The 240,504-nt window shown below is 43.9% G+C and overlaps 4 protein-coding genes and 1 pseudogene across 8 annotated transcripts; 2 read left to right on the plus strand and 3 right to left on the minus strand.

The window, feature by feature from the left end:
* Positions 1-24,787: 24,787 nt before the first annotated feature.
* On the minus strand, positions 24,788-58,926 carry LOC147895365 (protein Dr1 homolog). Of its 3 annotated transcripts, none has more exons than XM_087383797.1 (9): positions 58,844-58,926; positions 58,673-58,743; positions 58,373-58,579; positions 57,281-57,441; positions 34,870-34,947; positions 25,980-26,069; positions 25,622-25,716; positions 25,338-25,406; positions 24,788-25,250 (listed from the first exon to the last, which is right to left on the minus strand). In XM_087383797.1, the coding sequence occupies exons 5-9, from the start codon at positions 34,913-34,915 to the stop codon at positions 25,101-25,103; spliced, it is 450 nt and encodes a 149-aa protein (XP_087239923.1). In that variant the 5' UTR covers positions 34,916-34,947; positions 57,281-57,441; positions 58,373-58,579; positions 58,673-58,743; positions 58,844-58,926; the 3' UTR covers positions 24,788-25,100. The 3 variants fall into 3 exon arrangements, with proteins under 3 accessions (XP_087239923.1, XP_087239925.1, XP_087239924.1); XM_087383799.1 differs by having other exon boundaries at positions 58,373-58,600; XM_087383798.1 differs by lacking the exons at positions 57,281-57,441; positions 58,844-58,926 and having other exon boundaries at positions 58,673-58,834.
* On the plus strand, positions 48,985-55,892 carry LOC147895366 (uncharacterized). The gene is made up of 2 exons (XM_087383459.1): positions 48,985-49,390; positions 55,381-55,892. Exons 1-2 carry the CDS (start codon positions 48,985-48,987, stop codon positions 55,890-55,892), a joined length of 918 nt encoding a protein of 305 aa, XP_087239585.1.
* Positions 58,927-112,327: 53,401 nt separating the features above from the next.
* Positions 112,328-239,886, plus strand: EMB2421 (FAD/NAD(P)-binding oxidoreductase family protein). Of its 3 annotated transcripts, XM_087383686.1 has the most exons (12): positions 112,328-112,346; positions 112,570-112,771; positions 129,328-129,410; positions 129,653-129,788; positions 145,832-146,322; positions 156,080-156,127; positions 185,777-185,951; positions 205,580-205,692; positions 205,806-205,897; positions 215,988-216,212; positions 238,588-238,753; positions 239,290-239,886. In XM_087383686.1, exons 2-12 carry the CDS (start codon positions 112,612-112,614, stop codon positions 239,761-239,763), a joined length of 2,163 nt encoding a protein of 720 aa, XP_087239812.1. In that variant the 5' UTR covers positions 112,328-112,346; positions 112,570-112,611; the 3' UTR covers positions 239,764-239,886. The 3 variants fall into 3 exon arrangements, with proteins under 3 accessions (XP_087239812.1, XP_087239811.1, XP_087239813.1); XM_087383685.1 differs by lacking the exon at positions 112,328-112,346 and having other exon boundaries at positions 112,362-112,771; XM_087383687.1 differs by lacking the exon at positions 112,328-112,346 and having other exon boundaries at positions 112,362-112,771; positions 239,399-239,555.
* LOC147895368 (uncharacterized) lies at positions 158,515-182,742 on the minus strand (annotated as a pseudogene).
* LOC147895369 (uncharacterized) lies at positions 209,021-210,380 on the minus strand. Its single transcript, XM_087383369.1, has 3 exons — positions 210,106-210,380; positions 209,423-209,653; positions 209,021-209,267 (listed from the first exon to the last, which is right to left on the minus strand). Exons 1-3 carry the CDS (start codon positions 210,378-210,380, stop codon positions 209,024-209,026), a joined length of 750 nt encoding a protein of 249 aa, XP_087239495.1. The 3' UTR covers positions 209,021-209,023.
* Positions 239,887-240,504: the final 618 nt, after the last annotated feature.

Here is a 240,504-nt window from a genome sequence, read left to right on the forward strand (position 1 = left end):
AGTCATATGTTTTGTATTATTGGGGTTAGGTTGAATCCAATTTCATAGAGGATAAATATTTGGACACCTTCGCAAGATATTGGTCATAGTGTGAAAGCAAAATAAGTAATTCTTTTAAGCTGAGATCGTGAGATATTGATAAATCGGTCAATCCACACATCCCAACCCGTTCCAATGGACTAATCAAACAAGTAGAAGTTCGAGGTACATAAATCATCGCTTGATAAATTGAAAGGAATCAAAAGCGGGCAAACTTAAGAGCATGGCAACACCAACTAGGTACAATCTTCCTCCCCTAGATGAATGGCTCACACTTCCTCATCTAAAGTATTTGAGATCCTTAATTAAAGCACATAAACCAAAAAATGACATAACCAAAATTATCTCTTCTCTCCACAAAAGTAAGGGATGCTTTTACATAGCCTCTTGAGGCTAGATTTATCCAAAAATGATTTATGTCCTTTCATAACAAAAAGTAGTGCCCATGATGTATAATATCAATGTAAATACAAAAATTGACCTTTGGCCACATGATACACACCAACACCTCAATCGATACCCTCACACACTATCTCCAATCCTTGTCATAAGTTCCATCACAAGTACTCAAGGAGCAATCGCATTAATAATAATCAATGAAACAATCGCCAAATCAATTAATCCCAATATGATGCCAATCTGGTTATGCTCAATATATATTAATTGAACATAACACCAATAGCACTAGCGATATCAGTAATAATGTGGAATGACCCAATATACCAACCATCTAGCATGGCAAAACATAGGTTCAATTAGGCATCCCCAACTAAACCACACAAATTATCCACTAGGATCCCGATGGGTAATTTGCCACAATTGATAAGACTATAATATCCTAAGCAAGCGATGTAAGAAATATAATTTTCATAACATCCTTGGGTTGCAATTAACGTAAGTTAAGTGTTTGATAATAGGAATTGATGAGGTTTGGAAAATCTAGAAGGACCATTCACAGGGATTTTATTCACATTTTCATATTTGCATTAATGTACATATGGTTGCATTTAGAGCCAACATACCCTGAAAAAAAATGTGCACAAGTTTACAAATTACATACAATATCTACATTTACAAAATCCACATGTTAGTGTAACTTGTGATGTGTACAACATATAGTGCATGATACAGAATGCATGCAAAAAATAAAGACAGACCATCTCTGCCTTCGAGAGAGTCTAGGTACTTGACCTTAGGAGTAGTCCCATCTAGTTGCTTCCTTGTGGGAACATGGACTAAGAAAGCCAAGCCCTAGGTGCAGCCTAAGAGAAGAGATAAAAATTACCTCTCAAATCCAAGGTAGTGAAAATGACCCAATAAGCTCCTTCTATAGGCACGATGGTAAGATCATCGCAACCATCATTAATGGTAACGGCTCCATAGCCGATTGTAAAGGTATCATTATTAGTAGTACTAGATCAAGCAATATGATATTGCCAGCCGTATAGTCTCCCGCCATCTTTACTACTAAAACTGTTGCCTTTATTGGTGGTAGTACTTTATCTATTGACAATAAACACCTATTCACTAGTAGGTAGTAAAATACTTGTTACCAGTGCTATTAGCAAACATACAAGTTGTAATATGCCACTTTTTCATTTTTTTAATTGGGAAGGTTTTTGTTGACATTGCGTGCATCATTTTGTGAAAAAGATGTTCATGAATGTAAATCACGCAAAAAGTGCATGTGATTATGTGAATATGTAATCAATGACTGTTTAGACATCTACTAGGCATCATCTCTTGAATGATTGTTAAATTTGAGTAAATACTTGACAAAACATTTGGGTTATGATTTGTCAATGATCCACCATACAGTTATTTCTTCTTCATCAATGGACCCTCTTCATATATATAGGATGTGTACATAGAGGTCCCTTTAATAGTTTCAATAGGTTGATATGAAATGCATTGTAATGATCGGATGGCTCAAGCTTATAAGCTGGATATTTAATTTTCTAGAGAACTATATTATGGTCCACAAAATTGTGGAGCCATTTTGATAACAAGTAATTGTTCGACACTTTTTAGCCTTCGTTTCTCAATCCTCAAAAGGATGTAATTGTTAGCTTTTGATGAATTAGTAAAACTCTAAGGGGTAGAAGTCTTTGCTAAGGTTGTGAAAGGGATGGAGGCATTGTGCCATGTGGCATAATCTGAAAGGAGCTTTTACATGGTTCCATAAGAAGGTGGCGGTCATCTTCTTTGAGGCGTATGCAAGCATGGAAGGGTCGTGAGCCCTTCAGCTCTCATGGGAGTTGACCTTCACGAGTCTCTAAGGGAGGCCAAGGTGTCACACCTCTTCATGCTACTAGATGGAAAACATTGGTGTGAGTCTCTGGCTCTTCACAACTGCATGCAGATCTCCATGCTTTTGTATAGCGACCTTGGAGCCATCGTCTCGGGTGTGTGGAAGAGCTTGTAGTGCTAGAAGCTCTTAATTTCTCTTGTGATAGGAGAACTGGTTGTACACAGATGCAACAAGCCCCGTAGGGATGAGCATCTATTAGAGTGACTCGAGTGATTTTGTCCTGGGGTGCCAACTCCCTTTAGTAAGAAAACCTATCAAAATCTTGAGTATGAGATGAATTTAACAATATGCCAAGAGTAGAAATTATTCAAATTAATATGGTTGTATTCTACACTAAAAGAGCTTCAAATATGTATTTACACCTTGAAATTTGGGTAACACATGAAAAAGTTACATTAATTTGAAAGGAGATGGGTTTTCATATTTTAGTGTATTTTTTGTTTTACCCCCCCCATCCAAAAGACCCCCCCTTGGGCCTCACATATTATGAAAAATATGTACAAATCTTAAAATCTTGCATATTTTTCAAGGTACATACCTTATATTTTGTGGGAGGGGGGCCATGAAATTTTCATATTTTTCCCTTACATATTTGAAAATTTTTAAGGAAGTCCATGCATATTATATATGGACCTTGTCCCCCGATACCCTAGATTTTGGACGAGGGTAGTAACATATTACATATTGAGTTAGCACCCCACGGATTTTGTATAAGGAAGATTGGAATAAAGAATTGCCACCTTTTGTGTTTTATCTTCTCATATTATTACATGCATGCATTATTTCTATCATATGGTATCAGAGCAGGACGACTTGTAGGGAGAGTGGTGAATATTCTGTGGGTAGTCGAGAGTAGGCCTAATGCATTTGAGAAGTTGACATCTACATGTGAAGAAAAGTGTTCTCAGAAGGTCACCACGTTTTGAGATTATCAAAGTTCCTAGACATCTCAAGAGACCCCAAAGTAATCAAAGGAGAAAGGTTCCTGCAATCGATGTACTTGCTGATTTGTGTGGACAATTACTATCACAGTATTGGATGCGTGTTCAACGCCCACCAAGATTGGTCTTCTTGATACTTCGGTGGTAAAGTTTGATGGTAGAAATTTTCCCTGACTTGTATTGTAAGTTTAATCAAGTTGTATTGCAAGCTGACTTACTGTTTGTTAACTGGCTAAACAAGTTCAGAAGAAAATCATAGAAATGATACACAATTTCAAAGCAGAGGCTGCCCTCTTCAATGCTGACCTTCAAGAACATACTCAAAGCTGTTTTGGAATTGATAATTCCACACCCTTTGAAGTCCCTGTTGGGATCACTAAGTTTCTTAAACAGGTACCCTCCACAACAGTAAAGAAAGAACCAGACTCTCTTGTGAGGCCCAGGCAGATGGCACTGATAGCTCTGGGGACTCAGAGAGTTTCAATTACTTTGACTACTTAATGATGATAATATAGATGACACAGATGACTCCTATGTCCCTCTCTTTTGATTCTGCTGCTACTATTTTTACTCCAAGAATATTTCTTAGAAATGTTTTGATGATGAAACTCTCCCCTTGGGGGCTGGTTGTTCTTTACCAAAGAACATGTATATATTTATGCTGCTAATGATGATATTCTAATATAACTGCCCAAAAAAAAAACCCAAACATGTACAAATCCATCTAATTAAAGGATACCCTTGCTTCTTCCCTTTTGACACTCAAAGTGATATACACATGGTGACATAACACTCACATATGTTACTATTATTCATGAAAGTGTCCCAAATACTAGGTTTAATGATTGCATGCTCATGCAAGCTACAGAAAGACTGAATATAATTCTAGTCTTGCACTATTATATAAATAAACACATGACATGAAAAAATGTGAATGTACGTGCGAATTCCTTCATTGGAATCCTAATAGCAATGGAATTTTAAGTGTACGACCATACACATAACCTAATGTGTATCACCTTGGTCTCCATGTAGGCTTCTGAATCAATTGCATCCATGTTGTAGTACAAAAATTGCCCTCCCACACATAAAACATCTTCCTACTCTTAAATAACCACTCTTTATTTCTTGCAACCTATTTTCAAATTCACTTTCAATTTCCCTCCACAACGGTGTCCACAAATTTCTAATTTCATTTGCAGCATGTGTCTCCTCTCCATTTTCCTTCAAAGAGAAACAACGAATGCCCTTTCCTCAACCTTGTAATTTTGATATTGAAAAGCAATTTTTAGACTTGCAATGTTAGACCTCAAGCCTCTTACATGGTCATATGGAGTCAACTTATGCAATGGTATCCTTGTACAATTATATGAGCCAATTAGTTTACACTTGCTAGCCTCACTTTTCCATCAATGTGTCCATTTTTGCAAAATCTATATCTATCTTATTGAAGTGACTACTCCCCATCTTGCCCTTACATTCCCAAACGCCCCTATCTCTTCATTAAGAACTTCAATTTTATCCCCAAGGTTACCATGTATAGAACCCTCACTAGGAGGATATCCTCTTCTTCCCCTTTGCACATTTGTAAGAGTGACAATTGGAGGCTTCTCCTTTTGCCCAAGCTTCAAGACCCTCTTCTTGCCCATGATTGAGACATCAAAACCTAAAATAAAAAATAGACGTTTGTTGATTTAGAATTCAAAAAACCCCCCTTTGAAAGTGTAAACATAGAGTTTCAAAATGATGTGTTGTAGGCTTCAAAGCGCGACAAAATAATTGCAAGCTAGAAAGACCAACCAATAAAAGGCACAACAAAGGTAGCAATAGGTACAAGCTTCATGAGAGTCCATTTCACTTCATAAATTAAAGAAATTGAAATCATGATTACATCTATCAAACCACCTTAGGATTCTAAATCACCTTCAAGTAACCCAAAGATTGCCCATAGACCATTTGTTGGTTTGAGCTATCAAATTGCCCAAGTGGTAGACTAAGTTCACCTACAAGGCATGACAAAATCCAAGTTTCATGAGAGTCCAAGATACGACGCTAGCTACCTTGTACTTGCTAGGGACTATAATTGCTATCAAAAGATGCATGTTCTATTAGTAACCATGATGGAAGAAAATTTTTTACACGGCACATGAGCCCATTACTCCATGTCAATTTTTTCAAACCAAAAGGTTTCACACCATCCATGGCTAGACCAAAGCAAATATTTCATGGTTCTTAAGTAAAGTTTCTAGAGTGTTTTTAGGAAAGTTCTAGATTGCTATGAGTCATTTCACACACCTTTGCATGCAATAGTTTTAAATCCTTGGCCTATATAAAAGGTTTCACATATAAATAATTTATGTACTTCAAGGCTTATTTTGTGTGTCCTTTTCTTGTCATAATATTGCAACCTTATCAAGCATCATAAGCACTTCTCTATCAAGATTGTTAGCCTGAATGAATTCTTAAATCAAGTTTGTGAGTACCTAATTCTTAATAAAGCCTTTATGCCTATTCACGTTGCTACTCACTCTCAAGATTTGCAAGAGTTTTCTAATAAGTCTCCACAAAGTCTCCATCAAGACTCGTCTCACATCGGCATAAGAAGCCGACGGTCTTTAGCAAATTTGGGAAGACTCATTTATGCCTCTAATTCTATCTTTAGATAAGCATTTTCAAAATAGTTTGCTCAAGACAAGAAAAGTCCTATCAAAAGTAGCAAATTATGCCTATTTTAGGCCTCTAATGCAAAGTTCAGGTAAGTGGCTAAAAATGCTTTGTCCAAGGCTAGAAAAATGCCCAAAGTCACTGCTATTCTCCCTCCCTCAAATCTTGAAGTTGTGCTTGCAAATCCTAAAAAAATTATGCCCATATTTAGGTCTCTAATGACAGCTTCAAGTAGGAGATTTGAAATGCTTTGTCCAAGACTAAAAAAGTTGCAAAAATTAGTGCATTGAATCCCAACAAATTATGCTCATTTTAGATGTTTAGTGTTAGCTTCACATAAGCATTAAAAGTGCTTTCTCCAAGATAAAAAATGGCCCAAAGTCATTGCTAATCTCCCCGCATCAAATCTTGGAAATGTGCTTGGAAACCCCATGAAATTATGCTCATTAAAGGCCTCTAATACAAGTGTTGGGTAACTATTTTAGAACACTTGTCTAAGGCTAGAAAGTAACCAAAATCAATCCTCAAATTCCAATAGGTTATGCCCATTTTGTGGCCTCAAATGCCATCTTCAAGAAGTAAGCATTTTAAAGAGCTTTATCCATGATTAGAAAAGTGCCCAAAATTAATGCATCGAATCCCATTTTTGGCATAATTTACTAGGACCAAAATCTATGCATCAAATCCTCATAGATTCTACCAGTTTTTGGCCTCTAATGCCAGCTTCCAGTAAGCATTTTAAAATTCTTTGTCCAAGACTTAAAAAGTGCCCAAAAGAAATGCATGAAATCTTAGCAAATTATGCCCATTTTGTCCTCTATGGCTATCTCTAGGTAAGCATTTTAAAACACCTTTTCCAAGCCTAAAAAAGAATGCATAAAATCCCAACAGAGTATGCCCATTTTTGGACTATAATTCCAGCTTCAGGTAAGCATTTTTAAATGCTTTTTCGAAGACTAGAAATTTCCTAAATCAATGCATCAAATCCCAAAATACTATTCAGCATGTGAATCCATGTGCCACATCATCAAAGGCCTTTTCTTCACAAAAACTTCGACAAGGCGTAACTTCCAATCCAGGAAGAATTTGGACCGCTCCAAAAGGGAAAAGTGATCGTCTTTTCAAGCTCTACGTGCATGTTAGATCAAAATCATTGTTAGCAATTAGACACTGCCAATATTCAAGCCCTAATTTTTTAATTTTTTGGCTCTCTTTTCATGACACACAAGTATTTGTCTAGTGTTTGATTGGGGAAAAGAAAGGGTAAACAAATCGCCAAGGAGGCCGTGATATGGTGGCCTCCCAAAGATGTCCTTTATCCATTTTTTGCTATGCAACTAGGACACATAAGTAGCATTTAATTGAGATATCCTTCTACATCCAACAATGACATTTACACTGAATTTAAGCATTTAGCCCAGCCCTCAACTTCCCAAATAGCTTTCCAAGTATATTGCCCTTAAATATGGCTCCTACTATCCATACTGGTGGGTAATGGATTTTCCTCTCTTAAGGCAACTTTTGGAGGGCAAGAAAAGTGAGTGGAGATGACTGCGTGGAGGCCACGATATCTCGAGCTTCATGAATTTCCCTTTGCTCATCTCCCTCCCTCTCACTCTCTCTCTCTCTCTCTCTCTCTCTCTCTCTTTGTCTATTGAATGGAACCTCTAGCTTGCACAACCCTCTCCTAGAGTACCTCGTCTATATCTCTCTTACTTGTACAACCCTCACTGCATCATTGCCTCATATCTTTCTCTTGCCTCATCACATTCTATTGCCCATCATATAGATGTATCTCCATCACCTCTCTCAAATGGCATAAAAGCTATAATTATCATCTATTGCCTCATATCTTTCTCTTGCCTCATCACATTCTATTTCCCATCATATGGATATATCTCCATCACCTCTCTCAAATGGCATAAAAAGCTATAATTTTCAAAATATATGGTTACAAAAGCTTTTCATCATTCATAGTCACAATGTATTCAATTTTTGAAGATGGGCCTAGCCAATAGGGTAGGCATTCAGTCTTACCAAACAAGGATTCAAAGAGAAAATCCATATAATCATGAGGGGAAAATGGAAAATATATATCCACTCAATACAAGACAAAATATACTATATCCATCACCCCCCACCCATAGGTTTTACATTCATACTGGTCATATAGTTAACAATTGGGGCCATTCATGCTCCAAGAGTCTTTGATCCAATACAAAAAGTAGCACAAAAGGGTCTAATACAAAAGCACTTGCTTGTGGATATCTTCAACACTTACTTTCCCTATAAAGTCAAATAGAGACAAAATGTGACATCTTCACCACTTACTTCCCCTGTAAAGTCAAATAGAGACAATCTAGGTGCCATGTAGTGCCGAACGCAAAGATTACCTTCTATGCCATTTTTAGGCAATATGAAACCAAAATTGGAAGAGGTTTCTCTTTCCATCTACATTGCACATGCAAGGTTTCCAAGGCCCTTAAAAAATCCACTTTTATAAGAGTGGATCGATGCATAAATTGATGTACAATTGCACTTAATCCAAGCACATAAATGAATATGTATATGTGTGTTTACAACGGATGTATACAATCTTCTTTGCAGCATGCCTCATGAATTCAATGTATATGCATTGTGGAACCTCTACTAGTAGGATAGAATACGTAGGGCCCTTAGCAATTATATCTAGAGTCTATACAAGAAACACATGTACTTCAATTGGAATAATGATATCTTGTTTTAAAACCTCCCCATTTTCTATCATCATATTCTCTATCCTATCTTTGAATTCCTTAATCTTGATCTCCATCTCATAATCTTTCCATCATGATGAGATGGGCATGAATGGCTTATTGTGTTTCATTGTTGCACTTGAGTACCTTGGAATACATCCTCAAGGATAAACCTTATTGTGGTTTATTCATCTTTCTCTTCTATACTTAGGAGAGGTATCTTGACAAATCATCCACACACTTGGTTAATTCCTTGGCATGATGTCTACCTTTGAAGCATGGTGCTAGCATTCCTTGGTTAAAACCTCTGGAAGCTACACATCATTGCTTTCTTCTGCACTTGTCACAGAATTGGTCATGTGTTGTACCATAATCAATTTCCCATACCTCTTGTGTGTATCTACCAAGTACCCACCACATCACATGATACCAATATGTGAGCAATTCTTTGTATTGCCCATTTGGCATCATGCACATTAAATGGAAATTTACGGATGACAGAATACTAGGGTTACCCTTACTTTAGGAGTTCTGATCTATGGCATTCTAAGAATACATTTATTCCAGTTATACTTAGTTTCAAATTCCAAGTATACTTAGTTTCAATTGATTGGTCTAAGATGTTTTCCCTTATCTATTTCCTAGGACCTCTAGGGATCCCAAAGGTTAGAACTCTGTTGTTGAGATTTAATAAATTCTTGTAGTCAATCATGGGCACTTTTTTGGTCTTTTGGCCTCGGCACCTAAAGCTTGTATTAAAGTCTTAAAATGAGCATAATTTTATAGGATTTGATGCAATTTTCAAAGATTTGATGGGGGAAGTGACTTTGGACACTTTTTGACAAAACATGTATGCCTTAGTATCTATGGAGCACTCTAAGGTGGATGGATGCTAGAACAAATCCTCGATTGGTGGCCCTCAAACTGTGTCCTTTTGATCACATTGAGGGCAAACATCTGGAGGGTTGGTAACACCCAGCTTGACAAAATTTTAGCAAGGTTAACTCACAAATAAATGGCTATGATTTAACACACCGATCCTTGCACTTAAAAAAAGACGAACTATGCAAAAAAGCCCTAATTGGTGGAGCTCCAGGCTTGAAGAAATTTGGAATGCAAAAGTACCGAGGAAGGTTAGCTTCCTACTCTTGGCAGTCCTGCAATGGTTACCGGTTAGGGCCAGACTATCCAAACACATCAAAGTATCCCCATTTGCCCCCTATGGGACCATGGATTGAAGACTTATAGCATCTAATGTGGACTTGCAAGATGGCACGTAGCATGCTGCTAAAGTTAGAAGTGGCAGTTTGTCGTGCGGGTCTCATGTCCAGGTTCCATGTAGGAACAAGATGGAGAAGTGCACTGACTAGACAACCCTTGTAGCATCCATCAAATCTAATGACTAGTTGGCCATTCATGAGCGTGGCGGTCATGTTGGTGGTTTGGGAAACCTGGAACAACATTGCATTTAATTGGTTGATCAATGTAGGATATAGAGATTGTATGGTCATTGTCTAGGTCAAGTCCAACTTGAGAGACCTAGGATGGCTAGTGCGAGGCAGTGACCCCTTGACTAACCAGATGTGTGATTACACAATTGCTAATCTAGATCATCTTGGTTCGATGATGACTTTCTTCGACCGGTTGTATTCATCTCGCCCCGAGTGATGTTCTTTTAGGTAGTATGATGGTTGGAGCCAAGTGATGGCTTGCTTCGGCTGGCTGGATTCACCTCGCTTTGGTCTGGTATAATTTATTTAAGCAAGTTTCTTAAAGGGCATCCCGAATTCTACACCCCACGAGAGCAGAACTTGGAGCAGAGGAATGCCATCTTCGCAGAGGAGATCCCCTCTAGAAGAGCGTCGGACAGCCCCGTTTCCCTCTGGAGTTCCAAGGGGTGTGCGCGCAGCTCCATTGCCATCCTTTGTAGTGGGCGATTCTGCGTCGGGTTCTCTGGCAACATCTTGACCTTCAGTAACAAACACAACTGATAAAACCATTCGATTCAGACTTGTAGAACACGTGCTTTGCTCTCTCAGTTGTCCAACGAAAGGGAGAAGCTTGCACACGAGGCAGCCGCCGAGGCTATCAAAGAGTGGATTTTGGAGACCCATTTGCCAGCCAAGGTGAGGCGGTTCAAGGGAAATAGACCTGCAAGAGGCCTTTGATGACAGAGGCAGAGGCCTTGGACGACAGAGGGCAGAGTCTTTGGACAGCGCCTGGGATGAGCTGTGGTATGAGATCAGCAAGGGAGGTGACAGGCTTCAACAGCAAGGAGACGCAGCACGAGGGCAACATCTCCGTCTCTACAAATGGCGAGGAGCAGCTCGTAGCAAGTGCTGGCTGCAACAGCGAGCAAGACGATCGAGGGGAAGAATGGGAACCCATGTAATCTACGATCAGGGCATGCAAGATTGGATCTAAGGGGGAGATTAACCCAAAATCTGTGACGAAAAGCAGCAGAAGCTCAGGAGGGGGATCTGTTACTACGACATGGCGAAGCTACAACACTCGCTGTAGCTACAGAACTCGATCTCTACGTGTGTTCTCTACAAGACGCCCGCGAGAAGAAATGACAAAATTTTTCACCTGTGATGAGTCTCAGATGCTTTGTTGACCGTGAGACGATTTGTGGATTTAGGAGCAGGCCGTGAGACGATTCGTTGAATCAGGAGCAGGACAATTCGTTGATTCAGCAACGATTCAGGAGCAGGAGCACAAACTTTGAGAGATTGGATTTGTTTCCCAACAGCAGGCCGTGATGATTTCCACCATGGAGGGAGAAGGCCTTTTGATTTTTTAAGGGTTTTGTGTGTTCTTTTAAGATTGCTTTTTTAAATTGCTTTTGATTATTAACATTGATTTTTTTCGTTGGTTTTTTTTACATCATATGAAAGCCGATTCATGCGTCTTCATAAAATTTTCTTATCTAAAGGAGAACATTGAGTTCTTTAAACGCCACCATTATACTTTAAAGAATCAATGATTGCCAAAAAATTGCCTTTCACTAACATAAAAAGATAAAGAGACAAAAAAAATTCATATAGAATAAGATGGTGAACTGACCTCATGTAAACTGCATGATGATGCAATTGAGTTTTGATAAGAGTTTGAGTGATTTGGAAGCTTTTTTGCTTACTCTCTAGCCATGCCTCTCCCACTTTGGACACTCCATTTCAGGCACCGCCAAATTTTACAATGATACTATAAAAAGAGGAAGATCTAGTTCATTAGTTTTGCATACGTCAAAGTTATGGATGAAAAGTGAATGGGTTAATATTAGTAGGCCTCATTGTTCATGGAGACAATGTGAGATAATGTATTATTCTCCATCAAGTGCCACTTGTATGTATCACCTATTCAACTTATAATTTCTTATGCTCCAAGGCAGTTTTCACATTACACAAGTCATCTTCCCTACTTTTGTTTACTTTCTAGGCCTTGATTATAACCTTGACAAGGTCTCCCCCTACTGGGGGGGTCGTAGCTAGTTTTTCTTGTTCTAACCAATCTATGTCGACATACTCATCTCATAACCAATTGCCCATGCTTTTGCTTCAACCTACCAATTTTCCATGCTTTTCATCTCACAATAGATCTTTGGAAATTGGGAGGGCCTAGCTAAAGACATTTAGAGAAAATGAACATCTTTTTACATGATGGCCTAAGATTCCTACAATGGTAACCAACTCAAGGTAGTTTTAATATCCCTTTCTTTCTCTTATGTTTTGACATACGAGTCTGATAACTTATACAACCATATCATATAATACACCAATAGGGATATCCCTCAAATTATGTGATTCCATATTCAACACAATCTTGGCCATGTGGGCCATGTGGATCATATCCTTGAATCTAATTTTCCCTAGGCATTTTGGACTACTTGAATGGTTGTTGTCAACTTCATAACTAGCATTCTCATATCTTTCAGGGAGAGAAAAACCAAATTCATCCATCACTCAAGCCACTTAAGGGATATTATTTTCTTGACCATGATTTTGCTAGCTCCAGAATCCCACATGGAGAATGGCATTAGTGCCATTCTCCATAGAAAAGCCAAACCCACATGAAGAATGGCACCAAAGGCATTCTCCGCAATCCCACATGGAGAATGGCAGTGTTGCCATTCTCCCTGACCACAAGGTCTTATGAAATTTTTTGGTTGTAGTTTTTTCATAATTAATTACTTTTATAATCATAATGAGAGGGGATGGCAGATGCAGGGACAAGGTCATGATGATGGTGGAAATAATTCATGCTTTAGAAAAAGTTTTTCCAAATTATCAAAAATTTTATGCACGCATTCATGGATTCTGGAGATTGACACCAATGCCATTCTCTAAAAACCCACTAGGGGGTTGGCATCAGTGCCATTTCTCTATGTGGGTTGGGGGAGAATGGCACCGGTGCCATTCTCCACAATCCCACATGGAGAATGGCACCAATGCCAATCTCCATATGAAAGCCAGACTCACATGGAGAATGGCACCTGGTGCCATTCTCCACAATCCCATATGGAGAATGGCACCAATGCCAATCTCCATATGAAAGCCAAACTCACATGGAGAATGGCACTGGTGCCATTCTCCACAATCCCACATGGATAATGCCACTGGTGCCATTCTCCCCCACCACAAGGACTTCTTTGTTGGTCTTATGAAATTTTTTGGTTGTAGTTTGTTCATAATTAATTACCTGTAATTGTAATGAGAGGGGATGGCTATCATATGCAGGGACAAGATCATGTTGATGGTGGAAATAATTCATGCTTTAGAAAGAGTTTTTCCAAATTATCAAAAGTTTTATGCACGCATTCATGGATTCTAGAGATTGGCACTAGTGCCATTCTCCAAAAACCAACTAGGGGATTGGCATCAGTGCCATTTCTCTATGTGGGATTGGGGAGAATGGCACCAGTGCTATTCTCCACCCACATGGAAAATGGAACCAGTCACCATTCTCCATAGGAAAGCTAGACTCACATGGAGAATTACACCAGTGTCATTCTCCACAATCCCACATGGAGAATGGCAATGGTACCATTCTCCCCCACCACAAGGACATCTTTGTTGGTCTTATGAAATGCTTTGGTTGTAGTTTGTTCATAATTAATTACTTATAATCGTAAATGAGGGGGGATGGCTATCAGTTGCGGGGACAAGTTCATGATGATGGTGGAAATTATTCATGCTTTAGAAAAAGCATTATCAAATTACCAAAAAAATTATCCACACATTCATGGATTCTGGAGATTGGCACCAGTGCCATTCTCCAAAAACCGCATTTGATAGCCATCCGCTCTCGTTACGATTACAAGAACTTAATTATGAGCAAACTACAACCAAAGAATTTCATAAGACCAACAAAGCTATCCTTGTAGCGGGGGAGAATGGCACTGGTGCCATTCTCCATGTGGGATTGTGGACACTGGCACTTGTGCCATTCTCCATGTGAGTCCGGCTTTCCTAGGGAGAATGGCACCAGTGCCATTCTCCATCTGGGATTGTGAATAATTTCATAAGACCAACAAAGATGTCCTTGCATTTGAGGGAGAATGGCACTGGTGCCATTCTACATGTGAGTCTGGCTTTCCTATGGGCAAAGGCGCTAGTGCTGATCTCCATGTGGGTCTATGGAGAATGGCACTAGAGCCATTCTCCCCAAACCCACATAGAGAAATGGCATTCATGGATTCTATAGAATTGGCACCAATGGCATTCTTCCCCACTACAAGGAGAACTTTGTTGGTATTATGAATTTCTTTGGTTTTAGTTTGCTCAGAATTAATTCTCCGTAATCATAATGGCAGGGGATGGCTATTAGAATCGGGGACAAGGTCATGATGATGGTGGGGAGTGAAGTGGTTAGAATTGGTGCAATGTGTGCAATAGATCCGGAGGCCTACTGTAGTGGTGTGAAGATTGGGGCAGAAAATGTATCAGTGATAGTGGAGAAGTCTATCAATAGTGACATGCTCTTGCCATTTCCCACTATGGATGCAGTGCTTATTGGTGAGGCACTTTGGAGCATTGTCAAGTGGCCTAAAACCTCTATAAGACATGGTGGTGATTCTTTAGATGATCCAATAACTCAAGAAGCCACACCAAGTGAGCATGAGCAACCTTATGTTGAGCCAATGCCAGTTTCTTCATTGGAAACTGACAATTTCATCCGTGAATCTTGGAAAGAGAAAAAGGTTGTCTTGTGGGATGACAAAGCAAAACAGAGACCATGGGGGAAGGTGTGATCTTGTATGTTTTCCCGGGTGACTCTATAAACTTTGATTTATTGGGTAACAATTGCATTGGTGTGGGTATTGAAAAGAAAGAACAAATTATAGGAAGTGACTTAGGGTATTCTATGCAAGATGTCGGATTTCTCGGCCTAATTAAGTGGCCTATCAAGCAGATTACCTTACTTGTTGGAAGCCCATTGCAACAATATGTGCCCATGAGCTAGGTTGGTGGCACAAATGAGGTGGTCAATGATCGAATATTGAAAAAGGATGCTCCAACTTCAAAGAAAAGAAGATACACTTTCATTAGCAAGGTGCCTAAGCAAAGGGAGCCTCCAATGCCAATGTACAAAATGTCACTAGAGTCGGTGCGGCAAGTTTCATCCATCGATTGTTGTGGCAATAGGTGCTACCCCAACATGTTTAGCAAGACCTCTTAATGTCTGTAAGGAAGAATTTTTGGGGCAACTCCTTGGAGTCTTGTACAAACTTTATATACGATGTGTTGTCAATGGCTTGGCATCGTGACTGTGCTGGGAGGATATGCTACAACTTCAGGGTAAACAATTGGGATGTGTGTTGTAGAGCATGGTACAAGATGCATGGAATCCCAAGGGCATCATTTTATCGATATCGAGAGCAATTTGAGAGTGGTGTGCAACGATATGTACATGGGAATTCTGGGATTGTGAGGAGGAGCAAGGTGCACACAGGTATGGGGAGGGCTCTTATTCAACACTTTGTGGATAATAGCTCAGAGCATATGCCTCACGAGAGTAGAACCATGCAGGATGGTTCTAGAGAGAACAGCAAGTGATACCTGAAGTGTATAAGAAGATAGACATCATGCGTGAGGTCAACACTTTACTTAATCAACATGGCTATCAGAGCCTATCCATATTTGGCAGGATTTGGAAATTAGACTTCAAAAATGTAGCCCTTGCTAAGACAAGTGAATTCTCTAAATGTAGCTTGTGCAGTCAGATCAAGGCACAATTAGCAGCCACAAAAAGTCAAGATGAGCGCAATTCATTGATGGAGGATAGAAAGATGCATATGATACATCAACAAAGTTGCAAGAACTTGTACTATGCATGGCGTAGGTACTCTGAGATGGATCCAAAAAAGTATGTATGCATAATTCATGATAAGATGGACCAAAAAAAGATGGCAATTCCAAGACTTCGGGTGAGGTCCAAGGACACTGATTTTGCATGGCAATTATAGGTTTCACTCATTGGAATGATTACCCATGGGCATGGACAAGGTCATTATGGACACTTCACCGTCAATGGTTTGTGGCCATCTAATCCCAACGTGACAATTGGATCGATGTCAATTTGTTTGCGCAACCTAGAGAGGACAGATATGCATGACCTCGGAGACCTTGCTCTATTGATGGGATTCCAAGAAACCGTGCTTTTGAATGCTCTATGCTCAAGAAACTCTTTGGACTCCCATTACAGTTTTGAAGGTGCACATATTTCCACAAGGGGACCTGGCTTGTCTGAAATTGTAGATGCCACGATCACAAATTCAAATCTAGAGACTATACCGGAGAGTGACTCTAAGTCTTCCATGGATGCCATGATAACTTCCGTTGCGAGTGCTACAGACACATGTAGGAATCTGTTGCCATCAGCTACTCGCAAAAACCCACCCTCTTCTGATGGATGCGTTGTTGTTGAGCCAACATACCAAAAGTTGCCAAAGAACTTGCTACTCCAGCTAGATAATTGTGGGTTTGAGAACAAAAACAGATACTTGTTTGCATACCTTTCTCTTCTTGTAGCAAGGGGCATTTTCAAGATAGTTCAATTGGGCTTCTTGATGGTAGGGCACACACATGAGGACATTGATGCAATGTTCAATAGGTTCTCTGAGAGTTTGCGAGTGGGACAAATGTTCACTTTCCCTCATCTCATGGACACATTCAAAAAATGTACATCAACTTCTCTAGCACCATTTCTTCTTACACGGGTTCCTAACTTCAAGGATTATGTGGATGGCTACCTATGTGATGGGCAAGAAATGTTGGTTGGTCATGCAAGGCCATTACAATTTTGATTTTTCATGCTCTCCAAGCTCTATCCTCTATCATCTCCATTGCTCTAGCCTCTTAGCCTCTCCTCTATCCTCTATCCTCTCCAACCTCTACTTGCCTCCTCTATCCTCTTCAACCTCTAGCCTTGCCAATACCTTGCTCTATCCTCTACTTGCCTTCCCTGTCCAACACTTCCAATATGTTATTCATCCCATTATCCATACCATGGCCTCGAGACATGCCAATGGAAGCACAAGGCGAGATGTGTGGCAAGATACCATTTTTATTAAGAGATATGGCACATCTAGCACAAGGAGATCAATATTCAAGTTTGTGGTAAGACATTGACAGGTTCTTCCTCTTGAGTTTGAGTGCATTTCTTATGGGAGGGGCTAGGGTAAAGGTCCTTGCCATGCTATTTTAGAGGGGATCTTCTTGTCATATGGAGGCACCTCTACTAAATTTGCTAAGATTCAATACCTCCTCCATCCTGTGGTCACAGATAAGTTGGATATCAGGGATGTGGAGGGTTTGGGTATGTCTCATTGACAATAAGAGGGGGGCCTACATCACATCACAAGTGCATGGGAGTGTCTATGTTAATCCTCTACATGGCACCATTCCATTCTCATCTACGTCATCCACTATGCCATCGGCTCCTCCATGGCCTCCTGCCAAGAGGGCACATGGTCCAATAGCTATCACTCTAAGTATTATCCCTATACAGGATGCTTGGGCACCACGCTTGAAGCAAGAGGCTGAAATTGTAAGGGAGGAGTTCTTCTATGCTTGTAATATTCCCTTGAATGTTGCAAGGACTCTTGCCTACAAGAATTTTTGTCATGCACTTGTAGCTGCTGGTAGAGCAAGAGAATCATCCCTTACACCTACTTGTTCTGAGACACTCCACACCATGCGTTTGAAGAAGCAAGTGGAATTAATTCAGAATGACATGGAGGGACTCAAGCAAGCATGGAGTCGGTATGGATGCACCATAGTCTTTGACAGATGGAATAACACAAAGAAGAGACATATTATTTATATTTTGGTCACCTGTTGTATGGGCAGCATTGTGTAGGCAGCATCTTCTTGTTGTCAATGGCTCCAACTGGAGGATAATGGGAAGTCTCCTTAAGGAGAAGTATCCCACGAAATTATGGAATCCTTGTGCTTCACACTCTCTTACCTTGATGATGGATGATATTGGAAATCTACCTTGGGTGTCCATTATGCTCAAAAAAGCAATGCAGTTAGTGACTTATATCACTCGTAAGCCACATGCACTGGCCCTATTTAGAAGGGATTGCAAGTGGGAGCTTGTGAGAGGCTCAAAGACATGCTTCAACTACATTTTTAGTACGTTTGAAATTTGAATCATGAATCATCATTCAACTTTCAATTCATCAAATTATTGATTCTTACAATTCTCTCTTGGAAATTTCTTCTTCCCCAAGGACTCACAAAGGGTTTAATTACCATAGGTTGGTTAAGACCAAAGAGAGCCTTTGTTGAATGATGACCAATTTAGATTGGCTGGACTGGAATGACTCAAGATTGCCTGCTGGACAAAATGTAGAGGGGATTGTCTTCGACAATCAGTTTTGGTAGGAAGCCCTTTGCATTCATATGTCCATAGAGCCCTTGTACTTCATGCTTCAACTCTTTGAATACAAGGGTTGTACTATGGGCTTGCTATATGAGTTTATACTAAAGCTTCGAATAGCCAAAGAATTGCACTATCCTCAAGCAAAGGAGGTAAAAATAAAAGTCTTGTTAACTTGCCCTTATTACTTAATACTAAGTCATGAATCCTCTAAGCTCTTAGCTCTAAGTTCTAACTTGATTTCTTTTGGTAAACACTAAATTTTTAGAAAAGATGACATATTAGGGATTTGGAGGAAGAGATGGGATTGGTTTCATAGGCCAAACCACATTGTCACACATATGCTCTAGAAGGAGCCTACTAAATGAAATGATCACGTACTTGTGAGCAAATGGACCCAGTACTTGGAGAAAATATGCGAGCTATCGGTCCAAAAGAGGTGAGCCTTGAGATGATTTAATCAAATAGATTCAAGATTAATATAACTACTAGCATGGCTTGCAAGATAGTAAGTTACCGCAACCTGCAATATTCTAATTGCTTTATATTTATTATTATCTAATTATTTATATAGTCTTTTTTATATTGCAAATCACAATAGAATTAAAGAAGATATATTGGAGTTCCACAATGACATGGGTCATTTCTCCCGTGCAATTCCCAAGCAAAGAGACAATAGGTTGTTGGCTCTTACTTGGTGGGAAAATTTTGGAATTTCAAATCCCTCATTGCAGACCTTATCTCTTTGCATCTTCTCACAAGATTGGACATCAGGTCCAGCAGAGAGGATATGGAGTATATGTGCAGACACACACACCAGGAAGAGAAACAAACAAGTTCTTAATTGCTTAGTCAACAAATATAGATTGTAAGTTATATTTCGAAAAATACTCTTAAGTAGCAAGAATTGCTTCTTTGTCCTTTATAAATTATGTCAGTTTGAGTGTGGAGTAGCTTAACAGGTTGGTGTATGTAAATGCCAGCCTATGTCTACTTGAGACGTACAGGTCTGTAGATGGTACTTGAGCATGGAGCAGATCAACAGCTTGGCATATGTAAATGCCAACCTACTCCTGCTTGAGACGTACAAGTCTACAGATGGTAGTTGTAGCCTTGATTGGAAGCGCAAGCAAGTTAATCCCAGACAAGATAAAGCTGAAACCTGTCATTATGTCTATCATCCAACGAAGTTGAGAGAACAACGATGCCTACAAGTTCCTGTGAGACGGGATACACTTTGATTCCGATGTCAGACACATTCGATGGCTCGAGCTCGACCACCACGATTGTGCTACTACAAAGGATACAAAGACACTTGCCATGGCCTTGGGATCAGTGCCGACGAGCACGAGCCTCACGAGTGGGATCACATATATATGTTCCTGCATCATTATCCCAAGGACGTGGAGGCAAAGATGAGGGAGAGCATGAGGAGGCATTAGCATACACCACAGACTCAGAGGACTCAGATGTGAGCCACAGGTTGGTTCGAGAGTGATACTTCCTCTTCCTCTTCAGAGGATGCAGATTCATCTGCTCATCATAGTGATGAGGTAGCAGACCTCAGAGAGGAGCCAAGGCCCTAGGCTAGCCGCTCCCCTAGCTTTACAGACTAAGAGTGTAGACTATAGGTAGCTAGCTTGTAGCCTACTGCTTGTAGGCCTTCGAGGCTTGGACCTTGGTTTCATGGATTATGTATACAAGTGTCAGTATATCATTATGACATCAAACATTTTATATGTATTACATTTTTTTGTCTTGTGTATTGATGATTGACCCTTGAGTCTTGAGCAATTAAATATGATCCATGGACCATCTTTTGCAATGTTAGTTTAAACTTCAAATGGGCATTAAAAATTCAAATTTAAAGTTTAAACATTGAACTTACTTTGAAGTTGAATGAATCATGATGAAATTTGAATCTTGATTTTAAATTATAAAGTTTACTGTTTAAACTATGGGCCATGGCATATGTATGCACTGTGCAGCATAATGTACTTCCAACTAGTAAGATCAATGTCGGGACTCGGATGTCCATTACAGCCTATTATCAATAGGTCAAGACTCGAGACTTGACTCGTTGCCTATAGGCTATAGCCTATCACCTATAGGCTACTAGGATCACTCTCTTGAATTTTCAGAGGGCTCAGTGTGTGTGTGCATATCTGAGAGATATGTGTGTTTATGTAATATACATACATACATACATAATACATATATATAATTTAATATAAAATACACATTTATTGTGTTTCTAGACGAGACGCCTGTAAAGTTCTAGAAATGTTTCTTGTGGCACTGTAGATATATCAACAATACCCAAGGACAACAAACAAAAACTAAACCCGTGTCTTTTATCTTAGATCCCCTTCCATCTTGAGATTTATAGAAGAACAATGAAAGTTGGAACAAGATAAAATTAAAAAAGAATGAGGCAAAAGAGTCATGATGCCTTCTCATGTCCAACAGCATTACCTTCTAAACCAAAATTTCCATAAATGCATAGGATTAACGAACTGCAATCTAACTAGAAATAGCCCATTCACAATGTCCTAATCCATTTATGTATGTCAGCCAAAATTGACATAGAAGGGTTTACCTCTTCTAGCCCAAGTTTCATTAATCTTCTTTGATCTATATGGCATGTACATGATACCCTACGATTTCAATGTGCATGTTAATCTTTGTTGATTTACAACAAAAGCATCCAAGTCCGCCTTTTAATTCTTATGCGTCCTTATTGGCCCTTAGAGCATGTAAAAGACGCTAGCTTGTTTTTCTTGTTTTGAGAATCGTTTTTGTATGTAGACACAAACACCCACTAGACATCTCATGGAGAACTCCTTTCCCCCACCTAATGTATTCAATGCCACCTTAAGTGTGGACCCCCTTTGCCGAAAATCTCTCTCTCTCTCTCTCTCTCTCTCTCTCTCTCTCTCTCTCTCTCTCATATATGTTTTTGTCAAATACAAAAAAATGTATAAACAAATGCTGTTTCAAAATGCATTCAATGATGCATTGCCCTCGAAGCAGTAAACCAAGGGAGGAAACGATTTGGGTGGGAGAAGGCACGCATAAAGACAGGCAAAAGATCAAAATGATCACCAAGGCTAAAACCTCCATTGCATAACATCAAAAAGAACTACTTTCCTTCTTCATAAAAAGAAAAGCTAACTAGAAGATACTAAGAAAGCCTTTTCCTTGTAAAGAACGGTTTTCCACAAGAGACCTAGCAAGGCGTGTTGGGGGAATCCTTTGTTGGCCCTGCTAAGGAGAAGTTTTTTGTTAATCAAGTTCGTTGTTTAGAAGTTAGTTGATTTGGTCAAGTTGACCTTGTTAATTGGGTATTTAGCGTTATGATTGGTGGTAGTTTAGGCCATTGTAATGAGTTTTAGATTTAGGCTTTTGTCTTTTTTTTAAGGTCCTAAATGACTTTGTCACTTTGTGTGGATTAAGTTTTTGGCCTTACATGAGAGGTAGTGAATTATTTTGTCATTCAACTTCTATGACAACACAAGCCGACACAAGAACTAGTGTTATGGTTGATTGCTCCTCTTTGCATTGAAATAGCTATAAAATGACTAAAATAGCTCTAGAGCTTGAGTTCTCTCTTGGAACCAAACCAGTGTAACCATCACGATGGCCTTAAATAGCCATGAAAAAGATATAGTAACTCTATTGTAAGGTGAGACCATGAGGTGTAGGTTGTCTACACTGTAAGTGGGCATGGTGGTCACACAAAAGAACGTGTGGTGGTCCCCCTATTCTGTGAGCCACCACACTCATACTATATGCATGCCTACCAATAAAGGCATGGAGTGGAGTGGGTTAAGCTCTACATGGTTTTCAGAATCATTGTATGCTCGTGAAAGGAATCATGGACTCGGGGGGTTCACCTCCAAAAAAATTATTGTACCACGTGCATTCAAAAGGAGGGGTATTGTACTCCCACTTCTAGAAAAAATTTAACAGGATTACAATAACAAGAGGGGTTTTTTTATTCAATTTTAGAAAAAAATCCGTTAGTTCATAAGTAAAGAGGGGTGGTTTTATTGAGGAAAAGAATTTAGCTAAGGGGTTTTTTAAATACCCTTTGAATGCGTGTGATACCTAGGATTTGTTAGTAGTGCACCTCCCAAGATCATGGAGTGTTGTGTGTCAAGCTCTTCATGGTGTTCAGAATGGTTATGCTAGCAAGTTTTGATAGATTACGTACCATCATCTCCACATGGTTTTCAAAATGATTATATGCCCGTGTGGAAGAATTTGTGGCATGCCATGTGTCAAGCTTTGCATGGTTCAAAGGGATTATGCTGGTAAGTTCTGATAGATTGCATCTCATCATTACGCCAGTGTGGCAATCATTATATTAGAAAAGAACCCAGTGAGCGTGCAAGCTTGCCTAAATTTAAAATCTCATCCACCAACGGTGTGGCACAACGTGGTCTCAAAAAATGCCCCAAAAATAGCTGCATGATTAAACATTCATCACCCTTTTGTATGTATTAAGATTTTTGTCTCCTACATTTAAGTATAAGAATGGGCTCAGGCCTCAAGGTAGGTCAAAAATTTTCTGTGTAGCATAGGCATCAAAATTTCTCTTTGTTGCTTAGATGTTTTCTATGTAGCATAGGCATCACATCATATTCTACTGAGAGGTATAGACTAAGCTTGGGAGGTAGTTCGCACAATAGCTCTTGTGAAGAAGGGTGTTTGTTACAATGGCTTTGGATGGAGTTTGCGGTTTAGGTTTAGAAATTTGTAAAAAGCTTTAGCGACAGGTGTAGGGTTGAGAGAAAACATTAGAGTAAAGAGCTAGTCTTCTTTCCTAATTAAGGCCTCCTCGTGCAAATGAACATGATTAACATAGCATAAGGTAATTGAAGCTTTGAATCAATATGCCCAATTAGCATAAGGCAGTGCAGACGGCTCATCAACTATGTTCTAAGAGCTTCCAGGAGCTTCACAATCCTAATCGTGACATCTCCGTGACGTTCACTCTCAGGAGTGTTTTCCAAATAGGTGACAATGTTGCTATGCAACTCTCATGGATAGTTCTTTGCTATCGACAGAGAAATAGATTTCATTTGACCTAAGGTTCTTGAACATGAAGCTATGGTTCGTCCTAGGCTTTCGCTTCATAAGAGTGACGAGGGACAGCGTCAACCACCACTGGTAGAACAAGAGAAGATCAACATCAGACGTCACAGAGAGGGAGAGTGTCAATAATGTAGAATTGAAGAGTAGACTGACACTCGTGATCGACAAAATACGATTGAAGAGCAAACTGAAGCTCATAGTCGAAAAAATAATATACGTTGAATGTTAATCAAAAGCATAAACAAATGGGCCTAACATTTGAGATGATGGGCCAAACAAGTAAGAGGGGATCCCCACACAAGCCAGTAGGGATGGACTAGCCCTACTAGCAGTGGAGATTCACATCCCCTTGAAAGAAAAATGCTCAATCAGCATTTTGGCTTAGCATTGGCCTAGAGGAGGGGATTTTTGAAATTAATACCAAACAGTCGAATGCTAGACTGGTTGAACCGGTGAAAAGGTGTAATCATCTTCTACAATTAACAGCCCACAAAGCTCCTCAAAAGTGATCACGAATTCTCAAGTTGCTTGCAAATGGTGCAACGTGGAGTGTTTCCCTTATCACTTTACATTGATGCACCTTGCAAATTGCCGACTCGACACTTCCCAACGCTTAGAAGCGCAACGCGAGGAGCTGTTCTACGTATACTACCACGAGCCTTGCCGCACCTTTGAATTCGTTGGTAGTATAGAATTATTTGTAAAGCGTATTATTGGACTGTCGTCCCACCCTTCACATCCGTTGCACTCAGCTCAGGGGTCGAAATGTCAAGCTTGGAGACACGTACCTTGATTGCATTGTACTTATTAAAAGCATGTGAAATCTTACCAAAATGGCCACATCCCCACTCATATTTGATGGCCTATCCCCTCTTTCATCTCTTTTCTCTCCTCTTTTCACTCATCTACCTTTCTCCATATTCATTCACCTTTACTTGCATTTTTCTCTTTCATTTTCATACATCTTTAGTTTCACTTTTATAAGTTATTGCAAAATTTTATTGTAATATTTATCCAAGCTACTTTACATTTTCTCCTTAATGATTCTACCACCGTGTTGAAAGCAAGGTTGTAGTAGCATAAATACATCTCAAAAAACACCACAATCAACAAATCTACAAACCATGATGGACTACTTTTTCTTCGAGTTAGAATTCAAAGAACCAACATATGCATAATGGAGAGACCATTCCATTGCATACATTTACGCATAATGCACACTAAGACCTACACCTATAATAACATTCCAAAAGGAAGGGCCTTAGTGGGATTTCCACCTTGTTTAATCCATATTCTGAAAGTCTTTTTCAAATTGCTAGTTTGCAAGATGCATCTCTAGATACATGTATACCGCCTACTTCTTAGATGAACAAAATAAGACAAACTATGTACATTCCTGTGAAGTGAATTGTGCATGTTGAGCATCTAATCAGCTTCTTCTTTAAGGGGCAGTATGCCTCCACTTTTCATGCGTTCGCGAGCCTCAGCAAACATCCTTTTCTGCTCTGCAACTGCTTCCGCCTCGGTCATTTCTACTCCATCTTTTCCCCATCTCCCACCTCCTTTGGGAGAATCCTGTAAGGACATACGAACATTTCAGCTCAAGAAAGACAATTGCTTAAGGAAATTTTTTAATTAAAGCCCCATGCAAGCAATACTTACTAGAGTCTCCCTTTTGTGCTCCTCATAAGCAGCCTGGACGTCCTCTATATAATCTCCAAAACCCAGAATCTGATCACAGTCTATTGCACCTTAAAAAACAAGCTTCTGAAATAGTAAAAAGGAATCAAACAAGCAATCAAATTTGACAGTTTGAAAAAATTGGAGATTACGGATTTAAATGTGATATGACCTATTTTCTGAGCCAGAAACCTTGCATTGGATACCTGGATCCTTGGAAACCTTAGATACCTCCCCTTGATATTCATATTGGACAGGATCCTTACCTCCAATGCACTGAGAACATGCTCTGGTGCTATTGTTCGCTTCTCCTCCTTGCTACAGATTTCGTTTGATTCGGATGAAATAAGATTTATAAACTCTGGCAAAAGTAATTCAGTAACAACAGATAAATTCCCCAGTGTTTTAGCTGCTACCTGGACTTGTGACATGTTGATAACATGTTGCTATACAACTTTCCTCTTTTCTGAGGCAAATTTGTGGTTAAGATATCTCCCTCAGAAAATTCACCACTGATACAAGCTTCGAGTTTGAAAATGGCATTGATAGGTGGGACTCCATTCTTTTCCACACCCCAAAAAACAGAGTAAAAAGTAAAAAGTAAAAAGAGACCACCTTACATACCAACACAGCATTCGACAAGAAGGTCCTGTGCATCTCTTGCCACTCTTACATCTCGAGGAAGCATTTCCTTGATTATCTTTGTCATAGTTGCTGTGAATGCCGAGTAAAAAAGTCACTTTCAACTTGACAGAATTAGTTCAAACCCCTGCACTGAATCAGCATTGACACTACACCTGATTGTGTACTAGACGAGGAAAATCCACATACCCACATTCCCAAAAGTTACGGAAAACCATTTAAAACCTAATAACCTAGATTGTATAACCAAAAAGTCATGAGCCTTCAAACTTTAGCCAAACTGGTTCCTGAATTTTGGGAGAACATCTTTCGTGGATTTGAGATTCAGGGAGTTCCAGGAGATAGGTGGAGGCACTACGGAAACTCAATTTGGGTAAAGAAGCTGTAATAACACTACTGCAGAGATTGCAGGTGCATTGTGCAGACAAGAGAAACTATATACCTTTGTAAGACCAGAATAAGTCCAATCATACAAATTTAGAATTTTTTGTTGTTCTAAAGATTAAATGAGAATACGATTAGCTGTTGTGCAGACAAGAGAAACTGTTGGAAAGGTCACCTCCCCATCTGTAAGCCCCCATATGAGGAGAGCATGGGGGAGGTGAACCTGGGTCTTGAGAGACTCACACATGGTCAAGGTTATGTCTACCATGTGGGCAGGAATCAAAGAGAAAAGAAAAGAGATGTACCTGAGGTGAAGGACAGCATGGAATGCTTGGAATCTTCCAGGTGCATGGCTGTTGATACTGACACAAGGATGGATTCCATGGAGTGCCCTAGGGTTTCATGTTCAAAAGGGGACAGTACAGGATTGCACAGGTTTTTGGTATGTGCCTCGATGAGGTGCATGGTTTGCTTTCAGAGTAAGCACATGTAAGAAAACGGGAAGCAAGCAAGAGTGAGCAAGATGGAGAGTGAGCTGAACATAGGTCACTCCCAAAGTGTACTGAAATGAAGTGTAGTACAAAACAAGAGATGAGGGTTTTATCTTAGTGACAGAACCCTATCTAATTACTAACCGTAGTTAGACATTAGACTGTGGTTAGGGGGAAAAACCTCTAAGAGGGAAAAGTGCCCCTAACCTGCCTATTACATCACATTGGCCACTACCTAGAATATAATAATAATTCTAACACCCCCCTACAGTGCGAATGTGGTGTACAAGGTAGTGAACAATCACCAAAAGGAGATGAGTTTAGGGCACTCCGAAATGCCTGAAACTCCTCACGTGGAGTGCTTTGGTGAAGATGTCTGCAACATTGTCATGTGTTGACACATAGATCATACTAATCTCCCCTGCATGCAACTTCTCTCTGACATAATGATAATGAACCTCAATGTGCTTCGTGCGAGCATGAAACACAAGATTCTCTGCCACTGCTATAGCACTCTGACTATCAGTAAGCATTGAAGAAGGACCCTCCAATAAGAGACGAAGATCAGCGAACAAACGTTGCAGCCAAACACGCTCAACTGTCGCTGTGAAAGCTGCCCTGTACTCAGCTTCACATGAGGAAGTAACCACTGTAGATTGCTTCTTGCTCAGCCAAGAAATGCAAGCTTTACCCAAAAAGAAACAATTACCACTAGTGGACTGCCTGGTATCATAGTCTCCAGCCCAATCTGAATCACTGTAAGCATGCATCTGCAAGTCACCCCCCCCGGGAAACATCAAGCCAAAAGACTTTGTGCCTTGCAGATAATGGAAGATGCTTTTACAGCCTGCCAATGTGTTAGTCTTTGGGCTATGCATATATCTGCTCACCTAAGATACTGCATGCCTTGTATCTGTCAATGAACCCATCTGGTTTCCTTTTTACCTTGAAGACCCACTTGGTACCAATGGCATGCTTACCTGATGGCAAATCTCTATGGACTGCAACTCATTGTGCATGGCATGCATCCAATGCACATTATCCTTTGCTTTGTCAAAAGAGTCAGGCTCCTCTTCATCAAGAAGAGTCCCTGCATAACCTATCTCAACTGAAAGAGCCCCCTCTGCGTGCCTTACTTCACTACTTATCCTGCCAGGCAATAGGGCCTCAAGCCTACTCTCCCTGAGAGTCTGTAGCAACCAATTCGGGACTATTTTGGCTGCGTGTATCTCTTGAATCTCTTGCCTGACAACTTCATCCACACCCTATGGAGGGACAAAATCAGCCGGTGGCTGAGTCGGCGCATGTAGATCAAGAGGAGGTTGCTGTAAATTCTGATATTCAGCATGAACCTCAGTAGGGGAACCAAATGCTATAGGAAGCATCCCCTCAAAAAAGAAGCTGGAATCTGAAATTCAGCATGTGTATGTGCCGAATTTTCAAAGAATATAACATCTCTACTAATAAAAATCTTGCGTGAAGCAAGATTGTAGAGACGATAGCCTTTGCTTTGTGAACTATACCCCAAAAAAATGCATTTAAGTGCCTTATCTGACAACTTGTGTCTAAACTCCACAGGCATGTGGGTATATGCAACACAACCAAAAACTCTGAAATGGTCCACTGAAGGCTTTCTCCCATGCCATGCCTCATAGGGAGTGATTGTCTTCAAAGCCTTTGTGGGAGCCCGATTCAAAACATAGTTGGCACACATGAGGCCTTCAAGCCAAAACCTATGAGGCAACTTTTTACTAGTAAGCATGCATCTATCCATCAGAGTGTGATTCTTCCTCTCAGCTTTGCCATTCTGTTGAGGTGTTAGCCTCACTGTAAGCTGATGTGTGATGCCTTTCTCCTTCCAAAATGCCTCAAACTCATGAGACATATACTCCCCCCCTCGATCTGTGCAGAGTGTCTGCACCTTGAGTCCTGTCTCATTCTCAACCATAGCCACAAAGTGTTTGAAATGCACAAACACTTCTGATTTTTCCTTGAGACTATAGACCCAAGTGTAGTTGGTGAAGTCATCTATGAATGTAACATAATAAAGATAACCCCCAAAAGCAAATGTCCTCATGGGACTACAGACATCACTGTGAATCAGCTGTAATTTGCGTGTAGCTTTCACTGCACCATCCTTCTTGAAAGGAAATATATGCATCTTGCCAAGGATGCAACCCTCACATGCATGAGGAGGTGACTCTAAAGGAGGCAATGCATCAACCATGTCATGCTTCTAAAGTGTCATTAAGCTGCCATAGCTCATGTGCCGATACCTGGCATGCCATAACTCCGCATTCTGCATTGCAACAGTGGGAGTGCTTACTGAAAATGCATGGTCGGATCTTTTCTCATATAAATCAAGCTGAAAAAGACCCCGGTACAAAGTGCCAAACAACATCAAAGCATAGTCGTTCTCTTTGTCTCTGACTGCATACTTAGCATCATTAAATACAACCTGAAATCCTCCTTTATTAAGAGAGGACACTGAAAATTCTTCTTTAAGCTTGGCATATATAGAACATCTGAAATTCTGAAATATGTGCCATCAGTGGATGTGAGAATAATGTCTCCCACTCCACACACTGAATAAGAAGAATTATTTGCACAGGTCACCTTTTTGGTAGGTGGAGGATGCAGAGATGCAAAAAGACTCTTCTTGGAAGCGATGTGCTTTGAAGCACCACTATCAAAATACTAAGTATTCAATGTCTCATTGACACTGAGAGAGCATGCATCCTTTAAAGGATCATAGCTGCAAGTCAAAAAACCATAAGGGTCATCATTATTAGTGGCTGTAGCATCTGAACTGCCCACTGAAAAATCTGAAGTGCAAGACAGAAAGGCATAGTGCTCTTCCACAAAGTTGGCTATAACATCTCCCCCATCATGAGAATGAGGACCTGATGCATCTGACACACAGAGAGAGAAATCACTGATAGAGCTTGTGCATCTCTAGAATCCCATCTTTTCCGCTCTGTTGTGGGAGCTCTTGGAGCCACAACTCCAACTACTTGTGCTGCATTTTGACCTCTACCCCTGCCTCCAGCTGTAGGAGTGACAGGTGTGGCCACTGTATCTGGTCTTGCTTCATCTCCATTGACATAATCCCAAAGATGTCTACCAACCAAGATATTGCGAACCATAAAACTCCACAAGGAGTAGTTAGTGCCATCCAACTTACCCTCCTGTGTGAGGACTCCGAACACCTCATTGGGGTTGTTCTGAGCCATTTTTGCCAGATAAACTCAGAAAATACAGCAAACTGAACAAATAAAATCCCTTCCTGGGATGCAAAATGCACAAGTAAAATCTGCGAATAAAATCTGCTCAAACTGTACAAATATTGTCACAGCCTATCAAAGGCTCAAAATGCACCACAATGCTCTGCTGAATGCCCAAAAATCTGCAAATAGAATCTGCAAAAAGTGGCGAAAGTCTGCAAATTGACTCGTACTGAGTCCAGAAATGCTTGCAAACTTCCAAGATGCTCTTTTACTTGCAAAATTGCAACCCAAATGCAAAAGCCCCAATTTCTTGTGGGAAAATGCATACAAAAGAGGGCAAATGATCTGAAAGCCCCAAATGTTGCACAATTTGCACTCTTCCTACAAAAGCCTCAAATTTCACTGCAAAATTGCAGTGTAATTGCAAAAGTCCCAAATTTATTCAACAAGATCTAAGCCAAACAATGGCTATCTGCAAAAAATGTCTGCCAAAAAACCAACTGCAAGAGTGCCTGCAGGGATGAAACCTGCACAGAAGGCCCTGCAACGGAAGTGTACAGACACCTTCAGCCTGCTTTGAGCTGACAGTACGGAGCTGTCAATGTGTGGAATCTGTACAGTGTACAGATGACTATACGACGGAATCCGTATGGTGTACAGATGCATGTACGGCGGAACTGGTAGTGTATGACAGAATCGTACGACAGTACGACGCTGACATGTACGAGATTTGTACGTTGTACGATGGGCGACGTCACGTGCGGGGAGCTAACAATACGGAATGGCCACAGAACCTACAGTACGGTAGGGATGACTGTACTATAGTACGATATACAACAGGCTGTACGACACCGTACGCTTGTACAAACGGACTTCAACGCCTGTGTATAGACGGGAGCAGGTAGCTGTACGGATCTGATGTGGAATGTGCAGCTCGGGCTGCGTGCAGACTATGAGCACGAGGCTGTACGGAACACGCTGTATGGACGAGAGCTGCATGCAAGGGAGCTGGGAGCTAGGAGCAGATCCAAGAGCTGGGGGCACGTCCAAGAGCTTAAGCTGCTCTGATACCAAATGTGAGAAGATGGGAGCAAGCAAGAGTGAGCAAGATGGAGAGTGAGCTGAACGTAGGTCACTCCCAAAGTGTACTGAAATGAAGTGTAGTACAAAACAAGAGATGAGGGTTTTGTCTATGTGACAAAACCCTATCTAATCACTAACAGTAGTTAGAGATTAGACTGTGGTTAGGGGGAAAAACCTCTAAGAGGGAAAAGTGCCCCTAACCCGCTTATTACATTACTGCCTAGAATATAATAATAATTCTAACACCACATACCAAAAACCTGTGCCTCGATGAGGTGCATGGTTTCCACTATAAAGGCCCTAGAAATAAGAGCCCCCAATGAGCATTTACAAAGCAAACCAACGGCCAGAGCCAGCATGATAGGTCAGCTATTTTGACTAGGACTTGGGCCCATAAAAGGAGAGGCCCTAGGCCTTATAATTCATCCAGCAACTCAGCAAAAACAAGAGCAGACAGAAGCAGCCAGAAGCCACTCCCTTGGGCCTCATACTGGAGGTGAAGGAGAGTTGAAGGTGTGCTGCAGACTGAGCTCCCTATGGGCAGAACCTTGGCTGTCTCTCAGGGAAGCAAAGTGTTGTGATCTAGACGGAGAGTCTACATACGCTCAAGGTGGAGCACGCAGGCTCAAGTCTAGAGAGATAGTAGAAGTATCTATCTCTTGTATTGTGTCCATAGCTTTGGATGGAAATATATATTCTTTTGTAGGTTCTATATTTGGCTGGATCATTGTCTATTGATGAGTCTGCACATCTATGTGATGCACATAAGTTTAAGAAGTTTGTGATTCCACGCCCACACACACACTGTGTAAGCTTCTGGGCTATTCTATCAGTCTTCTGCGGTGCGTACCCTCTGTTGGTCCATTTCTAGCATGGTATCAGAGCCCAAGTAGGAGGCTCACAAGTGTGGGAGCCTGAAGGCAAGGACCTTGCGAAAGAACGACCCTGATTCAAAAGCTCTTGGGAATTGACTTCCACGACTGGAGGACCATGCCCTTGCGAGGAGGAGGGTGAGTTCAGTCAGGTCTGTACGGAGTTCTGGTCTATAGAAGGTCGAGTTTATTTGACTTTGTTGTGTGGTTTAGCAGCAGAGATGTCGATTTCAGAAGCCTCTTCAGCCCCTTCTCTCCCTTCCTCCTCCCCCATATTTCTTTCTTTCACCATCCCTAACTTTGGAGAGTCTAGGAAACTGGATGGGACAAATTACCCTATCTGAAAGGTAAAGATCCGGAGTCATTTAGTGGCTCGAAAGCTGTGGAAACTGACAACGGGAGTGGAGGCGAAGCCGGAGGATATCGTGGACAACAAGGGGGAGATACAGATACCAGTAGATGGAGAGGAGCTTGAAGCTTAGGAAGATAGAGATGCCCATGCCCTGGCATTGATCATAGGGACTACGGCGGACTCTATGCTTCCTCACATCTAGATGACCGACACGTCAGTAGAGGCATGGGCCATTCTGAAGGATCTGTACGAGACAGATAACACATCACGGATCTTGAAGAGCATCAGCTCTACAACTTGGATATGGATGAAGAAGATTATATACATGACCACTTGATGAAGGTCAAGGTGGTAAGGGATCAACTAGCATCGGTCGGTCAGAAGGTGGACTCCTGCCATTTGGCCTTGATGATATTGAGGAGGCTACCATGGAGTTTCAAAAGCTTCGTTACGACTGTGACAACAGGATAGAGGACCAAACCTTTGAGGAGTTGGGTCCATTACTGCTCCAGGAAGAAGATAGGGAGAAGCTCTACAACAACAACAACGATGACAAGGCGTTGCTGGCAAAGGGAAGGGCAAGCCTAACGGTGGCAAGTCCAAGAAGGATGGCTCTGATGACGAGGACACGCAGAAGAAGAAGTGCTTCTATTATGACACGCCAGGCCATTTTGCAAAGGATTGCAGAAAGAAGAAGGCGGATCAAAAAAACAACAAGGAGTCCGACTCAGATTCAGAGGGTGTCACAAAAAGAAGCCACAGTGATGATGTCTGACATTGAGATGTGGGCCGGCAGGGAGTCAGAACTCTTTGTGAAGGTGAAGAACAACATGGAGTGCTTCGAATCTTCCAAGTGCGTGGCTGTTGATACTGACACGAGGATGGATTCCATGGAGTGCCCTTTGGGAATGTTGAGATGGTTGCTGTAATTCTGAAGGGGATAGTAAAGGATTGCATAGGTTTTTGGCATGTAACTCGATGAGGTGCATGATTATTCTATCAGTGTGAGCTCCTAGGCTATTCTATCGGCCTTTCGCTGTGCGTACCCTTGATTGGTCAATTTCTAAGAGAAACAAGATTCCTGTTGGCAAGAGACTAAAGTATCACTATAAAACCAGTGACTATGTGATGGAGACCACCTAATGGAAGGAAGATGGAGACGCATCAAGAATATGCCTTGCAACTGAAACATAGATAGGCCTTTCATACTATTCCTAACCTAGTTCGATAATATGCTCTCATACCAACACCTGACCTCACATATTGGGTACAGTGAAGGAAAAGTAGTAGAAAATCGATTGACATCTGATATAAGCATCTTTAATAATACAGAAGACAATCTGAATAGCCACATCTCGTGTGACACCACCTAGTGTCACCTAATACAAGCTAGTGCCATGGCATTTGATCCAATGGTCGTAGCACAAAAGGAGTTTATACTAAACAACACAAGATTAAACTACATAATCCTCCAGCAAATCCCTTTGATGAACAACCCCTACGTGGACTCATAGAAAATGATCTTATGAGCCTCATCAAAGTATAGACTCATAGGAAATGATCTTATGAGCCTCATCAAAGTATATCAATCGAAGTCCGTTTCACCAAATTATTTGCTTACTGACAACTAGTATGTAACCTTACTTTTAAATTAAATCTACAGATATATAGATGACTCTAGAAACTTGCCCAAACTCATCCTCTGAAAATACAAACCATGGTGCAATTTCAATCTCATGACATGGAGCAGTTTCAATCTCATGATAGTCACACATTTGAAAACCATTATCTCCATAGCAAGGACTAGCTACTATGACTTCCCACCGACGTCATCAGCGCTCAACGGTGGGTGTAGTAGATTTAAGATTCTTAAGCACAATTTGATATCATAAGACCCTCTCTATGTAAATAATAAGGAAAGAAACAAATGTATATACATATAGCTTCATAAGACTGGAATATACACAATCTTAAAAATAAAAACTGGTTTTGCACATATATGTCATAATAAACACTCTTTGATACTAAGTTTAGTAATTTTAGCATTCATGATCCTAAAAACACTCCAAGCAGCCCTCATATAAACTATGACCAAACTTTCAAATGTCCAATATTTGGGAATATTTGTGACCAAACTTTCAAGCAGTCGAACAAGTCTTCCTCTATAAACTGTGACCAAACTTTCAAATGTCCAATATTTGGGAATGTTATGGAAACAATTGCAAGAGGAATCAAAGGTAATTTTTAACGAACAAGCCCATGTGCATGACATCAAGAGCTCTCAAATAAAACCTATGTGAGTGGTTCATCTTGCTCACACGCAAAAAAACAAACAATCACAACCATTGATATATTTGATAAAGCATCTACAATCGATTGCAACATTCTAGAAGTATTAAGTGTTTGAAAACAATATGTAATAGCAAGCTTACTCTTTTCATTGATGCCAACAATCATACATACCTTTGGGAAGTGACACGTCTTCTTTTGCCCGGCCAACAATCTCCATGGATGTTTGCTCCAGTTTGCTATGACAACGGTCTAAAAGAGAACCAAAATAGGTTACTTTCTTAAAAACAATAAAACCTAATAGAAATGCTAGCCAAAACATCAACGTAATAAACCTTAACATTTCCCAAAATTATAAATTCAAAGCAAATTTTCATAATGCAGCCGAAGTTCATGCATTACCACATTATATATAAAGCCATTTAGGATGCACACAAGACAAATCTTAATCTAATTTACATACAAGTCATGTTTCGAGTATTACTCTCTGGTCCTTATTTTGATATCAAAGGGTACAATAGCTTTCCTGATGGAGGAATCTACATCAACAAAGTTCATGTATTTTGTTGCACTTGTAGAGTTGAGCTTCCTAAGAGACTTCTAGTGAGTTGTGGCATCAGTCTGGCTCTTTGTGGTTGTTTGATCCAATTCGTGGGCAGCCAGAAAATGGTTATTGCTTGTTCAATCTTGGCTTTTAGTGGTAGACTAGTACATTCTTTTGGGCAATTGCTTGGCTCTTTGGGAGCGGTATGGACTGTACTTGTTCTCGTTGCAGTTGACAATTCTGGGCAACTAATTGCATATCGATTTCAGGCAATTTCAGGCTCTATGTGAATTCGTCCCCATTTAAATTAACGGGGATCGGAATAATCTTAATGGGGTTTTGATTGAAGCTCTAAGGTTTGAAGGGGGGTTGCCCATGCAATCACAAATGGCAGGAATTCATACATAGAACAAAGAGGTGGCCCAATCACGTATGGCAATTTCCTCAGGCTATGGCGAAATTCTCTATGACACAATTATGTTTACACGCCCAATACATCTAGCTATTTCTCTTTGTCCGAGCAGCTCTTTCTCATGAGAGTCGATAGTGTGAAGCTTTGCTATGTCACCAAGGATTCTCAGCCGTCTAGATATAGGGAGTCGGGTCTAGACTACTAGCTGGGTTTTCAAAGTCCAAAGTCTTTTGTAATTGGCAAAAATTCCCCATAGTGGTGTGCCGAAGTATAATGTCTAGGTTCTTTCGTAACGAGTGTCTTTTGGTCTCTTGTTGCAACGAAATCTCTCATGGCATATTAAATTCAAGAGGGAAGGAGTGATTTGTGATCAACAATGCAGTTCTATATGATTTTTGTGTGGAGCGTATTATTTCATGTATCATGTTATGTGAGTGGCTTTAAATCTTGAAAGAAATTGTCGATTTCATGAACTGCATGCTTAAAAGCTAACAGATCTTAGATGCATAGAGCTCTAGGAACGTCAAAGGACCTTCTACATCATGTCCAATTCCATTACCCTATTCCTCTTCATCATCATCAAATTCAACCAACTGCGACCTTGCAAAATAGACATCAGTGCTCAATGGACAAATGATAGATCACAGTGTGAAGCTTTGCCTTAATCACAGTGTGGAGTTCTGTCTTGACTCTTATTCTATCTCTCATTTCATTTTAAGATCGGTACTTGAGTTGTGACATGAGTCACAAGTCAAAAGTCACAATTGCCTTTTAGCCTAGAGTTACTCTTGACATTATTTATGGACAATTCTTGAGAACTACGAGATTCCAACCACACAGTTTTGTCAAGACCTAACACTTCATATGATCTGCTAGGAAACATGCATACCCTAGATATCTGTAAGTATCAAAGGAGAGTTGCTTGTAGCTACCATCTAGGCATTGAAAAAAGGTATCACAATCACACACATCCGTTCAAACACCAACTCGGTCTATGTGCACGCCTCAAAAGAGAAAAACACTTCAGATCAAGAAGATGCAAACACACAAATGTACATACCTAGATGAGTCCAGGAACATGCCCAAACTCATCCTCTAAAAACACAACATAGTGCAATTTCAATCTCATGATAGTCAGAAAACCATAAACTGCATCACGCATAGCAAGGACTAGCCACTATGACATCCCCACTGACGTCATCAAAGCCCAACAGTGGGTGTAGACCATAGTATAAACATATGCTCTCACACATACAAATCCACACACCCACACATATTTGAGCATCCATTTATGCAAAGTCTTCGTATTGAGTTTTTGTCGGCACTCCGAAGGTGAAGGTCAGACTCAGCCATGACAAAGGCTAGCACTAAAGGAGAAGGCTAATCAAAAAGTAGCCCAAACTCATCCTCTAAAAACACAACATAGTGCAATTTCAATCTCATGATAGCCTGAAAACCATAAACTCCATCATGCATAGCAGGGACTAGCCACTATGACATCCCCACTGATGTCATCAGCGCCCAACAATGGGTGTATACCATAGTATAAACATATGCTCTCACACATACAAATCCACATACCCACACATACTTGAGCATCCGTTTATACAAAGTCTTCATACTGAGTTTCTGTCGGCACTCCGGAGGTGAAGGGCAGACTCAGCCATGACGAAGGCTAGCACTAAAGGAGAAGGCTAATCAAAAAAGAATACTTATACATAATAAACTAAGTCAATGCTTGCCTATGATCACCGTCAAGGAACATTACAACATACTCGTCTCGAGCCTGTGTTGTCTATAAATGTCTCAGGGATCATCTTAAAGAAGGGATGGACTAGGGCAGCCATAACATGGATAGGCAAGCGCATCCATTTCTACCTCCTATCAAAAATCATGAGTATCTCATCCACCCTATACATATGCCTAATAGAAAGAGCAAAAACAATTTCAGAATTTTAGAATTATAATTTATACATATATAACCATGGTTTATAGCTTAAGTCTATCACGATCTGTGACAGATTCCTTTCCTTATACCTTAGACCTATGGATGGTGGGATGAATGGATACTTGTGAAAGGGTATGCCCTTTCGACGGAACACTTCCCATGAGGCACAACCCCTCATAAGAAACATATTCATATGAAGAGGACTACTACTTGTACTATTATAATGTACCCTATCAAGGATCACACCCTTTACAAGGGGTACATACCTCTTCATGCACATAGCTTTTGGGAGCACACACCTTTTCCTGTGTGGCTCTTCACTCTATATAAGAGAGGCCCAGTTGTATGGATCACATACTTCAAACAATACAAGTACTCCTTGTTTTCTGCTGCTACTAGTCTCCTTTTCTGCTCCTTAGCACACTTATAATAGAACAATACTAGGATTCCTTATGGTGGTATCAAGGCAAATTTTGCTCCTGCCTGTAGGGAATGTTAGCACTTAGCCTTGGTATGAGCCTTGTAGGTCAGGTCAACTCAATGAGTTGACTTCTCTGGTCAACCATATGGTTGACTTGAGGGCCATATAGGCCACCCTTTGTATTTTCCTCTTATATATTTGAGCAGTACTACATTTTGCTCCAGCTTGTTGTTTGCTTCCCACACTCCACCCCCGTTCCATTGCTTCCTGCACCCAACAGTGGTATCAGAGCAGGTTCTCTTGCTCCTACCTGACTTCCCTCGTGCTCTCCCATTGCTCCTACCTGCCATTTTGCTCCAGCTCAGTCCGATGCCTCATTTTATCACCAGAAACCTGTTTTTTGAGCAGAAAAACAGTCCAGCACCTATTTTTTGACTTTTTGAGGTCCGATTTCAATGTTTTTTTTAATTTTTGAGCTGCCCATGTGTCCATAAGGCTGTACGAACTTGTACAGACAGGTGCGCGATGCTGCTAGGAATCCGTAAGACTTGTCAGAAGTTGATTTCAAGCATTTTTGAATAATTTTTGGAGGTTCTTTGCTCAGATTTGAACTCTTTTCAGTCATTCGGGCCTTCCTCTAGTTGTGCAGCCTCTCAAGTTTCACCTTTGTCTACTCCCTCTCCCTCCCGCACTCCTACCTCCGCTCCTGCTCCGCTCTTAAGTATTTCCTCCGCTCCTGCTCCGCCTCTCCTCCGCCCCTGCTCATCCACCTCCCGCTGCTCCTCCCATTGCCTGGCTGCCCCGCCCTGCCTGGCTGCTGCTCCTCCCGCTGCTTGGCTGCCCCGCCCTGCCTGGCTGCTCCGCCCTTGCCTCTCAGCGCCGCCCCCTCCTCTCGCAGCTCCGCCCCCTCCTCTCCTGCTCCGCCCGCTAGCCTCCCCTCCCGCTCCTGCAGCCCCGCCCTTACTACTTCGCCCCTGCCTTCCACCCTTCTCTGCCCGCGCAGCTCCCCCTCCGGCACTGCTCTCTTGCCCCCCGCTCCTGCTCCCCGTCGGCGCCTCAGCCTGCAGCTCCCGCTGCTTCCCCGCACCCCTCCACCCACGCTGCTCCTCCTCCCTCCTGCACTGCTCCCTCTCCCTCCCACACTGCTTCCTCTCCCTCCCGCGCTCCTACCTCCTCCCGTGCTGTGCTGCCGCTGCTGCAGCTTCCTCCTCAGCCAGCAGCCTGCAGCTCCGCTTGCTGCTCCCCCCCCCCCCCCCCCCCCCGTGGCCGCCTGCAACCCCACCCGCCTCCTTCTCTCCCTTGCTTCTACTCCACCCCAGCCCGTCCGCCTGCAGCTCCCTCCCTCCCCGTCTATCCTCACCAGCAGCTCCTCCTCTGCTTACCCTTAGCCCCCTTCGGGGTTCCTCCCATCATGGTAGGGGTGCATGCTCCCACTCCCTCTCCTGCTCACACTCCCGCTCCTACAGTAAGACTAGGACCTACACCGAACACGGGTCTATCTATCGAACAAACGAAATGGGGAAAGGTGGCAAGGATACGGATAAAGCCGCCAAGAAAGATGACAACAAAGCCAAGAAACAAACACAACCAAAACTCGAAGATGTGAACACACGCTACAACCGCAGTGGACTCGGAGTGGACAGCAAGGCAAATGCGAGACCCACCCTGCCTTAGCTTCAGTCACACCTTGAGCTTCAGTTTCAGCTTCAGCTTCAGTCTCAGCCTCGATCTCAGCTACATCCTCATCTTCAGCCTCAGTGCCATCCTCAGGTTCAGCTTCAGCATTAGCTCTAGTTCCAGTTTCAGCTACACTTTCAGCTCCACTTACGCCTACAGTTACAGCTACTCGCTCTGACACACCCCTACCCATGACATTGATTGCTCCACTCTCCCCGGATAGAGGGATTGCCACTGCCACCATCTCTCCCTTCTTCTCCTGCTACAGTTCTCTCTCCGATTATGACACCTACTTTGGAGGGGTCATACACTGTCCCACACTACTCGACCTTTCTCTCCCCTCTACCTCTCAGTCAGCCCACACTCCCACACCCTATCAGGATCGCCTCCTCCAGGCCACTATCGTCTCCATATCGCACCCATCTCACCCAGTCATCACCCAGCCTCCAGTCTCATCCTCACACTTTCAGGCCACAACCCTTTCAGTTTCCGTAAGAGCACAGACGAGCTGACCCATCAGAGACTTCGGAGTACTTGCTAATGGAGGTCCAGAGCATTCGAGAGCACGAGAGGGAGATGTCACGCTTCGCACAGGAGCAGACACGCTTCACCCAGGAGCAGGCACGTCTCATACAGGAGCTATTTAATGAAGCTGTTTGCTTGGGGTTCCCACGCACTTGGACCATCAACACTATCTCACCCATCCACAAGGCAGGGGATCCCATGAACCTGGAGAACTATAGGACCATTATAATTGGACATGTCATGTCCAAGATTTATAATTGGACATGTCATGTCCAAGATTTATGCATCAGTACTTGATTCCGAGGTCAGCAGATTTGCGGAGTGTCGAGAACTCAGAGCAGCAGGACAAGCCGGTTTCAAGCGGGATCATGGGACCATGGACCATATTCTCACACTCAGATGTATCATCGAGGAGATGAGGGCACGGAAGCAGAGGGTTTACTCTTGCTTTGTGGATTTCCACAAGGCATTTGACACCATTCCGAGAGCCCGCCTCATACGACACCTACAGGATTTGGGTTACGACCAAGAGATCATTTGGGCTGTCATGGCACTTAATGAGCGAGTTTCAGTCAGAGTCCGGACAGGATCTAGATGGACAGACGAGATCATGATCACTATAGGGGTCAAACAAGGGTGCCCATTATCACCTACCTTGTTTGGACTCTACATCGACGAGCTCGAGACAGTGATGCAGCCACAGGGTGGGGTAGGTTGCTCCCTCGCGGGCATTCTGATCTGGATATTACTTTACGCAGATGACGTGGCTCTCTTGTCCTCCTCAGCAGACGGGCTCCAGAGACACCTTGACACACTACAGTCCTTTTGTGAGTCTCGTGATTTGAAGGTCAACTTGGGTAAAACCAAGGTTATGATCTTCAATACATCTCGAGCCGTCATGCGAGATGAGCATTTCACATATGATGGGTCCCCTGTTGAGACAGTTTCATCATCTTACCTTGGGGTTGTCTTTTCTGGACCCGTCTTCACCATGAGGGTGTGCACGCCTAAGCAGAGGATATGCTTCATTGGCTAGGCTAGAGAGACAGTGCTTCCGCTCTCACTTTCAGGATCCACGGACCAAAGGGTTGCTCTTTGACTCCTTGGTCCGCCCAGCAGGGATGTATGGCAGTCCATGCTGGGGGCCACACTTGTCGGATACAAAGTGGGCCAAGGTGGAGCGGCTACGAGTTCTCATGTTATCATGGATGATCCGTGGTAAGCCATCCGTCCCTCACCAGATCACTCAAGCGGAGTTTGGGTGGGTCACCCCCATTACAACTAGATGTTGTGTTTCAAGTCATCACGTATCTGTACCGAGTCAAGAGTATGGGAATTACACATCCGGACGTAGCAGTATACCATGGCTAGCATTGTCCTCTTCTATGGCACTTGCAGTAGGGGGGGACTAGAGGTGCTGGTATGCACGCACAGAGAGATGGGTTGCAGGGCTCAGGCTCCACATAGACAGACTGCCTCCTTTCCAGTACAACATGGATGCTCCTTTTTCTCCCCTCCTATCACACGAGTTCAACCGGGTTGTCCGTGAGGATCTACTACAACTACACACATTCTAGACCTAGTTGGGCCCGAGTGATCTTCCGGTGAAGCTGGGCTTCTATAGAGATCACTTCTTACATATCACACGAGGTCAACCAGGTTGTCTGTGAGGATCTACTACAACTACACACATTCTAGACCTAGTTGGGCCCGAGTGATCTTCCAGTGAAGCTGGGCTTCTACAGAGATCACTTCTTACATATCACAACGGAGGGTTGTATTGATCCACCAAGAAACACGAAGATTCACCTACCCCCCTCGCTGAGGATCTCTCGTGGGTAGTTCCGAGTCTCTTCACACAGACTTCGTATTGAGAGCGGCAGAGCAGAGCGGTTACCCAGGGAGAGGCGTATATGCACACTATGTAAGGTTGAGACAGATGAGCATTTCATCTTCAGATGTCCTGTCTACTATGAGATCCGAGGGCGTTTCTACTGCCTCTTCAGAGATAGTTATGGAGTTTTGGCCCGTTTCCTCTCCTACCCAGACCAGCGATGTTTGGTTGCTTTCATTCATGAGGTGCTCAGACACTGCGATAGGATACTCCGAGCACGAAGAAAGGCGCAGACCTCCTCCTCGACTGATACTTCTCAAAGCTGTATCATGGAGTTCTTTCAGCCAGATCACATAGATCCCCACGAGGCAAGGCCTCGATATGACCGTGACCCGGAGCCTGTGACCCGACAGCTCAGACAGAGGGTTGACTCACAGATCATACTTGGGGACATCCCCTCCTTGTTTAGGGTCGGAGCCCGACCGACGGGGATCACACTGGCCCTAGTCACATGCAGAGCTATGACCAAGAGACATACCAAGACTGCACCCTTGGGGGGGCGACAACGCTCTATTGCTGACCTCTCCTCTTCCACAGCCCCATCCATCCTGATGTCCTCTTGCTGTTGATGATGATGATGATGGTTATGATGATGTCGACGATGATGCTAAGATTGATATATATATAGTCGAGATATGACTATGTTGTACTTAGAATTTAGTACTGTCATTTTGCATTTTCTGCATTCTGCATTGGTATGGATGCTCGTTTAGTAGCTCCACTACCATAGCTCATTGTATCAGGTTTCTCACAGTCTCATAGACCCATCTGTCTTCCCAAGACTTTAATAAACTTTCTTTCTTTCTTTCTTTCTAGGTACTCTAACCTGCTCTAGCACCATTTGGCTAGGATTCTTTCCCTCAACTCAGATATGCCTTGTACAGTTGGATTTGAAGCTTTTCACCCTCTTTTATGTCACGTTTGCACACATTGCAGTGACATTGAGGTGATTTGCTCTAGAGATTGGGGCTTTTTGGTCACATTTGCAGATTTTGCAGTGACATTTGCTCCTTTTGGTCACATTTTGGGGCTTTTGCAGTATTTGCCCTATTTTAACGTCATTTCCACTCCAACACTGGGGATTTTGTATCTATAGCTACAGATTGTGGGATCTTTTTAGATTTGCAGGTTATTTTGTCACATTTGCTTTATTTCAGCAAAATTTGGGGCTTTTGGTCATTTGCCCAAATTTGACAGTTTTGCCCTTCCAAAAATTGGGGGTTTTGTCAATTTTGTTGAAATTTGCAGTGACATTGGCTTGGTACAGCCAATTTTGGGCATTTGGTAAACATTGACATGCAGGAACATTGACATTGTCTTGGAATTGCAGCAGATTGAATCACATTTGCAACTTGCAGCACAATTTGGGGCTTTTTCCAATTTGCCCTCTTTTTGGCAAATTTGCTCTCTCAGATTTTGGGGCTTTTGCCAAATTTGCTGTCCATTGCAATGACATTTGCTTTATTCACCTCAATTTGGGTATATTATGCATTTGTCCCTTGATTTGGGCTTGTTGTATTGTCAGATTTGAAGCACGCAGCCTCCATCTGGGACATTTGCAGCTCAATTGATCATTGGATACATTTGCAGACATTTGCCCCTTGTTTTGGGCTGATATTTTTGCAAAACAGCTATCTTTGGCAGGGGGATCCTTTGACCGGACAGATATTGTTTTGCAAGTCATATTTTTGGGGACATCACGTGCATTTAGCTAATCGTTTGAGCAATCAATTTTTGGCTTGTCACTGCCAAACATTTGCTGTCATTTTCAGCCAGCCAGCTCACTTTGCAGTGAAAGCCTTGAGGCTACTCTTGAGCGCACACTTTTCCTTCAGGGATTTATTTTTGCCATGGGAAGCAACAATTGGATGGGTATGTTCTCAGCTGAGGACAAGCTCGATGGACCCAATTATCCCATGTGGTCATACATGGTGAAACATTTGCTGGTTGCCAAAAAATTTTGGGGTATTGTCTCAAGATCTGTCTCAAGATCGGATCTTCGACCTTCCTCTGTGGCATCCACTTCTGCTACTGCTACAGCCACTTCTGGATCTACTGCCACCGTTGGTGCAGCTGTTACAGCCACCTCTGGATCTACTATTACTCCAATGTCATGTGCAAGGATTGATATCTGACGTGTACTAGGTACACAGGACTAGCTCAGGTAGCCTGGGGAGGCTTAGAGCTAGGCAGGCTTGATTCTCGGGTTGAGTGGCAAGGGTACGGACTATTTATAGGTCTTCGCTATTTTTGGCGCTCGGGTCCCGAGTCTATAAAAGGGGCCCAGGGGGTTCAGTTCTCAGAGTGCAGTTGGGAGCAAGTTTCGTTCCCAGGTGCCAGGTCTGTTCTTGGATTGAGTCGCGGACTCGCGCCTGCATCTTAGCGTAGCCCAAGGCCCAGTGGTGGCAGATCCAGGGCTTCACAGCGCCACCTGGTGGTATGGGACACCAGGCTGGTTTGGATCTGATTGGGAGTTCGTGCCAGTAGCTCAGCTCGTGGCTCGGAGGGGACATCTCCTGATTCGGGATCATATCCCGTAGATGTCATGGTTGGGTGGTGAGCAGCCTGCTCAGTTCTCACGTGGTGTGTGTTTGTTTTACAGATCAGAGGTTTTAGGAGTGCGATGATGTGTCAGTTGGTATCAGAGCCAGGTTAACCAGTTGGTTGAAGACATGCTTCGGGCATATGTATCTAAGAGACAGTCTTCATGGGAAGATTATCTACCTATGATAGAATTTGCTTACAACAGTGCAAAGCATTCTAGTACTGGTTACAGTCCTTTTATGCTTATGTACGGGTTTCAACCTAAGTCACCAGTTATGGTTGGATTAAAAGGAATTCAAAATGATGCTGCTAAGAACTTCTTGCTAGATATGCAAGAAATGTTGCGATTTGCCAAGGAGTCTATTAGAAGTGCCCAAGATCGGGACAGATTTTATGCTAATAGACATCGTTCACCTAGAGAGTTCTCTGAAGGAACGATGGTATATTTGCGAATTCCTAAGGAATCCAAGAGCCTAAGTACTGGTTTGGTTCCGAAATTATCCCCCAGATACTGTGGCCCATTCAAGGTCATTAAAAGAACTGGACCAGTTGCATATCGACTAGAATTGCCTCCTGATGTTAAAGTCCATCCAGTCTTTCATGCCAGTAGACTGAAAGAAGTTTTGGGTGCGGAAGATCAACTTGTTTCTCCTCACGAGATAATAGAAGTTACAGATTTGACTTTTATTCCTCACGAACCTGAGTGTATTCTTGAATTTCGTGAAAGATAGATTTGAAATAGAACTATCACGGAATACAAGATCAAGTGGAAGGATCGTGTTGAGGAGGATGCAACATGGGAGACATTACAAAACCTCCAGAGAACATTTTCGGGTTTTTTAGCGAACTCAGGAGTGAGTTCTTAGAGGAGGGGGAGTATGTCATGTGCACGGATTGGTATCTGACGTGTACTAGGTACACAGGACTAGCTCAGGTAGCCTGGGGAGGCTTAGAGCTAGGCAGGCTTGATTCTCGGGTTGAGTGACAAGGGTACGGACTATTTATAGGTCTTCGCTATTTTTGGCGCTCGGGTCCCGAGTCTATAAAAGGGGCCCAGGGGGTTCAGTTCTCAGTGTGCAGTTGGGAGCAAGTTTCGTTCCCAAGTGCCAGGTCTGTTCCTGGATTGAGTCGCGGACGCGCGCCTGCATCTTAGCGTAGCCCAAGGCCCAGTGGCAGATCCAGGGCTTCACAGCGCCACCTGGTGGTATGGGACACCAGGCTGGTTTGGATCTGATTGGGAGTTCGTGCCAGTAGCTCAGCTCGTGGCTCGAAGGGGACATCTGCTGATTCGGGATCATATCCCGTAGATGTCATGGTTGGGTGGTGAGCAGCCTGCTCAGTTCTCACGTGGTGTGTGTTTGTTTTGCAGATCAGAGGTTTCAGGAGTGCGAGGATGTGTCATCCAGCCACACCTCCTACACCGGAACAAGCCAGATGGGATGGTAAAGATGCCCAAGCACATTCTATCATTGCTTTTTCGTTCAAGAGACATATCATTCCTCACATTTGGTCTTGCAAAACATCAAAGGCTGCATTGGACATCTTGGCTCACCAATGAGGCACGTGTTGCTTTCTTACGCAGGCAATTGGAGAATGTCAAAATGGAAGAGGGGGACAACATGGATGCATACATCACAAAAATCAAGGATTTTCAAGAGCAGCTCATTAATGTGGATGAAATTATTTCAGATGCTCAGGTAGTGTCCACGGCACTCAATGGACTTCCTGAGTCTTACCAGGGGTTTGCTATCGCACAAATCGTGTTGCTTCTCAAATCGCAAATCAGGCTTTTGTCGCTAATCACAAAAACAAGGGAAAGAACGGGCAAAATTACAGCAAACCCAAGCCTTCTAGAGGCTCACCTACTGCTGGACACTCATCTAATTCTGCCCCGTCTGATGCAAAGAAGAAAAACAGCAAACGTTGTAATTACTAGCGGAAGCCAGGACATGACATTTCTAAATGTCGCAAGCGCATCGCTTCTGAAAAGAAAAAGCAGCAAAAAGGACTTGTTGTCACTACTATTGCTGTCCCCCCAGATCATGGTCATGAGGCAACAAACATTGCTTACCATGAGTGGGCTTTCACGATGACATGCCAACCATGAGTGGGCTTTCACAATGACATGCCAGTACCATCCAGAGAAGCATGCTACAGCCTTGTCTGTCTTAGATTCTAAGTCAGATTGGTGCTTCGACAATGGTGCTTCTAAGCACATCACTTCTTGCTGATCACTCTTTCAGACATTGGGGGCTGCTCCACATGGTGGCACAGTGACATGTGCCAACAATGCATCATATCCCATGAAAGGGATTGGCCAGGTCGGGGTCACTATAGTTTCAAGTGATACGATCACGCTCATGGACGTTTTGTTTGTCCGAAGTATAAAAAAGAACCTCATCTCCATTGCAGCCATATCCTTGAATGGCTTTCGGGTTCTCTTCGATGGTTATCGATGTGCCGTGTATGACAACCGGTACAATGACATCATAGTACTTACTGGGTCACTTTCTTTTGGGCTATATCATCTTGATGTTTATGACAAACACCTTGCTATAGAGGCAAATTTGGTGGCTGAATCTGTAATTTCAGATTCCCACTTATGGCATGCGAGGTTGGGTCACCTCAACTACATAAGCTTGGTTAAAATGCATTCACAAAACATGGTGGTTGCTCTCCCACCCATGCATGCACCGGTTAAACATGTTTGTGAGTGATGCTTGTTGGGCAAAATGCACCGTTTCTCATTTCCAAAGGATGGGACAGTTGGTGCATCCACGAAGCTTCACCTTGTGCATAGTAATGTGTGCGGGCCGATGCAGACAGCATCTCTTGGGGGCTACCTTTACTTTTCTACCTTTGTGGATGACTACACCAGATTTGCTTGGATATATGGCATGAAGGCCAAATCTGATGTGTTCCCATGGTTCAGACATTGGCTTGCCATGGCTGAAAATGAATTAGGGAACAAGCTCCTTACTCTACGCACTAAGAGGGGGGGAGAGTACATGTCCCATGAATTCTCTGATTTTTTGGCAACTCGGGGTATTATTCATCAATGTACAGTGCCTTATATTCCGCAGCAGAACGGGCTGGCAGAGAGCAAAAATCGGTCAGAGATGGAAATGGGCACGTGCATGCTCAAAGGAAAGTCTTTGCCAAATAAGTTTTGGTTGGATGCTGTCATGTGCTCCAACTATATGCTCAATCAGGCACCCACAAAGGCATTGAAGAATATCACACCTTACGAGGCATGGCACGGTCGCAAACCTGAAATTTCTCATATGCGGGTTTTCGGGTCATTGGCTTATGCTCATGTGCCATCTTAGCTGAGGCACAAGCTTGAAGACAAAGCTGTAAAATGCATATTCATTGGTTATAGCGCAGAGAGCAAGGGATACAGGTTGTATCAGCCCAGCATGGGCAAGGTCATTGTCAGTAGGGATGTCGTATTCGCTGAAAATGTGCCTTTACCTTGGCTGAAATGGAAAAAACAGCCTACTCTTGATCCCTCAGATGTCTTTGATACATTGTTGCCTCTCTTTCAGTTGCCCCCCACAGATCCATAGCAGCCAGTGCAGAGTGTTGTGCCTTGCACTTCTACCAGTGCACATCTTCCTCCAATAGTTCCTGCTCAGCCTGATATGCCTTTAGTTGATGATCATGCTATTGAGCAAGCAGTTGCACAGGAGAGTGCTGTCATTAACCAGAAAAAATCAGTCCCGAGATGGCTTTTGGACACTCAAGGACAGCAAACAAGGTGAGCCTTTGCCAGCCCACACTAGAGGTGTGCATAAACAGAGGCATGGCAACCATTTGGCTGTAGCTTTGGTTGCTACTGCTTGCAATGAGGAGCCTTTATGTCACAAGGATGCCTTTGACAGCAAGGAATGGATGGATGCCATGAAGGCTGAGCTTGAATCCATTCATGCCAACAACACTTGGGAGTTGTGTTACTTGTCAGCAGGCAAGCGTGCCATTGGCACAAAGTGGGTCTACAAGAGGTGAAAAGGAAAGCTGATGGCAGTGTTGACCGCCTCAAAGCCCGCTTGGTTGCAAAGGGATATGCACAGCAGCACGGCATTGACTTTGAGGAGACCTTTGCTCCCACCTCACACACTACTACTATCAGGTGTGTTATTGCTATGGCATCTCATCAGCATTGGGAGGTTCATCGACTGGACATCAAGACTGACTGCCTTCATGGTGATCTTCAAGAAGAGGTCTATGTCACTCAGCCAGCCGGTTTTTAACAATTAGGTTCTAAAAATATGGTTTGCTGGCTCAGAAAAGCCCTCTATGGCTTGAAGCAGGCACCCCCGGCATGGTATGCGAAGATACATGCATTTTTGGTGGCTTTAAGAATAGCCCAATCAAGGCCACTCTTTATGTCCGAAAGAGTGCATCAGACTTTTTAATTCTGATTTTATATGTGGATGGCATGCTTATCACTGGGCTAGATATGGAAAAAATTGCAGATTTCAAGGCTTATTTACAGCATTCTTTTGCCATGACAGATATGGGTCAATTGCACTATTATTTGGGCATACAATTTGCATATGTTAAGGGGGGTATAATGATAAGTCAGTCCAAGTATATTGGACAGCTCCTTGATCGCTTCCAGTTCGAGGATTGGAAGCCAGTTTCTACTCCATTGGAGCTTGGCTTTCGTTTCTCCTCCGAGGATGAAAGTCCGTCATTTGATGCATCCCTTTATCAGCAGGCTGTTGGTTGCCTCATATACCTTTGTCATACCCGGCCTGATCTTCAGTATGCCATTTCCCAGCTCAGTAGGTACATGCACAAGCCTAGTACGCAGCATTGGCAAGCAGTGAAGTGGGTCTTTCGATACTTGAAGGCCACGCAGCATTTGGGTTTACTCTATGGCTCAGAGGCCCCACTTGTTTTGCATGCATTCACGGACAACGACTGGGCAAGATGTTACGACACTAGGGTGTCACACAGCAGCAACTGTTTTATGCTTGGAGCTTCATGCATCTCTTGGTTCAGCAAGAAGCAGCCTACAGTTGCCACATCCAGTTGTGAGGCTGAGTACAGAGTAGCTTTCATAGCTACAGTAGAGTGTGTTTGGCTTCGCAAGTTACTTGCAGATCTTGGTATCATTCAGCCCCGACTCTACTACAATCTACACCGACAACTTTGGCGTTTGCTAGAAACCCAGTGTTTCATGCACGCACAAAGCATATTGAAGTCCACTATCACTATGTTCGACAGCGACTGTTTGGTGGAGACATCCAGTTGTCCTATGTTCCCACCAAGGACAACATGGCAGATCTTTTCATGAGAGCTTTACCGCATCCCAAGCTTGAGGCATTTCAGCATGCTTTACACTTGGCTCCTTTTGTTACGTGAGGGATCACTCTGTACATATCATATGTTGCTATATCCCTCTGGGACGAATATGTGCAACCATGATGTAGTTTCTAGGTATTCCAAAGATATTTCCAGGATACTTCAGCCATACCATGGAGGGGGGTTTGTTAGCACTTAGCCCTGGTATGAGCCTTGTAGGTCAGATCAACTCTATGAGTTAACTTCTTTGGTCAACCATATGGTTGACTTGTAGGCCATATAGGCCACCCTTTGTATTTTCCTCTTATCTAGCTTGTTGTTTGCTTCTTGTTTGCTTCCCACACTCCACTCCGGTTCCATTGCTTCTTGCACCCAACAGAAAATGCCCCTCACCTTCTAGTACCTATATTATACATCAACATACACTATTGCATGGAAAAGATGGAGACGAAGAATAATCAATTTTTCACCAAGAATCCCACCGAAGTCATTAGTGGCCTCTCTCTCCACCTCACATCACCAAATGATGTGAATGGATACGACTAGAATTGAGCTCTTTCATGTGCATGGGCTATCCAAAACCAAGGGACGCATGCTTTTCGCCTACGGACGTACCTTGTTGATGAAGAGCCATGATCTTACGTCCACGACTGGACTAACTAGGGTATAGGCTTATCAAAGCCTAGGCCTAACTAACCTGGGATCGAGGAATAGATCTAAGGTCTAAGTCGAGGTTAGGAACAACCTAGGGTTGAGACCAAAGCTAGCAAAGGTGAGGTCTAGATCTTATGGATAGAGCTAGCCCGCTAAAGGCAAGGCATGGCTGAGCTATACTTGGCAAAGGGTGGCCACAAAGTAAAGTAAAGTTACTTTACGCATGCATGATAAAGTATAGGCTCACAACAGTATAGGCCAAGGGCTCATTATCGAGGTCCTAGGAGTGCGCTCCTCCGGGCATAGACCCACTAGCCTGAGAGCAACAGCTAGAGGAATGGCATGTGGTATCGGACGCATGTCTAGACTTCAAGGCTGGCTTGCCCTCTGCAATGGTCTAGACCCCTAGCTCGAGGGTGGCTCGACGTACAGAACCTACGGCTGGGAGGTGACCTGCTAGCTCCAACCCTTATGGGTTATATCCGGGTGCATCTCGTGGTCCAATAGGACTGTGGCTTGAAGTTGTACCTCACCAAGGTCTGGCGCTTACTAGACCTGTATAGGTGGTGTTTCATTTGGTATCAAAGCTAGCTTTGAGCTATGTAGAGTCCTGATATTATGAGGGAAAGCATAAATTCCCTTGGGAGTGCTTATCCTGGTAAAGGATGCACTGGGCCCGAAAGGGGGAACCAATGCGTATGGGATTAGTATCCCTCAAATATACGAGGTCAACAGCCACGACCCCACCTCAATAAACCATGCTCCAACACCAAATTGAAGGGTGAAGGCAATCGGCCATGTTAATGGCCTATCATACCGCTTTAGCGATGGTGACAAGAACAATGCATGGCTGGCTAGCCTGTTGTTCATGAAATCCACGCGATATCATATAGTTGAGTACAGGAAGACTAGTGACCTCCACCTATTGACATGGCTATGTCACTCGAATGACAACTGTATAGAAAGGAAGCTTCTTAAACTCAGCATGGCCAATGCTTTTGACTAAGCATAGGACGAGAGCAGTGAGTACTATTCAATTATAAATTCTTGTATCCTCTACCAGCATTCAGCATGGAGGATACATAGAATTCCTATTACACAAAGGATTAAGTAACCCGTCTACTATGACTATACTTTCCTATTGTTGAGGCAGGTTGAGAAGCGGAACCCTTAATTGAGGATCCCTTGAAGTAGCAAAGACGTAACTCTAGCAAGAGTGAAACCTTATGGACAAAATCCCTCAAGTCTGATGGACATAACAGTAGTCAAGTTGCATACTTGATTAGGTTCCACCATACCTTTCCCTCATGGCCATGGTATTGTGATACAAGTCTAGGATCCCTTATGTTTGTCTTCAAGGGAGGGAGAGAAGAGAAAACTTGTAATGATTTTCTAGAATCTAGCAATAGAGATTCAAGGATCTTGAAAATGATTCATGTAGACCTTGATTTGAAATTGGATACAATAAAGGTCTACACTTGATGATCCAAATAGGTCATCATGGCTTTTAGTAAAGTGATCAGCTTTACCAATGCTAGCCACATTTTGAACCTTACACCAAATATAAAATCAAGGGCCCATTGATAAAGATTATGAATTCCCTGCCACATAGGAATTCTGATGCATCCGCAATAGTATTTGTAGTGTCCCATACCCCAAAGGCATCAACTGATTGTGTGCTTCCTGCACCTGCACAACCCAATGCCCAACCCACTAGACACGGCTAAACAATTGCAAAAAAGCCCCAGACGGCCAAACTCTGGTGCAATCAATCCACCAAGCGCTTCCAAACAAGTCGCCTTTATGTGTACCTCCTAGCCACTACCCAACAGCAAAAATCAACCCTTCTTGGCAAGGAATCAATCTCAAGCGCAATAACCAACCAGCAACCAGTCCAGGAACGGCAAAAGCTAGCCTTCCTATGCCCAAAATCCACAGAAATCAGGTCACCTGGGCTGGAAAACCCTAGATCCTGCAAAGAATAGTTGATCTTGCCCTGGCACAGCCCAAAGACAGCTCAAAAAGAGACGCCCAAGCCTAGAAAGCTCCACAGTCAGCAACCACAACCCAAAAAGCAACCAAAACCAAGTCGAAATCCCTGTAAAAGCTCCTACTCAGCTCCAAAAGAGCCCACAACACCTGCAGCAGCCTTTGTGCAGCCTGGAAGCAGCAAAAACGAACTGATCTAGAGGCTCTTGGCACAAAAACGAATTTCTCTTTTTAGCTTCTGGTAGCCCTGGCAACCCACCAACAGCCCACAGACTGCCCTGGTAGTCAAAAATCGGCAAGGCGATGTGAACGAATAGCCCTGGAGCAGTTTCCCGGCCTGTGACTTGCCTCTCCCTTTTCATCTGTGGTCCAGAAAACAGCCCTCCAAGCAAATGTCGACTTTTTTGCTTGCTTTTTGGCCTCCTGCATGCCAAACACGTGTCTTGTGCTGATTTTAGAGTCCAGTGCCCAAAATAGCAATTTTTAATTGCACCACTCTTTTGGCCCCCTGCTGCACACTTTGGTCCAAGAAATTAATTGCCTAGTAACTGGGCCCACATTCACAATTTCCAAGGGCCCACTAGGAATTTTAATTTCCCAAATCCCGCACATGTGGCCACACTTTGGCGCCATAGAGTCTCAAGGCAGTCACGCGTAAATTACAGGAGTATCAAAAGTCCCATAAATTCACGTCCTCGTGACAGGGGGCCTAAAAAGGGACACCTAGCCCTTCACTCAAGGTCTACCCCTAGGTCATCAATGGTTAGCTTAACCCACTAATAAATTTTTGGGCACCCAATGTTTCATTGGGCCTTTGGAGCAACAAAACTAATCGTGATTTCCAGTGCCGCCTTTCTAAGCCTGTGCCTCCATCTCGCGTGCTGATTTGCGCCATCTCTGCCCACTTCAGCCGATTTGCTGCACTCAGGCCATCTGGACCTCACCAGCAGCCCTTGCTGCCCTCCAATCATGGCCCAGAAAACTCGGATCTGTGCCTGCCCTACGCCTCAGGCAGTGCCAAGAATCTGCACCAACTTCAGCGCCTAACATCTCTCCTGCAGTTTGCTTTCTGCCAGTGCCCAGATCTGCCCAATCCTTGCGCACCTGTTCCAGATTTCGGCCCTACAAAGTCTGCCCTTGTGGCCTCTTCTTGCTGCAATCAACCGTTGGTCTTTGCCTGCCCAAGACAGCAAACCCTCAATTCAAAATTGGAGCCTGAAGGATGTTATCAATTGCCTCGTCATCAGGACCCCCTCAAATTCGCAATTAAAGCTGTAACCTCTTCAGTCAGGATCTCACACTGCTCTCTCAGCCATATATTGCCCGGAAGTATTTGGTGCCAAGTGGCCTCTTCCTTTCTTTTTTAGGATGATATCTCAAAGCATATTTGTTGTTTGTCCCTCCACAAAATTACAGCAAATGAGAACCCCCTCATTAAGGGCATAAATTCCCCTGGTAATGCCTCAAGAACACCTTGGCATCTCCAATCACTCAATATCATGTTTCGATTGCACAACCAGCCCATTTTGGGGCCTTTGCATAATGGGTTTTTTGTGTCACATGCCCATCTAAAGACCTCGACCACATTCTTTACCTTCCGCAAGAGGCACCTCAAATCCATTACTTCCTCCGCAAGGTATAGGTTGCCTTTCACGAGACATGTAGATACCCAAAACCCTATATTCCCCACGAGTTTGCTGTCCACTTTGGCGAGATTTTTACGCATCTACTTCGGAATCTACAAGTTATTCTCTCCCATCTTCAGCCCCCAGATATCTGTTAGAGGTCAACATCTCCTGATGTCACCTAGAAAGGGCGCCTTGCTTGTGGGTGTGCCCGCCTAGTGAGTGAGGATACGGTAGAGAGTGAGGGCCTGTGTTGTGGGTGTGCCTGCCCCCCATGAGAGTAGGTTAGAGTGGCTGTCCAGGGCCTCTTGCACGTTACCACGGAGGCCATGGAGGTTCCTCACGTGAGGGCTGGAGAGCAGAGGGTGGGCCGACATGTAGGTCAGCCACCTTGGCTAGAGACAGCCCCTATTTTGAGGGGGGGGGGGGGGGGTGCCCTCTTTATAGGGCCATATGTAGCCCTAGCAGTCACACTTGCTCGTCGGCCCTACAGCAGGGTGGTCGGCCCCCTCCAGATCAGCCGACTAGGCGGGGGGGTTGCCTATATATAAGCCCCCCCATTCTCATTGTTTTTATGAGTTCATTGCGGGTCTGGCAGAGGAGCGGAGCCAGCCCAGTTGAGCACTTGAGGAGCAGGGTAGTGGAGCAGTTCATCCACTCCCCTGTGCTCCCAATCTCTTGGTTGTTGAGCTGTTTGTCAGAGCTCTCGAGCAGCCATTGGTTCCGAGGTTTTCCCCCAGTTGTAGGGTTTTTTCTCCAGAGATCACCTGCAGTTCTCCTATGCCTTTCTCTCTCCTTTCTCTCCTTCTCAGTGTGGGGTGTGTGTGAGATCTCCAAAGATCACCTTTACCTTGACCGTCTACTTGAATGGCACAAAAAACATCTACAACAAGTTTTTGAAGTTCTCTGAGGCAATTCTCTCGAAATCAACATCAAGAAAAGTGAGTTCTTCAAAACGCAACTTCAATATTTGGGACATGTATGTCATTTCTACTCAAGAAGGTAGAGGTAATCCATAATTGGCCTACTCCAATGAATGCTCATGATGTACGCTCTTTTCTTGGCTTGGCAAACTTCTACCATACAAAGGTCTACAGATTCTCCGAGATTGCAGCTCCTATGTCCGAATTATTAAGCAGCACAGCTTCAGTGGCTTTCCGAAACAGAGTATAGTTTCCAACAGCTCAAGTATGCACTCACTACAACACCTATTATGGCTATTGCTGACCCCAACCTTCCATTTGAGGTCATGACTGACGCTTCCAACATAGCTACAAGAGCAGTCTTGATACAAGCAGGCAGAATTATGGCTTTCGACAACAGCCATAAACATTCTGATATCCAAACCAAATATCCAATTTATGATAAGGAGTTTTTTGCTATTATTTATGCCTATTGCTCGTGGAAAAATCCTCTCATGGGAGCCACAAAGACAAATCATCACTCTTTGAAGTATATCTTCACTCAGCCAGTTATGAATGCTCGTCAAGCACGTTGGGTTGTGTTTCTAGCCAACTTTCACACGATCATTGAGAAACTACGCAATGTAGTTGCAGATGCTCTTAGCAGATTGCCTCTAGCTTCTACAATGGTGATCTCTACACTCTCTGTGGATATTCCGAATTCTTTCAAAGACAAATATCCAAGATAAAGACTTTGGCACAGCAGTACAGGTTCTTTCCAAGGATCAGCCTTCTACCTCGAAACAAAAGATTTTCTCATCCTACTCTTATGTTCATGACCATTTGTATTATCAAGATTGCATTTGTGTAACACACGACAAGGATGTTCAACGTCTTTTAATTAAAAAGCATCATGTGGTTCCTTATGCCGCACATCCTAGCTTAAACAAAACTTACAAGTTACTTAGTCACTTCCAGCACGACTTCCTCAGCCGCTTCCTATACCAACTGAAAGATGGGAAAGCATTTCCTTGGACTTTATTACAACATTGCCACGCTCTTCCAAGGGAAACACTTAGATTATGGTAGCCGCTGATCGATTATCCAAAATGACAGAGAAGTGACCAAGCTCCAGACATCACACGATTATTCATACAATATATCTTCCAACACCATGGATTCACTGACAATGGACTTAGGCATACCATGGTGCTTAAAGATCTGTGCCATGAAAAGCTTAGCCATATGATCTGCCTTTATGGTTTTGCGAACCGGAATGAAATGAGCTTGCTTGCTGAATCTATCAATGATAGTCCAAATCCTATCATTCCCTGACTTTGATCTTGGCGAATCAAAAATAAAGTCCATTGTAATACTTTCCCACGATGCCTGAGGCACGGAAAGAGGCATAAGTAGGCTAGGTGCCTTTCGTCTATCATACTTCACTTTCTGACACGTAAGGCATTCAATAACAAACTGATGTATTTCTGCATCTCTGGCCAAAAGAAATACCTCTATAGTGCTAGAGTTGTTGCTGTAATTCCTCTATGTCCAGCATAGGGAGGTGCATGGCATTCCTCCAAAATCTTTTTCCTCATCTCTTGGGTGATGCATAGGCAGTCATCTTTCATTAGATACCCATCTTTCAGGGAATAGTGACTGGTGGACTGCCCCTCTTTGCATTTGCTGTAAAATATCACCAAAATCTGCATCATTAGCATATTGCTCTCTCATGTCTTCCAGGTCCTGATGATAAGCAATTGTCACATTGTTGACCTGGGGTCTTCGAGACAAGGCATCTCCACTCTATTCCGAATTCCTGGGGTATGGACAATCTGAAAATGATACATTGACAGCATATTTGCCCATTTCATATGCTTCTCGAAAAGTTTTATCTGAGTCAAAAAGTATCTCAGACTTTGGTGATCTGTTTTAACAATAAAATCTGCACCCAAAAGATAGTGGTTCCATGTATGGATGGCATGGATTAGAGCCAATCAACAAAAGTCCAAGCAGGAGTCAGGAGATAAGTTCGGTGGAAATGTAACACCAATGAGTAACTATTGCTACTATTTTCGTGAGGAGAGACACAGTATGAAATCTTCTCCTCATCTTCATCTGAAGGACAACAGCATACCGGTCGCAAGAATTGATGTGGGCAAGAATTGATGCGAGCGGTCAACAGGAAGTACAATTTCCAGTCATTGGTGTGACTTGGTCCAGATCATAGAGATTAAGAACATGCAGGTGTTCACCCACCAAGATGTTGCAAATATGTTCCACAGCCATTCTTTCCTTCTGCATAAATAGCAGGAGCAAAGTCACAATGCTGTAGCATCTAAGCAACTAGAAGTTAAAACATAACCATATCATACCCACGGATAAAGACTGAATTATGTCAGCCTTTGACACACCACCAGAGCAAACTGATTTAAACGTCAAGATTCAACCTTGTGGTATGCATGACGTTAGGATTCTCACAATCACCCCATTACACACTCCAGACATCATTATAGGTACACCATGGCCCGATTAGCATAAGGCATACACAAATTGAAGGCATCATGTCATTACAATTCATGATGAAGACGGGGAACCCTTAAGGTTTTTCCACGGTTGACAACAGCGTTCTCCGTTCCCATACCATACATAGCCACAGGATGACACAGTTCAGCAAGACACCAGCCCAACGCAGTGGAGACAGACTTCGGCCCAATCAAAATGCAGGAGAAAGTGACGCCACATGGATCCAGTGCAGTGGACATTCCTTGGCTTCTACTTTATCTTTGGGCTTGTTAGCAGAGTCCACCCGAAGGGCCACGGCACAGTTTTTAGAAAACAGAGTGGAAACTGGGCCAACAAAATATTGGCCAAGAAGATTGAGATCTAAAACACAGCTTGAGAGGTCGACTAGACCTAGAAAAAGACAGCCTGGAAGGGAAACACGGAAGCCAGAAAATCAACCAAACTCACGGCCTCTGATCTCACTCTGCTCTAATACGCCGCAAGTTCAATTTATCTTACTCCCTCGTTCATTCCAAAAATCACATGCCTCACAGTGGCAACGTGATCATTGGAAAGCCTAGGAAGGGGCAAACGGGGTTGAAGATCAACATTGTACGAGACAAGAATCACATGGAAAGAACAAGGAAGTGTGGAACAGGGGACGCTAAGAAGAAAAAAGGCTCAATGGACAGGATGAAACGAAACGTCGGTAAAGCGAGAATACCTGGCCTTTGGAAAGAACTGTGAATGCTGGTGTCCTGCGAGGCTACGGCTGCGTCGTAGCAGAAGCTGGATCATCTTGCTTTCCCCTCTCTCTCCATATTTACAGACAGCTCTCCCGACTTCGGATAACTCCTACTCCATTAATTTGTTCATCTGTACTTTCCTCGAATGGCCATCACTCACGATGTATGCAATCGCAGCCCCTACGCTGCTTATATCACAAGAATTCCTATCATCGATGGAATGAAGAGCAACGGTACGAAAATACTTGCCGTATGGGAGGAAAGGCGAAAATCCGAACCTGGAGCGCATCTGAGGGGAATTTGGCGATCAAAATCTCCTTGCTCCTGTGTGTGCTTCGATAGATCGATCCTGGATTTCAAACAAAGCAGCAAAAATGTTGAAAACTTCCTCCTGCTCGTGAATTTCATACAGAGCACGCGTCTTGCACATCTGCAAACTCAACGGCGACCTGTCGGGAAGAGCGGCGAGGGAGAAGCGGAGGGAGAGGATGGAATCTGCTTGTGGTCGTCAGAGATGGAATCTCCTTGTCGTCGCCGGTTTCACTGGTTTCCGACCCGGCCATACGAGGTAGAATAGAAGCTGAGGGCCAGGATGGAATCCGCTTGTCGCCGTTTTACCGGCCACCCACCCCTCCACGGTGAGGGAGTCGGGAGGTTCAACAGATGATCATCATCATCATGGATGATGATCATCATCATGATGATGCACGGTGTGTTTTCATTTGTGACGCTGCTGACACATGTGTGTCCTCACGCTCGCCTCGAGAGCGAGCGCCACGTGGTGAGCTATTATTGTTCGATGAGGTGGATGACAAGTTCAACAGATGATGATGCATGGCACGTTTTCATCGCTGAGGTTGGCAACATGGGTGTCTAGTTGGCAGCGGTCTTGATCGGCACATGGAAGGAGTCACGAGTATAGCCAATATTTTGTAAATCGGTGTCTAGTAGTTGGTCGTAGTCTACTAGCCATTACGAGCATTTCTTGATCATACGATTTAGAGTGACACTCCCGCACAATCGGCACTCTTGACGAACAAGGGGAGGACCACAGGGAGCGCATTCAGCCAGCTTAGCCAATAGTTGGAATCTTCTCGGATTTCGATCTGGATGCTCGGCACATGGTCCTTTGTGGGTAACGGTGGGAGTTTCACGTGAGCTTCTGTTGATTACGTTAATCGGAAGCAGATGAACCGACTAGTGATCTTGATGGGCTAGGGGAAGAATGATGAGAGGGACAGAGAGGATGCTACGAGGAGAGAGCCGGAATTTTACATTTGAGAGGGCGAGGGGCAAGGGGAGGAATACAAATTCAGGAGCGGGAGACTAACACAAACCAATATTTGAATTTTTCTTTTTATTTTTTTAGTAGGTAATTTAGTTTAGAATAAAAGTTGAGCAGGGTCACATAAAGTTTTGTTGAAAATTCTACTAATTATGTGCCCCTACTGAACTTTTAAGTAGGGCACATGATAATAATGCATGATACTGAAATTTTTACCTATGGGGATTGGTAGAACCTATTCATTTAATAGTGGCCACATGTGAATCAATTCCTATCCCTAGTACTATCTAAAGAAGAAACTTAAAGATTCTTAAACGTAAATTTGTGCAAAATTGTGCTAGAATTTGATTCTATTATGGCAGGTAGCCTAAGGGGAAGTTTGTGTTTTGAGCTCTCCTTGATTGTCACAATCGTGAACGTTGATTTTACGTGAAACTAAAGGTGTTTTTAGCTTTTTTATGACAGGCAGCCTAGGGGGAAGTTTTGGATTCTTGAGCTCTCCTTGAGCCAAGTGTCCCACTTATAAGTCCTTGATTTACATTTGATTTAAAGGCCTACAATAGTCCTTCTAAAATTGACCCAAAATCATAAGCTTTTGAGAGGAAAAACTAGAGAGGCTTTTCTATGCTTTAAGGAGGAGGGAGATCATTTCTCAAAGTCAAAAAGCTTTGTCTTAATGTCATATGAACATCATTCAGGAAACTTTGTGGTAGTGACATGGATAACAATTGTGTGCCAATATGGAAGCCTGCAATCCCACATTTAAAGGTCCTTGTTCTAACTTCTCCTTTATGTAGATGGATGCAGGTGAGTTGGCACGCTTCTCAACCAGATTTGTAGATGGATTGAATATTACACTGAAGCACAAACTAGCATCGCCAGGATGAATGAACACTTTTCTATTCCCTATAGTACTTGCTGTTATTTTAAACATAGCTTTTTTATATCGCCCATAACTTTGAAAAGTGATCCATTTTCATATTGAATTGCTACACACATGGGTGTATTTTGGAAGAACATAGATATACCTAGTTAGGGATGAATTGCATATGAGAGATTTGGAGTAGAGGATATATCATTTTCTACTATATGAAGTTGGTTTGTACCACCAAAACTTCAAACAGAGAAATGACAGCAATGTTATGCATATCTTCAAATACTTTGAGAGTTTATTTTGATGGAAATAATAAAACTTGGAATACAATCAACCTATGATATTTGGGTCGTTCAAGGTGGTGGCGCTAAAAGAATTTGGTGCTTGGTTGTGTTTGGTGCTCCTCTACTCCACTTCACTAGCGTCTTCATCTGTGATGCTTCATTTGCACCTTCCTCCAAGGGTTTTCTTGCTTTGCCCTTTGATCTTGGTAGAGGTTGGTGATCCAGGACTTTCTCTCCTCAATCCCGCTTTGACAAAGCCTTCACCTTCATTGTTTCTCTATCAGGGAAGGTTGTAGCAAACCTCGCATCATGATTACTCACGTTGTTGGTGTTGCCTGTCAAATGAAACAAAAGGAGCGATTTTGGGTGTTTGTTATTTCGTCTTGCATGATTTCGTGAAGGTTATGGGTCAACAGCGAAAGGTGGCTCTGCACCACTCCTCTACCTATATAATCTATGGAGGACTCCAGTTGTGCATTGCCTCTCATATCTCTTAGTGTTTGCTTTTGCACTTGTCCTCTTACCTCACTATGGCCTCTCCCGTCGAGTTCTCTAGTGACTCCATGGAAACTGGTAGCTGAACCTTTGAGGGTGGTATTGTGTATACTCTTTTCTATGCATAATAAGCTACCTTCCTTCCTTCATTTCTTTGCTTATATTTGTAACTATTTATATGTGTCTCCAAAACATGTGATTGTTGCAACGACCAAAACTCCAAAAGTTTATCGATACTCTACATGTATCCCCCGTTGATGAGAAAGCCCCAGATGCATTCACCAATGGGTCATGCACCATCCCTGCTTCATGCAATGCGGGTGGAGCTATACTAAATGGTAAGCATATGTCTAGATGTCTTGTTATGTGCATTGATATTTGGGCTATCGAACTAAACACTATGTACTATTTACCTTGTCAGGTGAACGAATTCACCATAAAAACAGCAATGATGTTGGTAACTCCATTTGCTATATGGACAATATTTTGGTAGATGATGCATCCCCTACGTTGTCTGAAAAATGTGATGGAGATTGGTATCATTGATTGCTGTAGTAACTAATGCATTAACGTGCAGACTGTCCAGCACCTCTTTCGACCAAAAATTATCCACATGCTTTGTGCTGTGATAAAGAAATCATTAAGGACGAGCTTTTGCCCCAAAATAGAAGTGCCGCCGATTTATGTTTGTAGGGCCCTTGCCCATGACTGCCCACAAAAAGAAGTATCTTTTGGTAGCCACTCAATATGTCACTAAGTGGGCTGAAGCTATCACCCTCCCCGCTACAAATGGTAAGGCAATTTCAAATTTCATATTTGAACATATCTGCACAAGGTTTGGGACACCCATGGAAATAGTATCTGACCATGGGAGTCCATTCTTAAATGAAGTAGTAGAATTGCTCATGGATCGCATGAGTATTGATCATCGCACTTCTAGCATCTATTATCCAGCATCCATGGGTCAAACAGAGCAGACCAATGGCCTCCTTTGTAAAACCATGGGAAAAATGGCCACAAGGAATAAAAGCCAGTGGGATCAGAAGGTCACTGAAGCTGTGTGGGCAATGCAATCATCCACGGGTGAGCCTTTTTTAGGGTATTATTACTTTCCTGCCAAAGACTACTATCACATGCTACTTTCCATGGGTCTCTGAATAGATGAGATCCATCTTTGGTAACATATTCAATGTTGCTACTACTATTACATTTATGGTTATCAAAGTTGATTCCTAGGGTCCCACCAACGATTAGTTGATAATTGCTAATGGACCATGTAATGAGACAGGGCAAGTGCATTGAAGCCATATGTTCTCAAAAATAAAAAATAGCTCTGCTCAAGCCCTAATTGAAAACGCATTCGCAATTGACTTTTGTGAATGAGCACAAGAGTGTGCAAGACCAACTAATCCATGAATTTCAGGATAGTGATGCACACCTTGAGCAACATGTCGTATATGTGTGCACGTGATTGCCTTTGTGTTTATGACGTCACCTTCGTGGGTGATGTAACTGATGGTGAGTTGAGGGAGGAGCTAAGCAAGCTTTTCTCACCCAAATTTCAGACCTTGAATATAGAAAAAAGGTATAAATACTCCCACATTGTTTTGCTTACATTGCATTGTCTTTAAATTAATCCTTTTGACTTTGAACTATCATAAGTATTTGGGATTCTGCATTTTAGTGGGTTGAATGGGCAGCTATTATAGTTCTAATACTCAGTTTGCTCTGGAACAGAGATCCAAGTAGGCCTTTCTGCTATACATATGATGCATTGCAGGGTATAGTCAAAGTACCTTGTCTGGAGGGAAGGATTCTCATGCAAGATGGATTTGATGTCTCCGTACAAATTAGTGGACCTCATGTGGATGCAATTCTGTCCCTACAAACTTCTTTTCTTCTGCTTCATGATGACAAATTACTACATGTTCACTCCATGCCCTTAGAACTGAAGCCAACCAAATATTTTACAATTAATAGCTCAAGCCATGTCAGTACTTATGATGCAGAGTGACTTTTATATGTCTTTTTCATCACTTCTTGTTGTCACATGCCTTCATAATAAAGAGGCTAGCCTACCCTCATTTTGGTAGTGTTGTGAGGTCGGTTAGCTAGTCATATAAACATATTTTATTTTTTGCAAGTTAAGTCTTATATATTGCTATGGCCTTCCTGTGTCATGCTAGTTTTGTACAATGCATTTTTTATTTAAATATGTGCTCTTCTTTAGTGTAATGATTTATGATGTACCATCAGATTGAACGTTTTGGTAAAAAAAAAATTCTTATTTACACCCTAATCTTTTTCTCTCGCTGTGGTTTTGTGGAGACATCCATGAATGTACACATAATAGATTTTATGTGTCGTAAAATATAGCTTTTGGCACTTCTGTGCATGTAAGAGCATCCTCTATTAATCCAGTTTTATAATTTTTTTAATGCTGTCCCATGTTGAAGCGCACATAATCATTCAATTATTTTCAGTTTATGCTTTGGGAATCTATGAACGCGTTCATTGCACAACAATTCATTCATAGTATTCAATGCTACTATTTTTAAATTGCTCATAGAAGTTGTTTCATGTACCTCTCTAAGTATTGTGTTGTTGAATTTGTGTTTTCTTTACACACACATTGCTTTGCACATAATGGTACTTTTCTTTTATGAATGCGATACGATATGCCTTGAATATTTGAAGTGTTGACATTCTATTCATTGAAGATATCAAAAGATGAGTGTGCTAGAGAGATATCTTTAGAATTATCTCGAAAATAAGTTTACATACAATATTCTTTGTCATTGTTTTCAGACCGCAATGAAGAAGATCAGAAATCATTTTTTCACGCTACTATTTTTAAGAGATCCATGAGTCTTTATATTGCACAGTTTACATGGGTTTTAAAGTCTTACCTCTTGTACTGACACAAAAACAACCGCCTTTGGTTTGTTTACAGTTCTACAAGTTTTGATTTATTATCTTACATTCTACAATAATATTTTGGGCCTGCATTAATTTAAGTTGTCGTACATTAACATGACCAATGCGTTTATGCCAGATATTACAGCACTACCAAAATGAGGGTAGGCTAGCCTCTTTATTATGAAGGCACGTGACAACAAGAAGTGATGGAAAAGACATATAAAAGTCACTCTGCATCATAATCAATGACACGGCTTGAGCTATTGATTGTAAAATATCCGGTTGGCTTCAATTACAAGGGCATGGAGCAAACACGTAGTAATTTGTCATCATGAAGCACAAGAAAAGAAGGTTGTAGGGATAGAATTGCATCCACATGAGGTCCACTAATTTGTAGGGAGACATCAGATCCATCTTGCATGAGAATCCTTCCCTCCAGACAAGGTACTTTGACTATACCCTGCGGTTCATCACATGTATAGTAGAACGGCCTACTTGGATCTCTATTCTAGAGTAGAGTGAGCATTGGAACTGTAGTAGCTACCCATTCAACCCACTGAAATGGAAAATCCCAAATACTTATGACAGTTCAAAAAACAAAGAATAAATTTAAAGACAATGCAACATAAACAAAACATTGTGGGAATATTTATACCTTTCTCCCATATCCCAGGTCTGAAATTTGGGTGAGAAAAGCTTGCTTTGCTCCACACTAAATGCACCATCAGTAACATCACCCACGAAGGTGAAGTTGTATATACAAAGGCAATCATGTGCACATGTATACAACATGTTCCTGAAGGTGTGCATCACTATCCCAGCGTTCTCGTGGAATTCATGGATCAGTTGGTCTTGCAAACTCTTGCGCTCATTCACAAAAGTTAACTGCGAATGAGTTCTCAATTTGGGCTTGAGTGGAGCTATTTTTAATTTTTAAAAACATATGGCTTCAATGCACTTGCCCTATCTCATTACATGGTCCATTAGCAATTATCAACTAATCGTTGGTGAAACCCTAGGAATCAACTTTGATAACCACAAATGTAATAGTAGTAGCAACATTGAATATGTTACCAAAGATGGATCTCATCTATTCAGAGACCCATGGAAAGTAGCATGTAATAGTATTCTTTGGCACGAGAGTAATAGCACCCTCAAAAGGCTCACCCGCGGAGGACTGTGAAGGTGGAATTCACATGCAACGAATAGTTTGCATGTGAACGCCTGGGAATCAACTTTGATAACCACAAATGCAATAGTAGTAGCAACATTGAATATGTTACCAAAGCTAGACTCATCTATATGGAGACCCATGGAAAGTAGCATGCAATAGTAGTCTCGAGCAGGAAAGTAATGGAACCCTGGGAAGCAACTTTGATAACCACAAATGAAATCATACTAGCAACATTGAATATGTTACACAAGCTGGACCACATCTGTTCCAAATACATCCTTGAAGAAATCCTTTCAGGCAGTAGCAGCTAAATATGCCTATGAAGAAGGTGTGACTCATTTTCTCTTCTTCTTGCGAATTTCTTTGCCTTTGGATTGCTTTATCTTCATCTATGCTCCAATATTCCACAGCGTACCTTAATGCATCCTCTAATTTGCAAGCTTTTTTTTAAAGAACGGATGACCGAGTGCATACTGTTGTTATAATTTATGTATCTAATCAGATTTTAGTGTTTGAATACAACTGGGCAGTATTCAATGCTTGTTTTCCAAATTTAACAATTGACGCAGTACTTTTATTGGGACAAAATCCATATTCTATTTTTCTTATGTGATTGGTTTGTTAGGCTATTGTGCAATGAGATTATATGAAATTGTATTCAAAATGTGGTTGTGATGATCTTGTGGAGATCTTGTGCGATGTGGGTTGGTATTTGAAATGGTCTTTTGCATGGATGAATGCAACATATATTTGTTCTAGAATTGTATTTTATATTTTGTGCAACAAATTTTGTTGCTGACTGCATTCCATTTGTGTATGTTCAGTAAGCAAGCATTCATCTCTAAAGAATCAATGTGAAGATGATGCCGCCTCATCTTCACCTTCAAAGGATAGGCACAACAATGCACCTCCTCTAGAGAATGCTCACTTTAATGTTCATGCCATAGTTCCGTTGAGCGATAATTTTGTAGGGGGGGCAACTCACTTCCAGTACTTCCGATCAATGTCTTGTATGAGTTTGTTCATCACCGGTTTGCCTTCAAGGGAAAGCTGTTGGTTAAGTATGGGACCTACAAGGCTTAGGAACCCCACTTATCCTCTATGTATCCATGCTGGTCTTATAGACCAAACATGCTCAGGAACAATAACCCTCCTTGTGCCCCACTCTTTTGTGGAACAATATAGGGAGTATATAGAGGTTGAGTCCTTTTATCGTATCGAGGGTGCCACTGTAGTTAAAAGAGTTAGCGGAGAGGGTGGAACCACAAACTATTTGTTGCATGTGAATGCCACAATTGCAACCATCCTTGGTGAGCCTTTTGAGGGTACCATTAATTTCTTGCGAGAGACTACTATTGCATGCTACTTTCCATGGGTGCATAAGGTATGTGAAGCTTGTCAATTTGGAAAACACGCACGGAAACCATTTCCTAAACATGTTCAAGAGAGTAAGAGGCCATTGGAATTAATCCACTCTGATGTGTGGACTGCTAAAGCTGCATCTATTGGAGGCTATCATTACTTTGTCACTTTTATTGATGACTACAGCAGAAAAGTTTGGGTGTATTTTATGAAAAAGAAAAGTTAAGTGTTTGGGCATTTCAAAGCTTTTAAAGCTATGGTTGAAAAAGAAACAAGCCTGCAAATAAAATGCCTAAGGTCAAATGGAGGGGGAGAGTACCTCTTAAATGAGTTTGCAAGTTTCCTACAGGAGCATGGCATAAAGCAGCAATATTCATGCAGTCATACCCTACAGCAAAATGGACTTGCAGAAAGGAAAAACAGGCATATTAGAGAGGTATCTTGTGCCATGCTCAACAAAAAAGACCTACCAGATTATTATTGGGCTGAAGCAGTTGCTACAACAGTCTACATAATGAATAGGACTCCCACTACAGCAATACATGGCATGATGTGAGAGGAGAGGTATACTAGTAGGAAACAAGATATTTCTCATTTGAAAGTTTTTGGTTGCATTGTCTATGTTCATGTGACAGATGAGTTGAGATCCAAGTTGGATCCAAAAGCTGAGAAGTGCATCTTTATTGGTTATTCTTTGCAGCAGAAAGGGTATAGATGCTATAACCCTTCTACTTGTAAGTTTATAGTGAGCAGAGATGTTTTTTTTAATGAGATGAGTAGCTGGTATAAACCAATAAATGTGATTGATGATGTAGATGCACAAAATGGTAATGCTGCATAGAATTCACAGCAGCAATCACAAAATATTAGTGGACCTATAGTGTCCTCTAGTAGTGGTTCACATACTTTGCCTTGGACAGGCAAATTGAGATTAGGAGGATCTCCTCAAAGCAATGTAGATAGTGGTATGCAAGTATCACGAAAAGGAAAATAGAAAGTAGATCAGGCCATGGTTGATGTGAATGCAAGTCACTCTTATGTGGATGGTGAATCCAGTGGCCCAGAAATGAGCCTTGATGATGAGCTGGGTATTCCTTCTGTTGTTACACTTGGAGTAAGGAAGACAAGGGATGTTTTGAGAGCACTTGGTAGTGAGCCTATTTTGCACAGGTCTACCAGAGCTAGGTATCCTATGGATACATGAACCAAAACCCACTTCTTTTGAGCAAGCCATGGGAAAAGAAAAATGGGAGAAAACCATGGATGAAGAAATGGATGCCTTGGAAGCAAATGCTACATGGGAATTGGTGCCTTTGCCTAAATACAAGAATGCAATTGGCTGCAAGTGGGTTTATAAGGTGAAGCACAATGCAGATGGTTCTGTGAATAGATACAAGGCAAGATTAGTTGTCAAGGGGTATGCACAGACATATGGCATTGATTATGAAGAAACATTCAGTCCGGTTGCAAGGATGGCAACCGTAAGAGCAGTCATTGCTATGGCTACATCAAAGGGATGTAAAGAATGCCTTCTTGCATATGGTGATTCGCAAGAAGAGGTCTATATGGAGCAGCCACCAGGTTATGTTCATGCTGTTCATCCTGAGTTTGTTTGTAGGTTGAAGAAAGCCTTGTATGGCTTGAAGCAAGCACCCAGAGCATGGTCTGACAAGATAGGATAGTATCTTTCACTATTGGCTTTCAGATTTCCAAGGCAGATTTCTCACTTTATGTGCGAAAAATAGAGAAAGGCATTATGCTGCTTGTCATTTAAGTTGATGATTTGATCATCACAGGTGATAATGATGAAGATATCCTTCATGTGAAAATGCTATTGAAGTAGAAGTTTGAGATGAAGGATTTGGGAGAGCTGTGTTACTTCTTGGGCATTGAGGTGATTAGATCCATAGGTGGGATATGGCTGGTGCAGAGGCAGTATGGATTCGACATGATGTCCAAATATGGGATGATAGGCTATTTCAGTTCCTTTGGAGCAGAATGTGAAGTTTAGCGCAGATGCAGGTGAGCTTCTAGAAGACCCTACTATGTACAGATGCATAGTAGGAAGTTTGATTTATATGACTATTACCACGCCAGATTTGAGCTATGATGTTAGGTTGGTAAGTGAGTTTATGCAGGCTCCAAGGAAACCACATTTGGATGTGGCTAGACGCATACTGAGGTATGTGAAGTCCACATTGCACTATGGACTATTTTATGAGACTAGGGTTTAGATACAGTTGCATGGATACACTGATGCTGATTGGGGTGGTAGTATTTTTGATAGATGATCTACCACTGGATATGTGCTCTTTTGGAGTGCTACAGTCACTTGGAGCAAGAAACAGCCCTTGTCGAGCATAGAGGCTGAGTACAGGGGTGCAGCAATGGCTGCATGTGAGGTAGCTTGGTTGCATAAGCTACTTTATGATATGCATCAGTCTACAGATGGGCCAGTTGTCATTTATTGTGACAACATAAGCAGCATACACTTGGAAAATAACCCAGTCTATCATGCTAGAACAAAGCACATTGAGGTGCATTATCACTATGTGTGGGAGAAGGTTCTAGTAGGTTTTATTGATCTAGTTTATGTCAGCACAGAGGATCAAGTAGCTGACATATTCACGAAGGCATTGGGTGCAGAGAAGCTGTGCAAGTTCAAAGACTGTGTAGGAATTGGGATTGAGCTCGAGGGGGATTGTTGAGATATCGAACTCCAGTCGTGATATGCCAAGGTGATCGTTGTGCATTTATGTCACCAACCTGTTAGCTAGAGATGCGGTTGGTACACCGCCCATGAATAATAACTGGATGACAGCTATCTTTATGTACTCTAGTTAGTGGCTCAGTTAGTATGTCACCTTAGTTAGCTGAGTTTGGTTTGAGATCCACATATAGGGTTCACCTATTCTTTTGTACTGAGAGTTCTTTTGGCTTTTAGAAGAGGAAAACTATTTTCAACCTCCACCTTTGTGTATATTCCCCCATTGTGTATGTGAGAAAGCTGCAAGTGAAACTCCTTCCTTCTCTCCCACTCTCTTCACACCTCTTGTCACATGCAAAGGTAGACTCCTTAATGGGACCCTCCAGTCATGAACGGCATCTAGAAAGCAATGGAAGGAGCTGCCACTGTGCCACCAGATTCACCATGCACCTCATTCACCACCTTCCTTCACCTTTCATCGATTTGTCTTCTTGGCCCTCCATGGCAAAGGTCAGGGATTTCAAAATCCCTAACATTCCTAGCTCCAAGCTCAAAGCTCTTGAATGCTCTAGGCTCCAGCTTCACACACAACTACGCCAACTCTAACAGAACCTGTAGGCCTCCATCTCCAAGCTCGAGCTTCATATCCCCAGCTTCGGCAAACTTCTCGCATGGCTTCTTCATCATTGCTCCCTACCGATGTGTATGTCAAAATCGTTCTATCCACTTTTTCATATTCAAATGGTGTGCTTTTTAATGGTAGGGTTCTTCAACACATTGCACGATTGGATATTAGTCGAGACTCTTTCCCTATCATGTGCACAAAATGTGCATATTTTTGCAAGATATTATTCTCTTTAATATGGACATTTTCCTTTGCAATAGACTTGCATTGATCGATTCCAAGCCCATATGCTTGTCCAAACTCAAACGTGGATATCATGTAAGCAAACTTCAATGTCCATCAGAAGGTTTCTTCAATGCAAGTCAGTTAGATTGGGAATTAGTTGAGGATCCTTGCTCCCCCTACAATGTTATGCATGTTGCATACATAGAATTACATTGTGTCGATGACTTCATTGAGGGGGAAATCAAGAACCCTGATTTTCCCACCATTGTTATCGCTGTTTACCCAAATGCTGGTTCCAAGGGTGTTGGTCACCTACAGTCATGTCATTGCTCATTGTAGCATAGCTGTTCACAAGTGTAGCATAGGTCCTCGGGTCGTGTGCTGGTGAGAGGTTTAGGCTAAAGCGTGGAAAGCAGATCTCATGCACACACGAATGAGAAAGAGGGCTTGATTATAATGAGTGATGGAGGCTCTCGCCTCCACGAGAGTTCAAGGGTTTAGAAGGAGATTTCAGGGGTTGAAGCGGGACGGGGTTGAGAGAACTAACTAGGAGTTCCAGGGTTCAGAAGGGGTTGTAGGGTTTAGGAGGAGTCCAAGGTTGAGGAGTGGAGAGTTAGTCTCCTTCGTGGATTCGAGGGGTAAGGGTTGAGGAGGAGGGCCAAGGAAGGAGGAGGAAGAGGGAGGAGAGTGGAGGAGGAGGGAGGGAGAGGGAGGAGAAGTAGGAGGAGGAGGAGGGAGGAGGAGGAGGAGGGAGGACGAGAAGGGATGAGGAGGAGGAAGGAGAAGGGAGGAGGAATGAGGAGGGAGGAGGAAGGAGGAGGAGGAGGGAGTACAAGGGTAGAGAATGCAAGTGTAAGGGCATGCTAGAACACGATAATGTAAGAGAGCATGGATGCAACGGAGATCAATTGCATGAACATAATAGTGAGCTTGAACACTGAACCCCAAAGAGTGGGAGCTTCATTCCATTGAGAGACATTTATACATGTTGGTCTCTACACAATCCATAGGTACCTCCGTGGTGGGACCTCTTTTGTAGGAGACCTTTTGGACCGGAGTCCCTCCACTTTTGGGGGGGACGTTTTGGGTCTCTACATAGTGGGGGGATCTTTTGGGTCCCTACACAAAGTGGAGGGACTTTTTGGGTCTCTACACAAAGTGGAGGGACCTTCGAAAGTGTATGCTTTTAGTCTTTCTCTCTCTAGATTTAGTCTTTATCTCTCTAGATCCTGATTTTGCAAGTATGATTGGATCTTTTCTAGAGAGGATTTTGGCTATCCTCATCCTTTATGATTTATCATACCATCTTTCAAGCTCAAGATATTACAAGCGAAGCTTTGCGGCTACTCTACACATACAATGCTCTCATAGTTGTTATCCTAGAGTGCACTTCTGGCCCTTGTTGCCACAGGGTTAACAACCGTCTTTTGCATCAAGACTAAGCACAGGGAGCCTAAAACACTTCTCTAATTGATGCTTGAGTCATGGTTGTTAAAAAAAACTCATGGTTGTTGAAAAAAACTCAGCCTTTTGTCATATGAAAGAATTCAATCTAATGGACGAGCACCATCATGTTTGGTTCATAGATATTTGTGCCCATATGGTCCCACTGATTCAAGGCAGGAGGTTTCAAAACCTCTTGATTTGTTTGAAGTTCCCAAATCTAGACCGGGTTTAAGACCAAGACCACGTGCAATTCGAGCACAAAAAGGAAGGGGTTGCCTATGCCACTTTGTCACCAAGCAATTATACCACTAGGGATGTATTTCTTACATAATGATGCACCACATGGGAAGCTTGAAGAATATGGTGCTCATAGCTCAAATGCAGCATTCACTCCATGGTTGTCTATAGAGAAAAAAACTTGAATTTTCAGCATGTTGTGCAAAGGGTTCACACCATTGCAAGTCCTTGATAATCATATTGCATCAATGCATTTAAGGCAACAAACAAATCCGAACTATGCCTTCGAGAGGGATGACTTTATATCAATTAGAGATATGTTGAATACTGCCAAGTGCTTGCATCTAACACCTACCAACTACATTGTAATGATGCCCAAAGCATCTGCATGTGGGTCATGGGAAACAAGGAAAATGTCTTTGCATACAAAGAACAAGCTATGGATGGGTTAGGCGAGTTCATTTTAGAAATCCAACCACCATGGAAATTACATAAGATGGGCTTGTTTCATAATAAGAGCCTAGTTTCAATGGATTCAACATTTTGCACCAACATTTATAAGGTACGACACCATATTATCCTCCCTTAGATGAGAATGAAGTTGGTAACATCTCAAGTGATGTTTTACTCAAGCATAGGGAGAAGGAAAGGATCAGCGGAGGCCATAATCTCAGCAAGCCGGTCTGCACCAAAGAGAAGAGCGATACATTGTTGAAAGAAGATCTTACAGCTCAACATGACATGAACTGATATATATCGAGGAGTTTGAAGGGGCTGATTGGGTTGGATGGGTAGGTTTCAAGGAAACATTGCACCTCCTTCATAGACACCTTTACACTTAGCTCAAAACACTCTCCAAATTGTCATAAGACATAGAGACCTATAACATTTAGCAGAGACATGATATAAAATATTCAATCACATATTAAGGTGCGCTTTGAAATGGGCTTCGTCTAATATAAGTCTCGTAAGAAACAAAGAAGCAGTTAGAAAGATATGGGTAGTTTATTGGATGGGGGTAAAAATTGTTTGAAAAAAAATAGTCACACATAGAGAGTCATAGATTTTTGGTTTGACATCTAATACAATAATTAAAAACAAACGATGATGCTCTTTGAAGAGACTTTGCGCTAATGTAAGTTTCATCCAAATCGGACCATTGAGTGAAAAATTATGAGCAAAATACTGACAAGGGGTCAAACTATCATGAGAAACACCTACTCCTTCTACTAGTGACGACTTGGGAGAATACTACCTCCATGCTTAGACTTCATCAATGATCCAAGTCCCATAGAGGTTGCCTAGGAGGGAAGGAAGAGCCCCCTTTGTGGCTTGGGAAATAGATAAACCATGTATGCACAATGAGTAGCAAAATAGACAACACTTCTGAGCACTTTGGAAGAGAAAGCAATGGAAAAAGGTGAGCCTAATGGTGGAAGAGATGATGAACAAGGGAGAGGAGGGCTCCTTTTATAGAGATTTTGTCACCCTCCTTCACCCATTTACAATTGCTGCCTGTAGATTCTTTTTCCCATCAATCACATTAGCCCGTATGTCACCATCCATGTCCTTTTTGGCTACTCTTGCCATGTGTCCCATCAAAAGATGCTCAAGACTCTTAAAATATTGAGAAAGTCAAGAGTCTCCCCACATGGAGCCCATAGGGACCCGCTCTTTTCCATATGTCCAATCATGCCATAGCCTTTTGATTAAGCTCCTTCAAATGAGGACTTCTTGTCTTGTAATGCCCTTGCATTTGCTTTATAATAAGCTAAGAATCTCCTCTTAATTCCAATTCTTTAACTTGACTTTGAAGACAACCCTCCAAACCAAGAATTAAAGCATTATACTCAATTGCATTGTTAGTTGTGATACCTGGAAGCTCTTGTCCTCTTGCCCACACCTCTTGACCTTCAGAATTCATCAAGACTATCCCCCTGAATCCTTGTTGGCGTGAAGGACTAAAAGCTCCATGAAAATACAAAACAAAAGCTGTTGGCAATGTCTCCCTTTCATCATTAATGTCCTCCTTATATTTCTTTTCTTCTCTTAGATCCTGCCATCCCGTGAGCGCAACAAATCTGCCATAGTGGACCTAGTGGTATTTTTAGTGACAAAAGAGAAAGAGAACTCCTGAAGCTCTAACAACCATTTTGCAAATCTCCCCCCAGGATTAGGCTTGCAAACTAGATATGCTAATACAGACTGAGAGGTAAGGAAGAAAAATGGCCAAGGTAATAAATAGGAGCGAAACTTTTTTACTGAAAACACCAAATAGAGGGCTTGCTGCTTCATTTCTTCATACCTTGTTTCCACCTCTGTAAGATGTCAGCTGGCATAATAGATGGGTTGCATTCTACCTGCCTCTCCTTTTTGTAGCAATACAGCACCAACTGAATGGAAAGATACACTTGGATTTACATAAAAGTCTTGAGACCAATCAGGGGGCTTCAATATTGGGCCCTTACTCATAGCCTCCTTAAGTTGCTGAAAAGAGTCTTGTTGCTCCACACCCCATTGGAAAGAAACTCCTTTTCTTGTCAACAAGTTCATGAGATGCACTATCTCTGTGAGATCATCATAAAAGCGTTGATAATACTTGCTCTTTCCTAGAATTCTGTGAACACCAGTGACACTCTCAGGACTTGGCAATGCCATGATTGCTTGAACCTGTCAGGATCCATTTGCAGGCCTTCTTCAGACACAATATGCCCCAACAAGACTACTTTTATTTGAGCCAAATGACACTTGCTAGGATTTAGACATCCTTTTGCTTCATCAATCATAGCTAAGGCCATCTTTAACTTCTCCATGTGATCTATGCACTGAGAATAAATGCAAAAATCATCCAAAAATGCCCTTATAAACTTTCCCGAGTAAGGCTTAAGCACTTGACTCATGAACCTTTGAAATGTAGCTGGTGCATTGGTCAACCCAAAAGGCATCAGTCTCTAAGCAAAAACTCCCCAAGGTGTGATAAATGATGTTTTCCTTTGATCTTCATCCTGAATATGAATTTGAAAGTACCCAGAATACCCATCACATACAAAATACATCTCATGCCTTGCTACTTGGTCTAGTATTTCATCTTGGAATGGCAAAGGAAAATGATCCCTCTTAGTGAATGCATTCAAAGGATGAAAGTCCACATAAACCCGCCACTTATTTCCTTTCTTTGGTGTGACTACATGAGATATCCATTCTCAATCATCAACAAGAAAGATGAATCCCGCCTCATGTAGTTGTGTTACCTCTTTATTTAGTGCCTTAGCTTGAGGATGGGAGAGTAGGTGGGAAAGAGAGGGATGGAGTTAAAGTCATGTTTAATGAGTAGGCAGTATGGAAGGAGAGAGATAGTGGAAAAGGTAGCATAGATGTAGATGAAAAAGGAGGTGGAACATTCACGATAGGTAAGGACATGATTGGGTAAAAATTAGTATCCATGGGTGGGATGGATGTAGATGCAAGATTTGATAGGAACCCTGAGTTATGAATAACAAATGAGATAGCATCTTGACCAACAGATGTCGAGTTTGATAAAAGAGGACTCACCACTCCCATAAAAGTGGTTGTTGATGAAGACATTGTTGTTGTAAGAGGAGAAGGGGGTTGTCTTGACCTTGATGAGCTCCCCTTTGATCAACACTCAATGAAGAATATAGATAGAGTTAACCTTTACCTTCTTACTTGACCTCCTACAAACCATGAGTCAATTATGCAAGATCTTCCAAAGAACACACCTCCCCTTTCCAACCCAAGTCTCTAAAATTCTACTCTTCTACTAATCCAAGCCTCTATGTAAGTCAGGGACCCCACTAATTCTCCTATGTAGCTTTAATGTATGCAATGGCACATGGCCCTCATGCAAAGTGTCTCACCAAAGAGTCATCAAAGCACATATCTTGATTTGAGCATATATGGTGAGGGTCTACTCACAAAAGTCCTTTATACTTCCACCAACCTAGCCTTTAGTATTATTAAAGACATTTGCTATTTAAAGCTACTTTCACAATGGCAATGAACACATCTAGGCAAACTTTCGACCACATGTGGCTATGTGACATGTCTATGTATGCCAATCTTTACAATGGTGAATTATATAATGGATCACGAAGGGTGTGCCTTCTAAGTTCTTATAATTGTGTCCACAAAATGATAGAGTGATGCTAAGCCTCATGAGTAACAAGATGCACTTATCCGTGATGATGCCATTAATTAGTATTTTATTTACTTCTTAGTCTCCATTTTAATTATTGAATTGGTCGTAATTAATAAAATTTAGGGCTACTCTCTTCATCTTATATAGAAGGGTAACTATGATGAGCCACAATTTCACATTAGCAAGGGACTGATGTTTTCTTGATCAACATGATAGGCATTCTTAACATTGAAGTGCACGCTTATCATGACAATATTGATGCTAATATTGATGCTAGCATAGATGACAATGAGAACAAATAATGAGAAATAATTCTCACAATAAGAAGAAGTTATAATGCCAAGCAATGAAGCTTGACAAGGGAGTCAACAAATTGAAATTTTCTCTTTTGTCTTCAAAATCAATGGAATAATTCGACAGACAATGCTCCAAAAGGGAAGATCACTTATACATCTTTTAAGCTTGACTAGATGCTTCAATTCTCGTGCTACAAATGTAGATCTTGAACAAACTCTAAGTTGTGATAGTTTGGATGTAATTTAGGCAAGAGTTACCAAAAACATCTTACTTTCTGAAATGTGTAGGTATTAGTCACTTGCAGCTCCTAGTTTCTTGATATGTCCTATTGTCTCGATGTAGTTCACTAGAACAGATAGCACATGAGTTGTATAGACTCTGGAATTTATTTTCTTTAGGCATTATAGAAAATATGCATACATAACTCAAAGGGGTATACCTAAGGTAAATCCAAGTTTCTATTGAACGCACATGATGTAGGGGGTTTTTACATCATGGATGTTGTGACGGGCACTTTTCTTACAACCATCGTGCATGTCCTTGCTCTAAGTGTCAAGATCAACTCAATCAAAGTTGAGCTTGGGATCTTACTATAGTCATTGTAATTTTTTCACTTGTCTATTTCAACAACAATAAACATTATAGTAAGAGGAGACTTTAACACTGACATACTACAACAAACAAAAGAATAAAAAACATGACAACAAATTATAATACATGCTTTTTAACTTGGCTAGCACTAGAGAAACTCTAAAATCTTACAAAGCCATGTGCCACATTCTAAGCCTTTCGATAACTGGCCTACTTACAATAGCCCATATACTTAAAGCAGCTAGCCCATATACTTAGGATCTGGCCAAGCATTCTAGTTACGTAAAGTCCGAGAGAGAATAAGATGAATTTCATTCATGTGGTCTAGCAAGAGAGAGAGAAGTAGAAGAAGAGAGAGAGAGAGAGAGAGAGAGAGAGAAGAAGGAGAAGAGAGAGGGGGGGAAGAAAAAGGTGATTGCCCTCCTCCGAGCTGAAGGAAAAGGGAGGGGGGGGGGGAGGTGATTGCTCCGAGCTGTTTGCAAAGACTTGCTCAGAGAGAGAGAGAGAGAGAGAGAGAGAGAGAGAGAGAGAGAGAGTATGGTGCCTACATGAAGAAACAAATGGGTAGATTCCCCTATTTCTTTATAGGTCCATGTGCATAGAGAATATGGTGAACACATGAAGAAACAAATTTTAGAAACATGGCACTGTAATATGTATAGTTTGTGTTGCCTCCTTAAGTTTCACATGACCTCTAACTCTAAAGTCTTTTGTAATGCATTGTGTGCATTCTTCTTCTAGAATCAAATTATGAGCATGAAAGATAGCACATGAGTTCTACAGACTCCAAAATTTATTTTCTTGAGCCATTACAAAAATTATGCATACATAACTCAAAGGGGTATACCTAAGGTAAATCCAAGTTTCTATTGAATGCATGTGATGTAGGGGGTTTTTACATCATGGATGTTGTGATGGGCACTTTTCTTACAACCATCGTGCATGTCCTTGCTTTGAATGTCAAGATCAACTCAATCAAAGTTGAGCCTTAGGATCTTACTAGAACCATTGTAATTTTTTTACTTATCTATTTCAACAACAATAAACATTATAGTAATAGACTTTAACACTGACATACTACAACAAACAAAAGAATCAAAAAAATGATAAAAAGTTACGGTACAAGCTTTTTTACATGGCCAGTGCTAGAGAAACTCTAAAATCTTATGAATGTTGAGATATCGAGCTCCACTTGCAATATGCCAGGGTGACCGTTGTGCATTTATGTCACCGACTTGTTAGCTGCAGACGCGGTTGGTACACTGCCCACGAATAATAGCTGGATGACAGCTATCCTTATCTACTCTAGTTTGTGGCCCAGTTAGTATGCCACCTTAGTTAGTTGAGTTTGGTTTGAGACCCACATATAGGGTTCTTCTATTTCTTTGTACTAGAGTTCTTTTGGCTTTCACAACTAAGAAGAGGAAAACTGTTTTCAGCCTCCACCTTTGTGTGTATTCCCCCATTGTGCATGTGAGAAAGCCGCAAGTGAGACTCCTTCCCTCTCTCCCACTATCTTCACATGGTATCAGAGCCTTGTTCATGGTAAGGAGCTCAAGAAAGCAAACCAAGTTCGCGGTGTCCTGGTAAGAGGACCAGTGTTACTTTCCTATTTTGAGTTTGGGAGCAAATCTTTGCAGGTAGCATAGCCAGAAGTGCAAAAGTGCACTGTCTCAGATTGAGACGCCCTTCGCGGTGTGGCGAGAGTACAGTATATGCTGCGGGTATGGGCGAAGCCCTTAGTGACTTTATTTTTCTAATTCGAGGCCATTTCGGGGCCCGTTTGAAGGTGGAAGTTCTTCGCAAGCACTTAGGAAAAGGCCCTGTTTTTGCTGTGCGACCACTGCTCTACTGGTCGATGAAAAGTTGCCGCAGAAATTGCATCGTATGCCTGTGTGCAGAGATATTGGGAGTTGCAGAATCATGCTTGTTGCCTGTTGATGCAAAATCGTCACTAGGAAAGTGACTGTGTGGTCAAATACCACTTTCATCAGTTTTGCAGATCTGCCTATGTGAGGCAAAAGCTGTCTTTTCACAGTGACAGAATATTTTGTAGTCTTCTGTAATGGCGTTTGATCCTCTTTCACAGATTGTCACAGAAAAGCTTGACAAGAACAACTTCCAGGCATGGAAGTTTAGAATGACGAATTTCCTTATGGGAAAAGGCTATTGGGAGTTCATTACAGGAAATGAAGAAGAACCAGTTCTTCCTAATATTCCCAATCAACAGGAAATGCAGGCATTTAAAGGATGGCATGAGAGAGCCAGAAAAGTTATGTACTAGCTATCTATTAGTATTTCAGATTCTATGATTGTGCATATTCAGGATGCAAGTATGCCAAAGGAGGCATGGAATACTTTGGCAAAAATGTACAGCACAAATACGCAAGCTAGGAAAATGCAACTCAAACAGGAGTTGCACAATGTGCAGAGAGAAAATTTGAGCATAAATGACTACCACATGAAGGTGAAGAAAATTGCAGATACACTTGCTTCCATTGGGTCACCAGTGGAAGATGATGATCTAGTTTCTGTGACCTTGAATGGTCTAGGAAAGGATTATGCACAGTTCCGGACATCCATTGCCGTTCGTGAAAAATTTCCTGATTTTGAAGAGTTGTTTGCTCTTCTAATTTCTGAAGAGCAGAGAAATGGGGGTGCATCTTCTTCAGGAGGAACTTCAAAAGAAACAGTCTTCTACTCAAATGCTGGAAGAGGTAGAGGCAGAGGTAGAGGAGGCCGATTTGCAGGCCATGGTAGAAATCAAAATATGCAGCAAACTCAAGAAAACCAGTCCTATGCAGGAGGACGTGGTAACTCTAGAGGCAGGGCGAGCCAAAGAGGCCGTGGTGGATGGCAGAGAGGCCAAAATGCAAACAGCAATGTTGAATGCTACTACTATGGTAAAATGGGTCATATGGCTAAGGACTGCTACAAAAAGCAGAATGACATTATGAATGGAAAATTGCAGCAAGGCAATTATGCATCTTCCAGTAGATAGGGTGATGACAGAAATGAGCATCTATTTATGGTGCAGCATATGACCAATTCTGTGACAAGTGTAGAAGGACGAAATGATGTGGTATGTTGACTCAGGTGCATCAAACCACATGACAGGTCATGCAGAATGGATGCAGGATGCAAGGAAAATGGAAAAACCAGGATTTGTGGAGACTGGTGATGATACTACACATCCTATTGTGCAGATTGGTAAAATTCCTTTGTCTATGCAGGATGGGAAAAAGAAATACCTGTCTGATGTATTTCATGTCCCAAACATCACCAAGAACTTGGTTTCTGTTGGTGAAATGGTTGAGCAGGGCTTGCAGGTCATATTTAATCCTCATGGATGCTTTGTTGAGGATATGAAAAATAACGGTCGCTTGATAGCAAAAGGAAAGAAGAAGGGCAGAATGTTTACGTTGGATGCGGACATGCTTGAATTGAGTGCAGCAATGTTTGCAAATGGGACCGGTGTAGTTGCAGATATTGATATCTGGCATAAACGCATTGGTCATGTTAATATACAGCGACTTAAATCAATGCAAGCCCAAAATATTGTTGCAGGATTGCCTAAATTCAAGGTTGCAGAAATGCATAAGGTTTGCTAAGCCTGTCAATTTGGAAAACAGGAAAGGAAACCATTTCCTAGGCATGTTCAAGAGAGTAAAAAGCCAATTGAATTAATCCACTCTGATGTGTGGACTACTAAAGCTGCATCTATTGGAGGGTATCACTATTTTGTCACTTTTATTGATGACTTTAGCAGAAAAGTTTGGGTGTATTTTATGAAAAAGAAAAGTGAAGTGTTTGGGCACTTCAAAGCTTTTAAAGCTATGGTTGAAAAATAAACAGGCCTGCAAATAAAATGCCTAAGGTCAGATGGAGGGGGAGAGTACCTCTCAAATGAGTTTGCAAGGTTCTTGCGGGAGCATGGCATGAAGCAGCAACATTCATGTAGTCATACCCCATAGCAAAATGGAATTGCAAAAAGGAAAAACTGGCATATTGGAGAGGTATCTAGGGCCATGCTAAATGAGAAAGATCTACCAGATTATTATTGGGCTGAAGTAGTTGCTACAGTAGTTTACATAATGAACAGGACTCCCACTGCAGCAATACATGGCATGACGCCAGAGGAAATGTATACTGGTAGGAAACCAAACATTTCTCATTTGAAAATTTTTGGTTGCATTGCCTATGTTCATGTGCCAGATGAGTTGAGGTCCAAGTTGGATCCAAAAGCTGAGAAGTGCGTCTTTACTGGTTATTCTCTGCAGCAGAAAGGGTATAGATGCTATAACCCTTCTACTCGTAAGTTTACAGTGAGCAGAGATGTTTTTGATGAGATGAGCAGCTGGTATAAACCAGTAAATGTGATGATTGATGTAGATGCACAAAATGGTAATGCTGCACAGAATTCAATGCAACAGTCACAAAATATCAGTGGACCTGCAGTGTCCTCTAGTAGTGGTTCACATACTTCGCCATGGATAGGCAGATTGAGATTAGGAGAATCTCCTCAAAGCAATGTAGATAGTGGTACACAGGTATCACGAAAAGGAAAAGAGAAGGTAGATCAGCCCATGTTTGATGTGAATGCAGGTCACTCTTATGTGGATGGTGAATCCATTGGCTCAGAACAGAGCATTGATGATGAGTTGGGTATTCCTTCTGTTGTTACACCTAGAGTAAGGAAGACCAGGGATGTTTTGAGAGCACCTGGAAGTGAGCCTGTTTTGTGCAGGTCTACCAGAGCTAGGTATCCTGTGGATAGGCTGAAATATGATGGATTTACAGCCATTCACTATGCCTATATGGTCAAAATGATACAGGAACCAAAACCCTTTTCTTTTGAGCAAGCCATGGGAAATGAAAAATGGGAGAAAGCCATGGATGAAGAAATGGATGCCTTGGAAGCCAATGCTACATGGGAATTGGTGCCTTTGCCTAAAAACAAGAATGCAATTGGCTGTAAGTGGGTTTATAAGATCAAGCACAATGCAGATGGTTCTGTGAACAGATACAAGGCAAGATTAGTTGTCAAGGGGTATGCACAGACATACGGCATTGATTACGAAGAAACATTCAGTCCGGTTGCAAGGATGGCAACTGTAAGAGCAGTCATTGCTATGGCTGCATCAAAGGGATGGTCTTTACACCAGATGGATGTAAAGAATGCCTTCTTGCATGGTGATTTGCAAGAAGAGGTCTTTATGGAGCAACCAGCAAGTTATGTTCATGCTATTCATCCTGAGTTTGTTTGCAGGTTGAAGAAATCCTTGTATGGCTTGAAGCAAGCACCTAGAGCATGGTCTGACAAGATAGGACAATATCTTGTCACTATTGGCTTTCAAATTTCCAAGGCAGATTTCTCACTCTATGTGAGAAAAATAGAGAAAGGGATTATGCTGCTTGTCATTTATGTTGATGATTTGATCATCACAAGTGATAGTGATGAAGATATCCTTCATATGAAAATGCTCTTGAAGCAGAAGTTTGAGATGAAGGATTTGGGAGAGCTGCGTTATTTCTTGGGCATTGAGGTGATTAGATCGCCAAGTGGGATACAGCTCTTGCAGAGGCAGTATGGATTGGACATGCTATCCAAATATGGGATGACAGGCTGTAAGCCTATTTCAGTTCCTTTGGAGCAGAATGTGAAGCTGAGCACAGATGTAGGTGAGCTTCTGGAAGACCCTACTATGTACAGACGCATAGTAGGAAGTTTGATTTATATGACTATTACCAGGCCAGATTTAAGCTATGCTGTTGGATTGGTAAGTCAGTTTATGCAAGATCCAAGGAAACCGCATTTGGATGTGGCTAGACGCATACTCAGGTATGTGAAGTCCACATTGTAGTATGGACTATTTTATGAGGCTGGGGTTCAGATACAGTTGCATGGATACACTGATGTTGATTGGGCTGGTAGTATTTCGGATAGACGATCTACCAGTGGATATGTGTTCTCTTTTGGGAGTGCTGCAGTCACTTGGAGCAGCAAGAAACAGCCTACAGTTGCCTTGTCGAGTATAGAGGCTGAGTACAGGGGTGCAGCAATGGCTGCATGCGAGGTAGCTTGGTTGCATAAGCTACTCTATGATATGCATTAGTCTACAGATGGGCCAATTGTCATTTATTGTGACAACATGAGCAGTATACACTTGGCAAATAACCCAGTCTATCATGCTAGAACAACGCACATTGAGGTGCATTATCACTATGTGCGGGAGAAGGTTTTACTAGGTCTTATTGATCTAGTTTATGTCAGCACAGAGGATCAGGTAGCTGACATATTCACGAAATCATTGGGCACAGAGAAGCTGCGCAAGTTCAGAGACCTACTTGGTGTGCCAGGAATTGGGATTGAGCTCGAGGGGGAGTGTTGAGATATCGAGCTCCACTCGCAATATGCCAGGGTGACCGTTGTGCATTTATGTCACCGACTTGTTAGCTGCAGATGCGGTTGGTACACCACCCATGAATAATAGTTGGATGACAGCTATCCTTATCTACTCTAGTTTGTGGCTCAGTTAGTATGCCACCTTAGTTGGTTGAGTTTGGTTTGAGACCCACATATAGGGTTCTTCAATTTCTTTGTACTAGAGTTCTTTTGGCTTTCACAACTAAGAAGAGGAAAACTATTTTCAGCCTCCACCTTTGTGTGTATTCCCCCATTGTGCATGTGAGAGAGCTGCAAGTGAGACTCCTTCCCTCTCTCCCACTATCTTCACAATGAAGCCATGTGCCACATTCTAAGCCGTTCAATAACTAGCCTACTTACAATAGCCATATACTTAAAGGAGCGAGCTCATATACTTAGGAGCTAGCCAAGCATTCTAGTTACATAAAGTTCAAGAGAGAACAAGATGAATTTCTCTCTCTCTCTCTCTCTCTCTCTCTCTCTCTCTCTCTCTCTCTCTCTCTCGGCAGGCCACATCAATGAAGGAGAAGAGAGAGAGGAAGGAGGAAAAGAATGCAGCAATGAAGATTAGCCACAAACTAAATCAAAAGGAACTACTCGTCGAAGTGTGAGAAGTATTAAGTCAACAATTAGAGAGGGAGTGACCGATTGGGAAAAACAAATAGCAAACAAGGGCACCCTCAAACAAAGACAATGTTGAATGATCGATGGAGCAAATGCGGATCAACACATCCTAGGAGACATGAGATGAATGTGACAGTCCAATGACAATTTCAATCTGCCCAAACTCATGGAACGTGCTCCCCACTATACAAGATTCTTTGAGAGCTAGTGATGCACCAATAACCTATAGTCATGACCCTCACAACAATACTCGAGGTGACTACATAGCAATCTGAAGTACCCATGCTTGATGTCAAAGTTTAAAGCCACATGGTGAAGGAAGTGATAGGTAATGGAGGCTTAGGCATGAACATATTCTCAAACAAAGTTTGAAAGAGGTTGAAACTTAAAAGGATGAAGCCCTCACCATTCAAGATTTTGATGGTAGACCACAGGTTGATCATGTCCATGGGCAAGCTAAAATAGGTATTCATAAAAGTCAATGGAGCCTAATTCACCACTATGCAGGGTTCTGAGGCTTTTTGTCACCTACATATATATCGGGGTTATCGTTTGTAGTATATGTGTAGCTTAGGACCTCGAATCATATTCCGGTGAGAGACATAGGTTTAAGTGTGGTAAGCAAACATAGTGCATGCATGTGTAAAAGGAACGTGTATCATCATCGTTGAGGTAATGAAGGCTTTCACCTTCATTGGGGGGTTGTAGGTTTTAGGAGGAGTTTAAGGGTTAGAAGGAGGTTCCAAGGTTTAGAAGGAGGGTCCATGTTTAGAAGGAGGTTCCAAGGTTTAGAGAGAGGTTCTAGAGTTTAAAAGAAGGTTCCAGGGCTAGAAGGAGGATCCAAGGTTCAGGGTAGAGTACATGGTGGAGAGCTCGTCTCCCTCATATATCATGGAGGTTAAGGGTTGAGGAACTAAGGGTTTAGGGGGAGCATAGGAGTGGGAGATGAAGAAGGTGTAAGAGCATGGGGGAAATAAGAGAGAGGATGGAGGAGGAGGAGGAGGAGGAGGAGGAGGGAGAAGGGAGGAGGGAGGAGGAGGAGAAGGGAGGAGGAGGGAGGAGGAGGAGAAGAAGGAAGGAGGAGGAGGAAGGAGGAGGAGGAGGGAGGAGGAGAGGGAGAGGATGGATTGCAAGGTTGGAGGAGAGGGGAGGAGGAGTTGCAAGGTTAGGACATGCTTTTGGACGTGGAGTGCAAGGAAGCATGGACACTTGAGATGATTTCTTGGAATACCAAAGTAGAACTCAACACAATGCCCCAAAGAGTGTGGGCTTCATTCCATTATGGGGTATTTATACAAGTTGGAGTACTTCTCTCTCTGCATGTAGGAATTGTAAGACATTCTCTCTCTGCATGTAAAACTTGCATATAGAAGTCGCATGTAGAAGTTGCAAGTTGCATGTAGAAGTTGCAAGTTGCATGTAGGAGTTGCACGTAGGAGTTGCATGTAGAACTCGCATGTAGGAGTTGCATGTAGAAGTTGCATGTAGAACTTGCATGTAGGAGTTGCATGTAGGAGTTGCATGTAGAACTCGCATGTAGGAGTTGCATGTAGAACTCGCATGTAGGAGTTGTATGTAGAACTCGCATGTAGGAGTTGCATGTAGAACTTGCATGTAGGACTTGCATGTAGAACTTGCATGTAGAACATTCAAGAGGGATTATTCCTAGGCTTATGCAAGTACAAGCGGAGCTTTGCTAGCTACTCTACACACACATTCTATTCCATGTTGGCACAGAGACAACATACTCACAGATCCATTTTATTACTTGTCCTTGGGTTATGGCTTATTGCGAGCAGGTAGTTGGATTGCCATGCCTTTAGTCTAGTGGTTGTGGAACTTGTGTCATGCTAGTCGATCGTGCTGTAAAGCCTTGGCACCATACAATTTTTGCTCAATTTCCAGGTAGCCTGTGTCCACCATTTGTTCTAATAGAGAAGTGGAGGCAAATGGGTATCGAGGTAGCATGGGACCTCTAGAATGAATTCCAATGTTTTGTAGAAGATAGCACTTAGGCGAAGGAAGCGATTAATGTTGTCGTGCATTATTTGCTCATGCTGTTGAAGTGCTTGGTTCATTGTGCCTTGGATATTCCATTCTACACTAGAGTATGGTTCGATCATTTGCCAATTAATGGTGTGATCTTCATCCAAAGTGTGTATGTTGGCTTCCCATTTTTTACATTGTGGAACTGCATAGAACTTGGGATGGGTTCTGAGACATGGAGGTGCACGTAGGTACTCTTTCAAGAAGATTACATCAAAGAGCTTGCGACGGTGCCAATCAGGTTGTGCAAGGTCCATCCACCTCGAGTTTTCAAATCATGATATTTTCTCTAAAATTCCTTGATGGGGTTATTGGGAAGTGGTATCTCATCAAAATCATACCCATCATTGGAACGTGGCATGGGAGTATGAATTGGATTATCCAGATCATGATATTCAAAATCAAATACTGTGTCATTTTCTGCTGATGGAAGAATAAGTAGTGTTGGAAGTGATGACGGGGAAGGGAGAGAATCTAGGGACATGGGGGAGAAATATGGAAGAGTGTTAGTTATGGAAGGGGGAGGAGAGGGGAAGGGGGGAAGAACTAGCCAAATGGTTTGCGCAGCTTGGTAATCCTCAAGGGTAGGATTAGCAAGGGAAGGGAAGAAGCTAGGTGTGATGGACTCGTAAGTTTGTGACTGTTGGGTTAGTTGAAAATGGTGAGACGCATGAGCAAAGAGACGATGGAGAAAATAGATGTTAGGATGGAGCTCGGGAAGGTTAAGAGGGTGGTAGCAGCAAGGGTAAGTGAGATTATGAGGTTGGTAGAGAGAGTGGTTAGATATGGGAAGTTGGTGGTGCGATAGGATCATCAGCTACATGGGTGGGATGTTGGTTATGTCATGCCTTGCAAATAATAGTGATGGCCTTTGTAGCAATGGCAACAAACCAGCAATAACCCTGAGGGGAGGACTACCCATGAGGCATACATATGCAATGAAAGCATCCATCCTGAATGCTATAAACCCTGCATGCACCATTCTTATCGAATTGAACTTTGAGGTCCCGATCCGTGATTGCAGAAATGGACAACAAGTTCCTCTTGATATCTGGCACATAAAGAACATTGGACAACTGTTTTACAACTCCATCTGACTTGAGAGCAATCATACCTTTTCCTTTTACTTGACATTTTGCATCATTGCCGACTGCTCTTAGGATGCCATTCCCTACTGGCTGTAGAGAGGTATACCAATCCTTCCAACTAGTCATGTAGCGTGATGCACCACTGTCAATGATCCACAGTTCATCCGTAGGTACATGAACTGCCTCCATGCAAATCTCCTCAATTGCGATGAACAGCTCTATTGGTACTGCCTGCGCGCTGTTGCTGGACTCTTTCTTTACTCCGTTCTTCTCATCTGCAATCTTCTTTTGGCACTCATTCTGCTTGTGCCTTGCCTTGTTGCAATAGAAGCACTTGATCTTCTTCTTTCTCTTTTTATCATCAAAAGAAGATGGGTTACCAGAGTCCTTACCCTTACCTTTCTTTGATCTGGTCCAGAAGGCAAAATTTTCTCTAGTCCTCGTCTTTTGACGCATCTCCTCCTCTAGAAGCATCGCACTAAAATCCTCAAAGTTGAGGGGCAGATTTCTATTCTGTGTATTCAGCGCCATAACAAGACCGTCATACTTTGGTGGGAGAATCCATATGCACCTTCGTGCTAGATTCTCGCTGATGATGGTGATGCCAATCAAAGTCATCTGATCACATAGATTCTTCACCCAGGTGATGAACTTCTCTGCCACTTCAGACTCATATAACTTCTTGTTCGCGAGTTGAGTCTCCAGATTCTGAATCCGCATCTGATTCATGGTCTCATACTAATTTTTCAAGACCATCCATGCCTCCTCCGCTACGGTGACATGTTGAATTAACGCCATGATGGAATCACTAACACTACAGACAATAGAACACAGTGTAGCTACATTTCTTCTTGTCCATGCAAGAATCTCATCTGTAGTTGGTACTATCCGTTGTCCTGCATTGGCTGGATCCGGTCTCGCATACAGCCTCACGTACACCCTAGTAGCAGTGTCCCAAAGCTCTTATGCACTTAGGATGGTCTTTGTCTTGAACTTCCAGAGTGGATAGTTAGAGTTGTCCAACTTTCCACTTTCGACGAACGATGGGATTCTCAGTCTTGCGGGCTGGGCCATCTCTCACAATCTGCTCGCAAATAGAAACACACTACCAAATCTTCTTGCTAGAGTCTAGGCTCTGATACCATGTAAGAAAATAATACGTCTATGCTCAACAGATAAGAGGATCTCGTACGCAAGAGAGAAAACAAGATAGTATGGAGAATCAAAAAATTTGATTACTATAGAACTGATACAATAGATGGTGCTGCCTCCCAACTGTGCGCTCCTATGAAAGAAGCTTCAATGGCATGCTGGAAATAGTAGAAGACGGAGGCTAGATGCTAAGGAATCAGGGTTGCTGTAGCCAGTGATGAAATGGGCTTCACGAGCTTGCTCTTATATAGCCACCAGTCATAGTCGGTTAGGCTCAATTGGGCGACCAACCTAGTCCACCCAAAATGGTCGACTAGGGGATGGTCCTGAAATAGGCCACCAACCATACGATCGAACCGGTGCACAAAATAGGCCACCAACCATACGATAGAGCCGGCCCAGAGCCATTCGAGATCATCTGAGACTCTAAATGGGCCCCGCAACCCGAGAGTGGGCTGCCACAGAAAATGCTCTGTCTACCCTAAGTGCGGTCAGTCAAGGGATGCCTTCTTGCACTTGCATGTAGCCTAGTTGGCGGTGTGCCAACTCTATCTAAAGCCATCCAGCCATCAGGCCACACATGGCCCCCATCTAGTGTCCAAACCAGGGCCTACCGGATAACCAAGCTACTCAAATGCCTTCTCCTCATATGGGGGGCTTACAAGTAGAGTTAGCTAGTTCCCACGTAGTTACATGAGGGTGGAGCATTGATATCTAACATTAGCTGCTACCACCACAGATGTGGCTAGGAATCTTAGATGCCACCACCTCTAATCATTCATTACCATATGCAAGTCAATACTACTGCTTTGAATTAGTCAAAATTCTGGCCAACCAATGTGGTGGCTCTCACCTTGATAGTAGTTGGGTTACAACCACTGCAGTGGCTCTCACCTTGAAATTGTAGTTGGGGGCTACAAACTGCTATTTCATTCCCTTAACTACTATTCTATTCCCTCATACCTACAGATTGTGTAGAGACCAACATGTATAAATATCTTTCGATGGAATGAAGCTTGAAGCTCCCACTCTTTGGGGTTTGGTGTTCAAGATCACTATTGTGTTCATGCGATTGATCTCCATTGCATCCATGCTCTCTTACACTATCATGTTCTAGCATGCCCTTACCCTTGCACTGTCTACCCTTGTACTCCCTCCTCCTCCTCCTTCCTCCTCCCTCCTCCCTCCTCCCTCCTCCTTCCTCTGCCTTCCTCCTCCTCCACCCTCCTCCTCCACCCTCCTCCTTCTCCTCCCTCTTCCTCCTCCTCCTCCTCCCTCTCCCTCCCTCCTCCTCCACTCCCCTCCCTCTTCCTCCTCCTTCCTTGGCCCTCATCCTCAACCCTTACCCCTCAAATCTGCGAAGGAGACTAGCTCTCCACTCCTCAACCTATGACTCCTCCTAAACCCTGCAACCCCCTCTGAACCCTGGAACTCCTAATTAGTTCTCTCAACCTTGCCCCCCTTCGAACGTTGAAATCCCCTTCTAAACCCTTGAACTCCTGTGGAGGCCTTGATCAATCGTTATAATCAAGCCAGGGGCTCTTTCTCATTCACACGCACATGAGATTTGCTTTCCATGCTTTAGCCTACACCTCTCATTGGAACACAGCCCGAGGACCTATGCTACAATTGTGAACACCTATGCTACAATGAGCAATGACACGACTGTAGGTGACCAACACCCTCGGAACCTACATTTGGGTAAAATAGGGACAACAACAGTGGGAAAATTAGGGTTCTTGATTTCCCCCTCAATGAAGTCATCTACATGATGTAATTCTATGTATGCAACGCACGTAACATTATAGGGGGAGCAAGGATCCTCAACCAATTCCCAATCTAACTAACTTGCATTGAAGAAACCTTCTGATGGACATTGAAGTTTGCATACATGATATCCACGTTTGAGTTTGGACAAGCATATGGGCTTGGAATCAATCAATGCAAGTCTATTACAAAAAAAAATGTCCATATTAAAGAGAATAATATCTTGCAAAAATATGCACATTTTGTGCACATGATAGGGAAAGAGTCTTGACTAACATCCAATCGTGCAATGTGTTGAAGAACCCTAAAAATCACACCATTTGAATATGAAAAAGTGGACAGAAGGATTTTGACATACACATTGGCAGGGAGCGATGATGAAGAAGCCATGCACTGAAGATGTTGAACTCCACCTGAATCCTCCATAAGCCTAGTGATTCTCACAAGCAAGCTCACAATATATTCTTCATACTCTTAATATATTACCTTGAGGTGCAAAAAAGGAACCCAAAGCCTAACAAGAGATTTAAAACCTTTATTGACTCTCAAGAATCGTTCACAAATGGTAAGCTATAAAAACTATGAAATGAAATAAAGCATAACCCCAATTTGTGTATGTACAACCCAAAATCCAATTCACGTATTTTTGTAGATTCTGTCTCATATGCCATACATGGCAAAGAAAAGACGATGTCTATAAATTATATTAGGAGGGTAGAAGGGTGTGTGAGTGGAGAAAAAGTTTTTTTTCAAGAAGCAACTTCGTTATGTATACAGCAAGACTGGGTATTGATGGCCACAATACTTAAGTCACATGCCTATCCTATTATCTAGTAGGGTTTGATGATAGTGCAACACATGATTTCTTGAACTACTCATTAGTTAAGAAATTAAAATTACCCAAAAGTCCAAGTGCCCATAAATATGTGGTCTCTTTGGCAAAAAGCAGTGATAAAAAAGTTTGGGACACCATGATACATAGTGTAGAGGTGGATATTCAAGGTTATTAACTCCATTGTGTGAAAAAGAGGGTAGAGTCTTCTAGATTCAAGGAGAACATGATGTGCCCAATGCTCCTCTTATTTGTTCGATGGAATTGGAATGACTACTATTGGTGATTTTATGTCTTTTGCATTGGAAAGAAGTAATATTGTTTTTGATAATGTTAAAAAGTATAAATCTTCTTTCAATGATTTAATGTTTAAATTTAAATATGTTTTTTCGTCTGATTTACCTAATGTTTACCCCCTGAGAGAGAAGTAGATCATAAAATAGATTTAATTCTTGGATCTACCCCTCTTTGTAAACCTCCATATAGGTTTAGTCAAATGAGGAATGTGAGGTCAAAAGACAATTAACGGAATACCTTAGGAAGGGCCAAATTCAACCAAGTAGCTCACCTTGGTCTGCACCAATTTTATTGATAAAGAAAAAGGATGGCACTATGTGTTTACGCATAGATTACCAAGCACTAAATAAAATCACCATTAAAAATAAGTATCCTATGCCTCACATTGATGAGCTCTTTGATCAATTGCAAGGGGCAACATATTTTAGTAAAATTGATTCAAGGTCAGGATATCACCAAGTACGAATTAAGGAAGAGGATGTCCCTAAGACATCATTTTGTACTAGGTATGGACATTATTAATTTACAGTAATGCCATTTGGATTAACAAATGCTCTAGCAACTTTCATGACACTTATGAATAGTGTCTTAAGGCCATATTTAGGGAAATCTGCTGTAACATTTTTAGATGATATCCTTATTTATAGTAAAACTAGGAAAAACGATTTGGAACATTTGCAAAAAGTGTTCTAGTTGCTTCGAGATAATTCACTCTTTGCTAAAGAATCCAAATGTGAATTCTTTGCAATAGAACTGAAATACTTGGGACATATAATATCCCACTATGCTTCAAAGAAGTGGAGGTGCTATTTATATGGTGCAAGATTTGAGATCATCTTTAATTAGGAGAGCATTAAGTGGATTTGTAATCAGCTAGAGCTTAAAGGCAGAAAAGCTAGATGGGCTAAATTAATGCATATTGGAAAGGGAAGTTCAAACTCTCTTAGCTGAATGCCAATTGTTAATGAATTGAGTTTTGCTCAATTTCAAAATGATTTCCTAGAGTTCTTAAAGGGGAAATGTGAGTTTGATCCTCATTTCGCTAAAATATGGAAAGCAATTAGAAATAGGGATCCAACTAGTCAAAGGGCTTTCATTGAGGAGTCACATGGAAATGGTGACACACCACAAGTTGGTGATAAAGGACTCAAGTGGAAAAAATATACTATTGAAGATGACCACTTGCTCTATAAGGGTAGAGTATGTGTCTTGGATAATAATGACATTAGGTGCCAAATTATTTTTGAATGCCATGATAGTCCGAGTGCTGGACACCCGGGAATTTAGACGACATGTGTGCTTCTAAAAAGACAATTCTTTTGGCCTAGAATAGGTAAGGACGTCCAAGATTATATATTGAAGTGCCAAAAATGCCAGGTCTATAAGGCTGAACACCTTAAGGTAGATGCCTTAAGGTAGGAGGTCTCCTACACCCATTGGAGATTCCATCTGGCAAATGGGAAAGCATCTCTATGGATTTTATTATGGGATTACCTAGGACACAGAGGGGGAACAACTCTATGTGGGTAATTGTGGATCGGTTGACCAAGATGGCTTATTTTATTCTTGTTAATGAAGATGTTAAACTCCAAAATTAGCTAGGTATTTGTGGAGCATATCTATAAACTATATGGGCTACTAGTTAGTATGGTTAGTGACCGCCAGGATAGCAAATTTAACAGCCATTTTTGGAGGGGTGTGTTTAAGAGGTTAGACACTTCATTGAATATGAGCACCATGGATTATCCATAGAGTGATGGTCAAATTGAAAGAGTCAATTAGGTCATTGAGGATATGCTTTGAGCATATGTAAGTAAACGGTAAATGAATTGGAAATAGTATCTACCCATATTAGAATTTGCATATAATAGTGCCAAACATTTAGCTACAGGTTTTAGTCCATTCATGATGATGTATAGATTTCAACCAAGAGCCCCAATGGCAGTGGGACTCAAAAAAGAGAAGGTTCAAGCGGCCAAAGACTTTATTGAAGATATGAATCAAATGCTTAAATTAGCTAAAGATAGCATAAGAAGAGCTCAAGATAGAGCACAAAGTTATGCAAACCCCCACCGTCGAAGGTTGGAGTTTGAAGTAAATGAGAAAGTCTACATCACGGTATTTGAATCTTTAGAATCTTCAAGGCGAAACTATTTTCAAGGCCATTTTGGGACCATGATGCGATGTGCTACTGGGTGAAATTTTGAATTTTGCTTGGACCCACACTCTCGCTCAAAATTTTCCCGACGTGATGATGCCACACTGGCATAATAATAAGATGCAATCTATTTATTCTAGATACCTCAAAGCTCGATACATGGTAGCTCTGCACTACATTATGCATCTCTGCACTACTTCATGTAGCGCAGTGACCACTTATCATTGTGCAGCCTTTTGCTGCAGCTTTTCCAACTATCACTAGGCACCGCACCCATGCAGATCATTAAAATTTAAGGTTGGGTTGGAGAGACCACCATGCTGGTTCTTGGCATAATAATGATGCTCAATCTATCATTATGGACACCACTGTAGCATAGTCCACTTGTCATCATGTAGACTTTTGTCGCAACTTTTCCCATGCAAATCATAGGTTCGCTTGGAGAGACCATCGCGCTTGTTTTTGGCATAATAATAATGAGATGTAATCTATCATTCTAAGCATTGCCTCAATGTATGACGACCTATCATCTCCCATAATTCAAGGTTGTCTTGGAGTGACCACCACACTAGTTCTTGGAGTTATAGCTCTATTACCTATTTTTATGTATTACAGGAGGAGGTCTATGATGACCAGCACATTGGCAAATAAAAGGAGATCTATGATAGCCATTGTGATGCTTCTTGGAGTAATATATTTGTGTACCAAGGAAAATGTATTTCCTTATGCAACCAAGCAAAATGCAATTGACCATATGGCCCTTGAGGAATCCCCTCTCAGTTATGTGATTGCCTTGAACTTGCGTGGTTGCATAGACATTAGTTGTTGTCCAGCTCGTTGGCATGGTTGAGTAGAAATTAACAGCAATATATTGTTATTTTATTAAACTATCCTGGTGGTTGGAACATCATGCAATCGTGGTTGCTTCAACTCAATCACCAGTTATGTGATTGTCCTGAACCAACGTGGTTGAATAGACATTAGTTATTAACCAACCCGATGGTTGAAATTATTGTGTTTCTTAGTACTTAAATTCATTAAATTTAATTTCTTGCTATTTGGGTCATATACCACTATTAAATTGTGAAATTCAGAAATGAAAAGTAATATATTGTTATTTTCTAATGGTGAAATTCAGAAATGAAAAGCAAAATACTTGTTATTGTCTAATATGTGAAGTTGAGACTGTCAAGCTAAACCATCCCGGTGGTTAAAACTATGACAGTGTCCTAAACCATCGCAATGGTTGTAATTGCGACTGTCCTAACACGTCCTAAACTAGCCCAGTGGTCGATTGTCCTAAACGTGTCCTCAAAATATGTGCTTGAGAATTTCACGACCAGCTAGTAGGATAAGAAGTTTAGGATGTGCCTTGCCAATTTTCCTCATGACACTATTGTATCTGTCATAGATTTTGCAAAAAATTATTCATTTCAAGAACAAGATGAGATACAAATTTCTCATTGGTACAACAAGCAGATAACAATTCTTGTGCATATCACGTACAATAATTTGCCTGATTCTTCCATGCCTATTGCCAATCTGCTTGCTAACACAAAGGAGTCTAGGTTAATGTAACACATGTACCATTTCTACATTTCGGATGATAGGAAACATGACACCCTATTTGTGCAGCATGCTTTTCTACTGCATTGGGAATGGCTGAAAAAGGAAAATCCCCATGCAAAAAATATACAACATTATTGGATGTGGTTAGATGGTGCTGCCTCTCAATTTAAATCAGCACATGGAATCTACTTCATCTCAAGGTTCAAATCCTTGACAGGCCTAGACATAATGTGGAATTTCTTTGGGTCAGCCATGGCAAGGGTGGACACGATGGATGCGGTGTTGTTATTAATCAAGCTCTATTTAAACACCAATTAGCATGCCCTCACGAAAAACTCAATGATGCCCATGATGCTATAACATGGCTTACAGCCAACGTCTCCACATGCACACATTCAACATATAGTAAACAAAGCCTTAAGAATAGTATAGTACACAGAGTGTTCCATGAAGTGAAAGTGGATGAAGTGCAAAGAAGAAGTCGACATAATTGTGAGAAAATTAAAGGAGTTCGTGGTGTGCACAGCATATGGGGCTTTTCAAACAACCAATTGATTAAAACTAGAAAACTTTCTTGTTTTGGCAGTGTGTACATCATAGGGGATCATGACGATTGTGAGAACATTGCAACTATGAAGACATGGGAGCGAGTTCAAGTTTCCCCTCTACATTTAGATGGAGTGACAAACTATGGAGAAGCAAACAACTTGCGACAGTTTGGGGATAGTTTCGATGACCTCACTGACTATCTGGAAGAGGGGGATAACTTTGCAATTGTCGCAGATTCTAGGGAGAATGAGAAAATTATACCTTTTGTTGTAGTGCACAAAACCTAAGTACAAGTTTGAGGAAATATTTAAGGATAATTATGAAACAAACCATGAGAAGCGGGATATAGTAGTCGGAGATTTTTGGTACAAAAAAACATCCAAGAGAGGCTGCAATTATGAACTGCTACATAAGAGTCCACAACCATGTGTGTACTCTCATCTAGTAAGAGCTATTAAGTTCCAAACGCAACCTATGCCACAATAAACGTAGGGCAAGAGTGTCTTCAAATTGGATTTAGACATGCATGAGCACATCTTGGGGTGTCTTGGAGTGGTGGATGAGGATGACTGAGATAGTACTAAGAAAATGTATGTAGTCTCATTCCAAGGAAACAATATGTCCACTTGTCCTATGAAATAATTTAAAACATCATATGCATATTTCAAGAATGGCACCATTGCCATTCATCACAAGGATTGAGAAGAATGGCACCCATTCTGCATTCTACATGTATGAATGGCATGGATACCAGTCTTGAAATATCCACATGATGTTGAGGAGAATGGCACCGGTGCCATTCTCCATCATGTGCATATTTAAAGAATGGCACCCATGCCATTCATATCACAAGGATTGAGGAGAATGGCACTGGGCACCTTGGCTCCAATCCTCCAACCAAGCAGACTGCACAGAAGAGCACCATCAACCCTCTGTGCCTTGATATTATCAGATATGAGGAGCCTCTAGTACGAGCTAAGCAAGAGCCTCAGCCTGCTGTCTCACAGCCTCATGAAAAGGAAAAGAGACCAAGGACAAAGTAGACCCCTATCCGTGACAAGCCACCTCGAAGGACCCACCAGAGACAGAGTTTAGAAGGAGTTCCAAGGTTAGAAGGAGGATCCAAGGTTCAGGGTAGAGTACATGGTGGAGAACTCGTCTCCCTCGTAGATCATGGAGTTTAAGGGTTGAGGAACAAAGGGTTTATGGGGAGCATAGGAGTGGGAGAGGAAGAAGGTGTAAGAGCATGGCGGAAAGTAGAGAGAGGAGGGACGAGGAGGAGGGGGGAGGAGGAGAGAGGAGGAGGAGGAGGAGGGAGGAGGAGGAGGAAGGAGGAGGAGGGAGGAGGAGAGGGAGAGGATGGGTTGCAAGGTTTGAGGAGAGGGGAGGAGGAGTTGCAAGGTTAGGACATACTTATGGACGTGGAGTGCAAGGAAGCATGGACACTTGAGACAAATGCTTGGAATACCAATGTAGACTCAACACAATCCCCCAAAGAGTGTGGGCTTCATTCCATTATGGGGTATTTATACAAGTTGGAGAGCTTCTCTCTCTGCATGTAGGAATTGTGACACATTCTCTTTCTACATGTAGAAGTTGTATATAGAAGTTGTAACACATTCTCTTTCTACATGTAGAAGTTGTATGTAGAAGTTGTAACACATTCTCTTTCTACATGTAGAACTCGCATATAGAAGTTGTAACACATTCTCTTTCTACATGTAGAACTCGCATATAGAAGTTGTAACACATTCTCTTTCTACATGTAGAAGTTGTAACACATTCTCTTTCTACATGTAGAAGTTGTAACACATTCTCTTTCTACATGTAGAACTCGCATATAGAAGTTGTAACACATTCTCTTTCTACATGTAGAAGTTGTTCTCTTTCTACATGTAGAAGTTGTAACACATTCTCTTTCTACATGTAGAACTCGCATATAGAAGTTGTAACACATTCTCTTTCTACATAAGTCCATGTTGGCACAGAGTCAACCTACTCCTGGATCCATTTTATTACCCATCGTTGAGTTATGGCTGATTGCAAGCACGTACCTAGGTTGCCATGCTTTTAGTCCAGTGGCTGTTATGCCATGGAACTGCATAGAACTTGGGATGAGTTCTGAGACATGGAGGTGCCCGTAAGTACTCCTTTAAGAAGATTACATCAAAGAGCTTGGGACGACACCAATTAGGTTGTGGATCCAACTTGGAAATCCAACCTTCACTAATTTGACGCTGACAAAGGTTGGTAGGAAAGTTGTCCAGGGTCCATCCACCTCGAGTTTTCATATCAGGATATTTGCTCCAAAATTCCTTGATGGGGTTACTAGGAAGTGGTATCTCATCAAAATCATACCCATCATTAGAACTTGGCATGGGCGTACGAATTGGATTATCCAGATTTTGATATTAAAAATCAAATACTGTGTTATTTTTTGCTGATGGAAGCACCAGAAGAGTTGGAGGTGATGACGGGGCAGGGAGAGAATCAAGGGACATTGGGGAGAAATATGGTAGAGTGATAGTGGCAGAAGGGGGAGCCCAGGGGAGGGGGGGAAGAACTGGGCAAATGGTTTGAGCAGCTTGGTAATCCTCAAGGGTAGGATTAGCAAGGGAGGGGGGAAAGCTAGGTGTGAGGGGCTTGTAAGTTTGTGACTGTTGGGTTAGTTGAAAATGGTGAGAGGCATGAGCAAAGAGACGATGGAGGGAATAGATGTTAGGATGGAGCTCGGGGAAGGTTAAGAGGGTGATAGCAGCAAGGGTAAGTGAGGTTATGATGTTGGTAGATAGAGTGGCTAGATATGGGAAGTTGGATGTGAAATAGGCCTTATCTTTTGCTAGTGCGATGGGATGATTAGATGCATGGGTGGGATGTCAGTTATGTCGTGCCTTGCAAATAATAGGGATGTCCTTTGTAGCAATGGCAACAAACTTGCAATAACCCTAAGGGGAGGACTACCCATGAGGTAAACATATGCAATGAAAGCATCCGTCCTGAGTTTTATAAACCCGGCATGTGTAGACAAGCAGAAGATATTTTTCTCATCTTCAGACAAGTCTTGGCAAATTATGCATAGGGTTTTAGTCCCAATGGAACATTCCCAGTTGACTTTTGGATGAGCAAATATGATCCTATTTTGGAGTTGCTTCCATTGGATAAGCACGCATGCGTTGAGGTGATCTTCCACTTGTAGAGCAGCCACAAGCTCTTGGTACACCACTGTTGTGCATTGTAGTGGGGCGTCATTGGTATTGTCTTCCAATGCCTCATTGTTGTGCACTAGCAATTGGAGTTCAAGCTTGGAGATGATTATTTTTTGGGAGTGCATCTCATTCATTTTTTCTTTGTATTGATGGTAGATGGTTGTGTATGCCTCCTTAAGCTTTCTCATTTGCAAGATGACCTTTGCCTGTTGAGGAATGTCTTCAGTGGTATTGGACCATTGGTCCAAGACTTGTGCTTGTGAAGTGCTAGCCTCTTGAATAGTAGCAAGTTGGTCTTTTAAGATTCTGCATTCCCTTGTAAGCTCGTCAATGCTGAAGGCACGTACTGCCAAAGATTGTTTCATGTCTTCAAGCTTGTCTTTGCAATCTTGGAGCTCTTCTTCTTTGTGAATTAGAGTGAGTCCGAGCTTGTGCCACTACCTCCGTCTGTTGCACATGTACAGATGTCAAGGAGTTATAGTAGGTCTATAGGATTGCCATTGCTTCTACTGCCACAGTCAGCTGTGTTTGACTTTGGTGGAGATTGGTCACATCCCTTACTACCTTCTCTTGAGCTTGGAGAGCTTGGTTCATGTGCACTTCTTCTACCTCCTTCGCATCTATTTGTGGCCAAAGTGCCTTGACCTCTAGTATGGCGATTGCCTGGAACTGGTCTTCGATTTCTAATGCAATCTTCCTTTCCAATTCTCATGCATATTCTTCCTTGGCCAAGCTAGTAAATAGTTCTGACATTTGGATCATTTGGCTAGCTTGATGTTGGAGAATGACAAACGGTGATGAGGTCTGGCAATTTGCTGATACAAGTGGTGCCCATGTAGCCATCTTGATGATTCTGTAATACTTAGGGGAGGTTGTTCCAATGGCATTTCAGTCCCTTGTGTACAATAGTCATATTGTTGATCTGGCACTAGCTCCCCTTGTGGCTCATCGACTGGCATGGCGTCAATGGGTGGTTTGAGTGCTGATGCAGTCTCAGGCTCTGGTGCCAATCTTTCCTCAGGTTCAGGTGCTGATCTTGTCTCGAGCTCTGGTTGTTGCTGTTGGTGGAGACTTATTGGTTGTAGTTGTGGACCGAGCTGTAGCATCTCATGGGGCAATTCCACAATCCTGACCTCTAGAATAGGTATTTCTACTAAGGCATCTACACTTATCAATGTGATGGTAGGAGAAGTTGGTGACGGTTCCCATACTAGTGAGAAGGGTATGTCCAACTCCTCAATTGGTTTTGGTGACTGGGGTGGAGTCATTTCTCTTTCTTGAAGTTCTTTTTTGATGATTATAGCCAATAAGTGTCGAATTTTACATTTTTGGCTTGAAGAACCATCAAGGTTCTTGGTAAAGAAGATGATGTAGGAGTTGCATGTAGAACTCGCATGTAGGAGTTACATGTAGAACTCACATGTAGAACTCACATGTAGAACTTGTATATAGAACATGCAAGTTGGATTTCTAAGAAGGATTATTTCTAGCCTTATGCAAGTACAAGTGGATCTTTGCCACTACTCCACACACATTCTATTCTACCTAAGTCCATGTTGGCACAGAGACAACGTACTCCCTGATCCATTTCATTACCCATCCTCGAGTTATGGCTTATTGAGAGCACGTACCTGGATTGCCATGCCTTTAGTCCAGTGGCTGTGGAACTTGTGTCATGCCAATCGATCCTGTTGTAAAGCCTTGGCACCATACAATTTTTGCTTAGTTTCCAGGTAGCCTGTACCCACCATTTGCTTGAACAGAGATATGTGGCGTGCTTCTAAGAAGATCACTCTTTGATAGAATCGGCTTATAATCTGAGCATCGACCCATTCATTGGGATTGAAACTGAGTGGAGGCAAATGGGAATTGAGGTAACATGGGACCTCCAGAATGAATTCCAATGTTTTACAGAATATAGCACTTAGGCGAAGGAAGCGATCAATGTTGCCGTGCATCATTTGCTCATGCTGCTCAAGTGCTCGGACCATTGTGCCTTGGATATTCCATTCTACACCAGAGTATGGTTCGATCATTGGCCAATTAATGGTTTGTTCTTCATCCAAAGTGTGTATGTTGGCTTCCCATTTTTCATGCCGTGGAATTGCATAGAAGTTGGGATGGGTTCTGAGACATGGAGGTGCACGTAGGCACTCCTTAAGGAAGATTACATCAAAGAGCTTGGGGTGGCACCAATCAGGTTGTGGATCTAACTTGCTAATCCAACCTTCACTAATTTGATGCTAACGAAGGTTGGTAGGAAAGTTGTCCAAGGTCCATCTACCTCGAGTTTTCATATCAGGATATTTGCTCCAAAATTCCTTGATGGGGTTACTGGGAAGTGGTATCTCATCAAAATCATACCCATCATTGAAACTTGGCATGGGAATATGAATTGGATTATCTGGATCCTGATAGTCAAAATCAAATACTGTGTCATTTTCTGCTGATGGAAGCACAAATAGTGTCAGAGGTGATGACGGGGCAGGGAGAGAATCTGGGGACATGGGGGAGAAATATGGAAGAGTGCTAGTTGCGGAAGGGGGAGCAGAGGGGAGGGGGGGAAGAACTAGGCAAATGGTTTGAGCAGCTTGGTAATCCTCAAGGGTAGGATTAGCAAGGGAGGGGAAGAAGCTAGGTGTGAGGGGCTCATAAGTTTGTGACTATTGGGTTAGTTGAAAATGGTGAGAGGCATGAGCAAACAGACGATGGAGGGAATAGATGTTAGAGGATATAGCTCGGGGAAGGTTAAGAGGGTGGTAGCAGCAAGGGTAATTGAGGTTATGATGTTGGCAAAAAGAGAGGTTAGATATGGAAAGCTGGATGTGAGATAGGCCCTGTCATCTTCTAACACTTCTTTTTGATGGTGCCATGGGAGCATTAGATGCATGGGTGGGATGTTGGTTATGTCATGCCTTGCAAATAATAGTGATGGCCTTTGTAGCAATGGCAACAAACTTGCAATAACCCTGAGAGGAGGACTACCCATGAGGCATACATATGCAATGAAAGCATCCATCCTAAGTGATATAAACTCGGCATGTGTAGACAAGCAGAAGATATTTTTCTCATCTTTGGACAAGTCTTGGCAAATTATGCACAAGGTTTTAGTCCCGATGGAACGTTCCCATTTGATTGTTGGATGAGCAGATATGATCTTGATTTGGAGTTGCTTCCTTTGGATAAGCGCACGTGTGTTGAGGTGATCTTCCACTTGTAGAGCAGCCACAAGCTCTTGGTACACCATCGTTGTGCATTGTAGTGGGGCTTCATTCGTGTTGTCTTCGAATGCCTCATTGTTGTGCACTTGCAATTGGAGTTCAAGCTTGGAGATGATTATCTTTTGGGAGTGCATCTCATTCATTTTTTCTTTGTATTGATGGTAGATGGTCGTATATGCCTCCTTAAGCTTTCTCATTTGCAAGGTGACCTTTTCCTGTTGAGGAATGTCTTCAGTGGTGGTATTGGACCATTGGTCCAAGACTTGTGCTTGTGAAGTGCTAGCCTCTTGAGTGGTAGCAAGTTGGTCTTTTAAGATTCTGCATTCCCTTGTAAGCTCGTCAATGTTGAAGGCACATACTGCCAAAGATTGTTTCATGTCTTCAAGCTTGTCTTTGCAATCCTAAAGCTCTTCTTCTTTGTGAATTAGAGTGAGTCGAGCTTGTGCCACTACCTTCATCTATTGAGCATGTGCAAATGTCAAGGAGTTATAGTAGGTTTGTAGGATTGCCATTGCTTGTATTGCTACTGTCAACTGTGTTTGACTTTGGTTGAGGTTGGAGGTCACATTCCTCACTGCCTTCTTGAGCTTGGAGAGCTTGGTTCATGCACACTTCTTCTACCTCCTTCTCATCTATCTGCATCTGAAGTGCCTTGGCCTCTATGGATAAGTCCAACAACTAAAGGAACCGGGGCCAGATACATCGTCTTGGCCACAGATTACTTCACCAAGTGGGTAGAAGAGAGAGCCACCGTGAAGGCAGATGCGAGATCCACAGCCAAATTCCTATATGAACAAGTTATCAGACAGTTCAGATGTCCCTTAGAGCTAGTCAACGACCGAGGAACTCATTTCCTCAACAAAACAATAGCAATCCTGACTAATGAATTCATGATTATACATAGGAAGTTAATGCCATACTATCCTAGGGTGAATGGCTTGACTGAGAGCTCCAATAAAACTTGTTGTAAGATCATAACTTGTGCAGTAGAGGCTAGTCATACTAACTCATTGCAGCGTTATGGGCCTACAAACATCCTACAAGGTGGCCATGCATGGTACCCCCTTCAGCCTAGCCTTCGGGGTGGAGGTGGTGATGCTGATGGAGAATGTAGTGCCTAGCCTCTCTCTTACCGTCAAAGAAAGGCTTACAGAGAATGCATTGGGAGAACGGTTAGTTGACCTAGAAAGGTTAGAAGACATAAGGTTGCATGCAACCTACTGCCTCAGGGTGGAGAAGGCTCGACGCAAAAAGTGGTTTGACTGCAACCTCAAGAACAAGGACCTTATAGAGGGAGATTTGGCACTCCTCTCTAGTCTCCACAATACCAAGAGATTACTCCACAAGGGCATGCCAAATAGCCACACTTGATGGAATAAAAATGGATGTCTACCTTAACAGAAGCAAATTAAAAAGATACTACAAACCCCTCACACTACCCACCCTTCAAGCCATCCATAAAGAAAAATAACTTAAGGCCGAGGTCACTAGGATGAAATGCCAGGCCATTGAAGAAGCTAGAGCACGTAACGCCAAGCTCAGACAATGTAAGCAAATGACACTAAAGGCAATGCTTGAACGACCAGGATTAGCAGATGAACTAACAATAGAACCAGCTAGGTTGCATGTCCAACTACAGGGATCGAGCGACAACTTCATCTCCCGCAAGGTATGGGAAAAAATACAGGTACCCCTAAACCTCACCATTGCTTCAGTAAGGGCTATCAATGGCCAACTCATAAGCACCTTGGGTTTTGTGAACTTAAGTCTAACAGCCGTTCGCCAAGCAGTAGAAATATGCTTTTATGTTCTCCCCATAGAAGCAAGTGACGAACATATCATATTAGTAAGGACTTGGTGTTACGCTGTGAACTGTCAAATCAATTGGCGAGCCCAGACAACTTCCCTCATGAATGGTGGTAGAACTGCGGTAATCGTGCTGTATGAACCAACTCCTCCTCCTCCAGCTATGCCCTCGCTAGCCCAAGACAAGGAAGTTCTACAAGAGGGCGGACCTGAAACTCCATCCACCTCCAACCCTCCAAACACCAAACCCCCAAAAAGAGTCCAACCCCAAAGGGAGCAGAGGGTCAACCGCAGCTACAACCCGGTGCAATTGTCCATTACACCACCATCGCCATCCCCCACTCAGGAAAGTCATGAACATCAAAAGTACAAGAGGCTATTCTTTATGCTCAATGCTACTCCAACTAGAACCAACCACCAGAAAGAATCCAAGCAGGACAGAAGTCCCTAATCGCTCCAGAGATTTCCTTGTTGAAGGCCTTGTAGGTGCGCAAGTCCACTTGCATGGTTTGTTCCTCGTGTTGCAAATAGATGTTATCGGTACACTAGTCATGTACGAGCCCAGAGATTCACAAGAGGGGTCTACCTAGGATAGCCTCATATCCCAACTGTTAGGTGAAGTCCATGACTACGAACCTGACGGGGTACATGAATCCAAATACTTTAATGTTAATGCTAGTAAGGACCCCCAAGGGTTTTATAGTTTCGTCATCAACCAACGTCACTACCAAATGGGTTTGCTCGAGTGCAGGTTTTTCCCACTTTACCCAGCATTCCTTGGTACAAACACTCACTCCCACTCCCCCATCCAAGATGGCATCAACATTTTGGTGTTTTGGAGATAGCAATGTTTGTGTCATCACCCTCGAATTATTAACCTAGCTTATTGATGGGAATGTTGGTCAAGTTGTGCCCCTCCTCTGGTGACAATTGGTGGGCCTTAGGGCTGGCAGGGCCTAGGGGCAAGGATTGTTTGTTCATCCAGTTGGATAGGTCTCACCAAAGGATGGGATTCCCTCTCAACAGGGAGGCAATCATCATTTTTACCTCGGTTGAGAGGAAGGTAGCCAACCCAACACTATCGCAGGGTTCCTGTGATGACTCTCCTACCACTGATAGCAAGTCCTTGAAATTGTAAAGGTCTCCTTCTTCCTGTAGGTTTTGCAATACTGGGTCCTCCTGGAACATTTTCTGCATCAGATCTAGAGCCTCTAACTTATTGAAGCTGAAATGTTCCTCTTCTTCCACCTTTTTCGGCACTTTGAACACTTTCGCCCCTTGGTGGCCAGCCAGGTGGGTTGGATGGATAGTATCCAACCCTCTACTTGCCTTGAGTCTATGCTCAAACTTTTCTTGGTAGTCCCGTACCAAGTTCTGAGCCTCTATTACATATCACTTCTGTAGGATTGGATCAAGATAGGTTTCCTTATAGGAGGGTGGGGGTGGTAGGCCTTGGGCATGCACTGACTTGTTTACACGAGCTCGGAGGTACCTCTAGGTCACCCTAGGTGGATGCATGTTCAAAGGCAAAAGAGGTGATGAGGGTGGATGTCTCCTCATCGAAACCATCTTGGATGAGCACCTGGTCAGACCCATCACCTACCCTTGTGGCTCAAGGCCTTGCGGTAGGGTCCCTTTGTCTTTCCTTACATGTTTCCTCATTGCCTTACCTATTGCTTTGACGTATCCTTGTGATGACCTTTAAGGCTACTGTGGTCACCTGACCTTGTTTGATCCTAAGTAAGTTAAGGCTAGTGCTCTTAGGCAGGGTGACTGGGGTTGTCTCTCTTCTCAAGGTACAAACCTTGAACAAATGCTCGATTTTGCACCCTGCACACAAGGGTGTAGGTCTGGTCGTGGGAGGAGCGCCGGGGGTAATATCCCTATAGGGGCAGTCCTTCAAGAAATGCGGCCCTTGACACTTGAATCATGACACTGGAGGGTTTGAAGTGCCTCTGTAGGGGCATTCACTTGCCCTGTGGGGGCCCTGGCAGGTATAGCATTGGATCAAGGGCCTTTGGGCGACATAGTTTAGGTCTCTAGCCCTTAAGTTCATGGGAGTGGTCTGGAACATGGGGACTTATTGATCCTCTTGCAGGAGGTAGTGACTTAGGGTGCCACTTCCTTTCTTGTAGGGGTAGTAGTTGATGGCTCTATGATCTAGATCAATCATTGGGCACTTCCTCTACTAATACTTGATTGACTGGAGCTACACGATGTAGTGGGGGTTGAGGGCCAAGTATGGGTGGTGGTAACCGAACCTATTGGGCCTTGTATTGGCTTGAATTAGCCAAAGGGCCACCTTGTGCATTCAGAGGATTAGGCAGAGCCATCAAGGCTAATGGGGGTCTCGTTTGATACATGGGTTGGGGCAAGGACTTCGAAAATCGGCACTAGGAGGTATCATGATTTCCCCATTTATGACAGTGTGTGCAGTGTTGGGGAACTGAAAGGAAAGCATGGAGTGAACACAAACTGAGAATTCTTGCTTATGGAATGAAGATAGGTGAGGTCCTTAAGTAGGCACCTCTTACATGATCACTAACATCACTGATGGCCTCTGAGCTCCACAATCATCTCCTCAATCTGCTCCTAGATTCTCTCAATCATCCTATGTGGCTTCTACCACCACCTAACAGTGCTTATGGGCACCTAACTGTGCCTCTAGCACACACACATAGAAACCAAGGTGTGCCTGGGGCATACACCTTGAGATATCCCATCATACCCCCCCTCAAGGGAATGCCTCAAGCTATGTCAAGGATACATCTAGTCTCATAGTTTCTCATGCCATCTCATGGTGGTCAAGGATAAATCTATGGCTAGGTTCTCATGCTAGCAAGGGGTTCCCAAGGGTGTGAAGTAAACAAAAGGGATACAAAAGACCTTCCAATGGTTATCTCCCCTACATGTACATGCGCACAATGTCTGTAGGAGGTACCATGGAGCAAAACACATACACATGGCCTACATCATATGGTGACCAGAGGTGTTTACAAAACACAATATTTTATTTCATTCATTTTGGAGGACTATCCATGCTGAGTACCTTGACTCAACATAAAAAAGGGAGATCTGGAGCATATATGGAGATGATTCAAAAAGCATAATCTTCATAGGATGCCTCATCTTGTGGAGGCACATCAACTGAAAGTAGATTGGCAGTTTTTGACTTTGTAGTTGCTTCCTTTTTGGCTCTACAAAACTTTTCATGGTGATTGTTTTTGCCACAGTGTTTGCATGGATTGATCTTTAAACAGTCTTTTGAGAGGTGATTAGTCTTCCCACAATGTTTGCAAGGTGAAAACTTGCCCTTCTGAATTTTTATGGCATAGGCTGTGTCATTGCCTCTCCGGAGTTCCATGTGCTTTTCTTCTTCTTGAAGAGCAGAAATAAGACCTTCAAGATTAGGATTAGGAAGATTTTTCAAAGTGGTAACAACATGCTCATAATCTTCAGGCATACTCTTGAGCAACACTGCCATTGCATCATCTGTAGTGATTGGAGAGTTGATAGAAGCAAGTTGAGTCATGAGACTCCTTGTGTAATTGACATGGGTAGCCAAAGGAGTGCCACTAATCATCTTCAATTCAAAGAAAGCAATCTTAAGTGATAATTTTGAGGTCAAGCTTCTGCCAAGCTTCTGAAGGAGACTCCAAATCTGAGATGTGATGAATATAGTCATCTCCTAAGGCAAGAGCAATGATGCCATAGGCTTTCTCTTCTCTAGCAGGATCTCTTGCCAGGCGTGTCGGAGCTGAGGATTCTCCAGCATTGGAGGCTATTGAAGAAGAAGTTGAAGCCGATTTGACAAGCCCCTAGAGGTTTTCCCTCATCAATGCAAACTTAACCTTCATCTGCCATGTGTGAAAGCCCTTACCATTGAACTTATCCATATTCAAGATGGTAGCCATGAGAGGGTCTAACCCAAAATGGGCAGTGTCTACTCTCTTACAAGGCTAGAAAGAGTTAAAGAGCTTCAAAATACAAGCATTTAAAGTAGCAAAGGCTTGCAACCAAAATCCATACTACAAATCAACGATGCTTTCACTTGCATGCTTCATAGAGGTGGCTAAACGAAAGTATTCCAACCTTGAACCCATTCTCAACCCGACGACTGTTTCTCAACGTAAAATCCTTCTAAATCTAGGAACCCCTAGTTAGATTTCTCAACCCTACAAACCTTCCTAAACACTTGAACACCCATGAAGGTGAGAACCTCTATCCACCCTTGTGATCAATCCTTCTTTTTCACGTAAGCGCACACTATAACTACTTTCAATGCTTTAGCCTACACCTCTCATCAAAATATAACCAAAGGACCTATGCTACATTTGTGAGCACCTATGCTCCAATGAGCAAAGACATGATTATAAGTTACCAACAGCCTTAGACATGGAAATGAGAAAAAGTGACAACACTCTTAGTGACCAAAAGTGCTGGCCTCTCTCAAAAAAAACCAACTTCTTGAGAATGGGAAGGTAGATTGGATAACACAATCCTCTATCGCACCGAATACAACATATTGTATGCAAAGAGGGGAGGAAAAGAAACAATCTATATGAAAATGCACGTATGAATGCAAGAATAAGCAGATGCATGTGTCTAAGTAATAGGCATAGGCACATAGCCACTTCTAATTCATGGAGCACATATCATGATGTAATGAACGAAGTGACCAATCCTATCATCCACAAGATATATCATAGCACATATCAAAATTTAGAGTTACATATCATCATGTACTTCCAATTGCTAGAGTACATATCATAGTGTGGAAGATGAAGTGACAAAGCTTGTCACCCAAAGGATGTATGAAAGAAAGGAGGTCAAGAATAAAGAGCATGTAAAATGGATAAGGGATGAGTAGTGTATATTGAAAATAGATAATATTTAAAGGAATTGAACATTCTTTTGGAGTAAAAATCTAGCCTTTTCCTTTGTTAGAAAATTGAAAGGTTGTGTTTCAAAAAATATTGCACTTGGGAGGTTGAGCTATCAACACTGTGAGATCCAATAGCACATTCATCATTTACAAAACACAAACAAGAGGCAACCATATATGTTTATATATGTTCTCTCTCTATGTATAGTTTTCCTCTCTAGATCATTTCTCACACTTCAGATATGTGAAGCCTTTGGAGCTCCCGGGGATCTAGAAATGGCTAATGCATTTGGTCTCATCTTGGATGGCAAATCAAACCAATGGTATAGGGCTCTCACCTCGGAAGAAAAAGTCAATTGGGAGACGGTAAGAAAAGCCTTCATTATGGGGTTCGCCCCCAGTTTACATAAATGGAGCCCAATTAACCAATTGTATGAGATAAAGCAGAATGACAAGGAATCCCTTCAGGATTACATAGCGAGAATCAAGTACCTCAATTCCCATTGTGAACTATATGAGCGGGTGAATGACGAATGATTGTCGCCTCGCTTTCTCATTAGATTGGTAGACCCGAAGCTGCAGGACCACCTGATGGTTATGAATCCTACCTCCTTTGATCTATGCAGCAAGGTGGCTATCTGTATAAGTGACAACATGATGGACAAGGCTAATTCGAATAAAACCCCAATTCCATCAGAAATAGCACCACCAGTCTGGTCTTCCAGTGTGGAAACAATCAAGAAGGAGACCAATGAGCCCAAGGGCTTGGATATGAGTAAGTTGGCCTCCAATTTGCTGAATCAGCTAGGCCAATAGTGGAGGTCAGGAACCTCCAAGGAGGCGCCAAGAAACCCCCACTTGTTTCCATGGAGAGACAATGTCTAGTGTGGGGTGTGCAACGACAACCATCCCTCCAATGAATGTCCTCACCTGAGGACAAGGCCGACACTCTACTGCATGATGGGATATCTCAAGGTGTATGCCCCAAGCACACCTTGGTTGCTATGTGTGTGTGCTAGAGGCACAGTTAGGTGCCCATAAGCACTGTTAGGTGGTGGTAGAAGCCACATAGGATGATTGAGAGAATCTAGGAGCAGATTGAGGAGATGATTGTGGAGCTCAGAGGTCATCAGTGATGTTAGTGATCATGTAAGAGGTGCCTACTTAAGGATCTCACCTTTCTTCATTCCATAAGCAAGAATTCTCAGTTTGTCTTCACTCCATGCTTTCCTTTCAGTTCCCCAACATGGTATCAGAGCCCTTTGATCCTCCTTGAGCCCATTTGTGCCACATCATCTTCTTCTTCTCCATCTTCTTCTTCTTCATCTTCACCATTTCTTCCCTTTTCTCCCAAATCTTGCTAAAGCTTGTTCTCCCTCGGTTCTCCACCATTCTCCAAGCCCTTCCTACTGGGAATACCCCTCCTTTGGGCGAACTTCCACCTGCAAGCAATTAAAGAAAAGACGTCTTTGCTGGTTGCCATTCCCTAAATAATGAATTTTTTCATCATTTTTCTGTTGCAGAATACTCCCTGCCTGCTACACCATTGCTCAAGCCCTCTTAGGAGTAGATGGGCGACTTCAAGACAAGCATTTTGAGTCACTTTGCAGCCCATTTGGTTCAGTAACAAAGGAGAAAATGTCAAAACACAGGTTCAGCCTACAACAACTCCCCCAAGCAAAACAACATGCCATTTCGCCCAACCTCTATGCTGGATCTTCTCTGGTATATGAGCTTTCTTTTGCTTCAGAAATCCTTGTTTTCTTTGCTTTGAAGAGTGAGATACAAGCCCTCCAAGTTCAAGCCTCTGTTTTGGACAGTTTTGACAAGGTTATGAGTTTGATGCTACACTAAATGCTACTTTAGCATTTTCGAGGTCTTAAAGTATTGAAAAGCATCAGTACAACTGTGGCTACAACTTTCTTTTAAATTGCTATACCTGGATTTGCGAAGAGTGGAGAGCTAGTCTCCTTCATGGTCTCATGGGTAAAGGGTTGAGAAGGAGGAACAAGGTCGAGGGGGGAAAAGGAGGAGGAGGAGGAGGAGGAGGAGGAGGAGGGAGGAGGGAGGACCAAGAGGAAGGAGGAGGAGGAATGGAGGAGAGAGGAAGAGGAGAAGGGAGGAGGGAGTGCAAGGGTAAGGATTACAAAGGTAAGAGCATGATAGAATATGATAGTATAAGGAATCATGGATGCTAGGAGATCAAGCACATGAACAGGAAATTGAATTTAACACTAAGCCCCAAACAGTGAGAGCTTCTTTGCATTAAAAGATATTTATACATGTTCCTGAGTTGAGTATAAACCCTGGTTGTTGTAGGTTCACTTAACCATTGACCAAGGTAAGGTTTAAACTTAACCTTTAGTTAGACTAACTTAACCAAGGGTTCTTTAAACCAACCTTGGTCAATTCTGATTTGTCACGTGTCCCTTGAAGAGAACCTTATGAAACCTTGTGAAGGAATTCTCTGTGATGGCGCAGGGCACCATGTGTCTAAGAGAGAAACTCCATACACTTTGTGTTGGGAGAGAGAAACTCCATAGACTTTGTATCGAACAGAGGAACATCCACACGTTGTGTCGGAGAGAGAAACATCCACACTTTGTGTCGGAGAGAGAAACTCCATACAACTTTGTGTCTAAGAGTGAAGTTGGAGTTTTCTTTCTCTAACACAAAGTGCATGTAGTTTTCTTTCTCTAACACAAATTTTGGATGTGTCTTTCTCTCTCTAGATCATGATTTTGCAAGTGTGTATAGATCTCTTCTAGAGAGTACTTTGGCTATCCCCATCCTATTAGATCTACTAAACCTACTTTCAAGCTCAAGACGTTACAAGTGGAACTTTCTCCACACACATAATGATATCACATTGGCTACTCTAGACTGTGCTTTAATCCCAAAAGTAAGGTACGAGGTTGAAATGTTTAACCCGACCACGCTTAAGGACCTCACTAAGCTGGCTGAAATAGCCGAGAGGAAATTGAATCCTTCAATAAGGAGGGTGGGTCATCATCTAAGACCAACAATATACCCACTTTTAGGAAACCAAACCGGTTTAAGAATAATAAAGGGAAGGGTAAAGCTCTTGTAAGGAATGTGTAGGGGTTAGATAAACGTAGAAAAGAAAAGGGGGTGAAATAAATGAGAAGAAGAGAAAGGAACAAGGAACTTGAGGGAGTCGACCACATTGATGGGAAAACCGGACGAGAAGGTATGCACTACGTGGGGAGCCACAAGTACTCGTAAATGGAGAGAGAGAGAGAGAGGGGAATAAAAAGCTTCAACAATTTTTTAAAAAACAAGAAACAAGTGAAATGTTAGACTATTTTCCGATGCATTATTGAGCCTTAGGGCAATTACAAACCAAGCGAAAAAGGCATTGATACACCAAGCGGACAAAATGAATGATAGGCTCTGCATTTATTCCAACAAGGGGATAATGCCTACCTGGTCTAGGCTGAGGGGTTGTTGGTTAGTCATGTGCGGGCGGGTTCAAAGCCTGGAGTCAGATGATGGACGTTCTATGGGTGGGGTAGTGGCTGGCCAATCGTGCCTTGCCACGTGGACACCACGTAGGGTGACACAGTGGGCGGGAGCCGGTGTGTCGGGTTCCCACCACTTTACCAGAGGGGTTCCCACCACCTGGTAATAGAGTGGGAAAAGCCTATACTCTGGGTTTAAGATTGTGCTGAGATCCTTAGATTCTCAACAATAGTATTACCTTTGCAATATATGTATGACAACTTTGGATTTTACAAGTGAAAATCAGAGGCACTGACACTCTTGCGAGACTGATACTCTGAGTGAACATACCAATGCGAATATGAAGTGCATTCGTCGAGCCTGTGTGACATTAAAAGTTTTGCAGGATAAACACAACACGTTTTTACCTCATCTGACGAAGAGAATTATGAGACTCGTGGGTGCCCTTGGCTCTGGCGCCCGAGACGTAGGAGTCCGAAGGCATTCCTTTCAATCCCGACATACAGATAAGGCAATTTCTGTGCCAGTGCTTATTGTGGGGGCAGGACCCGTGGGACTTGTTCTCTCAATCTTGCTAGCTAAATATGGTGAGTGCAAGCAATCTCTGGATCTTTCTGTGGTACTATAGTTAAGTTATCAAATAACACATATAAGACGAATGAAGAGGACTAACACAAATAGGAGTTCTATCCTTATTCTTATGAGTAGCAACAGAAGCCATAACCTAATGAACAAGCATTGCATTGACATGTGTCATTTTGAAGTGATCATGATATGGGCATAAGTCATCATGTCATGATCTGGGGCTTATTCTCAGGTAGGGAAATTGCGAAAGTGGAGAGATTGCTGTACTGCTGTCTTATAAGTGCAAACGAAAGAGAAGTCATTATGTCATCAGGGTTGTTGCTAAGAAGACATCCTCCAATGCGTTACCAAAAGAGACAGTACATGATTGAAAGGAGAGATCTTTAAAATGCCAAAAAGGTCTTAAGTACAAGATGTGCTCTTCATGCACGAGCCTATGTGCTGAACTGCCTTGGAGGGGATACGTAAACATAAATCATATCAATCTCATTTCATCAGGTTTGCTACTAGGAAGACAGCCTCTGGGGAACAAAGTACATAAGTGAAAGGAGAGGAGTATTTTCAACTGTTACACTGTGGTGAGCTTCTTAGGCTCAAACCTCATTCAAACATCTTGGAGGCAGTTGTTGTCTATGTCGCAGCCAATTCATAGCATCACAATAAGGTTAGCTAAGGAAGGCTGAGTACAACGAAAGAAGAAAGAAAGCAAGATTTTTCAATCATCTTCAAAACGCCAACATGGTTTAATACACAAGCTGTGCTGTTCATGAGAGGCTATGTGATTCTTCAATGTACTAGACCCCCATGTACCAAAGAACAAAATGTAATTGATATCAACACTTGGGTGCCCTTGTTGCATGCGTCAACTGGTAGATGCAGTGGATAATCTTGCTTTGACAGGGTTACTCTAGAATAATCAAATAGGCATTCTAGGATAGGATCCAACCACTTTTATGATTGGCCCCTTAGCTAAAGGCCTTAAATGATAGGGGTAGATCAGTACATATCAGTACATAGATGTATTGGATGATATCTAGAATTGGCACAGGGGTAGATCATGGCATAAGGAGCTCAGTTGTCATGTGCATGGACCGTATTTGACTGTGCTCTAGTCACACAAGACTAGCTCAGGAAGCCTGGGGAGGCTTGGGGCTAGACAGACAATTCTAGGGTTGAGTTGCAAGGGCACGGTTGAGTTAGTGTTTCCCGCTATTTCAGGCATATTGGGCTTGAGCCTGTATAAGGAGCCCAAGGGTGCAGTTGTCAGTGGCGTAAGTGGGAGCGAGTCATGTTCCTCTTTGCTGGTCTAATCCTGGATCCTGCACGGACGCACACCTGCTATTTAGCGTAGCCCCAGACCGAGCAGCAGTTTTGAGGCTGTAGGGTGCCACCTGGTGGTATCGGATGCAAGGCTGGGTGGGGGATTGGTTGGACGTTGTGCCAGTGGCTTAGCTTGTGGCTTGGAGGGGACGTCCCAAATTCAGGAGTCCTTCACTCATAGACGTGATGGTTGGTGAGCAAGCCTGTACCATTCTAGTTGTTTCCATGCTTGTTTTCTTTGTGCTTGTTTTGTAGGTCCAAGTTTTCAAGAGCTATGGGATTGTGTCAGTTGGTATCAAAGGCAACTCCTAAAAGGCAAATTCCTGTAGATGGAGTAGTTGGCCAAGGCCGCCTTCATGTATGCACAAACTTGTAATGTACAGGTTTCCTACAAGCGCAAGTGAAATCGTCTGTCAGTGTCAGGGGGAAGTTCGTTTTTGAGAAGGAGTGCAAGACTACTTGATTGTGAGGCAGAGAGTTGAAATCAGCCAGGAATTGTGGAAAGCAAGAAAGAAGACAAATTTTGTGTTTTAGGGAGCTATTGCAATTGCAATTAGCAGCGGCAAGGCAAGTTTAGGTGTTTGCAATTGGAACAAGTGGTGCGTTAGACAAAGGGCTTGGTTAGGTCGCCCAATTGACACATGAATCTGTCCAGTTGCTGCGCATAGCTTGGTATAGCTTCAAGCTAAGCAGGAAGGGTGGGGGGCACCTAGGAGAAACGTAGGAAAGGGGGAGCAGGCTGAAATCACAGCTGTTCCCTGTTTTTTGGCCATACATGACTAAGGGTCTCTGAAGAAGCAAAAGCTTTTGCAAGCTATTGAGGGAAAATGTCCATAGCTTATGTACCCAGCAAATCCCACCACAACAGAGCCTCTTACAACAATTGCAACCCAGAGAAGGTGGTTTGTGTTAGAATATGAAGTCAAAGTGTGAGTTATTTGGAGTGTACTAGGTCTCTAGGTGGTGTTTCTAGTGTATTTTAGTAGACACCATTCTACTTTATATCCTAGAGTGCCACATGTCACTATGGGACTTATCCCATATACATTGTGTGTTTTCTAGAGTCTAGTGTCACACTATATGTGTTGTACTTGTCTAGTCTTGTCATATCAGTCAACATCAAGCTTTCTATCATGTGAGTACTTTGGTTATCATTGCTTTGCACTTGTATCTTCATTTTTGTCTTTCCATTTCCTTTGCATTTCGTGCCATGTGCCTTCATGTGGTATCAGAGCCTAGCTCCTAGCCTTCATGCGGTATCAGAGCCTAGCTCCTAGCCCTGTTTCCAAGAGGTTGAGGTGAGGGAGGCCAATGAAGCTACTCTCCCTCCTCCTCCTTGGAAGGCTGCCCACTCCTCTTCTTCCTTGAGCCTCAACGTGGAGCTGTCCATCCTCTTCATCGTTGCCCTCTTTCTCAGCCCGCAATATTCAGATCTGTTCGTGGATCGCTAGAAGACGTCGTGGAGGTTATTACCCAATTTTGGTCTACTTGAAGAGCCTCAGACTTTCTGTGCACTATTCCAGCTTGAGGTGCTTGGGTTTGCATCGCCCAGCTTCAACCTCAAGTTCGTGCCCTCAAGTTATCAACAACCTCTGCTCCAGCCTGCCATTTTCCTTATGTTGCTCCTACATTGCTTCACTCGTGAGCTGCTGCCGACTATGGGCTGATCAAGCTGTGGTTTACTGTTCGTGAGGTGTGTGGCTACTGTACGAATGCCCCTGCTGGCCCGTGGCTGCTGTGCAAGCTGCCTACTCCTCTCTTTGATGGCGGATCTGCAAATTCTTGCTGAGCTATGGACTGCAGGTGGTTTTGGGCAGAGATCTAGGCTTTGAGCTCACGGGATGATAGTTTCGAGCCTTCTATCACTATCTTGATCTCCACCTTCATGAGTTTGCTGCTCCTCTATTTGTAAGTCTGTTGTACCTGTCATGGAGTCTTTCAAATCAACTACCATTTTGTTCGAGAAGTTTTCTGGTAAGAACGTCCCTACATGGCAAACAAAGATGCGTCTTTTACTTATGAAAGATGGAGTGTGGCATGTTGTTAGTGGCAAGGATAAAAAGCCACCATCAGATGAAAAGAAAATTGCACACTGGGAGAATCTGAATGACAAAGCTCTTTCTCTCATTGGTTTGGGGTTGGGTGATGAAGTTATTCATCATTTTGATTTTGATTCCACTGCTCACGAATTATGGGCTAAGTTTGAAGGATTGTTCGGCAACAAATTCATCAATTCAAAGGTCTTCCTAAGACAGGAGTTCTTCACAGGAATTCTTCAAGCTGCAAATGAAGCATGAAGACTCTCTTCTTGCTCACTTGAATCATATGGAATCCCTTGTCACTCAGCTTGCTAGTCTGAAGGCCCCTATAGGGGAAGATAATCAAGTTGTTGTGCTTCTCTCGAGCATTGAGGAAATTTCCAAGTACCGGGAGATCATACTAGCATTGCGAGTGACACAAATGGGTTATCATGAGATGGTTGCTATGCTCGTTGATCATGAAAGACGGTATGCAGACACTTTGGACTCCAGTGCACTGTACTCCAAGGGCAAAGGCAAAAATCAAGCCTTTCAAATGCAATCACTGTGGAAAGCTTGGTCACACCGAGGATCGCTGCTTCAAGAAGCTTGCCAAGCAACAAAACAAGGATCATGCCAACTTGGTTGGGGCTGCAACAAGTGAAGACGAAGAAGAAGATGATGCTTTGACACCGACTCATGGTCTCACTACATCAAAGATCTCTCTCTCCATTCAGAGGTCTATGTACCTGATGATCGGGACTTTTGTCTGTGATTTATTCTATGTGTGCTTGGATACTCTACCCTGGGTAGTTTTTCAGAAATGCTTGTAATAATGAGTCTTGTGTGCGTGAGTCAATAAAGGTTCACAGCCTTGGATTGTCCTCTTAAAGTGTTGTAATCTTTTTTGCTTTTTCATGTCTGACTCCCCACCATTCTGTTATGGAGTTAGGAGGGGATGTATTGTGGGAGCCTTTCTATTGGCTTTGATGGGTCTCTTTATCAGGCCTGGCCGAGTTCCAGGATGTTGGTGTATTCCCTAGACCTATGAGCGGGTCATGTAGCCATGCTATGATATGAGCCTCTGAGCTACATGGGGTAGACAGATTAGCAGTCCATCATTGTCATGTGTTCTTGGTTCCATTTCAGTAGTCCCTCACCTTTCCTTCATGGGGGGATGTTAGAATATGAAGTCAAAGTGTGAGTTATTTGGAGTGTACTAGGTCTCTAGGTGGTGTTTCTAGTGTATTTTAGTAGACACCATTCTATTTTATATCCTAGAGTGCCACATGTCACTATGGGACTTATCCCATATACATTGTGTGTTTTCTAGAGTCTAGTGTCACACTATATGTGTTGTACTTGTCTAGTCTTGTCATATCAATCAACATCAAGCTTTCTATCATGTGAGTACTTTGGTTATCATTGCTTTGCACTTGTATCTTCATTTTAGTCTTTCCATTTCCTTTCCTTTCCGTGCCAAAAATGATGATGGTCGTGTGGAGAACTATGCCTAGGTGGAAATTGAGTGATTCTCAATCCTCCTTCCTGATTTCACCTCTAGAACAGCCGTTTTTGCTGTTGTAGAAGTCCTCCATTTGTTCTAGAAGTCCTACATCTGCTACTTTGCTGTTGCGATTTGCCACTTTTCGTCTTTTGTTAGCCTGCACATCCAGTTTCAGATTTCGTCTATTATCTTTAAGCTCCTGACTTGCATCAGACTTAATCTCCCTGCATCACAGATAGATTTTGAGCTTTGCAATAGAATTTTACTACTCTAGAACATCCGTTCTCAGTTTAGATTGACTGATCATCAATCAATCATGTGTGTGATGGGATTGATATGAGCGGGAGAAAGGTTAGATGAGCAGAGTTGAATCAAGATTTTGATTTTGAATACAGTATCTTAAATAGTATAGTAGGTGCTCTAAGTCGAATTAAGATGGTAAATGCTCTGTCATTTACTAAGATATCATGTGATCTATTCCAATGCTTGAGAGGGATGTGCACAATTGATAGTCGATTCAGTTTATATTGGTAGAAGGTCCAGGATGGGAGCTCCATGATCCAAGACCTAGGGATGTGCCACCTAGGATACAGGCGGTAGGAGGTCAATGGGTGATTTGGAATGGTTTGCTATTCTGAAATGATAAGCTTTATGTACTGGATGTGTTGGATCTTAGATCCAAGATTCTCTAGGAGTGTCATGATGCATCGGCGGGTGGAGGACACCTAGGTGTACAGAGGACTATATCTCTCGTGAGGCATACTTTCTATTGGCCTAAGATGAGAGAATCTATATAACTATGTAGTAGGTTTGCTGGGTTTGTCAAGCAAAAAGGCTAAACGCCTAAGGAGCATGGGGTTATTACAGTAGTTGCAAATCTCTGGTTTAAATGGGGAATTATTCCCATGGATTTTATTACAGGTTTGCCAAGAATGTGCAAGGGTCATGATGTCATATGGGTTATAGTAGTTCGAGTGACAAAGATGGCTAGATTTTTACCTACAAGATTAACCTTTATAGCAAGTCAATCGGCTCAGTAGTTTGTTGACCAATTATTTAGGCTGTATGGTTTGCCTGTTGACATAGTGAGTGATAGGGACTCTATGCTTACGAGTGACTTCCGAACACTTGTCTTTGACAAGTTAGATACCATGAGTTCCTTGGAGCATCCACAATCTGATGGCCAGACAGAAAGAGTCAACCAAGTATTGGAAGATATGCTTCATGCATATGTTTCCAAGAAACAATCTTCATGGGAAGAATATTTATCATGATAGAATTTTCTTATAATAGTGGGAAGCATTCAAGTACCGGCTTTAGACCTTTTATTCTTATGTACGGGTTCCAATCTAAGTCACAAGTATTGGTAGGATTCAAGGGAATCAAGAATGATTTTTTGCAAGAACATTTTACAAGACATGCAATAGATGTTGCAGTTCGCCAAGGAGTCTATTAGAAGTGCCCAAGATCGGGACAGATTTTATTCTAATAGACATTGTTCATCGAGAGAGTTCTCTAAAGGAATGATGGTATATTTATGAGTTCCCCAAGAATCCAAGAGTTTAAGTATTTGTAAGGATTAAAGGAAGAATTGGACAGGTTGTATATGAACTAGAATTGCCTCCTAATGTGAGAGTGTGTAATAGGAAGAAAGCCTGACTCACTCTCTCTCCTGCTCACTACTACTTGAATTGATAGACTAATGCTTTCAAAACACCCGTGGAACTTGGAGTGAGTGTGAGTGTGTGAGGGAATAAAGTAATAGGCCTCCAAAGAGGGAAATAAACACTGAATAAATGTATGCCCAATAGGGCTGAATACAACTGAGAATAGATTTTGTATGGAGGAAATAAATCCTCACTACAAAGGAAGAATGGAAATACTATGTAGAGGGACCAAACCCTGACTACTGAACTGAATGCTGAACGAAGGAGGGGACTACTCTGATGCAGAACCCTAACTATGGCTGTTCAAACTGAACCGTGTCGAAGATGACGCGAAGAGGATGGCGGGAAGGAAGCTAGTCTGCTGCTTCTCACCTGCCTGATTCCTGGATCATCTTTTGTTGGCTAAGGTGTGAAGCCTCAAAACAATATTGAAGATGGGATGAGAAATGAGGCCAAGGGGCTTCCTTGGCCCTAGAAATGACCGACCATGCAGGTAGTTCTACTGACTTGATCCCTACCCTTGTTTGACTGGATCTGTTGCTGCTAGAACCTTCAACTGCCACGTGGCTTGCTAACATGGTGCCTGCAGGGTGACGTGGCAGATGTTGCTGACGTTGACGCAAATCCTGCCCTGCACTGATTTCATGGTTGCTTGCATGGCAGCCTGCTGATGTGGCTGCTTGTGTGGTAGCTCTTGGACGTCAACATCTCCTGATGTCACTCTAGAGAGAGGGGGCCTTGCTAGTGAGTGTGCCCGCCCAGTCTGAGGCTAGGTTAGGTTGAGAGCTATGGATAAAGCACATAGTAATAGTGAATGCAGAGAAGTGGATCTTGACCTACATTGTGGTCTCATGCTGACTGAGATATTGAGCATAGTTGAATGCCATGAGCCAAGAGGTAATAAATGAAATCATTGGCAAAAATCTCCACATCAATCATAAGGCAGCGTTGAGGAGGCTTTGAGGCAGGCCCTAGCAGCAGTAGCGAAACTACATACTTAGGCTTGGAGAGCGGCTAGTGCCAATTGTGGAAGCAAATAGGATTGGTTGTAGAGATCACATATGGTTATTGCATAGCATTGGTGTGGAAAAGGTAGATTGGAAGAAGACTCTCAAAAGAACATGATGGCCCAAACAGCATTGAAGAGATCAACATCATGATTGGCATAGGTGTGCCCGCCCTCTGTGAGGGTAGAGTAGTTTAGGCTAGATTTGCGTGTGTGGTAGAGGCTCGTGTCCCAGTGGGGCCACTATGGTGGTGTGCCTTGGGCTAGTCAGCCTTGGATGACAGTGTGGCCTCTAATGTGAGGAGGAGACGAGCCCCTATGAGCATTTTATAGGCTGAGGTGGCAGGTCGTCCACTTAGGTGTTGGAAAGGTCACCTCCCCATCTGTAAGCCCCCATATGAGGAGAGCGTGGGGGGGGGAGACCTAGGGTGTTTGCCCAAAGAAGAGAGAGAGTGGGGGCTGCCACATGGGCAGCACTTCACAAGAGGAGGAGTCATGGTGGCTGCAACAAATGGAGCTCATGGACAGAAATTTAGATATGGTTATTCAGCCTGGATCTGGTCGGGCAGAGGCAGATTTGGAGCAGCAGACATGGCGAGAGATACTAGAACTGAAGGCGTCTATAAGGAGGGTGTCCGTGGGCAGGTGAAAGACCTATAGCAGGGCGTGGCAATAGCACAGCAGATGGCAAGGAAAGGGAGGGGCTGCAGTGGGCAGCACCCTGACCTTTATAGGGCCAAGGAGCTGGCTGGTCGGCCAGCCTGGTCAGCCAAAAGGCCCAGCACACAGCCCCAAAATAGGGGGGCGTGGAGGGAGCCAGCCAGTTGGCTGGCACACACATCAAAAGGGGGGCTGGACCCCTATTTATAGGCAGTTTAAGGGCCTGCCCTAGTCGGCTATGAGCCGGACTGGGTCGGCCATAAGGAGGCAGGCCAGTCGGTATTTATGAGGGCCCTAGAGGCCTATAAAAAGAGCCCTTTGGAGGGGCATAAATCATCCAGCAGCCAGCTAGTTTTGGGAGCAGCAGGAGCAGCAGGAGCAGCAGGACATTGACCCTCAGGCCTACATCCAGGAGGCAGAGGAGACCCATAGGTGCTGCAGACTGAGCTTATCTAGGGCTGGAACCTAGGCTGTCTTCTAGGGCAGCAAGCTGCTGAGGTCTTTGGACGGAGAGTCTACATACGCTCGAGGTGGAGCACGCGGGCTCAGTGTTCTAGTGATATCTGGCAGATAGTAGAAGTACCTTTTGGTAAGATCAAAGGACCACGCTCTGGTGGGACTTTGGATCTATCTCTTTTGTACTGTGTCCATAGCCTTGGACGGATTTTATTTATTTTTTGGTGGTTTCTATTTCTGGCTGGATCATTGTCTATTTACTAGTCTGCACATCTATTTGATGCACATCAAGTAAATGAAGTTTGTGATTCCACTCCCCACACACATTGTGTGAGCTCCTTGGCTATTGTATCAGTCTTCCGCTGTGCGTACCCTCTGTTGGTCGATTTCTAACATGGTATTGGAGCCCGAGTAGGAGGCTTACAGATGTGGGAGCCTAAAGGAAGGGACCTTGCTAAAGGACGACCCCGATTCAAAAGCTCTTGGGAATTGACTTCAACGACTGGAGGACAGTGCCCTTGCGAGGAGGGTGACTCAGGTTCAATCAGGTGCATACAGAGTTCAAATCTACGGAAGGTTGAGTTTGTTCGGCTGTGCTGTGTGGTTTAGCCGCAGAGATGTCGATCTCAGAAGCCTCTTCAGTCTCTTCTCTCCCTTCCTTCTCTCCCAGATTTCATTCTTTCACTATCCCTAACTTTGGAGAGTTTGGGAAATTGGATGGCACAAATTACCCTATCTGGAAGGTGAAGATCCGGAGTCATTTAGTGGCTCGAAAGCTGTGGAAACTGACAACAGGAGTGGAGGCGAAGCAGAAGGATATGGTGGACAACAAGGGGAAGATACTCATACTAGTAGATGGAGAGGAGCTTGAAGCTTGGGAAGATAGAGATGCCCACACCCTGGCATTAATCATAGGGACTATGGCGGACTCTGTGCTTCCTCACATCCAGATGGCCGACACGTCAGTAGCGGCGTGGGCCATTTTGAAGGATCTATACGAGACAGATAACACATCTGGGATCTTACTTCTTCAACATCCACTCTACAACTTGGATATAGATGAGGGAGATTCGGTACATGACCACTTCACGAAGGTCAAGGTGGTGAGGGATCAACTCGGTTGGTCCGAAGATGGACTCGTGCCAGTTGGCCTTGATGGTGCTAAGGAGGCTACCTCGGAGTTTCAAAAGCTTTGCAAGACGATTGTGACAGCAAGACAAATGACCAAACCTCTGACTTTTGAGGAGTCGGATCCATTACTACTACAGGAAGAAGCTAGGGAGAAGCTCTACAATGACGACTAAGATGACAAGGCATTGCTAGCAAAGGATTACGCTGGCAAAGGAAAGGCAAAGCCTAACAGTAGCAAGTCCAAGAAGGGTGACTTTGATGACGATGACACTTCCAAGAGCAAGAAGAAGAAGAAGAAGTGCCTCTATTCTGACACGCCAAGCCATTTTGCGAAGAATTGCAGAAAGAAGAAGGTGGATCGGAAAAACAAGGAGTCCGACTCAGATTCAAAGGGTGATACAAAAGCCAAAGCTAATGTGGTAATTGAAGAACTATTCTTGGTGACATCTCCATGTGTACTGAGGTAAGATATACCGACCTAGAAGCCACAATGAAGATGTCTGATATTGAGATGTGGGTCGACGAGGAGTCAAAAACCTTTGTGAAGGTGAAGGACAGCATGGAGTGCTTGGATTCGTGGTGTGTGGCTGTTGATACTGACACAAGGGTTGATTCCTTGGAGTGCCCTAGGGTTTCATGTTTAGATGGTTGCTGTCATTCAGAAGGGGGAAGTACAGAATTACACTGGTTATTGGTATGTGCCTCGATGAGGTGCATGGTTTGCTTTCAAAGCAAGCACACAGGCAGTACGATGATATGGTATGTACTTGATGTTTTTAATTTGAGACTTTATAGCATGCTGTGGAGAGAATATGCTCTTCATATGTCTCAGGTAATGCGAGATTGGAAGGAATGGGCCTTCTTCGAAGGTAGAAGGGGAAGTGTGGGTGCTTCTTCAAATCTCATACACAGATTGTTGGAAGGTGATGGACAAGGTGTACTGAAGTGTGAAGAGTACCTGCTTGAGAGCTCAATGAGAGTTTGTGGTTAGGTTATTTGGAGGTATTCATTTGTTGCGGTCCTTGCTAAAGGAAGGTCGGGTTGAAACAAACCCTCAGAGCATGGCGCCTGGAAGACTCTAGCTTGTTCACTCATTATGAGGGGGACAATTGGAAGATTGTGGCGTCTAGATTGCTCGAGTTCAAAGGCGGGAATGTGACTGAAGGTGGTTGTGCTAGGAGGTGCTACCAGAGATGGACCTATGTACAAGGATGGTGTGGGGAAGCGGAACCAGACCTGGTGGAGTAGGAATTGCTGGATGAAAAGCCAGAAAAAGATTTCGACATCGAAATGTTCCAGAGGAGTACAACCAGGGAGTTACTGGAGCATTGTCATCGACGTGTTGGCATTGGGCCAAGATGTGTCTGTGAGAGGGGGTGTTGGAAAGGTCACCTCCCCATCTGTAAGCCCCCATATGAGGAGAGCATGGGGGAGGGAGACGTAGGGCATTTGCCCAAAGAAGAGAGAGAGAGAGGGGGCTGCCACATGGGCAGCACCTCACAAGAGGAGTCATGGTATCTGCAACAAATGGAGCTTATGGATGGAAAGTTGGCTATGGTTATTCAGCCTGGATCTGGTCGGGCAGAGGCAAATTTGGAGCAGCAGACATGGCGAGGGATACTAGAAGTGAAGCGTCTATAAGGAGGGTGTCTGTGGGCAGGTGAAAGACCTACAGCAGGGCGTGGCAACAGCACAGCAGATGGCAAGGAAAGGGAGGGACTGCAGTGGGCAGCACCCTGCCCTTTATAGGGTTAAGAAGCTGGCTGGTAGGCCATCCTGGTCAGCCATAAGGCCCAGCACACAGCCCCAAAATAGGGGGGCGTGGAGGGGGCCAGCCAGTCGGCTAGCACACACATCAAAAGGGGGGCTGGGCCCCCATTTATGGGCAGTTTAAGGGCCTGCCCTAGTCGGCTATGAGCCAGACTGAGTTGGCCATAAGGAGGCAGGCCAGTCGGTATTTATGAGGGCCCTAGAGGCCTATATAAAGAGCCCTTTGGAGGGGCATAAATCATCCAGCAGCCAGCTAGTTTTGGGAACAGCAGGAGCAGCAGGACACTGACCCTCAGGCCTACATCCAGGAGGCAGAGGAGACCCATAGGTGCTGCAGACTGAGCTTATCTAGGGCTGGAACCTAGGCTGTCTTCTAGGGCAGCAAGCTGCTGAGGTCTTTGGATGGAGAGTCTACATACGCTCGAGGTGGAGCACGCGGGCTCAGTGTTCTAGAGATATTTGACAGATAGTAGAAGTACCTTTTGGCAAGATCAAAGGACCACTCTTTGGCGGGACTTTGAATCTATCTCTTGTGTATTGTGTCCATAGCCTTGGACGGATTTTTTTTTTTTGGTGGTTTCTATATCTGGCTGGATCATTGTCTATTTACTATTCTGCACATCTATTTGATGCACATTAAGTAAAGAAGTTTGTGATTCCACTCCCCACACACACTGTGTGAGCTCGTGGGCTATTCTATCAGTCTTCCGCTGTGCGTACCCTCTGTTGGTCGATTTCTAACACAGCCTGTAGGTTGGGTCATATGCAGAGGGGGTGTCAGCCCTCCATAGAGCTGTGTGGCAACCTCTATATGGGGTAGGAGGCTGGTTGGTTGAAGTCGGCCCTAGAGGCAGGGGACCAGCCCCTTTTAGGGCTGTTTGCCAGCCCTTATACAGGGCTGAGGTGGTCGGCCCCCTAGTAGGAGCAGTCGGCCTGGGTCGGGGCCCGGGTTGGTCCACCACTTATAGGCTGCTGGTCGGCCCTGAACTACCACCCGACTAGGAGGGGAAGAGGCTATATATGTGCCCATCTCCACTAGCAGAGGTCTTCCCCATCGCTTTGGGGTTTCGCCTAAGATCACTCGCAGTTCTCTTATCTCTCTCTCTCTTCTTTCCTGTTTGGTGTGTGCGAGGTTGGCTCTCTCTCTCTCTCTCTCTCTCTCTTCATTTCTGTTCAGTTCCGCTGCACTTCTCACATGGTATCAGAGCCACGGTTGGCTAGAGACCCGAGGTATTGAGGGAGTGTTGAGCCAGCACACAGAGAGGAGGTTATAGGGCTATTGTTCAGAGGTGTTCATGAGGAGGATTGTGTGAGGTGAGGACTGTCTGGGAGTCAAGGAAGGTACACAGACTTTGAAGGGTGTTTTCAGATTCGTAGGGGTTTTTTTGGAAGGGTGGGACAACGAGCTGTGAATGTCTTGTAGGCTCAGGGCCTCTTCATCACCACATCCGGCCCTCTTATCCCCTTCTTTCCGTCCATCCCCTTATCTCCTTCTATCCCATCCACCCTCTCTTCTCCATTTCATTCCCTCTTCACTCTAACATGGCGACCCGGTCTGAGATGGCAGAGAGCAAGGCAAAAGTTTAGTTTTGCCCACCTTCACGATTGACTGTCAATTGGATGGACTCAATTACGGAGTTTGGTGGGTCATGATGGAGTTTGTGTTACAGTTGTATGATCTAGCGGACTTCATTCCGGTGGGAGTTGCTAGGCATAATCCCCTTGCGTCCAATCTTGGCATCCTGGAGTAGGAGGCCGAGACCCTGTCTCAGCTCTGGGACCATATCAATGCAAGGGTAAGGTCGTGACTCGTTTATCTTTCTTAACTGTACTCCTCAAGTGATTAATCACGTGAAGCACATGATGGTGGTCAAGAGTATCTGGGAGCACGTGGCGTCCCTGTACAATCGAATCTCTCCCATGAAGAGGGTTTCCCTGGAAATCCAGACGAGATTGTTGGATCCCAAGAAGTCTTCATCGATGCAGGAGCACATTAACAAGTTACAAGAACTTAAGTAGATCCTCCAGGCAGGGAAGTAGATATCTTCTGAGGACATGGCCATAACTCTACTATCCCAGCTCTCCTCTCAGTATGGTGCCTTCTATTCGTGCTTGATAATAACTAGTGGAAGGATGAATGCGTTGACTTGGGAGGCATTGGTCTCGATGGTGCTTGATCAGGAGGAGCGCTTTGTAGATCGTACCTATGAGAGTCAGCCTGAGGCTTTTGCAGGTGAGCAGAAAGGAAGGAAGCAGTTGACAGCTGAGGAACAAGAAGCACTCAAGGTGTCACATACATGCAACCGATGTGGCCAGAAAGGTCATTATTGGCGGCCGTGTCCTGAAAGGAACAGTGACGGACTCAGTAACCAAGAGGATGGTGTTACCGCTGCTATGAAGTTTACTCCAGCTGTCTAGTAGCAAGTGGCAGGATGTGCTGCTAGCAGGCTTTGTGGGTCTAGACGGAGGATTGCTTTCTTATTTGTTGCAGCCGTACCTGCTAGACAGGTGTAGTAGCGATGGAATCTTTGATTGAGGCAGGCTACTAGACAAGACCTCAAGCTACGAGGAGTTGTTCTCGTTGACTCAGGTGGCAGTATGTTACCAATATGTATTTTGTTTGGACGTTATGACCTAGGAGATCCAAAGGGGGTATCCTAGTGTTCTGCTGTGCAACTATTGTCTAATGAGCTGCTGGAGATCTGGATGGGTCAAGTCATTGCCAAAGAGGGAATCCAGACACAGTTGATTGATCCATGTGAGCTGTTATATGTCCATTGTCTTTGGAGCACTAAGGTTCATTGATCTAGCGATAGTGTACAAGTTTGGACGTGAGAGGGGCATAGTTCCCAGGAGTTTCGAAAATGGGGAAATGGAAATGGGCGAGAAACGGTGTTTCGGAGTTTCGGCCACCAAAAGAAACGGTGGAAACAGAGTTTCGGTTTTTAAGGTTAATAAAATATATTTTATATAGTGCGGCTTTTCTTCGGCTGGCCGGCAGGCCGCACCCACACGATAGTGAGATTGATCTGAAGAAGCTAGAGAAGGAAAAGCAGAGGGCTCCGCTCCCATACTTCCCGGCAACCCCTCCTTTCTTTCTAGTTGGAAATTTGGGTATAATAGTAGGCTAGCCAGCTATGCCGGTTTCTGGCTCTTGGCCCTTTGCTATATAAAATATATTTTATTAACCTTAAAAACCGAAACTCTGTTTCCACCGTTTCTTTTGGTGGCCGAAACTCCGAAACACCGTTTCTCGCCCATATATATATATAAAATAATGATTAATACATATATCATACAACAAGGTCAGAGAGGACAACAAGGAGGGATAGGGCAGTTTTTTTTCTTTTTCTTTTTTTCTTGGGGTATCACCTCTTGGGCCTAGCTAAGGGTCGAACTCACACCCCCTAGCACGCGCGCGCGCGCACACACACACACACACACACACCTGTCTCAACCATTGAGTAAGAACCCCATTGGCGAGTAGGGCAGTTTTTGCTCTCCCTCTCTAGCCTCTCCTCTTGCTCTCCTCTCATCCTACAACCCCTCTCTCAGCCCGTTGCCCCTCCTCCTTGCTCTCCTCTCCAGCCTCTCCTCCTGCTCTCCTCTCCTCTCCTCCTTGCCCTCTCATCTCTTCCTTGCTCTCCTCTCCAACCTCTCCTTCTTGCTCTCCTCTCCTCTCCTCTCCTCTCCTCCTTGCTCTCGTCAGCCCTTGCCCTCTTCTCCTTGCTCTCCTCAACCCTTGGTCTCTCCAGGCCGTTTCTTGTTTTGAAAACGGCAAATCGTTTCGGGTGCTCAGAAATGCCATTTTTGGGCACTATGGAGAGGGGGCTTCAGAGGGGTCTATATAGCTCTGATGTATAGGTGCCCATGCAAGGAAGCAGACCTTGCAACAAGGGTAGTATCAGCTAGATGATTGTTTCAGTACCTTAACGAAGCCATTGAACCCCAGGTCATATAGAAAGGTGCTGTATGAAAGATGTTGAAAATCCTAGCAACACCTTTCCAGATCGTCCTCGCCTGTCTACACTCCCTACAATCTTCTTTAGGATGTAAATCCCTACAATCTATTTGGAGAAAAGGTTGTGATTGGGTCTATGCGAGTCTATAACTCTGGAAGGTGTCCCCATTTAGGGGTGGCCAAGCATAAATAGGGTGTTTGTGACGAGAAGATGAGTTTTGCTTGTCAGATATTACTCCTGATCCTGAGAGAGAGACAACAACAAATACACAAGCATCACAATCTACTTCAAATCCTCCAAGAAGGGTGAGAAGAGTATATGTGATTGTAGTGTATATTGTCGTGGGGGACGAGAGGTACCACATTCTACTTTCACAAGACATAAACAAATTCAACAACGGTATACAAGGATTCTCTCAAATTTAGGATTTTCTACATTGGCTGAGGATCCTAATCAATCTTGTGAAGGAAATGTTGAAGGAGAGTCTGGTATGATTGGAGATGATGATTTCTTTGAGGAGGATTATTTTGGAAATGAGGAAAAATTTAGAGATGAGGCGGATCTACTGCAAGACATTGACGATGAGAATCTAGGGAACGTTCCAGATGTTCCGGGAATGTGCCTTTGTCTGGAACAACGGTCCCATGTTCCAAGAAGGGGGAACGCTGTTCCTTGGTAACTATGCTGGCGGTACATTTTCTAAAAGCTTTCTTGCTTATAACTAGTTATTTTGGGAGAGTAAATAACCTTAATCTTCACAATAATGAAGAGAATCTGGAATAATTTAATTTAAACCTTCTCCGTAATGCTAGGCCCTCTGTCGTGACAGACTGTTACAGTTCACCTCCAGAGTTTTTGACAAGAACTCAACAGAAAGAGTGTTGTATAAATGGATGCTCATGTGTGTGGGTTTGTGGACATGTGTGCATGTGTTTATAGTGGTCCGCCCCCTGTTGGAATATCATAGAACATAGTCCTTGCTATGTGTGATGGAGCTTATGGTATGATGAGGTTCAAACAACACTGCTTATTTTCTTATCATCTGTTGTTTGTCTGAACAGGAATCGAATCATTGGTGATTGAGAAAAGGTTAAATTATATGCAGCATCCACAGGCGCATTTTATCAACAATCGTACAATGGAGGTGCTTGCAATTGTTGTCCTTCATATTTGCAAGTTCATGTAAGCAGAGATGTTTTATATTTTAGTTTAGCACATCATGGCATTACCAAAATTGTAAAGTGTTTATTGCAAATATGTATTTACCAATATATTTAAAAAGGCCTTGGAACAAAATAGTTTTCTGTGTTCACCTGTAGTTCAGATCAAGCAGGCGGCTTTTGCTGTCAGTTTGGATAAAATTTGTGCAATTTGTGTTTGACACAGATATTCAGGAGGCTGGGTGGATTATCTGAAGACATAGAGAGCTTACAGCCTCCTCTAGACCAGTGGAGGAAATTTGTGTATTGTACCTCTCTCACAGGCCCACTTCTTGGGGAGGTAGACCATCTGCGTCCTCAGGGTAAGTTTCCTAAATACTTCATCCATGAATCATGAAATTGTTTCCCTTGGCTTGTTTGGCTGGAGCATATACAGATTTTTTTTGTTGGTAGTCGTATTAAACCTATTTTGGACTTTGTATATGCTGCTTTAAGCTTGACATCTAATAAAAACTTCCATGTGAAAAAAGAAGTTGGTCTTTCTGTGACATGAGAAAGCTGTCAAGTGCTTTATCTGAGGTGTTCTTTTAAGCATTTAGACTAATTGTGATGGCAGATTTGAATTTGCCAATATGAAATTGTCTTTGCAATAGTTAACTTCTCTAATTGTTGGAAAGGTCACCTCCCCATCTGTAAGCCCCCATATGAGGAGAGCGTGGGGGAGGGAGACCTAGGGTAGAACATGCCCAGAGAAAAGCTTGTGGGCAGCAAGCAAAGGGAACACACCTGTAGTGAAGGTGGCTGCAACAGATGGCACCAACAACAGGAGCAGATGGCGAGGCATTCAGCATCAGGATCTGGCCTGGAAGAGGCGGATCTGGAACAGTAGACATGGCGGGGTGTGCCAGGTAAAAGATGCCTATATGCTGAGCACATTAGCAGGGCCTGTGGGCAGGTATATGACCCGCAGCAGGGGCTTGAAGGTGTCGCAGCAAATGGCGGGATCCGTTGGCAGGCTGATGGCATGCAACAGGCCTTAGAGGTGGCGCAATATGATGGGACAGGGATTGTTAGAATTATTGATATATTCTAGGCAGTGACCAATGTAATGACAATAAGTGGGTTAAGGGCTTTTTTCCCTCATTTAGAGGTTTTTCCCCCTAACCATAGTTAGTTCACCCCTAGCATGAATTTGAAAATTCAGTAAATAGAATGGCCACCCTCCCCTTCAATCGAAGTGTCGGCTTTTCTAACACCGCGGTTCGAAGAGCGAGTCATTCTAGAGGGCGAGCTGAAATGCTTAACTCATTGTGCAAGGTAGACTTTTCGTGCTAGTGCATTGAAATTCGCCCGGGAATTCCCGTGATTCTTCATCCATGTTAGGTTCGTAAGGTCTGAGGAGTTAATTTTCGGATGTCCTTACAAATCGACCATGCGCTTATCTAATTACGCAGGGTGGACCGGCCCTTCACGGAGGTCAGAGTGGTGGGAAGAGCTTTGCACTCGCTCGAACAAGGTTGATATACCACGGCAAAGTACACGCCCCGATATGAAGCTTTGGTAATTTCTGAAGGGGAGTGCATGGATGAGGTATTTTTGGGGTAACTGACACCGTTTCCGTTCGAAGCAAATACCATACCGTGCAAACAGCGGGTAAATCGGTGGAATCTAAGTCCCAAGTGTAAGCACGGGAAGAAGTCAAAAAGGAGGCAACCCCTTTGAGTACTAGTCGTACGACAGGTGCGAAGCGTTGGGTTCGATCGCTTCCCCGCGCGCGAGATCCGCAAACAAGGAATCTTATCAGGAATCTAACCAACTTTTTAGGTGGGGCGGCCGAGGAATGTACACATGTACGCAGATTTCTTCTGGTCACGTTTCGCCATTATGAAAAACGCTCTGTCACTCGGGAAGAGTGTCTTGAGCAAGTCAAGAAGTTGTTTTCGTGTACCAGCATCACGGTAGCCACTGAGAAGCACAGGGAGGGGGGCTCCCATTTCCACATCAGTGTAAAGAATACCAACGCTAGCAAGAGTACGGCGACGAGGAAAATTCGCGTTTTCAAAGAAAGTTCGAGGGAGAAGTGTATACACATGGGGAGGATGTTTGGTGTGGAGCGAACAGGTGGAAATAAGGCAAGGCGGATTGAAGGGCACTCAGGCAAGAGCATCATCAACAAGGTCGGAGCGAGCCCAGGGTTGCACTTAGACAAAACCTTATCCCCCCTTTGTATTTTGGTACACTCTTCTATTTGCATATTTGATGTTCAGCTTACACTCTCTTGTTTCTTGCTCTCTCTTTTCCATCATTTGGTATCGGAGCAGCTAGAGCTACTGGACCTGCTCTCACCCACAAGCTTCAGCCCAAGCGTGAGAAGCTCCCTACCTGCGCATCTTTTCCTACAGCCATAGTTGGCTGTTCCGTACAGCTTTCGTACCAGCGCCGTCTGTACCAGAGCCAACATCCGTACCAACATCTGCCGTACAACAACCATCTGTTGTACAACTACGTCACATGTTCGTACACGCTGCTTAGCGCCGTACTGCCATACAGGTCTCGTATGCTCCAACATCTGCACGTGCGACTGTACCGTACAGAATGGTACTGTGCATATCTGCCGTTCCTGCGTCAGTTGTCCGTATGTGTGCATGTTCTTGCATCGAACGGTACAACAGATGCCAACTGTCCGTACCTATTGCGTCGATTGTCCGTACCTACTGCTCGTTCGTGCTGTGAGCCGTTTGGCTGTATGCACAGCATGCTGGCTGCTTGGTAGTACACAGCTTCAAAGCTGTTCTGTTATGCTCTAGCCGAGATAGCATGACCTCGGATAGATCGGTGGGCATTTTCTCTTAGATGACCAACTTTTGTAATAATTAATGTGCGTAATTAAATGGTCAAGAGAAGTAACTGCCAAGGTCCTAGGTGAGGGCGTAATGGCATTGACTAGATAGTTCTAATAGGGCTAGGGCCTAGGTGCATCTAATGTGTAAATTGCCAAGGGGCAATTGTTTTAAAAGGGAACTCCAAGAGAGGGGTGAAAAAAGGATGCATCTAAGTAAGGGCCTAAAATGTGACATGTGGCCAAGAACTATCTAGGGAGATTGGGGTCTCAAGGATAAGGATGAGAAAAGAATAACGAAAATACATACGTAATGAGACGAATCCTATCTTGAGAGTTTGGCTGGGTGGATAAACGAATTGCCAACGCCCGTGACTACTTGAGTTTAGGAACGAACCTGGGAATGGTGTTACACTTGGTATCAGAGCACAGGAATTTAGAGAGGGTTCGAGGGACAGACGGAATCTATGCTGACCTGCGACGTGTTCGACGAATAGTATAGGGGTGATTACGAAATATGACGGTAGGATGGTGGTTGCCACTGTCGTGATTGCGACGTAGAGATTGGCGCTACTCGTGGACTACGGAGGGAAGCCATTTGTGGACGGGGAGACCTTCGACGAGGATGGTCCGTGACTGACGCCAGTAAGTGAGAGTCGACGGGCAGCAAGAAATTGATCGACGAAAAACAGGCAGTAAGAAATTGATCGACGAAAAAACGGGCAGCAAGAAATTGATCAACGAAAAGAACTGACGGGCTCATCCTCATCTAGACCAAGGCTGTGCGGGAAAGGAAGTCGTTGAGACTGGAGCGATGGGGAATAATCAGGCGCAGCTTCAGTTTACATTTGACGAAAAGCGTCGGAATTGACGATCTAATGGTGTTACATTTGGTTAATCGGAACTGACGAAAAGCCCAGGGAGCATCTTTTCCGTTCGCTTCAGTTTATCGTTTTTCGCAGAGTGAAAATTAAAAAAAAAAAAAACCAGAAAAAGGAGGCAGTATATATTTTCCTTTAAAAAAAAAAAAAAAAAAAAAAAATTTCCTTTCAACAAAATGGAACCAGAAGGGCAGAGTTCAAAGGTGAATCCTAGTGAGTCTAGAGCTCAATCTACGCAACAGATGTCATATCACGCAGCACCTACATTGATTGGTAGGATCTCAATATTAGAGGATGCTTTACAACAGATTATGAACCAGCAGCTTCAGGTGAATGCTGGTCAAAATGAGATTAGGTAGATGGTGCAAGCCTTGTCGGCTAGACCGTCTAGGATTGACAAGGGCAAAGCTCCAGCAGAGCCAGAGCCCAGTGTACATTCCTTAGAGCGCGCAAGGGTCAAAGTGCCTAATATCGCTAATTATAGACCGGAGAAGTACGCTGGTCGGATGACCGAGCGCAGCTCTGATGTGATCGAGGTTTGGTTGCACAAGTGGGAAGAAGCCTTCGCCATTTGTGAGATTAGATCCGATCTAAAGAAGATCCGCGAGGCCACACACCTGTTTATTGAGGCAGCGGATAGATGGTGGATAAAGCAACAGAAGGATCAAGTTGCTCCAACCACCTGGGAAGGGTTCAAAACTGAATTCAAGAAACACTTTCTCCCACCTGATGAAGAATCCCGAGCTTGGGATGCTTATAGAAATCTTCGTCAGAGGAGCTTGTCAGTGGCAGAGTACACTGACAAATTTAGGGAATGTGTTATGAAAATAACAGACCCTCTCCCTATGTCGGTTCAGTTAAAAGACTACATCTATGGACTGAACGACAAGATAAAAATGGAAGTTCGGGCTAAATATGTGACTACATTAGATGAATCTATAGCAGTAGCCCTGAACTATGAGGATGCCAGAGGTAGGTCTGGTGGATTTGTGCAGGTAGGGACTCAGTATGAGCACTCGAGGAAAGGGGGATTTCAGAGGAAATGGGTTTCAAAGACAAGTGTCTCGCAGCCAAGTGGCCAAACCAAGCAGGTGAAGCCGGTTGAGGGACCAACAAAAACAAGTACCACCGTTGGGGTGAAAAGGAAAATAACTCCAATGGCAGCTCGGGCTTGGTCAAAGTCCTCATTGACCCCTGAACAAAAAGAGAAAGCTAGGAAAGAAGGATTGTGCTTCGGCTGCCTTCAGCGACATCAGTGGAAGGATTGTCCACTGAACAAAGATCGTCGCACGGCTAATATGATAATATCTGAATGCGACGTAGAAATGCAAGAGAGTCCCAGTGCGGAACATATGCAGATGCAACTGGCGGGACCTTCTCAGAGGTTAGTACCTTGTTTGTTATGTGTATCTGTTGCTAAGTTAGTGACGAGTGCACCTGATAACATCCTATCTAAGCCCGCAACAACGGGGTATACAGCCTTCAATGATACGGAGTTAATTAAAATGAAAGGGCAAGTAGCCAGTCATGATGTCATTGTGTTGTTTGACTCAGCGTCAACTCACAATGTGATTAACTCCAAGCTCGTGAAGAGGCTGAAATTAAAGACAAGTTCATCTGACTATGCGTACACAGTCAGGATGGCAGACGGAAGTTCAACTGAAGTATGGGACCAGAGGGTTACCCAGTTGGAGCTTCGGATTCAGGACTATACTGAGAAGCTTGATTTTGAAATGACCAAGCTTGCTCATGCAGATATAGCCCTGGGAATGGCGTGGCATTCTAGGAAGAATCCAGCCATTGATTGGAAAAAGCACGTATATCAATTCAAGATGAATGATGTGCTTTATGTCTTGCGAGGTGAAAAAGATATACCTCAAGGACCGTTGGTTTCCGTGATGGAAATCAGAAAGGCTCAAGTAGAGTTTTTGTACCTTTGCACCGCATCGGTAGAGCCGGTGGATGAGTCTTCGGCTAGCACTGATGTTACGCAAAGTGGTGAGATGGCCAAGCTGGCTAATCTTATAACAGAGGAGTTCTCTGAATGCTTTAGGGATGAACTACCTTATGGGTTACCTCCAGAGCGGAATGTTCAGCATAAGATTGAACTGATCCCGGGGGCAGAACCTGTAAATAGACCTCCCTATAGGATGAGTTTTGCTGAAGAAGCAGAGGTGCGTAGGCAACTGGAAGAATACCTCAAGTTGGGGCAGATTCAACCAAGTTTCTCACCTTTTGCTTCACCAGTGATATTAAAGAGGAAAAAGGATGATACGTTTCGCCTCTGTATAGATTACAGAGCATTGAATAATATCACTGTTAAGCACAGGTATCCGATGGCTCGGATTGATGATTTGCTAGATGCATTACATGGAGCCGTGATTTTCAGCAAGATAGACCTTAAGTGCGGCTATCATCAGATCCGGATTAGAGCCGAGGATGTGCATAAAACCGCTTTTAGAAGCAGGTTTGGTCATTATGAGTTTTTGGTAATGCCCTTCGGACTTACCAATGCTCCAGCGACCTTCGTCATGCTTATGAACGATTTACTACGTCCGTATATCGGAAAGTTCGTAGTACATTTTATTGACGATATCTTGATATTCAGTAAGAGTGTTACTGAGCATTGTGAACACTTAAGGATAGTGTTCAGTACTTTGAGGAAAGCCAGTCCTTACATGAATAAAAAGAAAACTATACTGTGTATGGTTAGGCTTGAGTACTTAGGGTTCATAATTACTCCACAGGGGGTAGAAATGGATCCGAAGAAAGTGGCTGCGATACTAACTTGGCCAATCCCTCAGAGTCTGACCGCGTTGTCTGACCGCGTTGCGATCATTCTTGGGATTTGTCCAGTTTTATAGAAGGCATATCAAAGGATATTCCGAAATAGTATCGCCATTGACTGATCTGACCTCAGATAAAGTACCTTTTATTTGGGGACAGAATCAACAAGAAAGTTTTAACACCATAAAACAAGCTGTGGTCTCAGGACCGGTGTTAAAAATAGTTTATCCCCAGAAACCGTTGTTCCTAGAAACCGATGCAAGTGGCATTGCGGTAGGAGCAGTCCTCCTTCAAGAGGGAAGGCCAGTAGCCTTTGAAAGCAAGAAGCTTTCTCCCTCTCAAAGGAATTGGCCAACTCATGAATTGGAGTTGTATGCTGTTATCTATGCTTTGAAAACATGGAGGCATTATCTATATGGTTCAGAGTTTTATGTGGATGTGGATCATGATACTCTGAAACATTTCTGTAAACAGCCTGACTTGAGGGGCCGCCAAGCTAGGTGGGCAGAGCTCATGCAGGAGTTTAATCTAACGATTCGGTACCGAAGAGGAAAAGACAATAAGGTAGCTGATGCGTTGTCTCGCATTATGCACAACCTGAGTTTCACGGTATTAGAGAGTGCTCTAATGACCGAGATCAGAGAAACTCAGAAGGTGGACGAGTTTGTCCAGAGCTTATGGCCTAAGGCTCATGTGTTAAAACCCGGGAAAAATGAAAAGGATGACCTGGCATCCAGAAAAGGCCAAACTTATGCAAGATATACCATAAGGGATGGTATGCTAGTTAGAAATGGCAAGGTTGTAGTACCTGGTCAGAATGATCTCAGGCAGAGAGTCATTCGACAGTGCCATGATAACCCGTGTGCGGGACACCCAGGAGTCGAGAAGACATATGATCTCGTGAAGCGAGATTTCTTTTGGCCAAAGATGAAAAAGCATATTCATGAATATGTGACACGGTGTTTCTCGTGTCAGGTAAGTAAGGCCGAGCGGGTGAAGCCACCTGGACTTTTACAGCCCTTGGAAATACCACTAAGCAAGTGGGAGAGCATTTCCATGGATTTTATTGTAGGGTTACCTGCAACACAAGGAGGGTATAATTCTATCCTTGTGGTGGTTGATCGTCTAACCAAGATGGCTCACTTCATTCCGACTAGAGAGTCTATTAGTGCCCCGCAAGTAGCGGATTTGTTCATTAGACATATATTTCGTTTGCATGGATTGCCTAGATCCATAGTGTCAGACCGAGATGTCAGATTTACCGGCCATTTTTGGACAGCGGTATTCGAGACACTGAGGACTGAGTTAGGAATAAGTAGTGGGGATCATCCTGAGACGGATGGTCAGACGGAGAGAGTCAACCAGACTTTAGAGGATATGCTGAGAGCATATGTGTCATTGAGGCAACATACATGGGACAAGTGGTTGCCATTGTTGGAGTTTGCCTACAATGATAGGAAACATTCATCTACTGGGTTCATTCCGTTTGAACTGAACTATGGTTATAGGCCAGCCAATCCGACTATAGTTGGAGTACCTCAGAAAGTGCCTAGTGCCGCGAACTTTGTAGTTCAGATGCGGGAGATGCTAGAACTTGCGAGAGCTAATATCCGCCAGGCTATGGATAGAGCCAAGGTGTATGCGGATGAAAATCGGTCTATAAGAGTATTTGAAGAAGGAGAAAAAGTTTTTCTCAGAATTCCTTCACACTCGAAGTCGTTAACTTCAGGAGAGTGTGCTAAGTTATCACCTCGATACTGTGGGCCGTGGTTAATTCTGAAAAGAATAGGCAGTGTAGCCTATAAATTAGAATTGCCACAGGGGTGTAAGGTGCACCCGGTTTTTCATGTTTCGCGCTTAAAGAAATTTTTGCATACAGGTGACTCACTAATCGAAGGTGTGGTTTTGTTTCAGGAGATAGAGGATATTGCAAGGCGCAAACCAACAAGAATCCTGGACCGAGGAACAATGCAAATACGAAATCGGAAGATACCCACGGTGTTGGTTGCATGGCATGGTCAGCCTCTATCGGAAGCTACCTGGGAATCCGTGTACCAGTTGCGGAGAGCATTCCCAGATTTCATCATCGAGGATGCTGATGCTTGAAGAGGGAAGGAATGTTATGCTCTAGCCGAGATAGCATGACCTCGGATAGATCGGTGGGCATTTTCTCTTAGATGACCAACTTTTGTAATAATTAATGTGCGTAATTAAATGGTCAAGAGAAGTAACTGCCAAGGTCCTAGGTGAGGGCGTAATGGCATTGACTAGATAGTTCTAATAGGGCTAGGGCCTAGGTGCATCTAATGTGTAAATTGCCAAGGGGTAATTGTTTTAAAAGGGAACTCCAAGAGAGGGGTGAAAAAAGGATGCATCTAAGTAAGGGCCTAAAATGTGACATGTGGCCAAGAACTATCTAGGGAGATTGGGGTCTCAAGGATAAGGATGAGAAAAGAATAACGAAAATACATACGTAATGAGACGAATCCTATCTTGAGAGTTTGGCTGGGTGGATAAACGAATTGCCAACGCCCGTGACTACTTGAGTTTAGGAACGAACCTGGGAATGGTGTTACATGTTCAACGTACTACCATCCGTACGTGCCCGTATTGCGCATGAAGGATGACCATACATCTGTACACAGTTGCGCAGGCAACTCTCGTTCCAACAGCAGCCAGTTAGTCCGTACATCCATACTGTGCTACTGTTCGTACATCCACCAGCAGACACAAGGTGTAGGTACTTCTATTTTTGCAGCAGGTAATATTTAGTAGGCACATTGCATTTTTTGGGACAAAAATCTGGGGCTTCTGTACATTCTTGGACAAGTATTGCAGGTAGATTGTAGATTTGCCAAGAGTTTGGGGATTTTGGACTTGCATTGCAATTTTTGCAACAGTTGGGGCTTTCAGTCAATTTGCCCTCTTTTGGTTGCAATTTCTGGCAAGAAATTGGGGCTTTTGCAATTCCATTGCAATTTTGCAGTGGAAGAGCAATTTGGGAGCTTTGCAGGCCTTTTGGACTCAGCTTGAGTCACATTTGAGCATTTGGGAATTTTTTCCAGATATTTTACTCTGGTACATTTGGAGCCATTGTTTGGCAAAGCAAATTTTTGGACAGATTTGAGCACATTCTGTGAATTGGGCATTTTGCAAAATTTGGGGCTTTTCGTGGATTTGCATCAATTTCTTTTTTTTGCAAAAAAGAGACTTCTATTAAGTATTAAAGAAAACCGTTAGAGCAAGCTCCATATGGGAATACAGGAGACACCATGCAATGCATGAAAAGCTCAAGAGCCAAAAAGAAAGGATTGGGGCTGAAAGTGCCATCTCAGTCCGGTAGCAAACTCCGAGAAAAAGGGATAACCCCTCCAAACTCGAAGAAATACAGTCCTCCTAGAAGAGGCTGCCTGTGAAGGGCCCTGCATGCTAGTCCATATGGCTATCAAAGTGTGAACCGCGTCACTCCAAATGCCCGTGAACACCTGTGATGGGTGTATCTGGGTGTCATCCAAGGCCTTTGTGCATCTGGCTCTCCAAATGTGCCAAGAGGAAATGCTAGCCAAAATCTCCCAAGAGGTGTCCACTAAAACATGTGAAGCTCTGAAAGGAATATGTGGTACATCCTGAAGAGAGCAGGGCTCTATCACTTGTCGGCGGATCAGAAGAAGGCTCACCCTCATAAAACACCTGGGGCCCAATAAGGGATAACCATGCGACTGAGCCCCAAGTCATGAAGAAAGGCCCAAGTCATGAAGAAAGGGGAAGTATGAAAAATGCTGAGTATCCAAGCAACTCCTGTCCAAACAATTCTCGCTTGATTGCAGTCCCAAAGGCAATGTCGCGCTCTTTGGGGCTTTAATTTCAATTTAATTTCACCCCAAAATTTGGGGCTTTTTGCTTTACACTGTAATTTCTTGCATTTTTGGGACTTTAAGACAATTTTTCCTCTTTTGGATGCAATTTCCCTGAAGAAATTGGGGCTTTTGGCATTCTGATGCAATTTGGCAGTGTACAAACATTTTGGGACTGTTGCAGGCAATTTTGGACTCATTTTGAGTGACATCGGAGAGCATTTGCAAGATAATTGAAGTAAATTTTGAGCCTTTGATAGGCTGTGACAGTATTTGTCACTGTGGGCAGATTTTTCTTTGTAGATTTTACTTGTGCATTTTACATCCCAAGAAGGGATTTTACTTGGTCAGTTTGCTGTATTTTTTGAGATTATTTGGTGAACATGGCTCAGAACAACCCTAATGAGGTGTTCGGAGTTCTCACATAGGAGGATAAGTTGGATGGCACTAACTACTCCTTGTGGAGTTTCATGGTTCACAATATCTTGGTTGGCAAACATCTTTGGGATTATCACCTGTCACTCCTACAGCTGGAGGCAGGGGTAGAGGTGCAAATGCAGCACAAGTAGTTGGAGCAGCCACTCCAGGAGCTCCCACAGCAGAGCAGAAAAGATGGGACTCTAGAGATGCACAAGCTCTTTCAGTAATTTCTCTTTTTGTCAAGAGGTTCATTATACCTCATATTTGGTCATGCAAGACATCTATGGCAGCTTGGGAGATACTAGAGAGTATCTCTATGTTTGCTGCAAGAAATGATGCCAGAGTTTCCTTTCTGAAGCGAGAGCTTTCCCATACGCATATGGATGAGGGAGATTCCATGAATTCTCACCTCACAAAGCTTCAGGACTTGAGGGAACAATTGTTGAATATTAATGAAGTCATTCCGGATTGAGAGATGATACCACCACTTTGAACTCTCTTCCTGAGTCCTATCTCGGTTTCCACCTCGCTGAATTTGTCATTGAGGGGGGGCAGCAATCTTCTCTCTTTTCACGAGTTGGTAGGACTTCTGTTGCAGGAGGAGCAAACATGCAAAAATATGGCAACCCGGGCTGGCGAGCATGCCATGCTTTCCAACTTCTAGCCCAAGGGTAAAGGGCAGCAAAAGCCACATGCCAATCAGCCCGCAAATCAGCATAAAGCTGATTCAGGACAGCCATCTTATAAGGCAAAGGGTGATACAATTAAGTAGAAAAAGAAGGGCATCTGTCATTATTGCAAGAAGCCAGGTCATTATATTGAAAAATGCAAGAAGTGCATAGCCAAAGAGAAGAAAAGGGATTCCCGTGTGGCTGTGTCAGATGCATCAACTCCACATTCTCATGATGGGGGAGATGTTGCAGCTAACTTTGTGGAAGAGCACTATGCCTTTCTGTCTTGCACTTGAGATTTTTCAGTGGGTAGTTCAGATGCTACAGCCACTAATGATGATGACCCATATGCTTTCTTGACTTGCAGTTATGATCCTTCAAAGGATGCATGCTCTCTTAGTGTCAATGAGACACTTCATACTTGGTATTTTGACAGTGGTGCTTCAAAGCACATCACTTCCAAGAAGAGTCTGTTTGTATCTTTGCATCCTCCACCCACCAAAAAGAAGGTGACTTGTGTGAATAATTCTTCTTATTTAGTGTGTGGAGTGGGAGACATTATTTTCACATCCACTGATGGCACAGATTTCAGAATTCCAGATGTTCTCTATGTGCCATGGATAAAGAAGAATTTGCTTTCAGTGTCCTCACTCAATAGAGGAGGATTTTAGGTTGTTTTTGATGATGACAAGTTTGCAGTCAGAGACAAAGAGAAGAGTGACTATGCTTTGATGTTGTCTGGCACTTTGCATCGGGGTCTTTTTCAGCTTGATCTATATGAAAAAAGATCCGATCTTGCATTACCAGTTAGCACTCCCACTGCTGCGATGCAGAATGTGGAGTTATGGCATGCTAGGTATGGGCACATGAGCTATGGCAGCTTAATGACACTTCAGAGGCATGCTATGGTTGATGAATTGCCTCCTTTGGAGTCGCCTCTTTCTCATGCATGTGAAGGTTGCATCCTTGGCAAGATGCATAGACTTCCCTTCAAGAAGGATGGTGCAGTGAAAGCTACATGGAAATTACAGCTTATTCACAGTGATGTCTGCGTTTCCATGAGGACACCTGCTTTTGGGGGGTATCTCTATTTTGTTACATTCATAGATGACTTCACCAACTACACTTGGGTCTATGGTCTCAAGGCAACATCAGAAGTGTTTATGCATTTCAAACACTTTGTGGCTATGGTTGAGAATGAGACTGGACTCAAGGTGCAGACACTTCGCACAGATCAAGGGGGAGAGTATATGTCTCATGAATTTGAGGCATTTTTGAAGGAGAAAGGCATCACGCATCAGCTTACAGTGAGGCTTACACCTCAACAAAATGGCAAAGCTGAGCGAAAGAATTACACTACCATGGAGATGGATAGATGCATGCTCACAAGTAAGAAGTTGCCTCACAGGTTTTGGCTTGAAGGTCTCATGTGTGCCAACTATATTTTGAATCGGGCTCCTACAAAGGCTTTGAAGACAATCACTCCCTATGAGGCATGGCATGGGAGAAAGCCATCAGTGGACCATTTCAGAGTTTTTGGTTGTGTTGCATATGCCCATGTGCCTGTGAAGTTTAGACACAAGTTGTCAGATAAGGCACTCAAATGCATTTTTGTGGATATAGTTCACAAAGCAAAGGCTATCGTCTCTACAATCCTGCTACACGCAAGATTTTTGTTAGTAGAGATGTTATATTCTCTGAAAATTCAGCACATACACATGCTGAATTTCAGATTCCAGCTTCTTCAGATGATGTGTTTGAGGGGATGCTTCCTATAGCATTTGGTTCCCCCGCTGAAACTCAGAATTCACAGCAATCTCCTCTAGATCCACATGCCCCGATTCAGCCACCGGTTGATTTGGTACCACCTCAGGGTGTGAATGAAGTTGTCAGGCAAGAGATTCAAGAGATACATGCAGCCAAAATAGTCCCGAATTGGTTGCTTCAGACTCTCAGGGAGAGTAGGCTTGAGGCTCCATTGCCTGGCAGGACTCGTAGTGCAGTAAGGCACTCAGGGGGGGCTCTTTCAGTTGAGACAGCTTAGGACCATTCAGCTTTTTATGTTTTAAATAAGAGTGAGAGTGAGAGTGAGAGAGAGAGAGAGAGAGAGAGAGAGAGAGAGAGAGAGAGAGAGCGATTTTTCAGTTTTTTGGAAGATTTTGTTTTTTGACTTGCTTGTTTATTTTTGCTTAGTCACCTACTTTCTTTCTTCTTTATTTCTTGTTTTCTTTCTCTTTTGTTTATTTGACAAATTTTAGTAAGCATTGGGTTTGCCCAAGAGACTCCGCGGGTCTTTAGAAACCCATTATAGTTGCTTATGCTTGGGCACTGATGACGACATAAGTGTTGCTTTGCTTGCTAAGTATGTCTTCCTTTTGTTTTTCATAAAAGTTTTTATTTCGTCTTTTTTCTTCTCTTTCATATTCTCTTTTATTTTCTATTTTATTTTCTGTGTAGATTTTTGATCATTAGAACAACAAAAAATTTAAATTTTTATGATTGGACTCATTCTAGTCTTACAAAGGTATATTTTTCTATCACCTTAGTGGACATGCAAATTCTTTGAATTTTTGTCTAAGTGGTGATCAGCTGTTTAACTACATCGTTTTATCTTATGCGGGTGCAGAAGCCCCAACAGCTAAACTTATTCTCATTTATTCTTATTATTATTTTAATCCTTTTCTTTTTGTTTAATAATTTAATTTTACTTTTATTTTTAATTCTCTCTCTCTCTCTCTCTCTCAATTTTAATTTTCTTAATAAAAATTTTATTTCCTTAAAAAGTGTGCTTTTGCGTTTTGTTTTAGTTGCTCTCCTTGGTTTATTTCATTGTATGACCGCTTTGTTTTATTTATTTATTTATTTTTATTTTTTAAATTATTGGTAATTTTCCTTTTCTCTTTCTCTTTCTTTGGTGCTTCTAGGTTGATTAAGCTCTCACAGTGGCCTTGGGGCCCTAGCTAACGCTAACTGTAATCGCCTGTTTGGGGGTATATTGGCTTAGCGATACATGCTATGATGAATTTGGAAACCAATAGGGCGATCTCCTGGGATGTCATCTGGCTCCTGTGACATTCCCTTGTAGTAGTAAGGGAGGAGTTACCTTGGGACAAGTAACGACTGTGCAAGCAAGCCCCTTCCTAAATACTAGTCTCGCTTCTGCTAGAATTAGGGGATATAGCAAGGGAGAAACTGCCTTGGGATGGGCAGGGAGAGTGCAAGCAAGTTCCCCAATGTTGGATCGTTTGACCTCACCGAACAACATTGGAAATACTAGTGATGGTCTTGTCTCTTTGGTAGGTGATTTAGTTGGGTCTAGCTCGGTAAATCAAAACGAAAAATTTAGAAGAAACATATATAGAGAAAGGTTTAACTTTTTAGCTAGGTCAAACATGAATAATCTTCATGATTTTGGGGAAGGTAACATTAATTGGTCTAACTTTAAGGCTTTTTTAGTTAGCACTCATTATACTAATAATAACATAAGAATTCTTAATAAACTAAGACGTCTTAGAAACAAGCATCTCTGGTTTCGAATCTTTTCATTGCTTTCCAGGCTGCTCGTCCTCGTGAATTGTTTTGGATGAGAACTTTACACACTTTCTTCCCAAGAGGTTTTAATTTGGAAGGAAAATCAACTCTTCGTAAAAATAAAAGAACCCTTTGATGTGGAGAACTCATATCAAGCCCTTTAACATTCCTCATTACCAACATAGTCATACACCTAACATCGTATGGAAACCTAAAGTTATGTTACGAGGTTGTCCTAGCTCTCTTGCAATCTCACATGTTGTTTGTGAGTTGCCTCCCTCACTTTCTCTTCCTCCACTTCCCCCTCCTCTGGTTCCTTTAACTTCCTCAGTTCCAAGAGTTTTTGTTTCTCGAGACTATAAAAGAAGACTACTCTACCTAGATAGATTAATGTCTCTGGGTCTTTTTTCAATAAAAGTTTTTGAAAAATATAATGTCAAGGTTCTTTTTAAACTTCAATACACCTTGGAAAACTTCTCTTTTGAGGAATTGAATCTAAATAAGCTCCATTATATACAACTTAAAACTTCGTTGGATCGCTTTTTAAAAGTAAAAGCTTCCTTTCAAAGCAAAGAAGTCTATCTAAATAAGGAACTCTTGATTTGTATTTTTACTTCTCCCTCACTTGACAAGATAGGCTTAAACTCAATTTTGAAGTCTCCTGAAGTAATGGATTCTCTCCCTCATTTTGTGAGGAGAATTTGGAAGCATCCAGTAGTAGCTTGGAAGTATGTAAAAACTTTAGGACAAAAGGCTTTCAATGGAGAGATAGGTAAAAGGCTTTCAAGAGCATTCAAAATCTTCCATCCTTAGAGAACCTTGTTGTTGTAAAAGTAAGAGATTCCAAAGCTTTATTGATGCTGATTTAGGACATGTAGTCACAGCTGATACCTCAATTTTTTTCTTGTAATGGCAATACTCGTATTTGATGGTTTCATACTTCCATCCTTGATATTGTTGGAAAACATGTTTTGAATGGGTAAGTTGACAAGAACCTTGAAAAGTAGAGTCTAGAGAACAATGAAGAAGGGTAGGGTTTATTGCTCTCGAATGCCATTAGGAATTCTTCTAATGTGATTGTGGTGTGGAGCTTCTTTTGGTTTGCATGGGTACTTAAATAAAGACACCATGAGGTTTCTTTATCTAAAGATTTACCATAGTGGAGCTGACCTTATAAATGCTACCGAGCTTTTGGATCTGTCAGCAAAATTGTTCATATGCTTTTATAGAGATTCTGTGTGTGCCTCCTGTTTTGTAAATCTTTGAATATGTATAATTGTAGTTGCTTTGCTCTTTGGAATTGACTTACATGTTCACCTTAGTCTCCTTTTCTTCATATGATTTCCTAGTAATATTCACCTCAAGTATGCATGGTATTTTTTTAAAATGTATAACTTGGTAAGTTATATTGTTCCATGACAGATCTTTCCAGAAGTAACAGCCCTACCTGGGTGGCTCACTTCTCCCAGCATCGACTTCTGCCTCTGCTTCTTCAACGAGCTGAAAGTTTTGGTTTGCATGTTCCTCAGGCTATAGGTTGTGGTTCTACATCGAGTGAAGATGAATGCATTGGGAAAATTAAATTTGGTCATGAATGCATCTTTATTGAGGAGAAACTGGAAGGAGTTAAGGCTGGACTTTCAGTCGCTGGAAGCGGTGCTCAAGGTTCTTTGACAGTCAAGTGTAACTTTCTCATAGGAGCAGATGGGGCAGCAAGTACCGTGAGAAGGTCAATGGCTGTAAGAATGGAAGGAGAAAGTGTATTACAAAATTTAATCAGCATCCACTTTTTTAGCAATGAGCTGGCTCGGTACCTTGAAAGTAGACCTGGAATGCTGTATTTTGTTTTCAGTCCTAAAGCCATTGGAGTACTTGTTGCACACGATCTCCGCTTGGGCGAGTTTGTTGTTCAGGTACCTCAATGCAATCACTTGGGCAAGCTAAAAACTAATTGTGTTTTTTTTTTTCTTGGATATAGAGTCTCGTGACCTTCTCTGGCACTAATTCAAAGGTAGACTGAATTTTCTTTTGACTAGATCCTAGGCCCAAGACTTGGAAGTAGTTTATCAGCAGTTGTAATACTGCCAATGCCATATTGTTGAACACGTTTAGCTGCTGCGACATAAAGCATTTGTCTTATCTTTATTTCTTTCATAATCCGTTTCTCTCTCTATTTTGATTCAAGGCACCAATTTTATGTTTTCTGTTGTTTAAGTCATGGATATGCAGGATGAAGAAGAGTTTATTTGGAAGTAAAGTTGGACATTCATGAAGAACAGTAGGTGATAGGTTAAGAACTTCTTAAAGGCTTTCTAGGCAATCAAAGGCAAGCAAAGTTAAGACGAAGGTAGCAGTGGCTGTTTGCAAATACATTAATGATTATTGCGTGTCACACTGGCCCATCAGTATTCAAATGTAAAAGATTTCAGCAAACCCTAAGAACTGGCATGTTAAAACCGAACTGAAACATGTTTTTCGGTGCAAGATAAGCCCAAGGTTACATTGAAGGGTAGACACCTTTAGGAGTTCAATGGGATTCGATTTGGGAAGAATCTGAAATTCAGATATATCTTGCCTTCTAGAGACCTTACTGGTTTGATGCCTTCACTGGAAGCTTCTTGCAAATTGGCCTCTTGAAAGATAACATTATGTCCAATACTGAGGATTCAAAGTCATACAAAGAGTATTGAATCAAAGGCCTTCTGAGAGAGAGAGAGAGAGAGAGAGAGAGTTGTATTAACGTACAAACTGCAGAACAACTCATACAAGCCATCATGGGCTGAAGCAAAGGGCTCGCTAAGGCCCTAGCTGAGTGCTATGCTGAGCTAATGATCTCAAAAACTCAAATCTCGAAAAAGAGAAATACACTCCTTGAGGCTCTTAAGAGGTCCCAGTAGAAAGAAAGAAAGAAAGAAAGATATATTAATGTCCACGGGAGACCTCGTGGGCCTATGGGACAAAGTGCACAGAAAAGCGAACTCATACAAGCCTCAGTGGGCTGAAGCAAAGGGTACGCTAGGAGCCTTGCTGAGTACTAATCTATGCTAATAGAGAGGTGTCATGGCGAACTCTGCCTATACTATCTCATGTGGAATTGAGGGCTTACATCGGATCATCATCCTGGATCCCATCGTCACTTGTAGCCGCTCAAAGCTCCTCCAATCTGTCCTCGGAAGATCGCACATCCAGAAAGGTGCTGCATACATGATAGTCGGCCGCACTAGTGTGTTCAAAAGCCAGCCCTTCGTTGGTGGATCCTAGAAGTGTGCCTGAAAACACTGCCGCTCTAGTCTAGCCAAAGCACTACGCCCTCGTGTGAGTCGTGCCTAGGCTGCATGTTTCATCGTGAAGATGGGTTCTGTGAAGACTATTCCCAAATATGTGTATGACTGCACTATCTCCACTGGTTCACCACGATAGGTGAAAGTGAGTCGGTTAGTCATTGCTTGTGAGGTGTTAAAGATCATAACCTTAGTTTTCCCAAGGTTGACCGTCATATCTCTTTCTCTACAAAACACCTCTAAAGCCTTCAGATCTCTCTACAGCCCCTCCGCTGAAGAGGATATAAGGACTATATCATCAGCATATAACAATATCTATATGAGGAGATGCCCTAGTAATGAGCCCTCGCCACCTAGGCGATATATGAAAGATGTGATCTCGTGAATGTAGAGTCCAAAGAGAGTCGGTGAGAGAGGGCAGCCCTGCTTCACCCCAATGGTGTTCTCGATTCAATACGATAGGCCGCCTGGGGCACGGACCTTGCCTCTGACCGACTCATATAAGCTCATCACACCCCAAATCAGCATCTCTAGGATCTGCATTTCCTGTAGTCTCCTGATCATGGGGGATCGTGGAACAGTGTTGAAGGCCTTTCGAAAGTCTACAAAGCAACCGGAAGCTCTCTGGCTAAGTGACACACATACACTGGAGCAAGGGCATGGTCAAAGTGGATCTGGGTACGGGTAGCGGTAGGAACTCTCCCTATGCCTGGTGTAGTAGCAAAAACATCGAAGGCCAAATATGAGTGGTCAGCTCCACGTGGGGGGGGGGAATGGTGAGATCATGTATCCGTGAGACAAAAGCCAATGGGCCCAGTAGGTAGTCCATTGTGCTAGTCTCGCCTCCATGTGGGAAGCATGTGAATCTCTCAGATGATGGCCATCTCTGAAGGCCATTGTAGATGATGAGGTTGTGGACAGCTCCCAACTCAAGCAGGTATCGCCCGTATGCTGTCACATGCGAAGTATCTGTAGAAAGTCTCTGAATCCCAAGTTCTACTGCATCTAACTCTAGCATCATGTGGGGATCTCTCTCATATGTGAAGTCAAGTAAGCCCACTTGCCTGTCCCTCGTCCTTGCATTGAAATCCCCCAGAAGGAGGGTGTCTCCCTGTCTGGAGAACTCCATGATATCCTCATGTATCGTCTCATAAGGGCTGTGCCCCTCTGTAGTGACATCATGGGCATATGATGACATATGTGGAGGGAAATAACATACTGCAATGAAGATCAGTCGGGCATCTAGTGGCTGTACTCGTATCCACATGTGACGTGCATGTTCCTCTCTCTGTACCATAGATATGAGTGGTCTCAAGTGTGTTTTGAAAAGGACAGCTACATCTCCAAAGCCTCGTACTCCACTTTCTCTCCTCATTTCTCTCCTATGCGCAGACTCCCAGGTGTACCCTGTCATTGTGGGCAGCCCTCTCTCTGGGCTCTCATGTGTCTCAGTGTAGAAGATGATGTCTTTGCCTGTGTATGTCTCCGAGAAGCCACCTGGGTCGGACCAAAGTGTGCCATTACAGTTCCATACAGCCATACTCAGCTTGTTTTGTGCACTCTTCTCCTGGCTCTGGCACCGTCATAGTTCACCCTCTTTCTCCTCCCCTTCTCCCTTGTCACCTCTATCAACTCTTTCTCGAATAATCACCTTGCCATCCCTGTAGGCAGCCCATTTCCTTGCATCTCTTGCTGCCATAACCCGTATCATCCCTTCTCTCCGATGCTCCTGCTGCAACAGCGTGAGATTGTCATCCAAAAAAACTCTGGTCCTTTTCAGGGTTGCCCTCATGCTCATGAGAGTGGACCTGTCCATAGCTGTTCGTAGTTTCATTACAAGTGGTCTTGTTGTGAGCTGCAAAGATATCTCGTATTAGTGTCTATCAAGTCATCTCTCGTTGTGGCAGCGGGCATGGTCTCCGTGATCTCTGTATTCGGTGAGCCATATCAAGATTGACACCTCAGCTCTAACGGTCCCCTTAGAGAAGAGCTAAGATAGGTTGGACCTCCATCATGTGTGCTGTGGTCAGCCTCTGTATCGTGCATGGTCTCTGCTTCATTGGCTCCTTAGCTTTGCGTTGTCTCTTCCCACGGCCCTCATGTTGGCTAGCTCCTCCTCTTCCACCCCACTATGTCTTGGAGCTGACTCAAATGCGTGGAATTGCGTGACATGTCCCTGTGCTCGGTCTATCTCAGTCTCTTGCGATGGTAATCTCTTGCTGCTACCTGATCTGCCTCAATAGGGTCTCTCTGTGTTGTCACGTAGAGGCCAACACAGACCTGGTCGTGGAATTGGATCAGCCGAGAGAGTGATCCAAAGCTGAGCCTCTCCTGAAAGAGAGAGTGGCATATTCCCCGAATCTCATAATAAACTGGGGAGAGCACAAGAAAGGCTTGTCTATCTCCACCTCCTCCAGCGCGTACAGTCTGCAAATTTGTTGCTCTCTAGGTGTGCCTGCAACTCTCCCTACCTCGATCCTCAACTGATGGGATGAGACCCGCATCTGTAACAATCACAATCCTCAATACATGTGAAACTCCTCTGTCCTCTAGGTACTGGGGTATGTTGATCACTTCATCCTCTGATACTCTCAAGAAGTGGTCGCAGTTAGAACTGGATCTTGGTGGGGAATTCGTGGTGCCCCAAAGTCCCTTAACGTATAGAGTTGGAGATCCAATCATATGATACTGTTAATCTCATCTTGTGGGATTAGGGGGTTCAGTGCATCCAAGTTGATTGAAAGGGGGGGAGTGGGTCCATCTGAATACCTTGAATAGCGAACCATCTAGATACCCGTGCATACCATGTCATGCTAGCCCCTCTATCAGCTAGTCTTCTGGATGACTCTAGTGCCAACCTCGGTAATATCCAACTAGGCTAAGTCCAAACCCTATGTATAAATATCACCATTTGGAAGATGAATAAATCCGAAGTGGTGTCATGGTGGCGAATTCCACCTATACTATCTGATGAGGACTGGAAGGCTTACTCTGAATGATCTAGGATCCCATAATCATCTATAGTCTCTCAAATCTCCTCCAGTCAGTCTCGCTGGGAGATCACTCCCCTAGAAGGGTGCTACATACATGGCTGTATGCCTCACTAGTGTATCAAATAGCCATCCCTTCATCAAAGGGTCTTCTTGAAAGCATTGTAGTTCTTATCGAGCTAGAGCTCCCTGACTTGTGTAAGTTGTGCCCTGGCTGCATGAATCATTGTGAAAACCGGTTGTGAAGACGGCTTCTAGATAAGTGTAGGACTGCACGATCTCCACTGAATCCCCTTAGTAAGGGAATTTGTGTCAATGAAGTACTGCCCGTGAAGTGTTGAAAATTATGACCTTTCTCTCCCTCTAAAGCATCTAGGTGTTTCTGTAGGCTTGCTCTTCAGGAGGATATGAGGACTATATCGTTTGTGTATAGCAGTATCTTTATCATTAAATGAGCCAGCAGTGATGCCTCACCTCCCAAGTGGTCAATGAAGGCCATGATCTCATCGATGTAGAGACCAAAGAGGGTTGTGAGAGGGGGCATCCCTGCTTCACTCCAATCTATAACAAAGGGGCTAGTTACTATCTAGTTAGCTAGCTAGTAGTCTTTTTAGTAGGTTGCTGTGTTGTTGCCACATGGCACTTTGGGATCTATCCCATAAGCAATCGTATAATTTGCAGCTAGTCCTGGAACTATAAATAGGCTGATTTATTTCATGTGTACATATGATTGATCACTTATTTACCAAAAATTAATGTGACTCTCTCAAGCTGAGTACTTGCTCAAGCTGGAATCTAAGGAGAATACTCTTCCTGTCCTTGCGCAGCTCATCACAATTCCTGGTGGCAGGTCTAGCCCCTGACTTCCATTCTTTCCAACTAATGAAGGTACCTCTTGCTACTTTCCCTTGCAATGCTACCCTAGGCCATATTCCTTTGCTATTGCACAATCCTCTAGTGGTCAGCCACGGGTTAGAATTGTCTAGATAAACAGAACTAGGGCTAGTCCTGTTGCATTGGTATCAGAGCATAAATCTTGTAATACCGTGGGAATTTGTTGTCCATTTCACTTGAGAATCAGAGCAAGTAATTCTGAGCGTATGACACACCTTTGTACCAAATTTGGTCACCAAAAGTAGTCCCAATCGTTGTCTGCCATGCACTGTTAGAGAGTCAAAGTTTCAAATTTTCAGATTTGCAAATTTTTTACATCAATGTGATCACAGTGTTCTCTTGAATCAAAGCCCTAAGAGACTTCAGCAAAATTCTTGCTTTGGATCTGTGTTTTGGCCCTAAAAGCTGACTCAGGCATGATTCAGAAATCCCTGCAATCTAGTGGAGTAAAGCCCTATCAAATTGCTGTAAAATTTTGGGTCTGGAGCTGCATGCTGGTGCTGAGTGCAGATGCAAGTAGATAGCTTGAACTGCTACGATATCCTGGAGCAATGCCCCAAATTCCGTTCTAGTTGGTGATACTGGATTGCAATCTCATCATTAAGGTGTGTACCACGTTTTTTTGCAATCAAACCTGTAACAGTCGCCCTGTTAGTGGATCAGTTGCCCCTCTTACCTGGCACAACTGATAATTTCACGTCTTCCTTAAGCTAAGCCCAGATTTCCTAGTCTATCCTCTGCCTATGCTCCATTGAACCTCTATTATGCTCTACATTTGGGAATTAGTGGAATTCTGGAGCGGAATACAGGCTTGTTAATGCCAGAAGCAATTGTTCATTTCACTATATTTTAGCTAACTCTTCAACAATAGTGGGAATTCTCCATTCAATCCTTGCGTTGGGTCTATCGGATACCTTGTAGGTATTATAGCAGCAGAGACTCTTTTATCTAATCCAAAAACACAAGATTTCCCCAAATTTTAAATCATTTACTGCCTGCAAAACAGTCCGGAGGATAGATACTAATGGACTCAGATCCTAGAGTGTATGGTGAAGACATTGAAGACTCAGTAAAGACAGCTGGCACTGCAATCCAGGGTTCTGGACCTATAAAGTGAGAGCAGGCTGAGGCTTCATTTCATAGGGAGGAGCTTGAAGGCGATGAGTCAGTTTCTACAGAGACTAATAATCAAGGTCAGAATCTGGTTTGTTCAGAGCAATTAATACAAAATCGCATGGGACCAATGCTCCAAGTATTCACGGACTTGACTAATGTGTTATTAGCATAGTGACTAGGCATTATTAGCATAGCGAGTAGGTGTTATCAGCACAGCGGGACAACATATCAGGCTGAATAATCAGAGGATGGACCAGAGATTACAGAACCACTCTTCAACGATGAACAGGGGGTTTGATCAACTGAAGAGAAGCCAAATCCAAGAGAGAAAAAGAGGCTATAGCAGACCCTGATTCTGATGATGATCCCGTTGAAGCTGACCCAGTGGGTTTTATGTCCCTTGCTAGGAGAGCCTATCATTCCAATGGTTTGGCAGCTCACAAGGCTAGGATTTTCCAAATGGGGAAGATATGGGGGACAAGAAAGAGAAGTTAGTTAACATCTCTCTCAAGCTCTTATGGAGGAAGGAAAAAAAAAAGAATCTATGGTAGCTTTGTGGGGAGAAATCATCCCTGGATCATAGGAGCAAATGCAAGGCTAATAAAGTTAGCATGATTATAGAGGTTGATGTGGACTCGGCTTCTGATGAAGCTGTAACAAAAATCGAATTTCATGACTGTGTAAACGACAGTAAGTATGAGGATAATGAAGTTGCTAAGGGTTAGTTCATATCCCTTTGACCCTGGTCATTCAGCAAGTGAGCACTCAGAAAAAACATTACTTCCCAAGCGAAATGTCCATGTGCTGGTCAGCAATGAAATATTGATGTTCTTATGACTACTCTCTTGATGAGAGATTTTCAGATGCACATTCTTGTGAAGAGGATGTTGAGAGTTATTCTGATGCATGGGCTGAATTTTTCAGCATAATGTCAAGGTGCTATTATCGGCTGTAAAGGAGCTCAAACTCTTTGTTTGAAGGGATTCATATAAAACAGGCCTATCCACATATTATGTGACAGTGGAAGCACAAATAATTTCATCAGCTCAAAGTCTATCCAAGCTGTGAGGTTGCATCCCACTATCATGGATTGGGGTATTAAAGTGGAAGTGGCTAGTGGATAGCATTCCCTTCCCAGCAATGTTGCTCAGCCACTAGTATCCAATCATCTGTAGATTACATCTTTGTGGGTGATCTATTTGTTCTTGAGATGGGCCCTATTGATGTGGCTTTGGGATGTGAGTGGATGAAATCATTGGGGGAGTTCTCCTGGACCTGAACAAGATGTTAACGAAGTTCATTCATGATGGTAAGCCTATCACATTAGCTGGCGTTACATCACTTAAGTTAGCTGTCATATCTGTAAGAAGACTAGCTAAGGATCTCAAAGGTGTTTGTGGCATCTATGCTTCTAGCCAAAACACAAGATAGTAATGGGCTGGAAGTTGAGGATAGTGACGTGCAGGAGTTACTGCAGCAACTCTCAGCTGATCTAGCCCCCAACATCTTCCACCTAAGAGGGACATTGACCACTCTATCGTCTGGAACACTACAGGCACTTCTTCCCCGCAAATTGTTCCTACCGCAGTCATGACGACCGAGAAAGTGCAGGCACATATGAGGACTCCAGATTCCTCTTGAGTCCAACCTCAGGCCTCCTCAGCACCTAGCTCCAGTTCTGCTGATAGAGGTCTAGCAGGTCCTTCTCCTCCATCTTCCACGAGTGTAGGTCTTCTTCGCACTCCTCGGCCAGACTTGCTTATGAGGAACTCTTTTTCGGCACTGGCAGAGTCGGCGACTTTCATGGATGATGAGTTTGTGCCCTCCACCTTAGGGGTCCCGGTCATGGGGATCCCTTTTGATAGGGCCTCCCCTTCAGCAGGTATGGGGATCCTCTCACCTTTTGAGTTTCCTGCCCTCAGCAGGAGTGTTTCGGCCTAGGGGAAGATGGTCTCCTCTACTAGGTCGGGTAAGCCTTTCCATCCAGCATCCTCCCGTCGATGAGGATAGTTAGTTGGAACATACAGGGCCTAGGCGGAGTTCCACACCGTCGCCGTAGGCAGCTGATCCGGAATCAACTTCATCCAGGTGTCACTGGAGGTGCAATGGATATCCTTTTTATCGAGGAACACAAGTTGGATGCGAGTGATTGCTCTAAATCGGGCAAACTGCTTTTAGGACATACCTTCTGGTCGCCTGCTATGGGCACAAGTGGAGGTACTTGCATTTCGGTCTCTCCCTCTATTCTCCCCTTGGTTGCTGGTCATGGTATTATTTCCCCCTCTGGAGCTCAATGGATCATTATTTTGATTGGAGGGCGTAAGATTGGTCTTCTCAATCTTTATGCTCCCAACAACAGAGGGGAGCGGATCTCCTTTTGGAAGGAGTTACTCTCTTGGGCCCCCATTGGAGATTTTTGGATCATTAGTGGCGATTTTAACATGGCTGAGTTGCCATCAGACAAAAAGAGAGGGAGACAGGGTGGAATTCATTCTTTGGAGAGGGCAGCCTGGGATGCCTTTCTTTTTCAGTACAGTGGCAAGGACACTTGGTTGGATGATGCCTTTCATGTTATGCCACAGTCACTCATGTATTCTTGGTCGAACATGAGAATACACATGCCCATCCATGCATGTATTGACAGATTTTATGTAGACGATTGGGCTCTTGACAGAGGAGGATCTGTATGCATTTCTACTGGGGTTTCCACCTTAGATCATTTTCTAGTGGTGTTGCAGATTCTTGAGCCTCATCGGAGAGGACGTCCTGCCAGTGTCAGGATTCCAGATGCTTTTTATGCAGAGGAGAGCCTCACGGAGGATATTTTACAGATTTGGGTTTCTCCCTTCTTTGATGAGACTTCTACAGGGTTGAGTTGGCATTTTCAGCCTCAGCCTTGGTTTCTTTCTACCTCATTCCTCTGAGGTGTTTTTATTACATGCTTAGCATGTTGTATTTTCGCACAGAGCTTGCTCTAGCGAGTTTCTTTCTTACTTAATAGAAGTCTCTTTTTGGCAAAAAGAAAGAAAAGCAACTTGTATGACAAGCTGAAGAATCTGTTTTTGGGTTCCTTTTTACTGACCTGCAAAGAAAATAAATGCATTCTTTATCAGATGATTTCAAGAATGCATAGCAAGCAAATGTTGTCAAAATTGGAGAAAATCTCATTTTTGTAAGCTCATCTAAGTATGTGAACCAAAACCAAGTGCTTGAATATATTGAAAAACTATGAGAGCTACTGGATTGCCTGGCGAAAGGTGTAAGGTTGAGATAGTTTCATATCTTTCTATGTGTTTTGTGTCAGTTGTTCCAAGAATGTACTATGATATATAACCAAACAGGAGGTTGTGTGCTATATAGATAATGTCCTGCTTGTTACTTTACGACAGGTTCCCTTCTATCCACCTCAGCAGCGCTACGAGGACTTCACAATTGAGGCAAGTTAAAAGCTCTTTTTCCATCACAATTACAACCATGCGGAATTGAGACACAGGAGATGTAATTCAAAGTTCTATGTTAATGAGTGGATATTTTATGATAAATTACCTACTGTTACATTTTCATTCTTTTGTTCACTGTATATGTGGATGTTATATGTGGATGTTATATGAAGAAGGATTAACAAGATAGATCTGAATGCCTTTCTAATAATCTCACTCTAGGGCTGATGAAATACATTTAAATGTCTTTCTGATATTCTCAGTCCTGCGTCATGCACAATACCCGATGCTACACAGAAGCACCTCCATTTGAAACATTTTCTCTTTTCCACTCTCGGGTATCTTTGTTACTTGGTTTGCCACCACAATTAATTTTACTCCACAGAACCTTACTTAAAGCCCATATCTTGCTTAGATGGAAGATAACATGCTTCTCCTGAATGACTCGCCCATTTTTACAAAAGAGGTACTTTGGAGGAGTTTACTAGGGCTAGATCTGGCTGGGCAGTCACAGACATAGTTTAATACTACAAGATGAGGCTTCCTCAGCTATCTTTTCACACTTAGGTTACCTAGGCTAGTTGCCTGTTTTGAGATTACTAAGGATACCTTTTGCAGCTTATGTTCACGTCTATGCCCGGCCACCCCGCTCTCTCTCAGCTTGTTTGTCTCCCCTCCATGCTTGGTGTGGGATTCCCTTCCCTCCCAGGGATTCTCCTCACTCCCACCGTGTGCCCTTTTGTTGGACCTAGTCATTCATACCTGCTGTAGAGGGTTGGATGCCATTGAGCTCTTCCTTTGGATTGCGCCATTTCCTAGGTGCAACCTAGACTCTGCCACTGCTCTAATTGTGCCTTCTCTAGTAGGAGCCCTTGGAAGGGCTTCTCACCATGCAATAGAGGCATGGCAGCCCCCAGGGCCGCTAAGAAGCACATTCTATAAGACGGATACCTCAGGGAGCCTGAAGGGCCGCGATCGAAAATGCGAGACACACATAGATGTGAATTTATGTATGTTCATTTCTCCTCTCCAAGCACTAGGGTGGCGCCCTAAACAAGTCTCTGCAATATCACCCTAACGCCTCAAAGCACTCAACACTTCTCGAATCTCCAAACAGCTAGTAACCACAACCAGCCCCTAAAAAATTGTCTTACAAATGAACTAAAAATGGCATAGGTGTAACATGCAACGGTGAATGATTGTGTAATGCGCAGCAAGACCTTCTTTAAACCTTTGTGCGAGGCGTAGGTGTATGCACCATAAGAGATAGAGGGAGAGTGTAGGGTTTAGAGAGGGAATGTGGACGACACCAGATTGGGCCCTTGTACCCATTGAAGGCCCCCCTCCCCAACTAGGAAGGAATTTGCTTTACATCTTGGAGAACTGCAAAAGAATACAAATGACACTCCTTCCCAGAGCTCGAGAGACAACTGTGAGGATGACCCTTCGATACGGTGAGCTGACCCGCAAATCTCGACCAAAACCACGCTGCCCACACGGAAGATGTGGACCACTGTGCAAGGCTATTGAAGAGGATTGTGCTGTCCTCGGGCATGCAATGGAGCTGGGTGAGTGTGAGAGATGAAGGGAAGACGGAAATCTGAGAGTAGTGGAAGCTAAAAGAGAGCTGAGATATGAACTGAGAGCAGAGTGATAAGAGCTGTGAGTGAGCTGAGAAAATTGTAAAAGAAACTGTAAAAAGAGCTGCTGAAACAGACACCAAATCTTCTTCTGTTCGCTGATCCAAACCCCGGCTGTAGTGCTGCGTGTACTCCTCCCTTAGAGGCTGATCTTAACTGTTGCTGCTGTGCAGGGGATCTCTAGAGGTGCTCTAGGCTCCATTGGAGGGGCTAAAGGCTGTAGGGAAGGCTGGATCTGAATGAGGACTGAGGGCTGCAGCCCCCCTTTATACAGGAGGATGTGGGGTGAGCCAACCAGCCCCAAACTGGCCAACGTCTAGTCAGTTGGTTTGGGTTGGCTGGTTGGGCCCTTTGCCCCATACAAGGCAGCCTAGGGAGGGGCATTGGACAGCCTATAAAGGCATCCCTTCCCCCAGTCGATTCTCCCTTGATGGGAGCTCATTGGCTTAGCCTTGAGGGGGCCCTTTTGAGCTCCTATCCAAGGCTGAGACCTAGACCTACCTAGAACCCTAAGACATAAACACTAACCTAATGTTCTCCAGTGGGTACTAGTGAACAAGGAATGACATTCTAACTTGACCTAAGGATGAGAGACTGATCCACGTAGCTTGTGCCTGACTATCCCTGGACAAGGGTTCACGATGGGGTCACGGCATACGACAAAATATCCTATCATAGGAACTATTTGCACTTTGTTGATGAAGCCTTGCATCCAAGTGGAGATGTGTGTGTGGCATTCCCTCCTTAACTTGGCGGTAGGTGCATGGCCTCCAAGGAGTCTGGCCAATATTTGCGGGACTCCTGGAAGAAACTTTTGTCTAACCACACTGCTTCATGGGTTTCTCGATCTCGAAACTTTGTGTAGAATTTGCGGACCCGGTGTCCTGACCCATGCTTCCATTTGTGGAGGAGAATCTGCTCCGGCTCAATGACTTATGCCTCGTTGATCACCTCAGGCTGTTGCTCATCAGAGATATCGCTAAGTGCTGGCCCAATATATGGCTTCAACCATGCCACGTGAAAGACATTATGTATTGTCCAACTTTCGGGTAGCCACAGCTTCATAGAGACATTGTTGATCTTCTTAGTGATGGGGAATCGTTCAAAACTTCTAAAGGATAACTTAGGGCTTCGCTTGCCCACCTGTTTTAGCCTTTGCTTTATAATCCGCAGATAAACCCAATCACCCTCTTCATAATTGACATCTCATTAGGACTTATTGGCTTGGCGCATGTATGTTGCTTGAGCTTTGGCGAGGCGGTCCTTAACTGACTCCGTGATCTTGACCATGGATTCTGTAGTTTTGTTGGCCTCGAGGGACGGCGATATCATCCGGGGGAGGAGTGAAGAGAACCTCCTGCCGAAAGTAGCTTCATATGGAGTACGCCCAAATACTTGAAGAGTAGGTATCGTCTAATATGGCCTGTACCAACGGAAGGTATTGCTTCCACTTGGACTGTGAATAATGACAATATACATTAAAAGCCAATTTATTATATACCTCCGATTGCCCGTTGGTTTGCGGACGAAATGCGTTGGACATTTGCATCTTGGTGCCAAAGTTTTTGAACAGAGTCCTCCATAAGTGTGAGATAAATTTGGAATCTATGTCCGTGGTAATGGTCTGTGGCAATCCTCCAATCGGGTACCCGCACTGGCTATCTACTTGCATGGAATAAGCATACAAAGTTTACTACACTGATCAACAAAGGCTAGACATTGAGTATTACATACCTGCAGATGCTGGAACGGGTCCCACAAAATCCATCGTGATGTCCTAAAATGGACCTTCGGGAATTGGTAAGGGCTGAAGCGATCTTGCCATCTTTTGATGGGACACGTTTTACCTTTTGGCAGATCTGGCATCTTTGCACATAGTTGTATACATCCTTCCTCATTTTAGGCGAGTAAAAATATCGCTTTAGTTTCTCCAATGTACTGTTGATGCCTCTACGGCGGCTTGTGAGGACGTCATGTGCCTCATGGAGTAGATTCTCCCGCTTGTCTTTGAGCACACAAACTCTTTGCTTATAAAATAACCATCCATCTTGAATTGAATAGTGGTTGGGTGCAAGAGTCTGGGCAAAAGTCTGGGCAAATGATATTGAATGCCAAACTCTGTGGAGTTCGCATGTTGTGTTTTCATAGAGTCAAGGTCCTTCCCTTTAATCTCTAGTACAGTGGCCTTTTCTATGGTCTGAATGGAGGCTTTCCTGCTTAGAGCGTCGACGATAGGGTTGTTCTAGCCACGGACATACTCAATCATGCCTTCGGACTGTTGGAAGATCTGACTCCATTGGGATTGCCGATCGCTCCACTAGGAGCTGGGCATTGTCTGCAACCACTTTAAAGCCTGGTGGTCTGTCTTGTCTGTGAAGGTCCGTCCGTAGAGGAACGGCTTCCAGTGTTTCAATGCCTGGATAGCGCCAAGTAATTCTCTGTTGTAGATTGAGTAATTCTTTTTGGCAGGGTTAAGTTTTTTGCTATAGTATGCCACGGGTCTTTCTTCTTTGAGTAATTCTTTTCGGCAGGGTTAAGCTTTTTGCTGTAGTATGCCATGGGTCTTTCTTCTTGTTGTAAGACAGCCCCGATGGCTACATTGTTGGCATTAGTGATAACCAAGAATGAATCATCCCACAATGCAATTTTCATTACTGGAGCTGCTATGGCCAACCGTTGTAGGTTATGGAAGGCCTACAAAGCTAAGTCGGTTATTGATTATCTTTTGTTGGCGAGTCTTCACCCCTTTCAATAAGTCAGTCAAGGGGGATGAGGTGGTGGAGAATCCAGGCATATGTGAACTATAGGCCTGGCAAAGCCCTACGAAAGATTGGATCTCTTGGGCCATCATCGGGATTGCCTAGCTGGTGATAGCTTGAATTTTTTCAGGATCCAAGAGAATGCCATTGGCGTTGATGATGTAACTCTTCTTTGCTGTGGTTGAGAAGATTAAGATATCGTCTAGGAGTTTCTGAATTCTTGGAGGAGCTCCGTCTGCTGCTGCCCCCCGCCATCGTCCGTCGCCATCACCCAGCCCTTGGCAGCGCCCTGCCCCTTGGCCGCGACCTGCTCCCTTGGCAGCGCCCTGCTGCCTTGGCCGCGCAGGCTCCCTTGGCAGCGCCCCCTGCTCAGGTCGCCCCCCCTTTCCCTCTCGCGTCGTGCCCCCCTTCAGCCCGTCTGGCTGCTGCAGGTGTGCCCTGGTGGTCGAGCCCCCCCTTCAGCCCGCTCGCGTTGCGCCCCCCCTTCAGCCCGACTGGCTGCTGCTGGTCGCGCCCTGCTGGTCGAGCTCCCCTTGCCCCTTCAGGTCGCCCCTTCAGGCTGCCATCTAGGCCGCCCTTCAGGCCGCCAGTAGCTGCTGTCTGCCCCTCCCTTGCGCTTCAGGCTGGGCTGCTTCAGGGCCCTCTCCGGGACAGTTCTGCTCATGTTCCGGGGAGCTGAGTTCCTGGGCTGCTTCGAGGCATTGGCGGAGCTTTCTGCTTCTGCATTGAGCGGCCTGTTTTCATTCAACGCAGGCTGAAGTTTGGGGCACTCTTTAACCAGGGGTTTTTTGGGGATTCTAGAGGTTGGTTGCGAGTTCTTGGTGGGTATTTTCAGCAGAGGTAGCTCCTCCCCTCAGGACAGCGCAAGCTGAGACAATGGAGGACACTAATGCCACTCCCGTCGCCGAACCTAAGGAGATTGAAGTCTTTTCCTCCTGACATTGTGCAGATGATCGAGGTAGCAGAGGAGGGTTTTCGTTTGACGCACATGACGCACATCATTGGCTTTCTACCCGGTAGAGGCCAACAGTTACGTGATTGGGTGTACACGAGCATGGCCTCATTGGGTGTCTCAGTTAGGGTTTTCCGATTGCTTGGCAGAGGGTACTTTTCTTTTGGCCTTCAGTCTGCAGAGGAGGCTCAAAGAGTACTTATGAGCAGAGTCATCCATTTGTGGCCTTGGCGAAAGCACTTTAGTACTACTTCCCCGGGACTGCGTTAGGTCTCTTTTTGGATGCTTTTCCCCGGACTTCCTGATGAGGTCAGCTCTTGTCGCAGAGCTGTGGAGCATATGGCTAGCGTGGCAGGTACAGAGCCCTATCAGGTGCTAGACTTTCCTATGCTCAGTCACTTGCTGGTATAGGTGTTACGAGGGTCAGACTCACTTCAGAGTTCCCCCCTCCTCGGCCTTTGCCTACTTTGATATCGTACTCTACGGGAGATGGGGTCCAGATTCAGCAGAGGGTTTTGTACGAGGGGCTTCTTGATCATTGTCTTTTTTGTCGGAAGAGAGGTCACTTTATTAGGGATTGCCCTAGTCGTCGGCCTCGATCAGAGACTCCAGATCCTTCTCATCCTACGAGTGACCCAGAGCCTTCAATTCAGCCTCCAGGGGTCTCTGAGCCTGCTTCGACTCATTCAACAGAACAAGAGGAGACTTCTTTGGGGGAGCCTCCAGTGGAATGAGAGGACCTGGAGGTGCCTCCAGTGGAACAACTTTCATGGAGAGCTCGGAGGAGACGGAGACAGAGGGAGAGCCAGCAGTACGAGCAGCCCCAGGTACGAGCTCACAGATCGCAGAGAGTTGAGACATATGTGCAGGAGACCTCGGAAAGGGGAGATGCAGGGACCATCCGTAGGCAGGTCTTGACACTGTGCAGGAGACGGTAGCTCAGGGAGTCGAGTCACATGTGTAGGAGACCCCAGAAAGGGGAGATGCAGAGGACCATCCGCAGGCAGGTCTTGACACTGTGCAGGAGACGGTAGCTTTGGAAGTGGAGACACATGTGCAGGAGACCCCGGAGAGGGGAGAGGTGGACGACCATCCACAGGCAGGTCTTCACACTATGCAGGAGACAGTAGCTCAAGATTTGATGACTCTAGACACTACTACCCCGGAGGTTCAGATATTGGTTATGGAGACAATTATCCAACAAGAGACTGCTCAGGCTGCAGTTACTAGGATGGATGCCTCTCCCTAGCAGTCCGTTGAGAGAGTGGTATTTTACGACACAGGTCAGAGTGAGAGCCCATCCCAGGATCTCATGCGCCTGTACGAGGTTCCCTCGAGACCCCTTTCACAGCCCCGTCGCATAGTATCTTCCTTTGTTGCTATGTGGAGCGTCCTTTTAGAAACCCCTCCCAGTACAGCCTTGTCCTCGCAGCTTTTCACTCCTGGTTTATCTAGATCTTTTGTGAGTGCGGTCACAGATTTTGCTTAGTACCCAGACAGGCGTGAGGATTGGGAGATCCTAGCAGACGAGATCGAGCGAGAGTATCAATCACCCACGCGGACAGGCACCTCGTCGCAGATTCTTCCTCTCCCTCTCACCTATTCCAGGAGCAGAGTTAGGACGGCTCAGCCCTTTTCAGCTTTTCTGACTTCTAGACCTGACCCCAGGATGGTTGACATAGATCTGCCCGTTGAGTTTTGGCCCTTTTTGGCTCGAGGGGTTATCACAGACTCCCTCACTCGATTGGAACTTCTACCGGTGTTTTGCTGACGGTCAGAGGAGGTAGAGGAGTACTTGGGATCTGTTACTCTCTCCAGAGAGGGGCACGTTCTTCGTTTCTCCGCAGGTAGCTTTCGATCTCGGGGGAGCGAAAGCTGGTCAGCTGAGTTACTTGACAGCGAGATTGTTAGACAGCTTATGAACATGACTCGGTTTTCAGCGGTTCACCGTATTATCAGCTCGCAGATTCATTCTTGCTCTCGGACTCTTCGACCTGGCTTCGGTGGCAGGGCCTTTCTGTATCTGTTCTTTGAGATTCAGGGAGACTTTGATTTGCCTAGGAGTGCTGGTTGGTTTGACTTTCAGCTCCTTGGTTCACGCCAAAGTACTATTCCCTTGGATGGAGCCATTTTACATGAGTTGGGGCAGATTTGGAGTTTGATCAGAGACCAACTTCGGATTGCGCCGAGAGAGAGAGAGTTTTGTGCCGTTGCCACTGGCACACCCTCACTTCCATCCGATGTCTAGGTTGTCCATCATTTCTTGGAATGTGAGAGGACTGAACGGCCGCAGATTTACCTCAGATGCAGATGGTCGTAGATTGGGAGTTCCTAGATTGCAGTTGCTTAGGGACTCCCTTCGGTTTATTTCCTCAGGGTCCCCTCCAGACATTGTGCTTATCCAGGAGCATAAGCTCTCTCAGGACAAGATTGATAGATGTAGATCCTTACTCAGAGGACAGAGCCGGACATATTGGAGCCCAACGGATGGCACGAGGGGAGGAGTTTGCATTTCAGCTTCAGCTAGGTGGGCCTCAGAGATCACCCAAGAGGGTACACTAGTGAAGAGCAGAGCATGCTATGTTATTCTTCATATTGAGAGCACAACAGTTGGTGTTCTCAATGTGTATGCTCCCACGGATCCAGCCCATAGACGCGCTTTTTGGAGACAGCTCAGAGAGTCCCTTCCTCAGGCAGACACCTGGATCGTTGGAGGTGATTTCAACATGGTTGAATTCGTTGAAGACAAGTCGGGTCAAACAGAGGGTGGCCTTTCTGATAGGGAGAGAGTGGAGTGGGATAGTTTTGTTTTGCATGCTGGACTTCATGATGCAGCTCGATTGGACGACTTTTGTCACTTGGCTGACAGTCTTCAGTTCTCTTGGTCTGGGGTTTTCCATGGCTTTCTTTCTTTGGTCAGACTTGATAGGTTTTATATTGGCCATGAAAGAAATAGAATGAGTGAGAGAGAGAGCAAGAGAGAGTGAGAGAGCAGGAGGCTTGGAAGCTGAAGGCTTAGTTGCAATAGAATAGAGAGTACAACACACTGAAGGAAAAAGATAAGGTTTTGTCCTAGTGACAAAACCTTAGTAGTCACTAACCATAGTTAGTGAACTAACTGCGGTTAGGGGGAAAAACCTCTTAATGAGGGAAAAGTGCCCCTAACTAGCTTATTATATTACATTGGTCACTGCTGAATTATGTCTATAATTCTAACACCCCCCTGCAGTGCCAATGTCATGTACAAGGCTAATCAATCACCAAACGGATATAAGTTCAGGGCACTGCGAAATGCCTCAAACTTTTCACGTGGTAGTGCTTTGGTGAAAATATCTGCAACGTTGTCATGTGTGGACACAAAGATCATACTGATCTCTCTTGCATGCAACTTCTCTCTGACGTAGTGATAGTGAACCTCAATGTGTTTCGTGCGAGCATGAAACACTGGATTCTTTGCCACTGCAATGGCACTCTGACTATCAGTGAGAATTGGAGAGGGACCCTCCAAAGACAGATGAAGATCAGCAAATAGACGTCGCAGCCAAACACATTCAACTGTTGTTGTGAAAGCTGCCCTATACTCAGCTTCACATGATGAGGTAGCCACTGTAGATTGTTTCTTGCTCAGCCATGAAATACAAGATTTACCCAAAAAGAAACAATTGCCACTAGTGGACTGCCTAGTGTCATAATCACCAGCCCAATCTGAATCACTGTAGGCATGCATCTGCAAGTCACCCCCCCTGGGAAATAGTAAGCCAAAAGACTTTGTGCCCTGCAAATAACGGAAGATGCGCTTAACTGCCTACCAATGCATAGTTTTTGGGCTGTGCATGTACCTGCTCACCTGAGATACTGCAAACTGAATATCAGGTCTAGTGTTGCAGAGATATATGAGGCATCCAACAGCCTAACTGTAAAGTGTGGCATCAACTAATTCTCCTGCATCATGCATTGTGAGTTTCAGCCCCGGTTCCATAGGAGTGGATATGGGCTTACACTCTTGCATGTTAAATCTGTCCAAGAGTTTCTGAACATACTTGGACTGAGACATAACAGTGCCACGTCTCTCATGAGAGAACTGGATCCCCAAATAAAAGTGAAGCAGCCCCAAATCTGACATGTCGAAGTTGGTCTGCAAATCAGCTTTGAAATCTGCAATTTTTTTTTCATTGGACCCTGTGAGCAGTAAGTCATCGACATAAAGAAGGATGACTAATATTTCCCCCCCATCCATCTTGATGTAGAGGGTGCTCTCAGTAGGACTATTGTGCAGCCCCTTGCTGGTAAAAAAGGCATGTATCTTGGCATACCATGCACGAGGGGCCTGTTTCAGCCCATATAAAGCTTTATTGAGCTTGCATACTTGAAGTGCATTTGCTGTAATTTCAAAGCCCAGAGGTGGTCTGACATACACCTCTTCCAGCAAGTCCCCATTTAAGAAGGCTGTTTTTATGTCCAACTGATGAACATTCCACTCAAAATGTGCAGCCATTGCAATTACTGATCGGATGGTGGTCATCCGGGATGTAAGAGCGAATGTCTCCTCATAATCTATGCCCTTTTTCTGAGCATAGCCCTTAGCAACCAGCCTAGCCTTATATCTGTCAATGGAGCCATCTGGCTTCCGTTTGACTTTAAATACCCATCGTGTGCCAATGGCATGTTTACCCTATGGCAAGTCCACAACATCCCAAGTCTGATTTTTTGCAATGGACTGCAACTCATCGTGCATGGCATTCATCCAATGCACATTACCTTTTGCCTCTTCAAATGTGGCAGGCTCCTCCTCATCAAGGAGAGTACCTGCATATGCTGATTCCACTGAATTAGCACCTTCCATGTGCCTTGCTGCACTGCGAGTCCTGCCAGGTAATGGAGCATCAAGTTTACTCTCCCTGAGAGTCTGTAACAGCCAGTTTGGGACTGTTTTTGCTGCATGTATGTCGGCAATTTCTTGCTGCACCACCTGTTCCACTGCCTGTGGAGGGGGCAAGACATCCTGTGGCGGAACTGAAGCATTTGGAGGTTGCTGTAAATTCTGATTTGGATCAGAAAAATCAGCAGGGGAACCCAAAGCAATGGGTAGCAACCCTTCAAAGACATTCTCTGAAGACGAAGGCATTTGAAATTCAGCCTGAGTGTGAGCTGAATTTTCAGAAAATATCACATCTCTACTTACAACGATTTTGCGTGTAGCAGGATTGTAGAGACGGTACCCCTTGCTTTCTGCACTGTATCCAACAAATATGCATTTGATGGCTTTATCTGACAATTTGTGCCTAAATTCAACTGGCACATGTGCATAGGCAAGGCATCCAAAGACTCGGAAGTGATCCACTGAAGGCTTCCTGTCATTCCAGACCTCAAAAGGAGTTTTTGTTTTTAAAGCCTTAGTGGGAGCCCTGTTCAAAATGTAATTGGCACACATCAAACCCTCTAGCCAGAATTTATGAGGCATGTATTCGCTTTTCAGCATACATCTGTCCATCTCCATGAGGGTTCTATTTTTCCTCTCAGCTTTGCCATTTTGCTGAGGGGTCAGCCTGACTGTGAGCTGATGCACAATACCCTTCTGCTTGAGATTCGAGAAAAGCATCAAATTCTGCAGATAGGTATTCCCCACCTCTATCCGTGCGTAATGTCTGTATCCTGAGTCCGGTTTCATTTTCAACCATGGCTGAAAAGTGTTTAAACACCGTGAACACTTCAGATTTCTTTTTCAGCCCATAAACCCTAGTAAAATTGGAGTAGTCATCAATAAATGTGACAAAGTAGAGATGACCACCCAATGACGGAGTCCTCATGGGACCACAGACATCACTGTGTATAAGCTGCAATTTGCGAATAGCTTTAACTGAACCATCCTTCTTGAAGGGGAATCTATGCATTTTACCTAAAATGCACCCTTCACAGGCATGTGGAGGAGGTATCTCAAGAGGTGGCAATGCATCAACCATTGAAAATTTCTGAAGTGTCATTAAGCTGTTGTAATGCATGTGGCCATATCTGGCATGCCATAATTCTGCATTATGCATGGCAGCTGTAGGGGTAGAAACTGCCAGAGCATGGGCTGCTCTTTTCTCAAAAATATCAAGCTGAAAAAGCCCACGCAGCAGAGTACCAGATAACCTTAAGGCATAGTTAGCTTCCCTGTCTCGGACAGCACATTTGTCATCCTCAAAGATTCTTGAAATCCCCCTCTGTTAAGAGTGGACACTGAAAGAAGATTTTTGGTTATGCCAGGCACATATAAGACATCTGAAAGTCTGAAAATTGAGCCATCAATGGCAGTGAGCTCAACCTCTCCTGTGCCACGTACTGAATATGAGGAGTTGTTGGCACAAGTGACTTTCTTACCAACAGGAGGTGGATGCAAGTAAGTAAAAAGGCACTTCCTAGAAGTGATATGCTTGGATGCACCGCTGTCAAAATACCATGTGTTCAGTGTTTCATTAACACTGAAAGCAGATGCATCTGTAGAAGAGTCAAAGCTGCAAGTCAAAAATGCATATGTATCATCACTGCAAGAGGCTGTACTATCCCGAGCATCTGGAACAGCCAACCTAGAATCTGAAATGCAAGATAAAAAGGCATAATTCTGTCCAACAAAGTTGGCTGCAGCATCCCCACTGTCAGATGCATGAGGGGCTGAATCTGAAACAGCCATACCTGAGCTGTTTTTCTTTTCTTTTGCGATCCTTTTCTTGCATTCTGCTATGTGATGACCTGGCTTTTTGCAGTAGTGACAAAAACGCTTCTTTTTGGGTTTACTTGCATCACTTTTAGCCTTTTGTGAAGGCTGTCCTGACCCACTGGAAGGCTGATTTGCTGTTGTCTTTGCCTGTCCCTTTGTTTTTTATTTAAATTTTGAGAGCATGGCTTGTTCACCTGCACGTGAAGCCAAATTTTTCCTGGTCTGCTCTTCCTGAAGCAGAAGTCCTATCAACTCATGAAAAGTGAGGGGATTTGCACCCCCCCTATTTGATAAGTTCAGCGAAGTGTGAAAGCTGAGATAAGACTCAGGAAGAGAATTCAGAGTGGTTGTAATCATCTCTGAATCAGGAATAATTTCATCTATGTTTAACAATTGCTCTCTGAGATCCTGTAGCTTTGTGAGGTGGACTGACATGGAGTCACCCTCCTCCATATGTGTATTGCGCAACTCTCTTTTTAAGAAAGATACCCTGGCATCATTCCGTGTTGCATACATGCTTTCCAAGATATCCCACGCTGCCCTGGAGGTCTTACACGACCGGATATGCGGAATGATAGATCTTTTCACTGAAAGAGAGATGCATGACAAAGCGAAGGCATCCCGTGAATCCCATCTCTTCTGCTCTGGAGTATTGATTGTAGCTTCACCAACAACTTGTCCTGCAGCTGCACCCTGTGCACGACCTCTTCCACCTCCTTGTTGAGGAGGGGTAGCAGGTGCAATATCTGCTGGTCGGATCTCATCCCCATTGACATAATCCCATAGATTCCGAGAAATCAGAATATTACGTACCATAAAAGTCCAGAGGGAGTAGTTGGTACCATCCAACTTGTCTTCTTGTGAAAGACCACCAAATGGAAACTCATTCTGATTTTGATGGGCCATTCTTGAGAAAAAGATTGAAGCAGATACAGAGCTGAATTCCCTTACTGGGAATGGAATGCACAACTTCCAAAGAACACAGCCAACAAGCACGGGCTGTATATGCAACTTAGATTTCTGTACTTGAGCTGTCAGAAATCTGTCCAAGCATCAAAAACTCTCCAAAATCTGCCAAAAGTGTTTCAAACACTCCAAGAAAGGCAGTATGTACTGAATACTCCAAAAAATGCTCTCTCAACACAAAAGCCCCAATTTGTGGCTAGAAATTGCAGCCAGAAAGGGGAAAAATTACTAAAAGCCCCAAATCTGCAATTTTTAAACAAAAGCCCCAAATTTCAGACTAGATCTGCAATTTTGCTCCTGATGTAGCTCCAAACCTGCACAATGATTGCAATGTCTGCAATATACAAAATGCCCCAAATGTACTCCAAAACAACTGCACCAAACTATGGTTTTCTGCAAGATGAGCCTGTCAAAGAACACCTGTGGCTGAAGACAACCTTTGTAAATCTGCACATTCAGATCTGAAAGTACAGAAATGCACGCCAATCTAGAAAAGGTACAGATTGTACGATATAGTACGGATTGTACGGTACAGTACGTCCAGACTGTACGGCAAGTACAAAAACGTCAGCGCAGGTACGGAATATCACTGTACGGCTGTTGCAGCGAAGGTACGGCGACCTGTACAGCGCTATACGGTTGCTGTACGTCTGCTGTACGGCAACTTTGTACGGAGAGGAGCGATACAGGTACGGCAGTCTGTACGGTGATGTACGGAGACTGTACGTACTTTGTACGGTGCTGCACGAAGAAATGTACGGACGATGTACGGCGCTGCATGGGACTTGTACGGTAGTCTTCACGGGGCTGTACGGAGGCAGTACGAACAATGTACGGAGGCAGTACGTCGAATTCCGTACAGTCGTACGGACTGTACGGACGAGTTGGAGCAGGCTTGTAACGTGAAGCAAAAGGGGTACGTTGAAGGGAGCAGGGAGCCCGAGGCTCTTGAACCCGCTCTGATACCAAATGAAAGAAATAGAATGAGTGAGAGAGAGTAAGAGAGAGTGAGAGAGCAGGAGGCTTGGAAGCTGAAGGCTTAGTTGCAATAGAATAGAGAGTACAACACACTGAAGGAAAAAGATAAGGTTTTGTCCTAGTGACAAAACCTTAGTAGTCACTAACCATAGTTAGTGAACTAACTGCGGTTAGGGGGAAAAACCTCTTAATGAGGGAAAAGTGCCCCTAACTAGCTTATTATATTACATTGGTCACTGCTGAATTATGTCTATAATTCTAACAGGCCAATGGGGTCAGGCCAGAGGAGGACAGATTGGGATCCGCCCGGGTTATGTTTTATCTGACCATGCTTATCTGACCATGCTCCAGTCCTATTACAGATTCTTCCTACCTCTTGATTGGAGAGCACAGGCTCTGTGAGAGTTCCGGACTTTGTTTTTCAGGATACAGAGTTCGTGGAACGGTTGAGAGAGACTTGGTTGTCAGTGGACACTCCTATGGATCAGGGCTGGTTGATGTGGGTAGAGGGGGCTTTGGCTAGAGTCAGCATGGCCTGCCAGTTGAGGGCAAAAGAGGAGAAGGAAAAGCTCAGAATCAGAGATCGGAATGCAAGAGCAGAGGTATCCAGACTTCAGAGATTGATTCAGAGTTTTCCTCATTCTCTTTTCATTAGAGGGCAGCTTTCGGAGGCTCAGGAGAGACTAGAGGAGATTCAGGGCAGGAGGGCCCAGTTCAGGTTTTACTCCCAGCAGACTTTTTGGATTCAGAAGGGGGATAGATGCTCTAGAGAGTTCTTCAGGGCAGTGGGTCAGAGATACTCTTAGGACAGTCTTCGTAGACTTGTGGATGAGGCCGGGTCTCTTTAGACGGACCCTCACCGTCTTGTTGAGATAACTTCTGATTTCTATTCCACTCTTTACACCGCCGATCCAGTCACCAAGGAGATGATCAGAGCCAGAGAGGAGATTTGGAGTCATGTCCCCCTGATGGTCTCAGACAGGATGAGTCATGTTTTGGATAGCCCTCTATCACTCTTGGAGATCATGGACACGTTACATGAGCTGCCCAGAGACAGATGCTTGGGGGAGGACAGTTTGTCGCCACTTCTTTTTAGAGCTCTTGGGATACGATTGGGCCTCATCTACTCTCTGCCTTTTCAGAGGCTCTCGATACAGGATCTTTGGGCGAGACATTATGCACATGTATGATTTGTCTCATCCCGAAAGGGGGAGACAAGACAGTCCTACATAATTGGAGACCCATTACACTTCTAGGGACAGCCTACAAGATCCTAGTGAAGACCTTGGCTCTTCGCCTAAAGCCTATGCTCCCAGATATCATCAGAGCTACTCAGACAGGATTTGTCCAAGATCAGAGTATCTTGGATAACATCTTCACTTTTTGGGAGGCCACTCACTGGGCGAAGGAGAGTCAGCAGGAGATTGCAGTTCTTCTTCTCGATTTTGAGAAGGCTTATGATATGGTGGACTGGGGTTTCTTGGAGGGCACTATGAGGAGGCTAGGCTTCAGTGATAGATGGATTTCTTGGGTCTCCTCACTTTACTCCCACTCTTCTAGCAGGATGGTGGTTTGTGGAGGCAGAGGACCGGCTTTTCAGCTATCCAGATCGGTACGACAGGGATGCCCGCTTGCACCTTACCTTTTCCTTTTCGTAGCGGAGGCTATGGGATACTTTATGCAGGCTACCAATCATGGCACTTTGGGCCTCCATCTGCCTATCCGGCAGGAGCAGGAGCTTCTGGACACTGAGTTTGCTGACGACACGGCACTGACAGTCAGAGGAGATGCATATACTCTCGCTACTGCTGCGGATTCAATTGACAAGTTCTGCCTAGCCTCAGGGGGACTTGTCAATTGGAACAAATCAAAAGGCATTTGGACAGGAGCTCAGCAGGATACCCTAGCATGGGGAGGAGACAGAGGCTTTGTATGGATTCCCAGAGGCACCTCCATGAGATATCTAGGCTTCCAGGTTGGCATTGAGGTGTCCCCGACGCAACAGTTTGCCCCAGTTCTTGAGAGCATCTGGAGAAAGCTAGCCTACTGGAGCACGGCTAGACTTTCTTTGGCCGGAAGAGCGCTGGTACTCAACCAGGTTCTACTAGCGACTATGTGGTACGTTGCGTCATGTTGGTGCTTTCATGCTGACTCGATCCGTCAGGTGAGGAGATTGCTCCGGAACTTCCTGTGGAGTGGTGGCAATGGTTCTGAGGACACTAGGGCCAGGATTTCATGGGATACTATCACTTTACCCTCCTCGCAGGGAGGACTTGGGGTTCTTGATCCTGAGATGCAGAGGAGAGCCCTTTTAGTCAAACTTCTTATTAGAGGTTTGACTCTAGGAGATCAGCCGTGGAAGCAGCTCCTACTGCATGGGATTCACCAGTGCACCCCCAGAGCAGCAGGCCAGTGGCAGGTAGAGTCAGTTGGATCTTCTTGGCAGACCAGCATTCTCAGCCTTCCTCACCACTTGTGAAAAGGCTTATTTAGATATGGGATCACTTTCGACAACACCTCATCAGAGCAGTTCCCTCCTTCAGAGAGGAAATTGCCCGACAGCCACTCTATCATAACCCCCTGGTTCGGTATCAGGGATCTTCCCCTAGTACAGAACTTAGGACTCCCTTGGCCAGATGGCATGCTCAAGGGGTTGTGACAGTCGGAGATTGGTTCAGAGGAGGTGTGGAGATGTCAGAGGAGGAGATCAGAGATAGACACGGGCCACTTGGACAGATTGCTGCCACCAGATTACTAATCATGAGAGCTATTCCTTAGGAGTGGATGGATATGCTTACAAATCCAGCCTATGTTCATCCCATCTCTACTTGGTCAGGTTGTTTTAGTGAGGCTGGGCTATGCATTGGAGTTTGTTTAGGACCGGCACCGTTTACTTATTTTCAGACGGACTCCTCTCACAGATATCCCACTCAGCCCCTGGATCTCGACAGGAGCTCCTTTGGTAGAGAGTCAGGGTCATTGGTTGCCTGGGTAAGGAATGGGCCACAGATCCTTCCAGGTTGACCATTGGAGAGGATCCTAGATGGAGACTTTGGAATTTTCAGGGTCGACCTCTTACGGAGCTCAACTGGGACCCAGGTGAGTGGGCGTGGCCTACTCCGGTGGCAGGCGTTCGTCCTCTTTCTTTTTTCCAGTACTCGACGAGGGCAGGTTACAGGCTTCAGCAGAGAGACTCTCATCACCTACCATCTGCCTCACAGCATTGGCACGCACAGGGACTTACTGCAGAGCTCTTGCTGAGCTACTGGACTCACTTTTGGGGCATCAGTAGAGCTAGGAAAGTCTCCTACTTTCTTTGGCTCACTATACATAGGGGTATACCTGTGGGTACTTCGCTTTAGCAGATGGGTAGACCCTCCTTGTGTATGCGTTGTCAGCTTGTAGAGGAATCTAGTAAGCATTGTTTATGGAGCTGCCCTAGCTCTAGAGTGGTATGGACAGGTATCTTCAGGTTGTTCTCATATGTTACATCCGAGTCCTTTCTGATGACATGGGGCGTTGCCCTTTGGGGGAGAGGATCTGGAGCCTTTGCTCTCTTTGAGTCAGAGCTAGGAGACCACGGTTTCTTCATGCAGCATCGCCAGAGACGGGGTCCCACAGATGTCAGCATCATGGAGCCATAGGATTTACTTTTGGTACCTGTACCAGCTCAGGATTCCATGCCTACTTCACCTGCAGGGTCAGCCTGGGAGGTGATTTCCAGCATTACCCTTGGCGGATATGGTGTTTGCGATGTTCTTTTGTCCTTGGGGGCCATTTATGCATGGAGGCTGACACTCTCGCTTCCATTTGGGCAGAGATTATCTTCACTCTCAGAAGTCACTGGGAGCGGTGTACAGGCACCTCTTTGGCAGCTCGTGGGAGACTTTTATCCTTCCTGAGGACATGGGACAGCTCATTATTTTTTCATTTGACCCCTTTTGGGATGTCGTGGCATTTTAGACCACCACCATGACTTTTTTGCCACATTGTTGAGGCTAGGGATAGAGTACTTTCTCTCCCACCTGTTGTATGATTCGTTTTGAATGGAATATATCACTTTTTCTCTAAAGATATCGTCTAGAAAGATGAACATGCTTAGCAAACACCCGCGACATCATCTTGTTGAATGTTGGTGGTGCATTTTTGAGCCCGAATAGCATGACTACGAACTCATAATGAGCTCGCTCTGTCGTGATCGCTGTCTTTGGAATGTCAACGTCAATAATGCGGTCCTAATGATAGCTGCTCTTAAGGTCTGTCTTGGAAAAATACTTAGCACCATTTAAGTGTTCAAAGATATACTCTATGCGGGGCATGGGAAATTGATGATGATCTTGTTGAGTGCCTTGTAGTCGACACATTAACTCATCCTTCTTCTGGACAAATAGAATTGGAGCCATAAAAGGTGATGAGGGTGGCTGGATAAACCCAGCGCTTAAAAGCTGGGTGAGCTGTTGTTCTAACTCTTCCTCCATGGTCTTAGATAATATGTAAGGAAACTTATTGGGAGGCGTTGAGCCTGGGACTAATTCAATTTGACGGTCCTCGGGTCTATGAGGCGGAAGCTGTGGTGAAAGATCATCCCGGGGCATAATATCTTGGAACTCCTAGATTAGACCTGCCCCAAAGGAGGAGCTGGCTGCACTGAATTGAGCTGATACACCAATGTGCATACGGCGCCTTTGCAAACGGCACGAGCTGCTTGGATGTGAGAGTTTAGTGGGATACCAAGAATGCTTCTGTCCCCATGGATAATGGCCGGCTCAAGTAGTCCTTCTAGGATGGTAAAGGAATCCTGCTGCCAATCGGGCACATGTGAATATTCTCGGAACCATTGGATACCAATATCATGTCGCAACCTAAAAGAGGTGTGAGTATGAAGTCACGCTGGAGAGAGGCCTTTTGAACTGAGAAAGAAAAATTTTCGGCCTTGTGTGTGATCTGAGTGCATAGCCCTCCACCGCTAGCTCATGAGGCACTAGAGTGCATCCCATCCTTTTGGCAAGCTGAGGGAAGATAGCGTCTTTCTAAACTCCCCATGTCAAATAAGACAACAAAGCATTGTCCTTTGGCCTTGCCGTAGACTCTGATGAGGGCTTTATTTTGCTCGTCGAGCATGCCCTCCTTCTTACCTTCAAAGACTACCGAGGGTACGGCGTTCAGAGCAGGTAGAACTGCATTTATGGTTGTTGTAGGCGGAGCTGGGAGTGCCAAAGCAGTGGTGGCAACAGTAGAAGTTGGCACTTTTCCAACCCTCTCGGCCAACCATTTGTGGCAATCCTTCTTTCCATGCCCAGCGATGTGGTGGCAATGGAAGCAACGGCGCTTTGCATGGTACCGCTTCTGTTCATCAGGCTGTAAGTATCCTCCCGTAATGCCCGCCTTAGCTTTTTCATCTGGAGTCATCTTGGGCTTGGACTCCTTTTTCTGACTAGCAGATTGCTGGTTGTGTTTCTTTTGAAAGCTATTGTCCTTTGACTGAGGACCTTTACTTGTTGGGTTGTTGGACTGCTGCGGGGCTTTGGCTGCTGGTTTGGACCTGCTTAGGTGTTTCCCCATTCAACACCATTTCCTATTCTGAGCTTATATAAGCGCACACTCATAAGTGAGCGGGTCAAAATTATGGACTGGGAATCAAATGTTAGAATTCAACCCCTTAATGAATTGCTTGAGTTTGCTGGTCTTGGACACACCTAACTGCTGGGCTAGGGTAATCACCTTATCACTATAGGTTAATACCAGCAGACCATTCTTGGCTAGATGAGAGAGCTCGTCTTCCAGGTTCAGCAAGAGAGACAACTCTGAGGATGAGCCTTCGATACGGCAAGCTGACCCACAACTGCCTGAGAAGCAACCCAAATCTTGCGACCAAGACCACGCTGCCCACACGAAAGATGTGGACCACTGTGCAAGGCTATTGAAGAGGCTTGTGCTGTCCCTGGGCATGCAGCGGAGCTGTGGGAGTGTGAGAGATGAGGGGAAGACTGAAATCTGAGAGTAATCGAAGCTAAAAGAGAGCTCAGATATGAACTGAAAGCTGAGTGATAAGAGCTGTGAGTGAGCTGAGAAAACTGTAAAAGAATCTGTTAAAAGAGCTTCTGAAACAGACACCAAACCTTCTTCCGTTCACTGGTCCAAAACCCGACTGTAGTGCTGTGTGTACTCCTCCCCTTTGAGGCTGATCTGCACTGCCAACTCTTGCTGCTGTGCAGGGGATCTCGGTGCCCCGGGCTGCACTGGAGGGGCGGAAGGCTGCAGGGAAGGCTGGAGCTGAATGAGGAATAAGGGCTGCAGCGCCCCCTTTATAAAGGGGGCTGTGGGCCAACCAGCCGCAAACTGACCGACTTGTAGTTGGTTGGTTTGGGCTGGCTGGTTGGGCCCTTTGCCCCATAAAAGGCAGCCTAGGGAGGGGCACAGGGAAGTCTTAAAGGCATCCCTTCCCCCAGCCATTCTCCCTTTATGGGAGCTCATTGGCTTAGCACTGAGGGGACCCTTCTGAGCTCCTATCCTAGGCTGAGACCTAGACCTACCTAGAACCCTAAGACGTAAACACTAACCTACTGTTCTCCAATGGGTACTAGTGAACAAGGACTGACATTATGACTTGACCTAAGGCTGAGAGACTGACCTACGTAGCTCCTGCCTGACTGTCCCTAGATAAGGGCTCACTATGAGGTCACGGCATACGACAAAATATCCTATCATAGGAACTATTTGCACTTTGTCGATGAAGCCAGTTGTCACCTTGCACCCAAGTGCAGGGGTGCATGTGACAATAGGTGAAAAGAAGGTGACAAGAAGTGACTGATGCCCAAGTGGGGGACCGACATCCATCAAGAACACGACCAAACAAAGGTTGCAAAAGGAGGGGGCTATGGATTTCCATCAAGAGGTGATGGAATCGTACATTTTCATTTTGATTTGGATGAAAACTGTGAATTTCCATCCATTTTGGACATTGATCTTTCTGTCAAAATTGTATGGTAAGGTTTAAAAAGTCCTACCAACACTGGTGAATATTTGTGGTGCCTATTCAGGCTTTAGGATAACATGAAATGGGAGTGTGTAGTGAATGTGACCAGCCCCCTTGTGATGAAAGGTTTGGAGGTAGAGCAGGCCCATATACAGAATGCATGCAAAATAGTACATTATTCATAAAAGCACATAATTCAACTATTCTTGGCCCATAACCATTGACCAAAATGCAAAATCCAGCTCCCAATATCCATAATTTATATCAACCATTCTAGTTTCAAGAGTTTTGAACAAAGTTTTGCACATGAAGCGAATTTTGTTCTACAAGGGTTCTAGAATTTACAATGTTAACAAGGGCTCTAGCATGAAACTCTTACAAGATTGTTGACGACACGAATCATGAGGTGGACGGAGGATCCCTCAGGTCACTGCTGTCAAGAAGTCCAAAAAGTGCAATGAAAGACAACTGGTACACGTTTGTAGGGTTTCCACATTTTCAGGGTTATCGAGTGTGGTTTTTGAAACATCTTCTTTTCAAACCTGTGCACTGAAAAGCACTATCTTGTTGAAATTTCCAAATGCCTGTATTTCAAAAGTTTCCAAACGTTTTAGTTGGTCAGTGTTTGAGAGTAATGACGTTTATGGCCATTTGTAACTAGTCTAGCCTACAACCAGCTAGTTTAGGTCTAGTTCAACAGCCTAGTAATGTGAAATGGCAGAAAATGAATGCAAAGGGAAAGAACAGCATTTGGATTGCAGAAATTCATGAGCTGAACCATCAAAGTACCTGGAAACACACGCGAGTCTTAAGCTTGTGAGGTGCTCCACAAGCCACAAGCTAGAAAGAGGCTTTCATGGGCTAGGATGGTGAGTCCTAGTTGATTATGATTCAAAACGAAATTTTATTAGAGTCTTCGGAAGATCGATGGGTCTATGAGATTGAAAGAAAACTTGATACAAATCACAGTAAGGGTGGAGCTACTGAAACGAGCATCATCACGCATGCTGAATCCTAAGTCTGATCATACATAATCAAATCAAATACATCTGGATGTAACAATGAAAAGAAAAGGACTGGAGCAGAGCGGAATCCTCCGTATGTCATGTCGCCCTAGCTGATGCATAGCCAGTGATGGGACGTTGGTGCCCGTCAAGGGGTGCTGTACGTCTCGGTCTCCTGGATGAGGCTCGACGCAAGACCAGAGCCATCGTGACTCCCGTGGGACGTATCTCGGGTCTAAACAATGACGGGAGGTCCCCCAGAGTGATCTGTGTGTCCCCTCGATGTCTTGTGTGTCGTGTTGCGATCATTGGGTCGGGGTCTCTGTCACATCTGCGGCTAGAGACTGGACAATCAATGTCACTCGATGGGAAGAACTTTGTGATCCTGCTCTGAGAGGGGTCTGATGATGTGGCCAAGCCCCGTCGCCTGAGTAAGTAATCTCTGTGTCGGACCCCCTCGTAAATGAAGGCCACGAGGCATCTCTGATCTAGGTAGGCGAGGAATCTGGAAAGGAGCCCGGAGCTGTCTCTGAAGAGGCAGTGGTAGCAACCTCGGATCTCGTAGTACATTGGGCACCTGAAAATAAAATGCTCCTCTGACTCGACCTCCTGACAGTTGCACAATATGCATAAGCGATGCTCCCTAGGAATCCCCTCTGCTCTGCCACTCTCTATGCGGAGGCGGTGTGATGATACCCGAAACTGTCCGATGGAGATCTGGAGATCTGTAGTGAGTGAGGCATATGAAGCTCAGTGTACCCCGGTGGTGTGATGAATCTCTCCTGTGAAATACGAAGACGGTAATCTCTGTAGAAACTCAGCTTCACTGGAAGCTCCCTCGGCTCCAACCAGGTCCTCCAACCAGGTCCTAAAGGTGTGTAGCTATAGGAGATCCTCACGAATGACCCGGTTGGTGTGTGGCCCGATCGGGGTGGTGGGTGGGAGTACTGGAGGGGCATCTAAACTGTACTGAAAAGGAGGTATCCTATCGATGTGGAGCCCTAGTCTCACAAACCATCTGTGAGTCCGTGCATACCAGCATCGCTCGTCTCCCTTTGCTGCCAACCTCATGGAGGAATCGAGAGCCAACCATGGCAACCTCTATCTCCCTGATGTGCAGTCCCCATATGATCTAACCCGGTGTAGATATATAATGGTATGAAAGGCTGCATCTAGCTGGAGTGGAGAAGCACCAAACTCGGCCTAAATGATGTGATGTGGTACAGACGGTTTCCCCTGGATCATCCGTGAGAGCATGAGGATCTGCAGGCGCTCCACCCGTGTCCACTCTATCTCTGACATGTCAGGCCCCCAACAAGGGCTGCCATACATACCGGTTGGTCGGACCAAGGAGTCGAAGAGAAGAGCCTTGGTCCGAGGGTCCTGGAATTGTCTCTCTAGCCGAGCTAGTGAGGCGTATCCCCTGCTCAGTCTGGCCTGCATCGCTGGTCTCATTGTGAAGATCGGGCCGGAGAAGATGACCCCCAAGTAAGTGTATGAGGATACGATCTCAACGGGTGACCACCGAAAGTAAAAGTAAACTGCTTCCGTTGCATGTTTGCTCGAGAGGTGTTAAAGATCATGACCTTGGTCTTGCCAAGGTTGACCTCCAAATCATGGGATAAGCAAAAAGCCTGCAGAGCAGTAATGAAGTCCGTTGAAATGTGGGTCCATTTACCCTCTGGAATGGGCAGAGGCTGAAGCGAACCTGCTGGTCTGAGATTCAATTCTCTGTTTCGTTGGTAGGGCTTGCAGCTTTGAACATACTTGTATACATCCTTCCATAGCCCCTTCCATATAAAGCTTTGCCTCACCTTGTCATAGGTTTTAAACAGTCCTATATGTCCAGCCATAGGAGAGGAGTCCATCTCCTGCAGGACTAGCAGCCTGTAGGCGGAGTACTCCTCAAGAAAGATCCTTCCTTTGTACCATAATAGGCCATTGAACAGCTTGTAAGGGTTTTGCAGGTCCCGAAAGATGGCAGCAACCTTAGGGTCTGAAGATATTCAAGGAGTAGATTCCATGGATTCATGGAATCCAAGAGGAATACCTTTAGTGATAGAGCTTAGGGAACATGCCCACATCCTTGATAGAGAGTCTGCCACAATGTTCTTCCCTGCTTTATATTCAATGTCAAAATCATAGTTTTGAATGATGGAAGCCACCTCCTTTGCTTGGGAGAGAGATTAGTCTGGGACAGAAAATAGAGTTCTATGGTGAGTCCTCACCTTGAAATGGCTGCCATACACATAATGATGACACTTTTCAATGGCATGGAGTATAGCCAACATCTCCTGGTCAGATATGTGAAAAGTGAGCTCCTTGGCATCCAGCTTTCTACTCTCAGGCAACTACTCCATGGGCTGCTTTAGGACCGCACCAATGCCTCTCCCACTAGCATCTGCCTCGATAGTGAAGGGTAAGGAGAAATCAGGGCATACCAATATGGATGTTGAGGAGAGGGCAACCTTCAATTGTTGGAAGCTCTTTTCTGCCTCTGATGTCGATACAAAGGAGTCTTTCTTTCGCAGGTCAATGAGAGGGGCAGCAATCTTGGCAAAGTGCTAATGAATCTCTTATAAAAGGAGGCAAGGCCAAGAAAGCCTCTCAGCTGAGTCACAATTGCAGGCTATGGCCATTCCATAATTCATTTCACCTTGTTGGGATCAACCCTAATTCCATCGCTGCCCACAATGTGTCCCAAATACTCCACCTTGTTTGCTATTTACTTGGCTTGACATAGAGCTGGTGGGATCTTAGAACCTCCAAAATTCGCTTGACATGAGAGAGATGATCCTTCTTAGCCTTGCTATAGATAAGAATAACATCAAAGAATACCAAAGCAAACTTGTAGAGGTAAGGCTGCAAAATTTTGTTCATGAGGGCCTGAAAAGTAGCTGGGATATTGGTGAGGCCAAATGCCATCACCCTAAATTGATACAGACCCCTTTCAGCTCTATCCGCCTCCTCTTGGCTCCCTTCTATTCATCTACGAGATCATCAACACTAGGCTGTTCTTTATAGTTATTTTGTTGAGGTCCCTATAGTCAATACACATCCTGTAGGATCCATCTTTTTTCTTCACCAAAAGGACACGTGAGGCAAAGGGGGACTGGCTATGAGTAATAAAACCTCTATCTAGTAGCTCCTTCACCTCCTCTCCACTCTTGACAACCTGTAGGGGGGTTTGTTGACTAGTTTGGAACTAGTGATGGAGTGGTCAATGTCTCTTTGAGGTGGGAGATGATGGGGTAGATCAGCAAACACATCTGAACATCGCTGTAACAGCTCTTTCATCGCTTGGTCCTTCATAAGACCTCCTTTGTGTCATCAGGCTTGGAGAGTTGGAGGGCATAAAGTGGACAAACATTCTTAAGGTCTCTTATCACCTTCCTGGAAGAATGACAGCAACTTAGGTGCCTCATAGCCTTTCAGAATTATTTTCTTACGTTTATCGAAGAATCTCATATACATGCCGTTGAACTCAATGGTAATCTCACCAAGTGCTTTCAGGAATTCACCGTCTAGAACAATGTCTATGGGTACCATATCCAAAGCAAATAAGTCCTGTTGGAATGCATAATCTGGTGACAGCTGAATTTGGGTGGCCTGACAGCAGTACCTACTGATAGTATGCTCTACTGATAGTGGCCTGACATCACTACCTACTGATAGTATGCTCCCCATTAGCCACCTATGTTGCACGAAACATTTCCATGCAGGAAACCTGGTAGTTTTGAAATGTTTCTGAAACGCCACTTGAGTTAATAGGAAATGGCAGGGGTAGGCTAATAAAGTATATTTCTGCTCACATACAGAAACTAGCAATCAAACAAAACATGCACCATATAAGCTAGACGGGTGCGCAAGGCGAGCAATTGGATTCTTGGAGGGCATGGAGCGGATGATCCTTGAAGATGCGATTCGTATAGTGCATTGACAAATTAGTCACTCATGACCCATGTAGATCGTCTACTCCAAGTCTTGTGTTACTTCTAAAGCCTTCACTATGCACCCACCATGATAATGCAAGAGCCTGCCATCATCTCTTGTCAATACCTGCCCTTGTTGGCTTTCGTCTAGCGCACTGGTAGATTAGGCATTTCCAAAACGTTTCCAAGTTTCGGAAACACCGCAATTTTGGAAATGTTAGGAAACGGGGTTTCCTAACTTTTTTGGACGTTTCCTGCAACTAAGCTTGTACTTGCAAGCCATGATCAATCTCTGTAGGATGCAACCTGACTGCTTGCCTTTAATTGCCCCTTTTAGTCTGAGTGTTTGGGCACTTTGAGCTCCCATGAATACCTCAGGAGAGATGATGCACAGCTCAGATTGGGTAACCCAAACAAGTTATCATGATCAACACATGAATTCCCATCTGAATCTCTGCCAACATCCAGGCCATCATCAATAATGTCAATGCTCCATTGCTGGGATATCCTTGGATGCTTAGGCCAGCAGTCACCATCTATCATGGGGTCACATGGAGTGGGCCCACCAGGGTCATATGGGAAGGAGGGATCCTCTTTAGACCCATGATCAGACTCAACATCTCCCTGGTTATCACCCTCACACTCATGGAATTCAGTCTCTATTGTAAGGTCACCTGGAATAGGATCATCCTCAATCTCTGTGATCATGCTTAGTTTGGCTCCTCCCTTAGCCTTGCACACACCTCTATGCTTTGGTGTCCAGTTTTCCCCACATAGAAAGCATTGCCCTTTCTTTTTTCTATCCTCCATAATGGCCTGGGATAATTGTTTGACCACTTTATCTTTCTTGTCCTTTGGGACATCCTTGGGGCTGGGGGCTTGTTTAAAGGCCTTGCTCCCTCAGCCCTATAGGGCTGAAGTTTTCCACCTGGCTTCCATAAACTGCGGGATATCTAGGAATAGAAGTCACTGTAGTACAAGGTACCACCTGTTTGGTCGCCATTGGAGGGCTACCCTTGCTTGTCCAATGCCCACACCCTTCTCCTTCACGTTGTACTTAGGTTCATAGAGCTCAGCCAATCTCATGGCCTCTCTTAGAGGGCTAGGATTTTGGGCTGACACATCAGCTGCTATACTTGGATGTAGTCCATGGATAACCCTGAGCAGCCTGCTCCGATCATCAATCCCGTGGGCAAATAAAGGTAGTTTCCAGAACTTTTTGAGATAGTTTCTGACCGAACCCTCCTGAGTAGTTCATACCATTCACACACAAACTTATCTCTGGCCAAGGGGGAGACAAAGGTCTGGAACATTTGTTCTTTGAAACCGCCCAAGTGTGGATAGGAGTGCCCTCTTGCTGGAGGTGCCTCCACCAAGTGTGGGCATAATCCTCCAAGTGGAGAACAACAAACCTAATCCTGTGTTGCTCACTCTTAGGTTATAGAATAAAATAGTCCTCCATTTTGCTCAACCATTCCTCCAACTCATTAGGAGTACATGTGTCACCCTTGAACTTCGACAAAACAATCTTGTCTTTGACATCCTTGTCTTGATGGGTGGGTCCCTTGGATTCCATAGGTTTAACTATCAGCAAATATTCTTGAAAAGACGTGGCTGACCTGAGATCAGCGGGCAGTGTCTTGTACTCATTGAATCTCTGACATAGGACATCCACATAGCATCCCTTGACCATTGCTCCTTAGTGGCTCCTTACTTGTATGAGTAGTGACACCATTAGACTAGGCGGCCTTCCTGTTCTTCCCTTCCAGAACTTGACTTTTTCTGATCTGGTCAAGTCTCCTGGTCATAGTAGCAAAAGAATTTTGCATTCTCATCCCATTGGCCTTGATCTCCAAGGTAATTTCTTTTAGTGCCTGCAATATAGGATTCAATGGTCCAATACCATCCTGATCCAAACCTTTGGAAACGGGCATATGTGAAGGACCCTCCATAGTGCTAACTTCATTAGGATCCCCTCCTTCAATTTGATCGCCCTCCCATGCCAATAATAGCCACACCCCTAGATCTATTAGCATCAGCAACAATTTCCATTCGAGAGGGATCTAAATCTCCAACTGGTTCTTTCTTAATTGATTGTAAGACATATTAGGAGGCATTATTCAACTCGTATATGATCTGTCAAGCACTGTCTGTTCAATATGGAAGCTTAGAAACAGTGTTGAACAGATTTTACTGGCAAATCCTCTGGAGAAAGCACTGTTTGCTGACTGTTTAGGCCAAGCTGTCTAAAAACAGTGTAGGACTTACGAACTGCCTAAATAGCCCATTCCACTGCCAAACACTGAACAGAAGCAATATTTGGAACACTGTTGGGACAATGACTGTCTGAACAGTAAATTATAACTGTCAAGGGCAGAAAATTGCTGCCACGTGGCAGTTTGCTGACTGGACAGTTCACAGAATGGCCAAATTGACAGATCTAGGGCTCAAATCTCCAACGCAGTGTTCAGTTTAGGTTTATATAGCATATAATAGAGCCAATTAGCAGGGAAAACTTGGAAGCCCCAATTTTCAGTGAAACCATAACTTCAGAAAGCCAGAAATGCACCTGCTGGAACCAATTTTTCGAGATATCTCAAGGGGCAAATGGTTTCTGATGGTCCTCAAACTTGGTGCAAAGCTTGCAGCAGCTGAGGCAACTCAGAAAGCCTGAAAGGCCCCCAATTAGAGAGTAGTTAGGCTGAAAAAACCCTGGTTTAGTACCTGCTGGAACAGATTTCGAGGCAATTTCAGGATTGAATGAACTCTGATCAATCTCAAACTTGGTGCAGGGGTGTAATCATCGGGGGCAATTATGCAGAAAAATTACCACTTGGTGCAGTAAAACCCTAAATTGCAGCAGAATCAGTAAATTGGCAGCGCCCATAAATCTTGAGTAATTCTGATCAAACCATGGAATTTCAAGCTGAACACAATGATATAAGAATTATGCTTTGTCTTTTAATCTGCTGATCAAGCTGAACACAACGATATAAGAATTATGCTTTGAAATTTGACCTAGTCTAGGGCTGCCACTTGTCAAACTGAAGATTGAGACACCTAGCTGTGACAGAAATTTGCAGGTAGGGCCTGGAATCAAGATGATGTGCTCCAGATTTCAAATCAAAATGAGATGAATTAGCCCACAAAAATTCCAATGGCAACAAATGAATGCAAAGGGAAAGGACAGCATGTAGATTGCAGAAATTCATGAGCTAAACCATCAAAGTACCTGGAAACACGTGCGTCTTCAGCTTATGAGGGGCTGCACAAGCCACAGGCTAGGAAGAGGCTTCCTAAGTTAGGATGGTGAGCCCTAGTTGATTATGATTTTCATTGAGGCTCAGCTAGTAATGAATGTGTGATAGTTTGCATTTCATGAATAGATGTGAAAGATGAGTGCCTAGTACAACTAGGGCCCCCTTTTAGAGGTATAGGCGAGGAAAAACACCTATGCTTATGGGATAGCCAACCTAGGATGCCATGTGGCAACTTTAGGCTTCCCCTACTTAAAAGTACTATTTATTCACAAGCCATTTAGAAGCTGCCTATACTACTAGAATTCCCAAGTAAATTTCACCTTTGTTACACCATTATTGTTCCCTTGTGAATGCAATTGATTAAGGCATTGCTTTTGTACAAATAAGTAAAAGTTATAATAATATTGTATTACGCTGGTTGCATTTTGAATTGTTTGAACGTTTGCATCAGAAAGATTGAACAATGATTGCTGTTATTGCAGGCCTGCAAACATACCATATTTGCTCTTGCAGGGCTTGATCTTACTGATATAGAGGTTAAGTCAGTCAAACCATGGACTATGCATGCTCAGGTTGCAGAGCGCTATATTTCTAATCATAAACAAATATTGCTCGTTGGAGATGCTGCCCATCGTTTCCCTCCAGCTGGAGGATTTGGTAATTGCTTGTTGCTCAGTTATGTCAGCCGTTCTTGATATACTTCGAACCAGCTCACAGACTCTACTTGATCTAGGCTAGATAACACATCTATATTACAAGAGAGAAGATGAAACAAAAGCTTAGCACACACGTTTATCCAAGATCAAAACATGGCTACTCCTCCAAGTCTGTCCCATGTGGGATAAATCCGTCATATGCCAGATGGCACTTACCTTGACAACTCTTCTAACGCTGCACCCCTATACAGTTTCTCCCACTGCTAACATTCATTCTCCTGGTGAACGTTGACCATGGGGTTGAGGAACATGCTTTCCTATAGAGCAATCTATCAAATGTGCTGGGATATGCTCCCCCAGGTAGTATGAAAATAAACAATACATGTCTAAACATATTTGTCTCCATGTAACAAATTCACGAATAATCATTTCTGCTGCACATCATAATGCCATCGGCCCAAAGGTAGTCCCTCTTGTCATGCTCCAGAGGATCTAGGCAAGCCTCCTGCTTAAGTCATCAAACTGTACGATCAAATTTCTAAGATCATCATTATGTATGTAGTCACATGATGCAACTCAACATCAGTCCAACGAGTCCCTTTATGATCAATTGTACTAGTGGTACATGAAGACCCTAATATACAAAATACTGAGAATTCATGATGATGCCTATGGGTAGCAATTAGGGCCTTTCCAGGTGTATCTTCAAATACTATTGGCATTGTTACATTCTTCTTAGCTCTCTTCATTTCTACCAAACATGTACTCATGGTTTTCCTCTTCCCTTGGTACCATGGCTTCACAGTGGAGGGCATGGACACGACTCACCATGTCCCTCGCTTCGCGGTGACGCTCCGCTTCCCGGGGCTCCCGGAGGAGTATCGGTCCATTCTCCAATCTATCGGAGGATGTTTTGGTACGGTGCAGGAGTCTCCTCCTCCCTCGGCAGCCACATTGGTCGCAGATGATGGGGTCCCTAGGCTCAGAGTGATTGTGGACACCCCCGAGACGCTTTCTGAGGAGATCCTTCTGGAGACCTTGGATGGAGGCAAACTACATCAGAGAGTTGAGGTTTGTGGGCTTTTAGCAGACCAGTGCCTCCGATGCAGACAGATGGGACACTTAGCTCGGGATTGCCTGAGAGGCCAAGGTAGGGATCCTCCTCAGCTTAGGTAGGAGCAGGGGGCTCCCTCTCAGCCCAAGCAGGGGCAAAGGGCTCCCCAGCATCAGGCTAGGCAGTCATATCGTTAGCAACACCCGCAAACACCTTGGGTCGAGCCCTCTTAGGGGACTTGGACCAAGGTTGAACACAAGAAGCCCAACAAGGCAACCCTCAAGCATTGCAGGTATCGGGCTAGGGTCAGAGAGCGCGAGAGAGCTTGATCGGCAATCCCCTAGCCTCAGGAGAAGCTGGCAGAGGTTGCCCCTATGGAGTAGGAGGAGGACACCTTCGATCTCTCGACTGAGCCGCAGGCGCTAGCAGAGCAGAGCACCCAGGTCCCTTTGCAGTAGCAGGAGCGTGGAGCCCTGATGAGCAGGTCTTGGTGGACCCGTGGTGGATTGTTGGAGTCGATTGACGGAGTCGCTCTCGGATGATGGGTGCGGTTGATGGAGTCGCTCTCGGATGTGGACTTGTGGATTGTTGGAGGTGACTTCAACAATCTTGAGTTTGAGGAGGACAAGCGCGGGGGTGCTTCTTATTTTGAGATGTTGGCTTCGGAAAGCACCACCTGGGAGCAGTTCATTTTCTCAATCTGTGGTCTGGACCCCGGGAGGGAACCGGGGTTCTCTAGGTCTCATGACAGTCTTAGTTTCTTCTTTGGGTAGCGGCGGCAGGATGGTCTACTTGAGAGACTAAACAGATTCTATGTCGGAGATTGGGCCATGCATAGGGGTGGAGCCACCGGTATTCTAGCAGGGACAACCCTCTCGGACCACTCCCCTATCGTTCTTCACCTAGAGCAGCCCCCTCGTGGCCTACCGCAGAGAGGGGTCCGCATTCTAGATGCTTTGCTCCTGGAGGAGGAGGTACAACAGAGGATTACAACTATTTGGCAGTAGCCTGAGTCCCCCCGCAGGGAGGTGGGGCCGTGTGGGCAGCTGAGGCGATTTGGTAGAGTAGTGAGGAGCTTCGCACCCATGCTATGCAACGCCGTCATACTCTTTAGTAGAGAGAGAGGGCTTTGCGGCTGGACTTGGCCTCCATTGAGCGTCTTCGGGAGCAGGATTCAGAGTCGCAATGGTTAGTAGACCGGTATGAGTGCGCTCACTTGGAGCTTGAGGATACTGAGGTGAGACGGGCTGAGTACTCCTACCACTCCTCTAGATCTTGGTGGGTACAACAGGGTGACAGGATGACCAGGCAGTTCTTTCAAGCCACTGGCCCTAGATCAACTGGTGCACAGTTGCAGAGATTGAGAGACTCTAGTGGGTAGATGCATCAGATCCGCAGGAGATCTTGGAGTTGACCTTAGTTTTTTATCGGCGCTTGTTCTAGGCCGAGGAGTCGTCCCCGCAAGTTTTGGCAGCCCGAGATTTAGTTTGGGCGCACGTTCTAGAGGTGGTCTCTCGGAGTGTGAGCAGTCAGTTAGATGCGCCTTTTTCGGATGCGGAGCTTTGGGAGGCTCTTCGGGCTCTTCTATTCCAGAAGTGCCCGGGGAAGGACGGGCTGTCTCCGGCTTTCTTTAGGTGCTTCTGGGAGTGCATTCATACCCTCCTCCACTTGGCTTTTCAGGAGATCTTTGACATGGGCTCTCTCCCTTCGACCCTGAGTCGTGGCTGGATATGTATGATCCCAAAGGGGAGGGATCGCTCGGACTTGAGACAGTGGAGACCGATCACTCTCCTTGAAACTGCATACTGGATCAGGGGTGTCTCAGTCCTCTATGCAAGTAGTTCGAGCCAGATACTTATTGGTGGTTACACGAGGGAGGCCTTTTCGCTTTCCCGCTCTGTTCGTCGGCAGGGATGCCTCCTTGCCCATTCTTATTCCTCTTTGTGGCAGAGGCCCTAGGGTATTTTTTGAGGTCTCAGTTGGCGGGACTCACGGCGGGAATGAGGCTCCTGATTCGACAGCTTTTGGACTCGTAGTTTGTAGATGACTTGGCTCTTTTTGTAGAGGGCTCAGCTCGGAGCTTGGATGTAGTTAGGGAGGCCTTGGCAGTGTATTGTCTAGCCAAAGGCTCCGATCAACTAGACCAAATCAGTCGGCTTTCTCTCAGCGACAGAGGAGGTACAAGAGATCCAAGATTGGGGCTCAACGCTAGGCTTCGAGTGGATTTAGAGGGAGCAGACAACAAGATACCTTGGCTGCCAGGTTGGCATTGATATGTCAGTAGAGCAGCAGATCTCCCCGGTCCTAGAGAGTGTTCGGCGCAAGCTTTTGTACTGGAGCTCGGCCAAACTCTCTCTTGCAAGAAGGGCCTTGGTGGCTAACCAGGTCCTCCTTGCTACCACTTGGTACATAGCCTCGTGCTGGTGTTTTCACAGGGGATGCATGGGACAACTAAGGCGCTTGGTGCGCAATTTCCTATGGGCAGAATCGGATGGCACACGTAACACTCGAGCCAGGCTAGCTTGGCAGACAGTGATCCTGCCCCAGGCCCAGGGAGGATTGGGCATCATTGATCCGGAGATGTAGAGCAGAGCCTTGTTGGGCAAGTTGGTAATGAGGGGCCTCACTCCAGGTACAGAACCCTGGAAGCTTCTTCTGCCGCGCGGTCTCCTTCGGAACACCCCCCGCACGGGTGGTCAGTGGCAACAGTCACACAGATGGCTCTTCTCGGAGGCCCCCCTTACAGGGAAGGGCTCTCACTTGATGCGGAGTCTCTTCAGAGTTTGGCAACGATAGGTAGGGGGTCTTATCCAGGCTAGTAAACAATTTTTGGAGGAGTTTGCACGACAGCCTCTTATCAAGCACCCGGACGTTCGGGATCAAGATGGTCGCATGCTGGGATAGAGGTTACACATTGGTTGGGCACAGTGGGATAGCAGCCTAGCTTGATCTTTTAGGACGTGGGTGAGACTCCCGATTGATGCAGAGGTACGATTAGGGACCCTCTCACATCTTCGAGGCGCGGGCCCGAGGATGGCAGAGATTGAGGCAGCTATCCCAAAGTCTTGGTGGGCGTACCTTCAGAGTTTAACACTAGCACAGTGGTTGGGCTAATTCTCAGGGACAAGGGTAGCTCTTTGGATTTAGCTATGTCCCCTCCCTACCATTCTCAACCGAGCTTGGTTCTATAGTGTGGGTCCAGGTGGACTCTTGCAGTCTCTGACAGATGGAGATCCGGAGATGGATGGAGCCTTGGATCATCAGTTAGAGGGTCAGAGTAGTGGGCCGTCTGGGAAAGGAGTGGTCGATCGACCCCTCTCGCATCTCAGATCTAGATGCAAGTTGTTGGCACTTATGGTTATGGGAGGGTCGTCCCCTTAGTGAGGTACAGTGGGACCCAGGCGAGTGGTTTTGGCCGTCCAGAGTAGGCCACTCAGAGAGAGTGGAGGAGGTGCCCTTCTTCTCTTATACTACACGCATAGGACGCCGCTTGCAGTTGGAGGAGGTAGCCTAGACTCTGTCGAGAGAGAGGCATTGGGCAGGGCAGTAGGTACCTCGAGAGGTGAGATCTAGGTTCTAGACACGCCTCTGGTTTGGTCTCTGACTGCGGAAGATCTCCTACTTTTTTTGGATGATAGCGCATGGAGATCTTCCTGTTGGCCCTTGGTTGGAGCAGGTGCGAGTGGATGGTAGCTGCCATAGATGCACGATTGGGGCTTTAGAGACGATCCCCCATTGCCTTTGGAGCTGCCGAGCAGCACAGAGGATATGGCAAGGAGTGCTTCAGATCATGGTGAGGCTCCAGGGCACGCAGAGGGACTTCAGGTGGGGCTTGGTTGTCAGAGGGTGGCCATGCCTTTCCCATTGACGTGATCTCTCCAGCATATATGATACAGAGCGTGTGTATTCACAGCATTGAGTTTCATGAGGCGACCCCTCCCACTGGTCATCAACCTCTTCCTTTGGCAGAGGACAGCGTGTGGGAGACAGTAGCCAGCATCACGGCATGAAACATCTAGGTTGCTCGCTGCAGCTGGGTTATGGGCCAGCACCATGTTCCACCATCGGACACCTTTGTAGCCATCTGGCAGGACATCATCTTCACGCTTCGCGCCATTTGGGAGCGAGGCTCTCCAGGTTCTTGAGCTACCATCGCACGGCGGGAATGTTTCTGCAAGGCTTGGCTTGTAGGTGTTTTCTACGACATCACCCTGAGAGGGATCAGATGGTTGTTTAGTCCGCCACCCTGGTTGTTAGCCCCTGTTACAGAGAATCCCTAGGCAGTGAGCTGGGATCTCTGGCAGCAGGAGTGTCTTTATGACAGCCAACATTTATTTTTCGTTGATTTTCACGGTTGGCACCTTTATGGTATTTGCCAACTTGTATGATCATTTTTCACAAGCATCAATAGAAGTTCTTTTCTCTGGAAAAAAGAAAAAAACTTCTTAGATAGACTTCTCAAAGACAATAATGCTTCTAGGCTGAAAAATCGATTTACAAGATAATCTACAAACGAGAATACATGAAACTAGTTAGATTAGCGAACAGCAGAGAAATTCGAAGTAGTCAAACTAATAGTAAGTAATGAAGCCCAGGTTGCCAAATGTAAACCAGAAGTCCTGGTGTTAGGTTTAAATAAAAGCTCCATGCCATTCCTCACCTGCTTGCTATGAGCTCATGCATCAATCCTGAATGCCATGGAGAGGATGGATGAGGTGTGTACCAAAAATGTTCGTAGAGTGTCTTATATTGATAGCGATGACTGGCTATCCAAAAATGTGTACCAGAAATGTGCATAGACTGTCTTGTATGGATACTAGTGGTGAATGGCTATTCATATGCATAGTTGCAAACATACCCGTTTGCACAAAGGGTGTCTTTTATTGATACAAGTGATGACTGGCTATCCAAAAATGTGTACCAGAAATAGGCATAAATGGTCTTGTATAGATACTAGTGATGAATGGCTATCGTTATGCATGTTGAAGACAATGTTTGCAACATTTGTGAAAAACACGTTTTTCAAAGATATAGTTTTTTGGACCTGCACATTTTGGACTTTTGCCAAAAAGACGTACAAAATTTAATGGAGTGCTGCCTCTTGCAAATCTTCATTGTATGGTTGCATGTGAAGGAGTGTCGCATGTCTAGCAACCAAGGTGGAGGGCTATAAATCTAGTGAATGCCTCGCTCCATAAATACATATAAGACACTTGTAGGCCAAGCCTTGCAGAAACATGCATACCTCTCAGTGGTCCTCGGAGATCTTGACATTCATACTCCCAGATGGTGCGCAGGCTGTATATATGTCCTTTCAGATAGCAACTAGGGTGGCTCCCAAGGGAACCTGGTGGCCTCCCATCACTAAACTATAGCGAACAGCCCATATGTTTTAAGCGGTGATGCCGGACACCATCTCCCATAAGCTATGCTCTAGCAATGGAGATCCAGTTCCCACCTGGACCAGGACATCTTAGGCCCCCGTCAGATGCTTGGGACTCCCTATTGGCTGAGATACATAGCATCTGGTCCCGTCAGGCAGAGCTGACACATTACACCTAGGAGCAGGCCCGATACACCCAGGAGCAGGCCCGCATTATACACGAGCAGGGCACTCTTATCCAGGGACTCAGACACGACATCACAGCTTCGAGAGGAGCTCGAGACCCTCAAAGCAGCGCATGGAGGGACCCCAGTCACAGAGATGGAGGCACAGATAGCCACGATACAGTCGGCTATAGCAGAGACGACTAGGTGGGTAGACGTGGCAAAACGGGAGCCCGCAAAGGCAACCGTTTCAGCCGCCATACAGGAACAGCAACAGAGGGCTTTGAAGGCCCTCAACATCCGGATACGAGGGATCACGCGAGACAGCACCAGCACCACTACGACACCCATGGAGGAGGCGATTACCTTTGTGACCACCACCATGGGGGTCCCCGACCATGGCATAGAGGGAGCATGGCGTGTTGGGAGAGATCCCAACCGAGAGCAGCCCCTAGTCATTCGCTTCAGAGATTCACATACTCGTCTAGCGACACTCTGACGCCGAGCCTCTCTACGAGAGCATCCCACCCTATCCATGGACGAGGACTTGACACCACTACAGATTGAGGAGTGACGAGTTCTTCTGCAGCGGAGGGATGTTGCCCGCAAGGAGGGGAGATGGGCCGTGGTCCGAGATGGTAGGTTGTTGACCGGCACCCGTCGGGCTCCCACCCGTATCCCCTAGGGGGACGGGGCCTATGAGACTCAGGTTTTCAAGACCCTAGACTGCACCATTTGGAACTGTAATGGCACCTTATGGTCAGACCCGGGAAACTTCTTGGAGTCTTATACAGGACGAGACATAGTCTTTTACACGGAGACACACTAGAGCCCAGAGCGTCCACTACCGATAGTCAGTGGCTACACATGGGAGTCAGCCTTTAGGGATGAGACGAGGGATACAGGAGTCGTCCGAGGATCAGGCGGGGTCGCAATATTGTACAGGTCTTTCCTCGCTGGAGCCATCTCCATTGAGAGAAAGGACGCACACTCCCGATTCATGTGGATCCGGATCCGACGCACAGGCACCCGTGACCTTTTTATAGCAATATGCTACTTCCCGCCAGACACATCCCACTTCGCCAGAGTGGCACGAGAAGAGGGTGAGACATCTCCATATGCACCTTACATCAGGATATCCCAGACCTTTCAGACTGCTGGGAAGCTCTCCTTGTTGGGGACTTCAACGCTTGGACGAGTACGCGACAAGCACCACTCCTGGACTTTCGAGACGACTTTATCACGCTTCCAGACATGGACCTAGACGGAGCAGGTGTGACTAGGATCTCATCGGACCGACATGGGCCTGTTACACCATATGGACACACACTCCTTGATTTGGGCAGGATGCACGATCTCATCATCTACAACGTGCTCGACCTATGGCCCTCCTCAGGTGATTTTACTTGCTTCCCACACGGGGGGGGGCACTAGTGTAGTAGATTACATCATGGGATCCCCTACCTTCACTTCATGTATCACCGACTTCACCGTAGCACCACTCCCTCCAGAAGTTGATTACACATACCTATTCTTCACTATCGCCACCCCATGCTTAGCCACACCACACACACCACATAGGAAGCACGACACCTACCACGACATACACTTTGATCACAGCCTCTCACCGACCTACTCTGGATGCCTAAACAGACTCCTAACCTACATCGATCACATACCACTCATAGAGGACGGTGCTGCCCTGATTAGTCGCACACTCCACGAGGCTGCCCTCCAAATCTTTTCCCACACCATACGGTCCACTAGACCACCACCTCTTGGTTCTGTACCTTGCAACAATTGGTACGATGCGGAGTGCAAGGCTTATCGCCGACAGCTCCGACTTGAAACCAGATGTCACCTCCCGAACACACCAGACACGGTACGCAAGTACCGACGTCTCGTACGTCGGAAGAAGTAGGCTTTTCTTCGTCAAAATGAGGAGCTGTTGCACATCTTGTACAGCAGCAACTCTAAGGATTTTTGGCGGAGATTCCTTGAGCGTAGGTCCTTATCACCCCTCACCGACACGAGAGTCTTGCACACGTATGCACACCATCTATATGTGTCCCACACCAGCCCACTCCAGACCTCATACAGACACCTCGTCCCACCACTTGCACGTTGTTCACTAGAGGGGGAGTCAAGGACGCGACATTAAAACTGCACAATGGCCGAGCTAAGGATCGAGCTAAGGATCACGAGGGGCTATGCACTGAGTTTATCGCATATGGGATCGACACGTTAGCCCCGATCCTAGCAAAGCTATTCAATGACGTTGTTTGCCTTGGCTTCCCCCGCACTTGGACACTCAACACCATCACCCCCATCCACAAGATAGGGGATCCCATGGACCCGAGTAACTACAAGACTATCATGATTGGACATGTGATGTCCAAGATCTATGCAGCTGTATTGGATGCATCGGTCAGCTTGTTCGCAGAGATGAGAGGGCTCAGAGCAGAGGGTCAGGCTGATTTCAAGCGAGACCATGGGACTATGGATCACACTCACACTCAGGAGTGTCATTGAGGAGGCTTGATCACGGAAGTTGAGGGTATACTGTTGCTTTGTAAATTTCCGCAAAGCCTTTGACACAGTACCTCGAGCTCGTCTTATCACACGCCTACAGACACTGGGATTTGATCAGGAGATCATCTGGGCAGTCATGGCATTGTATGAGAGAGTCTCAGGCCGAGTTCATACTGGCGCAGGTTGGACAGATGAGATCCTGAGTACCATAGGGGTCAAACAAGGTTGTCCCTTATCACCGACCCTGTTTGGCCTCTACATCGATGAGCTTGAGACTTTCATGGGGACGTTCGGAGGGACCGGTTGCTCACTTGCCGGGATCATTATCAGGATTCTTCTTTATGTAGATGACGTGGCACTCTTGTCATCCACACCCGAGGGGCTCTAGCGACACCTAGATACACTGCAAGCTTTTTGTTTATCCCATGATTTGGAGGTCAACCTTGGCAAGACCAAGGTCATGATCTTTAACACCTCTCGAGCAAACATGCAACGGAAACATTTTACTTTTACTTTGGGTGGGTCACCTCTTGAGATCGTATCCTTATCATAGTTAGGGGAAACGGGAAAACGGGGAAGGGAAACGGAAACGGAAACGTTTCGAGATTTTTGGGAGGGCTGAAACGGGGAAACGCCACGTCAGCAAGGGAGGGGAGTAGATGATGATGGAGGGCTGAAGCAGGTTGCAGGAGAGAAAGGAGAGGAAAGGAGTGAATGGGCCTAAAGGAGGGCTGGAAAACCTTGAGGATGGAGAGAGTTTGAGGCTGAAGGAGTGGAAGGAGGCCAAAATCGAAAGCAAAAAGACAAAAAACGGGGCTGGCGGCAGATTTCGTGTGATTTTGGAGACCTAGCAGCTTGTGTTGTCTAAAACAGCACGTTCCAAGGCTCTGAAATGCGTTTCAGACTGGCTGAAACGTTTCAGCCAGCCGTTTCAGGGTCTTGAAACGTTTTAGACCCTAAAACACGTTTCAGGAAACGGGGCTTTTCTGAAACAGCATTTCAGGCCTGGCTGGGCTCTGAAACGCGTTTCAGCATAACTGTGATTCTCATACACTTACTTGGGGATTATCTTCTCCGGCCCGATCTTCACGATGAGACCAACAATGTAGGCCAGACTGAGCAGGGGATACGCCTCACTGGCTCAGCTAGAGAGACAGTGCTTTCACTCCCACTTCCAGGACCCTCGGACCAAGGCTCTTCTCTTCGAGTCCTTGGTCCGACCAGCCGGTATGTATGGCAGCCCTTGTTCGGGGCCTGACATGTTAGAGATAGAGTGGACACAGGTGGAGCGCTTGCAGATCCTCATGCTCTCACGCATGATCCGGGGGAAACCGCCTGTACCACATCACATCATTCAAGCCGAGTTTGGTGCTTCTCCACTCCAGCTATGTTGGGGTAAAGGCACTATGGCCACCCCAGTACAGTTAGTACACTTAAGTACAGTTAGTACTTTTATTGCTAAGTACACTAAGTACGGTGTACTTAGTGTTGTAACCTTATCCATTGATATAAAAGGTTGACTGTGTGCTTGGGGAGGTACACACATACTTCATTATCCCCACACTCTTGTGTCTACTGTGTGTGTTGGTGTGCTCTCTCTTTCTCTCTCACTCCCACCTCACAACTGGTATCAGAGCCTGAGCTTGCACATCTCCCTCCCATTCGTCCACCAGCAGCAGCATCGTGCTGTGGAGCTCGCCAGCGCCAATGCCTTCAAGCACTAGCAGCAGCAGCCTAAGCTGCTGCATTTCGCCGCCAGCAGCAGCGGTCTGCTGCTTCAGCAGGGCCGGCAGCATCCAGCGCTGCCAGTGCCAGCAGGCAGCGAAGCCAGCCAGCACCAGCGGCGCCAGCAGCGGCGGCGCCAGCAAACTCAGCCAGCGTCGCCCAGCCAGGCGACGCTAGCTAGCGGGCCGCCAAGTCGCCACACAGGCGACGCCTTCAGCGGGCCGCCAAGTCGCCACACAGGCGACGCCTTCAGCAGTCCGCCATCAGCTCGCCACGCAGGCGAGCAACCCGCCACGCAGGCGAGCAACCCGCCAGGCCTACGAGCTCCCGCCAGGAGTTCGGCAACTGCTCTGTCAGCGTTATAGGTACAGGTGTAGCCTTCGAGCTCATTGTGAGCATTACTGGTCAAATGCAAGTACAGTGAGCAGATAATAGTCTATGCCTACCGTGTGAGGAAATCCTCAACATTGAATTGCAGAATCAAGGGGCTTTTGTAGCCAGTGCCAAGTATTGGCTTGTATACGCACGCATTGCATTTATCCTCCTATTTGGAGTTGATTCTTGCAGGATTCGTATGCATTTGTTGACCTACGGGACAGTGGAAGATGCATTGATCACTACATTGTAGACTTGAGCACTGAATGTGCCAGTCAAATTGGGGGTTTTGCAATTGGATGCATATCAGTGCTGGGGGAAGCAATTAAATGCCTTACAGTGGTCAGTGAAGCGGTAAATGCACTCAAATTCTGAGAATTTTTTCTTCCAGTCAAGGGGCTTTTGCCTAAAACCTACTCTAAACTGTGTTATACAGTTTTAGTTGTATCTTGAAGCTTGAAGTTGACAGGTTTGAACAGTCAAACAGTCATTTACTGATTCTGTACTTTCTGGTACAGTCAGGTACTGTTGTGTGTCAACTGTGGGGCTGATAACAGTCACTGTACAGAAGTACAGAGTGCAAAATACACTGCTGTTTTTCACTGTAATTGCAGGGCAGATGCTGCTTTAATATCAGAGTACTGCTGATTGTACAACAGTGCATTTAATGATGCAAACACAGTTGCTGTTCGGATACTGCAGCAAGCAGTAAACAGTTATAATTCTCTGTTTAATTGGGAGAAACAGTTGCAGGTGCAGTTCCTGTTGTTCTGCTGCAGGAATTAAATTTTTTGAGCACAGTTCAAGTGCCTGTGTGCACTTGGTTTGCAGGGAGTCAGGCACCCAATTGTGGGTTATATTTTCTGCTGATTGTAATGGCTTCATCCTCGGAGTCCTCTCTTCTTAATATTAAGAAGTTGCAGGGTGCTGCTAACTACCCGATGTGGAAAAAGATGGTCCTGAATGTGCTAACCCTCAGGCAGTTTCATGCTCCTATTATACAGAAAGGTGTGAAGCCCACTGGCACATATGATGATGCTTGGGCACTGGCCGATTTGTCAGCAAAGTCCATAATTGAATTGTCACTCCATGAGAGTGTTGTTTGGAATGTGGATGGTGAAAAAACAGCCTGGGGTGTGTGGAAAAAGCTATAGGACACATATGAGCAGCAAAGTGTAGCCACAAAGATATATTGGTTACGCAAGTTCTTCAATCTGAAGATGAAGGAAGGGAACTCCATGGATGCACATCTCAATGAGTTTAATTCAATTGTTACTCAACTTGCGAATCAGAAGTATGTGGTGGATGAGGAAACCAAGGGTATGGCACTCTTGATCTCTCTTCCTGAAAGTTGGGATACGTTCACCACAGCTGTAACAAATGCAAACACTTTCATAAGTTTTTCAGACATCACAGGGCTGATTTTGCAAGAAGAGCAGAAGCTGAAAGCTCAAGATGCAGTAAAGCCTAACAATGCCTTGAATGCAAGGGGGAGAAGTCAACAAAGAGGCAAATCCCAGGAAAGGGGAAAAGGCAGGAGCAAGTCCCGCTCCAACAAAGATGTTGAGTGCTACTACTGTGGCAAAAAGGGACATACCAAAAAGCAGTGCTTTAAACTGAATAATGATAAGAGAGACAAAGCCAAGGACACTGATGCGTCAAATGCAAAGGCAATTGTACCAGTGAGCAAGGGCAAGAGGAGTGTGAAGATTGAAGAGCTTCATTCTACACACGGTTATGACAGTGAGGGAGAGGTTCTATTTCTCTCTACTTTGGATGCTCATTCTCTCCATGCAGGAGATTTTGCAGACATGCACTCTTGGATCATTGACTCAGGTGCCTCATTCCATGTTACACCTTACAGAGAGTTGTTTGTCAGGTATGCAGTAGGCAGTAATGGAGTCGTGTTTCTAGGGGATAATCATGCATGCAGTATTGTCGGTGTTGGAGATGTCAGGCTTGTATTTGCTGATGGTACTCAGCTTATGCTTCACAATGTCAGGCATGTACCCGAAGTCAAGAAAAATTTGATTTCTACTGGCATGTTGGATGACAAAGGTTTTGTGACATTTATAGATGATTCCACACGGAAGGTGTGGGTGTATCCTCTTCGATTAAAGAGTGATGTCTTTCCAGTGTTCCAGAAATGGCTTGCTTTGGTTGAGAACCAAACAGGCAGAAAACTGAAAGCTTTGCGGTCAGATAACAGTGGGGAGTATATATCTAATGCATTCAATGCATTTTGTGATGCTAGAGGTATTAAAAGGGAACTCCCTGCTCCTTACAGTCCAGCGCAGAATGGCACTGCAGAGCGTATGAACAGAACCATACAGGAAAATTCCCGCTCTATGATGTCACATGCTGCTTTACCTCATGGATTTTGGGCTGAGGCTGTAAAAACAGCAGTACACCTCATCAATAGGTCACCAAATAAAAGACTGGATGGCAGAGTGCCAGAGGAGCTTTGGACAGGAAAACCTCCTTCCTATAAGCACTTGAGGGTCTTTGGCTGCACTGCGTACGTGCATATACGCAGAGAAGATCGCAGCAAGCTTGATCCTAAGTCTCTTAAATGCATTTTTCTTGGATATGGTGACAGTGGTGAGATGGGTTACCGCCTATGGGATCCTGTGAATAAGAAGCTAATACGCAGCAATGATGTCTTATTTGATGAGTCATGTATGTTTAAGGCAGTAGATAAGCCTTCTGATGCTTCAGAGGTTGACATTGATGACTCGGGACATCCTGTACAATTCAGGCAGGCTGCAAATCAGCCACAACAGCAGCGTAATCAGCCAATGCATGATGCTGCAGCAGGTCCAAATGGACAGCCCGCAGTGGCGGAAGATGTCCTACAGGATATACCACCTTTGGAAGATCTCCCAGGCATAATTCTGCAGCCTGATCTACTGGAACAGCCACCTGTTTTACGTGAGCAGTAGGCTGGACAGCAAGACCAATGGGTCCGAAGGTCCACTCGACAAATGAGGCAGCCAGACAGATTTGTTCCAGGGGCAGATTTTATTATGCTTACAGACTGTGGAGAACCTTCCTGTTACAAGGAAGCCGTGCAAATGCATGATAAAAGGCTATGGGAACTAGCCATGAAGTCTGAAATGGATAGTCTCCATAAAAATGGTACTTGGGAATTGGTGCAGTTGCCTAAGGGCATGAAAGTACTGCCATGCAAGTGGGTGTATAGATTGAAAGTCACACTTGGAGCTAAGCCAAGGTATAAAGCCAGGTTGGTTGCCAAGGGCTTTAAGCAGGAGTATGGTGTCGATTTTGATGAGATCTTTTCTCCAGTGGTTAAGATGACCACACTCAGGATTGTACTTGCTTTGGTTGCATGTGAGAATTTGGAATTATGCCAAATGGATGTGAAGACAGCCTTTCTTCATGGTGATCTTCGTGAGGAGATCTACATGCAGCAGCCAGAGGGATTTGCAGTCAAGGGCAAGGAGTCACTTGTATGCAAGCTTAAGAAGAGCCTTTATGGGCTGAAACAAGCACCAAGGGAATGGTATAAGAAATTTGATACCTTCATGAAGTCCCAAGGTTTCATGAGAAGTGATGTCGATCACTGCTTATATACCAAAAGGGCTGCAAATGGCAGCTTAATCATTCTCATTTTATATGTGGATGACATGCTTATTGCTGGTAAAGCTCGTAAGGAGCTTGATGACCTTAAGAAAAGATTGCATGAGGCCTTTGATATGAAGGACCTTGGTGATGCAAATCACATACTGGGAATGCGGATACGGAGAGACAGGGAACAGCGTTTGTTGTATTTGTCTCAGACCGAGTATATTGGCAAACTATTGCACAGGTTTCATATGGAAGGGGGGAAGACCCTTAGTTCTCCATTGCCTCCATATGTGAAACTCAGTGCAATGGATAGCCCACAGTCAGATGCTGATAGGGCTGAAATGGCCAAGATTCCGTATGCTTCAGCTTGGTTGCTACCAGACCTGATATTGCGTTTGCAGTAGGAGTGGTTAGCAGGTATATGGCAAATCCAGGCAAGAAGCATTGGAATGCAGTGAAAGGTATCATGAGATACCTGAAAGGCACACAGGAGTTGTGCATATTGGTTATGTGGATTCAGATTATGCTGGTCATCCAGATAACCGGAAGTCTACTACCGGTTATGTTTATACATTCACTGGAGGTGCAGTGTCATGGATGTCAAGGATGCAGCAGTGCATAGCCTTGTCTACCACGGAAGCTGAATATATTGCAGCCACAGAGGCATGCAAGGAGGCCTTATGGCTATCTCGGCTAGTGGGAGACTTGGGCATTACAGGTGATATTCCATTGTTGCATTGTGACAGTCAGAGTGCTATTCAGTTGGCACACAATCCTGTCTTTCATGCAAAGACGAAGCACATTGATGTGAAGTATCACTTCATCAGAGACGTAATAGATGATAAGCTGATTCAGCTTGTCAAGATTCACACGGATGACAATCCAGCAGATTTGTTGACAAAAGGCTTGCCTGCAGAGCGGTTTGCACACTGCCGACAGTTGATGGGTATAGGTTGAGCCTCATTTGGCCATGTACTCCATTGTGTATATGCTGTATTTTTCTCATTTATTTTTACTTGAGGGCATATTGCCTTTAAGTGGGAGGTTGTTGGGGTAAAGGCACTATGGCCACCCCAGTACAGTTAGTACACTTAAGTACAGTTAGTACTTTTATTGCTAAGTACACTAAGTACGGTGTACTTAGTGTTGTAACCTTATCCATTGATATAAAAGGTTGACTGTGTGCTTGGGGAAGTACACACATACTTCATTATCCCCACACTCTTGTGTATATTGTGTGTGTCGCTCTCTTTCTCTCTCACTCCCACCTCACAAGCTAGATGCAGCCTTTCAGACCATCACATATCTACACCGGGTTAGATCATATGGGGACTGCACATCAAGGAGACAGAGGTTGCCATGGTTAGCTCTCGATTCCTCCATGAGGTTGGCAGCAGAGGGAGACGAGTGATGCTGGTATGCACGGACTCACAGATGGTTTGTGAGACTAGGGTTCCACATCGATAGGATACCTCCTTTTCAGTACAGTTTAGATGCCCCTCCGGTACTCCCACCCACCATCCCGATTGGGCCACATACCAACCAGCTACACACCTTTAGGACCTGGTTGGAGCCGAGGGAGCTTCCAATGAAGTTGAGTTTCTACAGAGATTACTGTCTTCGCATTTTGGAGGAGGGATTCATCACACCACCGGGGTACACTGAGCTTCATATGCCTCACTCACTACGGATCTCCATCGGACAGTTTTGGGTATCATCACACCGCCTCCGCATAGAGAGCGGCAGAGCAGAGGGGATTCCTAGGGAGCATCGCTTATGCATACTGTGTGACTGTCAGGAGGTTGAGTCGGAGGAGCAAAAGTGGCGAGATGGCACCAAAAGTGTCACCTTCGTGGTGTATAAGCAAGAGCGTCCTACATTTAGGACCCTAGTCTTGTAGTCATCATATGGCCTTTTAGCTGTATGTAAAAGAGCATTGGCCAATACAAAATTGAGTAGCTGTCCTCAAGGTGCAAATTTTCCTCATGGTTGGATAATGTAAAGCGTTTCCATGGTTGGAGAATCATCATTGTATCTTCTAAGTTGAGAGGGTAAGCCTTTGGAATCTCAAGTAATTCTGGAAACCCGAATGCCGAGAATTTGTCGAGGAGAGCTATTGTTGGCTGGGCTTGCGGCTCATATTTTGAAAAGGAGAGAATGTTGTTGAGGCTAGAGTCACAACACGGTTCGAGCTAATGTGGGCCCTATGAGTGGGCCATAGTGCACTTTGAGGATTTGGCAGAAGGTTAGTAAGGGGTTGCGAAAAAGGGGGGGGGGGGGGAGGGGAGGGGTGCTCTGGCAGTTACTGCTAGGGCGAAGGCTGGGTGACCAAGGGAGAGGGTGGGGGACGAAAGGTGGCCGTAAGGGAGAGATGGGTTGTGAGGTAGGTCGGACGGATGGGTGATGTGGGAGAGGGATGAGGTGGGGACAGTGCTGGCTCCTTTGGTTGCTATTAATGTGTCCATACTTGTAGGCTAGGTGAACATGGGAACTATTACCTACTCTTGGGGCATCTTGAGGTAGTAGATACGCCTCTCTATGAGGGGAGGTCAATCACTCCAAGGCTTCTCTGCACCCAGCTTTTGACCCTTGGTGCTGAAGTATCTCTGAGATACAACCATCTCTAGCTTTTTGTCTCCTACAAGATGGCCTTCTTCATGCATTCTTCGTTGCATATCTTCTCCGTTTCTTCCCTCCGACCAAGAGTCCACAACCTACCCGTGAGGGCTATCATAGGGGTTTGGAACTTGAGGGGAGCCTATGTAGGAAGAGGCTAAAAATTACCCCCAAGGGGTTGGCATGCCTTCTCTTCCTCTTTCCTAGAGAAGGGGGGATTGAAAGAAGGTAGAGGTCTAGTATTGGAGGTATGGTGGGCCCTGTCCTCCCCCCTTTTGATGGGAGGAACCCAAAAAAACAGTTCTCCATCATCAATAAACACCAAAGGGTCTTAGGATTGTCCCAAAGCATGCCCCCACATATGCTCCCTAGAGAGACCTAGAAAGCATAACGTGACGAGGAACTTTTGCACATGGTGTATCAAGTCCATGTCATCCAATATGAACCCATGTTGCCGTGGGATTAAGAAAGCAGTGCGCCCAAGTACACATGACTCCTTTGGATTGGATTTGGTGGTCTTAAGGAAACTGAACTGGAGGAGAAAGTTTCCTCTCCCGTAGATGGTAACATCTTATATCTGGTCTTTGTCTAGTGCCAGGCTTGCTTGGACCCAAATCTTGAACCTAGTGTTGTGGGTGTGAGATCTACTCATCATTGCATGATCCTAGAGGCTCAGTACTTGATGCTCCACCTGATGCTCGTCCTTGGGGAAAAGAGAAATACAGATGGCGATGGATGTCAAGGATACTACCATGTGAGCTTCTCTAGCTAGACCTATCGGTCACCTTGAAAAGATGCTAGCTGAACAAGGAAGAGGAGGGGGGGGGGGGGGGGGGGGGGAGGGAAGAGAAGAAAAGAGGGATAGATTATGCAGGCTATACACAAGAAGCAAAATATCTCAGGGTTTGTATAAGAGCTGAAAAGAAGATGCAAGTGTATTGTCAACAGGGTCCAAGCAAAAGCGAGCAAGTATAGGTTTGCAGGTTGGAGTGGATCTTTACAATCGATGAGGGTGGAGGCTTCAACTTCGATGCGGAGATTCAAGAAGCATGCACTGTAGACACCATAGAGTGTATAGATGTGGAGAAAATATGCTCCTTTGCATGCAACCATACAATGAAGGTTTGCAAGAGGCAGTGCTCCATTAGATTTGTAGGTCTTTTTGGCAAGAGTCCCAAACTTGCAAGCCGCAAAAACTACACATTTGCAAACGTTTTTTTCAGAGATTCTTGCAAACATTGGCTTCAACATGCAAATACCTATGTTTACAACCATGGGTGTGCCTATAGCTGCTGCTTCCCCAACTGTTCCTTTTTCCTTTCTTTCTCTCTTAACTGGCTCCAAAACACCCCACCTTTTATTTTTGGTATATTCATTCTAGCCATAAGTAAAAATTGAAATGATAAAGCAAATTAACGTCTTATTAACACGGAGTTTGTTTAATGCTCAAGAGTTTCAATTTTCAAAAAATGTACCGGATTTTTATGTCTATAATTTCATCCCGTCTTTTTATTTGAAGATGTCTTTATATGCTTCCGACTACACTCAATGAATGCAGGGGTAGCAAACTGATGCAGCCTGGCTTGCCATATTAATTTTTACTTGTATTCTAAGCACTATGCACGATTTCAGTTAGCAATAGTTGTGATCAACTATTGTGCTGAGTCCTTTCACTAATTACCAACATAAAGCTCACGTAGAGATAGACTATCACACCAATGTTGAACAGTTCCAAGACTTCAATTTTAGTGAATATCTTCAGAACCCTATTGCACTGAAATCAACTACGTATCCTCTGTGAAAGTATGCTTGTGCTAGTGCCACATTTTTCAACATAGAGAGAGATTATTACACAAATGTTGAGCAGTTCCAAGACTTCAACTTTATCGAATATCTTCAAACCTGTCCTGCTAGAAGAAAAACAGTCAAACATGAACTATGATGCATCAGATGTGTCATGTCATATGAGTGGGTTGGACATTCTTGGCACATAAGCATTTATGTTTCCTTTAGTGCCATGGCTTCTTATCATCGATGTTTTGATGAGAGTAATAGTAATCCAACTAAGCTATACTTTTCAGATCTTTTAAGTAATTATGTAAGTCTTCCTGTTATACATGGAAAATTTTTGGTAACTATTTCATCATCAGGATGCTTAGGAGTTCTTAAGAAAGCATTGCTCAACTGTGCAGGAATGAACACAGGCATTCAAGATGCACACAATTTGGCTTGGAAGCTTGCCACAGTCCTTAGTGGTGTTGCACCACGTGCCTTTTTGGATACCTATGAGGCTGAGCGACGACCTGTACGCATAGTGTTCCTATTCTTGCCCAATGTGCATTTTCTGTATATGGAATGGATTACATACGTTTTAATAATGGAGCTTACTTTTGTTGCTTTGTCATCGTGTGCGGGCAGATAGCTAAAGCTAATACAGCTCTTAGTGTGGAGAATTTCAAAGCAGCCATGTCCATTCCATCTGTTCTTGGACTTGATCCTTCTAATGCAAGGTGATCTTTTCTTATGTCTTACATATGTAATGTAAAAACAAAATCAAAAGAATAAGATGTGCACATCAGCAGTCCTGGAAAAGGAAACTACAGGCACAAAAGATGTAACAGCATCTCCTTGTTAGGTCAGTGAAACTTGTGAAATATGGAGATGTAAGCAATAGAACTGCAAAATTGATGGGCAGGTTGCAGTGAAGAAGCAGAGTAATAGATAAAGGGCACCAAGAGAACGGCATCCCCTTCTTTCATGACACGGTCAGTAATGCCAAGAAATTCCAGCTCAGCTGTAGGGGTTGGAGGCCTACTAGAGCTCCTCATTGGGAGAACTTTTAGATTTCTGTTGACTTGCATAAAATTTTTGGCAGAGGCTTTGGAAATCCCACCGGAATAAAAAAATCTCTCTCTTCTTTTGGCTTTCTATTTATGGTGGGATAGCAGTGAACCATTGGAGATTCAGGTTCGGAGCTGACCCTTCTTGCCCTCGTTGCCTTTCTGCTTTGGAGACAATACAACATTGCCTTTGGGATTGCAGACAGGCGAGAATCATATGGAAAGGGATGGCAAGACTTCTCAGCATTTTTATTCGCCTACCTTTCTACATGACCTGGAGATCAGTGGCTTGGCTCACTCTTTCAGAGCCCCAGGTCTTCTTTGAGAGACTTGACTTCTCTTGGGGCTCTTCACATCCGACGACACCTTGTGGAGTCGTGCTCTCTAGAGGATGTTCCGGCCACTCTCTTCAGGGCTGCTTATTCCTTTGTTGACTCTCCTTGGGAGATCTTAGCTAGCATTGCAGCATGGCACATTTGGTGAGCTAGATGCACTGAGGCTTTGGAGGGTTCTCAGGTTCATCCTTCTTAGATCTTGGCCAATACTTTGATGGCCATTTGGGCGACCATGTAGGGATCATCTCGAGCAGCCTCCTCCAGGAGAGTTACTTTTCTCAGAGACTGGAGAGACTCTCTCTTCTTTGATGAGACTTCTATAGGGTTGAGTTGGCATTTTCAGCCTCAGCCTTGGTTTCTTTCTACCTCATTTCTATGAGGTGTTTTTATTACATGCTTAGCATGTTGTATTTCCGCATAGAGCTTGCTCTAGCGAGTTTCTTTCTTACTTAATAGAAGTCTCTTTTTTGTTTTAAAAAAAAAAGAAGCAGAGTAAAGGCAAGAGTAGTGTAAAGAAGGGAACTAGAAGGATAAAAGGGGAGAAAAAGAAAGAAAGAAAGTTTATTAATGTCTACAAAAGATCAGAGGATATGTGAGACTGAAGAAACCAGATACAATGCAAGCTAAGGCTAGGGCCACTAAATGGGCACCCCTACCCAAGGCTGATGTCAGTGACGAGAAAAAGTAATACATGGTGCTCACTGCGATAGAAACCCAAAAGGGAAAACACCAAGGGGGGAGCCCTTGGCCGCCTACAAATTGATCAGGTGTCATTGAAGCGGTTGGACCTATGTATCGTGTCTGTGGGACCAACTCCATCGGATGACTAAGGAGAGAGAGAGTAGGTGAAGGAAGTAGAGAAAAGAACGTTAAATTAAAAGTCTTCAAAAGACTAAAGGGTCTATGAGGCTGAAAGAACTTGATACAATGAGCTGAAAGGTTGGAGCCTCTAAGTGGTCATCAACACCCATGGCGAATACAAAATAGCCATAAGCATAAAGATACCAATACAAAGGGAAGACTCTGAGCTCATGGAGAAGATGGGGGCTGGCAGCATTGTAATGATCATTTGGAAGCTTGTAGGGAGGTTAAGCCTAAGAGGGGGTTGACTTCGTATGAGGTGGTGGTGGCATACAACGTGTGATAGAACACTGAGGGATGTTAGTCTGTGTGGTCCACTGTGGTCTCCTAGCTATGGCCTTGCGTCGAACAAGAGCCACTGTCACTCTTGTTCGCCGTGCCTCTGATTTGGTGAGCATAGAGGGAAGGCCCCTACTCTGATGTGTGCCTCAACCCGCTAGCGAGTCTACTGTCTCTCTCGCTTTGGTCGTCGGGTCCGCTATCCCCCTACGCCCTATAGTCCATGTTGTTTGGCTGGAAAAACTCAGTGGTCATGCTGTGAGTGGAGTCTAGCTATACACTTTGATCTCGCTTATGTGTCTTGAGTAAATGCTCCTTGTGTCAGACGGCCTCATGGATGAAAGTCGCTAGGCATTTCTAATCTGGGTAGGACAATAAACTAGATAGGGGCCCAAAACCATCCCTAAAGTGATAGTGATAGTGACCTTGGATGTCATAGTATATGGGCATCTGAAAGCAAAGTGATACTTCGACTCACTCTTCTGCTGACATAGTCACAAGAAACGTTTCATCCGTTTCGTTGTTTCGAGGTTTCAACAAGTTTTGTTTCGTTTCGTTTCGAATCTTCGGACGAAACGGATAGGTTTCGAAATGATACTTGATATATACAAGGATAGGGGCAGATAAGACATGTTATATTCAAGTTTAGAGGGAACAAAGAGAAATTCAAGTGTCAAGTCCTTAGTCAAGACACCCAGTGTCTAGGTAATCCAAAACACAAACACATTCAGAATTCAAGTCTCCTTTCTCAAGTTTCAAATTTAGACCAATTAATATTTATGGAGTCAAAACTTAAAGGCATATTGACATTGGACATTGGATTCTAGCATCTAGAGATATGAACATCATTGATTCATTGAAATTTGAATCTAGATATATGTGTCATTACTTGCCAAAATGTCAAGTAAATATAAGTTCCCAAAATAGACATATGAAATAATAAGTTCCCAAAGTGACGAGTTGTAAGCTCAAACTTTAAAGTTCCAAAAATGAGTAGCATGAGTGATAACAAATCATAATTTGAAACTACTCAGTGCTCACTACTCTCTCTACCAAGTTCACTATCACTATCTGGATCTTCATCTGTGGATTCTGTGCCATCGGAACTCTCTTCCTCCTCTACCCTTGCTACCATCTCCTCAAAGGAATCACTACTATGACCACTAGTAGCAAGGGTACGACCACGATCTCGTCGGCGTCTATAACAGCGTGGTGAAGATGAAGTGCCAATGCTTGCAATCAAGGGTGGTACACTAGTAGATGCTTGTGCAATGACCCTTGATTGCGAACGTGTGACGCGTCGAAAGCGTGCCTCATCCTCTCAAAGGAAATCATATGCTATATCCTCATCGCTGCGCCTTTGGATGAATGATATATCAATATTCTCCCCTCGAGCCAAGCCTCGCTCAAGCTTTCTTAGAACTTCAGGATCAACCTCTTTCACCTTCCAATGTAACACTTCAGCCCCTTCAGCGCCACTGGTACTTTCTTTGTCTTTGAACCGCTCCAAGAGACGAAGGTTGGCATTTACATAGACCAACCTATCAAGCTGTGATGTGCTCAATCTGTAACATGATACATCACATAAAACGTAAATATTTTGAACTAAAACAAGATTGAAAATGCATCTAGATTCTAATTAGTCATGATTCGTAAAATTGGAGAAGACTCAAGACTCAAGAAATGCATCCAACCATTCATAACTTATAAGTTGGATTACCTATTTCTTTTCTTAGTATGGATGTCCACACATATGCTCCATATGCGCTTAGCTGATCCACTAGTACAATCCTGTGATAAAACTCGAAGAGCTAATCTTTGCAAAGTGGGAGTAAGTCGCCCATTTATCTCCCACCATGATACAGCAAATTTCCTTTGCTCTAGACTCATAGCCACATCTCGCCTGAATTGGCTACGGTCATGAACATAGAGAACAGACTCTCTTTCAATCCTATAAGATGAGTCATGGACATTGCTTTAGTGTTAGATAGGAATTAGGATAATGATTCATGAAGTAGACTTTAAAGGCATGCATGCCAGAGTCAAAAGAGGTTGCAAGTAAAAGCTAATTGATCGTACAATATACTAGAATCAAGAATCAAGATACTTAAGAAGTTAGTACTCACATTCCTTGCTCTTCAGAGGGGATAACTGTATCCACATAGGATGTCCATCCATTCATAAGAACAATATCGGACCAATGACTTTCCTGCTTGTACAATGGATGCACCAATATGGATTGGTTTATGAAATTAGTTCCATCTTTTTGTCCATATGGCACGAAGATCATCCACCGTGTAAATTGCAATATATTAAATTTCAATACTATGTATAAATAAACATTCTCTAAATTCTATGTAGCAGCTCATGAGTCATGATAGAATCACTAAAGAGTTTGCATACCTATGACTTGAGAGAGATCTACAATTGAGCATACTCTCTTTAAGCTTTTGCATGTAGTGATAAAGATGACTCATTGTACTTCCTTCATGGTCATATAATCTTAAAATGAAGTACAAAGGTGCAATGGCAGCCTTTATGGCTGCAGCTTCTTCCCAAAACATACTGTCCAAGATGTATGAAGTGATTGTACATGCCTCCGCTTTGCGGCTTCCTCTCCAAACTTCCCACTCTTCACTACAAACAAGACGCCTAAGCGCATCTTTCGTTTGTATCATCCTACAAGTTTAGGACAAGTTAAGAATCAAATTTGAATACATAAGTAATACGAATTGAAATGAACTCTCAATTGGCTAGCTAAAAAAGGATGTTGACTTACCTTTGAAGAATAAGAAAGAGATAGCCAAATCTTGTCTTAGATGGCTTCACAAGATCATACTTGCATACTGCTCTGAAAAGAGCTAATGCAAGGCTCTTTCTTGTTATGAACTTGATGATTTGGCTTGCTTTATTAAGAGTAGATTGCACCCAATCCAACTTGGCAATATCCTCCATCATCAAGTCCATCGAGTGAGAAGCACATGGAGTCCAAACAATGCTTTTATAATCTCTCTCAACCAATTCTCCCATCTTGGCACAATTGGAGCCATTGTCAGTAATAATTTGGACCACATTTTGTGGCCCAACCTCCTCAATGGCATTTTTAGTGTGTCCATAAATCCATTCCCCAGTGATACTCAAGCCAGGGGTGGAGGCATCAACTACACAAAGTAATGTAGTGCCAGCACAAGATGAGACCAAGATATTTATCATGTGGCACCGCCGCTGGCCACATATGGCAAGTCACAAGAATCAAGATCCATAAGTAAATCATACATTTGTTGTTAATACTAAAATCAGCCACCACAAATCTTACCAAAGACTCAAGAGTCAAGAGTGAAGGGTTGTACTTATAACTTACAGTGTCACTCCATCCATCTGACACGATGCTACAACCATATCGCTCCCAACAAGCTCTCAAACCCACAAGCTTCTCTTGAATCTGCCTCACTTGGTTTGTCAAGTGGGTAGTTCTCAAGGACTCAGAATTTGCTGGTTGTAGACCTGTAGCTCCTGCTGCGGCTGCTGCCACAAGTGCATGATGGAACTTTTGGTATGCTGGACATCGAGCTATGTTGAAAGCAAGGTTGCATTGATAGAAGAAACGATGCTCAGCTATTTGAGCCTCTTGCTTCAACTTTGGAGCAAAGCTAGCATCAAGGGTGATTTGGTGTCTTGGCAGCTCTCTTCTCCTCTTTCTTGTTGTTGGAGGATGTTGGGATCCTCTCATGACCCACAGCAACACTAACAAAGCTTGATGAATGTGGAGAAGCCACAACATGCGAGGGAGCTTCATCTGCATTGACATTGGGTAAAGACTCACCAATGTTAGAACACTCCGAGGTGATATGAACTTGGGAAGAAGCCCCAGTATTACTTTGAGAAGACACTTGAACTGAGGTTTTGTTGAAGTAGAGGCCCCTCTTTTCAGCGCTTCACTTTCCTTGGCTTCTTGCACCTTCCCATCAATTATCTCCGAAGGCAAAGGTAGAAGGAGCAATGACTGGACCTCTTCAAACTTTGATGGCAATCCACCATGGGCCAAAAAAATACCTTCTGGAACATGAGTGCAGCCATGTGTTCCTTGTGCTCTCTCCCAAATGTAATGTGCCTTCACCCGGTTTGATGCTCCTCGAATTGTTTCCCCACAATACTTGCAAACCACACATTTTGTGCTAGAAGTACCATATTTGCTAGTGAGAACTGAATCTTGCCAAACATCACGCTGAGTGGGAGACTTGCGAGGAGGCATGATGGAGGCGGCCTTGAAATTTGGGAAGAAACAGAGAATTGGGACAAATTGGGCTGCTGCTCCTTGATCCAGGTGCTGCTCCTTGAGTAGAACCAAAAAACAGCAGCAACAAAGGGGATGGTGGGCAGGACTGTCGATGGCAACAGGCCCTAGGCGTGGGCGTCGATTGCAGCCTGTTTGTGCAAGTCGTTGATAGCGTCGATGCTTGTGCAAGCAGCAGGTTGTTGATGGCATCAGTGCATCACTGTTCTAGCGCAGGTCTCCCTTCTAGCCTCTAGGCCTTGTGTTAGTGGTGGCTAGCAGCAGCTAGCTTGAGCCTTGCAAGCAGGTCAACAGAGCAGGGCAGTGCTAGCACATATGCTAGGCTCTAGCCCACGAGCCACAGGCTCACGTGAGCGTAGGAAGCATAGGGAGCAGAAGCGGACTGGAGAGGATGCTAAGTACACAAACGAAATCAGGCCGGGAGGATCGCAATCGATTCGCGAAGGGCAGAAAGGAAAAAACTGGCAAAAACACCTTTTTGGGATTTGGGCGAAACATGCGTTTCGTTGGGAGCGTTTCGTATTGTTTCGAAACGTTTCGTGCCGAAACGTTTCGTCTTGTTTCGACAGGACGAAACGCGTTTTCATGTGACAGTGCCTACTGATCACATAAAGTGAAATCGTGACCCTCTCTGGGTATGCCCTTAGTGCGGCCACTCTCAATGCGAAAGTCGGTCTGATGAAACAAAGAATTGTCCGATCAACATCCTCAAGGAGTGGGGGAGATGGATTCATGTGTATCTTGGTGGATAAATGAAGCCCTCTACTGAAATCTACAAGCGGTGGTCTCTGTAGAAGCTGAGCTTCACAGGAAGCTCACTAGGTGCCAACCAGGTCCTGAATGTGTGTAGCTGCATGAGGTTGGTTCACGTCGTGATATGTGAGCAAGACAAAGGGGGTCTCGATGCTGTATTGAAAGGGGGATAATCTATCTATGTGGAGCTCCCCATTTTCAAACATCTACATGTGCATGCATAGCCCACTATAGCTTGGCAAAGCATTTTAGGTTATCACGTATCTCTACGGCGTCAAAGAGTATGGATCTTGTACTACAAGGTGACATAGGCTAACGTGGTTAGCCCTATCTTCATCCATGGCCTCGGCAGCTGAAGGTGACCAAAGGTGTTGGGGATGATTTGAACTCAGCCAGGACTTCCAGATGTGGGATCTCCACAGACTCACTGCAATCCCACCATAAATAGAAAGCCAGATAAAGAGAGTGATTTTTCTATGCCTGTGGTTGCGAATAAAAAGGCCCTTCCACTGCTCTTGCCCAGGCTTAAGTCCCCTCGTAACCATCTTGCAGAGCAAGGCCCTACACTGTAAATATGGATCAATTATACTAAGACCCCCTTCCGAAGTGGAGAGAATGAGAGTCTCCCAAGCAACTTTGGCTGTAACATCCTCTGTGCCATCAAGTCCGCTCCATTAAAACTCCTTATCGGTCTTTTAAGCTGAGTGATGCGGTCCCTTGAATGGCACCAGCAATAACAAACAAACCATGCCATGGCCAAGAGGACCTGGTTAACCACGACTACTCTGGAGGCAAGGTCAAGCTTGGCAGAGCCCCAAAAAAGGAGCTTTCTCCTTATACTCTGCAAAATCGGAGCAAACTCTTGTGTTGGAGAGATGCCCAAACCAACCTGGCATCCCAAGTATCTGATAGAAATACCTCTCTCAATCCAAGTGAATCCTATGTCACTTCCCAAATCAGGTATGCCCTCGTCACTGATCCAAAATCCATTGGATTCATGCCAATCAATATGTGCCCATGCAGCAATGCAAAATAAATCCAATGATGTACTGAAAGAAGTGAGGGTTTGTGGTCAGTGTGACAAGAAACATTTCTGGATTTTTCTAGGCGTTTCGTCTAGAAATAGGTTTTAAAAATGTAATTTATATGAATTATATATAAAACATAAATAATTATCTTCAGATTCCTCTCTCTCTCTAAAAAAAGCTCTCAAATACACATATATACATTGAGCACTCTCAAAAGAGTCAAGACACAGGTGATAACCTGTACTAGGGCGTTTCGCCCAATGCATAGGCGTCTAGCCCGTTTCGGCGAAACGTTTCGTCTAGAAACCTTCCTAATTGTTTCACCTGCTAGACCCACAGGGTCCCCAGTCTTGTATATTGGTACAATGGTTGAGATGAGCAGCCAGAGATTGGCCATTCTACTCTTGGATTTTGAGAAAGCTTATGACAGGGTAGATTGGGGTTTTTTTAAAGACACCCTTCTTCGCTTTGGATTCGAGGGGTATCCTCCTTATACAAAATCAAGTCACAACGAGTTGCTTATTGGTGGGGTCAGGGGAGAGAGGTTCCAGATTTCTAGATCAATCCGCCAAGGATGCCCTCTAGTTCCGTTCCCCTTTTAATTCGTGGGGCTGAAGCGAGAAGCATCTATATTAGATCTCAAGCTGATATCTTTAGGCTGCGAATTCCCCTCAGACGTGATGAAGAACTTCTAGACATTGAGCCCGCCGTTGATACTGTTGGTTCTTTGGATGCCACAACACATACACTCACTTCTTTTAGGACAGCCTCGGATATATTTTGCACTGTTGCGAGGGCACACATCAATTGGCATAAATCCAATGGCTTTTGGACATGTGACGAAGGACACCCGTGATTGGGGGAATGACATTGGTTTCACTTGGGTTTAAAGGGGTGTTCTTGTCAGGTATTTGGGGTGCCAGGTCGGCATGGGTATCTATCCATTACAACAGTTTGTGCCAGTGTGGGAGAGTATAAGGAGAGAACTCCTCTTTTGAAGTTCAACCAAGCTTGATCTTGCATCCAAGTTTGTGGTGGTCCATCGGGTTTTGTTGGCCACTGCTTGGTTTATTTGTTCTTGCTGGTGCCGTTCTAGTGAGTGTAGCAATCAGCTCAAGAGACCTGTAATAAGGAATTTTCTATGGAGCGGGGACTTGATGGCACATGCTTCGCTTTTCAGAGTTGTGCATGCGTCTGTCGGCTCTTCTTGGGAGATACCGGCGAGTATTACAGCATGGCATATTTGGAGAGCCAGATGCACATAGGCTTTGGATGGATCCTAGGTCCAACCCTTCTTATACCTTGGCAAGTATATGGACAGACACTATACATACACCGATGGCCATCTAGGTGACCATACAGGGGTTTTCAAGTGCAGCCTCTGCTAGGAAAGCTATATTTTTTAGAGAATGGGGGGGCTCCTCTTTCTTCTCTGAGACTACTCCTTCTAAGGAGTTTTTTCTCATGCACTGGATGATGTATTTTCGCCTTGATCTTTTGCTAGAAGTCCTTTTTATGGGAGGGAAGGAGTATCAAAGGCATGGTCATGTTCAGTAACATCTAAATCCAATAGCTAACGGAAGGGGTGGCTCTTGTACATTACATTGAGGATAGTGGACTTGGGTGCGGGTAATGGCAGGGGATCAAGACCTACATCAGGTGTGACAGCAGAAAGGGCGGATGACAGTATGAGTGGTCTCCCCAAGCAGGGGAGCAGGAACCGTGAGATCATGCACATGTGATACGAAGGCTAGGTACCCCATCAAGTAATCCACTGTACTTGGTCCCCTTCCATGTGGGAAACAAGTAATGCTCCAGATAATGGCTACCTCTGGTTTGGAGTTCAAGGTGGACTTTGTGGTGATTGTGCTCATGGACAATTGAGATGGGGTGAAGAATTGGGAGAATGTTGTACAAATGCTCCTGCATTTTTAAATTTTGATGAATGAAAAGTAAACATTTTTACCCTTGAACACATTGCCATTCAGCTACTGAGCTTTAATAATTACAACTTTTGAATAGTATCCATGTGCACAAAATGTTCACCAATTGAGCATCTTTTGATGTGCAGTCTTAACTTTGAATGTTTTTTATTTGGCAGGTTGATTCATGTGCACAATTTTCGAATAATATCCATGCGCACAAAATGTTCACGGATTTAGCATCATTTGATGTACAGTCTTAACTCTTGAATCTTTTTTATTTGGCAGGTTGGTTCACCAAGCAATCAATAGCAGTTTTGGGTCTTTACTTCCAATTAGGCTTCAAAAGACTCTCCTCGAGAGTGTATTTGCACTTGGGCGAACTCAACTGTCACCTTTCATTCTAAATACTTACAACCCATTGGGCTCCACCAAGCTGCAGAAATTGAAGCATATTCTTGAACAGGGCCAAAGCCTGCAATTGCAATTTCCTGCAGAAGATCTTGGATTCAGGTTTTTATCTCTCTAAATGCTCATTGTTTGTCAGAATGAAATACACAGCAATAAGTGTCATTGGTTTTAAAGAAACGTAGTAAACAATTAACAATATACAAGATGGGGAGAAAAAGTACTTATTTACCGGGAAGCCATAGGAATAAGCTGGCTAATGGTGTCTAATGCTATCTCATGGTCATGCCCAGAAGGAGAATTCATGGCTAGACCCAGCCTTTTGGCAATCCGGAGGTTAGGGAGGTTATCACCCAGATATCGACTTTGGAGGACACCCCCCAAGATAGTAGGGCATAGTGCTTGGTGGAGACCATGTAGAGGAATTGTTCAGGCTGCCAAAAGCAGGCACTCAGGCCCCGTAGGGCTTTCGGGGAGAGAGAGCACTTTGTGGAGACTTGGCCTCCATTGAGAGATTTGGGGCAGCAACAATCACATTGCCCTATGATCGAGTCGAGATAGAGTTGCATGCAATCAAGGCTAGACAAGCCAAGTACTCCTTCCGAGCATATGTGCAAGACCACTAGAGGTTGGAACATAAACACAGAGACAACATCTAGTGTAGGCTAGTGCTAACCATAGATCCTTCAGGATCACTTTTGAACTAGAGGCCAGGCATGCCGGAGCCACTGTATTCCCAGGTAAGAATGCATGTCCCATACCATACAGCCCCATTTGTGCACAAATATCATTAGGGAAACATAGACGGGCTCGAGCCTAGCTTGCCTTTTCAGAAGGTCTCACTTCCAAGAACGAGAAAATGCTCTTAAGCTCTCTCTTTTATAGCTGCTACATGTTCTAATTGTCCAAGGTTAGGATACACAACCCTATGAAATTCTGGAATTGACTCTCAAGGAATCAAGACTCTCCCAAGTACTATCATCTTCAAAGTGATCTCCACTTATCCTTGAGGTCTTGAATAATCCTATTTGTAAGCTACCGGTCCCTATAAACCAGCTATGGCTCATGGTACACATGTCTACAAGCTCATCCTTAGAGACTACCCTATCTCTAGCACCCAACTTCTCTTTCAATTTGCTGACATGAAAGATCTCGTGTAGCTGAATGCCATCAAGTAACTGCAACTTATAAGTCACTTCATTCATCTTTTTAAAGTATCAAATATTGGCCACAAAAGCAAAGATATATTTTATAAACCCACCTGGTCCTCACCATCTGATAAATTTTTGGGGTTCTCAAGTAGACCCACTGGCCCTTGAATAACTCAAGGTGAATGCTTTTGATTGGCATAAAACTGTGCTCTATCCTGAACAATTTTAAGACTTCTTTGGAAATTGTAACATATCTAGTTGATATTGCAAAACCTTGATATTCGGTAAGCCAACCACCCATGGGGCTTTGCATTGGTGTCCATATATTAGCATGAATGGGTTGAGTTATGTAGTTGAATGCTTAGTACTATTGTAAGCAAATTCCATCACTGGAAGGTACTCTTTCCAGTCACATTTCCTTTGAGAGACACATGCTCTCGGCATGTCTTCCAAGGTTTGATTGAACCGCTTAGTCTGTCGATCCGATTCAAGATGAGTTGACGGACTCATATTGAACTTATTGTCCAATTTCTTGAATAGTGCTCGCTAGGAATGACCAGTAAACTTAGCTTCTCTATCATTGACAATTTTAGGAGGTAAGCCATATAGGCTAAACAATTTCTCAACAAACAAGTGAGCAAGTTATGCCCATTAACTCCACCTACCATGTGGATCAAATCATTGGGTCCAAACACATCAACATTAAAATCATTGGGTCCTTTTTATTAGAAATAAGATATCAAGAGTAGCCATGTGAGGATTATATGTAGTCATGCTAGACTCATTCTACCGAGCAGGTCTGAATCAACCCATCATTGGAACACATGAACAGGTTTATTTTCTGCAGCAAGGGGTGAGAGACTATTTTCTGCAGCAAGAGTTGAGAGATTTATTTTCTGCAGCAAGAGGTTAGAGATTTCAAGATGCAGTAGGCAGCTGTGACAGCCAAACTCAGGCACTTGAACACCTTGGCAAGCAGGCAGTGTTGATGAGGTAGTGAAAGCTTGCAAGGCTTTTCCCCCTACTCCTCAACTTGTCTCTACGGTTAAAGATCTTGTTCACACTGAAGTACAAACAATTAAGAAAGAAGAGGTTGTGGAGGTTGATACAAAGGCAAGCAAAACTGATATCCAGGAAGAGAGAAAGGAACATGAGGCTAGACATGACAATGTACTGAAGACTCCCTGAAGGCTGGTACAAAGAGGAGGACTCTTTCAATGAGACTTTAGCACATGTCAAAGCAGCCATGCGTAGCATTGAATGGAAGGTTGATGGCGATGATGATGATGATGCTGATGGAGCAACTAATATCCAGCACTCTAGAGGACATGCTGTCATTGTGCTGAAATCACGCGACTTACGGATCAAGCCTCTCCGACAATCTTACAAGTTGAAAGGGACCAAGGTATGAATAGCTGAGGAACTCAAACAAGCTCAATTGAAGAAGAATAAGGCAATGTAATTAGCCAAGGTTAAGGTTGCTAGGAAGGGTGAAAAATGGGCAGTATACCATGAAGGAATAGCAATCATCAAAGAGTTTAAATCCAAACCAAAAGATGCTCGGTCTTAAACTGATGTATTGATGATTATGTTTTTTAGACTATTATGTAGGTACTCTAAATAATCAGAGTTGCTTTTTGCACTCCTTGGGAGCTGCCATGCGCCCTCCCTAAGCAGATGTACTGGTCTTTTTGTTGTTCCATAGACTTGTTGGTCTCCTGTGGACATTAATAGTCTTTCTTTCTTTCTTTCTCTCTGTATTTGTGTGGACTTGCTATGCTGTGGAGGTGTCATGATCCATGGCGGCATTAAAGTGCGACTAGACTGTGCATGATGATGGCATTATCTGACATTTTTTCGATAGGTCCATTAATAATCTGGAAACTTTGGTGGCAAGTGGTCTTTGTGTGTGGTTGGCCCGTTGTGGTTGTCTTTGATTTGGTCGGCTTGGCCAAGTTGTGTATTTTGGGGTTTGTCCATAGGGGGGTGTTGGATATCGTGGCCTACACCCCTCATTTCCGCATGGAACATTGTCTATGTGCCTTGCTTGGAGGGCATGACATGCAGAATACATAACTATGGGAGGTCGGCACAAAGTGCACATGCACTATTTGTCCAAGTTTGAGACAAAATACCCAAAGTGTTGGAGCCACTGCATAGAATATATAAATTGTTGGAGGCTCATTTCCGCATGGAACATTGTCTATGTGCCTTTCTTGGAGGGCTGGAAACGTTGCACGACACGTGCAAAATACATAACTATGGGAGGTTGGCATGGAGTGCACATGCACTATTTGTCCAGGTTTGAGACAAAATACCTTAAGTGTTGGAGCCGCTGCACAGAATATACAAATTGTTGGCGGTGCTACCATCGCAGTCTGACTTGCTCCAAAAGTATTGTTGATTTTTGCTTAGATTGACCCGCTCTTGGCTGCTGCCATTTTCAAAGTTCCAAAATTGCGTTCCGGCATTACTGGAACATTCTAGAATGCTGTCCTTTGGTAACAAGTTGTTCCAATCCTTTTTTCTTTTTCTTGGGGGGGGGGGGGGGGGTTGTTTTTGTGCAAAAGTGACCTTCTCACACATAGAAATTTTTGTTAGAGTAGATGGGTAAGGAAAGATATTCTTGGAGATGTTGGTTCGAGTACATAGAGGGCCTAGAGTCTTTGCAACATTGCTAATAGAGTTGTATGAGAGCTTAGCATGTGTGTGATGAGTGTCAACCACCATCATCCATACATTGAACGGACATGGACTAATCATCATTTATTTTTTCTTCAAAGAGGAGGAAATTCTACTTATGTAGGAAGATACAAATACAACATGAGCCACAAGAGGTCGAAAGCATCATCTTGATGTGTGAGATACGCATAAACACCATTTCATTATCCACATATATTAAGCAATAGCTTATTCAATGTTCCAAAGCTTAAAACTCAAAGGTTTTATATGGATTTTCAAACTTTAAAGCTGAAATGGAAAGTTCTGAGCTTTAAAAAGTTAGCTTTTGTCAAAATATAGTATAGTGTTATTGTTGAAATATAGAGGGAGAGTGCTCAAGGGAGGAATGCTCACGAAAGGGAAAGGGAGAAAAGGAATGGAAGACAGAGGACCACGTGAACAAGATAAGAGCCAATCAAAATATGGATTAGCTGTCACGCTTATGAAACGAAGGCTACAATGTGATCCACACAAACCACAATGTTACCACCTAGCTTATAGGCTACCAAGTCTCCATCTTCCAATCCAAATCCTATACAATATCTAAATCCACCAATCACGTTGATGTAGATTAACACACTCCAATCATCTAGATGTGCAAATCTCCCAGTCCCCCTCAATATGAAATGGGTTGAGTACTGTACTATCATCAGTTGATATAAAATGGCAGAAGCCTTTATAAATTACAAGCTTATTACAGGGTTTGACACAACGCACTACTAAAGAGAGTAGAGTATTCAATCTTGATTATTAGTAAGTGACACTGGTTGAAATGCATCCTAAAACATCAAAATCTCTACCGATCATTTACATAAGTCGGGATATGATTTCATGGAAATAGGAAGGTCTTACGAATGTCATTTATAGTGACGTGGCACTGTCTAATCCTTTACAATAGAGATCTCGTGTGTATGAGAATACAAACCTGATTGAGTCAGAACATATGTCACTATAATAGCGACCTCTCCAAACCCCATAAATGTTTTGCCATTGAGACATCGCCTATGTATGGGTCTATGAAGCAAAGTGAAAGCGTGAGCTCAATCATCAAACTCTGAATCAAATGCACTCTCATGATCCTCATTTCTCCCAAAAACATAGGGCAGACAACAAGAGATTTTTCATTGATGTTTGCCATAATACAAAGCACTTGCCAATCAACATTTTAGCCATAGTGGCCCAAAGTAAAAAAATTTTGCCAATATAAATCATGAAAGAAACAGCTCCCCGTTTTAAAAAGGTTGACCTTGAACTGTGAAAATAACTTTAGCGAAAGTATTCAGGCCCAAGGAAAAAGAAACAGCCAATAAGAGGCACAAAGTGTTGGGAATATCAAGGAACTGCCTCTTCTATAGGCACCTAGAGTGCTAGTTTTGTAGTAGTTTGTGTGTGAGCTGCCATGTGGCACTTCCTATTATCCTATATAGTTGGGTGACATTGTATCGTTTGTACTTCACTTCTATATAAGTGAGGTCTCTGTCATGAATAAATCATCCAGCAAGCTCTCAAGCCTCTCTATGAACACAAGTCTCAATCTTGTGGCCTAATTGTGCTTGAGTCTATGACTGAGTAGTTTAGCTTCTTCATCATATATTTCTTGGTCTTTGTGCCTCCATAGATTTGCCTTAGTTTAGCATAGCTTCTCTTGTTTCCTAGCTTAGCTTAGCTATAGTGCCCTGGTTCCAACAATTGGCATAAGAGCCATGCTTCTCTCTCCTTCAGCTATCATCTTTCCCTTGCCACTTCTGCCTCAATGCTTCCTCCTGATGCTGCGCCTTTTCTACCAGTTCTGCCCGTCCATTCTTCCCTGAACCTGCTCGCCATTTCTTCCTGTTGCTGCCCGAGTTTCTTCCCTGATTGTGCCCATTATTTTACTCGACAAATTCCTATATCTGCCCTCGTCATATTCTCCCTGTTGCTGCCCGCCATGTTCTTCCTGTTGCTGAACCTCTTCCTAGATTATTCTGTCTCGTATTTGTCATCATTGCTGGCTGCTATATTCGATTCCATTGAAGGCGTTGGAACTGATTAACCTCTCTTTTTTATGGTTGCGCTAAGTCTTCTCCATCTATGCATTTTGCCTCAGCATGTCTACAGAACGACACTAGCCCCAGGAAGACTTCACGCTTCATCAGTCAGCTCAATTGTACCAACATGATTCATACAATTTAAAGTTGAAATTGATGTATAATGTGTGATAGCTCTCCTTCTTCATCAGATAATCAAGCATAGACAATGGGTTTTGTCTACGTGTGAAGGTGTCTGCTACAAATCGTTGGCATGCTACATTGGTTCCACTATTGAAAGCGTATCTCTGAGCTCGTATTTGCGAGAAGAACACCCTTGCTTTTCTTTCTATGGTCAACTAGGGGGAGAGATGTGTATGTTCGTCAACGATATTCTCTGAAGCTATCAGCCTATTTCAAACTCTAAGGATTTGCAAGACAGAGGCGTATTTTGACAATTTTGACATTTCCCAGTTCTTGCATCGAATGATAAGAAGCTGCTCTTCCAAACCTGCATCTGTTTGCTGTGACATTTGTCACAAGTTGTTGCAAAATGAATTCTTTTTCAGTTCTTGAGGTTCTATATTCAGATTTCATGAAGTCTTCTCAATCTGCTACTATGGAGAAATTTTCTAGTCTAAACTTCCTCATCGGGCAAAACAAGCTGTGGCTTCTTCTCGTCAAAGAAGGAGTATGGAATTTGGTAAGGAGAAAAGACAAAATTACAACTTGGCAACATCTCAACAACAACAAAGCTATTGCCCTCATCGGTTTGACCTTGGCTGATCGAGTCATGCATCACTTAGATTTTGGTTCCACTGCCCATGAATTGTGGAACAAGCTAGAGCTTCTATTTGGCTCCTGAAATTCGGATTTCTATTTCTAGGTGCCCTACTCGGATCATGTTTCCAAAAAGGACTGTGTAAACCTTTTGCAACCATTATGAGTATGCAAAGGTATCTTATTTTCTTGTCTGTGTGAACCTCTCAGAGGTATTTATGATGTTTTTGTGTGTTAGTCCTGGTATATCCCATATTCTGTACCTACCCAAGGATATCCTACTGCATGAGAGACTAGATCCTTGGATTTATCCTTGTCCAAAAAACAACTAGCATGAGAGACCATGAGCCTATGATTTATCCTTGATAGTATAAGGCATTTCCTTGAGGGGGGATTTGTTAGGAATATCAAGGAACTACCTCTTCTATAGGCACCTAGAGTGCTAGTTTTGTAGTAGTTTGTGTGTGAGCTGCCATGTTGCACTTCCTATTATCCCATATAGTTGGGTGACATTGTATCTTTTGTACTTCAATTCTATATAAGTGAGGTCTCTCCCAATTCTAGAATTGGTTTGGTTCTCAACCAATGCCTTGAACTCCTTGAACCAATAGAACACTTCAGATTTGCATTTCATGAGAAAGAGCCACGTGAATCTGGAATAGTCATCAATGAATGTAACAAAGTCCCGATACCCTCTATGGGTAGTTACATTCATTGGTCCACAAACATCACTATGCACAATTTGCAAAACCCTATGTGCTCTTATTGAACCTGGGCCATCCTTTTCGAAGGTAGGCGATGTAACTTTCCAAGTGCACACCTCTTGAGCGGGCTGCTGTAATTTTGGCAAACCTTCAACCATATTATGATTATGCATGTATGCCAAAGCTCTGTGATGCGCATGACCAAACTTGGCATGCCATAAATCACCAGTAGCAGCATACGAGGCAGCCAAAGCATGCTGATTATAGGGCTGAGCATCAAACTTGTAAAGACCCATGTTGGCCTCATAAGTGCTGCATGTAGACACAATCTCATACCCTTCTTTGGATCGTTGATCCTACATTGATCATCCTGAAATTCCATGAGCATGTGCTAATCATGGGCAATGGATGGAACTGAAATGAGATTTTTCCTCAAGTCAAGAACATACCAGACATCACAGATATACTTTTTCTTTTTTGAATCCAGAATGATGTGAACATCTCCCACTCCTGTGATGTCCTGAGATGCATCATTCGCACAAGTAACTTGTCTGCCACCACGAACATGTTTGATTTCTTCAAACCACTCTTTCCTGTGAGTCATGTGCTTTAATGCACCACTATCTACATACCAAGTATCTATGGCAGCAAATGAAGTATCACCAGATGAAGCATGAGAAGCATCATATGCAACCAAATCCCCCCTGGCACCAAATCTATCCTAAAATGTAGTAAATACAAAATCCTTTCCCTCTTTTGCAAAATGTGCATGAGCTGGTGAAGCATTTGCATTCTCAGCTGGTGCAACATAATTACTGCTTGTGGCAATCCGTTTCTGGCAATCTACAATGTAATGACCAGGCTTCTTGCAATAATTGCATCTACCTTTCGTCACCTTTGCATCTTTGTCTACATTCCCTGCACTTGTGCTTACATTTCCCTCCATCTTGGGCTGATAGGCATGGCTGATCTTTTTCTGAAAATGACCTCCTGTAGGCTGAAATCTACTCCTTCCATGGGGGGCAAGTGCTTGCTCACCCTAACTAGAGGAACGGGCAGCATTGGAAGTCCTCATTTCTTCGTGTAATAGCAAGAGAGGAGCAGCCCTACGCACGATGGTCAAGGAGGTAACAAATGTGCCATATGAGGGAGCCAGGCTATTGAGGGTGATAGAGACCAATCTCTTGTTTTCTATGTCCTCATCAATGGCTGTGAGCTCATCTCGAATGTCAGTAATCTTAGCAATGTGCTTTGAAAATAATTTGACCTTCTTGCATGGACAGGTCATTGAGCTTATTGTTCAACGCAATGCTTCTTGCTTCATTCTTGACATTCCACATACTTTTCAACTTGTCCCAAGCATTTTTTGCATGCTTGCACGACTTAATGGTTGACTTAATGTGCGTCTTCATTGATAATGCAATCAAAGACAAAGCTTGAGCATCCCTACGACGATTAAACCTCTTCTGATCCTCCGTGCTAGTGGTAGTAGAAGTCTGAGTGGTACTGGGAGACGCACTCGTTCTAGATCCACTAGGTCTAGTGTCATCACATTCACGATGTCCCATAAGCCTTTGCCAACCAAAATATTCTTGAGCATAAATGACCACAAAGCATAGTTGGGTAAATCCAACTTATTTGCCTCAGTCATGGTACCAAAATTATCAATGAGAGACATGATTGCAACCTCAAGAATGAGGGAAAATGTACCTGCAAATAAAATGCAACTGAAAGACAACTGACTGCTATGCAATCACTGCAATGGCATACACAGACAGTGGCTTCTCTGAAATAGCAGAGAAACTGCCGCAGAAATATCTGCCCAAATCACAATCCCTTCTGGGATAAAAATGTAATAAAGCAATGTATTTTTTGCCCCAAAAATAGTCCTCAATCACAGCTAAACACTGGCTCATAATGCAATGAACTTCTGCCCCAAAATAGGCCCTAATCTCAGCCAAGCACTGGCTCACAATGGAAGAGCAATTTCTTGCTCAACAGGCATCCAAAATGTGCATAAACCTTCAGCCAACACTTGGCTTCAAAATGCACACCACCAAAGTCTCAAATGCACCTGTACGGGCATGCGAGGAGCAGGTGTACACACAGCAGTAAGGGCAAGAACTGAGCTGGTACGGAACTGTACAGCGGACAGACGACAGTCGTTCACACTGTACGGATTCCGTACAATTGTACGGACTGTACGGAAGTGAGGTTGCTGATGGCGGGCTGTACGGCGAGCTGCAGGTGTACAGGCTGCTGATGGCAAGGTACGGCAACCGTACGGATTGTATGAAAACTGTCACGGGTGTTGTATGGATGGCCGGCTGCTAATGTACAGCCGAAATGGGGAAGGAGGTGGAGACAGCAGGTACAGAAGCTGGTACAATGGCTCACACACACTGAGGTGAGGTGAATAAGAGCTCAAGGCAGCTCTCACAAGATGTGGGTGAGCTGAAGAGTAGTCACCCAGCAACAGAACCTTCTTCTCCGTGACAGAATTGCGATGGGAACACGCGGGAGAGTGGGAAGCAGGTGGGCTGGATCGACTAGCTTTGATACCACATGTAGGAACAAAATGAAGATGGATTGTGAACACAAGAGAGCAAGAAGTGAACACAAGTGAACTCCAACTAAAATGTTCAACTGAATGAAGTACAAGTACTTGGTATATATAGTCCAAATACTAAAACACAAATAATACTAAGTCCTAGTCTATCCTCCACTACCATATCATTGTATATCTCTACACAAACTAGAGATAAACATAAAAACGGGTGACACAGAGAAATGTAAAGCCTTCATAAATTTTTATATAAGGTCTCCCTTATGCCTTTGAGGAAAAAAAAGCGTTGTGGTTTGTGAAACAAAACAGTAGCGAAGAGAAATGCTTCTAAAGAAAGAGAACATTGACAGTGATCTGAGAAACGTTTCTTGGCAATAATGCAAGTCATTGCTAGGAATACAGCAGCATGAACACCTCCTATTCAAAGGCTTTCGCAACATGGTGATAAACACTTTGTTCCAAAAAAAAAAAGAAAAATGGAGAGTATGTGTGGACTATAAGCCTTTGAATGCTGCTACCAAGAGTAATCACTATCCTCTGCCACATATGGATGACATATTAGATAGGGTAGCCGGCCATGAGATGTATAGTCTTTGTGATGGCTACTCGGGTTACTTCCAGATTGCTATAGAGCCAGAAGATCGACTGAAGACCACCTTCATCACTCTGTGGGGGTGCTTCTGTTACAAGCGGATGCCCTTTGGTCTCAAGAATGCCCCGGCTCACTATCAGGAGAATTCTAATGAGGTACCAGCTCCTTATTTGGATAATTTTTGCAATGTATTTATTGATGATATCTGTGTGTACAGTAATCGCAAGGAGCATTTGCAAAAGCTAGATGCTGTATTTGAAAGGGTGGATGCAAGTGGCAGACAGCTGAATCCAATTAAGTGTTGTTTGGCAAGTAGTATCAAGGTTTTGGGGCATACTGTTTCTGAAAATGGAATTGCACCTGACCCAAATAAAGTGAAGGCATTGATAATGTTGTCTACTCCTTCGAACACCAAGCAATTGCATACTTTCATTCAAAAAGTGAAATATCTTGCAAGGTTTATTCACATGCTGTCCCAGGTGTTGTTTCCGCTCCAACAAATGGTTAAGCATGAGCCATTGAAATGGACTTGTGAGTGTAGAGAGGTATTTGAAGCTGTGAAAGAGATGGTGGTCACATTTCTAGTGTGAAGGCTCTTGATTTCAAGCAGACATTTTATGTGAACCCTTCAGTGGATTCTGATGCCATTGGAGCAATACTCTTGCAACAAGGTAAAAGTTCGAGGTACATGAGGCCTGTGTACTATGCTAGTAGGGTGAAAAGTGAAGCTGAAAGGGGATATACAGCAGCTCAGTTGGTGTTGGCCAGCTTGGTATATGCTTGTCGGAGGTTGTGACCGTATTTTTTGTCTCGAACTTTTGTAGTCTTGACCAATTGTACTTTGCTTCCGCAGTTGTTGAGCAATACTAATCTCTCGAGATGTATGATTAGGTGGATAACTGAATTGCAAGAGAGGGGGAGAGAGGCTTTTTAAAAAGCAAGAGAGAAGGTGACGCCTCTGGTTTTTTTTTAAGAAGAGAAGGAGGTGTGCGCTAATTGCACGTCGCTGGTGATCTATGCTGCCTTCTGCGTTGATTGTGAGAGAATGCTTTGCTTGCTTGAGGCGCACGTACAAAGCTTGCCCCTCCCTTCGATGGATTTCTGTCGTTGGTATTTGAAGAGGTCTTGATCGCTTGTTCTTGAGGTGAACGAGACTTTGAAGAGCAGATGCCAAAGGATTGCGCAGGATATTGTTCATACATTGAGGAGAGGTTGTTGCGTACGTGAAGACAACACTGATAGGGAAGCTGCCCATGTGTGTGGACAAGGAAGGGTGAAAACCTATTCGACTGAAGTCTGGAGGATCTTGGATGATCTACAGGAGTTGTGGCTCATTCCTATCACTTGTGGTACCACATATGTGCATTATTCCTGTCTAACTGAGTCTTGTTCATCATGTCACTTGTGCCATCTCGGTTGAGAGTCTTCCTAGTGTCATCTTTGTGCTTGTTTGTGGCCTGTTGAAGGTATCATCTCAAGTCATTGTGGTTTGGGTACATGCTCAGGGCGTTGTGCATTTGCTCTATTTCTATTGGAGCCCATATTGCTAGTTTGATCCCATAGGGAGTCCCGACCTCATCTACAGAGCTAATTGAATTATAGTGACTTGCTGGTTGTTTTTTCTCTCCCTTTGCTTTCATGAACGTTATTCTTGGCTGTATGAGGCATGACTATGCATGCTGAACTGGTAAACATTTCCATGGAATGAAAAAGAGTTGCTTCACACTCGTCCTGTCTTCAGTTGCACAGGCTCTTCGCTAAGTTTCCTACCACTTTTCTTTCATCATCTATCGTCGTCACTTTGTCGGGGCTGGTGACCGCTTTAGCACCTAACTCAACACTTGCAACCGGTGCGGCTGCTACCTCGATCATGATCTACAATCCTGGCTCCTTATCATTCTTGCTTCTACACCTACGACACTCTTCCATTCTTGCTTTGTGTCGGTCATGTCCTTTGCACTGTCCATGTCTTCCCTCCCATCGTTTTTACACTTTCCGCCGCCTATGTCCTTACGATCATATATGTATACTACCCATCTCTATCTTTTCCAACTGCTCTTGCATTCTCCGTAAATTTAGCACCTTCGATGTTAGGATTCCTCATCACTAGGAGAGCATAAATTCATCATCAATAGAAAGTGGATTTCGCCCTCAACAAGAGAGCCTTGGCCTTTAAATTCAGCCCTTTCCGTCATCTAGGTTCTTTAGACTGCGATCATTGAATTCAGCTCTTTCTTCTTGTGGGATTAGTCAACTCTTGGAGAAGAGTCATAAGGATTCCTTTGATTAAGCATTTGGATTTAAACCCAAGAGCACCCCGCGGTATCGTCAGCGACCTCAAGAGAGGAGTTTCGTTATTCTCTTGAGCATTGGAAGCTGGTTTTCTCAACATGACAATCGTCACGAACAAGTTTCCTCTTAGAATGTCATCCGTAGTGCTCCACATGGTCATTAAGCTAGGTACTCTTTTTAATTTAGCAAGGTACAATGGGTATTTTGTCTCTTGGAATTCGTTAAAGTGCTCTGGTTATGTCTCCGAGGAAGAGATATCAGCCCAAAGTAGGAAAAGGCACTTTATTTAGGTCTTACCGTGCTTTTAGAGGTGGCATGGTGTCTTTGCACTAGGAACAGTGGGGTGGAGTGGGCCTAGTAGTGGTAAGGACGGGGGCAAATTCTACATGTATTCATTTTCTTTGTTTTGAGAAGTCTATTTAGCGTTGCTTATGGGATTGCAGATAGGCAAGGATCATTTGGAAAGGGATTGCTAGATTATTGAGCACCTTTATGACTTCTCCTTTCTTTATGACCTAGGGCTTGGTAGCTTGGCTTTCTCTATTTTATGAGAGATATGACTCTTCTTAGGCTCTTTGAGTGCTATAATATTTGGTTGAGTAATTCTCTTTGAAACATGTTCTTGGCTCTCCTTACAAACCTGTGCATGCCTCTGTGGATACTTGATGGGATATTCTAGCAAACTTATCAAGGTGTCATATTTGGAGATCAAGATGCGCAAAGGCCATGGATGGTTCCCAGGTTAATCTTGCACAAACATGGGCCAGTATTTGGATAAATATGGTACACACCTTGGTGGCCATTTAGGGGGAGCATGCAGCGGTCTTCACAGTTAGCTTCTATAAGGGTTGTTTTCTTCAGGAAGTGGAGTGGCTTTCCATTCTTCTCAAAGTTCCCAACATGGTTGAGGTGGCACTTTCAGCCTCAACCTTGGATTTTCTCTAGCTTATCTACAAGAGCTTGATCCTGCTCTATTAAAGTATTTGTTTTCTCATGCCTTGCATGATGTTCGTCTCCACGAGGTCGGCCAAAGGACGCGAGCCTTCCATGATGATGAGAGGCATTCACATGGCAATCAACAAGCCGAGGAGATGGATACACCCCCTACAAGACTACCAAGGGATGAATCTTCATTAGATCATGGAATCATGACACACTTCGTGTCCACGATCACCTGATGATGAGTTTGACACCGGCAACGTATCCATCACTCAGGCTACTGCTGCATTGCATCGCTAGCTCTGACATGGAGATTGATGAGATCTACATGTAGTCTTATGATGGTAAGTTATGTTGGAATATGAAGCCAAAGTGAGTCAAAAATGAGTGTACTAGGTGTCTAGGGGGTGTTTTATAGTCTAGTGAGTCCTAGACATGCTATGTGTCATATTAGGAGTTTTGCTTCTGCGCGCGAATTTTGTTTTGGAGCTCAATGATTTGACAGCCCAAGCATGATGCAACCAGCTTAACATGGAGCTGTCCATCCTCTTCATCGTTGACCTCTGCTCCAGCCCGCCATTTGCTCCTTCTACCCGACATTATCTTGGAGCTGCTGCCCGCAAGTTCGTGCCCGCATTCTGCCCGTCATTCTCTTGGAGCTGCTGTCCACGCTGCCTCTATCTTCTCTGCCCGTCACTTGATGTGAGCTCTTGACATTACATTGCAGTGACTCCTTCACATGACTACTCCAAACTTTGGTGAAGACTTCCCGAGCTAAATGTGAGTTCTCCAATACTACTCCGACACACTCCACTACACTGATCTCTCTAATTAGTGTATTACATCGAGCTTGATGTAGACCACTCTACATCAACAAGTGACTTCTTCAACATTGCTTATTCGATCGGTGCCTGAGGTACTTCGCATTGATTGACTTTCCGATTGGTCGTGGTACTTGAGGCTTTTACTTCAACATTGGTGACTCTCCTTCTTGCATTTTGAGAGTCATCATGTAATTGCTCCATGTAGCTACCCATGGACTTCACCAACACATATTTTGAGGCATTCTTGCCTAGCGCTTCATTAACATCGTCATCCACTCGCAGGGATGTCCATACATGTGCATTAGTTACTTGGAGGACATCTCTTTCACAAAGAGATATTTTTATTTATTACTACACGCTTGATGTATTTTGGGGTCCTCTACCCTGGGTAGTCCCCCTAAAATGATATGTATTGAGTGTTTGGTTTTCATTGAGTCTAAAGGTCCTCTGCCTTGGATAGTCCTCCTAAAAAGATGTATTCGTTTTTCTATTTTTTTGGTGTGTGGCTTCCTAACATGTCCTGTTATGAAGCCAAGGGGGGATGTACTGTGGGAGCCATATGTATTGGCTTTGGTAGGTCTATTTGTTTATCAAGCCTGACTTGAGAGTTCCAGAGTGTTGGTGCATTGGTCTCCTAGACCTCTGAGTTGGTCATGCATCCATGCATGATGAGTCTCTGAGCCATGCTAGATGAGATTTCTATGTTATGCTCACTAGCCTCTGAGCCATGCTCACTTGCCTCTGAGATTGTGTGGGAACCATGTCTAGTTCTAGACCGGCATACACAGTTCTGATAACCGTCATTGTCATGTTTTGTTCTTGGTTCCATTCCAGTAGTCTCTCACCTTGCCTTCATGGGGGGGTGTTGGAATATGAAGCCAAAGTGAGTCAAAAATGAGTGTACTAGGTGTCTAGGGGGTGTTTTATAGTCTAGTGAGTCCTAGACATGCCACGTGTCATATTGGGAGCTATCCCATATACACTATGGCTTTCTAGAGTCTAGTGTCACACTATATAGTATTGTACTTGTCTTAAGTCTTTTGATATCAGTCAACATCAAGCTATCTACATGTGAGTATTTTGGTTATCATCGCCTAGCACTTGTTCTTTCACTTTCCTTTCCATTTTGCTTTTCATTATGCTTTCCACATTTCCATTCCGTTCCTAGCTAGCTACTAGATCTCTTCAAGTTAAACAATTTTGCTCTCTTGGGTTCCCTTTAGAAGCTCAATCTTGGACTTCCACCTAATTGTGTCTTCCACAATTGCTATGAGACTCCCTTACGTTCAATCAATCCAACTCACAAGCTTTCTCCAAAATCGCAAATGGCAGCACCATGCATGATTGTAAAAAAATTGACCATGGTAGAGCCAAAAGAAAATTGCCTCATTGGATATTTATTTGAGCACAAGGACCTTCACCACTGCACCCATGAGCCGCGTACATACCTCCTCCATCACTGGCGAGCTGCTCCTCCATCCACTGTGGCAAGCTAACCTTCCGCCTTCCCCTCCCATCCGTTGTCTTCCCTCTTGCACGGACCTCTATTATCCTCATCGGTCTTCCACCTTTTTCCCAGTCCATCCCCATGTTGACAACCTCATAGCCTCTTCATGCAGTTACACAATCTCCACTCGTCTTCCATTCCTGTGCTCACCTTCGCCATCACTATCCCTCCTTTGTTGTCCCTCTCCACATTTCCCCCTTCTTCCCTATCAACCTCAATAGAGGCCATCACTGCAATCACCTCGATTGTAGACCCACGGCCAATTTCCACCATGGTAGAGGGAGTGGGGGCACTTACCACACAATTACACAAGTCTGGTCACATCTTTACATAGGTGGGCATCCCGAAGCCTACTTCAAGGGTTTTCACTTTACCAACTAGCATACAATAGATTTTCCAAGGATGGGGCTGATACATATCTCAAGCATGATCATCATTGACACTATGGGGAGGGTATTTATGTAGATACATTTCATGACCCTCCCATTATGGGGACATGGACCAAATTTCGATATTGAACACTGACACACGTGGGGCAGCCTCTCAAATTCTGACACATACCCCAGTCCAAATAAGGTTGAGGAGGTCGACACATAAGTCACTCCAGAAGGAGATGCATTGAAGTCAGTCAAGATCACCAAGTAAGCTTTGAAGATAGATCGCTTCACATACTGCTGCATTTGCTGCCATGTACTCAGCCGTGTGCTGCTTCTATGCCCAAGAAGTAATTCAGCTCCCCAAAATCTCTCATTTCGAACTCTTTGCATATTGCTCTATGAGTGGCTGATCATTGCCTGTAATGATAAAGTTCCACATAGAGAATCAAAAGTATGAAGCTGTCATTTTTCTGTAGCACAAAGAGATTGCGATCTGAAGTTGCATTTTCCATGTCAAACCTTTTGAAGAAGGCATCAGTGCTTGCTGAAGCCCATAAAGTGACTTTTGAAGGTTGCAAACTTTTTGCTCCTGCTCCTTCTGCACAAAGCCATGTGGCTGATCCATATCAACCTCCTCATCTAAATCCCAAAAGAATGACTTGACTTTTAACTGCCATATAGGCCATTAAACATCTCTGCTTTGCTGTCCAACTTCTGCCTTTGTTGTATTTGAACATGTGCATAACATATATAGCCACAAACTCTCAAATGCATGACACTTGGCCTCTTTTTTTACCATGCTTCTTAGGGTGTCATGTTCTTTAGTGCTTTGGTGGGACACCTATTAAGCACATATGCAGCTGTAAGCAAATGATTAACACTTTCATGGAGTTGGAACTTTGAGTTTGTATTCATTGAATGTTTAGTAAATGTCATCACAAGATCAAGAAAACTAACTGAAACTCTCCATTGGTTCTACATGATTTGGGTGAGTTTTATCTTGATCTATGATGCATAAACAGGGTTTTGAGATGAGTTGTTTGAAATTTTCTCATCCCTTTATTTTTATTATCGAGATGAATTGTTTATCCCACATGTTAGTAGAATTAGGGTTTTATTTATCTTGAGTTCTACTAATTTCAATCAAACATTGTTTTGACCACTATCATCATCTTATCCAATTGCCTGACATGACAATCACAAGCTAGGGTTTTGGCTTTGTAAAACCTGAAATCTGGGAAAGATTCATAGCGAATGCCACATGCACCCCCCACAACACATTTACTAGGTGTGACGATCCCACATCCCATCCCATCACTGTGCAAGGCCTCGAGCTCCCAAAAGATCGTGGGATGGATTCCTCTCTACAAGGACCTTTCTTTGACCCCTTCCTAGATTAACCACGACGGACTCATAGGGCCTCCATGTACCTACAAGGGGTTGGACCACACATGGTTCAACACACTCCCTCATGGACCAACACTGAAATTAATGAAAGCCACCCACAGAGAGAAGCCCAACAAAATGTTGCCACCACACAAGCCTGCATAAGGAGCAGCTCTAATACCATGTGAAAGATCCATAGTGAATGCTGCATGTCAAATGTCACACACAACAGTTCTGCGCTCTTTTGGTACTTCCTGACCTCCTATGTACCTTTCATTCTTGTCTTCTTGAGTGTCTCCTTCCAGCATTTCCACCACCACCTTCTTATGCACATTGGTTTTTCACCCTTATATGGTAGAGATTGAACTCCTTGCTTGTGGAAATTCAGGTGCATTGTTATCCCATGGCAGTTGTCATTGCTAAATTTGTTGCCTTATAGCTTGAGCGGCAATAATTTTGAGTCATCCCTATTGATCCTGGTGTTGCTCCATGTCTCCTTGTTAGATGGTTCTCCCTCAAGTGTAGTTTCTTGCTTGAGGGTTCTCCATGTCATGAATTTGTACTTCTCCCAAGAAATAAAGAGAAATCTTTATTAGGTTGACTTTGGTAGAAGAAAGTTAACTACGGCTAACTAGAACAAGTTTTGTGTTGCATTGGTTAATGTGCATCGTGGGGGGGCCCACAAGGGACTAGGATTAGTCCAAGAACTAGAATGCATGCATTAGCTAACCTTTAATGGGTTGAAATCTGTTGGACCTTGGAGAGTGCAAAAAGGTCCTCGTTTCAAGGGGATAGCACAAAAGGCAAGTCCCACAAGAAAAAAGCAGATGTGCAACGCCCAATTTTGGGAAGAAAGCATGTAGCATGGGGGCGAGCTGCTTAAAAGAGGGCCCACAGGGTTGAAAGCAATCAGTTTGCCTTTTGGAAAAGAAAGCCATTGCTTTCTAGAGAAAAGCGGCAATTTTTTGTAAGAAAAGCAGGCCCAGATTTTAGAAAGCATATGCTTTCTAACTGGCTGGCCTAGTTGATAAAATAAGGGCCTCTAGGTTATATGGAGAAACCAAGTTGTATCAGCTTCGTGCTCCACCGTGAGCCAGTTGTACAGAGTTTTCAATTGCGATAGTGGTATCGGAGCTCAGCATTGCCACTTTCCTTGGTGGCAACGATCCAAGGAACTATCCGATTGAGCAGGGACCTCGGCAAATTATAAAAGGTAGTAGATCTACAGTTTGAAAGAGAAGGTTGAATGTGGAGTTTCTAATTTGATTGCAATTCAGATAAACTTGGCGTGGGCAACTCAGCCCTGTTTGCTGTTATTTTATAGTCAATTTCAAATTCCGAGCAGCTAAGTTTGTTGTTTCAAAACAGCAAATCGTTTTGCTGCTTTACTGCAGAAATTGTTGATTTCTATTCAAAATCTTGGAGTCATCTAAAGTACGATTCATTCCTGGTGGTTTTCTTCTCAACGATAGTGTTTTCTGATCAATCGGTTTGCTTCCCAAGAACATCATGGCTTCAAAACATGGAAGCTCAGCTATCAGACAACCCAGCCAGAGAGGTTCAATAGGGCCAGATGATGATCTTGATGAAGAATTTATAGGAATCAGAGACCCACGGATCACAAAGGTTATGAGCATGATCAAAGGATCATATACGTGTAGAAACTCCTTATTAAAAAGGGATTCGCAGCAAAGGCTAAGTATATTTGATTTAATAAGTTATTCTTATGTTTTGTCTCTAAGCCGTGAATATTTATATATCGTTTTCCCTGTATATTTCAAGGAAACAAGAGCAATATTCACTTGGTTTGATTATTTATCAAACTTATATGTTTCCATGGATTTTGGAAGGATTCTTGAATGAGACCAAAACCCAAGCATTGGACACCGCAAAGATATTCAAGTCTTATGCCAAAGATATATGGAGTTATGGCATTAATTCCCATGATCCACTATTTATTCTGAGTTATATTATATCAGTTTTGGAGGATTCCAGTTATATATCCCATTTATTTTGTTAAGAACCAGTTCCTTTTATCTGGTCAAGATGATAGACTCACAATATTCTTCCCACATGAATACTAGGAGAATACATAGTTGGAAAGATTGGTCTCACAAGCCCATCCCAAGGCAATCAGTTTATATGATTCTTGCATGGGTTGAAGAGTTTTTGGGAAACACGTACCTTTGAGATTCAAGTTCAGACTCCACTTTAAGGTAGTATGTTCTAATCCTATTATGACATAGTTACATGTTTCTAGTTATGTCATTCTAGAGGATTTCTGTTTATTATGGAGCAGGATATGCTCAAGAACTAGCTCTTCACATGACTGTATTTTTATATGGTCATCATTGGCCAAGTCAGGATTTTATCATCCTACAATTTTCCTTTATTGGGACCTATTTATAGAATAAATGGAAATCTTTATGGTCTCTCATGGATTAATGTGGCCAGAGGACACAGCTTTACAGTTTATCCGTCAGTCTATACTCATTTGGATGGAAGTTGCGGGAGCAGGAAGTCGACACTTAACATGCATGGTAACTGTTTGGTGACTTAATTAGAATTACTTCAAAGAAAGTTCTTTCCAAAGCAATACCAAGAAGAGATTCAAATTACTTGGAAAAGTATCAGTATGGAATTTATCTGCAAATCACTCCATTTGAGAAGTCTTGAAGAGTCTCTCAAGGAAAGAAGACAAAGAAAGACTCCAAGAAATAGTTTTTACAAACGTCTAAGGCTAAGTATCTCTTTTATGTTTGCCTTACGTTTATTTGAAGATCTAACAATTTATTTGCAAATCAATCCATTTGAGAAGACTTGAAGAGCCTCTCAAGGAAAGAAGATAAAGAAAGGCTCAAATAAATAGTTTTTACAACCGTCAAGGCTCAGTATCTCTTTTATGTTGAAATTTTTTGCCTTATGTTTATTTGAAGATCTAACCCTTGTACGGCAATGCAAGGAGAATAGTTTATAGTTTTCTTGATTTTTTTTCCAGGAAGACAGTACTCATAAATAAGAAGTCCATGGATCTAATATGCTCAAGTATTGGTACAATTAATCATTGGCCAAGTGTTTCTGTAATTTTATGGCTTTCTATTATTCGGATTTCAAGACGGAGCCTGAGAATACAAAGCCCTAGGAAGAAACAACCAATCTTATTCCAAAAACTATTTGAGGATTATCGGCACCAAAGATGTCAAGGCAGAATTGAAAATTAATTGATTTCTACCATGGTTGCCTTGGAATACCTTTTCCACCAAGAAATAGTCAACTCCACAAGAAAAAGGGCATGGGTTTGCCAAGAAAAAGGGCATGGGTTTGCCAAGAAAAAGGGCATGGATTTGCCAAGAAAAGGGCATGGATTTGCCAAGAAAAGAAGGGCTCCTCACTCCCAAGTGCTCTTGAAGAGCATGAAATGCTAGATTCTCCACAACAAAAGCAAGTGCTTCAGATGCAAGTACTTTGGAAGGCCGGTTGGCCAAAAGGAGCAAAGAATGACACGAGACCGATCCAAGTGAATGATCGAAGTTACCAGGTATCAAGAGCCACCAACGGGAGAGAGAGGAGATCCTTCAACTTGAGCAAATTATGTATCAACACGAAAAGAAAAGACCTCGAGGCAAGGCCAACTGGAGCTATCTTGTAAAGTTCAAATGCCAAGTGGGTAGGTAAGAACTCTTGTTCTAAAGTATCCTTCAAGTTTAAAAGTTGTACTGAAAGCCTTTCCAATTAAGGACAACTGATTAGAAGCCAAGGGGATGTCACAAATTTGTACTTTCTCAAGGGATAAAGAGAAATCTTTATTACATTGACTTTGGTCAAAGAAAGTTGACTTCGGTTAACTATAACAAGTTTTGTATTGCATTGGTTAATGTGTATCATGGGGACGCCCACGAGGGACTACGATTAATCCAAGAACTAGAGTGCATGCATTAGCTAACCTTTAATGGGTTGAAATATGTTGGATAATGTGGCAGGACCTTGGAGAGTGCAAAGGCCCTTGTTTTAAGGGAGAGAGCACAAAAAGTAGGTCCCACAAGAGAAAAGCAAATATGGAGCGCCCAATTCTGGGAAGAAAGCATGTAGCAAGGGGCCAAGAATCTTAAAAGAGGGCCCACAGGGTTGAAAGCAAGGAGATTGCCTTTTTGTGAAGAAAGCTATTGCTTTCTAGACAAAAGCGGCTATTTTTGCCAATAAAAGCAGGCCCAGCTTTGAGAAAACATATGCTTTTTGGCTGGCTGGCCTAGTCTATAAAATAAGGTTGAAGTGACACATGAAAAAAATGTTTCAAGGAATAAAATTTAAGTATATGTTTCGTAACCCATAATTTTACGATCTATTCAAGAGGGGTTCAAAAGTTTTTGAACAAAAAATTCTTGTAGTTCATTTACATCATCCTTTTGGCCCGTAGGCTTGATTTGCCTAGGTGGGCTTGCAGTTCAAACATTGACAAATTCCACCCACCATCTCTCCATTCATTACTTCCATATGCAATTTAACTCAGGAAATATAAAAATGTATTCTTGGGTCGAGGTTAATTTTTGCTCTTTTTGTTGCAAAATTTGTACATTCCTTATGTATGATTGATCTGTGTTTCAGCTAGTGGCATGACGTGCATATCATGTTTTGCAGGTATAGATCAGGTGCACTTGTTGAAGGAGAAGACACTACAGAAGATTTGAATGTGCATCGTGTACTAAGTAGAAGAAATGATTATTCTCCGACATGCAAACCTGGTGCACGATTGCCACACTTGCGTATAGCTGTCCTAGATAAAGAATTGCAAAATGCTCACGAGGTAATAAATGAATATACAATTGTGAACCACTTACATCATGAAAATGTGACTGACCAGGACTCATCGTTTTGACATTGTTGCTTCCATCATCACCGTAATCAGCAAGTATATTATCATTTCTGTGGATGGATTGCTCTTGAAATAGATACAAGAACAGATTGCCTCGTATGCAAGATGATTATCTATAAATTCCGTGTCCTTCAAGATTATACCTAAGATATTTCAGTTTTTAAAATTATATCCTTGGACAGAAAATTTTCACCATGGTGATCCATACTCCCTACTTTGTATGATGGACACTGGTTCTCATTTGTTCTGAGAGCTTGATATTGGTTGCATTGTTTGTGTTTTCATCAAAAAAACTTCTCTCTCTCTCTCTCTCTCTCCACCCCCCCCCCCCCCCGGTCCCCCTCCGCCCCTATTCCTACAAGAAGAAAACTCCAACACGTGACATGCATATTTTCCAGGTTTGCATGTTTATTTCTGTTAATGGCAAATAATCTTGGTTATAATGCCTGTTGGACTTGCTTTGACAGGGCTCGTATTCTACGCTAGATCTCATTCATGGAAACAGCCTTGAGTTTCTTACCTTTGTGGGACCTAACAAGAGTGGTTGTTTGTGGGCCGATTCGATGCTACTTGCAGCAAAGGCTTTCCATGTGCTGTTAAAGATCATAGTAGTATGGCCAGGTGGCTCAAACAGAAAAGTCCATGGACAAATGAACACAAGGACATCAGCAGCATTACCTTCCAGTCCAGTTTTAAGTGAGGAGATCAGGATTATTGGTGAATGGGGACGTAACAAGGGAGACCTTGTTATGCATGTTGAAGAAGTGGAAGGAAGTTGGTGGGAGCTTTGCCAGATTCCCATTACTGGAGCTATTCTAGTACGGCCTGATGATCATGTAGCTTGGACGTCATCAAAAGAGAGCTCTTCTAATTCAGCAAAAGAGCTTCATGATGTTTTTTCTGCTGTCCTTAAGAAGCCATGCCCAAATGCCGGGCAATAGTTATGTCTTAATTAATTGTCCCACCAATATTTAGTCAGCCCAGCAGATTTTTCTGACAGGAAACTATCTTTTGTAGAAAAAAAGCCCACATCATGTACAAGTATTTGTCTTTCGTGAAATAGATCAACCCTTTGTGAATTTTTCTACCAATGTCAAACTTTTGCGAGCTTTTTCACTACATGGTTTGGTGTACTCAACCTTTTGGAGGATCCCTCCCATGTCAATGTAAGAGCATGCCAACATAGGAAGGAAACAAAGCAAACATAAGCATTATAAAAAATAAAGGTGGCTTTAGAAGTTTCAAAATATCAAGATTTTATCATTGGATTTGGATTCCTTGTTCGATTATGATCATTTTGACTTCAAGCATGACCACATTCTATAAAAAAATGAGGAAGCTATGTCATTTTTAAGAATGTTGCTGGAGCTTGTTTTGAGTCTGCTCACAGACTCAAACAAAAAGCTCCAAAACAATTTTGAAAATGGCATAACATCCTCAGCTTTTATCGGAAGATGGTCATGCTTAGAGCCAAAGTGATCGAGATCAGACGAGGAATCAAAATCCAATGATGAAATGTTCAAATTTTGCACTTTAAAGTCATGTTTTTATACTCCTTGTGCCCTGCCTCCCTGCATCTAGTGTTTTTTGCAAGCTTACTTTCGTAAAGTGAGAATTGAGTACCTGTTCGTGTAGCTTTGCATTATGGATATATTATGTGTAATTATAGTATATTTGGATAG

This window comes from Dipteris shenzhenensis, chromosome 13, assembly GCF_047967505.1.
Source record: "Dipteris shenzhenensis isolate YYH24624 ecotype China chromosome 13, Dip_SZ_1.0, whole genome shotgun sequence".
In the NCBI taxonomy this organism is placed as follows: domain Eukaryota; kingdom Viridiplantae; phylum Streptophyta; class Polypodiopsida; order Gleicheniales; family Dipteridaceae; genus Dipteris; species Dipteris shenzhenensis.

Bases quoted from the DNA above. Each gene is read 5' to 3' on its own strand.
- LOC147895365 (XM_087383797.1), bottom strand. From the start codon at position 34,915: ATGGAGATTGTTGGCCGGGCAAAAGAAGACGTGTCACTTCCCAAAG. The intron at 25,717-25,979 runs GTATGTAAGGTG...TACTTTTGCCAG, and splicing joins TCTTGTCGAATGCTGTGTTG to AGTTTATAAATCTTATTTCA. The intron at 25,251-25,337 runs GTAAGTATTGCT...ATGTCCTTACAG, and splicing joins AGCACAAAAGGGAGACTCTA to GATTCTCCCAAAGGAGGTGG.
- LOC147895366 (XM_087383459.1), top strand. From the start codon at position 48,985: ATGGTATGCGAAGATACATGCATTTTTGGTGGCTTTAAGAATAGCCCA. The intron at 49,391-55,380 runs GTTGCCTCATAT...ATTATTAAGCAG, and splicing joins CCTTTATCAGCAGGCTGTTG to CACAGCTTCAGTGGCTTTCC.
- EMB2421 (XM_087383685.1), top strand. From the start codon at position 112,525: ATGAAGTGCATTCGTCGAGCCTGTGTGACATTAAAAGTTTTGCAGGAT. The intron at 129,789-145,831 runs GTAAGTTTCCTA...GTTCCATGACAG, and splicing joins AGACCATCTGCGTCCTCAGG to ATCTTTCCAGAAGTAACAGC. The intron at 146,323-156,079 runs GTACCTCAATGC...ACTTTACGACAG, and splicing joins TGGGCGAGTTTGTTGTTCAG to GTTCCCTTCTATCCACCTCA.
- LOC147895369 (XM_087383369.1), bottom strand. From the start codon at position 210,380: ATGATACAAACGAAAGATGCGCTTAGGCGTCTTGTTTGTAGTGAAGAG. The intron at 209,654-210,105 runs GTATGCAAACTC...CTCATCTTATAG, and splicing joins AGATCTCTCTCAAGTCATAG to GATTGAAAGAGAGTCTGTTC. The intron at 209,268-209,422 runs GTAATCCAACTT...ATCATGTTACAG, and splicing joins CATACTAAGAAAAGAAATAG to ATTGAGCACATCACAGCTTG.